The sequence below is a fragment of the Haematobia irritans genome, chromosome 4 (genome assembly GCF_050003625.1).
Source record: "Haematobia irritans isolate KBUSLIRL chromosome 4, ASM5000362v1, whole genome shotgun sequence".
Taxonomy (NCBI): domain Eukaryota; kingdom Metazoa; phylum Arthropoda; class Insecta; order Diptera; family Muscidae; genus Haematobia; species Haematobia irritans.
Window position 1 is genome coordinate 135,717,283 of NC_134400.1, and position 204,183 is coordinate 135,921,465.

The following is a 204,183-nucleotide window of genomic DNA, read 5'->3' on the forward strand; positions in this document are numbered from 1 at the left end:
TTTAATTTCCTAGAATACCTCTAGATTTCAAATTTCAGGTAAATTGGATTAAAACTACGGATTCTAGAAGCCCAAGAAGTAAAATCGGGATCGGTCTATATGGGAGCTATATCAAAACATGGACCGATACACCCCATTTGCGGCACACCTCTTTTTGGTTCTATAATACCTCTAGATTTCCAATTTTAGGCAAATCGGATAGAAAATACACTTTCTAGACGCCCAAGAAGCAAATTCGGGAAATCGGTCCATATGGGGGCTATACCAAAACATGGACCGATAGGCACCATTTTCGGTACACTTTTTGATGGTCCTAAAATACCTCTAGATTTCCAATTTCAGGCAAATTGGATAAAAACTACAGTTTTTATAAGCCCAAGAACCCAAATCGGGAGGTCGGTTTATATGAGAACTATATCAAAACTTGGACCGATATAGCCAATCTTCGAACTTGACCTGCCTGCAAACAAAAGACGAATCTATGCCAAATTTCAGGACGATAGCGCCATTATTGAAGATCAAGCAGCATACCAGGCAGGTTTGAACAGGATTCATGAGGATACTGGAGCTGAAGCGGTGAGAAGCTACAAGGTTAATCCTGTTCTCGGAGTCCGTCCACCGCCCATAGCACCGGAGGAAAGAGACCTCCCACGGCAGACTAGGGTAGTTTTAGCCCAGTTAAGATCAGGCAAGTGCAGCCGCCTCAATTCCTATTTATCAGTGATTGATAGCAGCGTAGCTGACGTATGTCCAATTTGCAACCAAGGGCCACACGACACGTGTCATCTTTTCTCTTGCCCAGCTAAACCAACCCGACTTACCGCCAGGTCACTCTGGACGCACCCCACCTTAGTCGCAGAGTTCCTCGATCTGGCCACAAGCTGAAGTACCAAAGCGTATAACATAAAAATGGATGAAATCACAATAAACTGTCTGTAGTAATCACGTTACAGCGACAGACGGACATGCTTATATCGTCTTAGAATTTCTCCCTGATCAAGAATATATATATACTTTATATAGTCGGAAATCGATATTTCGATGCGTTACAAACTGAATGACAAACTTATTATACCCCCGTCACCATTCGATGGTGGTGGGTATAAAAACGTAATAAATGTAATTTAAATCCAAGCTTTAGACTATTATTCTAAGGACTTTCACGCAAGAATACCTAACACTCTTGAAACCATCAAAATTTAATAGTTTAACATCTTAATCAATACATATTTCTTTTCTAAAGATTAAATATAATCAACAAATTTTTGTCTAATCTAGCGTTTAGACTTATATCTATTTTTTTATGTCTTGAATTAACTGAATTGTGTTATGAATTATTGTGAATCCTTAATGTATCTATGAAGTTCTAAAGTGATCGAAATCGAAACCAGTTACTTATAGGTTATGGGTATGTACGAGAGCGGTTCGGAAACTTCTTAGCCTATCAATGAAAGAGAATTAGTTTTTCAAAAATATTTTTATTTTTCAATATAATCTCCTGAAACTTCAATACACTTAGTCCAACGCTTTTCTAGCAATTCTATCCCTCGATTAATATAGTTTTCCTCAAGGTCTTCAAAATAGTGGTTTACAACTGCAATTGCATCTTCATTTGAGGTAAAACGCTTGCCAGCAAGGAATTGTTTTTTTTTTTGATTTGGGAACAAGTAAAAGTCACTGGGAGCTAAATCAGGAGAATAACAAGTTGGCTGATAAGTCCCCGGTCTGACACATAGATGACGTCGCTAGTATTAAATGCATATTATTTTTATATAGTACCAACTTTCAAATGATTCGTGTCAAAATTTGACGTATGTAAGTCAATTAGTTTGTGAGATAGAGCGTCTTTTGTGAAGCAACTTTTGTTATTGTGAAAAAAAATGGAAAAATGGAATTTCGTGTTTTGATAAAATACTGTTTTCTGAAGGGAAAAAATACGGTGGAAGCAAAAACTTGGCTTGATAATGAGTTTCCGGACTCTGCCCCAAAATCCACAAAATGATTTTGAATGACCGTAAAATGAAGTTGATCGAGATAGCAGAGGCCTTAAAGATATCAAAGGAACGTGTTGGTCATATCATTCATCAATATTTGGATATGCGGAAGCTCTGTGCAAAATGAGTGCCGCGCGAGCGGTGTTTGCAGCTGTTAACTCGTAATACACCCGAGTGTATCCGTCGATATGTGACAATGGATGAAACATGGCTCCATCACTACACCCAGAGAAGGAATATGATCACCTCAAACATGTTTCAAGAGCAAAATGTTATTTTTGGATGGTGGCCATGTAACATTTTTATCGCAACCATGTTACTTTCTCGGCAATTATGTATCTGTTTTCAGAAAGTATTTTATGATGGGCGAGAAAACAACATTTTTGCGATAAACATGTTACGTGGTCACTATCCAAAAATAATATTTTGCTCTTGAAACATGGTTGAGGTGATCATATTCCTTCTCTGCGTGTACACTCCTGAGTCCAATCGACAGTCGGCTGAGTGGACAGCGACCGGTGAACCGTCTCCGAAGCTTGGAATGACTCAAAAGTCCGCTGGCAAAGTAATTGCCTCTGTTTTTTGGGATGCGCATGGAATAATTTTTATCGATTATCTTGAGAAGGGAAAAACCATCAACAGTGACTATTATATGGCGTTATTGGAGCGTTTGAAGGTCGAAATCGCGGCAAAACGGTCCCATATGAAGAAGAAAAAAGTGTTGTTCCACCAAGACAACGCACCATGCCACAAGTCATTGAGAACGATGGAAAAAATTCATGAATTGGGCTTCGAATTGCTTCCCCACCCACAGTATTCTCCAGATCTGGCCCCCAGCGACTTTTTCTTGTTCTCAGACCTCAATAGGATGCTCGCAGGGAAAAAATTTGGCTGCAATGAAGAGGCCGAAACTGAGACCAAAATGGTATCAAAAAAATGGAAGGTCGTTATAATTGTTGTATCGCTCTTGAAGGGAACTATGTTGAATAATAAAAACGAATTTTGACAAAAAATGTGTTTTTCTTTGTTAGACCGGGGACTTATCAGCCAACCTGTTAAGGTGGGTGGTCAAGCAACTCGTACTTTAATTCGTTGATTTTAGCCATTGTTAAAACACTCTTGTGCGCTGGTGCGTTGTATTGATGAAAAATTATTTTTATACCCTGCGCCACTCTGTGGAACAGGGTATTATAAGTTAGTGCATATGTTTGTAACACCCAGAAGGAGACGAGATAGACACATGGTGTCTTTGGCAATAATGCTCAGGGTGGGTCCCTGAGTCGATATAGGCATGTCCGTCTGTCCGTCCGTCCGTCTGTCTGTGAACACATTTTTGTGATCAAAGTCTAGGTCGCAATTTAAGTCCAATCGCCTTCAAATTTGGCACATGTTCTTAATTTGGGTCAGAATAGAACCCTATTGATTTTGGAAGAAATCGGTTCAGATTTAGATATAGCTCCCATATATATCTTTCGCCCGATATGCACTAATATGGACCCAGCAGCCAGAGATTTATACCGATTTGCTTGAAATTTTGTACAAACATAACACTTAGTCGTATAGTCAAGTGTGCAAAATTTGATTGATATCGGTTCAGATTTAGATATAGCTCCCATATATATCTTTCGTCCGATATGGACTTATATGGCCTAAGAAGCCAGATTTTTGGCCGAATTTGGTTGAAATTTTGCACTAGGAGTACAATTAGTAGTATAGTCAAGTGTGCAAAATTTGATTGAAATCGGTTCAGATTTAGATATAGCTCCAATATATATCTCTCGCCCGATATGGACTAATATGGTCGTAAAAGCCAGAGTTTTGGCCCAATTTGGTTGAAATTTTGCACAGGGAGTAGATTTAGCATTGTAGCTATGCGTGCCAAACTTGGTTAAAACCGATTCAGATTTAGATATAGCTCCCATATATATCATTCGCCCGATATGCACTTATATGGACCCAGAAGACAGAGTTTTATCCCGATTAGCTTGAAATTTTGCACAAGGAGTAAAATTGGTAGTATAGTCATGTGTGTCAAATTTAATTGAAATCGAGTCAGATTTAGATATAGCTTCCATATATATTTTTCGCCCGATATGGACTTATATGGCCCCAGAAGCCAGAGTTTTGGGCCAATTTGGTTGAAATTTTGCACTAGGAGTACAATTAGTAATATAGTCATGTGTGCCAAATTTGATTGAAATCGGTTCAGATTTAGATATAGCTCCCATATATATCGTTCGCCCGATTTACACTCATATGATCACAGTGGCCAATCTTTTACTCCGATTTAATTGAAATTTTGCACAGGGAGTAGAATTAGCATTGTAGCTATGCGTGCCAAATTTGGTTGAAATCGGTTCAGATTTAGATATAGCTCCCATATAAATGTTTTTCTGATTTCGACAAAAATGGTCAAAATACCAACATTTTCCTTGTAAAATCGCCACTGCTTAGTCGAAAAGTTGTAAAAATGACCCTAATTTTCCTAAACTTCTAATACATGTATATCGAGCGATAAATCATAAATAAACTTTTGCGAAGTTTCCTTAAAATTGCTTCAGATTTAAATGTTTCCCATATTTTTTTACTAAAATTGTGTTCCACCCTAGTGCATTAGCCAACTTAAATTTTGAGTCTATAGATTTTGTAAAAGTCTATCAAATTCTGTCCAACTCGAGTGATATTTAAATGTGTTTGGGACAAACCTTTATATATAGCCCCTAACACATTTGACGGATGTGATATGGTATCGAAAATTTAGATCTACAAAGTGGTGCAGGGTATAATATAGTCGGCCCCGCCCGACTTTAGACTTTCCTTACTTGTTTTTCATAAGCCAGGACGTTTTTCTCGAATTTGTACATTTAATTGATCCAAAAGGTTGCAATAGTACTCTGCATTTATTGTTTTACCCTTTTGCAGATAGTCAAACAATAAAATACTTTTGAAGTCCGAAAAAAAACCCGTTGCCATAACCTTACCAGCCGATTGCATTGTTTTTGCCTTCTTTGAGGCACTTCCTCCAGCTTCAGTCCATTGTTTGGATTGTTCTTTTGTCTCTGGAGTATAGTGGTGGATCCATGTCTCAGTTATGAAACAACGCTTAAAATCCATTTTATTTCGCTTAAAACGATCCAAACAAGCTTGAGAAATGTTCATTCTTATGCGTTTTTGATCGACTGTTAACAAAAGCGGCACCCATCTTGCAGAAAGCTTTTTCATCTGTAGCTCTTCATGCAAAATCAAAAGGGACTCGATCATTTGAGATGCCCATGATATTAGCAATTTTACGCTCTTTTATTCGTCGATCATTTAATACCATATCATGCACCTTGGCTACAATTTCTGTTGTTGTTGCTGTTTTTGGACGTCCACTACGTGGTTCATACTTTGGCGTTATTTTGGACAGGAAGCTGAACTTTAAGCTTAATATTGAAGAAAGGGTGAGACAAGCAACGGTAGCTTTGTACTCGTGCAAAAAGGCAATAGGAAAAAAGTGGGGACTAAAACCAAAAATTGTGCATTGGCTATACACGGCAGTGGTTAGACCTATAATGCTATATGGTGTTGTAGTCTGGTGGCCGGCACTTCACCACCCAACAAGTTAAGACAAAGACCAGCGTATGGCGTGTTTGTGTATCTCAAGGGCATTCAGCAAGACAGGAACAAATTCCCTTAATGTCATGCTGCATCTATTGCCTTTAGACATTTTGGCCAAACAGTCAGCTGCAACAACGGCTGTGCGGTTACGCGAGCTATCGCTGTGGTCAGAAAAAACTTACGGTCACAGTTCGGTCCTCAAAGTAATGCCAGATGTGCCTAACGTAGTGGATTACACTTTGGCGAGTCCACTTTTCGACAAAAAGTTTGATACTCTAATCCCCAACAGTGAGGCGTGGTGCACACAGACCCCGGGGAATAAAGAATATATAGATTTCTACACTGATGGCTCCAAATTGGATGGACAAGTGGGTTTCGGAGTATATTCTAATGATCTGGAACTTCGAATAGCGAGTAGATTACCTAATCACTGTATTGTTTTTTCAAGCTGAAATATTAGCAATAAGAGAGGTGGCGAATTGGCTGAGAAGTAATGTTCCAATAAATGTGGGCATTCACATATACTCAGTCAGTCAACCTGCAATAAAATCCTTGGACTCAGTGTTCCTCAACTCGAAAACGGCCATCGACTGCCGCAAATCTCTCAATGAGATGGCTGAACAGTACAATATTCACCTAATATGGGTGCCTGGCCATAGGAACATACCGGGGAACTGCGAAGCGGATGAGTTGGCAAGGCAAGGGACTACCTTACATATTCCAGGGGAACTAGAATCTGTTGGTATGCCCCTGGCTACCTGCAAGCTCATGCTGCGTGAGAAGGCTGTTATGATGGCAAATGTTCGATGGGAGAATTGCAAGGGTTGTAACGACACCAAGCAAATATGGCCCCCATATAAACTTAAACCGCACACTAGATATGCTAGTGTTCTCGAGACGTCAGATATCACTCCTGATATCTGCTATAACGGGTCGCTGCTTGATAGGCGATTTTGCAAAAACTATTGGCGCGAAGTATAATGACTATTGTATGAGCTGTCATGATGCGGAGGAAAAGGAATCAATTAAACACCTCTTATGTGAATGTCCTGCATTTTGTGTAAAGCGCAAGCAACTTTTAGGAGCATATGGCTTCAGATTACTGGCGGATCTGGAAAACGTTAACTTAAGCAGTCTGCTAATGTTTTTGGAACAATCTGGTTGGTTCAACAAAGGAAAATAATCGATAAGGTTTCAGCGGTTAAAACTAGAAGTGCCCATATGTAATAGGTACTTTTAGTTAAATGTGGTATCACAATGGACTGAATAGTCTAAGTGTGTCTGAATCTTAATCGGGCTGTCACTTTAACCTAACCTACGTGGTTTATCTTCAATGCTTGTACGACCACGTTTAAATTCAGCAACCCAATTTTTTACTGTTGCATATGAAGAAGCACTTTCACCTAACACATTCATCATATCGTTATAAATTTCTTGTCCCGATAGACCTTTTATATGTAAATATTTAATGACAGCACGCATTTCTAATTTTTCCATTGTAAAAAAATTGCGGATGTGTCTTTTTTGAACACCTGTTTCGATATGAAGGAGTTGCAGGAGATCGAAACAAAATTTCACATGTGTTCATAACAGAGATGGAAGTTTCCAAAAACACTTAACTTTTTTCTGTTTATACCGCGCTTTTTGTGCTAGGCTAAGAAGTTTTCCTCGTAAATTGCAAACAACATCTGCTGCGCAACAAAATCAAATTTGCACAGTAGTTGCAGTGCAATATTGCGTTTCCAAAAAGTCCCTATTTCAACTATATTATTAATGAAATCTGAAATTATTATTAAATCGAATATCTTTATTGAATAAATTCATATATTCAAAGGTAAATGTGAAACTGAAGAGGTAAAAATACTTATTTTCTATAATGATTTTAAGTTTTTACAACTAATTGTTCATCATTTATTAAGGGATGGTTGAAAAAGTGAGGCCAATTGAATTTAAAGAATTAAGAATTAGATGTAAACATCCATTCATGGGTTTGTGGTCCTTAATTTTATATATTCATAAAATATTACATGTAAGTTGCAATTTAAAGTGGTGCTGTATAGCCTTTTGTTTTTGTAAATATTTCTTGTCTTTCATTATATAAACCTTAATGTTAAGGTTATTAGGGTAGTGATTAATATTCATTGAGATAATTTGTTTTTTTTTTTGTATTATAATGTACATGCCTGGCTTTTTTTATGTTTTGCAGTCCATACTCTAAACAATTCTATAAATAGTTTATATATGGGGACCTTTTATTATTATAAGTTTTTGTTTAAACAAAAAGAAAAAGTTAGAATTGGTATTTTTCAGTTGCATTGAACGTAGGCACATTTGAGTTTAAATAAAATGCCCCTAATAGGAGTTACTTACAAACTAATCAATAATAATTAAAATAATAAGAAACAAAAAATACTTTTCTACAGTCCATAGATAAAGTATAATAATTTATAAATTATCGCATATTATATTATATATAAATATTGTATAACTAAAACATATTATTTTTCTCATTCTCCATAGAAAATGTAAGCTCTCTTTCTTTTATCAATTGCTATGTGATTTATGATCCTTTTCCAAAGCCAGGAAAATCTGAAGCCTCTGATTCCTCATCTTTCTCTACACCTATACAGTGTATTCCAGTACGTAGCATAGGTGTACCTTTGCCTTTACCAAGAACCCGGGCCGAAATGACTAGCTTCAGCACTTCCTTATCATTATTCGAATTAACAATGTGCAATGTTTCCTTCAATAGCTTCTCTTTGTAGGCGAAGAATTCAATTTTCATTTCGTAGAAATCATGCTCATCATGCTTAATACCAGAGAATTCGGTTATACGACAATGCAAGTTAGGAACTGATGTAACATCCGGCTGAAATTGATTTAGTGAACTGCCTAAATCGCCAAATAAATTACTTGGCAGTTTTAAGTCTATGGTATATCGGTGATTAATCTGTAAGAATCCCAGACTGACAACAATTGTATCGCCCACTCGTTGATATGTTACACAGCTGTCATTTTCAAAATCATCCTTGAGACTGGCCACATCAAAGTGCACATGATGATCTATAATAAAGAAATTAAAAGAAAATTATGTTTAGATATTAGATATTATATTTTTGTGTAAAAGTATGTTTGTTTTTTTTTTTTTTTTATGGAAGAAGCCTAAACTTCAGAATGTGTGATCGATAGGATACCACGGTTGCCACTCGAGCCAAAAATAATCTACCAATATTTGGAGCAAATTTTATCAAAAAAATACCAAACAAAATACAGTCGAAGCTCTGTTTAACGAATATCCCATTTAGCGAAAATCCAATTTAACGAACGTCAAAATTCTTAACATTGAGTATTCTAAATAACGAACAATTGAACAAAATTTACGTTCGATTTAACGAAAAGGCTTTTAATCTTAAGAAAATAAACAACAAAAAATCAGCACTATTTGACGATTGTGAGAATGGCTTAAGTCCTTAGTACGGCATTCCCAAGATATTTAGATTCCATTAAAATGTTTGAAAACACATACTCAATGGCCGGGTAACTGGTAAAGTTAGGTTAGATAGAGTGGCGCAGCTTCGCTACGGGAAATGGATCTACAACAGAGCCACAGGACTACTCCCTGGTGTGAATAGACCAGTCCCAGTTCTGGCCGAAACGTATGGAAGGGACCGGTCACTTCAACACGGGTTTGTCATTGACGGGGATAAATTTACACTGCAGGCCACGGATTGGACTCATTCCAAACTACATAACCTGGGAGAACTTAGTAGGACTAGACAGGTCCTCATGAACCAATCTGGGACAAACCCTTAGGTACCGGTATTATTTTGATCATCCAAACTGCACCAGAAAGAAAAACTTTTGGACTATGTTGGCCCATGTCTAGATCAAATAAAATTTTAAAATAAAGAGAGTATAGAAATCAATAAAATATATGAAAATTTAAAAACTACGACAAACTCGAGCACTGGTACTAGTCCTGTGATAGGTTCGTTAGTGGCAATATTTCGTAGGATTGCCAGTTGAACAAGTGGTGAATTTTTCTCTTAATTCTATATTTAGCTCAATAACAAGGAACCTCCGTCTTATAGCTGAAGAGAAACTATAAAATACACAAGTATGTCAACATCATTAGTGAGAGGGATAAACTACCGCTGAAAAACTTTTTTGGTGCTCGGTCGAAACGGCAATCTAGCGTTGAGAGTACATCTATGCCGACAGGAGCAGCAGAGTAATGGTGTATGTAGGGCGTTTTAGGAAGATGTTACTATGAACACTACCTATGCCTGGCCTATCTTGAAACCGGGGACTGGAAACAAATTAGGCAATTCGTCTAAGAAGTTAAGAGCACACAAATTATGACATTGGTGTATATAGGCCCCCATACGACAACGAATCTTGGATCCTCTTTTCAATCTAACCTAACCTAGTTCAAGTTCATCAGGATTATTTTAAGTATTATTTTTTAAGTGTCTCTGTGCTTTAATTTTTTCAAATGATTATGAATTTTTACTCATCTGGTAAAAAAAAACTACGATTTTCAATAAAAGTTAACATTTAATATTCCCGTTCGATTTAACGAATTTTTCGAAATAACGAAAGAGCCTGACAATATATCGTTCGTTAAACCGAGCTTCGACTGTATTATTTTTTTGTCAATATTTTATTTCTATAGGAAATTTTGTCGAAATATTATCTCTATAGAAAATTTAGTAAAAATTTTATATCTATAGGAAATTTTATGAAAATGTTATTTTTAAAATGTCCCTGCAAAAAAAAATTGGAAGTTGTTCCACAAACATTTCTTTTAAAGCCCATCCCAGAATCCCCCATCGAGTTTTTTCAACTTCCGATGCAGTCCTTTTGGACAAGTCCACAAACATTTCTTCTAAAGCGCATCGTGGGTCCCTCCAATAATTTTTTTCCACTGCCGATGCAGTCCTTTTGGACAAGTGCACAGACATTTCTTCTAAAGCGCATCTTAGGATCCCCAATGATTTTTTCTACTTCCGATGCAGTCCTTGTGGACAAGTATTAGAAAGAACGCAATCAGGCTATTTTAAGTGCAAATTTTGTACAGTTAAATTTTACAAAAAAAAATAGAAAACTAATAAAAAAACTAAAAAAATTGAAATTAATAAAAAAAGTAAAAAAATAATAAAAAAAAATAAATTTCATCCCCGCTGGGATTTGAACCGGTGCCGTTTGACTTTTTCGCTTCCATGGAAGTTCTTTTGAAAAGGTTTTGCAAATTACGAAAATTTTTAATTTTTTTTTGTTGATTTTTAATGGAAAAAATATATTTATACGAAAATATATGCCGAAAATAAAATATAACAAGTATATACGGCCGTAAGTTCGGCTAGGCCGAATCTTATTTACCCTCCACCATGGATTGCGTAGAAGCTTCTACGAAAGACTGTCATCCAGAAATTTCAACTCACATGGTTGTTACATATCATATACTACCACCATGTACCAAATTTCAACAAAATCGGATGAATTTTGCTTCTCCAAAAGGCACCGGAGGTCAAATCTGTGGATCGGTTTATATGGGAGCTGTATATTATTATGGACTGATAGGAACCAATTCCTGCATGGTTGTTGGATACCCTATACTAACATAACGTACCAAATTTCAACCGAATGGGAAGAATTTTGCTCTTCCAAGGTGCTCCGGAGGTCAAATCTGGGGATCGGTTTATATGGCGCCTATATACAATTATGGACCGATATCGACCATATATTAACATCACGTACCAAATTTCAACTGAATCAGATAAATTTTGGTCTTCCAAGAGGCTCCGGAGGTCAAATCTGGTGATCGGTTTATATGGGGGCTATATATAATTATGGACCGATATAGACCAATTTTTGCATGGTTGTTAGAGACCATACAAACACCATGTACCAAATTTCAGCCGGAACGAATGAAATTTGCTTCTCTTAGAGGCTCCGCAAGCCAAATCGGGGGATCGGTTTATATGGGGGCTATATATAATTATGGACCGATATGGACCAATTTTTGCATGGTGGTTAGAGACCATATACTAACACCATGTACCAAATTTCAGCCGGATCGGATGAAAATTGTTTCTCTTAGAGGCTCTGCAAGCCAAATCTGGGGATCGGTTTATATGGAGGCTATATATAATTATGGACCGATGTGAACCAATTTTTGCATGGTTGTTAGAGACCATATACTAACACCATGTACCAAATTTCAACCGCATCGGATGAAATTTGCTTCTCTTAGAGGCCTCGCAAGCCAAATATGGGGGTCCGTTTATATGGGGGCTATACGTAAAAGTGGACCAATATGGCCCATTTGCAATACCATCCGACCTACATCAATAACAACTACTTGTGCCAAGTTTCAAGTCGATAGCTTGTTTCGTTCGGAAGTTAGCGTGATTTCAACAGACGGACGGACATGCTCAGATCGATTCAGTATTTCACCACGACCCAGAATATATATACTTTATGGTGTCTTAGAGCAATATTTCGATGTGTTACAAACGGAATGACAAAGTTAATATACCCCCCATCCTATGGTGAAGGGTATAAAAACGATGCATGACATAAAAAAATATTTTTTTAGAAAAATATTTGATAAAAATTATACCCTGTACCACAGTAGTAGTCAAGGGTATAAAAATTGCCGCTGGTGAGATTTGAACCTACGTTTCTTATTTTTTCCTTCATACTAATAAAGAACATCTCGAGAAGCAATTAGAATGTTATTCCTTGGTGTCGTATTACGATCATATCACAAACATTTGAATTGACCTTTCGACGCTTTATGTTCAATGGTGTTTGTGGCTGAGTGTGCTAAGGTGTTCTGTTATGGTGCCAGCAAACTCAGGTTCAACCCCTGGTCGGAGCGAAAAAGTTTTTCAAAAAGTAAAAATTAGATAATAGGAAAATAATTGTGTAATAAAACATATGGATGAAAAAAAGTTAAATTGGCTGAAAAAAAATTGTTTTTTTTTTCGCTTTTTAAATTTCTTCATTCAAATTAACTTCCAGGGCACAACTTCTAAAGCAATGCAAATGATGCAAAAAGGGAGTACTTCCGTCCTATGATAAGCCCATGTAAAATTCATTGGAGATGATCCAAGTTTGCACTACTTCCGGATTACAGATTGGGGATCCAAACTACTTTTTTGGAAGCTCTTTTTTGCTGGGGTCATCTCTATAGAAAATTTAGTCAAAATTTTATTTCTATAGGAAATTTTGTTAAAATTCTTTTTTTCATGCTATTCTAAGATATGTTTTTGGCTCACACACTGTTACAAAAATATGTTTTTCATATGTTCCGATATAAACAAAATGCGTTTCGGGCACAATTTTTAAACACAATATATTTAAGTGCAAACATGTAATGTTTTCAAACTAACAATAAATGTTTGGGACACATATGTTAATATGTTAGAATATATTATGTTTGGTGCATGAATGTTTCATAAAAATAATATGTGTGAATGTAAACATATATAAATTTACAAATTTCGAGTAAACATATATATGTTGTGATATTTTATTCAGAGAGCGACAGAGAGAGAGAGAGAGAGTACAGAGAATGAAATAGATATGGAAACCGGGAGAGTTGACGAAAGATATCAACATAACACAGCGAGAGAATCAAAAGAGAGCAATTTCTGTGAAACCGCTTGTATGTTGTTTCGGAAAACTGTTTTATAATAAGGCCAAAAAATTGATATGCTTAAGTCTAAATATTATTTAATTTGAATATTAGAATGAGTATTCGGAGTAAAGAGAATAGGCATTCGGAATCAAGAGAATAGACATTTGAAAAAAACAGCATGTATTTTCGCCTTGAGAGCAGCATTTTATGTATGTGTGGACATGTGTTTTGTTCATCACTTTGGCATTATGGGCAAAATTTTTTTCTTGGTTCGTTAAAAGAAATCGGAACGTACGAGGAGTAAGTTTAAATATTCAGGCAAAGGAAATTAAAAAAAAACGGTGGAAAATATACAAAAATTACAAAGGGATCTTCATAAAAATAACGAAAGGGCACTATACTCTTTTTAGAGTTGGGACAGTAAAATGAAAAAAGGAGGAAATAGTGAAAAATTAAACAGTAAAATGTATAAAAACAAAGTTTAGTTCCTCTTTATTAATAAGTAGTTCAAGAGGAGTTGACGGACACCTTAAAATATAAAAGCGGACATTGAGTTCGAGTGCAGCTAAAACAATTGAAAAAGTTTATTTCCTTTAAAATGAATTATTAATGAAAAGTAAAAGGCAAAACATCATTTTAGAGCGATAATGCCAACTTAATACCGGTCTTAAAGGTAAAGGTAAAAGTATTAAATGCATTTAAAATGGTGTTAAATGCTAGTAAAAAACTGTTCACGCCTAAATAAATGTATGTGTATATTATAAAATTATTTATGTATGTTTATACTCGACTCCACGTCTTCTATAAAGGGTGATAGGTCAAAATTTGGTCAAGGGAAAACGAAAAATCGGTGAAATCGTTTATTTAAAAAATCAAATTAAATTTCTTTTTCAAGTTCAATTAGTATAAAATTCAGGAAAAATATTCAGTTAGGCTTTCGCTTTTCCAAATCCGAATTGCCGGGCCTCACGCTTGACACCTGCCATCAGATTTTGTACAGCCACCTTGTCCACCTTCTTCGCCGCAGAAAGCCAGTTTGCCTTGAACTGCTGCTCGTCCTTAGCAGTTTTTCGTCTTCTTTAGGTTCCGCTTGACAATAGCCCAGTATTTCTCAATTGGGCGGAGCTCTGGCGTGTTGGGAGGGTTCTTGTCCTTGGGAACCACCTGCACGTTGTTGGTGGCGTACCACTCCATGGCCTTTTTAACGTAATGGCAAGATGCCAAATCCGGCCAAAACAGTACGGAACAACCGTGTTTCTTCAGGAAAGGCCACAGACGTTTATTCAAACACTCTTTCACGTAAATTTCTTGGTTGACAGTCCCGGAAGCTATGAAAATGCTGCTTTTCAAGCAACAGGTACAGATGGCTTGCCAAACCAGATATTTCTTTGCGAACTTTGACAGTTTTATGTGCTTGAAAATATCTGCTACCTTTCCCCTTCCTTTTGCCGTATAAAACTCCTGTCTCGGAAGCTGCTTGTAGTCGGCTTTGATGTAGGTTTCGTCGTCCATTAACACGCAGTCAAACTTCGTCAGCATCGTCGTGTACAGCCTCCGGGATCGCGCTTTGCCCGTCGTATTTTGTTTATCATGGCGATTTGGAGTCACTACCTTCTTGTAAGACGATAGTCGGGCTCGTTTTTTGGCTCGATGCACGGTTGTAGACGATACACCCAGCTTATTTGCGGCATCTCGGAGAGAGAGGTTAGGGTTTCGCTTGAAACTACCGGCAACTCTCTTTGTCGTCTCAGCGGCTTCCGGTTTTCGATTTCCCCCCGATCCAGACTTCCTGGCTGTCGACAAACGTTCCCCAAACACTTTAATTACATTTGTAACGGTTGATTTGGTAACTTTTAGCGATTTTGCCAGCTTTGCGTGCGAGTAGCTCGGATTTTCGCGATGCGCGAGCAAAATTTTGATACGCTGCTCTTCTTGCTTGGACGGCATTTTGACAACTGAAGAGTGAATTCCAAAATCAAAATAGGAGCAACATTTTACACACACACACCTTCAAAATGAGGGGTGTTCAGGTTTTTTAAATGCAAAATTGAAAGAAATACGTCAAGTTTATATTGACCAAATTTTGACCGTATCACCCTTTAAACTAAGCGTCCTAGAGCGAAAAGGACTTTACTTCGTAACCACCCCCAAAACATATGCGGCCCAAGTGTGGAGATTCAGTCAATTTGAAGAAGTTAACTCCTTGTTGAGATATTTTCTTAAAAAAATATTAGAACTACCAAGTCATACTCCAAATTATGCGCTCATGTTGGAAACAGGTGTAGACGATGGTCACCAATACACATTAGGTCTACATCTTTCATATATAGCAAAAACTTTATGTTTATATAACGATAGTAGACTTCCAAATAAGTTCACCAAACTGCATTTGCAAAGGGAATTATTTTGGGTTAAGGAAATAAAACTACATGCTGGTAGAATGGGCGTTGAATGGCCAGGTCAAAATATTATGTACAACGAATGGAAACGTTTTCAGTAGAAATTTGCTGGCAAAAACCAAAAACAATCTCATAACACATATTTCACATTTGGTGGAATTCTACCATCTGTGACAACCATGTCGTCGTTTGTGCGTTTACGGGCGGTCACAAGAATCAATGCCATCACTTAAGATGGAAAACTTCGAGTTACTTTTCGTAGGTTCAAATTCTCGTACCGGTTCTGCGTTGAATAAACACATTCTCAGTCTCTGAATTGCTCAACTGTCAAATTTTTCCTGTAAGAGAACATGCCCACTCAGAACAAAAAACCGCAGTAATTTAATGGTAGTTTAGAATATTTAATTGTCGGTGCCATGTTACAACCAAAAAAATACTTTCCTCCGGAACGAAATTTTAGACGAAATTGCCCTTTTTTATACAGTATTACCGTTTAGAGCAAATTAATCCCAATTTACCGATTCAACGATTGCCTCTAAAATTCTTAGTTTACTTTAAACGAAAAATTCGTTCTTCAGAAAAGAAAATTATTCTTTCAGTGTACGACTATGCGGTGGATGACCCCTCAAATCGATCGATTTGAGTGCTCAAAAATGCACTTGTGAGCCGATGCAACAAAATTTTCTATAGAAATAATATTTTGACAAAATTTTCTATGGAAATAAAATTTTGACAAAATGTTCTATAGAAATAAAATTGTGACAAAATTTTCTTTAGAAATAAAATTTTGACAAAACTTTTAATAGAAATGAAATTTTGACAAAATTTCCAATAGAAATGAAATTTTGACGAAATTTTCGATAGAAAAAATATTTTGAAAAAAATTTATTTTGACAAAATTTTCTATAGAAATAAAATTTTGACAAAATTTCCAATAGAAATATCATTTTGACAAAATTTTCTATAGAAATAACATTTTGACAAAATTTTCTATAGAAATAACATTTTGACAAAATTGTCTATAGAAATAAAATTTTGACAAAATTTTCTATAGAAATAAAATTTTGATAAAATTTTCTATAGAAATAAAATTTTGACAAAATTTTCTATAGAAATAAGATTTTAACAAAATTTTTAATAGAAATAAAATTTTGACAAAATTTCCAATAGAAATAAAATTTTGAGAAAATTTTCGATAGAAAAAATTTTTGAAAAGAATTTATTTTGACAAAATTTTCTATAGAAATAAAATTTTGATAAAAAATTCTATAGAAATAAAATTTTGACAAAATTTTCTATAGAAATAAAATTTTGAGAAAATTTTCTATAGAAATAAAATTTTAACAAAATTTTCTATAGAAATAAAATTTTGACAAAATTTTCTATAGAAATAAAATTTTGACAAAATTTTCTATAGAAATAAAATTTTGACAAAATTTTCTATAGAAATAAAATTTTGACAAAATTTTCTATAGAAATAAAATTTTGACAAAATTTTCTATAGAAATAAAATTTTGACAAAATTTTCTATAGAAATAAAATTTTGACTAAATTTTCTATAGAAATAAAATTTTGACAAAATTTTCTATAGAAATAAAATTTTGACAAAATTTTCTATAGAAATAAAATTTTGACAAAATTTTCTATAGAAATAAAATTTTGACAAAATTTTCTATAGAAATAAAATTTTGACAAAATTTTCTATAGAAATAAAATTTTGACAAAACTTTCTATAGAAATAAAATTTTGACAAAACTTTCTATAGAAATAAAATTTTGACAACATTTTCGATAGAAATAAGATTTTGACAAAATTTTCGATAGAAATAAAATTTTGACAAAAATGTCGATAGAAACAAGATTTTGACAAAATTTTCGATAGAAATAAAATTTTGACAAAATTTTCGATAGAAATAAAAAAATTTTCTATAGAAATAAAATTTTTAAAAAAATTTTCAATAGAAATAAGATTTTGACAAAATTTTCGATAGAAATAAAATTTTGAAAAAAAAAATATTTGACAAAATTTTCTATAGAAATAAAATTTTGACAAAATTTTCTATAGAAATAAAATTTTGACAAAATTTTCTATAGAAATAAAATTTTGACAACATTTTCTGTAGTAATAAAATTTTGCTAAAATTTTCGTTAGAAATAAAATTTTGAAAAAAAATTCTATAGAAATTAAATTTTGAAAATTTTCGATAGAAATAAGATTTTGACAACATTTTCTATAGTAATAAATTTTTGATAAAATTTTCTTTAGAAATAAAATTTTGAAAAAAAAAATTCTATAGAAATAAATTTTGAAAAAAATTTCTATAGAAATTAAATTTTGAAAAAATTTTCTATAGAAATAACATTTTTATAAAATTTTCTATAGAAATAAAATTTTTATAAAATTGTCTATAGAAATAAAATTTTGACAAAATTTTCTATAGAAATAAAATGTTGACAAAATTTTCTATAGACGTGAAAAAAAATCTATAAATTCAATACCTTTAAAAAATTTAAATTTTGTCCATTGTCAGTAGTGGACGAGTAAGTTCTCCTTGTTAGTAAAAGTGATAACTTTCCCTTGCTGGTACAAGCTAAGTCGTTTAACCATTTAAACTTCGATTTTCAATTCAATGTATATTTATGCACCCAAAAAATGTTCGCTAGTGGGAGAGATCATAATAGTGAATATTCTGAAATAAACTTCTAAAATAAAATAATAAATCATTTATTTCGAAGAAATAAACATTTTTTCATACTAAACAGAAACACTTGATCAAAAAACTTTCAATATATTTTTTTAATTTGGTAGATGTTTGGTAAGAGTTTCTTCACATTTTGGTAGATTTTTTTGGCATGCGTTGTAACCGTGATGTTGGGCCCAGTAATGCCTAAACAATCTCACGATACCTCACATGACAATCTTGCAATATCTGTGCACAGCATCAATGGTTTCCGGAACAACAATTGATTTTGGACGCACTTCACGAAATCTTGTCTTGGAGTGCATTAAAACCTCGGACATGTTCACGATTTAATTCTATTTTTTGGGCTAGATGAATCTTTTAAGATTCCTTAAGCAACAGCGGTCGTATGTCTAAACGTTCTGTGTACGTATAACCTCAAAAATGTCAAAGCTTTACAATAGAGCTGTCAGTTGGCAGATTGCAGCACTAGGGTTGTTCAATCCCACCTTGTAAAAGTCAACTCTCGTAATAGAATAATATACACAAGAGTGTATGCAATAATTGAAAAGTAATTCAAATATATATAGTTAGCACTTGTCACTGTTAGTTTGAAACGAAATGAATTATTGCAATAAGAAACAAGTGAGTAAAGTAGAAAGTCGGGCGGGGCCGACTATATCATACCCTAAACCACCCCTACTGAATTAGTAAACGTTGTTTGTGGGGTATCAATGGTACAGGTTTGGGAAAAACCCGCATTTCCATATTTAAGAACATTGATGGGTACATGGTTATGGAAGTTTTATCAGAATCTGAACAGAAATGTCTGATATTAGGAGCTATAGTTGATTCTGAACCTGCAGAGTTAGTATGCCACTAATATTGAGTCCATTATTAAAAAAGAGGAAATCGCTCAGTTAGTGCGGTAATAAATCCAAATTTCCGAAAATAGGGCAATAGATTTATGTGAGAGCTGCAAGATGGTTGGATGGACGCACGTTTCGGAATTACACATTCCTCATCAGCATCCTCTACTTGCAGCAAAACTATCAACCAATTGGTCAAAAATAAGGTTATAAGAGGCAAATTTTTGAAAACCCATTTGTCGAAATCGGGCGATACATATATATGGGAGCTATATCTAAATTTGATCCAATTTCTCCCAAATTCAATAGCGTTCGTCTCTGTACCAAAGAACCGGCAAATACCAAATTTCATCAAAATCTGTTAATAATTGCGACCGGAATCCTGCGAACAACAAATACATGGACGGACAGACGGACGGACACCAAGCGCTAGATCGACTCAGGAGGTGGTTCTGAGTCGATCGGTATATATTTTATGGGGTCTAAAATCAATATTTCTGGTAGGCACATTTTTTGGCAGATCAAAGTTATTATACCCTGACCACTATGTGGTTTAGGGTATAAAAATGCATAGCTAGAAGCAATTGATTACAACACCAACCTATTCTTATCTTGAGACTTAAAGATATAAATAATTTGAAATAAAAAAATTATTTATTGCATGTACACGACTATGTGTATTAAATGAGCGAATCTGTTTTGTAATAATATGCTAAGGCCTTACAAAGGCAAAGGCCTTAAAAACTGTCAGACATCTTCTTTTTGCACTCGCCATAAAAACAGAACAATGATGTTGGCGTCAATATCGACAAGTGCTTATTTACACCAATATTGATTAAACAGACGCAAACATTTTTATTCAATGAATTGATGTCTGGATGATGGTTATTGGATATGGTTTGGAGCACGTTTAAAAGATTCGATACTTTGAATATATTCTCAAATAGAATGGAAATAAAAATGACCCACTTTCATTAGCGCTTTAATATACACTTGAACTTTCTCACAGGAAAATTTACATTTGTTTTGTTAGCAATAAATTGTTGAACAAAACAAAAATAAATACAATAATGATAAATAAAGCAAATGCTACAAAATTAATTTGGGCATACATTCATGATTCGAACCACTTACGCTTAATGGTACGCGTAAATAAATGGAGAGAGGGAGAAAAGTTGTCATGAACAGTGATTTGTTACACGCAAAGAATTGCGTTACGGAACGAAATTTCAGACAAACGTATTTTCCTTTTGTTGACAGTATTTACGACTAGGTTGGTTAGGTTAGGTCCAAAAATAACATATTTCAGGTGATCATATTAGGTTAGGTTAGGTTAAAGTCGCAGCCCGATTAAGTTTCAGGCTCATTTAGACTATTCAGTCCATTGTGATACCACATCAACTAAAAGTACCTATTACATACTTCTACCCAGCAAAAAAAGCGTCGCCAAATGAAAATGTTCTTTTTGGATCCGGAAGTGGTGCAAAATTGACGCAGAAGCGATGAATTTAACATGGGCTTGTCATAGGACGGAAGTCCTCCATTTCAACAGCCGTTGCTCTCAATTTGCATCACCTCTTTAGGTGTGATCCGAATTTAATTTTTTGGATGTAAATTAAAAAATTCTGTGATATTTTGTCAAATAAATAATTTTTATAATTTTTTATAATTTTTAATGGATTCTTCAAATATTTTAAAAAATGCACAATTTTTCAGATTGGATTTAGCATTTTTTTCGACAAAATTTAAATAATTTGTACCATTTTATCAGAAAAATAATTTATTAAAAATAACATATTTCAGGTGATCATATTAGGTTAGGTTAGGTTAAAGTCGCAGCCCGATTAAGTTTCAGGCTCATTTAGACTATTCAGTCCATTGTGATACCACATCAACTAAAAGTACCTATTACATATGGACACTTCTACCCAGCAAAAAAAGCGTCGCCAAATGAAAATGTTCTTTTTGGATCCGGAAGTGGTGCAAAATTGACGCAGAAGCGATGAATTTAACATGGGCTTGTCATAGGACGGAAGTCCTCCATTTCAACAGCCGTTGCTCTCAATTTGCATCACCTCTTTAGGTGTGATCCGAATTTAATTTTTTGGATGTAAATTAAAAAATTCTGTGATATTTTGTCAAATAAATAATTTTTATAATTTTTTATAATTTTTAATGGATTCTAACGCTTCTCGGAAACGTTTGACTTCAAATATTTTAAAAAATGCACAATTTTTCAGATTGGATTTAGCATTTTTTCCGACAAAATTTAAATAATTTGTACCATTTTATCACTTCTTACTCTGTTTTTAACCTATTTGAAACAAAAAAAGTTGAAATTACCCATTAAAAATATGAAAAAAGTATGTTATAAAAAATTGAATTAAAAGAACTTCCTGGGTAGTTAAAATAAAGAACATCATTAGGAGTGCATCTTCTGGAAGTTCTTTTAAAGTTGTGCCTTTTTTTTGCTGGGTAGTTTTAACCGCTGAACCTTCTCGATTATTTTCTTCCGTTGAACCAACCAGATTGTTCCAAAAACATTAGCAGACTGCTTAACCCTCTAATGCCCCAATTTTTTTGCCAGCTGATTAAATTTCCAATGTTAACGACACAAAAGCAAGAAAACTAAATAAGAAAAATTTATAGGGTAAAATTCAGTATATGCAGCAAAGCCTCTTGAACAGTTTAAACTAAGTTTTCTTATTATTTTACCCATTTTTGTTGTCTTAAAGTGCGTTTTACTAAAAGCTTCCTTATTAAATGAAGCCCGCCTAAAGGCGGGATTGGGCATTAGAGGGATAAGTTGACGTTTTCCAGGTCCGCTAGTAATATAAAGCTATATGCCCCTAAATTGGCATTCAATAACGTCCATCCAGGCTCGATATTAAATGGACTGACAACTCTGAATGTTGATCCAGGTATACTTAGGCTGTTAGACGAACTTCTAATGAAGAGACATATTTCAGCCACACTAGGACAAGCAAACATACAAAGGCATGTGAACAGAGGCACTCCCCAAGGAGGAGTTCTATCACCTCTTCTTTGGAATGTTGCTATAAACAACCTTGTGGTTTCCCTAGAAAAAGAAAGGATAAAAGTGGTGGCATACGCAGATGATGTGGCGCTAGCGGTCAAGGGAAAAGTCGCATCCACATATTATACAGAGAAACCTCCGGATGACTGAGAAATGGACGAAAGAGAATGGTCTTGGGGTAAATCCTGCAAAGACAGAACTAGTCATGTACTGCAAAGATCGCAAAACTCCCACGGTTAAGCCAATATCCTTAGGGGGTATTGAAATCCCCTTTGGTGAGTGTGCAAAATACCTTGGCGTTATTTTAGACAGAAAGCTGAACTTTAAGCTTAATATTGAAGAAAGGGCAAGAAAAGCAACGGTAGCTTTGTACTCGTGTAAAAAGGCAATAGGAAAAATGTGGCGACTAAAAACGAAAATTGTGCATTAGCTACTCGGCAGTAGTTAGACCTAAATATAATGCTATATGGTGTTATAGTCTGGTGGCCGGCACTTCAGCAGCCGACAAGTATAGACAAAGTTCAGCATATGGCGTGCTTGTGTATCTCAGGCGCATTCAGTAAGACAGGAACAAATTCCCTTAATGTCATGCTGCATCTATTGCCTTTAGACATTGTGGCCAAACAGTCGGCTGCAACAACGGCTGTGCGGTTGCGTGAGCTATCGTTGCGGTCGGAAAAAAGTTACGGCCACTGTTCGGTCCTCAAAATAATGCCAGATGTGCCAAACGTAGTTGATTACACTCTGGCGAAACTACTTTTCGACATAAAGTTTGAAACTCTAATTTCCAACAGTGAGACGTGGTGCACATAAAATTCGCTTACACCTTAAGGTGAGTACTATGTTCGAGTTTTTCACCAAAACACTAAATGAAAAGTGCAAAAATATATATGAAGACGATAACATTTTTATCAAGTCTCGGCAAATTATGGATGGAAAAGATCCAAGGAATTGATTGCAAATAATTTTATGTTTCTAAATTAGTTAATTAAAAAAAGTAACCGTGAAAACAAGCTGGTTTTCAGCTTGAAAACGGAACATTGTACTCAGCTTTACACAAAATGCAAGACACTCACACAAGAGGTGTTTAATTGATTCCTTTTCCTCCACATCATTACAGTTCATACAATAGTCATTATAACAGGTTGGCTGATAAATCCTCGGTCTGACACATAGATGGCGTCGCTAGTATTAAATGCATAAAGGGTGATACGGTCAAAATTTGGTCAATATAAACTTGACGTATTTCTTTCAATTTTGCATTTAAAAAACCTGAACACCCCTCATTTTGAAGGTGTGTGTGTGTGTGTAGAATGTTGCTCCTATTTTGATTTTGGAATTCACTCTTCAGTTGTCAAAATGTCGTCCAAGCAAGAAGAGCAGCGTATCAAAATTTTGCTCGCGCATCGCGAAAATCCGAGCTACTCGCACGCAAATCTGGCAAAATCGCTAAAAGTTACCAAATCAACCGTTACAAATGTAATTAAAGTGTTTGGGGAACGTTTGTCGACAGCCAGGAAGTCTGGATCGGGGGGAAATCGAAAACCGGAAGCCGCTGAGACGACAAAGAGAGTTGCCGGTAGTTTCAAGCGAAACCCTAACCTCTCTCTCCGAGATGCCGCAAATAAGCTGGGTGTATCGTCTATAACCGTGCATCGAGCCAAAAAACGAGCCGGACTATCGACTTACAAGAAGGTAGTGACTCCAAATCGCGATGATAAACAAAATACGACGGCCAAAGCGCGATCCCGGAGGCTGTACGCGACGATGCTGACGAAGTTTGACTGGGTGGTAATGGACGACGAAACCTACGTCAAAGCCGACTACAAGCAGCTTCCGGGACAGGAGTTTTATACATCTGTACCTGTGGCTTGAAAAGCAGCATTTTCATAGCTTCCGGGACTGTCAACCAAGAAATTTACGGGAAAGAGTGTTTGAATAAACGTCTGCTGCCTTTCCTGAAGAAACATGGTTGTTCCGTACTGTTTTGGCCGGATTTCGCATCTTGCCATTACCGTAAAAAGGCCATGGAGTGGTACGCCGCCAACAACGTGCAGGTGGTTCCCAAGGACAAGAACCCTCCCAACACGCCAGAGCTCCGCCCAATTGAGAAATACTGGGCTATTGTCAAGCGGAACCTAAAGAAGACCAAAAAACTGCTAAGGACGAGCAGCAGGTCAAGGCAAACTGGCTTTCTGCGGCGAAGGTGGACAAGGTGGCAAAATCTGATGGCAGGTGTCAAGCGTGAGGCCCGGCAATTCGGATTTGGAAAAGCGAAAGCCTAACTGAATATTTTTCCTGAATTTTATACTAATTGAACTTGAAAAAGAAATTTAATTTGATTTTTTAAATAAATGATTTCACCGATTTACACGCGTTTTCCCTTGACCAAATTTTGACCGTATCACCCTTTATTATTTTTATATAGTGCCAACCTTCAAATAATTCATGTCAAAATTTGACGTCTGTAAGTCAAATAGTTTGTGAGATAGAGCGTCTTTTATGAAGCAAAAACTGGGCTTGATAATGAGATTCCGGACTCTGCCCCACACTGAAAAAAATATTGACCTAATAAGGAAGATTAGGCAACTTAAATTTTAGGACTCGAAATTTACGCAATGCTAAGGACAAATTTCTTTAAAATAATGACATTTTAATTAAAAGAAGGTTTATAATCCTTGCTTCAAAAATTTTTTTCATTAAATTTAGGACTCAAATCTTGAAATTTCGCGTCCCTCGGTCGAAGTTGTAGATCTTTGAAGTAAGGCAAATGTTCCTTCAAATAAAGAAAAACATTTTTAATTTAAAGAAATCGTCTTTAACTCAACTGACATATTGCATTTTTGAATTTAAGATAAAAACGCTTCAAATATAGGCTAAGACTTATTTTAAGGATTTGCATCTTTGGTTTAAAGTTTATTTTAGCATTAAGAAAATAGTTGTTACTTTGAAGTACTTGGCATAATTTGGATTTTGAAACTGGAATTTGTTTGTACATGAATACCTTTATTAATATATCGCAAACAGAGAGTAAAAATTCCATGAATGAGATCTGTATCCAATTTTAATTTTATTGATCCTAAATTTAAAGCTACACGGATGAAAAAGACTGTTTTTCATATGTTTGGCTATAAACATTATATGTTTGGAACACAAATTTTTAAACACAATATTTTTGAGTGCAAGCATATAATATTCATAAACTAGCATAACACACAGAAAAAAATATCACCAAAATATTTCCAATTAAAAAGTTAATTGAAGTTGAAAATGTTTTCAATTAATAAATTAATTGATACAATTAACTTTTTAATCATGATAGAAACATTAAGTTAATTAAGCCAATGATTGAAAATTTTAAAATTTTTAATTAAAAAATTAATTGATACAATTAACTTTTTAATCAATTTCGGAAGACTAATTCAGTTAAAAAAAGTGCTGATTTTTTTAATTTTTAATTAAAAATGTATTTCAAACAATCATTTGTTAATCCAAATAAAAACTCTAAGTCAATTCAGACAGTAATTAAAAATAGTTACCTTTTTTAAATAATAAATTAATTGAGTTTTGCAATCAACATCAATTAAATTTTTAATTGAATCAATTAAAAAATTAATTGAAATTTGCTGAAAAAATCAATTAATTCTTTAATCAAGAATTTTTTCTATGCCCAATTAAAACTGTGATTGATACTATCATTTTCGTGATTGAAGACATTTCAATTAAAAAATTAATTGGATCAATTAATTTGGTGATTGAATCAGAAAAAAATTTTTTTGTGTGCATGTTTGGGACATATATGTTAATATGTTAGAAAATATTATGTTTGGGACATAAAATGTTTGTAAATATAATATGCTTGGATGCAAACATATATTAATTTAGAAATAGCCTATAAACATATATGTGTTTAGTAGCTTGGAGCGCTATTTAACAGGGAGCGATATTGAATTAAGTTGGTGGTTGTTGCTTGTTATTACAAAATTAACATTTTATTTTTCCTTGGGCAATTGATCAGCTACTTCTTTGATCCTTACAAACTGTGTGGTCCGCTGTTCAAATCCCCGTCCGGCAAAAGGTAAAATTAAAATAAAAAAAAATCATAAAATTGAATAATTTCTTCTACAATGTTTGTATTACAGAAAAAAGTGCTAAGAACTAAAAAAATCTCGTGGAAGTGAGAAAGATGTCGGGGAATATACAATTGGGCAGAAACAAAATTTTGAGCATTCAGGTCGAAAACCTATGTTTTTAGCACCTATATTACCTGTTTATTTTCATAATTCATTATGATTGTAAATATATAAATAAATAAATAAAATTTTGAGCACAATATTGTTTGGGAGAATTTTTTTTAAGCATATAATATTTTTGGGTGCAAAATGCTTCCAAACATATTATATGGTCACATAATAACATATTGTTTTTTGGAAGACAACATTATTGAATTTGGATGCAAAAATACAAAATGTTTGGAACTTAGACTACCCAAACATATATTGTTTAGACCAATATGCTTTCAAACATATTATATATTGGTGGAGATCAAACATATAAATGTTTGGGCAATACCCAAAAATGTATATGCTTGAAGCAAAATATGTTTGGGAGTATATGTTACTGAAGCGATTTTTAAAGAAGCCGCATCTTTGGCTCGGAATCAATACCAAAATCCTTAAAGGAAGGTCAAAATAGTTGGATCCAAGTAAACTTTTTTTTTGAGTGCAGGGAAATCAACAATAATTGATTGATATGCAAAATTCAAGCGTGGTGAAATGAGCACGGAGGACGGTGAACGCAGTGGACGCCCGAAAGAGGTGGTTACCGACGAAACCATCAAAAAAATCCACAAAATGATTTTGAATGACCTTAAAATGAAGTTGATAGCAGAGGCCTTAAAGATATCAAAGGAACGTGTTGGTCATATCATTCATCAATATTTGGATATGCGGAAGCTCTGTGCAAAATGGGTGACGCGCGAGCTCACATTTGACCAAAAACAACAACGTGTTGATGATTCTGAGCGGTGTTCGCAGCTGTTAACTCGTAATACACCCGAGTTTTTCCGTCGATATGTGACAATGGATGAAACATGGCTCCATCACTACACTCAAATGTGTTTTTTTTTGTTAGACCGGAGACTTATTAGCCAACCTGTTATATATGGGAGCTATAGCTAAATATGAACCGATTTCCATGATATTTTGCACATTTAGTTAGTGCTTAGATTACATTTAGCCACCTTTGAGTAAGATCGGTTGATAAGTAAGGGTTTTGAGACCAAATTTGGGAAAATCGGGCGATACATATATATGAGAGCTATATCTAAATCTGAAGCGATTTGGATGAAATTTTGCAGACTTGAAGGGCTATAAAAAAAATTACCTTTTGCCAAATTTGGTGACGATCCGTTTAAAAAAAGCGCAACGTGACCCCATTTGTCGAAATCGGGCGATACATATATATGGGAGCTATATCTAAATTTGATCCGATTTCTTCCAAATTCGTCGTCGTTCGTCCTTGTGCCCAAAAAGTCCCTGTACCAAATTTCATCAAAATCGGTTAATAATTGCGACCGGAATCCTGTGAACAACAAATACATGGACAGACGGACGGACACCAAGCGCTAGATCGACTCAGGAGGTGATTCTGAGTCGATCGGTATATATTTTATAGGGTCTAAAATCAATATTTCTGGTAGGCACGTTTTTTGGCAGACCAAACTCATTATACCCTGACCACTATGTGGTTTAGGGTATGAAATATGGAAAGCGAGTTATAAAAAAATTGAATTAAAAGAACTTCCTGTGTAGTTAAAATAAGAACATATTTGGAAGGGCTTTTAAAGTTATGCCTTTGGATCGCAATTTACACAATATTAAGAAAACAAAATTTCTTTAAAATAATGTAATTAAACTTTAAAAGAAGTAATTAAACTTTGCTTCAAAAATTTGCTACATAAAATTTGTTTCATTTAAATGAATTTCCGAAATTTGCGTCCCTCTATTAAAGTCGTATGCCTCTAAACTAAGGAAAATTTTTCTTAAACTAAAGATAAACATTTTTGATATAAAAAATGTCTTAAAAGTAACTAATATATTGAGTCTTTAGATTTAAGATAAAAATACTTCAAATATCGGAAGCCGCATCTTTGGCTCGGAATTAATAGCAAAATTCTTAATGCAAGGTCAAAATCTTTGAATCCAAGTAAACTTTTTTTTTGAGTGTGGTATGTATCAATTGAAAACAATTAAAAAATATCATGTAATATGTGTGGAAAATTACACTGTTTCAGCGGTAAGCATGACGTGACGTAATTTACGTCGTTGAAACCTATTGTATAATTAATTAATAATATTAAGCAACAAATAAATTCACCATCTCGTGAAAGCAAAGATGAACTAAACTAGCGACTACGAGTAAGTCATTATATCATTACATGTATTAAGATACATTAAATGTTCCTCTTACAACAGTTTTGAATGCGCATCATACATAGATGGTAAATGTATATCTAAAAAAGAATATCTAAACGGCACTCGTCGGATTAACTTTCATGGGGATTGAGGTCGGGATATACACTGTGGCTGATATGGGATTGCAATCAATTTTAGATTGCTGGAAAACCACATGTAGCTATCGTTAGAGCCCTCCAACATACCAACGAAAATAATCGGGTTTACTTGCCCACTCGACCGTGTGGAGTCGAAATAAATGTCGAGTATTATCGGGAAAATTGTCATAAAGACAGTATTGGAGCCCTGCACTGAAAAAAATATTGTCGTGAGGTCAAAGATTTCATGTCTTTCAAATACGAATGTAAATTTTGCTTAGCATAGAAGACGCATTTCTCTAAAATAAAGTCATTTTCCTTGTCCAAAAGTCGATAAACTTTTCAATGAAGTCGTATTGTCCTCATAATTAAGTGATTTCACTTAAAAATGGGTATCATAACATGAAAGAAAAAAACTGTTTGGGCTAAGGTCAACTTGACTTTAATAATTCAGAAAAATTCTTTAAATTTAATGAAAGCGTCTTGAAATTTGTTGTCTTTTTTCATCTTTACTACAAAGCAAAAAATCGTTAAAAAGTAGGACATATTTTTCAACACTTTATTTTAAAGACGTTTTTACTTGTAACCTAGCATAATTTCTACTCGAAGTCGAGTCTTAATTTGGAAAATAAAGTTGTCATTAACTCGTTTTTAAAGGACTTTAATAGCATACGAAGAAAAAAAGTTGAAAAAGCGAAAAATTAAAATTTGCTTCATAGAAGTAAGTACACAAAACCCAAATTTAAAAGAGAATTGTGTCCTAAAAATATCCTTACTTGTATTCTCCGCGTCTTTGTCTCGGAATCAATACCAACATTTTTAAAGTAAAGACAAAATCTTTGGAACCGGGCATGCCTTTTTTTCAGTATAGGCAGACAAATATTTCGGCAGCAGACAATGGATATTCTAACAGAACTTAGCACCATCGCACCCATAATGTGTCAATCAAGAACAAGTATATACGGCCGTAAGTTCGGCCAGGCCGAAGCTTATGTACTCTCCATCATGGATTGCGTAGAAACTTCTTCTAAACACTGCCATCCAGAATCGAATTACTTAAGTTGCGGTAACGCTCTAGTGGCAACCATGATTATGAACCGATATGGACCAACTTTTGTGTGATTGGACCAATTTTGGTATGGTTGTTAGCGACCATATACTAACACCACGTTCCTAATTTGAGCCGGATCGGATGAATTTTGCTCCTCCAAGAGGCTCCGGAGGTCAAATCTGGAGAACGTTTTATATGGGGGCTATATATAATTATGGACCGATATGGACCAATTCTGCCACGGTTGTTAAAGATCATATACTAACACCATGTTCCAAATTACAACCGGATTGGATGAAATTTGCTTCTCTTGGAGACTTCGCAAGCAAATCTGGGGATCGGTTTATATGGGGGCTATATATAATTATGAACCGATGTGGACCAATTTTTGCATGGTTGTTAGAGACCATATACCAATATCATGTACCAAATTTCAGGCGGATCGGATGAAATTTGCTTCTCTTTGAGGCTCCGCAACCCAAATCTGGGGATCGGTTTATATGGGGGCTATATATAATTATGGACCGATGTGGACCAATTTTTGCATGGTTGTTAGAGACCATATACCAACACCATATACCAAATTTCAGCCGGATCGGATGAAATATGCTTCTGTTAGAGGCTCCACAAGCCAAATCTGAGAGTCCCTTTATATGGGGGCTATACGTAAAAGTGGACCGATATGGCCCATTTTCAATACCATCCGACCTACATCGATAACAACTACTTGTGCCAAGTTTCAAGTCGATAGCTTGTTTCGTTCGGAAGTTAGCGTGATTTCAACAGACGGACGGACGGACGGACATGCTCAGATCGACTCAGAATTTCACCACGACCCAGAATATATATACTTTATGGGGTCTTAGAGCAATATTTCGATGTGTTACAAACGGAATGACAAAGTTAATATACCCCCATCCTATGATGGACGGTATAAAAATCATAAACCAATTTTTTCCAAAAGCGTCACTGAATTTTACCTGTTAATTGAAGATTCCAAAATGAAGACGAATGAAGGAGTTGTTATTCTCTTGCTGTTTTCTTTCTTTATACACCATCACGAACATTGATAGACTTATTGTTTGTTATATATGTTCAATAATTAAAAAAAACCAAAAATGTTCTCACTAATTTAAAGGGTGATACGGTCAAAATTTGGTCAAGGGAAAACGCGTGTAAATCGGTGAAATCGTTTATTTAAAAAATCAAATTAAATTTCTTTTTCAAATTCAGGAAAAATATTCAGTTAGGCTTTCGCTTTTCCAAATCCGAATTGCCGGGCCTCACGCTTGACACCTGCCATCAGATTTTGTACAGCCACCTTGTCCACCTTCTTCGCCGAAGAAAGTCAGTTTGCCTTGAACTGCTGCTCGTCCTTAGCAGTTTTTTGGTCTTCTTTAGGTTCCGCTTGACAATAGCCCAGAATTTCTCCATTGGGCGGAGCTCTGGCGTGTTGGGAGGGTTCTTGTCCTTGGGAACCACCTGCACGTTGTTGGCGGCGTACCACTCCATGGCCTTTTTACCGTAATGGCAAGATGCCAAATCCGGCCAAAACAGTACGGAACAACGGTGTTTCTTCAGGAAAGGCAGCAGACGTTTATTCAAACACTCTTTCACGTAAATTTCTTGGTTGACAGTCCCGGAAGCTATGAAAATGCTGCTTTTCAAGCCACAGGTACAGATGGCTTGCCAAACCAGATATTTCTTTGCGAACTTTGACAGTTTTATGTGCTTGAAAATATCTGCTACCTTTCCCCTTCCTTTTGCCGTATAAAACTCCTGCCCCGGAAGCTGCTTGTAGTCGGCTTTGACGTAGGTTTCGTCGTCCATTACCACGCAGTCAAACTTCGTCAGCATCGTCGTGTACAGCGTACGGGATCGCGCTTTGGCCGTCGTATTTTGTTTATCATCGCGAGTTGGAGTCACTACCTTCTTGTAAGTCGATAGTCCGGCTCGTTTTTTGGCTCGATGCACGGTTGTAGACGATACACCCAGCTCATTTGCGGCATCTTTGTCGTCTCAGCGGCTTCCGGTTTTCGATTTCCCCCCGATCCAGACTTCCTGGCTGTCGACAAACGTTCCCCAAACACTTTAATTACATATGTAACGGTTGATTTGGCAACTTTTAGCGATTTTGCCAGCTTTGCGTGCGAGTATCTCGGATTTTCGCGATGCGCGAGCAAAATTTTGATACGCTGCTCTTCTTGCTTGGACGGCATTTTGACAACTGAAGAGTGAATTCCAAAATCAAAATAGGAGCAACATTCTACACACACACGCCTTCAAAATGAGGAGTGTTCAGGTTTTTTAAATGCAAAATTGAAAGAAATACGTCAAGTTTATGTTGACCAAATTTTGACCGTATCACCCTTTAATAAAAAATTCCTTGCTGGCAAGCGTTTTACCTCAAAAGAAGATGCAATTACAGTTGTAAACCACTATTTTGAAGACCTTGAGGAAAACTTTTTTAATCAAGGGATAGAATTGCTAGCAAAAGTCTGACACATAGATGGCGTCAAAATTTGACGTCTGTAAGTCAATTAGTTTGTGAGATAGAGCGTCTTTTGTGAAGCAACTATTGTTATTGTGAAAAAAATGGAAAAAAAGGAATTTCGTGTTTTGATAAAATACTGTTTTCTGAAGGGAAAAAATACGATGGAATCAAAAACTTGACTTGATAATGAGTTTCCGGACTCTGCCCCAGGGAAATCAACAACAATTGATTGGTATGCAAAATTCAAGCGTGGTGAAATGAGCACGGAGAACGGTGGACGCACGAAAGAGGTGGTTACCGACGAAAACATCAAAAAAATCCAATGAATGACCTTAAAATGAAGTTGATCGAGATAGCAGAGGCCTTAAAGATATCAAAGGAGCGTGTTGGTCATATCATTCATCAATATTTGGATATGCGAAAGCTCTGTGCAAAATGGGTGCCGCGCGAGCTCACATTTGACCAAAAACAACAACGTGTTGATGATTCTGAGCGATGTTTGCAGCTGTTAACTTGTAATACACCCGAGTTTTTCCGTCGATATGTGACAATAGATGAAACATGGCTCCATCACTACACTCCTGAGTCCAATCGACAGTCGGCTGAGTGGACAGCGACCGGTGAACCGTCTCCGAAGCGTGGAAAGACTCAAAAGTCCGCTGGCAAAGTAATGGCCTCTGTTTTTTGGGATGCGCATGAAATAATTTGTATCGACTATCTTGAGAAGGGAAAAAACATCAACAGTGACTATTATATGGCGTTATTGGAGCGTTTGAAGGTCGAAATCGCGGCAAAACGGCCCCATATGAAGAAGAAAAAAGTGTTGTCCCACCAAGACAACGCACCGTGCCACAAGTCATTGAGAACGATGGCAAAAATTCATGAATTGGGCTTCGAATTGCTTCCTCAACCACCGTATTCTCCAGATCTGGCCCCCAGCGACTTTTCTTGTTCTCAGACCTCAAAAGGATGCTCGCAGGGAAAAAATTTGACTGCAATGAAGAGGTGATCGCCGAAACTGAGGCCTATTTTGAGGCAAAACCGAAGGAGTACTACCAAAGTGGTATCAAAAAATTGGAAGGTCGTTATAATCGTTGTATCGCTCTTGAAGGGAACTATGTTGAATATAAAAACGAATTTTGACAAAAAAATGTGTTTTTTTTGTTAGACTGGGGACTTATCATTTAAGTGTATTGAAGTTTCAGGAGATTATATTGAAAAATAAAAATATTTTTGAAAAACTAACTATTCTCTTTCATTGATAGGCTAGGAAGTTTCCCAACCGCCCTCGTATGTTAATTTGATTATAGCTCCAAGACGTTTACTCAGTCCTATCCAAAGACAATTAAAGAGGAAGATGTGAATTGGGCTTTGGTAGTGTTAGTGTCAGAAACCAGAGATTAGCCCCATACTTGTAGGAAAGGCGCTTCGAACTTACTGGTTTGATGCAGACAATTTTTATTTTCCTATTTTCTCAAAAGTTCCCGCAAATTTCTGTGTCGATTGCACTAAATTATTAATTAAATGTTTCATGAAGTGTTTTTGTTCTTTTAAAAGTTAAAAAATTGCTAAAATAAGTGAATTAGGTTTTGGTACGAATGCAAAATTAAAAGAGAAACCGAAAAATATTTGCAAATTCTCTTCGAACATGTATCTCTGGTTCTTGAGAAAAAAGAATAACAACATGCCTAATTCACATCTTCCTCTTTAATTGTCTTTGGTCCTATCACACAATATCACTATTATTTACATTCATTTTCAATTTGTAAATAATCGAATGGCTTTGACCCATCAATTGCTTTAAATAATTTCCATTTTTAATTTTATTTTGAAGAAAAGATTTTTTAAAGCCCCCGGATGGTAACAAGAGTATTGACTGTATTTTGTGCCAATGAACCGCTTCTGATTTAAAATCTTTGCTGAAAGTAGTCACATTCTTGGCATTCATCCAATTGTATTGTATCCACAATTGGGCGCCTTCGTTCATGAACAATGAAAGATATACCAGTTGTTGGTGTTGTTGATGGTGATGCTGATGCTGACGTTTCTTCGTCATCAGTAATTTAAGCGGACGAAGATGGATTGTATTTGTCCAAAGTATTTTTGGTTTATTCCGTATCGTTATTCATTGGTTAAATCAACAGGTCTATTAATACAATGAAAAACAAAATGAAAATTATAGTTAATTTAAATAGCTTGGGAACTATTTATGTCCCATTGATAAAACTACACCCCAAGGGCAAGAGGAACGCAATGAATGAACTATTGTCCGAAACACGCATCAATGTTTAAGTGGTTCTTTGTGGGCGAGTAATATTATGGTGAATTAATAATGTCTTTTTATCCATGCAATGAACATTTAACAAGTCAATTAATAAAAGTTATTAAATATCAACATGCAATTCATGTGGCTGAATATTAACATGCGTAAACATGGACCGAAGTCATTATTAATATCAAACGTTATGGGATAAAGTTGATATTATCATGTTGACGACTTAGTCAAACCCACAATGACGTTATGGGTATGCTCATAAAGAGGTCAGGTTAAGTATACAATGGGATCAGGACTATACTCATATACATACATGGTAGCTGCTATGCAACAAAGTAAAGCGTTATATTTTTCTCATTTTATTGATCAAAATAAAAAAAATCGGAAATAACATAAAATTTTGCAATCAGTTTAGATTTGTTTGAATTGGCCACCTTTGACACGATATATGGCCTTCAAACGGTCGACAGAGTCATCACATGCTGCACGAAAGCCACCCATTATTTATTTTGGTCCATTATCGGAGAAGCGCCATCTTGAGATGATCGACACTTTGGCATTTTTTTAGTGCCAATCTTGCTTTGCTATATATGCCACAAACGCAAAAATATTTTTGTTTGCTTTTAAAGATTTTTTTTTTTTTTGAGTGAAAAACAAAATCTAGCCGTGAATGAATGAAAACGAAATTCACGTCCACGAAAAAATTAATATTCATGAAATAATTCACACTCACGAAAAAACGCATACTCATGGATTTAAACACGCTCGCGATTTTAATATGGGTGAACCCTATTTTAAATGCGTTCATTTTTTTACTTTAACTCACTAATGGTTCCGTCCTGAGTATAAGAATTTGTCGTGAATCAAAGGAAATTTCAGTTTTTATACCCTCCACCATAGGGTGGTAACTTTGTCATTCCGTTTGTAAAACATCGAAATATTGTTCTAAGACCCCATAAAGTATATATATTCTGGGTGGTGGTGAAATTCTGAGTCGATCTAAGCATGACCGTCCGTCTTTCGATATCACTCTAACTTCCGAACGAAACAAGCTATCGACTTTGAACTTGGCACCGTGGCAGCCACCGTGGTGCAATGGTTAGCATGCCCGCCTTACATAAACAAGGTCGTGGGTTCGATTCCTTCTACGACCGAACACCAAAAAGTTTTTCAGCGGTGGATTATCCCACCTCAGTAATGCTGGTGACATTTCTGAGGGTTTCAAAGCTTCTCTAAGTGGTTTCACTGGAATTTGGAACGCCGTTCGGACTCGGCTATAAAAAGGAGGTCCCTTGTCATTGCGCTTAACATGGAATCGGGCAGCACTCAGTGATAAGAGAGAAGTTCACCACTGTGGTATCACAATGGACTGAATAGTCTAAGTGAGCCTGATACATCGGGCTGCCACATAACCTAACCTAACCTAACCTTGAACTTGGCATAAGTAGTTGTTATTGATGTAGGTCGGATAGCATTGCAAATGGGCCATATTGGACCACTTTTACGTATAGCCCCCATATAAACCGATCCCCAGATTTGGTTTGCGGAGCCTCTTAGAGAAGCTAATTTCATCCGATCAGGTTGAAATTTGGTATGTGGTGTTAGTATATGGTCTCTAATAACCATACAAAAATTGGTCCATATCGGTCCATAATTATATATAGCCCCTTTATAAACCGATCCCCAGATTTGACCTCCGGAGCCTTTTAGAGGAGCAAAATTCATCCGATCCAGTTAAAATTAGGTACGTGGTGTCAGTATATGGTCTCTAACAACCGTGCAAAAATTGGTCCATATCGGTCCATAATTATATATAGCCCCCATATAAATCGATCCCCAGATTGGAGGAGCAAAACTCATCAGATTCGGTTGAAATTTAGTACATTGCGCTAAAATTTGTCCATATCGCCAAAAATAATCTACCAAAATTTTATTTCTATAGAAAATTTTGTCAAAATTTTATTTCTATAGAAAATTTTGTCAAGGTTTTATTTCTATAGAAAATTTTGTCAAAATTTTATTTCTATAGAAAATTTTGTCAAAGTTTTATTTCTATAGAAAATGTTATCAAAATTTTATTTCTATAGAAAATTTTGTCAAAATTTTATTTCTATAGAAAATTTTATTTCTATAGACAATTTTGTCAAAATTTTATTTCTATAGAAAATTTTGTCAAAGTTTTATTTCTATAGAAAATGTTATCAAAATTTTATTTCTATAGAAAATTTTATCAAAAGTTTATTTCTATAGAAAATTTTGTCAAAATTTTATTTCTATAGAAAATTTTGTCAAAATATTATTTCTATAGAAAATTTTGTCAAAATTTTATTTCTATAGAAAGTTTTATTTCTATAGAAAATGTTGTCAAAATTTTATTTCTATAGAAAATTTTGTCAAAATTTTATTTCTATAGAAAATTTTGTCAAAATTATATTTCTATAGAAAATTTTGTCGAAGTGAATTATATACGTATTTAATCGTCCTTTTTCTAACCATGTCAGTCTGTCCATGTGTCTGTCTGTTGTAATCACGCTACAGTATTCAATAATGAAGCAATCTTTTGTCTGCAGGCAGGTCAAATTCGAATATGGGCTATATCGGTCAGGTTTTGTTATAGTCCCCATATAAACCGACCTCCCGATTTGAGGTCTAGGGCTTATAGAAACCGTAGATTTTATCCAATATGCCTGAAATTGGAAATCTAGAGGTATTTTAGGACCACAAAGAGGTGTGCCAAAAATGTTGAGTATCAGTCCATGTTTTAGTATAGCCCCCATATAGACCGACCTCCCGATTTAATTTCTTGGGCTTCTAGAATCCGTAGTTTTTATCCAATTTGCCTGAACTTGGAAATCTAGAGGTAGTTTAGAACCATAAGGAGGTGTGTCAAAAATGGCGAGTATCGGTCTATATTTTGGTATAGCCCCCATATAGACCGATCTCCCGATTTTACTTCTTGGGCTTATAGAAACCGTAGTTTTTATCTAATTTGCCTGGAATTGGAAATCTAGAGGTAATTTTAGGACCATAAAAAGGTATGCTGAAAATAATGAGTATAGGTCCATGTTTTGATATAGCCCCCATATAAACCGATCTCCAGATTTTACTCTTGAGCTTATAGAAACCGTAATTTTCATCCAATTTCCATGAAATTGGAAATTTAAAGGTATTGTAGGACCACAAATACGCACTGAAAAAAATATTGACCTAATATGGAAGATTATGCAACTTAAATTTTAGGACTCAAAATTTACGCAAAGTTAAGGTCAAAATTCTATAAAACAATGACATTTTAATTAAAAGAAAGTTTATATCTTAATCCTTGCTTCAAAATTTTTTTTCATTAAATGTAGGACACAAATCGTGAAATTTGGCGTCTCTCTGCTGAAGTTGTAGATCTTTGAAGTAAGGCAAATTTTCCTTAAAATAAAGAAAAACATTTTGAATTTAAGGAAATCGTCTTTAAATCAACTGACATATTGAATTTTTAAATTTAAGATAAAAACGCTTCAAATATAGGCTAAGACTTATTTTAAGGATTTGCATCTTTGGTTTAAAGTTTTTTTTAGCATTAAGAAAACTGTTTTTACTATGAAGTACCTGGCATAATTTGGATTTTGAAATTGGAATTTGTACATAAATACCTTTATTAATATATCGCAAACAGAAAATAAAAACTCGATGAGTGAGATCTGTGTCCAATTTTAATTTATTTGATCCTAGATTTAAAGCCATGTCTTTATTTTAAAGCAGCCGCATCTTTGGCTCGTACTCAATACCAAAATCCTTAAGGGAAGGTCAAAACCTTTGGATCCAAGTAAACTTTTTTTTGAGTGCGTGTGCCGAAAATGACGTGTATTTAGTATAGGCCCCATATCGACCGATCTCCCGATTTTACCTTTTGGGCTTGTAGAAATCTTAGTTGTTGTTCAGTTCGCCTGAAATTGAAAATCTGGAGGTTTTCAGGACTATAAATAGGTTTTCAGGACTATAAATAGTTTTTATGCAATTTACTTGAAATTGTAAATCTAGAAGTATTTTAGAACTATAAAGAGGTGTGCCGCATCTTTGGCTTGTACTCAATACCAAAATCCTTAAGGGAAGGTCAAAACCTTTGGATCCAAGTAAACTTTTTTTTTTTTTGAGTGCGTGTGCCGAAAATGACGTGTATTTAGTATAGCCCCCTTATCGACCGATCTCCCGATTTTACCTTTTGGGCTTGTAGAAACCTTAGTTGTTGTTCAGTTCGCCTGAAATTGAAAATCTGGAGGTTTTCAGGACTATAAATAGGTTTTCAGGACTATAAATAGGTTTTCAGGACTATAAATAGGTTTTCAGGACTATAAATAGTTTTTATGCAATTTTCTTGAAATTGTAAATCTAGAAGTATTTTAGAACTATAAAGAGGTGTGCCGGAAACGGTGAGTACACGCAAAGAAAAAAAAAACGTTTGGAAAACGTGTACCGAAAACGTTTTTCTTTTGTTAGAGTTTTTTGAATTGCTTCGAAAATTTTAAACTTTTATCACCAAAAAAATTAGTTTGTTACAAAATTTTTATTTTTTCAATAAAAAAAGTTATTTTTGAAACAACAACACAGTCCATTTCGTTGAACATTTTTTCGGAATCTTCCGAACATATCTGGAATATATATGTAAAAAAAACAAAACAAACTTTGGTCGAAGCAGGGATCGAACCCACGACCCTTGGCATGCAAGTCGGACGTAGCAACCACTGCTCCACGGTGCCAAACTAAATGTTTGTTTCTGTTAAATAAACTTTATTTATTCGGTTCGTGGGCGCCGCAAGCTATGCTATATAAATATAACTTATATGGATATTTATCTATTGATGACCATAACAGATATATAGCTCAGTGGTTAGTGTGTTGGCTTACAAAGTGCATGGTCCGCGGTTCGATTCTCCGTCCAGGCGAAAGGTAAAAAAATTTTAAAAATTTATAAAATCGTATAATTTCTTCTACATTGTTGGTATTACAGGAAAAGTTGCTAAGAACTAAAAAACTTCGTGGAAGTGAGAAAGATGTGAGGGAAAATGCAATTAGCCAGAAAAAAAAATTTTTTTGAGTTTGTCTTTATGAAATTGTTTTTACATCCTGGAAAAGAATAAACGTTTATCACAAAAAGTATACACTTTTCTTCCAAATACACTTCTTTTCAACGAAAAGCAAATGAGAAACGAACTTTGTTTGTCTAAAATTTCGTTTGGGAGGAAATAATTTTTTTTTTTGCGTGTATCGGTCCATATTTTAGTATATCTCCCATAAGACCGATCTTCCGATTTAACTCCTTTGGTTTCTAAAAATTGTCGTTTTTATCCGATTTGCCTGAAATTATAAATATATACTGGTATTTTAGACTCACAAAATCGTGTATCGGATTTAGTTCTTTTCGATCCATTTGGTAAGGGCGATTTCACTTCTTGAAGGTATAGAAGACGCACTGATCATGAAAATTGCTTGAAACTGAATGTAAAATTTCCAGATTTTACTACACACAAAAAAATTTCACGAAAATTTTTCCAATTAAAATTTTAATTGAGTTTTAAAAAATATTCATCAAAAATTTAATTGATTCAACAAATTTTTTAATTGAAACAAAAATCAATCACAAAAATAATAGTATCAATTAATTTTTTAATTGGATCAATTAACATTTTAATTGACCTACAATTAATTTTTTAATTGATACTATCATTTCTGTGATTGAAGACATTTCAATTAAAAATTAATTGGATCAACTAATTTCGTGATTGAATCAGAAAAAAATTTTTTTTGTGTACTCGTAATCAGTTAAATAATGGGGGTGAAAATCTACAGATTTCAAATCAAGGTGTTATTTCATCATTTTCTTGCACACTTACAAGAGATGTTAAAGATTCCTCTAAAACTCAAACAAAAATGGTCCTTATAAATCCAGAATCTGATATAGTCTTCATGGGTAAAATCTTTACATTTATCTTCAGGAAGTGTACGGATTGAACTGCTTTGCTTGCTTTGCTGAAATTTTCAAAGGAAACTAGTATATTTGATTCATGGTGGTGGGTATTTAAGATTCGGCCCGGCCGGACTTACTGCTGTATAAAAATTAAATTTTGACTTTAAACCGCCAAAAAGCGTATTTTCTAATTTCTAAGACTGGTCCAAAAGAACGTTATCGGAAGTGGAAAAAAAATTGATGGAAGCTCCCTGAATGCTCTTACAAAGAATTATTTGTGGAACAATTTTAATTTTTTTGCTGGCGATATATCTTTCCATACTTTTCTCATTTTTTTTTCTTTTTTATCTTAACTCAATATTCGATGTAAACATAGAAGTTTTTGCTCGTTTTTTGAGATTTATGGTATGGTAGCGATGGCAAAATATTGATTCCTTTAATAATTCAATAGTTCGACAGACTGTTACACCAGACAATTGTTGGTTGCCCTGACAAACAAATTAAAGTGTATTTGTTGTTATAAGTAATTTCACTACGAAATTGTTGCTATGCTGGTTTTGGATTCTGATAGTAGATGAAATCAAATAATTCGATTGACAAAAATTGGTCAATACACCGAAAAAAAGTGAACTGTTTTATAGGAAGAATGAACTACCTCGCACGAAAATTGAACTAAATTTTACTCCACATTTTGAGATTTCCACAAAGCGTTGTTAAAACCAAGAAATTTTAATGCCCTGTTGTACTTTTTAACTGCAGTTCACGAAATTACATCATTTCATAGAAGAAAAAATAAACTAAAATTAAAGAAGAAAATCATTGGCGCCAAATCATGACCATTTTAACCATACAGTAGTTCATTCTTACTATTTTTGGGAATCGTACGAAAATCTTCTTTTGCTTTAGTTCATATTGAACTTATGTGTACGGTCATTGAACTTTATACTCACGTTTAGTTCATAAAATTTTTGAGACATACTTAAAAAAAGTAAGATTTCATTAAGATGTGGAAAATTTAAAAAAAAAAAAATAATAAGAAAATTTAACTACAAGCAAATATTTTTTTTTCCAATAAAAATAAGTTAAATTTTTTCTGTGTACAACAACAAAAATCAAGGAAAATCTCTATAGCCAATTTAATTATTATTTACATTTTTTTCCCCCAATATGAGAAAATTTTATTGATTTTAATTATTTCTTGCTTACTCAAACTACATGAAATCAAAATAAGAAAAACTCTTCGAATTTCCCAGAAAAAGAATTCATAATTTTCTAAAATAAGTACATTTTAAAAATTTGTAACTCCAATTTTTATCTTCGGAATACTACACTTTCTTAAATATCAGAAACATATTAATTGTGGTTTTCTTTAAATTGACTAAAATTGTTAACTCATTTGTGTCCATACGCCCCTGGTAATATATTGTAGTTTAAGTTTTTCTAAAATAAACCTACATTTTCTATCATGGTGTGTTCGTTTAGTTGCTGTTTGTTTTGGCGTATCTTCATGCGTTAACTGGTAGCTAAAACATATTCAAGATATAAGTTATCTAGAAAACAAACATCAAAAACTGTTGGTGATATTGATAAAAACGTCAACCAACAAAACCATGGCATTGCTAAGCCTTCATTTCTTTGGAAACTAAGTCGACATATTATTTTGCAGTTCATGCGACTACTTAAAGTTTGTTAAACATTTTTAATTAAAAAAAAACAAGTGATGGGATTTTTTTTTTTCATTTTAAATAAAAAATTATTTTCACATCAGTTAAACATTTAATTGAATCAATTAAAAATTAATTGAAATTTGCTAATGAAATCAATTAATTTTTTAATAAAGTATATTTTTATCGCCAGTTAAAATTGTGATTGATACTATCATTTTCGTGATTGAAGACATTTCAATTAAAAATTTCTTGATTGAATCAGAAAAAAATTGTATGTGTATCAATCACCAAATCAATTCAACACACAGAAAAAAATTTCACGAAAACTTTTCCAATTAAAATCTTGAGTTATAAAAAATATTCAATTAAAAATTTAATTGAGTCAACAAATTTTTTTATTGGAACAAAAATCAATCACACAAATTAATAGTATCAATTAATTTTTTAATTGGATCAATTAATTTTTTAATTGACTGTCAATTAATTTTTTAATTGATACTATCATTTCTGTGATTGAAGACATTTCAATTAAAAATTTAATTGGATCAATTAATTTCGTGATTGAATCAGAAAAACAATTTTTTGTGTGCAATTAATTGTTCGAATTAAAAAATTAATTGATACTGATCGTATTGCTGTGATTGATTTTTGTTTCAACTAAAAAATTTGTTGAACCAATAAATTTTTAAAATGAATATTTTTTTTTCAAATTCAATTAAAATTTTAGTGGAAAAATTTTGGTGATAGTTTTTTTTTTCTGTGCAATGTGATTACAAATGTCTTAGACAGCACTGTATGTCATTGAAACTGAAAACTAAATAATATAAAAAGTTAACTGAAACCATTAAAAATTTAGTTTTGCGATCAAAATCAATTAAATTTTCAATTGAGACAAAAATTAATTTAAACTAATTTAATTAAAATAAATTTAAAATATCTCTAGAAATTTGCATTGTTATTTGCGTTAACATATTATTTCAAAATTATATTCAAATTTTGTTTTTCCGAAAATTCCCCTACTTTGTCGTCTTAGCTTACATCGGTATGACGACAATATTATACAAATAGAAAGAAACTATAATAAAAATAGAACAGTGTTGAAAGCATGAAAATGGGAACCAAATGCACAAACAGACTGAATATTTCTTAATGAATTTATGGCGTTATGCAAGTTCATATGGAAAGTGGGATAAACAAACAAAAAAAAACGTATATGCGTTAAAAGAATTACATACGGCGAGGCAAAATCAGGTAGACATATTGATACTTTGATTCTATAATATTCTAGGTCGAGTTTAACAAATTTTTTCGATACCATATCACATCCGTCAAATGTGTTGGGGGCTATATATAAAAAGGTTTGTCCCAAATACATACATTTAAATATCACTCGATCTGGACAGAATTTGATAGACTTTTATAAAATCTATAGATTCAAAATGTAAGTCGGCTAATGCACTAGGGTGGAACACAATTTTAGTAAAAAAAAATATGGGAAATATTTAAATCTGAAGCAATTTTAAGGAAACTTCGCAAAAGTTTATTTATGGTTTATCGCTCTATATATATGTATTAGAAGTTTAGGAAAATTAGAGTCATTTTTACAACTTTTCGACTAAGCAGTGGCGATTTTACAAGGAAAATGTTGGTATTTTGACCATTTTTGTCGAAATCAGAAAAACATATATATGGGAGCTATATCTAAATCTGAACCGATTTGAACCAAATTTGGCATGCATAGCTACAATGCTAGTTCTACTCCCTGTGCAAAATTTCAACTAAATCGGAGTTAAAAATTGGCCTCTGTGGTCATATGCGTGTAAATCGGGCGAAAGCTATATATGGGAGCTATATCTAAATCTGAACCGATTTCAAATTTGGCACGCATAGCTACAATGCTAATTCTACTCCCTGTGCAAAATTTCAACTAAATAGGAGCAAAAAATTAGCCTCTGTGGTCATATGAGTGTAAATCGGGCGAAAGCTATACACAAAAGTTATAATAGAATAAGTCCATTTTAGTAATTTGAACTATAAAGCAAGCAAGCTAGATTCAAAATTCGCTTTAAATAACAGGATGGCTGATAAGTCCCCGGTCTAACAAAGAAGAACACATTTTTTTTTATCAAAATTCGTTTTTATTATTCAACATAGTTCCCTTCAAGATCGATACAACGATTATAACGACCTTCCAATTTGTTGATACCATTTTGGTAGTACTCCTTCGGTTTTGCCTCAAAATAGGCCTCAGTTTCGGCGATCACCTCTTCATTGCAGCCAAATTGTTTCCCTGCGAGCATCCTTTTGAGGTCTGAGAACAAGAAAAAGTCGCCGGGGGCCAGATCTGGAGAATACGGTGGGTGGGGAAGCAATTCGAAGCGCAATTCATGAATTTTTGCCATCGTTCTCAATGACTTGTGGCACTGTGCGTTGTCTTGGTGGAACAACACTTTTTTCTTCTTCATATGGGGTCATTTTGCCGCGATTTCGACCTTTAAACGCTCCAATAACGCCATATAATAGTCACTGTTGACGGTTTTTCCCTTCTCAAGATAATCGATAAAAATTATTCCATGCGCATCCCAAAAACCAGAGGCCATTACTTTGCCAGCGGACTTTTGAGTCTTTCCACGCTTCGGAGACGGTTCACCGGTCGCTGTCCACTCAGCCGACAGTCGATTGGACTTAGGAGTGTAGTGATGGAGCCATGTTTCATCCATTGTCACATATCGACGGAAAAACTCGGGTGTATTACGAGTTAACAGCTGCAAACACCGCTCAGAATCATCAACACGTTGTTGTTTTTGGTCATATGTGAGCTCGCGCGGCACCCATTTTGCACAGAGCTTCCGCATATCCAAATATTGATGAATGATATGACCAACACGTTCCTTTGATATCCTTAAGGCCTCTGCTATCTCGATCAACTTCATTTTACGGTCATTCAAAATCATTTTGTGGATGTTATTTATGTTTTCGTCGGTAACCACCTCCTTCGGGCGTCCACTGCGTTCACCGTCCTCCGTGCTCATTTCAGCACGCTTGAATTTTGCATACCAAACAATTATTGTTGATTTCCTTGGGCCAGAGTCCGGAAACTCATTATCAAGCCAAGTTTTTGCTTCCACCGTAATTTTTCCCTTCAGAAAACAGTATTTTATCAAAACACGTTTTTTCACAATAACCAAAGTTGCTCACAAAAGACGCTCTATCTCACAAACTAATTGACTTACAGACTTGAAATTTTGACACGAATCATTTGAAGGTTGGTACTATATAAAAAAAATGTGCATTTAATACTAGCGACGCCATCTATGTGTCAGACCGGGGACTTATCAGCCAACCTGTTACACAGAGAAAAAATATTATTAAAACTTTTTACATTAAATTCAATTAAAATTTCTTTATAGAAATGGAAAATATATTCAATTTTATTTGATCTCAAATTCAATTAAAAATTTTGGAGCGATTGACAAATTATGCGGGATCCAACGGAAACAATTTTTTTTGACGGCCAAGTGTTTATGCAATATTGAGTGTATGGCACTGAAAAAAAGCATGTCCGGTTCCAACGATTTTGTCTTTACTTTAAAAAATTTGTTATTTTTTCTCTGCAAAAAGGTAACAAAATTGAATGGTCAGGTACATGATTTTCCCGACCATGTAATGGTCTCAAATTCTATCATTTAAATAATAGAACATGTTTGCGGCATTTGAGAACCATTTAAATGCTTATTGTCAACATATATTTTTCTCCGCTCGAAAATTATTTTTACAAAAACAAAATACATGGTTTTCGCGAAAATTACCTACTCTAGATAAGCATTATATGGATGCGGCAACCATGTCCAAATAGGTTTTTTCTGTGCGTGCACTCACGAACAAATTACGTTCACGATTAATTTCAAGCCTGCTGATTTTAATCACCTTCACGCATTTTATCACGCTTCAACAACATATTTTAATTGTGCTAATGGTTCTGTCGTGAGTTATGAATCCTAGTTACTATTTTCATCAGTAATTGCAGCGAGTCATGGCATTTGTCGTGAATCACAAGAACTTTCGTGAATCATGCTAATTGTTGCGTCACGAACATTTTCGTGAATCAAGAATATTGTCATGAGTCACGTGAAATTTCGTGAACAACGAGAATTTTATTGAGCCACGAAAATTGGCGTGTACCGAAAATATTCGTGAATCACGAGATTTGTCGTGAATCGTGCGGGAGCATGCACTGAAAAATATATTTACGTGATATTAAAGATTACGCAACCTAAATTTTAGGATGCGCAATTTACACACTATTAAGGACAAGTTTCTTTAAAATAATGATGGTTTAATTAAAAGAAAGTTTATAATCTTTGCTTCAAAATTTTTTCACTAAATTTAAGACACACATTTTGAAAATTTGCGTCCCTTCGTTAACCCTATGTATCATAGTGTAGACTGTAGGCAACATACCGTTCGAATTCCTCAAAATTTATAGAAATAACTTATTTAGCGCAATCACGCACTGTATCCCGTGGTTTACATACTGAGCTAATAAACTTGTAAAAATAGAACAATTAGGTGACACTACTTGCTGGAAATTGACATTTCTTTGTTGACTATTGGTATTTACGAAAAAGTGCCGCTTTGCTGTGACTTCAAAAAATAATAAAAAATTGTTGTGCTTGTTTTTTTTTTTTTTTTGTGTAATCTTGATAAATTGGAGAGGTAAGTGTTTGAGCTTTATTGTAGAATGTTCTTTTTTTAATTTTTACGTTTTTTTTTTGTTTTTGGTGGCAAATAATGTTTGGCAACACACCCAATTTGTGGGAGTTTCTCTTCAAATAATAAAAATAAATGAAAATTAAAAAATACGTGTATTTTATTTTTTTGTTATCATCTCCAATACAAGAAATCATACAAATCGGAGTTCATGAGTGATAGAGGGTTAAAGGCAAATTTTCTGAAATATTGAATCTTTAGATTTAAGATAAAAACGCTTCAAATATAGGCTGAGATTTATTTTGAGGATTTAGCATCTATGGTTTAAAGTTTTTTGGAATTTAGAAAATATTTTTTACTTCGAAGAATCCGTCATAATTTGGATTTTTAAACTGGCATTTGTTTGTACGTGAATAAGAGTTTGGCTGATAAGTCCCCGGTCTGACACATAGATGGCGTCGCTAGTATTAAATGCATATTATTTTTATATAGTACCAACCTTCAAATGATTCGTGTCAAAATTTGACGTCTGTAAGTCAATTAGTTTGTGAGATAGAGCGTCTTTTGCCAAGCAACTTTTGTTATTGTGAAAAAAATGGAAAAAAAGGAATTTTTTCCATTTTTTTGTTATTGTGATAAAATACTGTTTTCTGAAGGGAAAAAATACGGTGGAAGCAAAAACTTGACTTGATAATGAGTTTCCGGACTCTGCCCCAGGGAAATCAACAATAATTGATTGGTATGCAAAATTAAAGTGTGGTGAAATGAGGACGGTGAATGCAGTGGACGCCCGAAAGAGGTGGTTACCGACGAAAACATCAAAAAAATCCACAAAATGATTTTGAATGACCGTAAAATGAAGTTGATCGAGATAGCAGAGGCCTTAAAGATATCAAAGGAACGTGTTGGTCATATCATTCATCAATATTTGGATATGCGGAAGCTCTGTGCAAAATGGGTGCCGCGCGAGCTCACATTTGACGGATGGTATTGCAAATTCTGAGCGGTGTTTGCAGCTGTTAACTCGTAATACACCCGAGTTTTTCCCTCGATATGTGACAATGGATGAAACATGGCTCCATCACTACACTCCTGAGTCCAATCGACAGTCGGCTGAGTGGACAGCGACTGGTGAACCGTCTCCGAAGCGTGGAAAGACTCAAAAGTCCGCTGGCAAAGTAATGGCCTGTGTTTTTTGGGATGCGCATGGAATATTTTTTATCGATTATATTGAGAAGGGAAAAACCATCAACAGTGACTATTATATGGCGTTATTGGAGTGTTTGAAGGTCGAAATCGCGGCAAAACGGCCCCATATGAAGAAGAAAAAAGTGTTGTTCCACCAAGACAACGCACCGTGCCACAAGTCATTGAGAACGATGGCAAAAATTCATGAATTGGGCTTCGAATTGCTTCCCCACCCACTGTATTCTCCATATCTGGCCCCCAGCGACTTTTTCTTGTTCTCAGACCTCAAAAGGATGCTCGCAGGGAAAAAATTTGGCTGCAATGAAGAGGTGATCGCCGAAACTGAGGCCTATTTTGAGGCAAAACCGAAGGAGTACTACCAAAATGGTATCAAAAAATTGGAAGGTCTTTATAATCGTTGTATCGCTCTTGAAGGGAACTATGTTGAATAATAAAAACGAATTTTGACAAAAAAAATGTGTTTTTCTTTGTTAGACCGGGGACTTATCAGCCAACCTGTTAGCTTTATTAATGTACCGGAAACATAGAATGAAAATTCGATAAATGAGATCTGTATCCTAATTTTAATTTTATAGATCCTAGATTTTAAAGCCAGATAGGTCGCAAAAAATGTTCCTTATTTTAAAGAACCTGCATCTTTGGCTCGGAATCAATACCAAAATCCTTAAAGGAAGGTCAAAATCTTTGGATCCAAGTAAACTGTTTTTTGAGTGTGAGGCATAAACTTTGTTCGTACGTGAGCGTGCGCAAGTATGATATTTCATTTTGTGAATTTGCGCGAGCGTTGGTGAAATTTCACTCACGCGCGCATCCAACTATATATTTACTATAAAAATAACAACAAACTTTAAAAAATCCAATAAAAAATAATGCGTCTATTAGTATAAAACAAACTATTTTATAGCTACAATTGTCCAAAGCTGCCCACAGGCAACATTCTCTACCGCCTAAACGAATGGGCGTGGTGACCAGAGAATTAAGCCGACCCATTTTTGTCGGCGGCGGCTGACACTAAATTTTTGACTCCGGCGGCGGCGGCTTGCCGGCTAAGCCGATAAAAAATTGTCTATTCGGCGGCGCAAAATTATATATTATAAAATCAATTTGAAGTTTTCCGAATTGTAATGAAATTAGTTGTACAACAAATCTTACAATGAAATTTACATTACATTCAAATTTTTTGAGCTAAATTTTTGTAAAACTATTATAGCAACTTGATACTAATTGATTGAAGGTGGAAAGTTCAAAATTTTAGCAAAAACTATAACAAATATTATTAAATTTTTCTGATATAAATCAATATTTTAGATTAATTGGCGGCTAAATTTGAGTCGAGATGAGTCGACATATTCGGCGGCGGCGTCGACTGCTTAAAACGGGTCGGCGACGGCTAAAATCGGCGGCACGACTCGGCGGTGACCCGAAATTTTGGCTTTTTAAATGACTTCAACGTGATTAGAAGTAAAAAAAAATTAGCGATAAGAGAATGAAAATTCGATGAGATCTGTATCCTACACTGAAAAAACAGTGAACCCACCAGGAAGAAAACTTTTGATTAATTTTAGAAAATTTTGAAAAGTTTTAGAAATGTTTAACTAAACAGTATTACAAGCGCTGGCATCACACCGATATCACAAAAATAAGTAAGTATTTTTCGACAAATTCAAGAAAATTTATTAGACATAAATAATTTTGTTTTTCACTTTTTAAAGAAAATTTTGTAGTTTGTTCGAAGGAAAAAATTGGAGTTCAAAATGGCAAGAATGTCTTTAGTGACATACGAAGTTCATGATGGACGCTTTTATAGTAATATTTACAAATTTGAAGAAATAATGAACTCTTTTTTGAGAAATACGAATTTAGTAAATCTCTATGCTTAATTTGTGTATAATTTTTTCCCGTCTAAAAGTTCATTTAGCTAACGTAGGCAACAAATTATTAGAGTAAATGAAACTTTCTCCAAGTATAATAATTTCATGAACTTAAATATAGTTAAATTGTCTTTAGTGAAAGTGAATAGTGAGTTCACTTTTTTTTTGAGTGTAATTTTAATTTTATTCATCCTAGATTTAAAGCCAGATGGGTCCCTAAAAAATGTATTTACTTTAAAGAAGCCACATCTTTGGCTCGGAATCAATACCAAAATTCTTAAGGGATGGTCAAAATCTTTGTATCGAAGTAAAATTTTTTTTGAGTGTACACTGAAAAAAAAATATTTACGCGATATTAAAGATTACGCAACCTAAATTTTAGGATCCAAAATTTACAAAATATTAAGGACAAATTTCTTTGAAATAATGAAATTTTAATTAAAATAAAGTTTATAATCATTGTTTCAAAAAAATTTTTCATTAAATTTAGTACACAAATTTTGTAAATTTGCATCCCTCCGTTAAAGTCGCATGTCTTTGAACTAAGGATAATTTCCCTTAAAGTAAATAAATTGTCCTTAAATTAACTGAAATTTTAAATTTAAGATAAAAACGCTTCAAACATAGGCTAAGTCTTATTTTAAGGATTTAGCGTCTTTGGTTTAAAGTTTTTTTTTTTTTTTTGAATTAAGAAAACATTTTTTACTTTAAAGTATCCGTTATAATTTGGATTTTGTTAACTGTATTGTTTTGTACGTTAGTACCTTTATTAATATACCGCGAAAAGAGAATGAATATTTGATAAATGACATATGTATCCTAATTTTAATTTTATTGATCCTCGATTTAAAGCCAGATAGGCCGCTAAGAAATTTCTTTATTTTAAAGAAGCCACATCTTTGGGAAGGTCAAAATCTTTGGATCCAAGTAAACTTTTTTTGAGTGTAGGTTAAATTCAGCTTACCATCGATACACAGAAACAAATTTTACGAAAATTTTTCCAATTAAAATACTAATTGAGTTTTAAAAAATATTCAATTAAAAATTTAATTGATTCAACAAATTTTTTAATTGAAACAAAAATCAATCACACAAACTAATAGTATCAATTAATTTTTTAATTGGATCAATTAATTTTTAATTGACTGTCAATTAATTTTTTAATTGATACTATCATTTCTGTGATTGAAGACATTTCAATTAAAAAATTAATTGGATCAATTAATTTCGTGATTGAATCAGAAAGAAATTCTTTTATGTGTAAACACTGGTCCTTGACTGGACCTTATCACCAAAAATTTAATTAAGTTCATGATGCACTGTTGTAAGCATTTTTTGAGCGAGATCGTATATCAAAACGTTCAGAGTACGTATAACCTTAAAAATATCAAGTAGACATGCAAGTGAAACTTATTGCATTGTATGCTCGTATTAACCTTTTCTGCTATTTCTACTAAGAGAATCAAAACCAAGCATGTACACTTCCTTCAGGATATGAGAAAACATTTTTTCTTGTGCAATTGCATAAAAAACTAAACTAAAGATAACCGTAGCCATGCGACCGCCATAAAATTGATAATTGAGTTGTTAGTGGATTAATGTCCAAATTTGATAAAAAAAAAAAAAAAAAAAAAACATTGTACTACCGACAAAGACACTTCAATAAAGAATACAAATGAATAATAAAAAAAAAACATTTTTTTTTGTTATATTTTTATTGTTAGCCGGTCATCTTACGGGCTTTGTGCCAATGTCGACAACTACATGAGAATACAGTTGAATTGATTGCAAAACAAAATAAATAAAAGTGGAAAAAATGTACGATGACGTTGTTTTGTGTTTACTGTTAATGTTTATGCAATTTTCCAAGCGTGAACTGTAAAATTTTTTTTATAATTAAATAGTTAATAAATATGCAATGCAAATTTGTATATCTGTGGCGGTCTATTGTTTGATTTGTTTTTAATTAAATGTTTTGCTTTTTGTAATCGGTATGGTTACGATAATCTTTATATTACGAAGGTAAATATGTACACAGAAAAAATTTATTGGAAAAATTGTTCGCACTTCATTCCAAAACTTGGGAATGAAGTATGATATGAAACTTATGTTGCACCAAAAACGTAACAGGTTGGCTGATTAGTCCCCGATCTGACACATAGATGGCGTCGCTAGTATTAAATGCATATTATTTTACCGACGAAAACATCAAAAAAAATCCACAAAATGATTTTGAATGACCGTAAAATGAAGTTGATAGCAGAGGCCTTAAAGATATCAAAGGAACGTGTTGGTCATATCATTCATTAATATTTGGATATGCGGAAGCTCTGTGCCGCGCGAGCTCACATTTGACCAAAAACAACAACGTGTTGATGTTTCTGAGCGGTGTTTGCAGCTGTTAACTCGTAATACACCCGAGTATGTGACAATGGATGAAACATGGCTCCATCACTACACTCCTAAGTCCAATCGACAGTCGACAAAAAATTGTTGTGCTTGTGTGTAATCTTGATAAATTGGAGAGGTAAGTGTTTGAGCTTTATTGTAGAATGTTTTTTTTTTTAATATTTACGTTTTTTTTTTTGTTTTTGGAGGCAAATAATGTTTGGCAACACATCCAATTTGTGGGAGTTTCTCTTCAAATAATAAAAATAAATGAAAATTAAGAAATACATGTATTTTATTTTTTGTTATCATCTCCAATACAAGAAATCATACAAATCGGAGTTCATGAGTGATAGAGGGTTAAAGTCGCCTGTCTTTAAACTAAGTCAAATTTTCTTTAAAGTAAAGAAACACATTTTTGATTTAAAGAAATCGTCCTTAAATTAACTGAAATATTGAATCTTTAGATTTAAGATAAAAACGCTTCAAATATAGGCTGAGATTTATTTTGAGGATTTAGCATCTATGGTTTAAAGTTTTTTGGAATTAAGAAAATATTTTTTACTTCGAAGAATCCGTCATAATTTGGATTTTTAAACTGGCATTTGTTAGTACGTGAATAAGAGGTTGGCTGATAAGTCCCCGGTCTGACACATAGATGTTGCTAGTATTAAATGTATATTATTTTTATATAGTACCAACCTTCAAATGATTCGTGTCAAAATTTGACGTCTGTAAGTCAATTAGTTTGTGAGATAGAGCGTCTTTTGTCAAGCAACTTTTGCTATTGTGAAAAAATGGAACAAAAGGAATTTCGTGTTTTGATAAAATACTGTTTTCTGAGGGAAAAAATGCGGTGGAAGCAAAAACTTGACTTGATAATGAGTTTCCGGACTCTGCCCCAGGGAAATCAACAACAATTGATTGGTATGCTAAATTAAAGCGTGGTGAAATGAGGACGGTGAATGCAGTGGACGCCCGAAAGAGGTGGTTACCGACGAAAACATCAAAAAAATCCACAAAATGATTTTGAATGACCGTAAAATGAAGTTGATCGAGATAGCAGAGGCCTTAAAGATATCAAAGGAACGTGTTGGTCATATCATTCATCAATATTTGGATATGCGGAAGCTCTGTTCAAAATGGGTGCCGCGCCGCGCGAGCTCACATTTGACGGATGGTATTGCAAATTCTGAGCGGTGTTTTCAGCTGTTAACTCGTAATACACCCGAGTTTTTCCGTCGATATGTGACAATGGATGAATCATGGCTCCATCACTACACACCTGAGTCCAATCGACAGTCGGCTGAGTGGACAGCGACCGGTGAACCGTCTCCGAAGCGTGGAAAGATGCAAAAGTCCGCTGGCAAAGTAATGGCCTGTGTTTTTTGGGATGCGCATGGAATAATTTTTATCGATTATCTTGAGATGGGAAAAACCATCAACAGTGACTATTATATGACGTTATTGGAGCTTTTGAAGGTCGAAATCGCGGCTCCATATGAACAAGAAAAAAGTGTTGTTCCACCAAGACAACGCACCGTGCCACAAGTCTTTGAGGACGATGGCAAAACTTCATGAATTGGGCTTCGAATTTCTTCCCCACCCACCGTATTCTCAGACCTCAAAAGGATGCTCGCAGGGAAAAATTTGGCTGCAATGAAGAGGTGATCGATGAAACTGAGGCCTATTTTGAGGCAAAACCGAAGGGGTACTACCAAAATGGTATCAAAAAATTGGAAGGGCGTTATAATCGTTGTATCGCTCTTGAAGGAAACTATGTTGAATAATAAAAACGAATTTTGACAAAAAATGTGTTTTTCTTTGTTAGACCGGGGACTTATCAGCCAACCTGTTATCATTGACAAATAAGAAAAATAGACATGTATTTATGATTTATCAGTCGATAGATATCTATTACAGATAACAGAGAATATTTGAGTCATTTTTACAAATTTTCGATTTTACAAGGAAAATGTGGGTATTTGGCAATTTTTTTGCCAAATCGAAAAATCGGCGGCTTTGTCTAAATCTAAGCCGATTTGGATCAAATTTGTCACACACTGCTACAATGTTAATTGAACTCTCCCGTGCAATTTCAAGTAAATCGGTAAATTGACCTACGGTGGACATATGAGTCTAAATCGGCCGAAAGATATATATGGGAGCTATATCTGACTATGAACTGATTTCAATCAAATTTGGCATGATTAGTACTACTCCCTGAGCACAGTTTCCCGTACATTGGCATCTGTGGTCATATCAATGATATATATGGGAGCTATATCCTAAACCAACCAAATTTCAATCAAATTTGAGACACTTTACGACACTATCAATTGTATTTTTTGTGCAAAATTTATAGCAAATCTGGGTATAACTCTGGCCACAGATGCGTGATATATATGGGAGCAATATCTAAATCTGAACCGATTTCTTCAAATTCAATAGGGTTCTAATAAAATAAATAAAAAGATTTTTACTTTAACTCTGTCACAAAGTTTACTTGAACTTTACCACGATAAATTTTGAGATTTGCACCAAAGAGAGATCTTTTTCACATTACAAATTAATCACTTTTGATTTCTTAGGGTTTGTTCATGAACAAACGTGATTCCGTAATACATCCTATATGATGCACTGATATTCATGTTGATTTGAATGTGTTGCAAAAAATTTTATGTGTATAAATATTTTTTGCAACACATTCAATTGTACAATAGTATATCGTGACTAAATAAAAAATTCAACATTGAACTGGCGTTGGTGGTCCCCTTTTTTTTTAACAATAAATAATATGATATTTCATTACCTTAATTTCATGGTAAGATAAGTCGGAAATCACGATTTATAGGAGAGGAGACCTCGGTTAGTATAATTCTACCAAAAATGGTAGATTTATTACTATTGTAAGGTTGGTAGAATTCTTGATGTTTTGGTAGATTTTGCAAAATACCCCTATCCAACGAAGAGATACTTCAATTTCAATCAATAAAATTTTGACAAAATTTCATTTAGAAATAAAATTTTGACAAAATTTTATTCCTATATATTTGCCAAATTTTCTATAGAAATAAAATTTCTATACAAATAAAATTTTGACAAAATTTTCTATAGAAATAAAATTTTACAAAATTTTCTATAGAAATAAAATTTTGACAAAATTTTTTATAGAAATAAAATTTTGCATAAATTTTCTATAGAAATAAAATTTTGCATAAATTTTCTATAGAAATAAAATTTTGACAAAATTTCTATAGAAAAAAATTTTGAAAAAAAATTGTATAGCATTAAATTTTGTCAAAATTTTCTATAGAAATAAAATTTTGTCAAAATTTTCTATAGAAATAAAATTTTGAAAAAAAAAATCTATACAAATAAAATTTTGACAAAATAAAATTTTGACAAAATTTCCTATAGAAATAAAATTTTGACAAAATTTTCTATAGAAATAAAATTTTGACAAAATTTTCTATAGAAATAAAATTTTGACAAAATTTTCTATAGAAATAAAATTTTGACAAAATTTTCTATAGAAATAAAATTTTGACAAAATTTTCTATAGAAATAAAATTTTGACAAAATTTTCTATAGAAATAAAATTTTGACAAAATTTTCTATAGAAATAAAATTTTGAAAAAAAAAAAATTCTATACAAATAAAATTTTGACAAAATTTTCTATAGAAATAAAATTTTGCCAAAATTTTCTATAGAAATAAAATTTTGCCGAAATTTCCTATAGAAATAAAATTTTGACAAAATTTTCTATAGAAATAAAATTTTGACAAAGTTTTCTATAGAATAAAATTTTGACAAAATTTTCTATACAAAATAAAATTTTGACAAAATTTTCTATACCAAATAAAATTTTGACAAAATTTTCTATAGAAATAAAACTTTGACAAAAAAATTTGGCAAAATTTTCTATAGAAATCAAGTTTTGACAAAATTTTCTATAGAAATAAAATTTTGCCAAAATTTTCTATAGAAATAAAATTGTGCCAAAATTTTCTATAGAAATAAAATTTTGCCAAATTTTCCTATAGAAATAAAATTTTGACAAAATTTTCTATAGAAATCAAATTTTGACAAATTTTCTATAGCATTAAATTTTGACAACATTTTCTATAGCATTAAATTTTGACAACATTTTCGATAGAAATAAAATGTTGACAAAATTTTCTATAGAAATAAAATTTTGACAAAATTTTCTATAGAAATAAAATTTTGACAAAATTTTCTATAGCATTAAATTTTGACAAAATTTTCTATAGCATTAAATTTTGACAAAATTTTCTATAGCATAAAATTTTGACAAAATTTTCTATAAAAATAAAATTTCGACAAAATTTTCTACAGAAATAAAATTTTGACAAAATTTTATATAGAAATAAAATTTTGACATTAAATTTTGACAAATTTTTCTATAGAAATAAAATTATGACAAAATTTTCTATAGAAATAAAATTTTGAAAAAAAATCTATACAAATAAAGTTTTGACAAAATTTTCTATAGAAATAAAATTTCGACAACATTTTCGATAGAAATAAAATTTTGCATAAATTTTCTATAGTAATAAATTTTTGAAATAATTTTCTTCATAATAAGAATTTTTAGATGTGGTAGATTTTTGGTAAAAGTTTCTTCAAATTGTGGTAGATTATGTTTGGCACGAGAGGTAACCGTGGAGGAGACTAGTGAAGAAGGAGGACTACCGCATTTGGGATATCAATGGAGTAAATTTGTAGTTATCTATCGACGGTAGGACAGTATTGTCTTATTAAACGCCCTTGGAATAAAACCTTTCCGTTTTAAAAATATAGAAAAGTACAACTATGTTGGTTTAGCACACATTGTTATTAAGGCATCGTTCTGTTTACCTTCAACAACTATTATGTTATAAATCTATTTTTATATATTGTTGGCTTTTCCATTATTTTTACAAAGGTATTTGTTTTATCGTCACAAATTAAATTCTATATCACCAATAAACGAATATTTAAACGCACGAAATGTAATTTATTTTCTAGGAATCGAAACTTTAATCAATGAAGATTTCTTTTCTTTTTAAAGTTGTTGCAAAACAAAGTTCGTTGGTTGGTGGACCAGTAAATGAAAAATGCATTCGTTTAAAATTTCTTTTCGGAGGAAGGAAATACACTGAAAAAAATTTTTATGTGATATTAAAGATTACGCAACCTAAATTTTAGGATGTGAAATTTATAAAATATTAAGGACAAATTTCTTTAAAATAATGAAATTTTAATTGTTTTAATTAATAATCTTTGCTTTAAATTTTTTTCATTAAATATAGGACACAAATTTTGTAAATTTGCGTCCCTCCGTTAAAGTCACATGTCTTTGAACTAAGGTTAATTTTCCTTAAAGTAAAGAAATACATTTTTGGTGTAAATAAATTGTCCTTAAATTAAGTGAAATATTGAAACTTTAGATTTAAGATAAAAACGCTTCAAATATAGGCTAAGGCTAGGGTCACACTATGCAAATATTTGACCAAAATGAGTGTCAAACATTTTTCCAGAACCATTTTCCAAATATGTGGATACGGTTTTTGTAAAATATCCCTACCATGATGTTATATATCCAATATGAGCCCAAAATGTTTGCTGGTTTGGCTGTGGCGACGGATTCTTTTTCGATTTCTGTCAAATATTTGCCCAGTGTGACCATAGCATAAGACTTATTTTGAGGATTTTGCGTCTTTGGTTTAAAGTTTTTTTTTTTTTGAATTAAGAACATTTTGTACTTTGAAGTATCCATTATAATTTGGATTTTTAAACTGGCATATGTTTGTACGTGAGTACCTTTATTAATAAACCGCGAAAAGGGAATGAATATTTGATAAATCCTAATTTTAATTTTATAGGTCCTAGATTTAAAGCCAAATAGGTCGCTAAAAATTTCTTTATTTTAAAGAAGCCGCATCTTTGGCTCGGAATCAATACCAAAATCGTTAAAGGTAGATCAAAATCTTTGGATCCAAGTAAACTTGTTTTGAGAGTATATAGACGCCATTTACTTAATTTTTTTATAATAACGAAAAACACTTGAATCGTAGTTAGAATGTGATGTGTATTGGAAATTAAGGAATAGCAAAAAATCTGCTGAAACAGGGAAAGCTGTCTGTGCTTCCTCAATCAGCAAAAATTGTCTGCTAAACTCTGTTTTAGTTTGGCTAAAACAAACAAAAAATATTCAACTACAGACTATTGTAATAAAATTAAAAAATATATTTTGTATTTGCCAGCAAACAAAATGTTTGTGGATCGCATTTAGGAGCTTTTAATAATATTGGAGTGTGGCAATGTAGAAAATACTCTATTCTTAAAATGCTTTTTGTTAACATTTTAAATCAAAACATTTTACAATTTGTTGTTGACTTGAAGTACACATATATAACAGCAGACATCAATTGCTGTTTTTAACAGACTTTTTCCATGAGTGTGTTCAACATGTAGTCATATATATTGTGTTACCTATTTCCTGTATGGATGAATGGCCATTAAGATTCTCCTGTTAAAATTCCTCCTTAATCCAAAAACATTTCATGTATCCACAAGATAGAGCATATGCATATAGAATGAGATACATATATTACAATCTAAGCCGACTATCGGACGAGTTCAACAAGATGACATTTAACCTTTCAAGAGAATATGCTTAGAAAACGAATGCCTGCCAACATCGGTCGATAGACGCCAACATCCTCCACATCAGTCATAGCATAACGATGAAGAGTGTGGCCCAGGAAAGTGTATTAGAATGCATTGTCCACATCTCAAGTGCTCGTATGTGAGTCGTTTCATCAATTTTTGTTGATTTTTCATAAGATTATATGAATTGGTTGTACCCAAGTGCCAACTTATGAATTTTATATTAAAACATCAATGGGGTAAATGTTCTCGATAAGACTTAAATGAGATATTAAAAATAATGATGAAGGGCACAACCAAATTAAATAATAGAGGTACATAATGAATATTCAATTACAGTGCACTCGCGGTAACGTGAACACGCTTTTTCTTACACTAACTACTCCGTAACGCTGAAAAACATGAAATTTAACGTTACACTTACGAACTATTTTAATGATCCCACCACCATAGAATGGTGACGGGGGTATAATAAGTTTGTCATTCCGTTTGTAACACATCGAAATATCGATTTCCGACTATATAATGTATATATATTGATCAGGGAGAAATTCTAAGACGATATAACCATGTCCGTCTGTCTGACTGTCTGTTGTAATCCCGCTACAGTCTTCAATAATGAAGCAATCGTGTTGAAATTTTGCACAAACTCGTCTTTTGTTTTGCAGGCAGGTCAAGTTCGAAGATGGGCTATATCGGTCCAGGTTTTGATACAGTCCCCATATAAACCGACCTCCCGATTTGAGGTCTAGGGCATATAGAACCGTAGTTTTTATCCAATTTTCCTGAAATTGGAAATCTAAAGGTATTTTAGAACCATAAGGAGGTGTGCCAAAAATGATGATTATAGGTCCATGTTTTGATTTGGCCCCCATATAGACCGATCTCCATATTTTACTCTTGAGCTTATAGAAACCGTAATTTTTATCCAATTTGCGTGAAATTGGAAATCTAGAGGTATTGTAGGATCACAAATACATGTGCCGAAAATGTCGTGTATTTAGTATAGGCCCCATATCGACCGATCTCCCGATTTTACCTTTTGGGCTTGTAGAAACCTTAGTTGTTGCTCAGTTCGCCAGAAATTGAAAATCTGGAGGTTTTCAGAACCTATTTTTAGGACTATAAATAGTTTTTATGCAATTTGCTTGAGTTTCGACCAAACACCAAAAAGTTTTTCAGCGGTGGATTATCCCACCTCAGTAATGCTGGTGACATTTCTGAGTGTTTCAAAGCTTCTCTAATTGGTTTTACTGCAATGTGGAGCGCCGTTCGGACTCGGCTATAAAAAGGAGGTCCCTTGTCATTGAGCTTAAAGGGTGATACGGTCAAAATTTGGTCAATATAAACTGGATTTAAAAAACATGAACACCCCTCATTTTGAAGGTGTGTATGTAGAATGTTGCTCCTATTTTGATTTTGGAATGCACTCTTCAGTTGTCAAAATGCCGTCCAAGCAAGAAGAGCAGCGTATCAAAATTTTGCTCGCGCATCGCGAAAATCCGAGCTACTCGCACGCAAAGCTGGCAAAATCGCTAAAAGTTACCAAATCAACCGTTACAAATGTAATTAAAGTGTTTGGGGAACGTTTGTCGACAGCCAGGAAGTCTGGATCGAAGGGAAATCGAAAACCGGAAGCCACTGAGACGGCAAAGAGAGTTGCCGGTAGTTTCAAGCGAAACCCTAAACTCTCTCTCCGAGATGCCGCAAATAAGCTGGGTGTATCGTCTACAACCGTGCATCGAGCCAAAAAACGAGCCGGACTATCGACTTACAAGAAGGTAGTGACTCCAAATCGCGATGATAAACAAAATACGACGGCCAAAGCGCGATCCCGGAGGCTGTACACGACGATGCTGACGAAGTTTGACTGCGTGGTAATGGACGACGAAACCTACGTCAAAGCCGACTACAAGCAGCTTCCGGGGCAGGAGTTTATACGGCAAAAGGAAGGGGAAAGGTAGCAGATATTTTCAAGCGCATAAAACTGTCAAAGTTCGCAAAGAAATATCTGGTTTGGCAAGCCATCTGTACCTGTGGCTTGAAAAGCAGCATTTTCATAGCTTCCGGGACTGTCAACCAAGAAATTTACCTGAAAGAGTGTTTGAATAAACGTCTGCTGCCTTTCCTGAAGAAACACGGTTGTTCCGTACTGTTTTGGCCGGATTTGGCATCTTGCCATTACGGTAAAAAGGCCATGGAGTGGTACGCCGCCAACAACGTGCAGGTGGTTCCCAAGGACAAGAACCCCCCCAACACGCCAGAGCTCCGCCCAATTGAGAAATACTGGGCTATTGTCAAGCGGAACCTAAAGAAGACCAAAAAACTGCTAAGGACGAGCAGCAGTTCAAGGCAAACTGGCTTTCTGCGGCGAAGAAGGTGGACAAGGTGGCAGTACAAAATCTGATGGCAGGTGTCAAGCGTGAGGCCCGGCAATTCGGATTTGGAAAAGCGAAAGCCTAACTGAATATTTTTCCTGAATTTTATACTAATTGAACTTGAAAAAGAAATTTAATTTGATTTTTTAAATAAACGATTTCACCGATTTTTTCCCTTGACCAAATTTTGACCGTATCACCCTTTAACATGGAATAGGGCAGCACTCAGTGATAAGACAGATCACAATGGACTGAATAGTCTAAGCGAGGCTGAAATATCGAGCTGCCACTATACTTAACCTAACATAACCAACTGTGGCAACGGTGAATGTAGCCTCTGCAATTTTTATCCGATTTGCCTGAATCTAGAGACATTTTAGATTTAATAGATGCACCTAATATGTTGTCCATGTTTTGGTATAGCCCAATCTCCCCAATGTTTACCCGGCTTGCTTGATATTTAGAGGTATTTTAGGTGCATTCCCATTCAGTATTCTTACATGGTCATGCAGAAGCGTTTAGTTTTATTGTTAATTGTGCCACAATCTCTTGGATATCGTTATTGCCACACACAAAAAAATAACTGCAAATAAATATTAACAACTTTATTTGTATGTAAAATCTGCTGATGCTCAACAAATTTGTCTATTGAATATAAGGCATTTGTTGTTGAAATGTGTTTGTAGATGGTTGACAGAGGAAATAATAGAAATATTCTGAATTTTCAACAAATTGTTTTGTTGCGAAAATAGTTGACTGCTATCGATATGAAAACAAAAACAAAAATACAAGACTGGTTACGCGCACATCGCTGAGAACATGTACGAAAGCTAAAAGAAGTATGCGAAGAATACCGTTAGAACAAAATGAGTATGCGCACATGCACGTGTATGATAGCAAGCAAAGAGCTCATTCATCGGAGAATACAGAAAAGCATTTATAAATGTTTGTGAAAAATTTATATTTTTTAAATTTGGTAGTTTCTTAAATGTGTTTGTTGTATGAGATAATTAATAAAACCATATTAATATCGGGATTAGAGTTATTACAATTGTAATTAACTAGAATAGATATCACTGGGCAAAAAGTTGTCAAAATGCTTGCTAGACCCTGGACTACTCAAATTTAAAATCATACATTTACAAAACTGAGTATAGGATTTTCGACACAAAAATGTTACATGTTCCCCGTCCAAAAGTATCATTTTGGTCATATTCCTTCTCTGTGTGTACTTAACAAAATATCTCCAAAATCGTTCTGGCAATTTTGCAATTTTGGTGCAATAATTCTGTCAATTTCAATTTAATTTTTTGTCAATACAGAAATAAATTTGTTACAGGGCATTGATAGACTTCAACAAACCACATACAAATTTTTTCGTTCAAATTCAAAAATATTTGTTGAGGATTAAACGTAACGTTCAACGACAAATATTTTGTACTGTTGGATGCTCAACAAATTACTTACAAATTATGTTATTGAGAACACAAATTATTTGTTGCCTTCTGATGATAACGATTGCTAACAACTTTTTTGTAATAATGGTTATTAAAAGTACAAATTAATTTGTTGCAGGAAAATTAACAAATTTTGTTATTGGTTTTCCAACAAAAGTTATTGGTTCTCAAATTTATTTTTATCTGTGCATGCTCGCTCACGAACTCGACTATATATATATATGTTCTGGGGCTTCTAGAATCCGTAGTTTTTATCCAATTTTCCTGAAATTTGGAATCTAGAGGTATTCTAGGAAAATAAAGAGATGTGCTGAAAGTGGTGATTATCGGACCATGTTTTGATATAGCCCCCACATAAACCGATCTCCCGATTTTACTTCTCGGGCTTCTAGAATCCTAATTTGCCTGAAATTGGAAATGTAGAGGTATTCTAAGAAAATAAAGAGATGTGCCGAAAATGGTGGGTACCGGTCCATGTTGTGATATAGCCCCCATATAGACCGATCTCCCGAATTTGCGTGAAATTGGAAATCTAGAGGTATTCTAGGAAAATAAAGAGATGTGCCGAAAATGGTGGGTACCGGTCAATGTTTTGATATAGCCCCCATATATACCGATCTCCCGATTTTACTACTTGGGCTTCTAGAATCCATAGTTTTTACCCAATTTGCCTGAAATTGGAAATGTGGAGGTATTCTAGGAAAATAAAGAGATGTGCCGAAAATGGTGGGTACCGGTCCATGTTTTGATATAGCCCCCATATAGACCGATTTCCCGATTTTACTTCTTGGGCTTCTAGAATCCGTAGTTTTTACCCAATTTGCCTGAAATTGGAAATCTAGAGGTATTCTAGGAAAATAAAGAGATGTACCGAAAATGGTGATTATCGGACCATGTTTCGATATAGCCCCCATATAGACCGACCTCCAGATTTACTTCTTGTGCTTCTAGAATTCGTAGTTTTTATCCAATTTGCCTGAAATTGGAAACCTAGAGGTATTCTAGGACCATAAAGAGGTGTGCCGAATATATTGAGTATCGGTACAGTTTTTGATATAGCCCCCTTATAAACCGGCCCTCAGATTTGGGGTCTAGATTCTAGAACTACAATTAAATGTGCTGAATACTGTGTGTATCCTTCCATGTTTTGGTATAGACCCATTACACCGAAATCCCGATTTATCTCCTAGGGTTTCTAAAAATTTTCGTTTTAATCCGATTTGCCACAAATTGAAAATATACTGGCATTTTAGACCCATAACAAAGTGCATATGATTTAGTTTTATCAGTCCATTTGGTAAGGCCTCCATATAGACCGATTTCACTTATTGAGGGTATAGAAGGCGCACTGATCATGAAAATTGCTTGAAACTGAATGCAAAATTTCCAGATTTTACTTCTCGTAATCATTTAAAATCTACATATTTTAGATTTCAAATCAAGGCGTTATTTCATCAATTTCTTGCACACATACAAGAGATGTTAATGATTCCTCTAAAACTCAAACAAAAAATGGTTCTTATAAATTCAGAATCTGATCTAGTCTTCATACGCACAAACAAAATTTTTTCTGAATCAATCACGAAATTAATTGATCCAATTAAGTTTTTAATTGTCTTCAATCACAGCAATGATAGTATCAATTAAAAAATTAATTGACAGTCAATTAAAAAATTAGTTGATCCAATTAAAAAATTATTGATACTATTAATTTGTGTGATTGGTTTTTATTTCAATTAAAAAATTTGTTGATTCAATTAAATTTTTAATTGAATATTTTTTAAAACTCAATTAAGATTTTAATTGGAAAAAATTTCGTGAAATTTTTTTCTGTGTAGGTAAAATCTTTACATTTGTCTGTGGGAGGCGTACTGGTTGAACTGATCTGCTTGGGAAAATATCGGTCATCAAACCCCCCTGAAATTTTCAAAGGAAACTAGTATATTTGATTCATGGTGTTGGGTATTTAAGATTGGGCCCGGCCGAACTTACTGCTGTATATACTTGTATATTTTTTCTTATATTTTCTATTAGCCCGATAGTGGTATTGCCAAAAATGTTCGACCTAACTATCTATATCATTTACTTTAGATGCGTACTTTGCCATATTAAGAATTAAATTTAAAAAAAATTAGGTTTTTAGTTGAAACTCAAGAGTCTTTTAAATAGTCACCAATGTTGTTGTCCTATACTTAAAACGAACGAGGAAGGAAGAAAAACGTTCAAAATATATGCACTCATTGACCTTTAAATGTAAACACAGAATGGTGGTAAATAATTAAACCCTCTTCACTCCACGGGTCACCATCGGTCACCATGCTTTCTAAACGCAAGGAAACCAAACAACTCAACCTGTGAACTACTAACAACAGAAGACATTGTGGATATATGATGAATGGCCTTGTTTCACAATACAATTTTGTACTTGACCCTGGATGTTTATGTTGTAATCGTCCAATGTGTAAAGCAGACGAACGGAGAAGAAAAAGTCTTGACAATTTGGATGGGTTCATAACATTTAAGAACGATATTCTAAGCAAAATACCCATACACTGAAACTTTTTTCTCTGTTGTTATCATTTTTTATTTTTGATTTCTCTGAGGTGACCATGGAAAATGATCATCTCAGAGAAATCAAAATGTACTACTCTGAAAAAAGAGATTTATTTTCTGAGGAAAGAAATTTTAGGCAAACAATGTTTTCTTTTATCCTTAAAAAATATTTGTAAATAAAACAGAATAGAGACAATCGTTAAATCATTTTTTTTTTTGTGTACATGCTTTAGTAGAAATAGTGACACGGGAAATCCAAGGCATCTTGTTTTATAACGCTGTCATATTATATCAACAATACAATATTCTACAATCGGACTCTTAACGCACACCGGTTATAACGAAGATTTTAGGTCAGAAAATTAAAAACAAAATGTCTTTTAACTTTAACTAAATTATAAATGGCATAGAAATAAAAGCAAAGATCAAGATATAAAACAAACTCAATTAATTTTCATGAATTAAAATTAGGCTATAATTATAATTGACTTTTTTCTAAGCGTATATTGTAAGAACTTGTGCTACAATGTAAGGGAAAATAAATCCGTATATGAAAATTCGTTTCAGCGCCACCTATATGTGAAAAAATGAGTTATATACGAATATTTTTTTTTTTTTTTTGCGATATAATCCTCCGTAGAAATTGGCACAAATTGGCCAAACGGGAAGAGATAGAAAAGCCAAATTTTAACCAAAGATAAACTGAAACGATAGCTTTCGATTGGAATGAAAACCTTTTGCCAGAAATCTTCCGAATCGGAGTAATGTTGCATATACGAAACAGAGAGAAAAGTGACCACTGTGGCCAAATGGAAAAAGATGGGGTTCCAGATTTATATGTGAAAGATAGATATTTTAGTGCTCTATCCGATGGTAAAAACGGATATTGCGAAATGTGTTTGGGAGTCTCAATATATGGCTTGGAAAAAAGTGGACGCACTTCACCTCAAGAGAAAAGTGACCACTGTGGCCAAATGGAAAAAGATGGGGTTCCAGATTTATATGTGAAAGATAGATATTTTAGTGCTCTATCCGATGGTAAAAACGGATATTGCGAAATGTGTTTGGGAGTCTCAATATATGGCTTGGAAAAAAGTGGACGCACTTCACCTCAAGAGAAAAGTGACCACTGTGGCCAAATGGAAAAAGATGGGGTTCCAGATTTATATGTGAAAGATAGATCTTTTAGTGCTCTATCCGATGGTAAAAACGGATATTGCGAAATGTGTTTGGGAGTCTCAATATATGGCTTGGAAAAAAGTGGACGCACTTCACCTCAAGAGAAAAGTGACCACTGTGGCCAAATGGAAAAAGATGGGGTTCCAGATTTATATGTGAAAGATAGATCTTTTAGTGATCTATCCGATGGTAAAAACGGATATTGCGAAATGTGTTTGGGAGTCTCAATATATGGCTTGGAAAAAAGTGGACGCACTTCACCTCAAGAGAAAAGTGACCACTGTGGCCAAATGGAAAAAGATGGGGTTCCAGATTTATATGTGAAAGATAGATCTTTTAGTGCTCTATCCGATGGTAAAAACGGATATTGCGAAATGTGTTTGGGAGTCTCAATATATGGCTTGGAAAAAAGTGGACGCACTTCACCTCAAGAGAAAAGTGACCACTGTGGCCAAATGGAAAAAGATGGGGTTCCAGATTTATATGTGAAAGACAGATATTTTAGTGCTCTATCCGATGGTAAAAACGGATATTGCGAAATGTTTTTGGGAGTCTCAATATATGGCTTGGAAAAAAGTGGACGCACTTCACCTCAAGAGAAAAGTGACCACTGTGGCCAAATGGAAAAAGATGGGGTTCCAGATTTATATGTGAAAGATAGATCTTTTAGTGCTCTATCCGATGGTAAAAACGGATATTGCGAAATGTGTTTGGGAGTCTCAATATATGGCTTGGAAAAAAGTGGACGCACTTCACCTCAAGAGAAAAGTGACCACTGTGGCCAAATGGAAAAAGATGGGGTTCCAGATTTATATGTGAAAGACAGATATTTTAGTGCTCTATCCGATGGTAAAAACGGATATTGCGAAATGTTTTTGGGAGTCTCAATATATGGCTTGGAAAAAAGTGGACGCACTTCACCTCAAGAGAAAAGTGACCACTGTGGCCAAATGGAAAAAGATGGGGTTCCAGATTTATATGTGAAAGATAGATCTTTTAGTGCTCTATCCGATGGTAAAAACGGATACAGCTAAATGTGTTTGGGAGTCTCAATATATGGCTTGGAAAAAAGTGGACGCACTTCGCCTCAAGAGAAAAGTGACCACTGTGGCCAAATGGAAAAAGATGGGGTTCCAGATTTATATGTGAAAGATAGATCTTTTAGTGCTCTATCCGATTGTAAAAACGGATACAGCTAAATGTGTTTGGGAGTCTCAATATATGGCTTGGAAAAAAGTGGACGCACTGCTCCTGGAGAGAAAAATGACCACTGTGGCCAAATGGAAAAATATGGGGTTCCAGATTTATATGTGAAAGATAGATCTTTTAGTGGTCTATCCGATGGTAAAAACGGATACAGCTAAATGTGTTTGGGAGTCACAATATATGGCTTTGAATAACGGTTTATATGGGGGCTAATATATAATTATGATATGATACTGATATGGACTAATTTGTTCATGATGGTTGGGGACCACACACTAATTTCTCGTACTAAATTTTAACCGTATCTGAAATTTGGTGTTTCACAAGGCTGCGGAAATCAAATCTGGGCATCGGTTTATATAATGGCTATACCTAAATGTGGTCAGATATGGCCCATTTGCAATACCATCCGGCCTACATGAATAACAACTACTTACGCCAAGTTTCAAGTGTTCAGAAGTTAGTGTGATTTCACCATACGGAGATAGGTAGATCGACCGCACATTTCACGACGACCTAGAATATATAGACTTTATAGGGTCTGAAACCAATATTTCGATGTGTTAAAACCGGAATAACGAAGTAATGGCGAAAGGTATAAAAACACAAATTATTTGAATTACTTGATTTCTTCGGAACTTGTTAATTAATATTCTATTTGAATTAAAAATTTTACAGATTTTGGTCGAAATATTCTAGACCTCGCTTTACGTGGCAGATACGTTAAGTTTTAAGTTTTTAATTGAGGAAATTATTTGTTTTTTGTTCCAATTTTAATTTATTTATAATTAATTGTCGGTTAGATGAATTAATATTCTTATAATCTTACAAAAGTTTAAATTTTTCATAAATTTGCGATTTTAATTATAGTTTGATTTTTCTTTAGATTTGCGTCAAAATTTTATTAAAAAATATGTAGTACGCTGAAAAAAATATTTGCGATTTTAATTATAGTTTGACTTTCCTTTAGATTTACGTCAAAGTTTTATTAAAAAATGTGTAGTACACTTAAAAAAAATATTTACGTGATATTAAAGGTTACGCAACCTAAATTTTCCATTTGGCCACAGTGGTCCCTTTCCTCTCCAGGAGCAGTGCGTCCACTTTTTTCCAAGCCATATATTGAGACTCCCAAACACATTTCGCAATATCCGTTTTTACCATCGGATAGAGTACTAAAAGATCTATCTTTCACATATAAATCTGGAACCCCATCTTTTTCCATTTGGCCACAGTGGTCACTTTTCTCTTGAGGCGAAGTGCGTCCACTTTTTTCCAAGCCATATATTGAGACTCCCAAACACATTTCGCAATATCCGTTTTTACCATCGGATAGAGCACTAAAAGATCTATCTTTCACATATAAATCTGGAACCCCATCTTTTTCCATTTGGCCACAGTGGTCACTTTTCTCTCCAGAAGCAGTGCGTCCACTTTTTTCCAAGCCATATATTGAGACTCCCAAACACATTTCGCAATATCCGTTTTTACCATCGGATAGAGCACTAAAAGATCTATCTTTCACATATAAATCTGGAACCCCATCTTTTTCCATTTGGCCACAGTGGTCACTTTTCTCTCCAGAAGCAGTGCGTCCACTTTTTTCCAAGCCATATATTGAGACTCCCAAACACATTTAGCTGTATCCGTTTTTACCATCGGATAGAGCACTAAAATATCTATCTTTCACATATAAATCTGGAACCCCATCTTTTTCCATTTGGCCACAGTGGTCACTTTTCTCTTGAGGTGAAGTGCGTCCACTTTTTTCCAAGCCATATATTGAGACTCCCAAACACACTTAGCTGTATCCGTTTTTACCATCGGATAGAGCACTGAAAGATCTATCTTTCACATATAAATCTGGAATCCCATCTTTTTCCATTTGGCCACAGTGGCCACTTTTCTCTTGAGGTGAAATGCGTCCACTTTTTTCCAAGCCATATATTGAGACTCCCAAACACATTTCGCAATATCCGTTTTTACCATCGGATAGAGCACTAAAAGATCTATCTTTCACATATAAATCTGGAACCCCATCTTTTTCCATTTGGCCACAGTGGTCACTTTTCTCTTGAGGTGAAGTGCGTCCACTTTTTTGCAAGCCATATATTGAGACTCCCAAACACATTTCGCAATATCCGTTTTTACCATCGGATAGAGCACTAAAAGATCTATCTTTCACATATAAATCTGGAACCCCATCTTTTTCCATTTGGCCACAGTGGTCACTTTTCTCTCTGTTTCGTATATGCAACATTACTCGGATTCGGAAGATTTGTGGCAAAAGGTTTTAATTCCAATCGAAAGCTATCGTTTCAGTTTATCTTTGGTTAAAATTTGGCTTTTCTATCTCTTCCCGTTTGGCCAATTTGTGCCAATTTTTACGGAGGATTATATCGCAAAAAAAAATTTATTCGTATATAACTCATTTTTTCACATATAGGTGGCGCTGAAACGAATTTTCATATACGGATTTATTTTCCCTTACATTGTGCTACAATAATCCATGGTCATGAAGACAAACTGTACGCAAACTTTTACTGTTGATTGAGGCTACATTGATTCCCCTGATTATCTACATTGGAGCGATTGAAAATTGGTTGGCATGGCTTCAAGAATATACAAGACTCCACACATGTTTGGGGGAGCAATTTTGTTTTTCCGATTATTAAAAAATTCAGCAGTTTTTGGGAAGAAATTCCATGCGAAAATTGGTCCATATCGGTTCATAATTATATATAGCCCCCATATAAACCGATCCCCAGATTTGACCTCCGGAGCCTCTTGAAGGAAGGATCCGGTTAAAATTTGGGACATTTCGCTAGTATATGGCCGAGAACAACCATGCCAAAATTGGTCCGTATCGATCTATATTATATATAGCCCCCAAATAAACCGATCCCCAATCACAGAAAAATTACGATTACCACTCGAGCCAAAAATAATCTACCACAATTTTATTGCCATAGAAAATTTTGTCAAAATTGTATATTTCTATAGAAAATTTTGTCAACATTTTATGTCTTTAGGAAATTTTGTCAAAATATAATTTCTATACAAAATTTTGTCAAAAATTTGTTTCTATAGAAAATTTTGTCAAAATGTTATTTCTTTGGAAAATGTTGTCAGAATTTTATTTCTGTAGAAAATTTTCTCAAAATGTTATTTCTATAGAAAATTTAGGAAGCATTTCATAGTTGGAGAGAAATATTTTGCAAAATCTTCCACAACATCAAGAATTCTTCCAATCTACCACACAGTAAAAAATCTGTCATTTTTGGTAGATTCGTGTTCATAATTGTATATAGCCTCCATATAAACCGACCCCCATATTTCAATTCTTGCTCTATAATTACCGCACAAAACTTCATCATACGTATTTCATCGACTTTTCTTTTGTCTACTATATATCCCGGACTAACTTAAGATTTAGAAGATGATGTTAAGAAGTTTAAGATGCCTTGCCATCGACCGAAACCCATGTAATTTAATTGTGGATGACCGTCTTTAGTAGAAGTTTCTACGCAATCCATGGTGGAGGGTACATAAGATTCGGCCTGGCCGAACTTACGGCCGTATATACTTGTTGTGATTGATTTTTGTTTCAATTAAAAAATTTGTTGAATCAATTAAATTTTTAGTTGTATTTTTTTATACCCACCACCATAGAATGGTGACGGGGGTATAATAAGTTTGTCATTCCGTTTGTAACACATCGAAATATCGATTTCCGACTATATAAAGTATATATATATTCTTGATCAGGGAGAAATTCTAAGACGATATAGCCATGTCCGTCTGTCCGTCTGCCCGTCTGCCTGTCTGTTGTAATCACGCTACAGTCTTCAATAATAAAGCAATCGTGCTGAAATTAGGCACAAACCCGTCTTTTGTCTGCAGGCAGGTCAAGTTCGAAGATGGGCTATATCGGTCCAAGTTTTGATATAGTCCCCATATAAACCGACCTCCCGATTTGGGGTCTTAGGCTTATAGAAACCTTAGTTTCCATCCAATTTGTCTGAAATTGGAAATCTATAGGTATTTTAGGACCACAAAGAGGTGTGCCAAAAATGGTGAGTATCGGTCCATGTTTTGGTATAGGCCCTATATAGACCGATCTCCCGATTATATTTCTAGGGCTTCTAGAATCGGTAGTTTCTATCCAATTCGCCTGAAATTGGAAATCTAGAGGTATTTTAGCACCATAAACAGGTGTGCCAAAAATGGTGACTATCGGGTAATGTTTAGGTATAGCCCCCATATAAACCGATTTCCCGATTTTACTTCTTGGGCTTCTAGAATCCTTAGTTATAATCCAATTTGCTTGAAATTTGAAATCTAGAGGTATTTTAGGACCATAAAGAGATGTGCTAAAAATGCTGAGTATCGGTCAAGGTGTTGGTATATCCCCCATATAGACCGATCTCCCGATATGGGGTCTTGGGCTTATAGAATCCGTAGTTTTTATCGAATTTGCCTTAAATTGGAAATCTAGAGGTATTTTAGAACAATAAAGAGGTGTGCCGAAAATGGTGAGTATCGGTTCATGTTTTGGTATAGCCCCCATATAGACTGATCTCCAGTTTTAACTTCTTGGGCGTCTAAAATCAGTAGGTTTTATCCAATTTGCCTGAAATTAGAAATCTAGAGGTGTTTTAAAACCCTAAAGAGGTGTGCTGAAAATGATGAGTATCGGACCATGTTTTTATATAGCCTCCATATAGACCGATATCCAGATTTTATTCTTGGGCTTATAGAAACCGTAGTTTTTATCCAACTTGCCTCAAATTGGAAATCTAGAGGAGGATCTAGAGGACCATAAAAAGGTATGCCGAAAATGGTGAGTATAGGTCCATGTTTTGATATAGTCATCAGATAGACCGATCTCTCGATATTACTTTCTGGGCTTCTAGAAACCGTAATTGTTGTCCACTTTGCCTGAAATCAAAAATCTCGAGGTTTTTAGGAATATAAATAGGTGTGCAAGAAATGATTTTATTTTTTAGGCTTCTAGAATCCTTAGTTTTTATCGAATTTGCCTGAAATGAGAAATCTAGAGGTATTTTAGGACCTTAAATATGAGAGCCGAAAATGGCGTGTATTGGTCCATGTTTTGGTTTATCTCCCAAATAGATCGATCTCCCGATTTTACTTCATGGGCTTTTAGAAACCATAGTTTTTATCAAATTTACATGAAATTTTAAATCTAGAAGTATTTTGAGGAACATATTTAAAGAGGTGTGCCGAAAATGGTGAATATCGGTCCATGTGCACTGGTAATGAAAATTGCTTGAAACTGAATTATAGTTTCCAGATTTTACTTCTGGTAATCATTTAAATAATGGGGGTAAAAATCTACAGATGTTAGATTTTAAATCGAGGCGTTATTTCATCGTTTTCTTGCACACTTGCACACGATGTTTATGATTCCTCTAATACTCAAACAAATATGGTTCTTATAAATCCAGAATCTGATCTAGTCTTCATAGGTAAAATCGTTGAATTTATCTTCGGGAAGTGCACTGGTTGAACTGATCTGCTTGTCATCAAATCCCACTGAAATTTTCACAGGTAACTATAATATTTGATTCATGGTGGTGGGTATTTAAGATTCGGCCCGGCCGAACTTACTGCTTTACTTAATTGGAATAATTTTAGTGAAAAGTTTTTCTGTGTACTAATTGTTAATCTTTTTCGAATATATATAAAATCATGAATCGTATTCTTATTCTATAGAAACTCACACAACATGAACCAATCTATACCACAGTAAACATTTTTTATGTTTACTGTGGTATAGATTAAAGTAATAATATTTACGTCTAAAAAATAATAAAATTTTTGAAAAACAATCAAGACACAAAAATAAATTGCTTCATAAATAAAACAACAACAACCTTAAGTCATATTTAAAGAGGTAAACACAGTCAGGCCAGATAATATGGTATATGGGCTCAATCGGAAAGATAAAATGAAAAATTTCAATTAAAATGTAAGTAAAGTAAATTGATTTTTAACATTAACTAGTACATAAAGTCAACCGGACCAAATCTCATTTCCAGATCTAATTGTGGACCGATATTGACCATTTTGTAAGTGCTTGTAAAAAGGTGGATAGTAATGTCGCGTACGATGGGGCTCCTGTACACTTATAAAGTATAATTTGGATATGGATTTATAAGGAGATATATTAAATATACATCGATATTGGTCATTTACATGTCACATCTGACACAATATGAGTCTCTGGAAAGCTTTAGAAATCTTATCTGGAAAACTTTTTAAATTAGGATATAACTAACGATGGATGTATGAATGTATGGGGGCATATTAAATATACACCGATATGGATCATTTTGTGAATGCTAAACTTTAAAAAGCTTTAGAAATCCTATCAGGAGTAGATAATCCACCGATGAAAAATTTACCGATGCCACCGATAAAATATCACCAGCATTACTGAAATGGGATAATCCACCGATGAAAAACTTTTTTTGTGTTCGGTCGAGGCAGGAATCGAACCCACGACATGCAAGGCGGGCATGCTAAACACTGCACCACGTTGGCTTCCAAGAAAAGGAATACTTCAACACCTTTGTATTTGAATACAGTAAGAATTTGCGACATTTGCGGTGTAACTTTACAGACTCTCTTCTCTAATTCATTAACTTAAAGTAAAATAAAGTGCGTATAATACAATAAATATAAATGAAAAGACCGACCTAATGTATTTGCGTGATGTTATGTAAGATTATTAAAAATTAATTCCTATAAAAACCATGGTATATCGTTATTGGGTTAAAGGTCGTCTATCCAATGAGGTTGTTTGACTCAAAATGAGGCTCGAGAGTTTTGGAAAAAGATCAGTTGATAATTTTGTATTCGAATACAGTAAGAATTTGCAGTTTCGAGTCGAATTTCCACAACTTCTAACTATATCCCTGAATTCATTAATCAACATGACTTCTTCAACCTAACTTTTCATTCAGATTTTCTCTAAAAAAAAAAAAACTAGAGTTTGGCTCATAACTGGGTAGATAAAGTGGCTATAGATATATTTTTACATCATCTGATGGTTCATGCTCCTCGTGTATTAACGATAATAAAAATAAATTAAATGACAGACCCAATGAAGAGCGGAAAACATTTATATTGTTCCATATAGGGTTTCTTACCAGGTTGATCCATTGTTGTCGTGGCTCCCTCTGACATTTTAGTGTTTGCTGTTAAAATATCCTATTTATTGTATTTATTATCACCAAACCTTTCCAACGTGTAGGAAATAATAGGCTGTGATTGGATGTTTGTGTTATTATAAATTTATTTATTTATTTATTTGATGTTAATCAAAATATAACAGCAACGTATATTTAAGAAGTGTTTTGTTTACTTTTTCTTGTTATTTTTTGTTATCACCCAAATATATGCACGGAAAATACTCACACAAAAATTGAATGGTAATGTATAACGAATTAATCCTTTCGAAGTTTAATTTCAGATTTCAACTTTTCATAAGACAAGGGAAAAAATCAAGGTCAATGCACTTTTGGTTAGATCAAGTCTTGGTGTCCCCGGCAATTGAGACTGCTTTTATTTTTCCTGCTCTAAATGCGTATAGCCGACAAAATGTATTTATCGCCAACAACCATATACAATTTTCCAAATATATATTTTTTTTATTTTTAGTTATAATTTCACAGAACTTTAGATCTATTGTTTTGAATTCATTCCATTTATTTTTACTTTAAAGTGATGGCGAGCGAAAACGACCGACCAAATGAATGCAGCGTATTCTTCATACTCTTCTCTCAAATTGTTAATTGCCCGGATTAGTGGTAAGTTTGCGCTTGCAGTCAGCTGTTATTACTATGCGTTACGATGCTAGTAATCTGGCAATGATAATCAATAAACACAGTGTGGGCATTTTTCAAACGCAAAACCTATAAAGTTTCACATCATTTTCAACATAAATTCAACTTGATTTGTAAGTAACTTCACAATTTGGTTTCAAATATTTTGCCAATTATTTCCATAGAATCCAAATGTTGACGAAATATTTGAAAATGTGTTGAAAACGATTGGAGAAAACTTTGAGAAAATACTATTCTTGCAACGAAAAATGCATGTAATTTTTTCAATACTAATTTATGCAACGAACTTCGTGGTCAATTGGAAGAAACAAAAACATCTGGAAAATGATGGACTTAACTGAAATTAATTCAAATAATTTATAATAAATAAAAAATAATAAAAAATAACTGTTAATGATATTTCAAGTTTTGTTGATATTTTTATTTATTGATATGTTTAATAAGATAATTATTTTTTGTTTGTTATTGTAGTTTCGCTTATTTTTAATGTCGATAAATAAATAAATTATACAAAGGTATTAGAAAAATTATTGATTGGCGATGAATTTCAATTTGAGTTTAGTTCGAGTTTAGTCGCTAAAATCGAATATAAATCAGTAAACAGATGGCGAATACCCCAAAGCAACTTTTCACAAAGTTTAAAATTTTTTAATGAATTATTAGAGAAAAGAAACGATCTAAGCAGACAAATTCGAACATAATATCTACCTTTACAGTTGATTTACAAGTAAATTTCCTGAAATAATCAAAATTATAAATGAAAACAAACCCTGTCAGCATTTCAAAGTTCCATTTCATCCTCATCGCTACCACAGACTCGTAAATGTCACTACAACAATCGTCAACTGTGATGGGGGAAGCATATCAAAAAATAAAAAATGTACATGAATGTATTTTGCCAACACTATTGTTACAGGAGCCATTTTATATTTTTTGAAACGCCAAGAGCAATAAGCTTATTATAATTTATTTAAATAAAAACGAAAATAAAGTGCTGAAAATATAGTTATTCTCTTATGCTATGTTCCCACCGACTCGTTTTCCTCATTCGTTTTTCCAAAATATTTCACCGTTCACACCGGGTTAAGATGTTTTAGGTTGACAGTTACCATGGAAACTAGAAATTCACATTTACTCGAAATTAACATATATGCAACCTATGTCCAAATAATTACCGCGAGTGCAAAGGGAAATTTTTTTTTTATCTTATTTTCACATGTCCATGTTCTTAAAAGCTTTTGTTTATTCTTTTTTTTTTCTATGAAACTATTTCAATATTTTGACACATATTTTGAATAGGGTATGTTATTCGAGGTATATTCCAAATTAGGTGGGTTCACATTCTAAAATTTATGTGTTTTAGAGGAAAACTTGTGTTTTGAACTTGTTTTTTAGTATGGCGAAAACGACTCGTTTTGAAGTGCTTATAAAGGGAAAACATTTCAAATCCCAAAACATGCTTGGTGAGAACACCGTATTATACTCTTTACAGACCATCAGTTATTCCGGACGGAATGTCGGTGTTTGTAAGGAATCTTACAGTGTGTCGGATCGATACGACTTGTCGGCGATGACTAAATAATCGGTAAATGTGTCATCGATCCCATAAACATGCAGCAGTATCGATTATGCCTTCGGACTTAACTTATAATGTGCACAATATCCCTGCCAGCATTTCAAAGTTCCATTTCATCCTCATCGCTACCACAGACTCGTAAATGTCACCACAACCATCGCGAACTGTGATGGGGGAAGCATATCAAAAAGTACAAAATGTACATGAAAGTATTTTGCCATCACTACTGTTAGAAGAGCCATTTTATTTTTTGTGAAACGCCAAGCGCAACCAGCTTGTTATATTTTATTTAAATAAGAACGAAAATAAAGTTCTGAAAACATAGATATTACGCTTAAAATTGTAAAAGGTATATGGCGAACAATTTTCGACTTTCCAAATAGAATAAAGTAATCGTTTTTCAAATATTTTTCCAGGTACGCTGTCTCCATCGAAAATAAACAAACTGGCTGATAGACGCTGCAGTATGTAACTTGCTACTTAAAACTCAACATCATTCTTTTATTAATGCAAAAAATTATGTTAAATGTGATGAGATAAACCGAAAAATGTTATATTTATAAGAAATTATAAATGTTTAATCAAATCAATAAACATCTACACAATCGTGTTTTACTTGACCACAATGATTCTTCTACAATTACCTTAAAATGCACTTTTTCTGATAGTTTGCAGGGGTTCTTATTGGAGTCCTCCGAAATTGATCTAAACAGGCACCTAATAATTGCACTGATGAGAAACTTTTTCGTAGTAACTTGGCGTGGTACAACTTCTCAATAGTGACGGCGCTTTTCCGACGAGTTTTTGATGTCGTATATGATTGTTTTCGACGTAGTGGGGATTCTCAGAAGCGCCCCCAAATTCAAAAAATGTTGGCAGGGATATGGGATATGTTCGACACGAGCACTGTCGTCCGGAATAACTGATAGTCTGTAAAGCGCATTAGCGGAATTATTTCCGTGAGCGTATTTTTCCGAAATTCGGTACTCACGCACGCTCACGAAGATATTAGTTTCGTGACTCCCGCTCACGCATGGCATTTGATTTGTTAATCACATTCAAGCCGTTGCCATCATCGTGACTCACGAATCACGCGTGATGCGCTTTACAGACTATCAGTTATTCCGGACGACAGTGCTCGTGTCGAACATATCCCATATATTGTGCACATTATAAGTTAAGTCCGAAGGCATAATCGATACTGCAGCATGTTTATGGGATCGATAACACATTTACCGATTTTTTAGTCATCGCCGACAAGTCGTATCGATCCGACACACTGTAAGATTCTTTACAAACACCGACATTCCGTCCGGAATAACTGATAGTCTGTAAAACGCATGAGTCACGTGAGTCACGACAATTTCGTGTCAGGTGCACTCCTCTACCTTAAGGCCGGTACTCTGTTCGGTTTTCGCGTTGAAACTCCATACAAAACCAAAAAATGCGAAAAATTTGCGAAATTTTTTCCATTTGTGATACTTTGTTTTTTCGTGTTGAAAAACTGACGTTTATAGCACGGCGCCATTTGCAATGTGAATTAAGAAATAATTTATTTATTAAAAACTATTTGTGCGGGTTTATAAATCAAACACGGACCATATTTTTGTTCCGAAACTATACAAAGGATCAAAGGAATAGCAGATCAATTGCCCAAGGAAAAATAAAATGTTATTTTGTAAAAACACGCAACACCACCAACTTAATCCAATATCGCTCCCTGTAAAATAGCGCTCCAAGCTACCTAAAAAAACGCCGCTTTCTATGTGCGAAATAATGGTTTCCTTAAATTTTTTTCGCAAGAATGAACATAGTACCGGCCTTTAGATTCAATATAGAAATTTATTAAACGCTAACGGCTTATAAAACCGTCTATCAAGAAATTTCGACGGCGTTAAAAATTAGAGCAGGAACAGTGCTTTTATTGTCCGACTTTTTTTCAGGGATGTAAAAGTTGGTACAATGGAAAAAAAGTTTAGTACATTCCTCTTCCCAAAAGTACATTGTACTACAATGATATATTTGATACAATTTGAAAAATTTAGTTCGTCTTCAAATTTACTCTAGAAGTCTCGGCGTCTACTTATATTAATAATAATTTTGTCCATTATAACTTATCGTTATCACATCTTTTAGGTACTGACTAAATTATAGTCGAATTGGATAAAAATTGTCCATTTAAAATCGGGGTATGGGGCACTCATCGACAAAAATTGTCTCATATGCACCATTTGACAAGAAAATAATATATTTCGAAGATGCAAAGGCATATAGATAATTTTTTCTGTATTCAGGATACATGGTTTAAAAGAAAATATATTTTGGATTTGAGAACTTATACTGAGGTCATGTCCATACTTGTCAAGCCATGTTATAGCGAAATCTGAGCGAGGTGTAAGCCAGTGCGAGGTATCCTGATTGTGAAGTTCACCAACTTAAATGTTCAAAAATTTTGTCAGCAAGTATTACTAAGGGTAATTGTACGACTTGTTTTTGGTTTCCGCCAGTTTACTTCACAACCATCGTTATTTTACAAGTTGATAAATAGTTTTTATTTTTCGGTTACTATATTCCAATCCACTATTTTTGAAACTTGGTACTACACAGAAAGTACGCTTTTTTATTGTCGTTGGTACAATTAAAAAATATGATTTTTCATCCCTGACATCGATTACTTAGAGTCGCTATAGTACGAAAATGTGCAACCGTGCATAATACAAAATGGTTGCCAGTTTTTTGTTCGCGAAGAAAAAAATTTAGCTCTTTGTTTGGGAAGGAAAATTTGGCAAAAAAATAGTTAAAAAGTTAAAAATTTTTATAGAAAAAACATATACTAGACAAGTGCAAGTGTTTTTTATATCAGAAGTGCAAGTTCTAGATACTAAGGAGCACTAAATTAAGAAGCAAATATCCCCAAAAAAATATCTGAAAGGCACAAGTTGAGCACGAAGGAAAAATCTTACAAAAGTCATTAAAAAGAATGAGTGTATGAGGAAAAAGAAGAAAGCAATATATATGCAAAAAGTGATGAAGTTAAAACCAAGCTATAGAAAATATAAAAGTGCAGTGAAACTGAGCTAGTAATGTTATCGTTTATAATAAATTAGTTACTCGAAGTATATAAACTAACTAAAAGATTTGTTTAATGCATTTTAGCAGTTGTTATCGGAAAAAAGGTGAGAAAGACATAATTAAGAGGCGCTTAAAACTAAAAGTACACTCACACATTTGCATATGTATGAACATATACATGCCCAGTGGCATCCCATTTGAACACACGCACACTGTCGCACATGGATTTCGTTTTCGTCGTCTTGTTCAAACAAACCTATGGACACACAATCGAATCACAGAACGTTGCGGCAGTTGGTTGTTGGCAGTTGGACGTAATAACCGAAAACCAAACAAGGAAGACCCATTATTTTGGATACTACCGTTCCTGCTTCCTTTTAATATTGAAGTAGATTTGATTATAAACATATAAGAACTAAACTTTGATTCTGCCTAAGAAATTGTGAAAAATTGCTTTAGAATATAGGGCACCTTAAAATGGAAAACAAATGAATACTACATCGTTGGTATAGAAGAGTTCCCCGAAGGTTTTTGTTATCGTGTCAACATAGTCCTTTTTTACTTTGTTATTTTAAACAATTCATTTTTATGAAAGAAAAGGTATTAAATTATTTGGACTATACCCTTCCTATTAATGGATTTATTCTATGCTTTGGAGGTAGAGTTAAAACTCTCAGAAGTGTACTAAAGTTACTTTAAGGCGATAAAATAGCAAAGAGTTTCGTGAAAATCATTCACTTTTGAGAGGTATTTGATTTTCAGTGTCCAAGTCTAAAAGGTTTCACTGTAAAATCGCACGAAAATAGCACCTTTTTCCCTTAATTTTTGTTTTTATTTATTTAACTCATATTACAACCAAGCCCAAATGGTCAATACGGTTACAAAGATAGCTATCGTTGATAAAATACATTAAATTTGCCTTAAAAGGACAACAATTAAATGAAAAAAAAAATACATTGTTTGAATTGTTGTTTTGGATCACTACCTTCCAAGTTATAAAGAATTTGGAATTTGGCAAAAGTAGTATGATTTGTGGTCTCGAAATTTTGTTTTTGATTTTAGCGGCTAATCTTGGACTTACTACTGCCTATTTTTAGTTATTAATAAAATAGAGTTGGAGGATTTTTGTACATCTTTGAAACAGTATCAAAAAGAGATCTTGTTGTTCATGTAAACTCTGATTTAAACAATTTCATCATTTATATCATTGGAGTTTAAACGTGTGCATAACATTTGCGCCATTATACCCTTCGACATGAGAAAATACTTTCTCCAACATAACATGTTGTACGATTTGCTCGACTAGTTTACGTGCTATTAATCTATTAAATTTCTTTGTGTTTTTGAGTGAATCGATGAATCAATCGAAGAAAAGCTATGATATATTTTACAATGTACATGATTATATGGACTAGAAATGGACGCTGAATTGTGGGATTATCCCCACTTGCAGCTATAAAAACGATAGATCATAGAAAAACTTTTGTAGCATGTATCAGTAGAAAGGACGATTAAAAACTTGGATCATTCGTAGGGAGAACAATATTAACTACCTACAATGCCATTCTATCAAAGCAAAATATATTTTATACTTATTACTACGTACGGTTTTAATATCGTCCACTACCTTGTCCAATATTTGCTGCATTTCTAAAATATAAATCCGAAAAAAACTCAAAACAAAAAACTTTTCCACACTCTCTTCCCTTCTACATTGACATGGCCTTTTTAACAGATGAAAAAACCGCCTCTGTTAACGATACGACTACGAAATGCTTTTTGTAAGAAAACACCATCAAAGAACATCAACAAAAATACTCTTGGAGTAATGGAGAAATAAAGTAACTGCCATAGCTTTTTGTCATATTCCTCCTCCTTCACCCATGTCTTCAGTATTTTATCGCTTTTGTAGTAGTGTTGCATAGTCTGGTTTTTCATTTTTCCAATCGTTCTGCTATTAACATCCAACAACATTTTGCCATCATCCTCAATATGTTGCCCCAATGTCTTTATGTTGTTGCCTTTCATGAGAATTGTGGAGTGTATTAAGAGAAAGGCGAGAACAAAAGAAAAACAATTTCTTTTTCTGTTTATTTCGTTTAGTCTTTGTTGTACCTAGCAGTAGTAGTTGTTGTTGCTTTCTTTCTGTTCTGTGCTGTTAATAACAATAAAGAAGTAAAAAAACACGAATCCTGTTTTTTAGACGAGATGTGCACTCTGCTACTGCATCATCATCCGTCGTCATCAACAATATCGCATGGCTGTGTAGTTGTAGTGTGGTTGCTTGCTACAATCCTTACCTAACCCACCCTCTTCTTGCTGCGTTGTTGTTGTTTTTTTGTTTGTTTGCTAGCTAGCTATGTGTATTTGACTGAGTGGCTGGCTGGGCTGTTCATTCCTTTTCTTATTTCGGTGAATGATTTTTGGGCAGTGGTGAGTGAGTTCTGGTGTTATTGTAGCTGGCAAATTGTTGTTGGTGGTAGCGGTGGTGGGGTGAAGCTATAACCGAAACGATCAACGAATGTTAGCGACCCAACGGCCGACCGTCAGACAAACATTTTTAGGCATACATACGTCACACGCTTGCTCGTTCGTTCAACGCTTGCTTTTCTATGCCTTTTACACTTTAGCCACGCTAATGATTATGATGATGTTGAAGTTGATGAATGAAATGCCATAAAACACATAAAAAGATTCTCATATTAATTTGTTAAACAACAAATTGTAATGTTCTGCTTTGTTGTATATTGGCAGAACAATACAAGTGCGAGAGAGATGGGGAGCAAGAAAATGAGAGAGAGAGCACATTGTATTGGTATATTAACGTCTTGTGTACGGATTTCAAAGGGGGGTTTTTATTAATTTGCGGAGACACCGACACGCGGATAGACCCCCGTTGCTATAAGGAATTGTTATTCAGTTTGATGTAGTGTATGTTGAGTCCAGATTAACTTAATTACTTACAATAAACTTTTATTGGATGTTCTTCTTGGCGAGCAAAGTACATGAGGAGGATAGGACAATTTTTTCGATAAATTTATAACCAAAACCTAGTTTTAGTTACTACCATGACTTTCTTGACACATCTACTAAACTGATTATTTTGATTTAAATACCATTTTATCTATAAAATTATAACAGGTTGGCTGATAAGTCCCCGGTCTGACACATAGATGGCGTCGCTAGTATTAAATGCATATTATTTTTATATAGTACCAACCTTCAAATGATTCGTGTCAAAATTTGACGTCTGTAAGTCAATTAGTTTGTGAGATAGAGCGTCTTTTGTGAAGCAACTTTTGTTATTGTGAAAAAAATGAAAAAAAGGAATTTCGTGTTTTGATAAAATACTGTTTTCTGAAGGGGAAAAATACAGTGGAAGCAAAAACTTGGCTTGATAATGAGTTTCGGGACTCTGCCCCAGAGAAATCAACAATAATTGATTGGTATGCAAAATTCAAGCGTGGTGAAATGAGCACGGAGTACGGTGAACGCAGTGGACGCCCAAAAGAGGTGGTTACCGACGAAAACATCAAAAAAATCCGCAAAATGATTTTGAATGACGTAAAATGAAGTTGGTCGAGATAGCAGAGGCCTTAAAGATATCAAAGGAACGTGTTGGTCATATCATTCATCAATATTTGGATATGCGGAAGCTCTGTGCAAAATGGGTGCCGCGCGAGCTCACATTTGACCAAAAACAACAACGTGTTGATGATTCTGAGCTGTGTTTGCAGTTGTTAACTCGTAATACACCCGAGTTTTTCCGTCGATATGTGACAATGGATGAAACATGGTTCCATCGCTACACTCCTGAGTCCAATCGACAGTCGGCTGAGTGGACAGCGACCGGTGAACCGTCTCCGAAGTGTGGAAAGACTCAAAAGTCCGTTGGCAAAGTAATGGCCTCTGTTTTTTTGGGAAGCGCATGGATTAATTTTTATCGATTATCTTGAGAAGAGAAAACCCATCAACAGTGACTATTATATGGCGTTATTGGAGCGTTTGAAGGTCGAAATCGCGGCAAAACGGCCCCATATGAAGAAGAAAAGTGTTGTTCCACCAAGACAACGCACCGTGCCACAAGTCATTGAGAACGATGGCAAAAATTCATGAATTGGGCTTCGAATTGCTTCTCCACCCACCGTATTCTCCAGATCTGGCCCCCAGCGACTTTTTCTTGTTCTCAGACCAGAGAAAAAATTTGGCTGCAATGAAGAGGTGATCGCCGAAACTGAGGCCTATTTTGAGGCAAAACCGAAGGAGTACTACCAAAATGGCATCAAAAAATTGGAAGGTCGTTATAATCGTTGTATCGCTCTTGAAGGGAACTATGTTGAATAATAAAAACGAATTTTGACAAAAAATGTGTTTTTCTTTGTTAGACCGGGGACTTATCAGCCAACCTGTTATATTGTGTTCTTTGCTAGAATTTTGAATTCTCTCCCGATAACACTCAGGTGCTTCAACTTTACTGTTTACCAATTTAAGCAATTCTTGTTACAGAGATTACTGATTGAACGATTTATAGAAGAATAAATTAATTAATAAAAATGTCTATCATTGCCAAGGGTAGTTATTCTTATTAGCTGGAATAAGTATTTGTGGATATTATTTGAACCTTAAGCGATATTGTTTGCTTATTTGAATTGCACTAATATATTATATGCTTTTTTTAAAAAGTCATTCATATTGTTATTTAATTAAATGGTAAATTTATTTTGGATTTTATATAATTAATTAGATATAGTAACAATGCGCTATTTGTGGCCTTATTGGCTTATTGTTTTGTCTTCCTGGAACATTTGTTATTTTTCCTCACATCCCTTTCGTTTTTTTTTTATGGGATTAAAGTTAAGATATATTGAAACGGAAACGAAAATTGATTCTAACCGATATCCTAGGTAACCTGAACATCCTAGCTTTAACAAATTGCAAATAAAAAACGTACGCTTTTCTACCAAATTCTCCAAATTGGAAACCGTTTTTATACTTTTTTGTTATCTTGTCTTGCTTATTGGAAGATGAGCGGTATACAAAGAAGTATTGGGTGCATTACGTTAGGTATAGTGGCGGTCCGTTTTTTTTCAAGTTTAGTTTGACTATTTTTATTCCATTGCGATATGACAGTCGTTTCATAAAGGACTTCCTTGCGGTTAGACTACTAAAGCCCTGAAACATTCAGAAATGTCAGCAGCATTAGTGGGAGGGAATAATCCATCGAAACTGAGATTGAACCCATGACCCTTTGTATGCAAGTCGAGAATGGTAACCATGGCAGATAAGACATACGTGCTGTTGTAGCAGCTCGGAGAAGATGATGTGATAATCCTTCATGTTGATTCCCTTCTGCTTCAACGCAGCCTATTATCGTGGGAGCTTGTGTTAACGTCACTAATCATTTATTCGGATTTAGATATATACCTGACTTTCACATGGAAGAAAGGTAATGGCTGGTGGTAGAGTTTTGGTACAATTCTTCTTTGTTGGTTTTAGTAAAGCGTGGTATATCCGTTGTGCGATCGTTTCTAAGTGTATCAGCAGACACTCGAACAAGTGATGAACTTAATAATTTACACATAAAGTTTTGCAACCCAACCCGAAAATCGAACTCGGCACCTTCGTCATGCAAAACAAACACACTTTCACTGTTCCGGATAAAAAAGAAATTAGCTTATTATCCTTCATCACTACGGATGTTGCTCGGACTTCAAGAACAGTATTACATAGTTCAAAACTAACGGGTCACTGATCTTATTGAATATCGAATTAAATATCCTTAATACATGTTGTACTCGAATTTTGATGTCTGCGCTGTTACATAGTATACATTATTAGAAAAAAAAAATATTTGAAATATATCATGAAATTTGGAAAAAAAACGAAAAAAGTCGAATTTTCCTAAAACCCACTTTTAAAACATAATCACAATAATCCACTTTTGCGATTAATGAAAAGCCTATTTTTTACGTCGCTACTTTGAATTTTCAGCATAAAATGTTTCTGCTAATTCACATTCCTCTATCAATTCCAATTCGACATTTTCGATTAGTCCATGAATTTTCAGCATAAAATGTTTCAGCTAATTCACATTCCTCTATCAATTCAAATTCGCTAAAATTCGATTAGCAAAACTAAAAAACAAAACAGTCTATTTTGACCAGTATCAAAAGACATTAGCCGATTTGGCTCTATTCGAAAAATTAATCGATCGATTAGTCGATTTTAAAGATTACAAAAAAAGTCGTATTCTTTTTTCGACAAAAACTAGATTAGCCGAAAGGACAATTTTCCAGTTTTGTATCTCTCTATGAAGCCATCGAATACGGCAATCAACTGCTTGTGTAATTAAAATTAATTTTTCAATGACAATGAGGATCGGAAATTTCACAAATTACATTTCTTGCAAACTCATCAACTTGTATTTAAAAATTTCTACTATGCCACAGATCTGCCGAGACAGCCATTTTTAAATTTAAAATTTATTAACGTTTATATACGATGCAACGATACCTATAAGAAACATTATTTCTAAGCGTTTGGAATATACATAATAGATTACCAATATATCCAATTAATTTCACTTCAAAACCACAGATAGCTAATTAAAATGTTTGCTCTTTTTTTTTTACTCTGCTTTCAGGATAATTTGCACAGATAGTTGAAGAAAGATTGAAAGAAACACAGACATGGAATAATGATAATTATGGATTACAGCGTGTTTAAAGCACTTTAATGCCAAGAAATCTTTTACACATTTAACGGCATTCCAACAATTACCACATTATTATCCCCATTGCCACAGATGTCATCCGTTCATCCTCCAAACGACCACCCCAATGGGCGTCGCTAAATAACTGACCGACAAGTAGCAGTTACACATCGTCACTGTCATATTTATCATCGTCGGCTTTTTCGACTTCAGAATCATCATTATTATCATTGTCAACGACATCATTTTCATTACTCGACACATTTTTACTCTCTTCCGGAATTGATTTTCTTTAATCGTAATCGTCTGCAATCTTCCTGTGTCGGGCTGCCGGAAAGTAGAGGGATAACCAGTTGACTTTCGCTTCATTCGCATTGCCGCTGGCTTTGGTGTTCACAGCAATAAACGACAACGACAATTACGTTTGTTTGGGAAGCATGTAAGCAATACCCTTGTCTTGTTTCCTTCTCGTTTAATTCTATGCCGAATAAAAAGGAGGTCCATTAAATAAGCATCTGTATCAACGTATCGCATCATTTTGTATTTCCTTGTCTACTCTTTTTTTATGGTAAGTTGATTTTCCTCCAATTCATCTTAATTTTTGCTTTCTATAGTGGTGTATCAAAGAACTTTGTAATATCCTTTTATGCATTTCGAGTTTTTCTTTCGAATCCTTTCCTACATAAATGAAAGAACAAAACTGTTGGAAGAAATATATAAGATACAAAGATTTAGTTTAAATGTTCTTTCTGAAATATACTAAGGACCTTAAGCTCGAAAGTAATTATTTCATTAGTGTGTATTATATTTAAATGATTGATGTAGTGCTTAGTAAGTAAAGATGATCAAAACTGCACATTTTGTCTTTTTCTAAAGAAGAAAATGTAACTTCTAATTTAATCTCATAGAAAAATTTGTTAAAACCCGTCTTCTGTTGTATTCTTGTATTGCATGGTCTACATATTCAGCAAACAGTGGCTGTTTCCCTCTTTCAGCCGACATTTTGATGTTTTACTAACAAATTTCTTTGAGTGTATGCTAGTCTAACCTATTCTTACACTGAAAAATTCTCAAATTATAATGAATAATGATTGTTTCTAGACCCCATAATCCATATTTGTAATTTATATTTATGTAATCAAACCCTGCTCTCTAATTGACTACACCATCGATTACAGGATATTGCTTAAATTTTTAAAACTAACTAAAACGTGTTTTAAATATATTAAGATATGTAATAAATAATTTTATTAAACATTCGGATCACACCTAAAGAAGTTATCCAAATTCAGTGCACCGGCTGTTTTAATGGAGGTCTTCCGTCCTATGACAAGCCCATGTTAAATTCATCGCTTCTGCGTCAATTTTGCACCACTTCCGGATCCAAAAAGAAAATTTTCATTACATTTTTGGTGACGCTTTTTTTGCTCCACTTCAACAGCCGGTGCACTGAATTTGCATCACTTCTTTAGGTGTGATCCGAATTCAATGTTTTGGATGTAAATTAAAGAATTCTGTGATATTTTGTCAAATAAATAATTTTTATATTTTTTTATATTTTTAATGGATTGTAACGCTTGTTTGAAACGTTTGACCTCAAATATTTTCAAAAATTCACAATTTTTTCAGATTGTATTTAGGATTTTTTTTTCGACAAAATTTAAATAATTTGTATCATTTTATGAATTCTTAAACTGTTTTTAACCAATTTGAAATAAAAAAAGTTAAAATTACCCATTAAAAATATGAAAAAAACATATTATAAAAAATCTAATGAAAAGAACTTCCAGTGTAGTTAAAATAAAGAACATGATTGGAAGTACATCTTCTGGAAGTGCTTATAAAGTTGTGCCTTTGGAAGAACTTCCAAATTGTTTTGCTGGGTCGTAGTAAAAAGTAGTAAAAGAGAAAAATATTGAAAATCTTCTCGAGAGTTCAAAATTTGTTAAATGTACAGGAACGAAAATATACTAAAAAATAGTAAATATGCCAATTAAAACACGAAAGAAGTATTGTGATTTGAATAAATATTTTCTAAACATGGAAGCAGGTATGTTAAATACTTTTATATCGCAATTATTTTGACAAATAGGATATTTACTTGCAGGAAACTTGAAATTCTTATTGCGATGGAAAGGAGCTATGGTTTTTACTGTGTCATTAATAGTACTCCTTGTGCAAAATTTGAAATCAAAGTAAAACTCTGGATTCTGGGTCATATAAGTAACAGGTTGGCTGATAAGTCCCCGGTCTAACAAAGAAAAACACATTTTTTGTCAAAATTCGTTCTTATTATTCAACATTATTCCCTTCAAGAGCGATACAACGATTATAACGACCTTCCAATTTTTTTATACCATTTTGGTAGTACTCCTTCAGTTTTGCCTCAAAATAGGCCTCAGTTTCGGCGATCACCTCTTCATTGCAGCCAAATTTTTCCCTGCGAGCATCCTTTTGAGGTCTGAGAACAAGAAAAAGTCGCTGGGGGCCAGATCTGGAGAATACGGTGGGCAATACGAAGCAATTCGAAGCCCAATTCATGAATATTTGCCATCGTTCTCAATGACTTGTGGCACGGTGCGTTGTCTTGGTGGAACAACACTTTTCTTCTTCATATGGGGCCGTTTTGCCGCGATTTCGACCTTCTAACGCTCCAATAACGCCATAAATTAGTCACTGTTGATGGATTTCCCCTTCTCCAGATAATCGATACAAATTATTCAGTGCGTATCCCAAAAAACAGAGGACATTACTTTGCCAGCGGACTTTTGAATCTTTCCACGCTTCGGAGACGGTTCACCGGTCGCTGTCCACTCAGCCGACTGTCGATTGGACTCAGGAGTGTAGTGATGGAGCCATGTTTCATCCATTGTCACATATCGACGGAAAAACTCGGGTGTATTACGAGTTAACAGCTGCAAACACCGCTCAGAATCATCATCACGTTGTTGTTTTTGGTCAAATGAGCTCGCGCGGTACCCATTTTGCACAGAGCTTCCGCATATCCAAATATTGATGAATGATATAACCAACACGTTCCTTTGATATCTTTAAGACCTCTGCTATCCCGATCAACTTCATTTTACGGTCATTCAAAATCATTTTGTGCATTTTTTTGATGTTTTCGTTGGTAACCACCTCTTTCGGGCGTCCACTGCGTTCACCGTCCTCCGTGCTCATTTCACCACGCTTGAATTTTGCATACCAATCAATTATTGTTGATTTCCCTGGGGCAGAGTCCGGAAACTCATTATCAAGCCAAGTTTTTGCTTCCACCGTATTTTTTCCGTTCAGAAAACAGTATTTTATCAAAACACGAAAAAGTACCAAAACATTGTCCGACTCACACCAAATTCGGCACACCTATTAATGGACCAAGAGTACCTCTACGTTTTGAATTTCATGTAAATCGGGTAAAAGTTTTAATGTCTATGTGCTGAAGACCCCAACTGGGGCGTAGGTTTATATGGGGACAAAATTGAAACTTAGCCATCTTCGAACTGGACCTGGATGTAGATAAAATACGTGTCTGCGCAAAATTTCAGCACTATAGGTTCATTATTGAAGACTGCAGCGTGATTATAACAGACAGGCGGACAACGTTATATCGTCTTATAATTTCTCCCTGATCAAGACTATATATACTTTCTTTAGTCAGAAATCGTTATTTGTATGTGTTATAAACGGAATGATAAACCCCCATACAAGATACTGATAATATGCACTATTACTGTGCTTATATTGCCCAGAAACCAGAGTTTTACTTTGATTTCAAATTTTGCACAAGGAGCACTGTTAATAACACAGTAAAAACCATGAACCCTTTCCATCGCAATAAGTTTTCTGCAAAAAATCTGGAATTTGTCAAAATAATTGCGATATAAAAGTATTTAACCTACCTGCTTCCATGTTTTGAAAATATTTTTTCAAATCACAATACTTCTTTTGTTTTTTATTTGGCATTTTTACTATAGTTTCGTTCCTATAAATTTAACAAAATTTGAACTCTGAGAGGATTTTTAATATAATAATATTATTATATACGAGTAAAGTGAAGGAACACAGCTTTTGTCAAATAAATACTTTTTATAATTTTTTTATAATTTTTAATTTTTCAAAAATTCACTATTTTTCCAGATTTGGATTTAGCATTTTTGTCGATAAAATTTAAATGATTTGTACCATTTTATGAATTCTTACTCTAACCTATCTGAAACAAAAAATTATCCATTAAAAGTATGAAAAAAGCAAGTTATAAAAAAATTGAATTAAAAGAACTTCCTGGGTAGTTAAAATAAAGATCATCATTGGGAGTGCATCTTCTGAAAGTGCTTTTAAAGTTGTGCCTTTGGAAGAACTTCCAATTTTTTTTGCTGGGGTACTAAATCATTCGGGGGGTACTACAGTACTGTTCAGGGTGAAAAAGTATTGAAAAAATACTATAATACTGCACTTTCCATCCCTGTTATGGAGTATCTGACGATATTCATTACTGAAAATTCTACTAAACATAAAAAATCTCATTTTAAGTTTTTTGATGAATTTTATGTGGTCGGTATGGAACAAATATTTTTCCTACACAGAAAAAAATATCACCAAAATATTTCCAATTAAAAAGTTAATTGAAGTTGAAAATTTTTTCAATTAATAAATTAATTGATACAATTAACTTTTTAATCATGATAGAAACATTAAGTTAATTAAGTCAATGATTGAAATTTTTAAAATGTTTAATTAAAAAATGAATTGATACAATTAACTTTTTAATCAAATTCGGAAGACTAATTCAGTTAAAAAAGTGCTGACTTTTTTTTACTTTTTTAATTAAAAATGTATTTCAAACAATCATATGTTAATCCAAATAAAAACTCTAAGCCAATCTAACTAAGTAATTAAAAATAGTTACCTTTTTTAATTAATAAATTAATTGCGTTTTGCAATCAACATCAATTAAATTTTTAATTGAATGAATTAAAAAATTTATTGAATTTTGCTGAAAAAATCAATTAATTTTTTAATCAAGAATTTTTTCTATTCCCAATTAAAACTGTGATTGATACTATCATTTTCGTGATTGAAGACATTTCAATTAAAAAATTAATTGGATCAATTAATTTGGTGATTGAATCAGAGGAAAAATTTTTTGTGTATACAAAGAAATATTTTATCGGCAATTTAGAAATTTGCATCATTAACTTATAATGGAATGGACTTTGATAGTCTGTGTGTGTGTATCAAAGGACAGTAAAAATAAACTAAAACACAAATTAAGATCTTTGAATGTATTGAATAGTCTGTGTCATTCTTATATATATGTTTTTGGAATTTGTAAAAAATAAAGGTAATAGAAGAGGAATTGAAATATCTCTTTGTCGGGGGGAGAATATTTTGAAAAATCTATCAAAACAGCAAAAATTTTACTAAACAGTAAAAAGTTTCACATTTTTGGTAGAATTCTACCAATTGTGACAACCGTTTTAACCAGGGCTGTGGAGTCGAGCCAATTTTGCTCGACTCCGACTCCAGCATTTTTCATCAGCTCGACTCTGACTCCGGAGTCGACTCCGGGTAATATAACTAAATCTCATTTTAATACCACTAATTTGTAGTTCTATTGTGGGGGTACCGTAAGTGGATCGATATAAAGTATCGTATTTATTTATGTGTGCAAAAAAAGGTCTTAATTTCACATTAGATGCCAATTAAACTCTATATTTCAAATTTAGGGCAATGTTTAATAAATAAAATAATGCTATAAATACCCATCATAATATGAGAATACTTCTACAAAATCTATGTACTTTAAATTTAAATCTAACGTTATGGGACGTAACACATTTTTAACAAAAAATAAAAATTCAAGGAAAGTCTAAAGTCGGGCGGGCCGATTATAATATACTCTGCACAACTTTTTATTTAGATCTACATTTTGATAAAATCTCAAATCAGACTTCTACAAAATCTCGGGCAATATTTGGGAAATATTTATAATTGTTTAGACAATTTCACAAAAATGCATTTATGATTCATTCATTGAAAAATTTGAAAATTTGAGTCATTTCTACAAGTTTTCGACTTAGCAGTGAGCATCAGTGAGTACACAATTTTGGAAAAATTTTTGTCTAGTAAATAAAATTTTGCAAAATTTTCTACAGAAACAAAATTTTGATGACTAAATTTTCTATAGAAATAAAATTTTGGCAAAATTTTTTATAGAAATCAAATTTTGATCAAATATATAGAATAATAGTTCACTTAGTTGGACAGATCATGTCAATTCTGCTGCGGGCCAGACTTATGCTAGGTTAAGAGCGCTGTGGTTTAGCCATTCCTATACGCCACTGAACATACGAATTCTCTTGGCGAAAACTTTACTAGTACCAGGACTGATTTATGGCTGTGAACTTTTTGCTAATTGTGACTCGGGGAGTCTACGGAGGTTAAATGTTGCCTTCAATAGCATCATCCGTTATGTGTATGGACTGAATAGGCGACAACGGGTCGCACATCTAGCGAATTCTCTGTATGGTTTCAGTTTTCAGACTCTCCTCAATTCAAAGGCTTTGATATTTTTGCAGAAACTTATAGTAAAACGGACACCGGATAACTTGTATTACAAATTGAGATTCGCAAGATCAACCAGAGGAAGAAAAATAATACCATTTAGGCGTCGATGTCTTGTTTCCGAATGGCATTTCTTTATCAGTACAATACGTCTTTGGAACACATTACCGAGCAACATACAAAGCATCAGCAACCCCTTTATTTTTAAAATGCGAATACTACAATTGTATCGGAATTAATTTACATCTATCTTGTCCTTCATAAACTTCTATTTACATACTATCACGTCTTTGCATTTAAATGTTAAATTTTTCTTCGATATTATTATAAATACTAATAACATATTACTTTTCAAAAATTATTTATTATATAAATTATTAATATTTAAAAGAAATGTTTTTCCTCAATTTTTTTTTTATAAAATTTCCCATAATATGAATTATTGTAATCCTAATTAAGATGGATATTATTTCAACTATTGAAATCTGCACTATAATTATAAGACATTGTCTTGCTGTGTAGAAATATACACATAAATAAATAAATAAATAAAAAAAAAATTTTTTGAATAAAATTTGGCAAAAATTTTTATAGAAATAAAAGTTTGAAAAAGTTACCAATAGAAATACAATTTAAAAAAAATGTGTAGCAAATAAAATTTTGCAAAATTTTCTATAGAAATAAAATTTTGCAAAATAACATATTCTATAGAAACAAAATTTTGACTAAATTTTCTATAGAAATAAAATTTTAACTAAATTTTTATAGAAATAAAATATCAATAGAAATAAAATTTAAAAAAAAAAATTGTGTTTATAGAAATAAAATATCAATAGAAATAAAATTAAAAAAAAATTGTGTAACAAACAAACTTTTGCAAAATTTTCTATACAAATAAAATTTTGACCAAATTGTCTAATAAACAATCTATTACTACAAAATGTTGGCAAACTTTTCAATAGAAATAAAATTTTGACTTAGATTTTTATAGAAATAAAATATCAATAGAAATAAAATTAAAAAAAAAAAAATTGTGTAACAAACTTTTGCAAAATTTTCTATAGAAATAAAATTTTGCAAAATATTCTATAAAGGGTGATACGGTCAAAATTTGGTCAAGGGAAAACGCGTGTAAATCAGTGAAATCGTTTATTTAAAAAATCAAATTAAATTTCTTTTTCAAGTTCAATTAGTATAAAATTCAGGAAAAATATTCAGTTAGGCTTTCGCTTTTCCAAATCCGAATTGCCGGGCCTCACGCTTGACACCTGCCATCAGATTTTGTACAGCCACCTTGTCCACCTTCTTCGCCGCTGAAAGTCAGTTTGCCTTGAACTTCTGCTCGTTGTTAGCAGTTTTTTTGGTCTTCTTTAGGTTCCGCTTGACAATAGCCCAGTATTTCTCAATTGGGCGGAGCTCTGGCGTGTTGGGAGGGTTCTTGTCCTGGAACCACCTGTACGTTGTTGGCCGGCGTACCACTCCATGGCCTTTTTACCGTAATGGCAAGATGCCAAATCCGGCCAAAACAGTACGGAACAACCGTGTTTCTTCAGGAAAGCAGCAAACGTTTATTCAAACACTCTTTCACATAAATTTCTTGGTTGACAGTCCCGGAAGCTATGAAAATGCTGCTTTTCAAGCCACAGGTACAGATGGCTTGCCAAACCAGATATTTCTTTGCGAACTTTGACAGTTTTATGTGCTTGAAAATATCTGCTACCTTTCCCCTTCTTTTTGCCGTATAAAACTCCTGTCCCGGAAGCTGCTTGTAGTCGGCTTTGACGTAGGTTTCTTCGTCCATTACCACGCAGTCAAACTTCGTCAGCATCGTCGTGTGCAGCCTCCGGGATCGCGCTTTGGCCGTCGTATTTTGTTTATCATCGCGATTTGGAGTCACTATCTTGTTGTAAGTCGATAGTCCGGCTTGTATTTTGGCTCGATGCACGGTTGTAGACGATACACCCAGCTTATTTGCGGCATCTCGGAGAGAGAGGTTAGGGTTTCGCTTGAAACTACCGGCAACTCTCTTTGTCGTCTCAGCGGCTTCCGGTTTTCGATTTCCCCCCGATCCAGAATTCCTGGCTGTCGACAAACGTTCCCCAAACACTTTAATTACATTTGTAACGGTTGATTTGGCAACTTTTAGCGATTTTGCCAGCTTTGCGTGCGAGTAGCTCGGATTTTCGCGATGCGCGAGCAAAATTTTGATACGCTGCTCTTCTTGCTTGGACGGCATTTTGACAACTGAAGAGTGAATTCCAAAATCGAAATAGGAGCAACATTCTACACACACACACCTTCAAAATGAGGGGTGTTCAGGTTTTTTAAATGCAAAATTGAAAGAAATACGTCAAGTTTATATTGACCAAATTTTGACCGTATCACCCTTTAGAAACAAAATTTTGACTTAATTTTCTATAGAAATAAAATTTTGACTAAATTTTCTATAGAAAAAAATATTTCTATAGTAAAAAAATTTTGAATAATTTTTTTATAGAAATAAAATTTTGACAAAACTTTTTATAGAAATAACATTTTGACAAAATTTTCTATAAAAAGCAACTTTGAAAAAATTTTCTGTCAATATTCCACATATGTATATGGCCTTAAAATAAAATTAAAAAAATAATAATTTCGGGTATTAAAATGGATCGATCCAGCCCATCTGCTAGTCTAACATTCTAGGAAACATCAAAAGAAAGCCGTAATTGGAAGTTGATTTTCATTTACAATCATGCTGCACATTGATCGAATGAATAACGCAATGGAAACTAATTTGCGTAAAAACTAGCTTAGTTACAAAAATGTGAAGTGTTTTAAAAAATTTGGTTTAGCCGGAGTCGGAGTCGAGCAAAATTTTTACGACTCCGACTCCAAGACTCCGGCTCCACAGCCCTGGTTTTAACCGTACACAAACTTTAATTGTATATTTCCAATGTATGAAGTTTTCGTTAGCCGGTGAAAACGTGTTAGAAAAGACATGTATTTCAATATGTATTTTTCTATATTTTCTATAGAAATAAAAGACTCCGACTCCGGCTCCACAGCCCTGGTTTTAACCGTACACAAACTTTAATTGTATATTTCCAATGTATGAAGTTTTCGTTAGCCGGTGAAAACGTGTTAGAAAATACATGTATTTCAATATGTATTTTTCTATATTTTCTATAGAAATAAAATTTTGACTAAATTTTCTATAGAAAAAAATATTTCTATAGTAAAAAAATTTTGAATAAATTTTTTATAGAAATAAAATTTTGACAAAATTTGCTATAGAAATAAAATTTTGACAAAACTTTTTATAGAAATAACATTTTGACAAAATTTTCTATAAAAAGCAACTTTGAAAAAATTTTCTGTCAATATTCCACATATGTATATGGCCTTAAAATAAAATTAAAGAAAAAAATAATAATTTCGGGTATTAAAATGGATCGATCCAGCCCATCTGGTAGTCTAACATACTAGGAAACATCAAAAGATAGCCGTAATTGGAAGTTGATTTTCATTTACAATCATGCTGTACATTGATCGAATGAATAACGCAATGGAAACTAATTTGCGTAAAAACTAGCTTAGTTACAAAAATGTGAAGTGTTTTAAAAAATTTGGTTTAGCCGGAGTCGAGCAAAATTTTTACGACTCCGACTCCGTCTCCACAGCCCTGGTTTTAACCATACACAAACTTTAATTGTATATTTCCAATGTATGAAGTTTTCGTTAGCCGGTGAAAACGTGTTAGAAAAGACATGTAATTCAATATGTATTTCATGTGTTGTAGGTAGTTTGCCGACTAATATTTAAATTATTGAGTGTACGTGTGATTGTGTGAATATTTATCTATTGTTGCCGGTCCCCTTCGCCAAGTCTCTTCGCAGCAGTTAACAATGCATTTGCTTTTGTAATTGGTGCTATTGCTGTGCTGCATCAGTTTACACGGTTTATTAATTTACACATTTGTTTTTCTTTGTGTATCGTTGTTGTTGTTGTTTTAACACACTTCATTGTTGTGAATGGGCGTGAAAAAAAGTAATCATATGAATGGATTATAAAACAACAAATAAGCAAAGCAGCAAGACGTAATCCGGCTTTCCAATACGTCTGTTATTCATTCAGACATATAGACAATTGTGCGTGCTAATGTCTGTCCCCATCTATACAATAGTTCGCATCAATTCACACCACCCTCTCATCGAGTTATTAAATTTATAATTTAATAAACACCCGATAGCTTTATGTGATTTGATTTATTTGTTCACCATGGACCATGAACATTTAAAACCAAATAATACATTTAAATGTGAAATGACCAATTTGTTATCAATAACACTCTGCGTTATGATCTCAACCGAACAATATGAACAGTTAACTTAAGCATTGTTATCTTTTATACTAAATAATAATAATTTGTGTGCATTATAATTTACTACTTTCTAAGCATGTCATTATGAGCTGACAACATAGTTCACAAAGTTTTTGGTAATGTTGGGAAGTTACAAACAAATATGAAAATTATTTATTTTTTTTGTTATTATTTAATTTTAGCTATTTAGGCCTAAATTATTTTTGAAATAAAACTCTTTTATTTCATATTCTTCCTTCTTATTTATTTATCATTTGTTATAAATTAAAAAAAAAAAAACACACACACACCAGTTAAAGAACCAGTTACAAATGTAATCTTCTTTAAAAGATATTTACAAATACTGGCATCACAGCTGCCAGTATTTCTAAGAATATACAATATGATAAAAAAAGTAGTTTAATATATATATATTTCAAATTAGCTTATTGTCATTATAAAAAACTCATAAAGACGACAAATATTATTATTAGCCATTATTAAGTGCTCAAAATACTGCGGCCATACTAAGATGTCTGTTTAGATTAATGAACAGTGTTTGCTGATAAAAAAAAAAACAAGCACCCGACGACGATTGATATACTATATATATATTATATATACAGTGATGGACAAAAATATAGGGTCAACTTTTATGCAAAAAACACTTATCGGTTGATATAAGTCAATATTATTACACTGAGTTTCTGTGTTTCTTTAATTCGAAGGTCTTGCATCGACCCGTTTCCAAAAAAATATATATAAGGCATAGTCGTATACGCGAACTTTCATAATATAGATTTTCATTAGATTCAGTTTTGTATTTATCAGTTAATTTACATTGTAGAAAAAAAGCAACATAAAATCTAATCCTATATTGCATTCTGCAGAGTAAAACTTTGTACCAACTTGTGAGTAGATCACTGCACAGAAAAATTTTCTGATATAATACATCTCGTTTTTCTCTTCCAATCTGATGAAATTTTATCATATTTGAAATTTAACTTTGTAACCACCACCTAAGCCAGTATTCGATTTGTTGAGCGCTCGTAACTTCTGGTTTCCATCGTACACTTCTCTTATTCCTAAATTATTGCCAGCCCCTGTTTCTAAGCTGGGTCATACGAATAACCCCTTCACCGATAGGGTTAACTCTTTGTCCAGTAAGGGCAGAGCACTAAGCAAGGTAGTGTTCCAAGTAGAGGTGTGCACGTGAGTAATATTTTACTCACGCTCACGCACACTCACACTCACGACGGAGAAATCTTATTCACGCACACTCACGCACGATATTTTTTGGTAGGACTCACGCTCACGCACGCTTACGAAAAGAAAATTTGTACTCACGCACGAAAATCTTTCAAATGTCGTGACTCACGAAAAATGTCGTGACTCACGAATAATTTTATGAAGCTATGAAAATGCTGCTTTTCAAGCCACAGGTACAGATGGCTTGCCAAACCAGATATTTCTTTGCGAACTTTGACAGTTTTATGTGCTTGAAAATATCTGCTACCTTTCCCCTTCCTTTTGCCGTATAAAACTCCTGTCCCGGAAGCTGCTTGTAGTCGGCTTTGACGTAGGTTTCGTCGTCCATTACCACGCAGTCAAACTTCGTCAGCATCGTCGTGTACAGCCTCCGGGATCGCGCTTTGGCCGACGTATTTTGTTTATCATCGCGATTTGGAGTCACTACCTTCTTGTAAGTCGATAGTCCGGCTCGTAATATATTGTTAATTGGGCCAGGTTTGGCTTTGTATATATTACTTTGGAGAATAATAAATGAAAATGAAATGAAATTGGGGACAAGAGCCAGAAAAATACTGGCAACACTGCTTCTGTGCTCTCAATTCTAGGTTCCCGTTCATTATTTCCACTGCCCTCCTGGCTGTCGTCCTAATCTTCTTGAGTAGTTCTCCAGACTTTTTCTTTTTCAGCTCGGCCCGCATTGCCTCTATTGACTTTACGTTCATTCTCCTAAGATCTTCAAATTGCTTGCAGCCATGGCGGCATCGCTTTTGATCTGAAACTATAGATCTTAAGTTCAGCATCGTCTATAATTTCTCTGGTTGACGTAGTTTTCATTGTTCCAATAATGCCAAGACAACACGTTCGATGAACCCGTTTTAAAATGTCTATGTTGCACATCCTCTCCATCGATGGATTGGCTTAAATACTCTCTCGTGTATCTATTGCGTCACCTTTGAATTCAGGACCCATTTAGAGTCCACCGCTCTTCTGCACAGTGTTTAACATCTGTAGGATTTCTCAGTCTTCCCTTGGATGTGGCGCTTCGAATTTAGTTTCGTGTAACCACCATACAACGATGTTTCTCTAAGTAGTTTACCGCAATGTGGAACGTCCTTCAGACTCGGCCATAAAACGGAGGTCCCTTTTCATTGAGCTAAACATAGAATGGGACAGCACTCTGTGATAAGAGAGAAGTTCATAACTGTGGTATCGCAATGGACAGAATAATATAAGTGAGCCACTATACCTAACCTAGTGTTTCCAAACATTCTGCAAAGATCTATTGCATTTGCAATCAAGAGAAGAATGTCAAAGCTAACACTGACATAAAATCCAAATAAAACATTGACCCCCTCTCAAAGAAAACAAACATATCAATTGATAAAAAAACTAAAATAATAGACAAAAATTCTATTGTTATAATGTTATTCGGTAAGACTACACTGCAAATATTTTTTTTGATACAAAGACGACATAAGATATCTATAGCAAATGCCGAAAAGTATCCTGCTCAGGAAAATTTGAAATAGATAAATGTAGACGTCCTATAAAAACGTAAACCTTAATATAATGAGGGATTTCTATTTCTGGAGTGGGACAATGATCATGGATCCTGGAGGGAGTGGATACCAATTCGGACTAAAAAGGGGATGATACCAATTGGAAATGCTTCTTAAATAGATATACACTACACACAAAAATTTTTTTTCTGATTCAATCACGAAATTAATTGATCCAATTAAATTTTTAATTGAAATGTCTTTAATCACAGAAATGAGAATATCAATTTTAAAAAATTAATTGACAGTCAATTAAAAAATTAATTGATCCAATTAAAAAATTAATTGATACTATTATTTTGTGTGATTGATTTTTAATTCAATTAAAAAATTTGTTGAATCAATTAAATTTTTAATTGAATATTTCTTAAAACTCAATTAAGATTTTAATTGGAAAAATTTTCGTGCAATTTTTTTCTGTGTAGAGGTGTGCACGTGAGGAATATTTTGTTCACGCTCACGCATACTCACGACGGAGAAATCTTATTCACGCACTATATTTTTTGGTAGGGCTAACGCTCACGCACGCTCACGAAAAGAAAATTTGTATTCATGCACACACACACAAAAAAAATTTTTCTGATTCAATCAAAAAATTAATTGATCCAATTAATTTTTTAAGTGAAATGTCTTCAATCACAGAAATAATAGTATCAATTAAAAAATTATTTGAAGGTCAATTAAAAATTTAATTGATCCAATTAAAAAATTAATTGATACTATTAATTTTTGTGATTGATTTTTGTTTCAATTAAAAAATTTGTTGAATCAATTAAATTTTCAATTGAAAATTTTTTAAAACTCAATTAAAATTTGAATTGAAAAAATTTTCGTGAAAATTTTTTCTGTGCACGCACGAAAATCTTTTAAATGTCGTGACTCACGAAAAATGTCGTGACTCACGAATAATTTTGTGAGTAATTTATATACAGAACCTAACTGAAAACATGAGTACACACAAAAAAAATTTTTTCTGATTCAATCACGAAATTAATTGATCCAATTAATTTTTTAATTGAAATATCTTCAATCACAGAAATGATATCATCAATTAAAAAATTAATTGGCAGTCAATTAAAAAATTAATTGATCCAATTAAAAAATTAATTGATACTATTAATTTGTGTGATTGATTTTTATTTCAATTAAAAAATTTGTTGATTCAATAAAATTTTTGATTGAAAATTTTTTAAAACTCAAGATTTTAATTGGAAAAATGATCGTGAAATTTTTTTCTGTGTATGATTCAAATCGAGAGCGTTATAAAACTCTTTACACCTAGGATATCACAAAAATTATAAATGGTAAGCGGGATTATTTTCGTGAGCCTGTTTTTTCCGAAATTCCTTACTCACGCACGCTCACCAAGATATTATTTTCGTGAATCACGCTCACGCACGACATTTGGTTGGTTAATCACGCTCACGCACATTCACGCCGTTGCCCTCAGCGTGAGTCACGAACGTTTTCGTGAGACACGACAATTTCGTGTCACGTGCACACCTCTAATATACACAGAGGACAATTATACAAAGCACACTTGGTGTGTGTGGCAAACAAAAAATAATTGAAGGATAGCATCGATGATATCAGACAAATGTAATAGAAAATATTCTTCCATTCAATTGGATAAAAAAGGAGAAAAAGGATTGAATTATGGAAAAAGTGGGCAATGAAATCTCATAAACCTATTCGGAAATTATTATTTATTGACCTTGAAGGCTTTATATTACAATCACTAGAAAGAAAGAAAGGAAGAAATAATGAATGAAATATATATGTATCACATTAGACGAAATAAATTTCATTTGTATTAAGTAATTAAATGCTTAAGATCGCCATCAGCCACTCATTGTAAACACACAACAAATCTATATCAAATTTCAAAACTGTTAGAATTCAACCGCAAAATAATGATTATTGTACAATTGATAAACGGAAAGTGTAAACTACAAATCACTACCGTACGCCAATTACAATAATACACCAACCAAACCACCACCGTTACCACAACAGGCCACAACCTCAACAAGAAATAAACACATGAACGCCACACAGTCTATCGACGCGAATAGAGGGCTTGAAGAAAAACAAAAACGAAATTGAATTACAAATGCTGGGATGGTGAGTAAGTCGAAAAATTAAATCAAATTTGTTATCATGACATAAACACTCTCTTTATAAATACTTAAATACAATTTAACACGAAACCCTATCATCATTAGTGTATAACGAAATACAATGAGACGCAAAACATCAAGTACTTTAAAATTATACATTTCGTGCATACACTTAGAATAAATAATTTTCAGTATGGCAGAAAATTATTTATTAGTACTGAGATGTCAGCATGATTTTTTTTTCCAATATATGGAAAACAAGGGTCCGTGTATGAAGTAGGATTGAATAGCATGTGCTCGGAGACAATAGCAGAACCGGATAAAAAATAGTTAACTGCTAAATGACAAAACCACAAGTCGCCTGCCATGCATTTAAGACTATTCGACTCGGGTCGGGTTTTTCGTAACTGGGAGTCAGTTATGTTACTGAGAAGAGACGTTTCGTCCATTACTCAATTTTAGGAACATGGACAAATTTTTTGACTTCTGTTTTTCTACAAATTCGACTTTGGTTTCTGTTCAAATTGACTTTTAATGGCTGGTTGGTGGTTTATATGCCTATTTTAAGCTTCATGAAAAGTCGAGTCGTAGGCTTTTGAAAACCATGCCGTTTTAAGATTTTAAAAAAAACTTTTTCGCCTTTCTCAAACTTTGGAAATTTATTATTGCAAATCTTGATCATTTCTTCTACCCAGCAAAAAAAATTGTTGAAGTTCTTCTAAAGGCACAACTTTAAAAGCACTTCAAAAAATGCCGTTTCAAAAGATGTTTTTTTTAACTACACAGGAAGTTATTTTGAATTAATTTTTTAAAACTCGCTTTTTTTCATATTTTTAATAAGAAATTTTATTTTTTTTTGTTTCAAATTGGTTAAAAAGAGGGAAAGAATTAATAAAATGATAAAAATTATTTAAATTTTATGAAAAAAAAAAAATCTAAACCCATTCAAGTAAAATTGCAAATTTTTCAAAATATTTGAGGTCAATCTTTTTAAACAGAAAGCATTAAAAATTAGAAAGCATTAAAAATCATAAAAAACTATAAAAAATATTTATTTGTCAAAACATGGCACACACCTTAAGAAGTGATGCAAATTCAGTGCAACGGTTGTTGAAATGGTGGACATCCGTCCTAAAGGGTGATACGGTCAAAATATGGTCAAGGGAGAACGCGTGTAAATCGGTGAAATCGTTTATTTAAAAAATCAAATTAAATTTCTTTTTCAAGTTCAATTAGTATAAAACTCAGGAAAAATATTCAGTTAGGCTTTCGCTTTTCCAAATCCGAATTGCCGGGCCTCACGCTTGACACCTGCCATCAGATTTTGTACAGCCACCTTGTCCACCTTCTTCGCCGCAGAAAGCCAGTTTGCCTTGAACTGCTGCTCGTCCTTAGCAGTTTTTTGGTCTTCTTTAGGTTCCGCTTGACAATTGGGCGGAGCTCTGGCGTGTTGGGAGGGTTCTTGTCCTTGGGAACCACCTGCACGTTGTTGGCGGCGTACCACTCCATGGCCTTTTTACCGTAATGGCAAGATGCCAAATCCGGCCAAAACAGTACGGAACAACCGTGTTTCTTCAGGAAAGGCAGCAGACGTTTATTCAAACACTCTTTCACGTAAATTTCTTGGTTGACAGTCCCGGAAGCTATGAAAATGCTGCTTTTCAAGCCACAGGTACAGATGGCTTGCCAAACCAGATATTTCTTTGCGAACTTTGACAGTTTTATGTGCTTGAAAATATCTGCTACCTTTCCCCTTCCTTTTGCCGTATAAAACTCCTGTCCCGGAAGCTGCTTGTAGTCGGCTTTGACGTAGGTTTCGTCGTCCATTACCACGCAGTCAAACTTCGTCAGCATCGTCGTGTACAGCCTCAGGGATCGCGCTTTGGACGTCGTATTTTGTTTATCATCGCGATTTGGAGTCACTACCTTCTTGTAAGTCGATAGTCCGGGTCGTTTTTTGGCTCGATGTACGGTTGTAGACGATACACCCAGCTTATTTGCGGCATCTCGGAGAGAGAGTTTAGGGTTTCGCTTGAAACTACCGGCAACTCTCTTTGTCGTCTCAGCGTTGATTTGGCAACTTTTAGCGATTTTGCCAGCTTTGCGTGCGAGTAGCTCGGATTTTCGCGATGCGCGAGCAAAATTTTGATACGCTGCTCTTCTTGCTTGGACGGCATTTTGACAACTGAAGAGTGAATTCCAAAATCAAAATAGGAGCAACATTCTACACACACACACACCTTCAAAATGAGTGGTGTTTTTTAAATGCAAAATTGAAAGAAATACGTCAAGTTTATATTGACCAAATTTTGACCGTATCACCCTTTATGACAAGCCCATGTTAAATTCATCGCTACTGCGCCAATTTTGCACCACTTCCGGATTCAAAAAGAACATTTTCACTACTTTTTTGGCGACGCTTTTTTTGCTGGGTAATGATTCGTCGATAGCCTTGCTGCAAGTAGAGGATGCTGATGATAAAAGTTCCAAAATGTTCGTCGATCTAACCGTCATGCAATCTAGAAGGTTTTGTCCGAATCATTTTTTTCTCTTTTGTTGAAGGTACTCTGCAGCTTGGTCGACAAAGCTCTATGACAACCCCATGTAAAATTAATTGCAGATTTTTCAAATCATATAACAATTTTTAAAATTTGAAAAAATTCGAAAAATCGACTTTTCCAAATTTTCGCAAAAGTTGGAAAATCGATCCTCATTACAATCTCTAAAGCAAATTAGCATTATTTCGGATCACAAAGAGGGACCCAAACCAATTGTTTGGTTGCTCTTTTTTTCTACTGGGTTACTAATGCCCATGCGACATTTGGAAATGACTTCTATGTCAGCGTTGTCGACAATAGTCGTTTACGATAAATATACTTAGTGCACGGTAATAAATTGCTTTTGCGATACTTTTGTCATCAGGCTTCAGTAGAAAATTAATTCTACCCATTTTCCAGTCATTTATTTTTTTTAAAGCATGTAATTTTAAGCCTATTTGGTTGAATTATGTAATTACAATGAACTACATTCAATAATCGTATGCATTAAAATATTAAGATTTATAAAATAAAGCTTTGGTATAAATAATATTAAATTTTTTTATTCTATATGAAAAAAATTTTTAAAATAAATAAAAAAAAAATTTCAAAAAGCAAGATTTTAGGATAAATTCATTGATATTTGAAAGAATACGGTATGCATAGAAAACTGTACTGTTTTATGGGGAAACTGATCAAGCAAAATTGAACTTAATTGTAATCCATATTTTTGAGATTTCCATAACACGTTGATAATAAAAACAAAAATGAATTAAAAGTGAAGAAAAAATCATTGGAGCAAAATCATTAATTAAACTGTAATTCATTCTTAATTGGACGAAAAGTTTATTCTCCTTTAGTTTGTATTGTACTTATTTGTACGGTCTTCAATATTTTTTCCCACGTTTGTGTCATAACGTTTCTAAGACATAGTTGGAGTAAAAATGGGGAAATTTAAAAATAAACTAAAACAAAATAATGTTTTGAAAATAAACATAAGTTAATGTACCATCCCGAAGATTAAGAAATTTTGAAGTTTTTCATGTTCCTTGTCATAGAACTAGCTACGCTATGAATGAGCCCATCACCAGATTTCTTACAGAATGTAATAGAATAAGTTTGCTATACGACGTAGACTTTTCTTTGAATATTAATCAATTTAAGAACTTGTTAAACACAATTTATTATTAAGCATTAGTGTGTAAGGAATATTTTCCCTAGACGAAATAAATAAATAAATAAATTGTAGTATCAATTTAATAACTGGCTTTGTTTCTGTGTACAAAATAAACTTGAAACATATTCATGAAAGCTTCCACATATCAAACTACTACTCCTACTGTGAAAGTACACGCTCACAAAAAATCGCTTCTGTAACATATACTCCCAAACATATTTTGCTTCAAGCATATACTTTTTTGGGTATTGCCCAAACATTTATATGTTTGATCTCTTCCAATATATAATATGTTTGAAAGCATATTGGTCTAAACAATATATGTTTGGGTAGTCTAAGTTCCAAACATTTTGTATTTTTGCATCCAAATTCAATAATGTTGTCTTCCAAAACAACAATATGTTATTATATGAACATATAATATGTTTGGAAGCATTTTGCACCCAAAATTATTATATGCTTAAAAAAAATTCTCAAAATTTTATTTATTTATTTATATATTTACAATCATAATGAATTATGAAAATAAACAGGTAATATAGGTGCTGACAACATAGGTTTTCGACCTGAATGCTCAAAATTTTGTTTCTGCCCAATTGTATATTCCCCCACATCTTTCGCACTATGTATGATTTTTTTATTTTAATTTTACCTTTTGCCGGACGGGGATTCGAACAGCGGACCACACAGTTTGTAAGGATCAAAGAAGTAGCTGATCAATTGCCCAAGGAAAAATAAAATGTTAATTTTGTAATAACAAGCAACAACCACCAACTTAATTCAATATCGCTCCCTGTTAAATAGCGCTCCAAGCTACTAAACACATATATGTTTATAGGCTATTTCTAAATTAATATATGTTTGCATCCAAGCATATTATATTTACAAACATTTTATGTCCCAAACATAATATGTTCTAACATATTAACATATATGTCCCAAACATGTTATGCTAGTTTATGAACATTATATGCTTGCACTCAAAAATATTGTGTTTAAAAATTTGTGTTCCAAACATATAATGTTTATAGCCAAACATATGAAAAACAGTCTTTTTCAACCGTGTACATAGCCTCTGGTTCATAACAACGCCCACATTCTAAGCCTAATTGTAAAGTATATAAAATATAGGAAGAATGAACTGTTTAAAGTCGAGCAATTACTAAATCTAATTGGTTTAATTAACTTTGTGTTTGATGCTGCTAAACTTTTTTGAGTGATACCACGCAGAAACCCTATTCGTTACAAAAGGTAGTATTGGTTCAACTACAAATATTTCATAAAAACTAATAATAATCATTAATAATCAATAAATATAATATCTACACCCTCAAAAAAAAAAAATTGCTTCAAAACATAGTTAGCAGGAAGCACATATATTATTGGATATTGCCGAAACATTATTATGTTTGTTTTATGTGACTATATGATATGTTTGGATGCGTTTTGAGCCCAAAAATATTATATGCTTGGAATAATTTTTACCCAAAGAAGATTGTGCTCAAAAAAAAAAAAATATTTCTGCTTAATTGCATATTCTCTCACATCTTTCTCACTTCCACGATAATTTTTAGTTCTTAGGACCTTTTTCTGTAATGCAAACAATGCTGAAGAAATTATTCAATTTTATAAATTAGTTAAATTTTACCTTTCGCCTGGACGGAGAATCGAACCGAAGACCATATAGTTTGTAAGCCAACACACTATCCACGGGGCTACGTATCTGTTATAGTCACCAATAGACAATTATCTTTATAAGTTACATTTATATAGCATAGTTTGCATCGCCCACGAGCCGATGCAAACAAAACATTATTCAACAGAAATATACTTTTTTTGGCCACGTGGAGCAATGGTTAGCATGTCCGCCTTGCATGCAAAGGGTCCTGGGTTCAATCCCAGCTCCGACCGAACACCAAAACAATTTTTTTGTTTATATACAGTGCACTCGCGGTAACGTGAACACCGCCTAACGTGAACTGCGTATAACGTGAACACGCTTTTTCTTACACTAACTACTCCGCAACGCTGAAAAACATGAAATTTGACGTTAAAGGCAGATTCACAATGCCAAATACAAATACACTTACGGGATTTTTTAGTGATCTAGTTTGACTTTTTTCGTGAATTTTATTTATTAATTTAAATTGCTTTATAATTCCATACCCACTGATATTTTTCCGATCTCTTTTTTTTTAAATTTTTTCATGAAATGAAATTAAGTTTTTAATACTAATAATAACAAAAATAAAAGACTATCGTTAGCTGTGTGGCAAGTGGCACCGTCCTGCTGAAACCACATATTGTCCACATCCATATCTTCCAATTCGGGCCATAAAAAGTTCGTTATCGTCTCACGATAGCGAACACCATTCACAGTAACTGCCTGACCGGCCTCATTTTGGAAAAAATACGGCCCGATGATGCCGCCAGCCCATAAACCGCACCAAACAGTCACTCTTTGTGGGTGCATTGGTTTTTCGACAAACACTCTTGGATTCTCATTCACCCAAATGCGGCAATTCTGTTTATTGACGAATCCACTGAGGTGAAAATGTGCCTCATCACTGAAGATGATTTTCTTCGAAAATTGATCATCCACTGTTGCCATTTCTTGGAACCATTTAACACGTTGTTGGATTGTGTATCTCTATGGTTCAAATTGAGTAAGTCTGAAATAGAGAAATGTCAAATAAAATTCGGAAAAAAACTTGGCGTTTAGGTGTGGTTTACATTCAACATCGGCCCTTACAATTTAACCACCCTTTAGTAAGAATGGGTTTTATTCTCTTGGGTAAAATTAGTAGAAGTGTACACGTTCACGAATTTATCATTAATTCAGCGGTTTAAAACTAATGAAAACGAGAGATATTTATATTTTCTAATTCTAGTGCAATTGTATTTGTTGATCATTAATCAGCTGATAATTGCAAGTTTTTTTCTGGGAAAAATGTTTTTACTGTGAAATGTAAACGAAGGACTGCCAGTAAAAATTTGTGATAGTAATCAAAATGTATCGAGTACGCAAACAGAGCTAATATGTTTTAAATGTTGTTATAGTCTTACAGAAGTAGAATTAAAATGAATACCATTAAAACAATATGCACTTTATGTGTGAAAATGTAATTTTTGATACAAAAAAATTTAGCTTTTTTTCTAGCTATTTTTTTTTAGAATTTTTTAGCTTTTTTTGGCAAATCTAGCGGTTTTTGGTGAAACAATTCTGGCAACGCTGATGCTACGTCACGTTCCGCCATTTCTACACTCAGAGAAGAAATATGTTCACCCTAAACATGTTTTAAGAGCAAAATGTTATTTTTGGGTGGTGACCATGTAACATGGTTTTCGCAACCATGTTATTTTCTCGAAAATCATGTATCTGATTTCGGCAAGCAGGTTATATTTGACGAGAAAATAACATTTTAGTGACAAACATGTTACATGGTCACCATACAAAAATAACATTTTGCTCGTGAAACATGTTTGAGGTGATCATATTCCTTCTCTGCGTGTACCCTCAGAGACAGTCCACCTAATTCTCTCTAGCCAATTTAATATAATTTTAGTTCATGAAAATTTAGTTGATTTTAGTTAAACTTTGCCAAATATTATTAAATTTTCCTTATATTAATTGCTATGAATTAAATAATAATTTGGTTCACCTTTTAATAAAATTTTTCAATTTTTATCATGCTGGAATGTAAAATTTATATTTGACAGAAAGTGACATCTAGGTGCCTTAACTTGTTCTATTTACTCCTAAGCGATGCTTAGGATGCTATATGCTAAACTAATTCTATTTTAGTTCATGCCATCATTACCTTTTGAGAAAATTTCCTTGACTGTAATACTTTGTTGTATACGTTAGTTAAATTAACTAAAAAAGGAGAAAAAAAAATTATACACAAATGAAGCAGTGTCTCCCATAAAATAGTGTAGAAATTCTTAAATTTTGTAAATTTTACCAAAAATGTGTCCATCTTGAACTTCATATGGCACTAAAGATTTTTTTGCAATTATATTTCATGTTAGCCTGATACCGAAACAGGCAATTAACGTCCAAATGCATTATATCTAATTGTACAATTATTAATCGAGCTTTTATGGACAGATTTAGATTAAGGAACATGATTAATAGAGTCATTGAAAAGAAAACGCCAGATACAAATCTATACACGCCTGGACTGTACATGTTTCGATTCGGGCGAATGAATCTTTCCACAGCCTTTAGTATAGATCTGGCTGGGAGAGATAACACAATTTTGGGCCCTTTATGCTAACTCCTTATGGAGAAAACATTTGGGAATTTTTCCTCTTACAAATTGAATCATCTTTTCTCCCACTGTACATCATCTTTTCATATAACTACAAGTCCCTTATAAAATTTGTAAAACCCCTTGCAAAATTTTTTGTAAAATTTTTTTGCAATTTTCAATTCCAATTTGGTCCCTCAAACTATGAATTTTTTTTTAACAAGTAGAAAAAAATAATTGCCCCTAATAAATTTTCTTTAATTTTTCGAAAAATATTTACTTACTTTTGTGAAATATGCGTGACATCTGTGTTTTTAATAAAGTTTTGTAAACATTTTCTAAAATTCCTTCCTGGTGAGTTCACAGTTTTTTTTAGTGTAATCTTAGATTTAGAAAACAGACTTACAAACTATTATTGACAAAATTGTAATAATTTTCAAAATTTCTCTACCAAAATAATCTTCTCTTTGATTCTTTCAAACATACTTATAATGACAATCCAGCAATGTGAATTGGTTAAGAGATTTGATAACATAATATAAAAGCAATCAAACGAAGGATGAATGCAAATGGAGTATAAAACACAAAAAAAAAAGAAACAATATTGAAGGTGGTATCTACAACGACAATCTGTTTAACAGCTTTATGAGCAAATCCAACATAAATCGGATGAAATGCCAGTGGCGTTTTGCAGTGCTATGGCTTCCATCAACTAAACTTACTCAACCTTTATTAAATCCCCATGTTGTTGTTATTGTTTGCTGCTGTTGCTTTTTCCCCATAAACCTATCATGGCTGCTCTTCGTCATGTACCGACTGTTATGCTACTGTGTTGCCAACTTTGTGTGTTTTTTTGTTAGTTTTCTGTATTAAAATAAACCAAAGAATTCAATTCATGTTCGGTGAAATGTTTTTTTTTTTTGTGCAACATTTTTTTTGTACATACGAGGGCGGTTCGGAAACTTCTTAGCCTTTCAATGAAAGAGAATAGTTAGTTTTTCAAAAATATTTTTATTTTTCAATATAATCTCCTGAAACTTCAATACACTTAGACCAACGCTTTTCTAGCAATTCTATCCCTTGATTAAAATAGTTTTCCTCAAGGTCTTCAAAATAGTGGTTTACAACTGTAATTGCATCTTCATTTGAGGTAAAACGCTTGCCAGCAAGCAATTTTTTTTTTAGATTTGGGAACAAGTAAAAGTCACTGGGAGCTAAATCAGGAGAATAAGGTGGGATGTCAAGCAACTCGTACTTTAATTCGTTGATTTTAGGCATTGTTAAAACAATCTTGTGCGCTGGTGCGTTGTCTTGATGAAAAATAATTTTTTTGTGTTATAAGCCAGGACGTTTTTCTCGAATTTGTACATTTAATTGATCCAAAAGGTTGCAATAGTACTCTGCATTTATTGTTTTACCCTTTTGCAGATAGTCAATCAATAAAATACCTTTGAAGTCCCAAAAAAACCGTTGCCATAACTTTACCAGCCGATTGAATTGTTTTTGCCTTCTTTGGGGCACTTCCTCCAGCTTCAGTCCATTGTTTGGATTGTTCTTTTGTCTCTGTAGTATGGTGGTGGATCCATGTCTCATCAACAGTTATGAAACGACGCTTAAAATCCATTTTACTTCGCTTAAAACGATCCAAACAAGCTGGAGAAATGTTCATTCTTATGCGTTTTTGATCGACTGTTAACAAATGCGGCACCCATCTTGCAGAAAGCTTTTTTATCTGTAGTTCTTCATGCAAAATTAACCCTTTCACTACCGAAATAAACCTAAGGATAAAAACTTTTATTTTTCTTCTGTTTTTACTTGTACTAACAGCAGGTAGAACAAAAATTGTCATTTTGAAATCCTACCTCAATTACTTCAAGAGCTATATGAGTTTGTTCTGAAAACTTGATTCTTGAATTGTGACCAAATGGCCTTACGAAAATAAGCGCAATTTGGTCTATAAAATCTTTCAAAGTGTAAAAAAAAAAATACAAAAAAGAACCCGTAAAAGTATCGGCTATAGTTTTTGTATAAATGCCCATTTACTAGAAACATACAGTACAAAAATTGTCTCAAATTTTCGTATTTTTCGTTTATTGTTAAAAAAGTTTATAAAATAGTATTTTAGACCTCACCAATATGGACAATATTTATAACATATTTAGATTAAAGCCTCTACTTTAAAATAACATCGAGAAATAAATCGAAACTAAGTGGGAAAATAGAATTTTGTGTCTTTTTCGAATGTCCTTCTAAGTGGACATCGGTAGTGGAAGGTTTAAATGGACTCGATCATTTGAGATGGGGGCTATATAAAGGTTTGTCCCAAATACATACATTTAAATATCACTCGATCTGGACAGAATTTGATAGACTTCTACAAAATCTATGGTTTCACTGGAGTGTGGAACGCCGTTCGGACTCGGCTATAAAAAGGAGGTCCCTTGTCATTGAGCTTAACATGGAATCGGGCAGCACTCAGTGATAAGAGTGAAGTTCACCACTGTGGTATCACAATGGACTGAATAGTCTAAGTGAGCCTGAACATCGGGCTGCCACATAACCTAACCTAACCTAACATTACCCCAAACACATTTTGCTTCAAGTATATATATTTTCAGGATTGGACCAAACAGAATATTTTTGGTTATTTTTAGATGTGTTCTAAAATGGGCTTTCAAGGTATCTCAATATACAAATAAAAAGACTTTATTTCATATTTACATCCGACGTTTCGTTGGTGATTTCCAACTTCTTCTGGGATGAATTTTTTTATTGAAATATTTAGTCTTTGTCATAAAAATTAATTTTAGAATTGTAAAAAGCCACGGCACAGGAACACCACGACATTAAACAAATATTTAAAACAATTTCAAAAATAATTACAAAACTAAATTAAAATATCACAGATGTTTTTCCTTATGACTACGATCATGGAAGATTGGACGTAAACTGGACGTTCAAATATATTATGTTTCACCTTAGGGCATACACTGGTATTAAAAAAATTTAATGACATTTTCTTTGTATGGATATATTTTTAAGGCGCCAATTGGTTACTTCCATTATTTTAATTGCAGCATACTCTCTAGGTCTCTCTTTCTAAACACATATATGTTTATAGGCTATTTCCAAATTAATATATGTTTGCATCTAAGCATATTATATTTACAAACAGTTTATGTCCCAAAACTTTATATGTTCTACCATATTAACATATATGTCCCAAACACGTTATGCTAGTTTATGAACATTATATGCTTGCACCTAAAAATATTGTGTTAAAAAAATTTGAGTTCCAAACATATAATATTTACACCCAAACATATGAAAAACAGTCTCTTTCGTCTGTGTACAATGGATTTTCATTTATTCTGTTGTTAAAATAGAATAAAATTATTTATTTTTAATTTTTTTCAATAAAAATATTTTAAAGTTATAAAGCAATCTTTTTAGACTTTCTTTTCAAAATCGAATTTTTATGAAATATTTTCCTATAACAATTTTTCAATGTTCATGTATGTATGCTTATAAGAAACTTTTTTTCTTATAAATAGTAATGTATTGTAGGATGATAAGCAGTTGCGGTTATTTTTGACTTTCTTATATCCCTTATATAATTTTCAATTACTTACTATATGTGATTCATTTATCTGAAATTGTATCGGATGTAGAAAAAGCAAATTTGAACAGTTTTAGATCGGAAAGACTTTGGACTTTAAATTTTCTTTACTATTGTTTTTTTTTTTGTTTTTGAATTTTATTTGCGTTTGGCAAAACACGACACATTAGCCTCACTTGAATAGATGAAATAAGTACGTAAAAAAAGATGGAGAAAAAAAAATCTAAAGAAAATAATCTCAACACTCTACAAAACAAATCACTTCATTTTTTTGCCAGCAATAAAAGCTTTCGTCATAAATTCAGTTTTGAGTCTTTTAGTTATTAGTTGCTAAAGTTGCCAAAGTGATTTTTATTTCAACTTTCTTTTGCATTACTTTTCGTTGGTGTTTTGTATGCCCGAATAGCTTCAACTCAATATCGTTTTTTTTCGTCTTTTTGGAATTTCCGTTTGTCTTCATTTATGAGTAACTACATGAATGCATCCACAATTTATTAAAATTTTACATATGTTTTTTCGTGACTTATTGGTTTTTAACTCAATTTTATTCAGTTTAATAATTAATCTTTATTTACTTTAATTTCTTCATCTATATACAGTGCTGTTCAAAACATTATAATGAAAATAAAAGTATTAAAACCAAACTTTTAATACAATGTTGTTGCTTATTATGTAAATTGTTAATGCCTATATTCATAATAATTTACTGAGAGTTTATTGAAGGAATTTGTATGGTAATTGTAGGTTTAAAGTTTACATAAACTTTTATGAATATTGGGGTAAAGATTGAAGGGAATAAGGGAACTAACGATAAAGACTTTTTGATAATTTATAAAATTATTTAAAATAAGAGTTTTCCCCTCTTCAAAACATTTACAACTAATATTAAGTGTCACATATATTTAAAAATAATTAAAGTTTTTGTAACTTTTAACGATAAATGTTAATAGTTGATACTATAGCCATGCCCTTTGATTACTCCTGCGCAACTTCTTGACATTGCACTATGGCTGAAATCGCGATTTTAGCGACAAAAAGTCAAATTTTCAACTTTAAATTTTTAAAATTTTCCAGATGGGGTTTACTAACGAACATACACGCAAAAAAATAATTCTTTCCTCCCAAACGAAATTTTAGACAAACAAAGTTCGTTTCTCATTTGCTTTTCGCTGTAAGGAAGTGTATTTGGAAGAAAAGTATATACTTTTTGTGATAAACGTTTATTCTAAACAATTACATAAAGACTAACTCAAAAAAAAACATTGTTTTCTTGCTAATTGCATTTTCCCTCACATCTTTCTCACATACACGAGATTTTTTAATTCTTAACACCTTTTCCTGTAATACCAACAATGTAGAAGAAATTATACGATTTTATAAATTTTTAAAATTTTTTACCTTTCGCCTGGACGGAGAATCGAACTGCGGACCATGCACTTTATAAGCCAACACACTAACCACTGAGCTATGTACCTGTTATGGCCATCAATAGATAATTATCCATATAAGTTATATTTATATAGCATAGCTTGCGGCGCCCACGAGCCGAATAAGCAAAGTTTATTTAACAGAAACAAACATTTAGTTTGGTACCGTGGAGCAGTGGTTGCTACGTCCAACTTGCATGCCAAGGGTAGTGGGTTCGATCCCTGCTTCGACCAAGTTTTTTTTTTTGTTTTAGTTGGGCACCGTGGAGCAGTGGTTGCTACGTCTGACTTGCATGCCAAGGGTCGTGGGTTCGATCCCTGCTTCGACCAAAGTTTTTTTTTTGTTTTTTAACATATATTCCAGATATGTTCGGAAGATTCCGAAAAAATGTTGAACATTACATTGTACTATATTAAATTTTGAACTGTAAAATGTGTCTTATTAAAGACCTAAAGTCAGAAAGGAACAGTGTTTGATATAAACGAAATGGACTATGTTGTTGTTTCAAAAATATTTTTTTTTTTTATTGAAAAAATAAAAATTTTGTAAGAAACGATTTTTTTGGTGATAAAAGTTTAAAATTTTCGAAGCAATTCAAAAAACTCTAACAAAAGAAAAACGTTTTCGGTACACGTTTTCCAAACGTTTTTTTTCTTTGCGTGTATTGATAGTAAAAAATCAAAATAAATTGTTACTGTTTCGGCAACCCTATTTATGCACAAACAGCCGTTAATGTTGACAAAACTTTTAATAGGTGGTAACAAGAGTAAAGCAGCGCAATTTTTGTAAAATAAAAACTATGTTAGATAAATATTTGTATAAAAAAATATGTAAATATGAGTACTAATATTCAAGGTGAGTAGTTTAGATATATACAAATTGAATTTGCTAAATGTTTCTATTTCGTAGTTATTTTGATGTCTTTTTTTGTGTATACTTTTTTGTGAAATTTTGAAGAGTTTTATCGATTTTCGTGGAGTAAAACTAAAAATGGAAATTGGAAATTTTTACATTTTTATGCCATGGCAAAACTGTCTGCTTCTCCCTGCTAATGAATGAATGATATTTTTTCAGAAACACTCAGGTTTAAAAATTTTGAAATCTGTGAGTTTCTGTTGGCAATTAAGAGAAATGATTCCAATTACATTATAGGAATTACATATTCAAGTCTGACGGTTTGAGATATGCTTAAGTCCTTTGCACGCGTAGTCTTGGCAGCAAATAAAAAGACAAAATTAAAAAAAAAATAGGGTATTCATGTTGAAAAGCCGAAATCAAATTGCAGTGGAAACGGTGATGAAAAGCATTTTTCGCACGAAAGGGAGATCATTTTCTCGCAACGACCTTTTAGCATCTTTTACGGGTATTAATATTGGGTTTTAAAACATTTACACCCAATTTAAATTGCTTTCTCCTCGGAATTTGAAAATGGTACTCAAAAGTCTCGTCGTCATTGCATTAAAACTAGTGAAATATTTTTTACAAAAACATGTATATGGTCCCCGATGTCTGCCACAATATACAAAATATTAGTATATTTATCTCAAAAAGACGAGGTTTCAGTAGTAACTGTAGATTTCCTTGCAGAAAATGACAAGGGACCTCCTTTTTTTAAAGCCGAGTCCGAACGGCGTTCCACAATGTAGTGAAACCACTTAGAGAAGCTTTGAAACTCTCAGAAATGTCAGCAGCATTACTGGGGTGGGATAATCCACCGCTGAAAAACTTTTCCGTCGAGGCAGGAATCGAACCCACGACCTTGTGTATGCAAGGCGGGCATGCTCTACGGTGGCTCCCAATGCTTGGTAAATTTGATTGAAAACGGTTCATATTTAGATATAGCTCCCATATATATCTTTCATCCGATTTGGACTCAAATGGCCTCTAAAGCCAGAGTTTTGAAGAGATTTGCTTCAAATTTTGCACAAGAGGTACGTTTAATGGTATCGTTAAATGTACAAGAGGTACGTTTAATGGTTTGGTTAAAATTGGTTAAGATTTAGATATAGCTCCCATATATATCTTTCGTCCGATTTGAACTTATATGGCCCCTGAAGACAGAGTTTTACCCTAAGTTTCTTGAAATGTTGCACTACACTGTTAGAAAAATATGTTTTTCATATGTTCCGATATAAACAAAATGTGTTTCGGGCACAATTTTAAAACACAATATATTTAAGTGCAAACATGTAATGTTCCTAAAGTAACACTAAATGTTTGGGACATCTATATTAATATGTTAGAATATATTATGTTTGGAGCATGAATGTTTCATAAAAATCATATGTGTGAATGCAAACATATATACATTTACAAATTTCAACTAAACATACATATGTTGTGATATTTTATTCAAAGCGACAGAGAGAAAGAAATAGAGATGGAAACCGGAAGAGTTGACAAAAGATAACATAACACAGCGAAAGAATCAAAAGAGAACAATTTCTGTGAAACCGCTTGTATGTTGTTGCGGTAAACTGTTTTATGATAAGGCCAAAAATTTGATATGCTTAAGTCTAAATATTATTTAATTTGAATAAAGAGAATAGACATTCGGAACCAGGAGAATAGACATTTGAAAAACAAACAGCATATGTTTTCGCCTTGAGAGTAAAATTTAAAAAAATTATAAAAGTGAATAATTTCTTCAACATTATTTGTATTACAGAAAAAGGTGCCAAGAACTAAAATATTTCGTGAAAGTGAAAATTACGAGTATGTTAGGCAATGAGCACAATCGTCTTTGGGAAAAATTCTTCCAAGCAAATGATATTTTTGGGCTCAAAATGCTTCCAAACATATAATATGTTCACATAAAACAAACATATTAATGTTTCGGCAGTATCCAATAATATATGTGCTTCCTGCAAAATATGTTTGGAACATATGTTAAAGAAGCGATGTTTTTGAGGGTGTAGAAATACAATTAGTAGTGTAGTCAAGAGTGGTAAATTTTATTGAAATCGGTTCAGATTTAGATATAGCTCCCATATATATCTTTCGCCCGATTTACACTCTTATGACCACGGGGCCAAAGTTATACTCCCATTTAGGTAAAATTTTGCAGAGATAGCAGATTTATTATTCTAACTATGCATGTCAAATTTATTCAAAATCGGTTCAGATTATATATAGCTTCCATATATATGTACACCAGAGTTGGGGAAATATGGTAGACTGTTTCATATTTTAGACGCATTTTCATTGGGATTTTTCTCTGACTGGATAGTTTCCACAGATAATATATTTAATATGATATTTAAGTGTGACAAGTTTGATCTAATTTGGTTCAGATTTAGATAAAGCCTCCATATATTCGTTCTTTCGGTTTATACAAACAAAATTCCAAAATTCCCAAACTTTACACAAAAATTCTGTGATGATTTCCCCCATATCTTAGTCATATCCTACACACTGTAATGCCAAACTTTCCACAGAACGGTTGAGTTTTAAATAAGGCTCCAAGTCGCTCGACTTGACCAAATAATATATCACAACCCACACTTGACCACATATCTTGGCGAGATCTAACCAATAACTTTGTAGGTTAGGTTAGGTTAAAGTGGCAGCCCGATTAAATTTCAGCCTCACTTAGACTATTCAGTCCATTGTGATACCACATTTAACTAAAAGTACCTATTACATATGGGCACTTCTAGTCTTAACCACTGAACCTTCTCTATTATTTTCTTCTGTTGAACCAAACAGATTGCCCCAAAAACATTAACAAACTGCTTAAGTTAACGTTTTCCAGGTCCGCCAGTAATCTAAAGCTATATGCTCCTAAAATTCGTTTACGCCTTACACAAAAAGCAGGACACTCACACAAGAGGTGTTTAATTGATTCCTTTTCCTCCACATCATGAGAGCTTATACAATAGTCATTATACTTCGCACCTATAGCTTTTGCAAATTCGCCTATCAGGCAGCGACCTGTTATAGCAGATATCAGGAGTGCTATCTGACGCCTTGAGAACACTAGCATATCTAGTGTGCGGTTTAAGTTTAAATGGGGCCATATTTTCTTGGTGTCGATACAACCCTTGCAATTCTCCCATCGAATATTGGCCATCATAACAGCCTTCTCACGTAGTAAGAGCTTGCAGGTGGCCAGAGGCATACCAACAGATTCTAGTTCCCCTGGAATATGTAAGGGAGTTACTAGCCTTGCTAACTCATCTGCTTCGCAGTTCCCCGGTATGTTCCTATGGCCAGGCACCCATATTAGGTGAATATTGTACACTAATAGAAAAAATTACCTTCCATACTCGTGAACGGACGGTGACAAAATGAAACGGAAACGTTCACAAAAAATCAAAACGGAATGTTCATAATTTCGTCCACGGGCGTTCACGATTTCATGAACGGCATCCGTTTTTCATGGGCCATGAAAAGTCTTAAAATAATCATTAGACGTTATTATGGCAACTCCCTCGGTGGTGTAATGTGCTAAGCGACTGTTAACACGTATGGTGCAGAAAACACAGGTTCGAGTCACGCTAGCGGAAATCTTTTTTTAATTTTGTTTATAAAGTCGTAACCATAACATTTTCAGATCATGAACTGGTGGTTGTTGTTTTAACAACGCATGGTGCCATTTTGTCGTTGTCAGCTTGACACCGCCTGTTCTCAGTTTGACACCACATGTGTGTTGATTCACTTTCATGAACGAATCGTTTTGAAATGAGCACGCCGTGCATGATTTTTCTATGAGTGTATTGCTCAGCCATCTCGTTGAGAGATTGACTGCAGTCTATGGCCGTTTTCGAGTTAAGGAACACAGAGCCCAAGGATTTTATTGCAGGTTGACTGTCTGAGTGTATATTAATGCCAATATTTAATAACCTTGTAAAATCGCCATTGATTAGTAGCAAAAAATTGTAAATATTACTCAAATTGTCCTATATCTCGAATACATATGTATCGCTTGATAAATCATAAATGCTTTTTGTACAATTGCATTAAAATTTCTCTCGCTTCATATTTCCCATATTTATACCCTTCACCACTACTGTGGTACAGGGTATAATTTTTTTACTAACATTGTGTTTCATCCCAGTGCGTTAGCCGATTTAAATTTTAATTCTAGAGATTTTGCAGAAGTACAAAAAATTGTCTCGATTATAAGTAACGTCTATTTGTCTCCAAAAAAAGTTTATTTTTGTTTAAACGTTTTTTTTTTTTGTCATAATTGAGCCCAATTGTGTTCACACTTTTCTCACATAGTCTTGGTTATCATCAGATGACATTTTTATTTGCTGTTTTTTTTTCAACCTTCTCATACTCCCCATATTCATATCTGATTTGGTCATTTGAAATTACGATGATTTTATTCTCTCAATGATCAGGAAATATCCGATGAAAGCATACGACGTACACACAAAACAAATTTAACTAATTGCCATTATCGCACATTAAACACGTTTTGTCTCCGCTAACGAATTTTTTTATTCGCCATCAATTATAATTCTTGTTTCGAACAACAGTTTGCGTTTCTTCTATTCGTTTGTAGGTTTGTAGTTTATTATAAGATAATCGAATTAATTTAAATAACTTATAATGCTTTAATCTCTTTTTCGTTTTTTTTTGTTTCTTTCCAGGTAAGCACATAGTCATTAACAATTCAAATAAATAACGGTGAGTTGAATGATTTGGTTGATGGTCGGTCTACATTGCTTAAATGTTCAACATATTAATAATACTAGTCACTTGGCATCGGCGGGCATACATCAATATCAATTTCAACTTGTTAAGCCAATAATAGAGTCGTGGCCTGTCATTCACTCTGTCCGCCTACCCATTTGTGGATAGGGGGAGGAATATACCATAATGTGTTGTGCTAACATCTTGAAATTAATATGAAATGTGTTAATTGCATGCAAATTGGTATATACTACATTTTCCCCCTTTACGTGATGTGTCATTGGCTATATTGTTACCTGTATACAAGTGATTATCTAAAATTTTTGCCACTGAATATTTTAGAATGGATTTTGTTGTGGATCGATATTATTTTCCAATGAAAAAATATAATACTATGAAGTTAATCAGAGTTAAGTTAATTTTTGTAACATTTAATATATTTTCTGAAATTGGAATCTGTCAGTGAGATTGAAAAAATTGGAGTTCAAAATTGTAAGAATGTCTTTAGTTCATGATGGACGCATTTGTAGTAAAATTTAGAAATTTAAAGAAATAATTAACTATTTTGTGAGATATACGAATTTAGTAAATCTTTATGCTTAATTTGTGTACATTTTTTTTCTCCCGTTTTTTAGCGCATTTAACTAAAGTATGCAAAAAATTATTAGAGTAAAGCAAAGTTTTTCTAAACATAATAATTCCATGAACTAAAATAAAGTTAAATTGGCTGTAGTGAAATAGAGAGTTCACTTTTTTTTTGAGTGGACACTAATATTGAGTCCATTATTAAAAAAGAGAAAATCGCTCAATTAGTGTGGGTAATAAATCCAAATTTCTGAAAATAGGGCAAAAATGTAAGAGCTACATGTTGAAGTCTACATACACACAAAAAAAAAAATTCTGATTCAATCACGAAATTAATTGATCCAATTAATTTTTAATTGAAATGTCTTCAATCACAGAAATGATAGTATCAATTAAAAAATTAATTGAAGGTCAATTAAAAAGTTAATTGATCCAATTAAAAAATTAATTGATACTATTATTTTTGTGATTGATTTTTGTTTCAATTAAAAAATTTGTTGAATCAATTAAAATTTTACTTGAATATTTTTTAAAACTCAATTAAAATTTTAATTGGAAAAATTTTCGTGAAATTTTTTTTGTGTGTACGATCGGCTAATACATGTGCATTTGAAATTTGAGCAACATTGGTTAATAAATAAGAGTATTATGGCCAACTTTGGGAAAAACGATCGATGCATATATATGGGACCTATATCTAAATCTGAACCGATTTCAATGATATTTTCAAGATTTGGTTGATATTTACCTCAGAAGGTTACCTTGTGCTAAATTAGAGCACTAAATAAGGCTGTTATGGTCAGAAATAAAGTTATAAGGGGTAAATTTTTGGGAGCTATATCTAAATCTGAACCGATTTGGATTATATTTTGCAGGTTTTTTTTTTTTTTTGATATTACAGGAGATTACCTTGTGCTAAATTTGAGTAAGATCGGTTAATAAATGAGGCCACTATGGGCAAAAATAAGGTAATAAGGGGCAAATTTTTAAAAATCGGGCGCTACATATATATGGGAGCTATATCTAAATCTGATCCGATTTAGATGATATTTTGCATATATAGTCAAATTTTAGTAAGATCGGTTGATAAATAAGGGTTTTATGGCAAAATTTGTGAAAATCGGGCGATACATATATAAGGGAGCTATAGCTAAATCTGAACCGATTTCGATGGTTTTTTGCACATATAGTAAGTACTATAGAAGATTAGATTTGGCTAACTTTGAGTAAGATCGGTTGATAAATAAGGGGTTTACTTACGGCCAATTTTAGCAATATCGGGATATTCATGTATATACACAGAAAAAAAATTTCCGTAGTTAAACTAAAACTAAATTTAACTTATTTTTATTGGAAAAAAGTTATTTTATTATTTTTTTTCGAAATTTTCTACAGCTTAATGAAATCTTACTTTTTTTTTAAGTATGTCTCATAAATTTTATGAGCTAAATGTGGGTATAAAGTTCAATGACCGTACACATAAGTTTAATATGAACTAAAGCAAACAAAATTTTTCGTACGATTCCCAACAATAGTAAGAATGAACTACTGTATGGTTAAAATGGTGATGATGTGGCGCCAATGATTTTCTTCTTTACTTTTAGTTTATTTTTTCTTCTATGAGAGGATGTAATTTCGCGAACTTCAGTTAGAAAGTATAATAGGATATTAAATTTTCCCGGTTTTAACAACGCTTTATGGAAATCTCAAAATGTGGAGTAAAATTTAGTTCAATTTTCGTGCGAGGTAGTTCATTCTTCCTATAAAACAGTTCACTTTTTTTTCGGTGTAGGAGTTGTAGCTAAATCTGAACTGATTTCGATGAAATTTTTCAGGTTTAGTTGATACTACAGAAGGATACTTTGTACTAAATTTGAACCTATTGAACCTATATTGAATTGGAACCTATATCTAAATTTGATCCGAGTTTTGCCAAATTCAATAGCGTTCGTCCTTGTGCCAAAAAAGCGCCATATAAAAAATTTCACCAAAATCTAATAATCATGACCGGAATCCTGCGAACAAGAAATACATGGACGGACACTAAGGGCTAGATCGACTCAGGAGGTGATTCGAAGTCGATCGGTATATATTTTATGAGGTCTAAAATGAATATTTCTGGTGGGAACATTTTTTGGCAGTTCAAAGTTATTATACCCCTGACCACTATGTGGTTTAGGGAATAATTAATTGAAAGTCATTTAAAAAATTAATTTATCCAATTAAAAAATTAATTGATACTATTAATTTTTGTGATTGATGTTTCTTTTAATTAAGAAATTGGTTGAACCAATAAAATTTTTAATTGAATATTTTTGGCAATTCAACTAAAATTTTAACTGGAAATATTATGGTGACATCCTAACATGAAAGAAAATTTATTTTTACTAAAGTCAACTTGGATGTAATACTATTGAAAAAATTATCAATATGAATAAAATCGTCTTTAAATTTGCTGAGATTTTGCATCTTGGCTACAAAGCTAAAAATCGTTTAACAGCCTATTTCGCATACAAAACGAAAATCAGCTGATTTCGGTTTCTCTAAGCTCTATCTAAACGACAAATGAGACGAAAACCAATGCGAACGAAAACGTAACGTTACCACTAAAATTGGGTTTTTCCAACTCCATTCGTTCGCATTTTGTCGAACAGAAATGTCAAATCCACTCACTTTGCACAAACCTTTGGTTTTGTGGAAAAAGGCATTCATGAATAGAGAAAAACTTAATAATTAATAAATTGATTAACGCTTTTTGGTGCAAATATATAATAAAAGTGGTTTATATCGATCTATTTCTCTTTATAACCGCCATATAGACCGTTTAAAGGAAATTCTAAAATGAACAAACGCATACATTTGGAATGAAACACTCATTAAAAGGAAAACCGAAACCTAATTATTGCAGATATATAGAAATACAAATACATATCTCTCTACGAGGGATAATTTCTTAAAAAAATATTGAGCTAAACCAAATATCAACAATGAGAAAAATTTGCAAAATAAACGGCGATGCCAGATTAAATTTTATGGAAAATAATTTTTAAAATGTATGGGCCTTTTTCAAGTAATTGAAATAGAATAGATCTGGTAATATTAGCATTTGGCAGTAACTTAAGCCATGCGAACGAACGAAAGGAAGTTAGAGAAACCCAAATCTAGACGAAAGTGAGTGACTGCCCTTCGTTCGCAATTGCTTTCGTTCGGATATCAGAAATAGGCTGTAAAAAATATGAGATGTTTGTTAACACTTTATTTTATTTTATTTGGATTGTTGACCTGTGTTTAACTATATTTTTGGTTTTAGTCCAGCTCGAGGTCATTAATGAAAAAACTCCAGATGTTTTTTGTTTGAGTTTTATTTTATTAAAGCCAATATTTCGATTTGACATCGTCAATCTTCATCAGGGCCAGGTACTAAACAAATATATAACAAAAATATCACATTTTTATTTAACATTACAAACATTTACGTGTGTAATGAAAGAGAATATTTAGTTTTTCAAAAATATTTTTATTTTTCAATATAATCTCCTGAAACTTCAATACAATTAGTCCAACGCTTTTCTAGCAATTCTATCCCTTGATTAAAATAGTTTTCCTCAAGGTCTTCAAAATAGTGGTTTAGAACTATAATTGCATCTTCATTTGAGGTAAAACGTTTGCCAGCATGGATTTTTTTTAGATTTGGGAACAAGTAAAAGTCACTGGGAGCTAAATCAGGAGAATAAGGTGGGTGGTCAAGCAACTCGTACTTTAATTCGTTGATTTTAGCCATTGTTAAAACACTCTTGTGCGCTGGTGCGTTGTCTTGATGAAAAATTATTTTTTTGTGTTGTAAGCCAGGACGTTTTTCTCGAATTTGTACATTTAATTGATCCAAAAGGTTGCAATACGTAGTATTCTGGATTTATTGTTTTACCCTTTAGCAGATAGTCAATCAATAAAATACCTTTGAAGTCCCAAAAAACTGTTGCCAGAACCTTACCAGCCGATTGAATTGTTTTTGTCTTCTTTGGGGCACTTCCTCCAGCTTCAGTCTATTGTTTGGATTCTTCTTTCTCTCTGGAGTCTAGTGGTGGATCCATGTCTCATCAATAGTTATGAAACGACGCTTAAAATCAATTTTATTTCGCTTAAAACGATCCAAACAAGCTTGAGAAATGTTCATTGTTATGCGTTTTTGATCGACTGTTAACAAATGCGGCACCCATCTTGCAGAAAGCTTTTTCATCTGTAGTTCTTCATGCAAAATTAAATGGACTCCATCATTTGAGATGCCCATGATATTAGCAATTTCACGCACTTTTATTCGTCGATCATTTAATACCATATTATGCACTTCGGCTACAATTTCAGTTGTTGTTGCTGTTTTTGGACGTCCACTACGTGGTTCATCTTCAATGCTTGTACGACCACGTTTAAATTCAGCAACCCAATTTTTTACTGTTGTATGTGAAGGAGCACTTTCACCTAACACATTCACCATATCATTATGAATTTCTTGTCCCGATAAACATTTTTTATGTAAATATTTAATGACAGCACGCATTTCTAATTTTTCCATTGTAAAAAATTGCGGATGCGTCTTGTTTGAACACCTGTTTCTTTATGAAAAAGTTGCCAGATCTAAACAAAATTTAACATGTGTTCATAACAGAGATGGAAGTTTCCAAAACACTTAACTTTTTTCTGTTTATACCGCGCTTTTTGTGCTAGGCTAAGAAGTTTCCAAACTGCCATCGTAAATAAAACAAGAGTGAATTGCACTTTACTGACTAACTTTCGTTGTCGATCTCTGCTTTTTGTTACGATATCCCTGTATATGTGTAAGCATCCATCTGCACTGAAAAAAATATTGTCGTGAGGTCAAAAATTTCATGTCTTTAAAATACGAATACAAATTTTGCTTAGATGATGTGTTTCTCCAATATAAAGTTTTTTTCCTTGTCCAAAAGTCGATAAACTTTTCAATGAAGTCGTATTATCCTTATAATTAAATGATTTCACTTAAAATGGGTATCATAAGATGAAAGAAAAAATGTTTGGGCTAAGGTCAACTTGACTTTAATAATTCAGAAAAAATCTTTAAATTTAATGGAATTGTCTTTAAATTTGTTGTCTTTTTGCATCTTGACTATAAAGCAAAAAATCGTTCAAATATAGGACATGTTTTTCAACATTTTATTTTAAAGACGTTTTTTACTTGAAACATAGCATAATTTCTACTGGAATTCGAGTCCGAATTTGGAAAAAAATTGTCGTTAATTCGTTTTTAAAGGACTTTTATAGCATATGAAGAAAAAAAAAACTGAAAAGCGAAAAATTTGAATTTGCTTCCTAGAAGCAAGTACACAAAACCCAAATTTAAAAGATAATTGTGTCCTAAAAATATCCGTACTTGTATTCTCCGCTTCTTTGGCTCGGAATCAATACCAAAATTTTTAAAGTAAAGAGAAAATCTTTGGAACCGGGCATGCTTTTTTTTCAGTGTGTATCAGTTTTGTAATTAAATCTCTTCTCCGATGGAACGTCAATAATATGTAGCATTTCTAAAGTGAATCTCTTATTATAGTGTCTCTCTTCAGTTAAAATGTCAACTTGGGTCAAATTTGGTTTATGTCCAGTCTATACACAGTGGACAGCGAGTGCAGTTTTTGTTCCATTTTTTTTTAATTTACTTAAAATTCGAGTCGAATTTTGAAATTTATGTTGTCGTTAACACATTTTTTAAGGAATTCTGATAGCACAAGAAGAAAAAAGCTGAAGAAAAAACAAATAAATGACATTTTTTCCCTAGAATCAAGTACGCAAAACTCAAATTTAAAAGAGAATTGTGTCTTAAATGTGCCCTTGCTTTAATTATCCGCTTCTTTGGCTTGGTATCAATACCAAAATTATTAGTGTAAAGACAAAATTTTTGGAAACGGACATGCTTTTTTTCAGTGTACTTCTGTTAAATCTGCAACCAAAATTGAAAATCAAATTTTGTCCGAAATTCCAAAAACCTTCATATTGGATAATAATCCCTAATTACCATTTAAGGGTTAAAGATCATAATTTTGGTAGCTATGTCACTTGTTGTCACTATGACAAAAAAAAAAATTAAATAGAAGAAAATATTTGTAAAAGCTCTTTGTTCAATGTGGCATATTCAATTTACCCCTAGTTATTTTGATTGTCTTCCCACGTTTTTACAAGAACACACATTTTACTGTTAATTTAGAAGTGTGCTTGCTCAATTAATTTAAATTAATTTATTCATAATTTGTTTTTACCCTCTTTGGTTGTCCCTTCGTTGGTGAGGAATATAAAAATGAATGCAGTTTTTTTTTTTTGTTTGTACTTGGCGCGCTGACATACATATTAGAGCTCGACCGAAGCATCGGCTTCGGCATTCGGCCAAAAATCGATAATCGGCCACGAATCGGTCTTCGGCGACAAGAGGCCGATTAACCGAAGCTTTTTGAATAATTTATTTGATATTAAATTGTCCAAGTGTTGAATTTGTCTCAGTCAAAACACCCAGTACAAATAATACGTAAAAAAAAAATTTAAAAAATCTTTTTTTTTGTCACTATAATATCAAATGAATTACCTTTTATTGTTGTATTTATACATTTTTTTAAAAAAATATTTTAATATTGAACTAAACAAGTATATACAGCAGTAAGTTTGGCCGGGCCGAATCTTAAATACCCACCACCATGAATCAAATATACTAGTTTCCTTTGAAAATTTCAGGGGGGTTTGATAACAGATATTATCCCAAGCAGATCAGTTCAACCAGTACGCTTCCCACAGATAAATGTAAAGATTTTACCTATGAAGACTAGATCAGATTCTGAATTTATAAGAACCATGTTATGTTTGAGTTTTAGAGGAATCATAAAAATTTCTTGTAAGTGTGCAAGAAAATGATAAAATAACGCCTTGATTTGAAATCTAAAATCTGTAGATTTTCATCCCAATTATTTAAATGATTACGAGAAGTAAAATCTGGAAATTTTGCATTCAGTTTCAAGCAATCTTCATGATTAGTGCGCCTTCTATACCTTCAATAAGTGAAATCGGTCAATATGGAGGCCTTACCAAATGGACCGATAAAACTAAATCATATACACTTTGTTATGGGCCTAAAATGCCAGTATATTTTCAATTTGTGGCAAATCGGATAAAAACTACAATTTCTAGAAACCCTAGGAGTTAAATCGGCAGTTCGATGTAATGGGGGCTATACCAAAACATGGAAGGACACACAGTATTCAGCACATTTTATTGTAGTTTTAGAATCTAGATCCCAAATCGGAGGGCCGGTTTATAAGGGGGCTATATCAAAAACTGTACCGATACTCAATATATTCGGCACACCTCTTTATGGTCCTAGAATACCTCTAGATTTCCAATTTCAGGCAAATTGGATAAAAACTACGGATTCTAGAAGCCCAAGAAGTAAATCTGGAGATCGGTCTATATGGGGGCTATATCGAAACATGGTCCTATAATCACCATTTTCGGCACATCTCTTTATGGTCCTAGAATACCTCTAGATTTCCAATTTCAGGCAAATTGGATAAAAACTACGGATTCTAGAAGCCCATGAAGTAAATCTGGAGATCGGTCTATATGGGGCTATATCGAAACATGGTCCGATAATCACCATTTTCGGCACATCTGTTTATTTTCCTAGAATACCTCTAGATTTCCAATTTCAAGCAAATTGGGTAAAAACTACGGATTCTAGAAGCCCAAGAAGTAAAATCGGGAGATCGGTCTATATGGGGGCTATATCAAAACATGAACCGGTACCCAACATTTTCGGCACATCTCTTTATTTTCCTAGAATCCCTCTAGATTTCCAATTTCAGGCAAATCGGATAGAAAATACACTTTCTAGACGCCCAAGAACCCAAATCAGGAGGTCGGTTTATATGGGGGCTATATCAAAAACTGTACCGATACTCAATATATTCGGCACACCTCTTTATGGTCATAGAATACCTCTAGATTTCCAATTTCAGGCAAATTGGATAAAAACTACGGATTCTAGAAGCCCAAGAAGTAAATCTGGAGATCGGTCTATATGGGGGCTATATCGAAACATGGTCCGATAATCACCATTTTCGGCACATCTCTTTATTTTCCTAGAATACCTCTAAATTTCCAATTTCAAGCAAATTGGGTAAAAACTACGGATTCTAGAAGCCCAAGAAGTAAAATCGGGAGATCGGTCCATATGGGAGCAATACCAAAACATGGACCGATAGGCACCATTTTCGGTACACTTTTTGATGGTCCTAAAATACCTCAAGATTTCCAATTTCAGGCAAATTGGATAAAAACTACAGTTTTTATAAGCCCAAGAACCCAAATCAGGAGGTCAGTTTATATGGGGACTATATCAAAACTTGGACCGATATAGCCCATCTTCGAACTTGACCTGCCTGCAAACAAAAGGCGAATCTGTGCCAAATTTCAGGACGATAGCGCCATTATTGAAGGCTGTAGCGTGATTACAACAGACAGACAGACGGACATGCTTATATCGTCTTAGAATTTCTCCCTGATCAAGAATATACTTTATATAGTCGGAAATCGATATTTCGATGTGTTACAAACGGAATGGCAAACTTATTATACCCCCGTCACCATTCTATGGTGGTGGGTATAAAAACACCAAATTTCTTTAATTACAGATTTGAGGAAAATAATCGGCTTCGGCCGATTATTGCTTTTTTTGCCGAACATCGGCTTCGGCCAAAAAAAAAAAACGCTTCGGTCGAGCTCTAATACATATATGAACTGAATATCCATGCTCAGGAATGAACATTGTAAACGACAAAAAATTTTCAATACACTAGGGCAGTTCGGAAACTTCTTAGCCTAGCACAAAAAGCGCGGTATAAACAGAAAAAAGTTAAGTGTTTTGGAAACTTCCATCTCTGTTATGAACACATGGTAAATTTTATTTCGATCCGGCAACTCCTTCATATAGAAACAGATGTTGAAAAAAGAAGTATTCGCAATTTTTTTACAATGGAAAATTAGAAATGCGTGCTGTCATTAAATATATACATAAAAAAGGTTTATCGGGACAATAAATTCATAATGATATGGTGAATGTGTTAGGTGAAAGTGCTCCTTCATATGCAACAGTAAAAATTGGGTTGCTGAATTTAAACGTGGTCGTACAAGCATTGAAGATGAACCACGTAGTGGACGTCCAAAAACAGCAACAACAACAGAAATTGTAGCCAAAGTACATGATATGATATTAAATGATCGACGAATAAAAGTGCGGGAAATTGCTAATATCATGGGCATCTCAAATGATCGAGTCCATTTAATTTTGCATGAATAAAACAATAAATTCAGAGTACTATTGCAAACTTTTGGATCAATTAAATGTACAAATTCGAGAAAAGCGTCCTGGCTTACAACACAAAAAAATAATATTTCATCAAGACAATGCACCAGCGCAGAAGAGTGTTTTTATGAAGAAAATTCCTACGGTGTACAGGGTTGGCCTGTCGCAAACTGTGACTTTTGCGGCATACGTTTACGACGTTATAATACGTATATCGCAAAAGTGTAAACCTAGTGTAGAAAACCTAATTTTGAATTAAAGAAATTGTGAATATTTTTTTTATTTAATTTAGTTAAGCTCCCCGATAAAAGGTATGCAAAAAAATGCTTTATGTTGTAATTATTCAAAACTCTACTAGGTTTACATCTCTCATTCACAACTTCAAACTATTCGTAGTTTTCGTGGTCCATAATGTCCATCCAAGCTTTAGTTGCATCAACGAATGACTAGCTACAATTTTCTCTCTCTCTCTCTCTCTCTCTCTCTCTCTCTCTCTACAATTTTGAAAATGTTTAATTAGTGTGGAAATTGGCTGTAATAAGCCAAAAAGTGATTTTATAAAATTCTCTCTTAACAGCAATTCACTTATGCAAGACATAAGTAGTTTTCCTTCCTTCCAGTTTCTGCAGTAATTTGTGAAATGTTAACTATGAGCGAGTACCAACCGTCACGTTTACTGCACCATCGAGTAGTTTATAGTAATTTCGAGTTTCCAATTGAAATAACTCTATTCTATTCAAGTTTTTTTTTTTTTATTTTAAACTCGTTAATAATTTTATGAACATTCATGAGAAATGAAACTTCTTCGCGTATATCATCATCTTGGATATCATTCGCTGCCTATCTGAAGCGTCCGACATATAGTCTGGACGGCGTATTACAAACTGTATGGTCCGCGGTTCGATTCTCCGTCCAGGCGAAAGCTAAATTTAAAAAATCGAATAATTTCTTTCATCCGGACAAGCTTTGTGTCATTGTACTCAGGGGATTCCCAATTGGAGAAAATCAAAACAAACAGAATAATGTGACATCAATAGCAATTTAGTTGATCAACGATTCGGCATTGACGCAACGCAGTGGAATTGCTCTAGCAAAAATTATGTATTATTCGAAACTGACTCTCTTAGATGTTGATTAATCGTGTTTGCATCCACACATATTATATTTAAAAAACGTTATGTCCCAAACATAATATGTTCTAATGTAGCAGTGCTGATTAAAGCCAAAATCATAACATCATGATTAAATTTTATCTTATGTTATACTTCTCATAAAATGTTATTATGTATTAATGTTACTTCTCATGTTAACATTTTTTTCTGTCCGAATATTACTATACTTATCCCACATATACACAGAAAAAAATATCACCAAAATATTTCCAATTAAAAAGTTAATTGAAGTTGAAAATGTTTTCAATTAATAAATTAATTGATACAATTAACTTTTTAATCATGATAGAAACATTAAGTTAATTAAGCCAATGATTGAAAATTTTAAAATTTTTAATTAAAAAATTAATTGATACAATTAACTTTTTAATCAAATTCGGAAGACTTATTCAGTTAAAAAAGTGCTGATTTTTTTTTAATTTTTAATTAAAAATGTATTTCAAACAATGATTTGTTAATCCAAATAAAAACTCTAAGTCACTTCAGAAAGTAATTAAAAATAGTTACCTTTTTTAATTAATAAATTAATTGAGTTTTGCAATCAACATCAATTAAATTTTTAATTGAATCAATTAAAAAATTAATTGAAATTTGCTGAAAAAATCAATTAATTCTTTAATCAAGAATTTTTTCTATGCCCAATTAAAACTGTGATTGATACTATCATTTTCGTGATTGAAGACATTTCAATTAAAAAATTAATTGGATCAATTAATTTGGTGATTGAATCAGAAAAAAATTTTTTTGTGTGTACAATGATAATTTTTGTATCTCCATTCTATTCTCAAATTGATCTATCTTAATATTACTATAGTTTCTCACATATACAATGATAATTTTATTCATCTCAATTTTATTCTCACATTGAGAGATATTTTTGTTTTGTCGGCATGTTATTCTCACAAAAATAAATATACTCTTTTATTTTTTTGGTAGCTTGACAATGCTACTCATCATAACATTGTTTGTTTTTGGATTCTGATAGTTTGTTAGTAACATATGCATCTCTTGTGATAGATTTGACTCAAAACGCCTGTAATGTTAGACACTCAGAGCTTAGCTTGGTGCATAATCAAATTGTAAAATTCATTCCTGTACTTGCTTGTAAATAAACAAGGAGAAAAGCGGAAAGACAACGTTTGTTTCATTTCGAAAGGCAAACTTAAGAAAAAATTATAACATTATACACCCTCAAAAAAAATCGCTTCTGTAACATATACTCCCAAACATATTTTGCTTCAAGCATATAAATTTTTGGGTATTGCCCAAACATTTATATGTTTGATTTCTTCCAATATATAATATGTTTGAAAGCGTATTGGTCTAAACAATATAATATGTTTGGGTAGTCTAAGTTCCAAACATTTTGTATTTTTCCATCCAAATTCAATAATGTTGTCTTCCAAAAAACTATATGTTCTTATGTGAACATATAATATGTTTGGAAACATTTTGAACCCAAAAATATTATATGCTTAGAAGAATTTTCTCCCAAAGAAGATTGTGCTCAAATTTTTTTTCTGCCTAATTGTATATTCCCTCACATTTTTCTCAATTCCACGAGTTTTTAGAACCTTTTTCTGTAATACAAACATTTTAGAAGAAATTATTATATTTTATATATTTTTTTTTAACTTTACCTTTTGCCGGACGGGGATTCGAACAGCGGACCACACAGTTTGTAAGCCAGCACACTAACCACTGGCCTACGTAGCTTTTATGGTCATCAAGAGATAATTATCGTTATAAGTTATATTTATATAGCATAGCTTGCGGCGCCCACGAGCCGATGCAAACATAACATTGTTAAACATACATTTGTTGGCAGCGTGGAGCAGTGGTTGGTCGTCCGCCTTGCGTGACAGGGGACCTGGGTTCGATCCCTGCTTCGACCAACACCATTTTTTTTTAATATATTTTTTAACTTATATTCCAGATACGTTCGGAAGTTCCCGAAAAGGTGTTCAGCATTACATACTATTATATTAAATTTTTACTACGAAATTGTAAAGTGTGTTTTATAAAAGACTTAAAGTCAGAAAAGAAAAGTGCTTGATATAAACGAAATGGACTGAGTTCAAATCAAATATTATTTTTTTATTGCAACAATAAAAATTGTGTAACAAATAAAGGTTTTTGTATACAAGTTTAAAATTTTCGAAGAAATTCAAAAACTCTTATGTATAAATATTTTTCCATCGAATCCTAAGGTTAACGATAACCATTCAAAAGCACATTGTATTTAAATTCTAAACAGTAATTTTAAAATAGCACATAAATTTATTTTGGTGTGAACAATTGTTTGCTAGCATGTAACACCATTAATTTAGAAATACAAATAAATATGAATTTTTATTAACGAATAATTTTGTACTTAATTTAATTCTTAAGGCCGATATAAATTGGCAATATCACGTTAAAATGGCCATGTTTACCCTTTTACTATTCTTTAATAATTTCTTTTAAAGAAAATAAACTTATTCAATTGTTGCTTTGGATCTTTCCCCACCATGTTATAATACAATTTACCGGAAAAAGTTGTAATGTTATTCTGGTTTTGCCGCTAAAATGAGAAATAATTTTAGCGGCAAAACTCGAACTCATTGCCCACTTTTATTTTCGAAAAAATCCGTCAACTCCTCTTGGACTACTCATTAATAAAGAGGAAATAATCTTTGTTTTTATAGATCTTCAATGGTGGTCGATACTTTCAATGAAGTCGTGTTGTAGTTATAATTAAGCGATTTGACTTAAAAATGGGTATCATAACATGAAAGAACAAATTTTGGACTAAGGTCAACTTGACTTTAATAATTCAGAAAAATTCTTTAAAATTAATGAAAAAAAGATGAAAAAGCGAAAAATTGAAATGTGCTTCGTCAAGTACACAAAACCCCATTTAAAAGAGAATTGTGTCTTAAAAGCATCCTTACTTGTATTCTCCGCTTCTTTGGTTCGGAATCAATATCAAAATTGTTAAAGTGGAGACACAATCTTTGGAACCGGACATGCTTTTTGTTCGGTGTATAGTGCCCTTTCGTTAGTTTTTTATGAAGATCCCTTTAATTACCTTTGTTTGAATATTTTGACTTACTCGTCCTACGTTCCGATTTGTTTTGACGAAACAAAAAAATTGTGCCCGTAATGCGAAAATGATAAACAAAACTCATGCTCTTTTTTTCAAATATATTTTATCTTGGTTCCGAATGAATTTGCTCTCCGAATATTCATTTTCATATTTTACTTAAGCATATACAATTTTTTGGCGAAGTCTTATATCACAACATATATATTTTTACTCATAATATGTAAATTTATACTTGTTTATATTCACACATAGTATTTTTCCTATATTTAATGAAATTTTCTTTGTGTATATATATTTGTAATGCGCCAATTGGTTACTTTCATTATTTTACTTCAAGCATACACTTTGTCTCTCTTTGTAAACACATATATGTTTATGGGCTATTTCTAAATTAATATATGTTTGCATCCAACATATTATATTTACAAACATTTTATGTCCCAAACATAATATGTTCTAACATATTAACATATATGTCCCAAACATATTATGCTAGTTTATGAACATTATATGTTTGCACTCAAAAATATTGTGTTTAAAAATTTGAGTTCCAAACATATAATGTTTATACCCAAACATATGAAAAACAGTCTTTTTCGTCCGTGTATTTGCAAAGCCATAAGAAGACGTGGTGTCTATAGTGGCCTGTATTCTGAAGACTTGTACTGACGTTCTGTCTAACTGAGTTTCAGAAAATAGAAATATAAAAACTTTATAAAATTACAAAATTAAGGCGATTGATCCCCTTTTTTAAAATTAAGGAGATTTGTCACCTTACACTAACATATTAATATATATGTCGCAAAAAAAGTTTCTGAACATTATATGCTTGCACGCTAAAAAATTGATTTCCAAACACATAATTTTGCCACCGAATCGTATAAAAAGCTACACAGAAAAAATATTTTGTTTTGATTATTTTATGTTTCAGTTAAATAATTATGTATTTGAATAAATTAAATTATTAATTGAACTAAAGAAAAATTAAATTTGTTACTACTCAATTAAAATTTCGATTGTGAAAGTTTTGGTGATATTTTTTTTCTGTGTAAATTAAATGCAGAATTTATTTGTTCTAACTTCATTTTAGTGGACATTATTAATTTTGAAACCTGAAAGCAGAGATGGTCTGTATCAAACTGTTTTAGGTTTGCGACTGTCGCAAAGTTGTAAACGTCACATACGCGTCGTAAATGTAGAAAAAGTAACAAAAGTCGCAAACTGAAAATACTTTAGTCGCGTCAGCTAGGCAGCGAATTCGATGATATCCAAGACGATGGTATGTGCGAAGAAGTTTCAACTCTTAGGAATGTTCACAATTTTCGGTTTTAGTCCCCACATTTTCCCTATTGCCTTTTGCACGAGTTCAGGGTAACCGTGGATTTTCTCGTCCTTTCTTAGCTTTAAGTTCAGTCTCCTGTCCAATATAACCCCAAGGTATTTTGCACACTCACCAACGGGAATTTTCGATACCACCTAAGAAAATAGGCTTGATCAAGGGAAAACTTTCACAAATTTCGGCAGAAACTCACAGCGAATGCTGTCACACTAAATTAAAAAATGTTCAGGATTTCTTCTATTCAAAATTTGGTTTTCTACAGCAGGTCGCAAATGTATGTTGCAAAAGTCACAGTTTGTGACAGGCCAACCCTGCCTGAAAGTCAAAAAAAAAAAAAATACATTGCCGGACGCATTCGACATAAATGTCTCGTCTTGATTCTCTGTCTTGCCTTATGTTACGCAGTCGACTAATAAATTATACAAAAATATTTCACTCACGGCCACAACTATTTTATTTCGTTTGGATTTTAAACCGCTTAGCATGTGCTATGTTCATAGCAGCAGATGTGACCAGATGAAAACCTCACATAAATCTTCAAGGGGGAAATACGAATGATTCGTCAGTTCTCTTTAAAATGTAATTTTTTGTTTAATTAAAAACACACATCCATTATTATCTTGTACAATTTGGCGACTTATCAAAAAATGTCACACCTCAGAGGTAAAACAGAGAGACAAATATTTAAGCAATTTCGTTAATTATTCTATACGATAGTATTTTATTTGAAGCATTCAATTGGGGGCGTTGTGTTGACAATCACTTGGTGGGAAAAACGATGTTTTCTTTTCATCACATGAGTGTTGATGTTTTTTTTGTGGACGCTTGTGGTTAATTATGGCTTTGTTGTATCTTAATGTTTGATATTATTGGATTTATATTTACCTCCAAATTAAATTATATTATTATTAAAATTGAAATTCGCTCATATTAGAGTGTTTTTGTCGCAATACAATTAATTATATAACCAATTGCTACCCAGGAAAAAAAGAGCTTCCAAAAAAGTTGATTGGGTCCCCAATCTGTGATCTGGAAGGTAGTGCAAGCTTGGTTCATTTTCAATGAATTTCACAAGGGCCTTTCATAGGACGGAAGTACACCATTTTTGGATCCTTTGCATTGCTTTAGAAGTTGCAAATTTTTTTCCAATTTCTCTTTTTATTTTTATCGGTATTTTTTGTTACATTTTATTTCGTATTATCTAATTTTTACAAATTGAAAAACTTCTTCGCTTCCACTGGGGTTGAACCTGGGTCTGTTGGCACGATGCATGAAAACGTCTACTAAAATTTTTGTGAAATGAACCTAATATGACACCACGGCATGACATTCTAACTACTTCCTGAGATGTCCTTTATTATTATGAATGAAAAAATAAAGAATGCTGGTTCAAATCTCACCAGCGTAAATTTTTTTATTAAATATTTGTCTACAAAATTATTTTTTATGTTATATTTTTTTCGGCATATATTTTTGTATAAATATATTTTTTCGATTAAAAATCAAAAAAAAAAATTATCGTAATTTGCAAAACCTTCTCAAAATGACTTCCATGGAAGTGAAAAAGTCAAACGGCACAGGTTTCGAAATTTAATTGTCGAAAACTTAAATTTTCACTTAACCCTACAAAGCTTATCCTGCCGAAAGTCACGGGTAAGCTAAAATAAAATCGTTAGCATTTGAACACGTTTTTGGCTAAACTTTTATTTATTATGTAACAAAAAAGAATAATATTTTTCGTACTCATTTTTATGAGGGAGAGCGAAAAACTAAAAAACGCATACGTCTCTCAAACGTAGATAAGCTGTTTAGGGTTAAAACGGCCTAATTCCGTACTGTCTATAAAAATATTTTTTTTATGTTATAAATCGTATATATTTATATACTTTTGTATAAATATATTTTTCCATAAAAAACAACAAAAAATTAAAAATTATCGTAATTTGCAAAACCTTCTCAAAAGAACTTCCATGGAAGTGAAAAAGTCAAACGGCACAGTTTCAAATCCCAGCGGAGATGATTTTTTTTATTTTATTATTTTTTATTTTATTATTGATTTTCTTTTCCTTTTTGCGAAACTTTATTGTCCAAAACTGAAATTTTCACTTAAAACGGCCTAATTCCGTACTTTCTAAGACTTGTCGAAAAGGATTGCATCGAAGATGAAAACAAATCAATAGGGGAACCCGGGATGCGCTTTAAAAGAAATGTTTGTGGACTTGTCCAAAAGCATTGCATCGGAAGTGGAAAAAAACATGATGGAGGATTCAAGGATGTCCAAAATTTCTGCATCGGAAGTGGAAAAAACTTGATGGGGGATTCCGGGATGCGCTTTAAAAGAAATGATTGTGGAACAACTTCCAATTTTTTTTTTTGCTGGGATGTTCTAAAATATTTTAATAAAACAGGTTGGCTGATAAGTCCCCGGTCTAACAAAGAAAAACACATTTTTTTGTCAAAATTCGTTTTTATTATTCAACATAGTTCCTTTCAAGAGTGATACAACGATTATAACGACCTTCCAAATTTTTGATACCATTTTGGTAGTACTCCTTCGGTTTTGCCTCCAAATAGGCCTCGGTTTCAGCGATCACCTCTTCATTGTAGCCAAATTTTTTCCCTGCGAGCATCCTTTTGAAGTCTGAGAACAAGAAAAAGTAGCTGGGGACCAGATCTGGAGAATACGGTGGGTGGGGAAGCAATTCGAAGCCCAATTCATAAATTTTTGCCATCGTTCTCAATGACTTGTGGCACGGTGCGTTGTCTTGGTGGAACAACACTTTTTTCTTCTTCATATGGGGCCGTTTTGCCCCGATTTCGACCTTCAAACGGTCCAATAAAGCCATATAATAATCACTGTTGGTGGTTTTTCCCTTCTCAAGATAATCGATAAAAATTATTCCATGCGCATCCCAAAAAAAAAACAGAGGCCATTACTTTGCCAGCGGACTTTTGAGTCTTTCCACGCTTCGGAGACGGTTCAACGGTCGCTGTCCACTCAGCCGACTGTCGATTGGACTCAGGAGTGTAGTGATGGAGCCTTGTTTCATCCATTGTCACATATCTACGGAAATACTCAGGTGTATTACGAGTTAACAGCTGCAAACACCGCTCAGAATCATCAACACGTTGTTGTGTTTGGTCAAATGTGAGCTCGCGCGGCACCCATTTTGCACAGAACTTCCGCATATGCAAATATTGATGAATGATATGACCAACACATTCCTTTGACATCTTTAAGGCCTCTGCTATCTCGATCAACTTCATTTTACGGTCATTCAAAATTTGATTTGTGGATTTTTTTTTGATGTTTTCGTCGGTAACCACCTCTTTCGGCCGTCCAGTCCTCCAGTCACAGTCCTCCGTGCTCATTTCACCACGCTTGAATTTTGCATACCAATCAATTATTGTTGATTTCCCTGGGGCATAGTCCGGAAACTCATTATCAAGCCAAGTTTTTGCTCACGTCACATCACATCAAAACACGAAATTCCTTTTTTTTCCATTTTTTGCACAATAACAAAAGTTGCTTCACTAAAGACGCTCTATCTCACAAACTAATTGACTTACATACGTCAAATTTTGACACGAATCATTTGAAGGTTGGTACTAAAGGGTGATTTGTTAAGAGCTTGATAACTTTTTTTTTAAAAAAACGCATAAAATTTGCAAAATCTCATCGGTTCTTTATTTGAAACGTTAGATTGGTCCATGACATTCACTTTTTGAAGATAATTTCATTTAAATGTTGACCGCGGCTGCGTCTTAGGTGGTCCATTCGGAAAGTCCAATTTTGGGCAACTTTTTCGAGCATTTCGGCCGGAATAGCCCGAATTTCTTCGGAAATGTTGTCTTCCAAAGCTGGAATAGTTGCTGGCTTATTTCTGTAGACTTTAGACTTGACGTAGCCCCACAAAAAATAGTCTAAAGGCGTCAAATCGCATGATCTTGGTGGCCAACTTACCGGTCCATTTCTTGAGATGAATTGTTCTCCGAAGTTTTCCCTCAAAATGGCCATAGAATCGCGAGCTGTGTGGCATGTAGCGCCATCTTGTTGAAACCACATGTCAACCAAGTTCAGTTCTTCCATTTTTGGCAACAAAAAGTTTGTTAGCATCGAACGATAGCGATCGCCATTCACCGTAACGTTGCGTCCAACAGCATCTTTGAAAAAATACGGTCCAATGATTCCACCAGCGTACAAACCACACCAAACAGGGATGCATGGGCAGTTCTTGAACGGCTTCTGGTTGCTCTTCACTCCAAATGCGGCAATTTTGCTTATTTACGTAGCCATTCAACCAGAAATGAGCCTCATCGCTGAACAAAATTTGTCGATAAAAAAGCGGATTTTCTGCCAACTTTTCTAGGGCCCATTCACTGAAAATTCGACGTTGTGGCAGATCGTTCGTCTATTCATGATGAAATGTCAAAGCATACTGAGCATCTTTCTCTTTGACACCATGTCTGAAATCCCACGTGATCTGTCAAATACTAATGCATGAAAATCCTAACCTCAAAAGAATCACCCTTTATATAAAAATAATATGCATTTAATACTAGCGACGCCATCTATGTGTCAGACCGGGGACTTATCAGTCAAACTGTTAAAGTTTGACCAATTTGATCATTTCTGACCAATTTGATCATTTTCTGATGGACGTAATAATTGTAGAAACCGATCGCGAAGTGTAAGAAGTGTCAAGTAGCCCTTTGTTTTGCAAAAAAAGAACTCTTTTTTTCTAAATAGAAACTAGTAAACAGTTTCGTTTTTCCAGAAATTAGGTACTTTTATGTTTAATTCAACTTATAAGTACCGTTTTGATTAATAAAGAAAATTTATTATAATTTAATAATGAACATGTTCTAGACGCAATAATAAGTAATTATGACCTAGAACGCACAATTGTGCGATGTCCTTTTAAATTGTTGTATAGGCTTATATCATTCAATTGTACACAAAACCTAATCAAAAATCCACAATTAAAAGTAATTTACACGTTGTACAATGCATACACGCAAAAAAAATAATTCTTTCCTCCCAAACGAAATTTTAGACATAGTTCGTTTCTCATTTGCTTTTCGTTGAAAGGAAGTGTATTTGGAAGAAAAGTATATACTTTTTGTGATAAACGTTTATTCTTTTCCAGGATGTAAAAACAATTTCATAAAGACTAACTCAAAAAAAAAAAAAAAAAATCTGGCTAATTGCGTTTTCCCGCACATCTTTCACTTCCACGAAGTTTTTTAGTTCTTAGCAGCTTTTTCTGTAATACAAACAATGTAGAAGAAATTATACGATTTTATAAATTTTTAATTTTTTTTACCTTTCGCCTGGACGGAGAATCGAGCCGCGGACCATGCAATTTGTAAGCCAACACACTATCCACTGAGCTATGTAGCCGTTATTGGCATCAATAGATAATTACCCATATAAGTTATAAAGGGTGATTCTTTTGAGGTTAGGATTTTCATGCATTAGTATTTGACAGATCACGTGGGATTTCAGACATGGTGTCAAAGAGAAAGATGCTCAGTATGCTTTGACATTTCATCATGAATAGACTTACTAACGAGCAACGCTTGCAAATCATTGAATTTTATTACCAAAATCAGTGTTCGGTTCGAAATGTGTTTCGCGCTTTACGTCCGATTTATGGTCTACATAATCGACCAAGTGAGCAAACAATTAATGCGATTGTGACCAAGTTTCGCACTCAGTTTACTTTATTGGACATTAAACCAACCACACGAATGCGTACAGTGCGTACAGAAGAGAATATTGCGTCTGTTTCTGAGAGTGTTGCTGAAGACCGTGAAATGTCGATTCGTCGCCGTTCGCAGCAATTGGGTTTGTGTTATTCGACCACATGGAAGATTTTACGCAAAGATCTTGGTGTAAAACCGTATAAAATACAGCTCGTGCAAGAACTGAAGCCGAACGATCTGCCACAACGTCGAATTTTCAGTGAATGGGCCCTAGAAAAGTTGGCAGAAAATCCGCTTTTTTATCGACAAATTTTGTTCAGCGATGAGGCTCATTTCTGGTTGAATGGCTACGTAAATAAGCAAAATTGCCGCATTTGGAGTGAAGAGCAACCAGAAGCCGTTCAAGAACTGCCCATGCATCCCGAAAAATGCACTGTTTGGTGTGGTTTGTACGCTGGTGGAATCATTGGACCGTATTTTTTCAAAGATGCTGTTGGACGCAACGTTACGGTGAATGGCGATCGCTATCGTTCGATGCTAACAAACTTTTTGTTGCCAAAAATGGAAGAACTGAACTTGGTTGACATGTGGTTTCAACAAGATGGCGCTACATGCCACACAGCTCGCGATTCTATGGCCATTTTGAGGGAAAACTTCGGAGAACAATTCATCTCAAGAAATGGACCGGTAAGTTGGCCACCAAGATCATGCGATTTGACGCCTTTAGACTATTTTTTGTGGGGCTACGTCAAGTCTAAAGTCTACAGAAATAAGCCAGCAACTATTCCAGCTTTGGAAGACAACATTTCCGAAGAAATTCGGGCTATTCCGGCCGAAATGCTCGAAAAAGTTGCCCAAAATTGGACTTTCCGAATGGACCACCTAAGACGCAGCCGCGGTCAACATTTAAATGAAATTATCTTCAAAAAGTAAATGTCATGGACCAATCTAACGTTTCAAATAAAGAACCGATGAGATTTTGCAAATTTTATGCGTTTTTTTAAAAAAAAAAGTTATCAAGCTCTTAACAAATCACCCTTTATTTAGTTATATAGCATAGCTTCCGGCACCCACGAACCGATTAAACAAAATTTATTTAACAGAAAAATGCATTTAGTTGGGCACCGTGGAGCAGTGGTTGATACGTCCGACTTGCATGCCAAGGGTTCGATCCCTGCTTCGAACAAAGTTTTTTTTACATATATTCCAGATGTGGTCGGAAGATTCCGAAAAAATGTTCAACATTATATTCTACTATATTAAATTTTTACTATGAACTGTAAAATGTGTCTTATTAAAAACCTAAAGTCAGAAAAGAACAGTGTTTGAAATAAAAGAAATGGACTGTGTTGTTGGTTCAAAAATAACTTTTTTATCGAAAAAATAAAAATTTTGTAACAAACGAATTTTTTTGGTGATAAAAGTGTATACTTTTCGAAGCAATTCAAAAAACTCTAACAAAAGAAAAACGTTTTCGGTACACGTTTTCCAAACGTTTTTTTTTTTCTTTGCGTGTAGGTCTGAAAGGGTTATTATGACCAAAATATTTGTTAGATCAATAAACGTTTCATTGTAAAAATATATAAACAAAAAACATTGTTGGCCAGAATACGTAGTATCATATCTTCTTTTTTTCGTTTCTCCTTATGGTGATTTCGATTATACAAAAACGTATTCTGATTTAATTCGAAATTTGTTTGGTTTCTTACTATTGTGCCATGTGAATGTAACACTTTCTTTCAGAAACGAAATCACCATTAGAGTTTAGTTTTTTTTTTTATTATAGCTTGTAGTTGTGATATATTGTAATTTATCTTTCTCTCTGTCTCTCTTTATGCTTCAATTTTATTTTTGTCCTCTCTGTTACGATTGATTAATAATGAAAATGTGTGTTGTTTCACTTTTGTCTCATTGCAGAAAATTCTTGATTGCATTGATATAATATTTCATTTCAACGGGGGCAAAAAAAGGCTTAACACTGGACCGTAAACGTGTTTTTGAAGGGTAATGGCGGCCTCCACTCAAGGAGAAATTCGAGTGGGTCCCGGCCACCAGGTAAACGATGTCTATGTACGTACATAAATCACAAATTTCACGGTAACAATTCTCTACTCTTTTGTGATTAACTTCTTTGTTTTGTTTATAAATAACCATCCCTTTCCCCCCCCCCAACGAACCTTTTTGTAAAGTTGTTAATGCTTTTCTTTTCTTTAGTATATAGAAACATTAAAATTGATATAAATTTCATTGACAATTATATGAAAATATTTTGTAGAAACAAGTATCGAATTTATAAAACTTATTTGAAAATTAATTTATATTTTTTTATGTAGAAGAATTTTCGTATTGTATCATTGATCGATATTATGATTTTCGAGATTAGACCCTGTTTGAAGTATTTTAAGCAATGCATTTGTGGCAAAATAATTTTTTTTACATTCAGACAAAAGATTGTTTTGTATACAAAATTTTGCATCAACGATTTTTTGTTTATTATACCCAGAAAAGGAATATGATCATCCCAAACACGTTTCAAGACCATACTATTACTATTTCACGGAGAGCATGGAACATTTTTGTCGCAAAAATATTATTAGATACATAATTTCCAGGAATATAACATAGTTGCGACAATCACGTTACATGCAAAGACAATAAACTTGAGGAAGGTAGGACGTTGGCTTGCGTCATACCAAATGTTGCATTTACCATGTTAGTTCAATACATGTTTGTAATTTTTTTATTTGTTTTTCGTTTTTATTTTTTAATTGAAAAACCTAATTTTCTTAATGAAACAATGTTAAATTTTAGGCAACAACAAAAAAAAAATGACATTTTTCCCTTTATGGAAATTTATTACGTGCACTTAATTTCTTTTTATTTGCATTTTAATGTTATGTCAATACTTGTCGTATACGCGTTTGGTTCGAGTATGAAACTAACCCGGTAAATGGTTCGATCTCCTCAGTAGCTAATTTCCTATCTTCCTACAATTTATAATCTTTGGTTACATGTTCCTCATGTTAAAATAACATTATGCCCTTGGAAACATGTTTGTGGTGACCATATTCCTTCTCTGATTGTAATGATGATTCTTTAAGGCCAAGTAAAACTCTTTGGTCACAAATATTGTAATGTACCATAAACAAAGATTTATTTGCCTGCACCCAGAGAAGGAATATGATCACCTCAAACATGTTTTAAGAGCAAAATGTTATTTTTGGACGGGGAACATGTAACATGTTTGTCGCAACCATGTTATGTTCTCGAAAATTATGTACCTGATTTCGGCAATCACATATATGTTTCCCTAGAAAAAAACATGATTGCGACAAAAATGTTCCATGTTCATCATCCAAAAATAACATTTTGCTCTTGAAACATGTTTGAGGTTATCATATTCCTTCTCTGCGTGTGTATAGAAAATACTTTTACAAAAAATGGGTACTTCTTTGGTCTGTTACGAAGGCAAGAATTATTTCGTTGTGTGTATTAATCTCTGCGGTAGCGTATATTTACTATAAAAAAAATCAATGCTAGTTGCATTTAGTCACTACAACAACTTTCTTAGCCCTATTCGTGTGACACTCAGAAATCTCATAATCATACTAGGGGAGAATAAATCACCGCTGAAATCTGGATTTTTATTTAGTACCAGATTTAACTCTGTGGGCAATACATTTCCCGATTTCCATGTGTTGGTATATATGTTTGCTTGGGAGAGTATTTGCCATCAAATTCATCTGAAATTCTATATGTTTTCAAGTAACCCGACGAAGAATTTTCAAAAGAAACAATTAGATTATTTGATTCTTGGTGGTGGGTATAAAATATAATAAAATTGTTTATTTAAACAAGTATATACGGTCAAAAGTTCGGCCGGGCCGAATCTTAAATACCCACCACCAAGAATCAAATAATCTAATTGTTTCCTTTGAAAATTCTTCGTCGGGTTACTTGAAAACATATAGAATTTCAGATGAATTTGATGGCAGATACTCTCCCAAGCAAACATATATACCAAAACATTAAAATTAAGATAGTTTCATTAACTAATACGATATAATAATGCCCTTGTTTATTAGAACTTGCTGTAATCGGTGAGGCATAGAACAGAGTTGCCATATCGATTTTTTTCCATTGTGCCGTAATTGCAGACTTCAGTTCTTTGGGTGTTGTATATTACTTCGCAAATACCTTAGCGAATAATATGCCCCAGAGATCTTCTATAGGATTTAGATCGGGACTTAGCGCTGGCCAGTCCAGTAAAGGTATATCACGATACTTAAAAAAGTTTTTTGTGAGGCGTGCAACACGGATGGGAGCATTATCTTGTTGGAAAGTCCAAACTTCTCCATATAAGTCATCTGCAAAATCTATTAAATTGTTCTCCAATAAATCGACATATATCTTTGCGTTCATTGTAGTGGGGACAAAACCTTTTTTAGATTTTTCTCGTGCTCCAAAAACTGCCCATACCATAAGAGATCCACCCCCGTGGGTGCGTTTATAGCAAGTTTGGAAAGGGTACCGAGAATCTCGCCAATATTTGTGATGGCCATCAGGACCATCCAAATTGAATTTCTTTTCGTCGAAATACGAGCATTTTTATAGTGTTGTGTTAACCGCGGTTTAGGAATTTTATTTTAGTCCTATATCGTGCTTGATAATTTGCTGAATTCGTTGTGTAGCCACATTCAGACCCAATTCTACTTTTATTTCTCTGCAACTCATATTTTCATTGGCAGGAAGTTGGCGAATATGTCGCTTTGTCCTTTGGTCAACGGTTGCAATGCGCACACTGAGTTTAGCACAACCATAGTTTGTGGGATTTTTAAAAAAGTGTTAATCATATTGCGGTGTCGATTTGTGGCCGATGCAATTTCTCCAATTTTTTTTTGACAGCTAGGTCCATTCCGATAATTTTTCCGCCTTCTTCCTCTGAAAGTTCACTTCCTCGAGGTATTTTTCACTAAAGATTAAAAAATTTGCACTAAATTTCTTCTGAATGCATAAAAAGGGCATAAATGTAACTTACCCACAATCTATATTTATTATTCACAACGAAACTGTAATGATCCTGTGCACTCTTCAGCGAAAAAAATGTAAATGATGTACAATGCACATATATCAAATATTGAACTTCTAACTTTCATTACAAATTGCATATAAAAATCGCTAATGATAATCATAGCATAGAGGGTGATCGTTAAAAAGAAAAATTTTAGGTACCGTTATTTTTGTCCAAAAGAGAAATGAAACAATTTTTGGACATATATTTATTTTACAGTGGTACTTATGTGAAGACTCAAAATATTTTTTGCCAGATATTGAATTTCTGGCAAATCCGATAAAAACTGCGGTGTCTAGAATCCCAAAAAGTCAAATCAAGAGATTGGGCTACATGGGGGCTTATCGAAATGTGTATGGAATCACACCATATTCGGCACACTTATTTATGATCCCAAACTACCTATAGATTTTGAAATTCAGGCAATTTCACCACGGCACAAAATATATCTGTGGCTAGGCCTTTTAAATAGTGTGCTTTTCCACTTTACCAAATTCACCTCCGACGCAGAAAAAATTAGCAATTACTGGCATATATTGTTTTGCGATATGATATTTTATTTTTAAAAATAACATATCACTATTTATGGTGTTTTGTCGCATTAAATCCTGATCAAACGGAATGACAAATTTAATATACCCACCATACTAAAATAGACAGAGAAACAGATATTTTGTTTTTAATCACGAAAATACTTTTTAATTCAGTCGTGCAAATGACAATATTATGTACCAATGTAAATTATGAAATTAATGGAAGCAACCAATTAATTTCTTTGATTGCATATTTGAAGTAATAAACCTAAACAAACCACAAAAAAAAAAAACAAGTATATACGGCCGTAAGTTCGGCCAGGCCGAATCTTATGTACCCTCCACCATGGATTGCATTGAAACTTGTACTAAAGACTGACATCCACAATCGAATTACTTGGGTTGCGGTAACACTTGCCGATGGCAAGGTATCTTAAAACTTCTTTACACCGTCTTCTCAATTGTAAGTTAGTCCATACGGGGTATATTAAACAAAAAAAGGCCGATTAAATACGTATATAATTCAATGTGACATTTTCTATAGAAATCAAATTTTGACAAAATTTTCTACTCCAATAAAATGTTGACAAACTTTTCTTTAGAAATAAAATCTTGACAAAATTTTCTATAGAAATAATATTTTGGTAGATTATTTTTGGGGATCGGTTATATATGACTATAGACCGATATGGACCAATTTTGGCATGGTTGTTAGCGGCCATATACTAGCGCAATGTTCCAAATATCACCACGTACCAAATTTCAACCGGATCGGATGAATTTTGCTCTTCCAAGAGCTCCAGAGGTCAAATCTAGGGATCGGTTTAAATAGGGGTTATATATAATTAAGACCGGTATGGACCAATTTTTGCATGGTTTTTAGAGACCATATACTAAGACCACTTACCAAATTTCAACCGGATCGGGTGAACTTTGCTCTTCCAAGGGGCTCCGGAGGTCAAATCTGGGTTAATATGGAGGCTACATATAATTATGGACCGATGTGGACCAATTTTTGCATGGTTGTTAGAGACCATATACTAACACCATGTACCAAATTTCAGCCGGATCGGATGAAATTTGTTCTTCCAAGAGGCTCCGGAGGTCAAATCTGGTGATCGGTTTATATAGGGACTATATATAATTATGGACCTATATGGACCAATTTTTGCATGGTTATTAGAGACCATATACTAACATGATATACCAAATTTCAACTGAATCAGATGAATTTTGGTCTTCCAAGAGGCTCCGGAGGTCAAATCTGGGGATCGGTTTATATGGGGGCTATATATAATTATGGACCGATTTCGACCAATTTTTGCATGGTTGTTTGAGGCCATATATTAACACCACGTACCAAATTTCAACTGTATCAGATGAATTTTGGTCTTCCAAGAGGCCCCGGAGGTCAAATCTGGTGATCGGTTTATATAGGGACTATATATAATTATGGACCAATGTGGACCAATTTTTGCATGGTTGTTAGAGACCATATACTAACACTATGTACCGAATTTCAGCCGGATCGGATGAAATGTGCTTCTCTTTGAAGCTCCGTAAGTCAAATCTGGTGATCCGTTTATATCAGGACTGTATATAATTATGGACCTATGTGGACCAATTTTTGCATGGTTGTTAGAGACCATATAATAACACCATGTACCAAATTTCAGCCGGATCGGATGAAATTTGCTTCGGCTCCGCAAGCCAAATCGTGGGATCGGTTTATATGGGGGCTATATATAATTATGGACCGATGTGGACCAATATTTGCGTGGTTGTTAGAGATCATATGCTGACACCATGTACCAAATTTCAGCCGGATCAGAGACCATATACAAACACCATGTACCAAATTTCAACCGGATCGGATGAAATTTGTTTCTCTTAGAGGGTCTGCAAGCCAAATTTGGGGGTCCCTTTATATGGGGGCTATACGTAAAAGTGGACCTATATGGCCCATTTGCAATACCATCCGACCTACATCAATAACAACTTCTTGTGCCAAGTTTCAAGTCGATAGCTTGTTTCGTTCGGAAGTTAGCGTGATTTCAACAGACGGACGGACGGACATGCTCAGATCGACTTAGAATTTCACCACGACCCAGAATTTATATACTTTATGCGGTCTGAGAGCAATATTTCGATGTGTTACAAACGGAATGATAAAGTTAATATACCCCCATCCTATTGTGGAGGGTATAAAAATCACACGGACAATATCCGATGCTGAAATTATACGAAAATGTTAACTACCCATGTAATATGAATTATCTATGTGATCAATCGCAGAAATACTATTTATAATGGAATCCTAAGGAAACAACTGGTAACAGTATCATTATTGCAATAACTAGTAAAAATTTAAAAAAAATTTAAGACAGAAATCTAATATTTACGTTCAATATTTTATCCATACCATAAACAGAGGATAAATTTACAAATCGCACAACATCGAAAATATGATGAAGAAGCCCATTTATATTTCATTGTGTTCCCAGTATTATGCCAACAATTGTGTACACAATTTTATTTGGAAGATTACCCTGTAGGAAATTGATTTAATTTTAAGCAAACAAAAGCTCAAAAGCTAAATTTCCATGCATAGGTCTGTACAAAGTTCATGTTTCAGTGCAAAATAAAAATTGCAGATACATCTTTTCTTTGCAAATCCCATCATTTATTGGAGGGAATGCTCCAAAACATAAATTCAATGCGTTTTTTGTTCTCTAAAATAAAATAATGAAGTAACCGTGAAGGAAGTATTGATTTTCTCCCGTGAAATTCCAACTTAACTAATATCGGCCTTAAATTACTATTCAGTTTATAATATTTACGAGAAGAAATAAATTGAATAAGTTACTGGTGGATTATTTGTTAGGTAAGGTTAGGTTAGGTGGCAGCCCGATGTATCAGGCTCACTTAGACTATTCAGTCCATTGTGATACCACATTGGTGAACTTCTCTCTTACCGAGTGCTGTCCGATTCCATGTTAAGCTCAATGACAAGGGACCTCCTTTTTATAGCCGAGTCCGAACGGCGTTCCACATTACAGTGAAACCACTTAGAGAAGCTTTGAAACCCTCAGAAATGTCACCAGCATTACTGAGGTGGGATAATCCACCGCTGAAAAACTTTTTGGTGTTCGGTCGAAGCAGGAATCGAACCCACGACCTTGTGTATACAAGGCGGGCATGCTAACCATTGCACCACGGTGGCTCCCTATTATTTGTTAAAATTAAAACAAAAGTGACCTCATGAAATTCCTACAGGGATAATGTTTCTTCCTTCACATACACATATACACTTGAATAAAAAGAAACAATTAGCCATTTTAATTGATTGCAATTACAAAGCAATACATTGACATACAATTAATAATATCTTTTGAAATAAGTACATAATGAATATGGACAGTCATATACTGATAATAATTATGTTCTTCGTGAAGTGTATTAAAATTCTTGTCATTTATTTAATGGAATTTAATTTTGTGCAGATATCATGGATAATAAATAATTAACCGACATTATTAAGTGATAAAATATTTTTTTGTTTAGTTATTGATATGGGGGAGACATGTTCTTGCCACGATTGGTGTTTTTGTAGGAAATATGTTACATGTCTATGCATTACATAGTGCGTAAAATATTAAGTTGATTTTTATTTTTAATGGAAAGCTATCAACATGTAATGTCTGCTTATATTTTTAACGTAAACGTAAATAGAAAAATACAACCAAATGTATTTTTGTATAAAAAAAAAATATTTTGGGACCAATTAATTCGTTAATTACACACAATTTTTTTTCTAATTCAATCACAAAGTTATTGATCCAATTAATTTTTTAATTGAAATGTTTTCAATCAAAGAAATTATAGTATCTATTAAAAAATTATTGAAAGTCGATTAAATTTTTTTTGATCCAAATAAAAAATTAACTGATACTATTAATTTTTGTATAAACAAAAATATTTTGGGACCAATTAATTCGTGAATTACATACAATTTTTTTCTGATTCAATCACAAAATTATTGATCCAATTAATTTTTTAATTGAAATGTCTTCAATCAAAGAAATTATAGTAAAGGGTGATTCTTTTGAGGTTAGGATTTTCATGCATTAGTATTTGACAGATCACGTGGGATTTCAGACATGGTGTCAAAGAGAAAGATGCTCAGTATGCATTGACATTTCATCATGAGTAGACTTACTAACGAGCCACAACGTCGAATTTTCAGTGAATGGGCCCTAGAAAAGTTGGCAGAAAATCCGCTTTTTTATCGACAAATTTTGTTCAGCGATGAGGCTCATTTCTGGTTGAATGGCTACGTAAATAAGCAAAATTGCCGCATTTGGAGTGAAGAGCAATCAGAAGCCGTTCAAGAACTGCCCATGCATCCCGAAAAATGCACTGTTTGGTGTGGTTTGTACGCTGGTGGAATCATTGGACCGTATTTTTTCAAAGATGCTGTTGGACGCAACGTTACGGTGAATGGCGATCGCTATCGTTCGATGCTAACAAACTTTTTGTTGCCAAAAATGGAAGAACTGAACTTGGTTGACATGTGGTTTCAACAAGATGGCGCTACATGCCACACAGCTCGCGATTCTATGGCCATTTTGAGGGAAAACTTCGGAGAACAATTCATCTCAAGAAATGGACCGGTAAGTTGGCCACCAAGATCATGCGATTTGACGCCTTTAGACTATTTTTTGTGGGGCTACGTCAAGTCTAAAGTCTACAGAAATAAGCCAGCAACTATTCCAGCTTTGGAAGACAACATTTCCGAAGAAATTCGGGCTATTCCGGCCGAAATGCTCGAAAAAGTTGCCCAAAATTGGACTTTCCGAATGGACCACCTAAGACGCAGCCGCGGTCAACATTTAAATGAAATTATCTTCAAAAAGTAAATGTCATGGACCAATCTAACGTTTCAAATAAAGAACCGATGAGATTTTGCAAATTTTATGCGTTTTTTTAAAAAAAAAAGTTATCAAGCTCTTAACAAATCACCCTTTATCTATTAAAAAATTATTGAAAGTCAATTAAAAATTTTTTGATCCAATTAAAAAATTAACTGATACTATTGATTTTTCATTCAATTAACAAATTTGTTGAATTTTTTTCTGTGTAGGACTGTGTAGAAAAAAATATCACCAACAGTTAACAGAAGTAAAATACAAATATCTTTTCTCAGGTTAGCTTTACCTGGAAAATGTTCCGATTGTCGGTTTTGTATAAAATCCCATTTTCCGTGGACCGGTAGATGTTTTTAATATCATAAAAACCGATTTTCGTTTTTTTTTCAGTGTAAACTGAAATAAGAAAACATCTGCGCTTCCAATTTGTTTCTGAACACTTCCAACATATTATTATTCCAAGATGTGAAAGAAAATACGTCGGTTTTCTAAAAAAAAAATCCCAGAGATATTTCAATCAAATATAAGCAAATCGTGTTTATTCAATTAGGAGCGTATATTTTGTCAACAAAATCTATGATATTTCTAACGTTATTATTATTCGACTTAATTTGGTGTATCTTTCTGTAGAAAATGAGGTCTGTTTGTGAATATTTTGAAAAACAACAATTTTTAGTTGTCTTCAGCACCATAGTTCACAATATTCACAAAAAGCAAATGGAACCAAAAAATAAAAAAAAAATCCAACATTTTAATGTTTATCCACGCTATTGTTACCGCAATTACAACCAAGGAATTTTTACATTAAAACATTGAAGTATTTTTCATTCATTTATATTAAATTATGCGTTTTTGCTACTTTTGGGAAAAAAACCGGTTGGACCGGTTATTTAATTTTCAAAACACCGCCCACCGGTTTTAAAAAATGGACCGGTTTTTTAGAACCAAGAAAAATCGACTTTCAAAAACACCGTTTTTTTATCACTCTAGTGAGCACGTGACACGAAATTGTCGTGACTCACGCGTGAGCCGTGAGTCACGCTGATGGCAACGGCGAGAGTGTGCGTGATTAACAAAGCACATGTCGTGTGTGAGCGTGAGTCCCGAAAATAATTTCTTCGTTAGTGAGCGTGAGCAACGAATTTCGGAAAAATACGCTCACAAAAATAATCCCGCCCACGGACATAAAACGCTTACGAGTTGAAATTCATTTACAATTTTAGTGACATCTGGGATGTTAAGAGTTTAATAACGCTCACGATTTTAATAATGCTCATGTTTTTAGACACGTCCCTAAGGTAAATTACTCATAAAATTATTCGTGAGACACGACATTTTTCGTGAGTCACGATATTTATCATGATTCACGGTATTTTTCGTGAGTCACGACATTTTCATGCGTTAATGTGCGTGAGTACAAATTTTCTTTTCGTGAGTGTGCGTGAGTCCTTCAAAACACTATCGTGCGTGAGTGTGCGTGAGTAAGATTTTTCCGTCGTGAGTGTGCGTGAACGTGAGCAAAATATTACTCACGGGCACACCTCTACTCCATAGTACGGTTGTAAAAGTTCGTTACTTATGCAGCACTAACAGAGCTTCATGAAAATGGAAGTAAGTCAGGTAAAAAGGCGATGTCATTTTTTTTTTTAATTTTTAATTAAAAATTTATTTCAAACAATCAATCTTTTAATCAAACTAAACACACAAAGTCAGTTAAGAAAGTAATTGAAAATAGTTACGTTTTTAATTAAAAAATTTATTGAGGTTTGTAATCAATATCAATAAAATTTTTAATTGAATCAATTAAAGAATTAATTGAAATTTGCTCATGAAATCAATTATTTTTTTAATCAAGTATTTATTTATGCCCAATTAAAACTGTGATTGATACTATCATTTTGGTGATTGAAGACATTTCAGTTGAAAAAATTAATTGAATCAATTTCGTGATTGAGTCAGAAAAAAAATTGTATTAAACGGAACCAATAGTTCATCCAATAAACAGAGCATTTGCAAATTTAATAAATATACCTCTCAAATGCAACATATATACCTTTACTATAACAATACTTAAGAATGGTTGATATTTTCAATCAGCTTATCTATTTTATATACCTACAATTTTACAATTTAAGGGTTTCGTTTTCCTTAAGTCACATCCTTTTTCCTATCATTTATACTCATTTTATCTCATGGTGTAATTGTAACAATCCTATAAATTTAGTAATTTGCATTGGCTACTAAATCATACACTAACGGGAGAAATAGACTAACATATACAGTGAAACCTCCGAGAAGTGGACATCCACGGTCACCTAAATTTTCTCCATTGGGAGGTGTCCAGTTATGAGAGGTTAACTTTAATGTCCTAATATATCAAATGTCCCCAGACAACTCTCCACTTTTCAGAGTGTCCAAGTTTGAGAGGTTTCACTGTACCACTAATGAAGAAAATTCTTTCGGTCTTTTTGAGCTTGATTTGAATCCGGTTAAGCTGTCATTTGATAACTTATATTCGTCGTTAAGTTAGGTTAGGTATAGTGGCAGCCCGATATTTAAGGATCACTTAGACAATTCAGTCCATTGTGATACAACAATGGTGAACTTCTCTCTAATCACTTAGTGCTGCCCGATTCCATGTTTAGCTCAATGAGAAGGAACCTCCTTTTTATAGCCTTTAAATAAATAACCGTGAAAGATGCGATGCCTCTTATTTCATTCACATTTGCGGAATTGAGTTTCCTGTAGGAGTATCCGGAAATTCGTCATCAGTACAAGTTTTTCTTTTAAATCCCATTCCCTTTCAAAACGTACACAGCAATCCCCGCTTAACCCTTTCACGACAATAATCGTTATTCACGAAAATGTTCGTGACGCGACAATTCGCATGATTCACGAAAATTTGTGAGTGAGGAACAACTCACGATGGACTCATTAGCAAAGTAACCAAAATAAAATATGGTTCACCAGCGAACCGTCAAACAATAGACGCTAGTGAAATTTTGAGCGTGAGTATTAATTTTATAGTGAACGTGAATATGTCTGTGAGTGTGATTTTTTTTAACATGAATGTGAATTTTTTTCGTGAACTTAAATTTTTTCTTCAGCGTGATTACGAAGAAATTTTAATCACGCACATTCACGAACAGAATGTGATTTTCACTCACGCACGTCATATTTTGTTTTAGTCCCATTCATGCACATTCACGAGATTAAGTTTAAATAAGGTTGTAAAATAGTATTAGGCAAAAATGTTATATGGAATCACAAAACACTACATTATTGTAAAGTAGAGATTGTATAGGTTTCTGAAAATCGCATAGGAGTTGGAAAAATATTTCGACGACTTTGAGATTTCAAGGAATTTGACCCAGTTTTCGCGAAGATGATTTATTTTTTAAAATTCCGATTTTCTGGCACAATATTCCTCCACCAAATTAGCAATTGTCCTGAGGATAGCCTTTCGAAATAATTTACAGCAAATCGCAATTTTAATATAACAGGTTGGCTGATAAGTCCCCGGTCTAATATAGAAAAACACATTTTTTTTTGTCAAAATAAGTTTTTATTCTTCTACATAGTTCCCTTCAAGAGCGATACAACGATTATAACGACCTTCCAATTTTTTGATACCATTTTGGTAGTACTCCTTCGGTTTTGCCTCAAAATAGGCCTCAGTTTCGGCGATCACCTCTTCATTGCAGCCAAATTTTTTCCCTGCGAGCATCCTTTTGAGGTCTGAGAACAAGAAAAAGTCGCTGGGGGCCAGATCTGGAGAATACGGTGGGTGGGGAAGCAATTCGAAGCCCAATTCATGAATTTTTGCCATCGTTCTCAATGACTTGTGGCACGGTGCGTTGTCTTGGTGGAACAACACTTTTTTCTTCTTCATATGGGGCCGTTTTGCCGCGATTTCGACCTTCAAACGCTCCAATAACGCCATATAATAGTCACTGTTGATGGGTTTTCCCTTCTCAAGATAATCGATAAAAATTATTCCATGCGCATCCCAAAAAACAGAGGCCATTTCTTTGCCACGCTTCGGAGACGGTTCACCGGTCGCTGTCCACTCAGCCGACTGTCGATTGGACTCAGGAGTGTAGTGATGGAGCCATGTTTCATCCATTGTCACATATCGACGGAAAAACTCGGGTGTATTACGAGTTAACAGCTGCAAACACCGCTCAGAATCATCAACACGTTGTTGTTTTTGGTCAAATGTGAGCTCGCGCGGCACAGAGCTTCCGCATATCCAAATATTGATGAATGATATGACCACCACGTTCCTTTGATATCTTTAAGGCCTCTGCTATCTCGATCAACTTCATTTTACGGTCATTCAAAATCATTTTGTGGATTTTTTTGATGTTTTCGTCGGTAACCACATCTTTCGGGCGTCCACTGCGTTCACCGTCCTCCGAGCTCATTTCACCATGCTTGAATTTTGCATACCAATCAATTATTGTTGATTTCCCTGGGGCAGAGTCCGGAAACTCATTATCAAGCCAAGTTTTTGCTTCCACCGTATTTTTTTCCTTCAGAAAACAGTATTTTATCAAAACACGAAATTCCTTTTTTTCCATTTTTTTCACAATAGCAAAAGTTGCTTCACAAAAGACGCTCTATCTCACAAACTAATTGACTTACAGACGTCAAATTTTGACACGAATCATTTGAAGGTTGGTACTATATAAAAATAATATCCATTTAATACTAGCGACGCCATCTATGTGTCAGACCGGGGACTTATCAGCCAAACTGTTAAATGTAAGATTTTATTTATTGAACAAATTTATGTGACCGAACTGGTTTAATTTTTCTCGACGACTTCTTCTCTCCAGAAAATCACAAAACTAAAATCAAAAACGAATTCAATGATAATGGAACAAAAACCGAGTCATACATACAGGAATGATCAATAAACAAAATATAAAGGATCCTATTCACGAAACAATTTAATATCCAATTTGCGTTTTTGAACTCGTTAACCAGAACTCTGATAAAAGTGTTATCAAAGCTAAGCTTTCGATTATTCAGGAAGCAAACAATTCTATCAATGTTTACTCACGAACATTTTCGTGACTCACCCGTGAGTCATGCTGAAGGCAACGACGTGAGTGTGCATAAGCGTGATTAACAAACCAAATGTCGTGAGTGATCGTGAGTCACGAAAAGAATTTCTTCGTGAGTGTGCCTGAGCAATGAATTTCGGAAAAATACGCTCACGAATATAATCCCGCCCACGGACATAAAACTCTTACGAGTTGAATTCATTTACAATTTTAGTGACACCTGGGATGTTAAGAGTTTAATAACGCTCTGGATTTTAATCATGCTCATGTTTTCAGACACATCGCTAAGGTAAATTACACATAAAATTATTCGTGAGTCAAGGTATTTTTCGTGAGTCACGATATTTTCGTGCGTGAGTACAAATTTTCTATTCGTGAGTGTGCATAAGCGTGGGTCCTACCAGACAATATCGTGCGGAGTAAGATTTTTCCGTCCTGAGAGTGCGCGACTTAAATATTACTCACGTGTCGGTATTTCGAAAAATAATAAAAATTAATCCAGTTTTTCTTCGTGGTGGGTTCACTGTTTTTTTCAGCGTAGTTAAAGGCTAACGGAGCTACATGAAAATTGCCGTAATTGTAACAAAATATATAAATTCTATTAAACAAAAACATATATAGGAACCTTGGGAAGGAAGGAAGGAAAAACTAACACGCAGAGAAGGAATATGATCACCTCAAACATGTTTCAAGAGCAAAATGTTATTTTTGGATGGTGAACATGGAACATTTTTGTCGCAATCATGTTCTTTTCTAGGGAAACATATACGTGATTGCCGAAATCAGGTACATAATTTTCGAGAACATAACATGGTTGCGACAAACATGTTACATGTCCCCCGTCCAAAAATAACATTTTGCTCTTAAAACATGTTTGAGGTGATCATATTCCTTCTCTGGGTGAAGAACTTTGTAATTTTGTTATTAAAATTTTTTGGCCAACTAACTGAGATAGTGCTAATGAGGTGAAGTTAATTATTTTTATATTAAAAATGAAAAATAAATGCCGATTCAGGAATTCGGCAATTAAGCGTGAAAGTTATCTGTATGCACCCAGAGAAGGAATATGATCACCTCAAACATGTTTGAAGAGCAAAATGTTATTTTTGGGTGGTGATCATGTGACATGGTTTTCGCAACCATGTTATTTTCTCGAAAATCATGTATCTGATTTCGGCAAGCAGGTTATATTTGACGAGAAAATAACATTTTAGTGACAAACATGTTACATGTTAACCATACAAAAATAACATTTTGCTCTTGAAACATGTTTGCGGTGATCATATTCCTTCTCTGCGTGTGGTTAAATATGCGGAGAATGCTGTATTTTTTTTTTTTATGTGAAATTTTATATATTTTATACGATGACAAATTTATATAAGTTTGCGTTGGTCTTTGAAAACATTTGCATTTTGTTAATCAATCGAAACTAATTTTATTCTTATACACATATATCTTTTTAGACAGCTCTGTAATGTAATGTCCTCTCGCGCTTTTGCAGGATTATCTTAAACTTTAATTCTAAATTTAGTTCCAAAGTATTCAATTTGTAGTTTCAAAACCATATCCAAACATCATCAACCAATTTTGCTTCATTATAAATCTAACTGAATTAATGTATAGTTATCATCTTTTTGCATATATTTTGTTTTCCCGTAACGACATTTTATTAATTTCCACTAATTATCATTTTTTTTTCCTTTGCCATATGTCATTCCACCATTACCCCGCTACTACTACTGCTACCACCACCAACCACCACAACCAACACCAAAATACCATCCAAAAAATCTTCCTACTACCATCCAAATGATCAATCAAACAATTGACCAACAACTACTACTATTTCTCCTACTCCATCCATACGCACTACTTCACAAATAAAAAAAAAAAACATTCACCTATAATAATAATTAAAACCAATAATAAACACTACAACGACAAAAAAACAACAAAAGGCAAAACTGCCCGATTATAATCCAATTTCAAGCTTCCCCGTTGATAAGGAAAACGACGAAAGAGAATTAGAAATTCCAAGATGGAGTCCAGGTGCTATGGCAGATGGAGATCTTTTAATGTTCTTGCGTGCAGCTCGTTCTATGGCTGCATTTCAAGGTAAATATCCACCGGAAGAAATACTAAAAAGTAATGACACACACACTCTATACCCTTCTGACATAAGGTCCTAATCAATTCTTTTGTTTTTCCATTTTTTTCAGGAATGTGTGATGGTGGTCTAGAAGAAGGAATTGTTGCAGCAACACGTGACGATACTACAATTAATGCACATGATGTTGTAAGTACCTATTATCTGTGATACTAACAGAATATCATCGTACACCAATAATTTTTTTTATATGTATGAGTAAATTCTTTATTGTCACCATTGTGTCATGATATCTATGTTGAATGTTGTTGCAAGTCCGGCAATAATAATATGAAACATATTTTTGATTTTTGTTCAATAAAATATGTTAATATTAAAAGAAAGCTCTAGAAACTTAAAGAAAAACATACAAGCGAAAAAGCCTATTTAGACTTTTACATATACATAAAAATCATAGCAAACGATGATAGAACAGTTTTTGCCTATAGTGATACATTTTTGTTTTTGGGATAAATAATCTTTCTCTCACGATAGAATTAGGATTTATCAACAAATGCAAAAACATATCACGCCTTTAGTTATAAAGGGTGATTCTTTTGAGGTTAGGATTTTCATGCATTAGTATTTGACAGATCACGTGGGATTTCAGACATGGTGTCAAAGAGAAAGATGCTCAGTATGCTTTGACATTTCATCATGAATAGACTTACTAACGAGCAACGCTTGCAAATCATTGAATTTTATTACCAAAATCAGTGGCAGAAAATCCGCTTTTTTATCGACAAATTTTGTTCAGCGATGAGGCTCATTTCTGGTTGAATGGCTACGTAAATAAGCAAAATTGCCGCATTTGGAGTGAAGAGCAACCAGAAGCCGTTCAAGAACTGCCCATGCATCCCGAAAAATTCACTGTTTGGTGTGGTTTGTACGCTGGTGGAATCATTGGACCGTATTTTTTCAAAGATGCTGTTGGACGCAACGTTACGGTGAATGGCGATCGCTATCGTTCGATGCTAACAAACTTTTTGTTGCCAAAAATGGAAGAACTGAACTTGGTTGACATGTGGTTTCAACAAGATGGCGCTACATGCCACACAGCTCGCGATTCTATGGCCATTTTGAGGGAAAACTTCGGAGAACAATTCATCTCAAGAAATGGACCGGTAAGTTGGCCACCAAGATCATGCGATTTGACGCCTTTAGACTATTTTTTGTGGGGCTACGTCAAGTCTAAAGTCTACAGAAATAAGCCAGCAACTATTCCAGCTTTGGAAGACAACATTTCCGAAGAAATTCGGGCTATTCCGGCCGAAATGCTCGAAAAAGTTGCCCAAAATTGGACTTTCCGAATGGACCACCTAAGACGCAGCCGCGGTCAACATTTAAATGAAATTATCTTCAAAAAGTAAATGTCATGGACCAATCTAACGTTTCAAATAAAGAACCGATGAGATTTTGCAAATTTTATGCGTTTTTTTTTTTAAAAAGTTATCAAGCTCTTAACAAATCACCCTTTATATCTGAAAACTCATATTTTTAAAATTAATATGTTGTTAAAACTGACTAAATCTCTCTTGAAACCAAATGATTAAAACGCTAATAAAATTTAAAATAGTTTCGGCAAATCGTCCTCATCACACCGAAGACCGATTGGTGGCCGATTATCGGTTTTTGGCTGAATGCCGCCCACTGCCATTGGCGGGCTAGGAAATTTCTCTGAAATTCTTGACTCAAATATTTCAAATGAAAACAGTTGGAGTGATTAATAAAATTATGTGTACAGTGAAAAAAATCTTGCCCAGTTCCAAAGATTTTAACTTTACAGTAGTGATTTTTGTATTGCTTTTGATGTTTTCGATGTTTGATGTTTCCCTTAGGAAACATTATCAAGCCAAGTTTTTGCTTCCACCGTATTTGTTTCCCTTCAGAAAACAGTGTTTTATCAAAACACGAAATTCCTTTTTTTCCATTTTTTTTCACAATAACAAAAGTTGCTTCACAAAAGACGTAAAATATCGTAAAATAAAGGACAAAAATCCGGTTGATTCTCGGAATTAAAATGTGGGTATTCTAGCCATATTTCCCCATAGAGAGCAATCATATGTACGGGAGCAACAATTTATCAGACTTGACGATGCTATTAATTGTACTCCTTGCGCAAAATTTGAGAGATATCAGGATAAAACTCTGTCTTCTAGAACCATATAACTGCATATCGGGCGAAATATATATTGAAGATATATCCAAATCTAAACTGATTTCTTCCAAAACAAACTTGTGCAAAATTTCACGTAGGTTGGAGTTAACCTGCGATCTAGACTTTAATTACAAAATTGTGTTCACAGACAGACGGACATGGTTAGATCGGCTCTGATTCTGACACTGAGCAATATTGTTAAAGGGAGCCACCGTGGTGCAATGGTTAGCATGCCCGCCTTGCATACACAAGGTCGTGGGTTCGATTCCTGCTTCGACCGAACACCAAAAGGTTTTTCAGCGGTGGATTATCCCATCTCAATAATGCTGGTGACATTTCTGAGGGTTTCAAAGCTTCTCTAAGTGGTTTCACTGCAATGTGGAACGTCGTTCGGACTCGGCTATAAGAAGGAGGTCCCTTGTCATTGAGCTTAACATGGAATCGGGCAGCACTCAGTGATAAGAGAGAAGTTCACCAATGTGGTATCACAATGGACTGAATAGTCTAAGTGAGCTTGATACATCGGGCTGCCACATAACCTAACCTAATATTGTTAAACACACCTTGTGTCTATCTCGTCTCCTTCCATATGCACTAATTTAAAATACTCTGTTCCATAGAATGGCGCAGGGTATACAAAATTAAAAATATTTTTCTCAAAACACAGTAATAGAATTTGAATGTAGAGGTGTGCACGTGTGTAATACTGTACTCATGGTCACGCTCACCTAGGACGAAAAACTTTTACTCAGACACGATATATTTGGTAGGAGTCACTTTCACGAACTCTCACGAAACGTTAATCAGTACTCACGCACGAAAATCTAAAGGCTCACCTCCGCACACTCACGAGTGTAAAATTTTTATTCACGAATACTCACGATCGGAAAGTCGTTACCCACGAAATCTGTGGTCGCATACATTCTCGTGGCTCACGAAAATTGTCCCAACTCAGAAAAGAAAATTTACAGTGACCCACACTAAAGAAAATTTACCGTGACCCACAATTGAAACGTTTTTAATTGTTGAAATTTACTTTTTGCGTGTGATTAGTTAAAAACACTTCGCCGGCGACATAGTTGTTATTAGATATATGATCAATTCTATTATTGTCAGAATAATTTAGCTGACAACGTTAGCATTGAAATCGAGGGCGTTATTAAACTTTTAATATCATAGGTGTGGCTAAAATTGTAAGCGAATTCAATCCGTAAGAAATAAAATTTTGACACAATTTTCTATAGAAATAAAATTTTGACAAAATTTCCTATAGAAATAAAATTTTGACAAAATTTCCTATAGAAATAAAATTTTGACAAGATATCCTATAGAAACAAAATTTTTGCAAAATTTTCGCAGAAATAAAATTTTTATAAAATTTTCTGCAGAAAAAATTGTTGGCAAACCTTTCTATAGAAATAAAATTTTACAAAATAATTTTTTTTAGAAATTTTAAAAAAATTGTCCAAATCGGTCCATATTTAAAAATACGTATACTTTTACAATAGTCTTTAAATTGGATATTATGTAATTTTAGCACCTTTCGACTTCGAAAAATACATTTTTATTATTTATCATCCCTGCTTTGGATACATCTCACCTTAGTCGCAGAGTTCCTCGATCTGGCTACAAGCTGAAGTACTAAAGCGTATAACATAAAAATGGATGAAATCACAATAAATTGTTACAACAACAAGAATACATTTAGGAAAAAATCTTAAATTTGAGTTTTGAATTCTTGATACTAGGATGTATTCTTTTGAATGTATTCGTTTTTTTCCGCATATTTTTTCATGATATCAGAGGCCTTTAAAAACGTTTTAATGACAACTTAAATGTCCATATTCAGACCCAACTTCAAATAGAAATAAAAGATTTTATTAATTTTGATTTTTTTCCAGACTTTTTAAAGCCAAGTTGACCTTAAGTCCAACAAAATTTTCTTTCATGTAAAGATAAGTCGTATCACTTAACGATAAGGACAAAACGAATTTATTGAAAGGTTCATTGCTTTTTGGACAAGGGAAAAAACTGTATATCAGATAAATGTGTGCTCAATGCTAAGTTCGCATTCCTAGTTTATAATATACGATGACTTTGATTGGTCATTACTTTTAGGTAGCCCCATTAATAAAACGGTTTGACTACTTGACCTCGTGGAGCAACAATTTTCATTTGATCTATATAAACCGATCAAGAATGAATGAAGCTTATGTACAGTGAGGAGCAAAACCAAGTGCATGTTTTCACCTTTGCAATCTTTATTAAATAGAAAATGTCTGGTTAAGTGCCCAAAGATTGGACCGTTGATGACTCTAAATATGTTATATGTTCATGCGAAACAAAAATAAACCGTTTTCCATCCGATGCAAAAGCACATTACTGGTAACGATCTCCGAATATTATTGATAATGACCTGGTAACGGCAAAGTCTCCAAAATCACCACGTCATGCAAACCGTTAAACATGGAGGGGGGAAGACTCATGGTATGGGGATGATGACACACTTGGCCGCTGGTTAATAATAAGGAATCATCATGTAAAAAGAGACTACCTTGATATTTTGCAATCAAATTTCCCCAACCTTTGGCGAGGTTTGCGCTTACCTTGAGGATCAAGTTGTTTTTCAACAAGACATCAAACCCAAACATACTTACAGAATAGTAAAGAAATGGTTGTCGGGGCAAAGTTCTTAAAAGCTCAAATGTGGTTGCCAATGCCCCCATCTCAATCCTATTGAATATTTATGGTCTCTAGTTAAAAGGCACTTGAGATTACACTAAAGAGCACCAAAAAATAAAATGCGATCTAGAGCCAAATTTAGAAATTTAGTCGGATATTCCAAAATAAATAATAGAAGTATGTCAAGACGAGTTAAAACCATGATTAGAAACAAATAACTATAGACTAAATACTAAAACATTTGATTTTAATGTATTATACATAAAGTGCAAAACTGGATACAGGCTAATTTTTTATTTTATGGCGATTTCGATTGGAAAAAAAGGTGCAACATTCTCGAAATTGATTGCAACATATCAAAGACACTGTCATAGATTTTGGATCCTTTATACCTCACAATATTATAAATTAACAATAACTTTAGAATTACACTATCATTTGGGCGAAATGTCAATTAGGGAAAAAGTAGTGTAACACCAAGGCAACATATTTTTTGCGAATCGAAAACGCCCTTAGTTTAATTAATGCAGTAGGATGGGTATATAAAAAACCCTCTGCAACGAATACACAAGCAATTACTTCACACAATTCGAGTAGTAACTTCATTGTCCATTTCCCAAACAAGTAAAATATAAGCCTTGCAAATGGTGAAACAGAACAAATAGAACCCAATAAAGCAAGCACCAAAGCACCAATTCCCTTCGTTTCATAATTTCCATTGCTGTATGGATGAAGCTATTTCGTTCTCTGAACTATAAGAGTATGCAACACACACACTCTCCATTCCTATTTCGTTTGTTGTTGGCACATATAATAAAAAGCACAGGCTCGCTCACAGTCTGTATTCAATGACTTCTGCCAATCAAGAACTGCACAACGATTCCTTTTGTATGTGATGGCTCTGCAATGCTTGACACTGTAATCGCTTTACAGTGTTTTTTTTTTGTTCTATTCATTAATCGAAATATTCGATGTATTCGTAGTGTGTATCGCCTAAACTAGAACATCAATTACTTTGAATAGGCTTGTGCACACCTTTGGTATACGAGGGCGGTTTGGAAACTTTCAATATAATCTCCTGAAACTTCAATACACTTAGTCCAACGCTTTTCTAGCAATTCTATCCCTTGATTAAAATAGTTTTCCTCAAGGTCTTCAAAATAGTGGTTTACAACTGTAATTGCATCATCATTTGAGGTAGTAAAACGCTTGCCAGCAAGGAATTTTTGTAGATTTGGGAACAATTAAAAGTCACTGGGAGCTAAATCAGGAGAATAAGGTGGGTGTTCAAGCAACTCGTACTTTAATTCGTTGATTTTAGCCATTGTTAAAACACTTGTGCGCTGGTGCGTTGTCTTGATGAAGAATTATTTTTTTGTGTTGTAAGCCAGGACGTTTTTCTCGAATTTGTACATTTGATTGATCCAAAAGGTTGCAATAGAATTTATTGTTTTACCCTTTTGCAGATAGTCAATCAATAAAATACCTTTGAAGTCCCAAAAAACCGTTGCCATAACCTTACCAGCTGATTGAATTGTTTTTGCCTTCTTTGGGGCACTTCCTCCAGCTTCAGTCCATTGTTCGGATTGTTATTTTGTCTCTGGAGTACAGTGGTGGATCCGCTTAAAATCCATTTTATTTCGCTTAAAACGATCCAAACAATCTCGAGAAATGTTCATTCTTGTGCGTTTTTGATCGACTGTTAACAAATGATGGAAACAAAATTTAACATGTGTTCATAACAGAGATGGAAGTTTCCAAAGCACTTAACTTTTTTCTGTTTATACCGCGCTTTATGTGCTAGGCTAAAAAGTTTCCGAACTGCCCTCGTATAATTTTGCTGAATGTATATTTTTGTTTATCGGAAAACAAAGTATGAACGAAATAAATTTTGTAACAATTGGACTCAATAAACGTTTTTTTATTAAGCAAAGTGGTAAACATGCCCTCAGTTTTGCTCCCCACTGTATACCGAAAGAATTTTCTTCGTAAAAAGAACGAAAAATTTCGTTACAACCAAAGAAAGTTTCGAAATATTTCGTTCTTTTTACGAAGAAAACTTCTTTGTAGTTGATAAGAAATAACTTCGTAGTTTTTATGAAAATATTTCATACTTTTTATGAAACAATTTCGTTCTTTTTATGGAATTGTTTCCTACTTTTTACGAAAATTTTTCATACTTTTTATGAAATTGTTACGTATTTTAATGAAACAATTTCGTACTTTCTATGAAAAAACTTTTGTACTGTTTGTGCAAAACCAAATGAGAAGTATCATAGACATGCATTAAAAACATGAATTAAGGAATACACTCATGTACAACATCAAAGACAATTTTATGTCGCCAACGGAAATTTTACAATTTCAATGAAACTTCTGCGTTATTTCAAAGAAAATGTTTCGCACTTTTTATTATGAAATTTGATCGCAGAAAGTTTCGTAATATATTCATAAATTCATAAAAACTTCTCCACAAAAGTCATGAAATTTGAAGAAAGTTTCATTAAAAGTACGAACTTTTTACGAAGAAAAGTTAATGTAGAACATTTCGTATATTCGTAAAATGTTCTTCGTGAAGGAAAATTTCGTTGTTTTAATGAAGAATTCTTCGTAAAATTAACGAAGAGAATTCTTTGGGTGTAGGTACTTAATTAGCCTTACAATTTAGAAGACAATGTTAAGAATTTTGAAGATACCTTGCTATCGGTAGCACTAAACCAAGATTGTGGACGACAGTCCTTTGATCGAACTTTCTAAGCACACCATAATGGAGGGTACAAAAAATTTAGTTTGGTCGAACTTTAGAGCCAATAGCTTGGCGTGTAATTTCGAATGATATGGCAAGTTCTACTTGCGTTCGACATGAGTCCCCTCGTCGATTAATTCAACATCTTCGAACTTCTTCGGATGTCCTAGACGTTTTTTGTCTTCCACAACAAAATCACCACTTCTGAAACGCATAAACCACCATTCGCGCGTTGAAGCCGGAATAGCACACACTCCATATAAGCTTTGGAGAGTAACTGAGTAGGGCTGTTCTGCAGAGGATGACACCAACTAGATAAATGAAATACAGTACTATTGGTAAAGTTTTTCTAAACAAACTCCTTACTTTTGTACTAAAGTCATCCCATTATCATGGCCTATAAACTTTACAACGGGACGATTCCTGTTTCATGTTGAAAATTATTGCGGTGTGCCTTCCGTGTATTATGTTGTTGTTTGATAGTTGACCTTTAAACTGTTAATTATTCCACTGGTATTCACTTAAATTATATGCAATCTGAACTTCTACAATATCTACATGAAAACGAAAATCTCAAAATTCAAATTGTTCTCTTTTATTTCAATTATAGAAGATCAGGGAAAACATTTACAAAAACAGCTACAAAGATAAGAATACCAAACCATTCAAAATAAAAAAAAAATTGTGCGTTTATGGCATGTGGTCTGTATCGACTGTATCTTAATTTTAAATATAATTTTAGTTGTTATTATTTATTTTCGAATGAAATGGTCGTTCTGTATTAATGGTTAGCGATTGGAGTACCGATATTGTTAAAATAGAATATTTGTGGCTAATGTTTATAACGACAAAATAATTAGTATATGGGTACAATTAGGTAATTTGGCATATCTATAATCTCTATGGGCAATTAAAGACTCACCAAGACATTAAATTTACAATTTCACAGTGTACACAACAAATGTAAGTGAGATTTTAACCTAAATAGGTATAATCTTGGATTAGCCGGATATTTTATTATTTAACAAAATAGCCGACAGTTTCAAAATGCCAACTGGACATGGATTGAATAACACTCAGTTTAAGGTATACACTGGGATATGATAAAAAAGAATGTGATTTAGTTTCGCTTATAAATGTAGTGATAGTATATCAATATTAATACCTCAGTAAATTTATGTATTTCTATTCTCTTTATTAACTCTTATGTTTTTGGTGTGTGTGGCTTGGTTTTCTTTTGTTTTTTTTTGTAGTTACACGATAATGGTTATGATCCCGGTAAAGCCCTACAAGCACTTGTAAAAGCCCCCTTAACAAAGAGCATCGAAAAGAAATGGTGCGAAGACGAAATTAAAAAATTTATCAAAGGACTAAGACAATTCGGAAAGAACTTTTTTCGAATTCAAAAAGATTTATTACCTCATAAAGAAACACCAGAGTTAGTCGAGTTCTACTATTTGTGGAAAAAGACACCTAGCGCTAATAGCAATCGCCCTCATCGTAGACGACGCCAGAGTGCTTTGCGTCGCAATCGTGTTACACGAGCAAGCAATACGCCTCCGAAGAAGGAGGACACACCCGAACCACAATCTGCTACATCTGCCCCAACAACGACGACAACGACGGCGACGACGACGGCGTCGACGGCGACCGCAGACAAAGGTCGCGCTTCGCCAGTTGTCACAAAGGAGGAGACGAGTTCTCTGACTGAAGACGACGTAAGCGAGTGCGACAGCGATTCTAGTTTAACCCATAAAAGGGATGAATCACCGTCTAGAATGAGGACGAGAAATAAGCAACAAACAACGCCGGGCACTGGGGCGAAGTGTGACCAGACGCAGGTCACTCAACCGCAACCAACAGCCAACGGTAAACGACCCAAGCGTGGATCGGAAACACCTGACAATGTTGCTTCGGCAACTGCTGCTTCGACCGCTGCAGGGGTTAATGTCGATAGTCCCAAAACTCCGACTAAACCGCCAGTATCGGAAGGTACGGCAAACAAACGAAAGACTGGTCGCCAGGAAACACCAAATAAAAAGAAACGCAATGACACAGAAGGATCTGTCACTGGTGGTTCAAATACTGACAATCAGGATGAATCCACCGATACCAGTGCCACAGCTCCTGTTATCGTTTCGATATCTAAAGACAAGCGCAAACGGGCAGAGAGTCCGGTCGAAAGCACAAACTCCGATAGTCGATCGGACTCGGCCATGGATGATGGAGAATCGACTAATACTGATTCGGCCGAACAACAATCAAAGGATAGCAAAGAGAGCACCTCAAGTAAAGAAGAAAGCAGTAGCGGTAACAGTGAGCTCGATTCGGCAAAGAGTGATAAGAATGTGATCCAGAAAACTGAAGTAAAGATGCCGGAAATCGACATTAAAGATAAAATCAAAAATGTCGATGAGGAAACCAACATACAAGCGCCATCATCAATGACGCAAAATACCGGTATGGTGGTCGTCTCTGATAATAGTCTCAAAGACATCAAAGCGCCCACAGAAGATCCTCTTGCTATTCCACCCACAAAACCAGTTTCCTCCGTTGTAAATCCGCCACAACCACCAATTCCACCGATAAAGGTTCCCACGGTTGAGGCTTTAAATGCTTCAGTCGATAGAAAAGAAGTTGGCAAACTAGACATGATGGACACAGACATGCCAAAGGATATGTTAAAGAAACTTGCCAATATGAAGCAGGAGATCTCCACGCCACCACAGACACAACAGCCGCCCCCACAAGCACAAACGATATTGCCTGAAGTTGTATACTTTAAGAAAGAGCCAAAGGACGCTGTTATGGATGCTGTTTGCAATCAAAATAGCAATGAACCACAGGACCTCAAGGTAAAAATTGAGGTTAAGTCGGAAGACGTTAAGCCTCCGTTGTTAGGAGGTCTACCACCTTCGTCACAAGGGCAAACGCCAATGTCTTTGACAACGAAAAGGGTGGATGGTCCGGATTCATCGCAACATCAACAGATCCCACCTCCTCCCAGTCATTTGGCTCATCCTCTTGTTTCCGGGCCACCCCCAGGATATGTTGTTGAAGGTGGACACCTTAAGTTTGCCGCACCGCCACCTCAAACCAATCAACCTCCACCGTCATCGTCCCTGCCCACTGAAAATAGTACTATATCGCCAGCGCCGGGACCCCCATCGTCGGGTCCTCATTCGCAACAACAGAAATATCCTGCCGATATAGAGCATAAGTTTCCAGAAAGTATTAAATACGAGCCTGGAAAGTTTGTTCACCAGGATCTCAAATATCCGCCGCAATCAATGGATTCCATTAAATATAGCCAGGAGATGCAAGCAGCCGCTGCAGCTGCAGCCGGTAAATATGACATGAAATTCATGATAGATCAACATGCTGGCAAATTTCCCGGTGATCTACCATCACCCCATGGACCCCCTTCCGGAAAACCGTACAGCAGCGGTGGCAGTGATGCCACAACGAAAGTACAAGACCTCAAGGGTGGTTATCCACCACCTAACTTGGGACCACCTCCAGTTAGTATTGCTTCTACCCCAGGCGACAATCCTCCTACGCATAAATTTTTGGGAGGTCCGCAAGAGTCTTCTCCGCCAACTCATGGCCAACCACCAGGTGCGACACCACCACCCGGGTTGGCTATGCCGAAGCCACATTACGAGCATCAGGTGCAGCATCCCATGGCGAGACCACCATTTGAATCAGCAGCTGGCCTCATGATGAAATATGGTGACCCAATGGTTGGAAAATATGGTCCTCAAGATCTTAAGTATCCACCACTTCAAGGCCCTCCTACAGACATGAGCACTGGTGGCATGAAACCTTCTCCATATGGCGAAAACCTTGTGAAACCTTTACCGTATAGTGGTCAACTTGAAGTGGGTCATAAATACCCTCCTTCCGAAAGCCCTATAGATGCGTCGGCACGCTCTACGCCTGGGCAGGACAGCCAGAGTAGTAATAGCAGTTCATTACCTTCGAACCAACAACAATTTCAGTCGCCCCACCCCTCACCGCATATGCCGTCACCAGCTGGGGGCGGTCTCCCGCCTGGTATGCACCCACAGAATTTAATTTCACCACATAGTGGTCCTTTGTCCATACAATCGTCTCACCAAAGCCAGGTGTCCAGTGGATCAACGCCAAGTGGTCCACCAGCCCCTCAAGGTTTAATTCATCATCCCACACCAACGTCGGCGTCCAGCGGGAATGGCCCACAAGGTTTGCACCATCCCAGTCACCTTCCTCCCACTTCTGCTCCCCCAACATCCAACAGTGGAGCTCCTCATAGTATATCATCTATGGCTCCCTCAGGAATGCATCCACAACATATGCCTCCTGGACATCTGCCTCAATTACACAGGCCACATGCAGAATTACCGCCCGGTGCTGGAGGAATGCACCCTCATGCACCCATACCGCTATCTTTACAAAATCACGATCCTCGAAATGGGCCTCCGCTATCTTTGTCAAGTCATGGATTGGGGCATCATAGTCAAAATCCGCAACAAATTTCGTCGGGAACTGTACGTACGCCGTCGCCAGCTCAACCTCCCCAGAGATTAGGTATTCACGAAGAAAGATCTGGCGTGACAACAGCTTCCTCTACTCAATTACGAGATCCCCCTACATCACAGGCCTCATCGGGTCCTCCACCTCCCCCTCAGCAGTCTCCACATACACACCGTACATCGCCTCTACCAGGGTTGTCTAGCAATGTACCACCTGGCTTAATTGGTCATCCTATGCCAATTCACCCACACTTGGCGCATTTGCCCCCCGGTCACCCTGCTCATTCTAGCCATCACATGCTTCCACATTCTCTTGCTGGCTTAGGACCTGGGGCTGGTCCATTAGCATTGTTGGCTGGACCACCATCTCTTAATAGTATGCCTGAATCTGGTTTGAGTCGAAGAACACCACCTTCCTCACACATGCAGTCACCGCAACAACAACCTACTTCTTCTGCAAGTGGTCCAATGCCACCATCGCATGGTTCAAACCCACCAGTCTCGGCAACAACTTCGATGTCGAATACCAGTACTGTCCCATCATCGGCGTTTAGTCGAGCTAGTCCGAGCGTATCTACCAATTCGGGTCCTGGTGGCCCGAATCCACTTAGTGGACCCCCACATAGTGGTGGTAGTAACTCAGGGACCCCTAGCGGTCTAAACTCGTCTGCAGGCGGAGCTCATCGTTCCTCTTCACCTGCATCTAGTGTAGGCAGTCTAAGTCGACAGAGTCCACTGCATCCCGTTCCCCAGTCACCACTTAGTCATCATCCTTCGTCCTCAGCTCTTTCAGCGGCTGCAGCAGCTGTTGCAGAACGGGACAGACATGCTTTACTAAGACAACATTCACCGCATATGACACCTCCGCCTGTTTCGAGCGCTTCTGCTCTAATGGCAAGTCCATTGAGCAAGATGTATGGTCCGCAATCTGGGCAACGCGGCTTGGGAGCATCGCCCCCACCACATTTGCGCCCTGGTGCATCTCCACCTGTGATACGCCATCCACAAATGCCACTGCCATTGCCACTTATACCTGCAGGAGCTGGAATGCCCCCAATTGGTGTTCATCCGGGTCAATCTCCTTATCCTCACCCGCTTTTACATCCTTCAATGTTTTATTCGCCACATCATCACAGCCCATTCAATTCGCCATATGGATATGGACCGTATGGACCAGGTTTCCCAGCTTATATAAAACCTCCTGGTCCAGGTGGTTCATTGGAACAGGCAGTGATGGCTGCAGCTCATCATCCTGGTCTACAGGGACCACCACCCACTCGACCCGATGATCCAGCATTGGCAGCTGCGGTTGAAAAACAGAAACAGCAACAATTACAGCATCAACACATGCAACAACAACATCAGCAGCAACAGCAACAACAACAACATCAGCAGCAGCAACAGCAGCAACAACAGCAGCAACAACAGCAGCAGCAACAACATCAGCAACAACAGCAGCAGCAGCAGCAACAACAGATGCAACAGCAGCAACAGAACAAACCGCCAACACCAAAGACCCCACAAGGTAGTAATAACGGAAGTGGCAACAATGGCCCATCAACCCCAGGCCAACCCGCCGCTCCAACAGCTCTACCGCCTGCAGGATATCCTGGTTCACATATTCCCGGATATCCACCCCCGCCTCACGTATCGCCCTTTCAAGAAGTTGGCAAACCCCCACATATGTTACAGCCCACATCGCACATGGATGCTTTGCGAGCGCATGCTCATTCGGCAAGTTCGGGCTTGGTAGGGCCTTCTCAACCACACCATCATTCAACGGAACCGCGTATGTTATTAATTTCACTGTCATTTTCATGTACATTATTTCACAAAAAAAATTTATTTTTTATAGTGCCAATTGAGATTGAGCCAGATCCAGAACCGGAAATACCTAGTCCAACACATAATATACCACGTGGTCCTAGTCCTGAAGCTAAACCAGATGACACTGAATGTCATCGTTCCCAGTCAGCTATGTATGATGGAAACTATCAATTGACTAGCACAATTATATACTTATTTCTGATTTTTTCCACAGATTTGTTCGCCATATTGATCGCGGTGATTATAACTCTTGTACTAGAACTGATTTAATATTTAAGCCAGTAGCCGATTCCAAATTGGCACGTAAACGTGAAGACCGTGATCGTAAACTTGCCGAAAAAGAGAGAGAAAGGCGACAGGTACGTCTTTGTTTAAAAATCAATTTTATTGTTTAGTTTTCTCATTTATTCCTAATGACTACAGCAGCAACAAATGCACCAACAACAACAGCAGCAGCAAGCAGTCGCTGCCCAACAGGCAGCTCAACAGGCCAAACTTAAAGCTGAACTTAAACCTCCTTATACAGACACCCCAGCCCTGCGACAATTGTCAGAATATGCACGACCACATGTTGGTTTCAGGTAAGTATCGTAAATAAAAACGTAATTATCAGAATATTCGGAAAAGAAAAATTAAGTGTCGAAAATATACATAATACCATTTTTGAGATTGTAATTCTAGATAATTGTAAAATCCATGGAAAATACAGAAAATCTATAGTGAGAATTCAAACATCATAATTGTATATACTTGTATTGAAATTGACAACTCCTATCCCACACTATGATCTGATCGGAGAGATCTGATCTAAGTGTACGTGGCATGGACTGTGCAATTTGACTGCATGAACATGCTGTCACCAGAGAATGAAGCCGATCCATTTTTGTCGGCGGCGGCTGACACTAAATTTTTGCCTTCGGCGGCTTGGCGGAAAAGCCGATATAAATATGTCTATTCGGCGGCGGACAATTATCCATTATAAAATCAATTTGAAGTTATTCGAACGGTAGTGAGATTAGTTGTAAACTAATCGTACAATCAAATTTTTTGAGCAAAATTTTTGCAAAATTATTATAACAGCTTGATATTGATTGATTGTGGAGGAAAGGTTCAACATTTTGGCAAAAAATACGACAATTATTATTTTTCTGATGTAAACCGATATTTTTGATTGATTGACGGCTAAATTTTAGTCGAGATGAGTCGATGTATTCGGCGTCGACTGTCAAAAAATGGTCGGCGGCGCGACTCGGCGGCGTCATTCTCTGCGTTGCACAGTGGTACCAAATCGTTTTTTAATAATTCTGCAACTTTTGAACGGATAAAGATATGTGTGAAAGCTGAGGTGTTTTCCTCTAAGTTTGGAAAATTGTGGGCCCCTAGTGGGTCCACGGGCTGACCTGTAGGCGTTGAAAGTTAGTCACCTCGGGTGTACGAAATTTTGTTTTAGCTTTCAACTCCCCAATTTTGAACCGATTTCGATGATTTTTTTCTGAATAGAAATTGTAAAGCTCTACAAAAAGTGTACAATTGTCTCTTACCGTTCGCCAGATATAGGCCCACAATTTATTTTTTTTTTTTGTGCAAAATTTTGACAAAGTAGCGTCAGTATTTTGAACCTAGAAGTTCCGTTTTTGAGTGGATCCGGAAGTTGAAATTAAAAAAATACAGAATTTTGACAATTTTTTGGGAAAAAGTCGCATGCATTCTTTCTGACGTAACATTTTTTTATAGATTTCTACCAATCTTTTTTTTACTTGTTTCTTATAGAACACCAAATAAGGATACGTTTTAAGCTTTTATCGGCCATTTTGGCCAAATAGTATATGAATTCTTCTCCTCCCAAAATCGGCAATTTTTCAAAAATTCTCATTTAGCAAAGCACCGATTATTGCTAAGCCGATCTCTTTTCCAAAAAGCCCCACAAACTAACTGTAAACGGTTTCAACGTCCTACCAGTAAACAGTTGAGAAATATGCAAATTACAAAAAATAACTTTTTTTTAATATGTCCCCACTTTTGGGGATTTTTGATACCAATTTTGGGAATGGTGTATGCAGCAATATTTCTTAAAGCAATTTTCCCTGCAAAAATCAATAAAACTTGTAATGAGATCATAATTAATTCAAAAGTTATTAAGGTTTCAATTCATATTTTTAATTTCCAAAAAATCGGAATTTTTGAAAAAATTTGTTCCTTCCCCAAAAATTTCAAATTTCCGTAATTTTTTTTTTCAATTACATAAGACTAAAGTTCTCTCAAATAACTTTCCAACTATATGCGCCATAAACTTGCACTAAACATCACTAACTCGGGGCAAAATAATGCATTTCTGCAAAAGTACGTTTTTATTGGGGCTATACCTAAATCTGACACGTTTTAAATCAAACTTGGCACACTTGACGATACTATCAAATATACTCCTTGTGCAAAATTTGAAGCATAGCATGCATAGCTAGAATGTTAATTCTGTTACCTGTGCAAAATTTCAAGTAAATTGGAGTGAAACTGTGGTCTCAGAGTGAAAATTTAGTTTCCGGTGCTCATGTAAAGGGTGATACTGTCAAAATTTGGTCAAGGGAAAACGCGTGTAAATCGGTGAAATCGTTTATTTAAAAAATCAAATTAAATTTCTTTTTCAAGTTCAATTAGTATAAAATTCAGGAAAAATATTCAGTTAGGCTTTCGCTTGACACCTGCCATCAGATTTTGTACAGCCACCTTGTCCACCTTCTTCGCCGCAGAAAGCCAGTTTGCCTTGAACTGCTGCTCGTCCTTAGCAGTTTTTTTGGTCTTCTTTAGGTTCCGCTTGACAATAGCCCAGTATTTCTCAATTGGGTGGAGCTCTGGCGTGTTGGGAGGGTTCTTGTCCTTGGGAACCACCTGCACGTTGTTGGCGGCGTACCACTCCATGGCCTTTTTACCGTAATGGCAAGATGCCAAATCCGGCCAAAACAGTACGGAACAACCGTGTTTCTTCAGGAAAGGCAACAGACGTTTATTCAAACACTCTTTCACGTAAATTTCTTGATTGCCAGTCCCGGAAGCTATGAAAATGCTGATTTTCAAGCCACAGGTACAGATGGCTTGCCAAACCAGATATTTCTTTGCGAACTTTGACAGTTTTATGTGCTTGAAAATATCTGCTACCTTTCCCCTTCCTTTTGCCGTATAAAACTCCTGTCCCGGAAGCTGCTTGTAGTCGGCTTTGACGTAGGTTTCGTCGTCCATTACCACGCAGTCAAACTTCGTCAGCATCGTCGTGTACAGCCTCCGGGATCGCGCTTTGGCCGTCGTATTTTGTTTATCATCGCGATTTGGAGTCACTACCTTCTTGTAAGTCGATAGTCCGGCTCGTTTTTTGGCTCGATGCACGGTTGTAGACGATACACCCAGCTTATTTGCGGCATCTCGGAGAGAGAGGTTAGGGTTTCGCTTGAAACTACCGGCAACTCTCTTTGTCGTCTCAGCGGCTTGCGGTTTTCGATTTCCCCCCGATCCAGACTTTCTGGCTGTCGACAAACGTTCCCCAAACACTTTAATTACATTTGTAACGGTTGATTTGGCAACTTTTAGCGATTTTACCAGCTTTGCGTGCGAGTAGCTCGGATTTTCGCGATGCGCGAGCAAAATTTTGATACGCTGCTCTTCTTGCTTGGACGGCATTTTGACAACTGATGAGTGAATTCCAAAATCAAAATAGGAGCAACATTCTACACACACACCTTCAAAATGAGGGGTGTTCAGGTTTTTTAAATGCAAAATTGAAAGAAATACGTCAAGTTTATATTGACCAAATTTTGACCGTATCACCCTTTAAGTGTATATATATGGGTCCTATCTAAATCAAAACCGATTTCCACCAAATTGATTGTACTACTAGCTGGACTCCTTGTGCAAAATTTCAAGCAAATCTAAACAAAGCTCTGGCTTCTGGGGCCATAATGTAGTAACACCGGATTTTGTCAGTATTTTATATGGACCCTGAAGTATTCAAATAATTATTCCAGCTATTTGCTAAACTCATGCTGTATATAAAGTAGTTTTTAGCTGGCCGTGCAGCGGGGTACAGAATTCGATTTTTTAAAAGTCAACTTCAATTCCATTATATTTTTAATATAAAGTTCAATAATTTATGTTATTTGACGCCAGTAGTTTATTTTGGGCTAGTGGCGACGGAAGACCATAGACTTGTAATAGCAAAGACGGCAATAGGTTGGCTAGGTTAGGTTAAAGTGACAGCCCGATTAAGTTTCAGGCTCACTTAGACTATTCAGTCCATTGTGATACCACATTAACTAAAAGTACATATTACATATGGGCACTTCTAGTCTATACGATAGATACATTTCCATATTTTTTTTAATATACTTCATATTGATCAAAATTAAGATTTTACTCACTCAATAAAAAAACTACTACAATAAATTAACTTGAAATTTTAAATATTTGCGGTTTTATAACTCTCAAAAACCTCTAATAAATTCGACTTATGGGTAATCTTAATTTTAATACTTTTTCCGACCCGTAAACTAAAATAAAAATACTTAAATAAAAAGCTGAAATACCAAAAAATGTCTCTAGAAAAATATTTTGGAGCGTGAAAGTTACATATATAAATTTATACAATATTTTTTATAAAAATTTACAATTTGATATTCGTAATTTGCATGTATATTAACTATTGTTCATCGATTACAACTAAATTATTGATGAAATTATGTCGTTGTTATGGAGTCTATGGGTTTGTAAGATTTTTCCTAATGTTTCTAGAATTACGATCTCATTGAATATGGTAAAAACGATTTAGTGTATTTCTAGTTATAATTTTTTTTATATTTGTATACTTAGAAATCGATATAGAGATAACATCAAAATTGTTTCAAAATGGATTCTCTTTTGTCCTGATTGTTTTGGCAAAAATGTATTTCCTCTTTTATTTTGTTGCCCATCTTTTTGGGATATCACAAATGTTATTATTTTATTTTGTATTTTATTTAAATTTATTTAAACAGTTCGAAACCTTCGCTTTTGTTTATTTTTATTTTCCATATCACAATGAAGTAAAGCTATTAAAATGAAATTCATTGTAATGTGTTTTTTCTTAAATATTTAATAATTTCAGTCCTGTTGAACAGATGGTACCCTATCATCATCCAATGGGGCCCATGTATAGTAGAGAAAGGTACATACGCAAACGATCAATTACATATATAATTTAGATAATAATTCACATAACCATGATTTGTATGACATTGCTGCTTGCCTACTCTTTTATATTTCATAAAATGCTTGATTTTATATTAACATATTAAATTATAATTCGTGGTGTTTTTTATGTGGCTAAGTGTTTAAAATTCGTTTTCAAAAGGTTACATCGATTCTTGCCATTAGCATTTGTTGAATGTTGCAAATAAGTCCATAATTTATCTGATATGTTGAACCACGAATTATTATTTTGTTAATAAAAACATCCAATTAAATTGCTTTTAATAAAACTTTTTTTATGTTAAAAGTGCATGTTTTAATTTTTTCAACATTTTGCCACTGCTTTGTTTTTTTTTTTTTCATTTAATCATTTGCCCATAGTAATATCTGTATCTAGAGGTATTGCACAGCCGAACACTATGTTTATATGTTATTTTTTTCATTTCAGAGAATTGGAAGAACTTAAAAATGCACAGGCAGCAGCGGCTGCTGGTCAATCACGTTTAGATCCTCATTGGATGGAATATTATAGACGGTAAGGCTGATATTTTCTAATTTAAAGTTACAAATACCTTACACCCATTTTCATGAAGCTCCGTTAGTGTTTCGTTAGCTAACGAACATTTAAATGGCACTATGAGCATGTATGTCATCATGCCGGTATATTCATATGCCAGAATAAATTTGTTAATTTAATTTAACCGGAGAAAAATTTTCTTCCTGCCAACTGGCAGTTAAAGTCTAACGAAGCTACAAGAAAATGCCCGTAATGGTAATAAGTAAGATCCCAAAAATATTTATATATATGGTAAAGGCTTTTGAACTTTGATGTTCCTCATCTAAATCACCTTTGCCATAATATAAGTAGTAGAATGTACACGAGCGGAACAGGCATACGAAAGTTAGAGGTGTGCACGTGACACGAAATTGTCGTGAGTCACGCTCATGACAACGGGGTGAGTGTGCGTGATTAACAAACCAAAACGTCGTGCGTGAGCGTGAGTCGCGAAAAAAATATCTTCGTGAGTGTGCGTGGGTAAGGAATTACGCTCACGAAAATAATCCAGCTCACCAACATAAAACGCTTAAGATTTAAATTCATTTACAATTTTAGGAATACCTGGTATGTTAAGAGTAGAGGTGTGCACGTGACACGAAATTGTCGTGACACACGAACATTTCCGTGACTCACCCGTGAGTCGTGAGTCACGCTGACGGCAACGGCGTGAGTGTGCGTGAGCGTGATTAACCAACCAAATGTCGTGCGTAAGCGTGAGTCACGAAAATAATATCTTCGTGAGTGTGCGTGAGTAACGAATTTCCAAAAAACACGCTCACGAATATAATCCCGCTTACGAAAATAAAATTCTTACGAGTTGAATTCATTTATAATTTTAGTGACATCCTAGCTTGTAAGAGTTTTATAACGCACTCGATTTTAACCATACTCATGTTTTCAGTCAGGTTCTATAGGTAAATCACTCATAAAATTATTCGAAGTTTTTCGTGAGTCACGACATTTTTCGTGACTCACGATATTTTTCGTGCGTCATGACATGCAAAAGATTTTCGTGCGTGAGTGTGCGTGAGTAAATTTTCTTTTCGTGAGCGTGCGTGACCGTGAGTCCTACCAAAAAATATCGTGCGTGAGTGTGCGTGAATAAGATTTCTCCGTCGTGAGTGAGCGTGAGCACAATATTACTTAGGTGCACACCTCTAGTTAAGAGTTTAATAAAGCTCTCGATTTTAATAACGCTCACGTTTTCAGCGCTACGTCGCTAAGATAAATTACTCATAAAATTATTCGTGAGTCACGAAATTTTTCGTCAATCACGGTATTTTTCGTGAGTAAGGACATTTTCGTGCGTGAGTACAAATGTTTTTTCGTGAGTGTGCGTGCTACCAAACAATATCGTGCGTGAGTAAGATTTTTCCGTAGTGAGTGTGCGTGGGTAAACTGACGTGCACACCTCTAACGTATGTATGAGTGTTCTTGGTGGTTGTAGATGAATGAATTAAACTTAAACCAACACCGTCTCAGAAGTCCCGTCTTACCATACACACAAAATTTTTTTCTGATTCAATCACGAAATAAATTGATCCAAATATTTTTTTAATTGAAATGTCTTCAATCAGAGAAATTATCAATTAAAAAAATAATTGAAAGTCAATTAAAAGATTAATTGATCCAATTCAAAAATTAATTGATCAAATTAAAAAATTAACTGATACTATTAATTTGTGTGATTGATTTTTGTTTCAATTAAAAAGTTTGTTGAATCAATTAAATTTTTAATTGAATATTTTTTAAAACTCAATTAAGACTTTAATTGGAAAAGTTTTCGTGAAATTTTTTTCTGTGTAGTAAACATAAATCCCTTCAAATGTGATATACTATAAAAAAAACAAGTCAAGGTCAGTGTTGCCAGGTTAGGGGTTTCTCCCCAAATTTAGGGGTTTTTTCACGTTTAGGGGGATTTTTGGGGGTAAAAAAATATCTTAGACCTTATAAAGTGGAGCAATTCTCAAGCATATTCGGAACAATTCTGGCATGAATTATGATAAAACAAGTATATACGGCCGTAAGTTCGGCCAGGCCGAAGCTTATATACCCTCCATCATGGATTGCGTAGAAACTTCATCTAAACACTGCCATCCACAATCGAACTACTTAAGTTGCGGTAACGCTTTCCGATGGCAAGGTATCTTAAAACCTCCTAACACCATCTTCTAAATTGTATGTAAGTCCATACGTGGTATATATTAAATCAAAAAAGATCGATCCAATACGTATATAATTCAGTTTGACAAAGTAGACATAAGATTTTGACAAAATTTTCTACAGAAATAAAATTTTAACAAAATTTTCTATAGAAATAAAATTTTCACAAAATTTTCTATAGAAATAAAATTTTGACAATGATGAAAATTTTATTATGAACCGAATAAAATTTTAACAAAATTTTCTCTAGAAATAAAATTTTGACAAAATTTTCTATAGAAATAAAATTTTGACAAAATTTTCTATAGAAATAAAATTTTGGTAGATTATTTTTGGCTCTAGTGGCAACCATGATTATGAACCGATATGGACCAATTTTTGTGTGATTGGACCAATTTTGGTATGGTTGTTAGCGACCATATACTAACACCACGTTCCTAATTTGAACCGGATCGGATGCATTTTGCTCCTCCAAGAGGCTCCGGAGGTCCAATCTGGAGAACGTTTTATATGGGGGCTATATATAATTATGGACCGATATGGACCAATTCTGGCACGGTTGTTAAAGATCATATACTAACACCATGTTCCAAATTACAATCGGATTGGATGAAATTTGATTCTCGTGGAGACTTCGCAAGCCAAATCTGGGGATCGGTTTATACGGGGGCTATATATAATTATGAACCGATGTGGACCAATTTTTGCATGGTTGTTAGAGACCATATACCAATATCATGTACCAAATTTCAGGCGAATCTGATGAAATTTGCTTCTCTTTGAGGCTCCGCAACCCAAATCTGGGGATCGGTTTATATGGGCGCTATATATAATTATGGACCGATGTGGACCAATTTTTGCACGGTTGTTAGAGACCATATACCAATACCATGTACCAAATTTCAGCCGGATCGGATGCAATTTGCTTCTCTTTGAGGCTTCGCAAGCCAAATCTGGAGATCGGTTTATATGGGGTCTATATATAATTATGGACCGATGTGGACCAATTTTTGCATGATTGTTAGAGACCATATACCAACATCATGTACCAAATTTCAGCCGGATCGGATGAAATTTGCTTCTCTTTGAGGCTCCGCAAGCCAAATCTGGGGATCGGTTTATATGGGGGCTATATATAATTATCGACCGATGTGAACCAATTTTTGCATGGTTGTTATAGACCATATACCAACACCATGTACCAAATTTCAGCCGGATTGGATGAAATTTGCTTCTCTTTTAGGCTCCGCAAGCCTATATAATATTATGGCTATATATAATTATGGACCGATGTGGACCAATTTTTGCATGGTTGTTAGAGACCATATACCAACACCATATACCAAATTTCAGCCGGATCGGATGAAATATGCTTCTGTTAGAGGATCCGCAAGCCAAATCTGGGGATCGGTTTATATGGGGGCTATATATAATTATGGACCAATGTGGACCAGTTTTTGCACGATTGTTAGATACCATATACCAACACCATGTACCATATTTCAACTGGATCGGATGAAATATGATTCTCTTAGAGGCTCCACTAGCCAAATCTGGGGATCGGTTTATATGGGGGCTATATATAATTATGAACCGATGTGGACCCATTTTTGCATGGTTGTTAGAGACCATATACCAATATCATGTACCAAATTTCAGGCGGATCGGATGAAATTTGCTTCTCTTTGAGGCTCCGCAACCCAAATCTGGGGATCGGTTTATATGGGCGCTATATATAATTATGGACCGATGTAGACCAATTTTTGCACGTTTGTTAGAGACCATATACCAATACCATGTACCAAATTTCAGCCGGATCGGATGCAATTTGCTCCTCTTTGAGGCTTCGCAAGCCAAATCTGGTGATCGGTTTATATGGGGTCTATATATAATTATGGACCGATGTGGACCAAAATTTGCATGGTTGTTAGAGACCATATACCAACATCATATACCAAATTTCAGCCGGATCGGATGAAATATGCTTCTGTTAGAGGCTCCACAAGCCAAATCTGAGGGTCCCTTTATATGGGGGCTATACGTAAAAGTGGACCGATATGGCCCATTTTCAATACCATCCGACCTACATCGATAACAACTACTTGTGCCAAGTTTCAAGTCGATAGCTTGTTTCGTTCGGAAGTTAGCGTGATTTCAACAGACGGACGGACGGACGGACGGACATGCTTAGATCGACTCAGAATTTCACCACGACCCAGAATATATACTTTATGGGGTCTTAGAGCAATATTTCGATGTGTTACAAACAGAATGACAAAGTTAATATACCCCCATCCTATGATGGAGGGTATAACAAGATGAGGGAAGTCAAAAGATCCTAAATACAAGCAAGTATGCAATAGCATTATTTTCGTTATCTTTTTTGAACGCTTCTGTTGAAAGGGCATTTTTAATATTTGCCACAATTAAAAACAATAATATTTTAACGTAGCAGCTGAAAGCATTTTAAGAGTAAGCCTGCTTTTTAAATTGATATACATATTGTATTATTACATACAAAGAAAAAGAATTCTTCAGGGACAAAATTTTAAACAAACGAAATTGTCTTTTGTTATAAAGTATTTTCTTAAAGAGAAAATTTTATTTGTTATTTATTTATTTATTTTCAAAAGAAAATTTTTTAGCATCAAACGAAAACTTATTTTGTCTAAAATTTCATTTCTCAGAAAAGAAAACTCTTCTTTCAGTATATATATTTGGGTTAAATTTAATTTTTAAAGTGTATCACTACAGGATTTTTTTCACGAAATGTGGGACCCTTTTTATACTTTTTTACATTCTTAAATTTTTTGGGGGTTTTTGAAAAAAGCCTAGACCAATTTAGGGGTTTTTTCTTAAGATTTGGGGGGAAGAATCAAAAATCGCCTGGTAACACTGGTCAAAGTAGATATAATAATGTATCGTTTTTGAGGAGAATTATATTTAAAGCAAAAAAAAGGTTTTACTACACAGAAAAAAAAATTCTCGAAAAATTTTCCAATTAAAATCTTAATTGAGTTTTAAAAAAATATTCAATTAAAAATTTAATTGATTCAACAAATTTTTTAATTGAAACAAAAATCAATCACACAAATTAATAGTATCAATTAGTTATTTTATTGGATCAATTTATTTTTGAATTGGCTGTCAATTAATTTTTTAATTGATACTATCATTTCTGTGATTGAAGACATTTCAATTAAAAAAATTAATTGTATCAATTAATTTCGTGATTGAATCAAAAAAAAATTTTTTTTCTGTATACGGGGATTTTTCAATTGGTCTATTTTTATTCTCCACTTAATTTCTTACTTATCTAATATGAATTAATATTCCAGCAAAAAAAAAAATTTAACACTTACTAAAATTTCTTTATTTGTTCTTTTCGCAGTGGCATACATCCTTCACAGTTTCCTTTATATCCAAATCCAGCAGCAATATCTCAAATGGAAAGAGAACGTTTGGGTATACCACCACATCATGTTGCTCTTGATCCCAGTGAACATATGGTGAGTAACTATCAAATGGCAATAACATTTGTTCATACCGCCACCTCAATCGTTTGTTTTGTTGAAAATCAAGATATTTGTTGTTGTATATACTTTAAAACTACATACATACATTTTGTATCAACCATTCAATCACTCAATCGTATTTGGAATTATAAAACAAATCCGTTTTGCGAATTAACTACTACCACTACCGAAAACACAAACTACTGCATACCAATCACCAATCACAGATATCATTATTATTATTATTAATTGCAAAACTTCAATCGAAACAAATGAATCGAACTATGACCTAAAATCGCAACAAAAAACAATACTTCAAAACTCGATTGTATGATGCGCGTGTGTTTGTGTCTATTTAATTAACCTTATTAACATGATTTTGTTTATAAAAATTCAATTCATTAAATTGCATTCTTCTTAACAAAACCTAAAACAATTAACCCAATTCATTATGTTTTAGTGTAATTTAAAGAGTCCATTGAAACTTCATAACTGCGTTATCTCATGAGAATATACCATATATAAAAATAACTAAACATATATGTCCTTTGTCAAAAATAATGTATGCACTTGGTATTTTAACAATATTGCTTTTTAACAACGTTCTTCAAAAAAAAAACTTCCACCGCCACCACCTTTCTCAAATTGTTGTTTACTGTCATGCTCTCATACTCGTAAGAAATTCAAATGATATTCGATTGATTTTGTAAAACAAAACGACACTAAAACTGGAAATTCGCCACGTCCTTTTTTTGTTTTGTTTTGAAATTATAAATTTTCAGATACGATTGACGAGAGAATATCATGCACATGCGCATTCTCATACTCATTTACATTTGCCTTTGCCCCCACAGCCGCAACCACCAGAAGCCGGATTTCAACTACCACGTGAGTTTGTGTAAAAATTTACATAGTGTTAGCGAGAGTATTAAGGCTAAATTCTTAAGTTTAAATTTTGATTTTAATTATAGTGAAGTATTTATATTAAATTAATGTTGATTTCGTTATTACAAATTCGTCTAAACCATCGAATTGTGATTACATCTGCTTTGCATTCAAAGGGCTGTGTCAGACTTTGGCTAGAGCCTTTTACAAATGTATAATTAATGCTTATGACTTTTCCTTTCAACGAATCGATTCGTTGATTTTAATGGATTTATAATAATTTAATTTTGTAGTAAAAAAATCAAAATTTTCTACATGTTTTAAGATCGAACCCAAAACAGCTTTGAAAATCGCATATAAACAGACCAGTTTAGGTATTCAATAATTGTAGTTAGTTGTATAAACAAATATAGCCATAATAAGTAAATTGTAATTAATATAGAGATATTTTATCATAAATAAACATTTAAAAAGAATGTGTATTTAGTTAGCAATAAGGAAGTAAACAATTTTTTTTTAATAAGCAAAAATTTAAAAATTTATTGTTATTTCTGCTGTTTTCCCTAATTTATGGTCATTTTAGAGTGAACATCATGAATCCTATTTGAAAAATTGATATCTATAATAATTAGAAGCCGTAGATCGTACAGTAAATAACGAGAATGTGAAACACGTAGAGCAGAGAATGAAGCCGCCGATTTTAGCCACCGCCAACAAGTTTGGGCCAGCTGACGGCGTCACCATAATGTCGGCTCTTTTCGACTTGAATTTAATCAAAATATATTTATTTAACTCCGAAACAGGGATGGAAAATGCAGTACTATAGTACTTTTTTCAATATTTTTCACCCTGATCAGTACCGTAGAACCCCCGCGAATGACTTAGTACCTTTTTTTGTATACATTTTTGAGCCGATATCAGATTTATGACAAAATATTTTAATATTTTGAGGAAGGCTTTAACAAATTTATTTGCTCTTTTATAAATTTGGCAAACCAGAAGTTCATGCGAGAAGAAAATTTCGATTTTGTCAAAAACATGATTTTATTGAATTTCAAGAATGTTTTAGTCGAAAAAAGTATGTGTTTCTATATTACGCTTCCACACGAACATGTACGATTGCGTACTAAACTAATGCGAACCATTATAGTCACAGTCGAAACTTGAGAAAAAAAATAATCTGCTAACCTTTGGAGAAAATGTTACCAAAAAAAAAATATTATTTTGCAAAAATGTATTTCTTCAGAAAGTTTTGTCAAAAAAAAAAAAAACAATTGAATTGAAAATTTTCTGTATAAATAGAAAATTTTCAATTCAATTGTTTTTTTTTTTTTTCTTTGGAAAATTTTGTCAAAATTTTCCTGTATTTTTTTCCACATTTTATTTTTATAGAAATTTTTGTCAAAATTTTATTTTCAAACTTCTATTTCTGCAGAAAATTTTGTCAACATTTTATTTCTATAGAAAATTTTGTCAAAATTTTATTTCTATAGAAAATTTTATCAAAATTTTATTTCTATAGAAAATTTTGTCAAAATTTTATTTCTATAGAAATTTTTGTCAAAAATTTATTTCTTTAGAAAATTTTGTCAAAATTTTATTTCTATAGAAAATTTTGTCAAAATTTTATTTCTATAGAAAATTTTGCCAAAATTTTATTTCTATAGAAAATTTTGTCAACAATTTATTTCTATAGAAAATTTTGTCAAAATTTTATTTCTATAGAAAATTTTGTCAAAAATTTATTTTTATTTATCTTCAGAAAATTTATGAAGTACCATGAAGTACAACCGTGACTACAATACTACGGTAGTCTTTGTGGGCGGATATAAAAATAAAAAAAATATTTAAAATTGAAGAGTTGACAAACCAAATTTTAGTTTCTTTTCTATAGAGAATTTTGTCAAAATTTTATTTCTATAGAAAATTTTATCAAAATTTTATTTCTATAGAAAATTTTGTCAAAATTTTATTTCTATAGAATATTTTGTCAAAATTTTATTTCTATAGAAAATTTTGTCAAAATTTTATTTCTATAGAAAATTTTGCCAAAATTTTATTTCTATAGAAAATTTTGTCAACATTTTATTTCTATAGAAAATTTTGCCAAAATTTTATTTCTGTAGAAAATTTTATCAAAATTTTATTTCTATAGAAAATTTTGTCAAAATTTTATTTCTATAGAAATTTTTGTCAAAAATTTATTTCTTTAGAAAATTTTGTCAAAATTTTATTTCTATAGAAAATTTTGTCAAAATTTTATTTCTATAGAAAATTTTGCCAAAATTTTATTTCTATAGAAAATTTTGTCAACAATTTATTTCTATAGAAAATTTTGTCAAAATTTTATTTCTATAGAAAATTTTGTCAAAATTTTATTTCTATAGACAATTTTGTCAAAATTTTATTTCTATAGAAAATTGTGTCAAAATTTTATTTCTATAGAAAATTTTATTTCTATAGAAAATTTTGTCAAAATTTTATTTCTATAGAAAATTTTATCAAAATTTTATTTCTATGGAACATTTTGTCAAAATTTTATTTCTATAGAAAATTTTGTCAAAATTTTATTTCTATAGAAAATTTTGTCAAAATTTTATTTCTATAGAAAATTTTGTCAAAAATTTATTTTTATTTATCTTCAGAAAATTTATGAAGTACCATGAAGTACAACCGTGACTACAATACTACGGTAGTCTTTGTGGGCGGATATAAAAATAAAAAAAAAATATATTTAAAATTGAAGAGTTGACAAACCAAATTTTAGCTTCTTTAAATTTTAGTCTAAAGGAGCTCTTGACAATAATCTTCCAATGTAAGTTTTGTTCAAATTTAGTGAAAATAACTTTTTTGCTCAAAGTATACTTTCTTAAAAATTGTATTTTCCATCCCTTCTCCGAAATATTGTTTATAATATATTATTTTGTGCCAAAAAGCTGTTTCATTCACTCAAGCTAATTTAAGACCACATTTCTATAATAAAATGAAAATAATCGTGCGCAGAAGAGATTAATAAAATGAAGATATGATATGATGATATGACTGTAAGATTGGTTGTATAACTAATCTTATTACGGTTCTGAATAAAAAAAAATTATGTCGGCTCAATCGGCTCAAAGTCGCTGAAAAAATGGGTCGGCTTCGTTCTCTGGCGTAGAGTTTTTCATTCTTTGAAGTAGTAGGTTTTACAATTAATAGCAAGAACATTATACTCGTATAGTTTTCCATGATTTAAATCATATATTTATTTTCAATACCAACAAAAAAACAACAATGATGTTTTTTCGTAATCTGTAATTATAGTCATATAATCTTAATGAAATAAATAGAATTAGATATAGCAATAGGGAACATTCAAATATTTATCTTTTGATATCCAGAGAATGAAGCCGACCCATTTTTGTCGGCGGCGGCGGCGGCGGACACTAAATTATTGCCTCCGGCGGCGGCGGCTTGACGGCTGAGCCGATATAAATTTGCTCACTCGGCGGCGGACAATTATTCATTATAAAATCAATTTGAAGGCGACTGAAATCGGCGGCGCGACTCGGCGGCTTCATTCTCTGTTGATATCATATTCTATCAAATCATTGCATACGGCTGGTCTGTTTTTATGTATTGAATGATTAATTTGAAATTTTCAATGGCTTAAGATTTTAGCTAATACTCTCAAATCTTGTATTGTGTACAAAAATTGTTTATAAAAAAAAAAAAAACATTATTTTCTTGTTTTTTCCTGTCTACTATTTTAATTTGCCACCTTTAAATAATATATGATTTGCGGGTGTCCTGCCTACATTACGTAACAACGGCCATGTATTGTATTCATGTATCCTCTTAAACCACCATAAACATCAATATCTTTGTTTCCATCGGACGACGAACTGAAACATCTTCTAATAGCGAATGTTGGTCAATTTCCACGTCCAAATATGCTTATGCCTAGAGAACCTCACTCCGATGTATTGCTGCGAATGTCTTATGCTGATCAACTTCAGGTTTTCCATTACCCTCGTTAAACTTTTTTACTCATTAATTACATATATACAGTATTTACAGGCCGCTGAATTCCAGCGTCAGTCATTACACGATCAATATTTCCGGTAAGTATTTAATATTATTTTTAATATCAGGCCTACTAATGGACATGAACATTTATGACATGGACTTTTTCTCTTTAAAATGTGTTTGCTATAATATCTAGATGAATAATTTATATTCAAAAAAAAAAAAAAAAAAAAAAGTGTGACATGCAGTGATCCAGTAGTAAATTAAAAATTGAGTATGTTAGTGCAGCCGTACACTTTTAAAGTTGGAAAACTTGCTCACGTTCCCAGCATTAGCGCAATTCTACAAATGTGGTAGATTTATTACTGTTTGGTAGATTGATTATCATATTTCATATGAAATAAGTGCAACATATGTTAGGAGCATACGTAGGTTAGATATAGTGGCAGCCTCCTATTACCACAGTGGTTACATGTTTAGCTCAATGACAAGGGACCACCTTTTTATAGTCGAGCCCTAGGCGATCACGTATACTCATAGAAAAAAGTCTGCTCAAAACAGCAGTCGATGTTATATTTTTGTACTTCAAGGTCTAACGAACAACAAATTATAAAAGGTTTAGATTTTAAATTTTTCCTAAAGCATATTTAAGAACCAAAATTAGTTTTTGATAATATACTCACAAGCTCCTAAATGTTACCAGCAAACATTTTGTTTGTTGTTATACCCACCACCAAAAAAAGGTTGACGGGGGTATAATAAGTTTGTCATTCCGTTTGTAACACATCGAAATATCGATTTCCGACTATATAAATATTCTTGATCAGGGAGAAATCCTAAGACGATATGACCATGTCCGTCTGTCTGTTGTAATCACGCTACAGTCTTCAATAATGAAGCAATCGTGCTGAAATTTTGCACAAACTCGTCTTTTGTCTACAGGCAGGACAAGTTCGAAGATGGGCTATATCGGTCAAGGTTTTGATATAGTCCCCATATAAATCGATCTCCCGATTTTACTTCTTGGGCTTATAGAAATCGTAGTTTTTATCCAATTTGCCTGAAATTTTAAATCTAGAGGTATTTTATGACCATAAAGAGTTGTGCCAAAAATGGTGAGTATCGGCCCATGTTTTGGTATAGCCCCCATATAGACCGATCTCCCGATTTTACTTCTTGGACTTATGGAAACCGTAGTTTTTTTATCCAATTTGGAGCCACCGTGGTGCAATGGTTAGCATGCCCGCCTTGCATACACAAGGTCGTGGGTTCGATTCCTGCTACGACCGAACACCAAAAAGTTTTTCAGCGGTGGATTATCCCACCTCAGTAATGCTGGTGACATTCCTGAGGGTTTCAAAGCTTCTCTAAGTGGTTTCACTGGAATGTGGAACGCCGTTCGGACTCGGCTATAAAAAGGAGGTCCCTTGTCATTGAGCTTAACATGGAATCGGGCAGCACTCAGTGATAAGAGAGAAGTTCACCACTGTGGTATCCTATCCAAATTGCCTGAAATTGGAAATCTAGAGGTATTTTAGGACCATAAAGAGGTGTGCCAAAAATGGTGAGTATCGGTCCATGTTTTGGTATAGCCCCCATATAGACCGATCTCCCGATTTTATTTCTTGGGCTTATCCAATTTGCCTGAAATTGGAAATCTAAATGTATTTTAGGACCATAAAGAGGTGTGTCAAAAATGGTGAGTATCGGTCCATGTTTTGGTATAGCCCCCATATAGACCGATCTCCCGATTTTCTTCTTGGGCTTATAGAAACCGTAGCTTTTATCCAGTTTGCCTGAAATTGGAAATCTAAATGTATTTTAGGACCATAAAGAGGTGTGCCAAAAATGCTGAGTATCGGTCCATGTTTTGGTATATCCCCCATATAGACCGATCTCCCGATTTAACTCCTTAGGTTTCTAGAAACCGTAGTTTTTATCCGATTTGCCTGAAATTGTAAATATTCTGGTATTTAAGGCTCACAAAAACGTGTATCGGATTAAGTTTTTACCGGTCCATTTGCTGTTTCTACTAACAAATTTCTTTGGGTGTAGCCAAATAAATCCCAAAGTTCTGGAGTTATTTGAGAATATATTACAAATCTCATTAATTTTTATTATTTTTTTTTTATCATTTTTCAGTCGTATTGGCTCAAATAGTTAGATAAAATTAAAGATATCAAACATAATTTAGTATAAAACATTGTAAACTTAAAAAATGAATGTACTTAAAAAATTAAAATAAAATTGGAAATTGGAACTGGAAACGTTCCCGAAATGTTGGATGAAAATAATGGAATAATTCCAAAACCAAACATACCAAAATAAACTTGCATTAACTTAATTGGAATAGGAAGAGTAAATACAAATTGTATTAGGAATACAGTTATATCTGGGAATTCAAACTTCATGGACCCATTGATGTTGCAAACATTTTTTATTATTTTTTTTTCTTATTAGTAATATATTCAAATTGGTAATGATTTAATTATAAGTTTTAAATGCTTTTTGAGCTTTCTACAATCGAAGGTATTCACAAATACACAAAAACTTCTAATTGTTTTACGTTTTAATATTCATTTTGAAATAAAAATTTTAGGATAATACTTCTATTGGATCACTGTATGTCTACAATGTATTAGATTAAAATTTTGTGTTTCCTCCCAAACTATAAAAAAACGCAATAAGCAATTCCCTTTTATTTAATTTACCAGTACAAGTCTATTTGTACATACATATCAGTATTTAAAGATCAATTTTTTGTGTTTAACGTTTAACAGTTATTGCGATTGATTTCCTTTTGCCATTTGTTTTAATCTCAAATGCCTTTCCTATTTTTATTTTTCCATGCCATTTCATATTATTATGATAATAATTTTGTTTCATGAACAGTTTTTATATCCATATAAATATTTTTTTTTTTTTAATTTTCTACATTTCAACAGACAACGGCCCCGGTAAATGGACCCCACTTTTTGTGTTTACAAAAAGATATACATTATCGTTTGTTCGTACATCTCCCAAATTAATCAACACCCATCATGTATCATCGTCATCTTCATATTGGTCAAGCCATTGCTTTCGTTTGTTTATTACAGTTTGTTTGATATTAACAGTATATATACAAGTATGTCATATGTAAATATGTGTGAAAACAAAATATTTTCCATTACATGTTGTGTTGTCGTTATTGCTAAAATAAAAAGGGGAAAAAGGTAGATCGAAAAATGATCGTCCCACACCAATCATTATAGTATTACATTATTTTGCTACCTAATATTAATCTCATTAGCACAATCGACATCATAATATTTTTGTTCCCCCAATTTGTGAATCTTACAATGTATGTATGAACAAATGAAAATATTGGTAATGACCATTGACATCAAGATTCATCGCCATCATGAACAATATATAAAAAAACTTATTGCACAACTATTCTATATTGAAATGTTAGTATTATTATTTTTTGAAAATAGAAATGTGGTTTTGTAAAAAAAGATATGTACATCTACTACTATGTTTATAAAGTTATATATTGCTTTTATTGCACACAAAAAAAAAATTTCTGATTCAATCACGAAATTAATTGATCCAATTAATTTTTTAATTGAAATGTCTTCAATCACAGAAATGATAGTATCAATTAAAAAATTAATTGACAGTCAATTAAAAAATTAATTGATCCAATTAAATATTTAATTGATGCTATTAATTTGTGTGATTGATTTTTATTTCAATTAAAAAATTTGTTGAATCAATTAAATTTTTAATTGAATATTTTTTAAAACTAATTTTTTTCTGTGTGAAGTTTTCCATAATGTTGGCTATACCGCAAAAGTAAAAAAAACAAAAATCTTAAAAACTAGGCAATGATTTACTATGGAGATCCTTGGTAAACATAGTGAAAACAGCATAGCTAGGTACGAACTTTTACACAGAAAAAAATTCACGAACATTTTTCCAATTAAAGACTTAATTGAGTTTTAAAAAATATTCAAAAATCAATCACAAAAATCAATAGTATCAATATATTTTTTTTTTTTTTTTTTGAATTGACTTTCAATTAATTTTTTTTTATTGATACTATTATTTTTGTGATTGAAGACATTTCAATAAAAAAATTAATTAGATCAATTAATTTCTTGAAAAAAAATTTGTGTGTAGTTTTGCAATAAAAAAATGTGTAGCTCCATATAAAGCAATGTTAGACCTACATTGCAAAATGCTTTAATTTGGGTAGTTTGTTCGGTGGTCATTTTACCACAATTGATCAATAAAATTTTACTCTATCGTTTTTATTAGTTCATTTTTTTTTTTTTTTTGAGAATTTTATAAAGAGCCAATTAAAATACCCAAAATTTACACGCTTTAATTTTTAGGAAAACTCGATATTGCAATAATATTTTTTTTGTTTTGTTTTTTCTTAGAAAAATAAACTAACATCCAAGTAGTTTTTCTTTTTGAAAAATCTAGAATCACGAAATGTAGGATACAAAATAAAAGCAAAAAAAAAATACATGAAATGAATAATATTAAATTTCACTGAATTTAATTAGAGTGTTTTCTGACACCACCAATAAGAATTCAAAAGAATATTTTGACAATATTTATTAGCACAGATGTAAATGTATATATCTAAATTTACAAACCCATTTATATATCGATTGATTATTCACTAAATCGTACTATAACCATTATTTTGACTAATTTTTCCCTTGCAGAAATCAATTGCGTTGAACAACTACATACTAAGTAACATGATGTACTATGGCGGTTATATACCCTATGGAGGATATTTTAATCATCGTGGAGGTGGAGACTTTAAGTGACAGACAGTAATTTGAGTTGGGAGAATATCAAATATTAGCCACAGCAATAAATCAAACACCTTGGTCTTCATTGACAAACATCGTTTTTTCCAAAGTCCCCCATAACAATAATTACATCATCGATTTTGTTATCTTTGTTATAACAGCCAATTCAAATTTATATGATACGTTAATTATATGTACCACTCGTCTATTTTCTTTTGTGAAAAGTTTATATGAACAATATCAATATGAGAGTTTAGGAAAAAGTAAATAGTAACGAGGAAATGCGACTCTAAAAAAAAACTCTTTATTATGTTGTTAATGGAACCATAAATATATGTTTATTTTTTTTTTTTGTTTTCTTTTGTAAAATTTATTTTTAAATGATTACAAATGTATAATACTAACAAAACTAGATCAAACACTGCACACAAACCCATACGCTATATATATATATTTAAACATATTACAGAAAGATATAAAAAGAAGCAATTGTTCTTAGGAATAATATAATATTACTTGGCTGGCACTTGTCTCGATCGGAAACAAAAGAATAGAAACTCAAATATATGTAAATGCTTAGAAATATTATACGCAAGTAAGAAAACATACTTAACAAAACAAAAATTAAATAATACTATTAATAAATACATAATTAGGAATTCTCAAAAAAAGAGCTAAATGTTATAATGACGTATTAACTACAAAAAAAAAAAAACAAAAACGAAATGAAAATGCAACAACTACTGAAAAGATAAAAATTACAATTATAGGAATACTTAATTAACTAAAGCATAGAATAATAGGAATAATAGCAATGTAATGCTAATATACACAATAGCATTTAAGAAAGTAACATTTGTTCATTAACAACATAAAAATAAAGGCAATTTAAGAATAGATGTAAGGTCATTGGCAGCATTTGTTTGTTTGTTGCCAGTCGAAACAAATGCCCCCACCATTTCCCTTAATCCCCTGTATTATAAAATCATTAATATTTTTTATAAGTCCCCCAAAAAATATAAAACATATTTAGTCATAAAAATGTAAAACTGTAAGATTTTAGTAGGTGTAAAACTTTATTTTTGTTTTTTTTTTTTTTTTTTTTACTTGACTACAATTTCTCCACAATATTAAAGAGAGTTTTGCGTACAGAATCGATAGAAAACAATGCAATGATTCATATTTTTTCTTATAATCGTATAAAAAATGTGTAATAATACTAATTAACAAATCGCAATATTTGACGAATTTCTCTGGGTTCCTTCGTAAGCACAGAGTGGTTTACAGAGTTTATATGATGAGACATGTGAGAGAGTTTTCTCTACTCTTGGCATTGCAAATAGGACAAATAAAATGGTTCGTATGTTCTCCAAGTGAGGTGAAGCAAGCTCACTACACTATGCAAATAAATAATAATAACTTGAATTCATAGCCATTATATCGTATGTTAGCAGAGCATTTGGTCATGAGTAACCATCACATAAAACCTAATACGTCTCATTTATACTGAAATATCTATAAATTTGTTTGTAATTATTATTTATTTGTAATTTGGAAAGATCGTCCAAACCAAAAACTAAATTATAAACGAAAAATGAATGGTGTCATTATTTGTTTTACAATCCAACTACCAATGGTTTATTTATAGATTTTTCTTTAAAAAGATATTTAAACTATTTCTTGAAGCAAAAATTTATGGTCTTGTTACAATGGTACCATAGAACACTTTCTGTGAAGAGTAAATAAGATTCAGCAAAAGGAATTTTATTGCTAAAATTATTTTTATCCAAATATTTGCATATGCGTTTGAAATCTTCGAGTTGGATTCATCATAAGAGTTTAAGATGAAAATTGCGAATCTTCTATTTCGCTCAAAAAAAAAAAGCGAAAAACTATGGAATTTGTTTGAATCTCATACATATCTGTAACAACAACAACAGCAACACAAATATGTGTGCATTATCAGAAAATGGAAAAGCAATGTTGAACGCCAAAATCAACAATGATCTTGCACTGTAGAGTAAATGCTCAAAATTACATTCTCTTGGCCAGCAATTTGCCAGGTTACATGACATATTTTTTGTAAAATAATTTCAAAATACATAATTTCAGGGCAAAGAATACTCTATCGTTTCATTGAATAATATGTTAAATAGTGGGCATAATCGTCATTCTAATCACAGAAAAAAATTTCACGAAAATTTTTCTAATTACAGCTTTGAGTTTTAAAAAATATTCAATTAAAAATTTAATTGTTTTAACAAATTTTTTAATTGAAACAAAAATCAATCACGAAAATTAATACTATCAATTAATTTTTTAATTGTCTTTCAAGTCATTTTTTTAATTGATACTACCCAGCAAAAACTAGGTAACCACATCTCATTACAATTGACATTACCAGGCGTAAAGCTGTCATTACACGTTGCATTACATTGCGGCGATTTATAATGACTAACTTGTAATGACAAAAATAAATACTTCTCGGTAATTTTCGAATTGTTATTCTCAAATTTTTAGCGGTTGTAGTTAACAATTAATAAAATAGAATAAATGATGGTACCATTAGGTATAATTATTCACATAATCGGGCATTTACATAAAAAATTAAAAAGAATATGTAATGTAACGGCAATTCTGAAGATTTTTCCGTTAAGAAATGTTTATCACAAATATTTCATAATAATTGTGTTTAATGACATTATCATATTATGTTTTAAATAAATGCTTTCTTATACCTCATCCACATTACACTTCCAAAATGCGCTTAAACTAAATTTCAAATGTCATTTGCCTTATAAGAAAGAGACTTAAAATCCAGTTTTAGTAGATTTCGAAGCGATGCCAATTAATAAGCGGTTATTAATTTTTAAATAGCCTTACCTACAAGATTACCGGGTAATGAGAGTTTTTGCTGGGTATCTATCATCTCTGTGATTGAAGATATTTCAATTAAAAATTAATTGGATCAAAAAATATTTTTTTGTGCGATCTTCTTACAATGATGCATTCTTTGCATACTACGCTAATAGAAATAAATGAAATATATGATTTTATATATTCATATTGACATTGCTATAAATCTACTTTTTCATTTTTTGTATAAGACAAAACACGCTAAAAATGGCTAAATTCAAAATACCAAAATAAGAGAAATATAAAGATGGACTATTAGTGCAGATATGCTAAAAATAGCCTCACAAATATTTATTCCGGTACTGTAAAGAAACAGCAATAAATGCGGTTTAGGATATTAAAAAAAAAGTTTACAAAGCTTAGCTGCAATGTGACAAAAAGTCGTAAGATTTTTTATTTTTATAGACACGATAAATATACCAAAGAGTGTCGGAGCACATTTTCAAACATCTGTGGTGAGAAATTTTCTTTTTGTTCTTTCCATATAAAAAATATGTCAACTATTGATAAAGAAAATACAGATATTTATTTCGCAATATATTAAAACTCTGGGCAATACCGTTCAAATAAAACCCAACATAGATATATAGCATCAGCTTTATGTACGTTTTTCTATAGAGAAATGATATTGCGTTACGAAGGAAATCATTTTAATTACCAAGTAAATTTAGCAGAAAAAATATTTTAATAGATAGCATTTTGTAAATTTCTAAAATAAAATATGAATTTATTAATAATCGGTGGTTATCGTTTAATTTTCTTACAAAATTTTAATTTTCTTCTAATTTGGGCAATTTTAGCATTAATTTATTTTTTTATATTGTTTCTTAAAATCATTTTATTTTCTAATGTAATTGTATTAATTACAGACTATGTGTGTTTGCTTTTACAAAAGTTATGGATCAATTCTCTGGTTATTAATTTTGTAAATTTTATTTATTTATTTTAATTTTGTGTAGCAAAACAGATACTAAGCAAATGTATAGCGCTTTTTTATGGATGAACATAATTAATATAAGTACAAGCTTATAGACGAGTATATAAAAAAACGTAAAAGAAATAAACTGTAATGTAGTTCTTAGAGGTGAATATTTTTTTAATGCGTTAAATTAAGCGAAAAATTAATAATGAAAATAGAATAACATTATCCTCGTATGATCAATAGAAATTCTAAAATACAACCAATCCCCATACACATATATACTTTGTACATTTATAATTCTAAAATATAATAATAATAACAATGATAAAACCATTCTAAATATACTTACACACAAGCATATTTTGAGATATAAGAGTTTGTAATAAACATTTTTAAACGTAAGGTAAACAATGATAGTGAAGGAGACGCATACTCATTTCTGTAAACATATACATACTTACCCAACACAAACAACAGAATTCTTTAAAAACATACATTTAAATCGTAGTAGTATACATGTAAATTTGAAAAAAAAAAACACAAAAACATTGAAAATGAATTTCATTTACAAAAACTGTATTTAAATTATTGCTATTATTATTACAAACAAAAAACCTAATAACTATATAATCAATTATTATTACATACATACACACAACTATTACTTATAGCATAACTAAAGCCTAAGAAGAAAAAAGAAAATAAATTAATGTATTCTATATAGTTTTCCGAAATTCACAAAAGTAATGGAAAATTGTCTTCTTAAATCACTTGAGTTTTTAGATAACAATAGGAAACGTTCAAGTACACGTACATAACAAATTATTATTCTACACACATACATATACATAAAAAACAAACAGTTTCAGAAAAATATGTATGTAAGCTTGTGCGAACAAGAAAATATTAAACATCATAAGCAAGACGATATGAATTTGAAAAAAATATATTTAAAATAAAATATTAAATCAATAAAAACAATTAAAAATAAATATAAATAGTAATTGACTTTTCTGGCATTATCAAATAATAACAAGAACTATTCAACATAGCAATAAAAACTCGAAAATAAATTATTTAAATGGATATTTGTGTTTTACATTCTGTTAATATAAAGTGAAAGTGGGTTTGTTGTGTTTAACCTACAAACAAGACATCTTGCATGGACTCTCCCACTTCCACAAGTAAGCCGGTATTGGTGAAATTTCAGCAGTAGCCCTCTATGAGAATGTACACAGAAAAAAATTTCACGAAAATTTTTCCAATTAAAATCTTAATTGAGTTTTAAAAAATATTTAATTAAAAATTTAATTGAATCAACAAATTTTTTAATTGAAATAAAAATCAATCACACAAATTAATAGTATCAATTAATTTTTTAATAGTATCAATTAATTTTTTAATTGACTGTCAATTAATTTTTTAATTGATACTATCATTTCTGTGATTGTAGACATTTAAATTAAAAAATTAATTGGATCAATTAATTTCGTGATTGAATCAGAAAAATATTTTTTTGTGTGTACTCTTCGACATTCTAAATTGCTCTTGCGTCTGTCTTATATGTTGTTATTTAAATGGAAATTTGTGTGCTAACCATTACACCACGGTGACAAAAGGTTTAAGGCAATTCGATTTCTTCTAATTCAAACTAGCCAAATCATACAATTGTACTCAGTGGTCCAACTTTAGTTTAGCAAATTTATCAAACGACGACACTTTTCTGCCCATAAAAACAATTTTTCGTTTTATGCCACCTTCATGCTGTGCCACTTTATAGTTAATTAACCCTTAAATGCGCACTGTATCTTTTAGGATACAGCCAGAAAAAAGTTCTTACGTCTTAAAATTTTGACCGAATTCTATGAAATCAAGTTTGATGTATTTAAAACATTATTTTAAAAAAATGTGTTTTCTTCGAAAGTTTGTAGTACTTCTAAGCAATCTGCAGTCAAAATTGATAATCAAATGTTGATTAAAAAAAAAACTCAAATTGGAAGTTAAATAATATTTACCAGAGATGAAAGTAATGCTGGTTAAAACACTGTGTAATTAAAAAAAATCAAATTGCTTATTTGTAAATAAAAAGCACTAAATAGAATGTAGAAAAACACTTATGTTTTTGAAGATTTCAAAGTAAAAAGTAAATTTTATTACATTTTATATTATGGACCCATATCTCTATTTACATTCCTCCGAATTCCTTCCTAATTGGAGAATGAGATGAATATAAAATAATTCGGCGACAGATAAGGAATAAAAGTGCACATTGTTATTGGTGTAAGTACATTGGTTTGAAATGGTGTGCACTGTTAGAAAGTCACCTTTTTGCAGGCTCAATGGACGATTTCGGCTGACGAAGGAGGCATTCAAATGGAAAATAATTTTTGGTGGCATGTCAACGTCAATTCTATCGCTTTACAATTGTCTGCCGTCTTAACACTTTTTGCCAGTGGAAGCCTTCATCATTCACTATTCTTACAAGTTGGTCCAAAAGCGTTATGTTTGTCACGGAATGGTACGGTAATTGGTTGATAACAATCTCTTGGATATCGATCTAGCATGTGCACTTTATATAGGGTTCTTTGCCAAGCTAGGATGCTTGCTCCTGAACTCGACTATGACCAATTTTGTTGAACTTTTATTGGAGTTGCATTAATCCTAAATATTCATATTTACTTCAAATTAGCAACAATTCGAACTAAATCTAATATATTTACTATTCCTATATGGCGAAAACGATGTAAAAAACAAGTGAAAAATGTTTTACGATTGCAATCTACCAATCGAAAAAATTGTCGATCAAAAAAACTCGATATCGACTCCCGTGATCCGAAAAATTTAGATTTCGATCGTGATTTGTGCACCCAGCTGGGGGTGCACAAATCACCCAAAAATTCACTAAGGCGGAAATCAACTTTCACCAAGACCTTTGCAAGTGAATTGATTTCACGAAACTTCCGGTGGAAGTGGATTGTAGGACACCAAAATCGTGGAATTGATCAACATTCACCTGGAAGTGGATTTGCGAACATGGGCTTATATATTTTTTTCTGAGAAATCGGTTATCTTCTGCAATTAAGGGTTAAGTATAGTGTATTTAAAATTAATTATTAAAAAAATGGCTGTTTTAACTTAACAGCCAACTTAATACCGGCTTTTTGTTTTAAAGAATTCTATGATTAATTTGGCGACACACCGTTAGCTGACGCACCCCAATAAACACAGGATGAGCGTTTGTCAAATGCAAAAACTTTTCAGTTTGAGGGTAAATATAATTTTCAACATAAATTCAACTTGACTTGAAACAGCTCATCTTCAAATTGTTTGCGAATTACTTCCAATTTGGCAAAATGTTGACGAAATCTTTGAAAAAGTTTTGAAGATAATATCCAAAAACTTTGACAAAGCACTACCCTAAAATGCTACGAAAAAACCATGGGATTTTCAATACTTCTTTGTGCAACGAAGTTCGTGGTCAATTGGAAGAAATAAAAAAAAATAGTTTATAAAAATAGGTAAGTGAAAATAAAAAATTAAAAAAAAAAAACTTTAAGGAAGTGACTAAATATATACAGTGGCGTGCAGAAATGAGTACATAATTAATTTTTTTTTTCAATTCTAAACGAATAAACAAGCAGGAATAAAGAAACTAAAAAAAACTTTAGTTTTCCTTTATTCCTTCTTCAATTCTAAATAAAACAACAAAAAACTCAAAACAAAATGTAAAGAATTAAGAGAGACAAATAAACATAACAAAAAAACTCGCATGCACTTTTTGATGTACTCAGCATTAAAACCAAAATATACCGTTAGTTTTGTATTTGTTGTCATTCTTTATGATTAGTAATACAACTTCGTGTTTAGAAACGTGTTTGCTAGTAAGAGTTAAAGCTTTATTCGAAGTGTACTGCAATAATATCAAGTAAAAATTAAAATGGAAAAGTTACCGCGCGATGTAGAGAACAATATAGTTTCCTTAACTTAATAGGTCTTCATCGCGGAAAATAGCCAAGGAACTAAAGGAACCAAAAAAGACGAAATACTACTCCCAAACAGCAAACCAGAGGCCGCCGAAAACTGTTGACCGAAGCGGACGCTCGCCTTATGATGACAGAAATGAGGCATAACAAGTCCGTAACGCCCAAAATACTACTGTTGCCAAAAATAAGCAAGTTAGTGAATAGACAGCAAGACGAGCGCTCCACAACATTGGTTATGTTTCGGATGTAAAAAAAATAGACCTGCATTGTCCGAAAAGAATCAAAAGGTGCGATTGTCCTGGTGATACCATTCAACGCCACCAATTTAAACAAACTGCGAAGCATGGGGGTGGAAGCATAATGGTTTGGGACTGCTTCACTTGGTGGCACATTGGGCCATTGCAGAAAATTGATGGTATAATGAAGAAGGAAGACTACCTCGCCATTTTGCAGACTCATCTTCCCCAGTTTATTGACAAGAGTGTCTATCCTGAAGATGAAGTCGTATTTAAACAGGATGGTGATCCGAAGCATAGTGCAAAAATAGTGTTTTCACTATGGCTTAGTGAGCAAAAATTTCAAGTGATGAATTGGCCAGCACAAGCCCCGACCTCAACCCGATTGAGAATTTATGGTCAATCGTGGGAAGACAGCCGGGATTGTACAAATCAGCTCCATCAAAATTAGAAG

General features: G+C 33.6%; 2 protein-coding genes across 15 annotated transcripts; one reads left to right on the plus strand and one right to left on the minus strand.

Annotated features, from left to right (window-relative positions):
* Nucleotides 1-7,380: 7,380 nt before the first annotated feature.
* Nucleotides 7,381-75,661, minus strand: LOC142234050 (adipose-secreted signaling protein). Its single transcript, XM_075305121.1, has 2 exons — nt 75,029-75,661; nt 7,381-8,657 (listed from the first exon to the last, which is right to left on the minus strand). The coding sequence occupies exons 1-2, from the start codon at nt 75,063-75,065 to the stop codon at nt 8,155-8,157; spliced, it is 540 nt and encodes a 179-aa protein (XP_075161236.1). The 5' UTR covers nt 75,066-75,661; the 3' UTR covers nt 7,381-8,154.
* Nucleotides 75,662-80,017: 4,356 nt separating this feature from the next.
* Gug (arginine-glutamic acid dipeptide repeats grunge) lies at nt 80,018-200,596 on the plus strand. 14 transcript variants are annotated; one of them, XM_075306444.1, is made up of 16 exons: nt 80,018-80,476; nt 87,016-87,652; nt 144,758-144,910; nt 160,403-160,589; nt 160,664-160,740; nt 169,430-174,479; nt 174,546-174,669; nt 174,732-174,876; nt 174,941-175,098; nt 179,643-179,702; nt 180,174-180,260; nt 185,839-185,956; nt 186,745-186,850; nt 190,751-190,845; nt 190,898-190,950; nt 195,580-200,596. In XM_075306444.1, exons 3-16 carry the CDS (start codon nt 144,848-144,850, stop codon nt 195,593-195,595), a joined length of 6,339 nt encoding a protein of 2,112 aa, XP_075162559.1. In that variant the 5' UTR covers nt 80,018-80,476; nt 87,016-87,652; nt 144,758-144,847; the 3' UTR covers nt 195,596-200,596. The 14 variants fall into 14 exon arrangements, with proteins under 14 accessions (XP_075162559.1, XP_075162561.1, XP_075162560.1 ...); XM_075306446.1 differs by having other exon boundaries at nt 190,907-190,950; XM_075306445.1 differs by lacking the exon at nt 195,580-200,596 and adding an exon at nt 193,801-194,100 and having other exon boundaries at nt 190,907-190,950.
* The last annotated feature ends 3,587 nt before the right edge of the window (nt 200,597-204,183 follow it).

Excerpts from the sequence above, each read along its gene's own strand:
- LOC142234050 (XM_075305121.1), bottom strand. The coding sequence starts at position 75,065 with ATGTCAGAGGGAGCCACGACAACAATGGATCAACCTG. Across the intron at positions 8,658-75,028 it reads GACAACAATGGATCAACCTG|ATCATCATGTGCACTTTGAT; the intron begins GTAAGAAACCCT and ends TCTTTATTATAG.
- Gug (XM_075306444.1), top strand. The coding sequence starts at position 144,848 with ATGGCGGCCTCCACTCAAGGAGAAATTCGAGTGGGTCCCGGCCACCAG. Across the intron at positions 174,670-174,731 it reads CATCGTTCCCAGTCAGCTAT|ATTTGTTCGCCATATTGATC; the intron begins GTATGATGGAAA and ends TTTTTTCCACAG. Across the intron at positions 190,846-190,897 it reads CTTATGCTGATCAACTTCAG|TATTTACAGGCCGCTGAATT; the intron begins GTTTTCCATTAC and ends ACATATATACAG.